The following is a 288,358-nucleotide window of genomic DNA, read 5'->3' as shown; positions in this document are numbered from 1 at the left end:
TAGAAAACATGAGATGTGTAACAAGGGAAACTCAGACGAAGTAGTAGGATCCATTTGCAGAGTTTTTAATAGGGACAAACAATATTGAAGTCAGAAGCAGAAAAGGTGATAACCAGATGATCAGAACACAGTAAACAAATCCAAAACAGAAGTGAGTGGGCAAACACGAAGAAACAGGCAGAGATCAAGCAACCATGTAATTCACAGAAAACAATCATGCCATGGTCCATATCACTGAGATCACATTTTTTTCCCCATTCTGATGGTTGATGTGAACATTAACTGAAGCTGCTGACCCATATCTGCATGATATTATGCACTGCACTGCTGCCACATGATTGACTGATTAGATAATCGCATGGATGTTTGTTGGTGCCAGATGGGCTGGAATATCATATCAGAATGCTATTCTGATATGCGGGTTGGCGCTGTTTTGGTGGAACGAGGGGGATCTACACAATATTAGGCAGGTGGTTTTAATGTTGTGGCTGATCGGTGTGTGTGTGTGTGTGTATATATATATATATATATATATATATATATATATATATATACACACACACTTTTTTTAATTGGAGTTTTTCAGGATTTTAACCACCTGACAGAGCAAACTCCAACCAGTGTGAGGGTTGTAATGAAAAACACATTAATCTAAAAAACTAAATATTTTTACTACAAAATATATTGTATTAACGATATGATTGAGTGAAAAAAGTAATATATTTTAAGACAGAAATGTATAAAAGGTGAGCGGCTGACAGGAAAGTGCCACCAAAATACCATAGCTACAAATTGTAATTTAGTATTAGCAACTGTCATCAGTTATTATTACAGCAAGATTCTGATAACTTCTAAACTTTTTTAATGAGACCTCATATTTATTAATTATGATTTTTCAGCAGTAACTATGGTGTTGTTTAGGCGGAAACTATAATTACCATGTTAATTTTTTGTAGGAGTTCAGTACGCATTTTAGCTAACCTTGGATGCTCCCCCTGCGGGATGAGCTCTGGGTTAGGGCTGTCAAGTTTTCTAAATTAATGTTTTATTTTAACTCTTAACTTTGTATTTTCAATTTAATGGTAATTAAATATTCTCTGTGTCATTTTACAGGTACAAATGTCTTCAGATAAACAGGAACACCACCACGAGTATCCTTGTCACATGATACTTGTTACTTTTTTCAGCAGTGGTCAGAACGCACCAATCACAGTAGTTTGTGATTAAAGGATTAGATGTTTCATTTAAGTATTTTATTAAGATTTCAAAAGAAAACTGTCATTTTTAAGACAAATAACAATTATAGAAATTAACATATTTAAAAGATTACAATATCTAGAGTACAAGTTTCTCCAATATGACAAAAAACGTCCTGACATTTGAATGCGTCTTAATGAAGGATTTGGTTTCATGAGCCTCAGTGCGCCCCTGGAGGAAGACTATAGACACTGCCATGGGTGGAGCTGAAACCACGAATCGCTACGTAATGCCGTTAAAGGCGGAGATAAGTATTTGAAAGTGGCGGGCAGGATCTTTCTTTAGCGAAACAGCGATTCACGGATTTAGATGTTTGTAAGTAATAGTTAGCAACCTCTTCACATCGGATAACGGTATTGTTGGCGGTCGATTGAAGTTATGTTTGGCCCCGTCCTGTTTGAAAGCGTTGTCAATTTTGTGTAAAAAGGTGAGCTGAGCTCCATTCCTCGAGCAGGATAATAACAGACTGCAGGCCGGGTGGAAACAACATTACTCTTGTTTTAAATATCCAGGTATGCTGTAACAGTTCAGTTACATTTTTGTATGTGGGCATTTACATATAGAAAGTGTATATTAAATTGTATGACATTGCATATTAGTGTATTTGTGTTTGAATATTTTTATATACTCAAGGGGCATATAGGCCTTGTGACTATGAAGGAAATATATTGTTTGGGGGTTCAGGGGTATCCCATGAGAGAACATTTTGAAAATGTAGACGTCTGAATGGAAATGAAAACCATGCACATCACAATAGTGAAGTTTAAAATACTTTTAGCTAAAGTAGGAATATAACTATCAAATAATGGAAACATTCTCATGAGAACTCCACTGTACTACCAATAAAATCAGAAAACTACTAGAAAACTAGTTTTCCTTGCCATCTATGCCAGAGATAATTTTTGTATTTTATTTATTTATTTATTTATTTTAATCCCCTTTTCTCCCAGTTTGGAATGCCCAATTCCCATTACTTAGTCAGTCCTCATGGTGGCGCGGTTACTCCTCTCAATCCGGGTGTTGGAGGACAAGTCTCAGTTGCCTCCGCTTCTGAGACCGTCAATCCGCGTATCTTATCACATGACTCATTCATGACACAGCGGAGACTCCCAGCATGTGGAGGCTCATGCTACTCTCCGCGATCCACACACAACTTACCACGCACCCCACTGAGAGCGAAAACCACTAATCGCGACCATGAGGAGGTTACCCCATGTGACTCTACCCTCCCTAGCAACCGGGCCAGTTTGGTTGCTTAGGAGACCTGGCTGGAGTCACTCAGCACACCCTGGATTCGAACTCGTGACTCCAGGGGTGGTAGTCAGCGTCAATACTCACTGAGCTACCCAGGCCCCAATGTTGACATCTTTGATTAATTTTCACTAAAATAATCTGTTTGTGAAAGGCTTGAAACATGCTGATTAATAAAGCTAATGTTAAACGGAAAAAAAACCGTTATAGTTTAAAGGTTCTCTAGAATCAAGTTGTCCGGTCACAAACCTGGTTTAGCTGAACGGGCCAATTATCTTTTAAAGTTGACATCTACACAATCGATTTTCTTTTTTATATAAGTCTCTTTTAATACCTGTTCTGTAATTTACAGTCAGATTAATTCAAACACACATAAAGAAACTGCAAACAGCCACTGTTCTTAAAGAGACCATACCATTTTAACTTTTGTTATACATAATGTGAACTCGGTGTAAATACTATAAATTATGAATACAAAATGCATATATTTACAGGGGCCATAATAAATTGAAATATTTTAACTTCATCAAACACTTTAAATATTGATGAATTTAACACGTACAGTAGGCTCCTACAGTATCTATGCAAGGGTTTGGTGAAATTCGGCAGAGTTCAGGCAGTTCTGGCTCACGCTGCTATATCTTTTCTAACTCATTTGAATGATGGGGTGCGTTCCATTCAGAAGTGATCATCCCTACACCCTATATCCTTCAAAGACTTTACCCTCCATTGTGAGAGCTTCAAATGGATGAAAGGCGTGGGTCTCAAAAATAGTGGTCATTTGGTCATTTTTTGGGAAATTCTGTTAGGAACGACCCTACAGCTTGGCTACCATTATTCTTGTTCTATCGAAAAGCCCTGCAAAGCCATCATTTAAGCCTTTTCAAAGACCAAAAATCCCCTAGACTACATTACATTGACAATGTTTAAATGAGCTACGAGTCAGTTTTAGAATGTTCGTAATTTCAGACTTCAGCTGTCAAAACTTAAACACAAGCCCTTTAATCTGCGTAAGATGCTCTCTTCTTTCTTTTTATTCCTCCCCAATGTGGAATGCCCAATTCCCAGTGCGCTCTAAGTCCTCGTGGTGGCATAGTGACTCGCCTCAATCTTAAACATTATTGTTCATTTTAATTGATCAAAATCAGCAAAGATTTCACATAAAAAGATGAGTGCATCAAAACATGATGGTAGCTATTTTGGAGAATTCCAGAATTCCCAGATCTATGGTTTTGCCATTTCCCTATATTGTCGATCATCGTCTGTCAATGAGTGTCGCAATCGGCATCGGGATCTTTGTAAGACATCGTCGATATCCAATAACATCGTCTTATCACCCAGCCCTAATGGGATAATTACAACACAGTGGTGAGTAAACAGTGACTGTGTTTTCATTTTTGGGTAAACTATCCCTTTAAGGAATCTAATCCAATGAATCTCTCGAGTTTAGATCGAGCAACTTCTGAGTTAAGTTGCAATTTGTGATTTAACATCATCTACCCTTCCAGCATGACCAAGGAGGATGAGAAGGCCATTCCCGTGAGGGTTGCGTTGAGGTGTCGGCCTCTGGTTTCCAAAGAAATCAACGAAGGATGTCAGTGCTGCCTCACTTTTGTACCCGGCGAACCTCAGGTCTGTGTGATTAGACCCCTTTCCACTTAGTTAACACATACAAATGCACTTTTTAAGGAATCTTCATGCAGCTCTCATTCATACAACAAAGTTCATAGTGACCATGACTTAAAAAGTACATAAAAGTATGCAAAGCGACTTTATTCCTCGAAAGCTAACCTCATTCCACATATTCAAACATTTGTGTTCGGTTACAAGCGAGAACCAACAATGTCAAACCTGGAGTGATTGTAAAAATTATATTAATTTAACAATTTACCTGAATACACCTCTACTATAGTAAACATGTTTACAGTCTCTGAGTTTAAAGTCATTTTTTTTTTATTAAAAAAATGTCATGTGGTGTAACTGTCCGGAGACAGTAAAAATAAAATAAAAATGTCATTAATAATCCTTGAAAAAAATAAATGTTGGCATGTGTAGTGTAGAATAAACTTATTAATATTTATTACCAAAAATAAACAAACAATTTTGTTCTAAAGTCAATTATGTAGAAAGCCATTATGTTGTCATGGAACAGAAAAACAAATAAAACAAATAGGACCCCTTTAGGCCCTCATGACTGTTGACATGTTTATGAAGACCCGTTTAGTTCAGGTCATTTGGTGTAACCCTGAAAAAACTTGTTAATTTTCTTGATTCAAAAATTCTTGATATTTATTAAAATATATATATATAAAATACATAATTTTGTCAAATGCTATTATGTTTTTCAAACATTTATAAAACCTACATGGACTGTGTATGACTTTCTTCTGCAGAACACAAAATAAATTTTTTAGAAGAATTTCTCAGCTTTGTAGATCCATTCAATGCAAGTGAATGGTGACCAAAATGGTGTACAGTGGAGTTATATTTTGGTCTGTACTCACCCAAAACCAACTGGGTTGCTTCAGAAGACATGAATTTAACCACTGGAGTCATATAGATTACTTTTATGCTGCCTTTATGTACTTTTTGGACTTTCAAAGTTCTGATCACCATTCACTTGCATTGTATGGACCTACAGAGCTGAAATAATCTTCTAAAAATCTTCATCTGCGTTCAGCAGAAGAAAGAAAGTCATACACATCTGGGATGGCATGAGGGTGAGTAAATGTTTTACATTTTTCGGTGAACTACCTTTAACATGCACGAAAATCTCTCTTTCAGGTGATTGTTGGCAATGACAAGGCTTTCACATATGATTATGTGTTTGATCCAATGTCAGAACAAGAGGAAGTGTTCAGCAATGCTGTGGCACCATTGTTGTCTGGGCTTTTTAAAGGTTTGCTTCCGAGTACACCACAGTGATGATGATGTATCTGAGGATAGCTTTTATGTTGAGTCCTGATTAACTTTAATCAAAGAACTTGCTAACGGAATGTTCACTGTTTGAAATCACAGGGTATCATGCCACCGTTCTGGCCTATGGGCAGACAGGTTCTGGTAAGACGTTCTCCATGGGTGGCACGTACACGTCAGAACAAGAGAACGAGCCCACGGTTGGAGTCATCCCACGAGTCATCCGGAGAATCTTCCAGGAAAAAGCTAAATGTGCAGACTGTGAATTTGTGCTGGCTGTGTCTTATCTGGAGGTACAAGCTTTTAATTAACTTCATAAAGCTGGTTTATACATCTGCGTTGAACGCCACAGGCTCCGCTTGCGTTGGTGTGTCTGCGTCGTTCTGCGAGTACACTGCCAAGTGCTAGTGTATTGAGAGAAAACACCTTCATTTCTGAAATAATACATTTAATAAATAAAATCAATGTAATTCGTGCATTCAAAAGTGTTTATGAAATTATTGTAGCTAGGGCTGTCAAGATTATGAATTATAACAATTGTCTGTTTTAGGGCTTTCACAATTGTCATACTTCTAAAATTCAATGTTTGCTTGATATGCGTTAAGAAGTAATTTATTTATTTATATATAATATATATTATTATTATTATTATTATTATTATTATTATTATTATTTTATTTTTTTCCCTTTGTCTCCCAATTTGGAATGCCCAATTCCCAATGTGCTTTTAAGTCCTCGTGGTGGTGTAGTGATTCGCCTCAGTCCGGGTTGTGGAGGATGAATCCCAGTTGCCTCCGTGTCTGAGACCGTCAACCCATGCAACTTATCACGTGGCTTGTTGAGTGCATTGCCACGGAGACATAGCGCGTGTGGAGGCTTCACGCCATCCACTGCGGCAACCACGCTCAATTCACCATGCACCCAACCGAGAACAAACCACATTATAGCGATCACGAGGAGGTTACCCCATGTGACTCTACCCTCCCTAGCAACCGGGCCAATTTAGTTGCTTAGGAGACCTGGTTGGAGTCACTCAGCATGCCCTGGGATTCGAACTAGCGAACTCCAGGGGTGGTAGCCAGTGTATTTTACCACTGAGCTACCCAGGCCCCCCCCCCATTTATTTATATTTAACATGTAATCAAATACACTAAAAACCCACTGTAAACTCATTCCCTCAATTGAATTGAGTAATGGCGTCTCCAAAACTTGTGTAATTAATTCACTTAACTTGGTGATCATAAAGAATGAACTTAACTATTTAAGGTATCTTGATGCAAGTAGACTTAACTCAGATTTGCTATTTAAATGTTTCTACTTAATAATTTTAATTGAATGGACTCAAATTTTGTTAATACAATAACACAACAAGATTATCACTGATTCTAGGTCAGACTTTAAATAAACATATTTCTACACAGAAATGCATAGATACCTGTACTTCAGTTGTACATGCACAAGGAGAACTGAGATAGTGTTAACAGGGTCCAACTTGACCAAAGGGGACACAAAACAACATAAATATTACAAAAGGACTAAAACCTTTGAGGTCTTAATAACTATTTAAATGCCCCCGTATGTTTCCTTTGACCAAGAATACATAATTAAATAATTCAAGCGCAAGGCATTATGGTTATTCCTCATAGCCTTAATTTTGTATTCTAAGAGAAATCAACACTTAAAATCGTAAGTCTATGGATTTTTAAGAAAAATAGGTTAAAGGAACATGAATAATTGAGTTATGAGCCCAAAACCTGACATTTCAAGTAATGTTTAATTAAGACAACTTGATTTTCCAGTAATGACAACATTACACAACAGTGTAATAAAATTTACTTTAAGGCTTTAAAACTTATGAATGACATGAAAAATTATATTTTAAATATTAAATTATTTCTAAATAAACTCTCTTTTTGGCCAATTTAAAGGATTAGTTCACCCAAAAATTATAATTCTCTCATGATTTACTCACTTTTAAGCCATCCCAGATGTGTATGACTTTCCTTCTTCAGCAGAACCGAAGTGAAGATTTTTATAAGCACATTTCAGCTCTTTTTGTCCATACAATGCAAGTGAATGGGTGCCATTAGACTGCTGGCTATTTTGACAGTCTAAAAGGCATATTTGGGGAGCATAAAGTACTTCACACGACTCAATGAATGTCTTCTGAAGCAAATCGATATGTTTGTGTAAAAAAATAAATCGATAATTAAAACTTTAACTTTTAAAAAACACTTCCTGCTAGCAGTGAATGCATCACGGAGCTGTTGCGTGACGTAAGCGCAATGGCGTGTTCACGCGAGAAGTCAGAAGCGTGCGCTTTGTTTACAACAGAGGAACGAACATCACAAGAGAGTTGGGTCATTTCAAACAGCAATACAGCGCTGGGCGGAAGCAACAATTTAAAGTTAAAAACGTTTTAATTATTGATTTGTTTCTTACACCAATCTATCAGTTTGCTTCAGAAGACATTAATTGATCGACAGGAGTCGTCTGGATTACTTTTATCCTGCTTAAATATTACTATTGGACCGTCAAATAGCCAGCAGCCTGATGGCACCCATTCACTTGCATTGTATGGAAAAGCAGTTAATCTGTTCTGTGAGTCTATCTTGGTTCTCAAATATTATTTAATAATTGCGACAGACCTAATTGTAGCATTAAAAATGAGTTCATAAAAGTATGTGAATATGTTGAGATTAGGTACATATTTACTATACATGTTGTCTGCAATGCAGAGAGAAAATAAATCAGGGAAATTCTGTATAATAAATATTTTGGCATACTTTTGAATATCTTTGCTAAAAAATAAAATCAAACTAATATCTACTTGCTTGACCAACACATAATGGGTGTTGTTTTAAAGCTTAGAAGCTGGACTTTACAATGCACATCAGCAATATAACCAACTCCTAAGAGGTGCTTTTTCATTTGCTGACAAATAAGAAGTGTTCCATTTTCATAACTTATGAAATATGGTTATTTTCTGTACATCATACTGTCAAACATGTGGTTAAAACATACAGATCAGAAAGGTCTCGTAGAATACAAGAAATATTGTGCCAGTCACATACCAAATACACTGGCCAAAAAAACGTCAGTCAAACATTGGATCATTATTGCAGGGATTAATATGTTTCAGCTGGCAACTATTCTTTTAACCCTAACTGATGCAGTGTGTAGCTTCTCACAAGACGGATCCCGTGGTCGTGGAAAAGATGTTACTGTGTTTCAGAAGGGGAAAATGATTGGCCTGCATCAAGCAAAGAAAACATCTAAGGAGATTGCTGAAATCACTGGAATTGGGTTAAGAACTGTCCAACGCATTATTAAAACCTGGAAGGATAGTGGTGAACCGTCAGCTTCATGGAAGAAATGTGGTCAGAAAAAAATCTTGGATGATTGTGATCGGAGATCACTAAAACACTTGAAGTCACATCGTAAAAAATCGACAGTAGAAATCACGGCTATGTTTAATAGTGAAAGTAAGAACATTTCCACACGCACAATGCAACAAGAACTTACAGGATTAGGAGTAAAAATCTGTGTGGCCACAAGAAAGCCACTTGTTAGTGAGAATAATCGGGAAAAGCGACTACCTGAATGTACTGAATGACCAGGTTTCCTCATCAATGGATTTTTCTTCCCTGATGGCAGGAGCTTATTCCAGGACGACAATGCCAAGATCCATCAGGCTCAAATTGTGAAAGAGTGGTTCAGGGAGCATGAGGAATGAGAGTCCTGACCTTAACCCTATTGAAAGTCTTTGGGATGTGATGAAGATTTACGGAGTGGTTCGACTCTCCCGTCATCAATATAAGATCTCGGCCAAAAATGAATGCAACTCTGGACAGAAATAAATGTTGTGACGTTGCATAAGTTTGTCGAAACAATGCCACGACGAATGCATGCCGTAATCAAAGCTAAAGGCCATCCAATTAAATTAGAAAATTTTACCTTTTTTTCCTTTCTTTTTTTTGGCCAGGCAGAGTGTATTTGTGCATTCAAGTCATGTTGGAATTATCGTATATGAGTTGAATGCACACAAATGCCGCCACAAAGTTGTAATTACGAGTGAGGATTTTCTTTGAGCCCCGAGTTGGAGGCGTGTCAGTGAAAGAATTATGTCGTAAACAAATTGTTATTTGTAATAATTCAGTTTTACTTGAGGATTTTAACTGCGCAATTTAGTTTGTATGCATTTTTTTTTTTTAATCTGTTAATGACGAATAATGATAAAATTTGCCAGAAAGTCTCATTTAGCTGGTTAAAGCAGCGACAAGCATTTGCAACAACTACATTTCCCATCATTATATGTGGCAGCACAAGAATGATAAAATAGATAAGGCATTAATTACACTCCTAATGCATGGCTTTGCACTTCATTTTGTTGAATTGATGCTAAAAAAGCTTCCTGCCTTTGGCAGGAAGTGAAAAAGAGAGAAAGAAATATGAAATTGCAAAACGGGTCCTTTCTTTGACTTAATCACTTGAACGCACATCACGTCGTATTTATGATTTCTAACCTCGTAAGTATGAACTACCAAGGAGGACTTGAATGCACCATATACTAATATATATATATATATATATATATATATATATATATACACACACACACACACACACACACACACACACACACACATTTAAGACCCCAAAAGTCTTTTTGTCAAGGTTTTGCTTGTAACTTTGTGAAACATAAACAGAATATAAAAATAGCAGATGCTCCTGGAAAACTTTGAAATACAAGGTAACACGATCAATGATCGGTTGATGTGATGCATATATCATAAATAATCCTGGAGAAAATGCGTCGCTATCTCGGATATCTTTTTTTTTGTCATCATGGGGGACGTTCTCTGGTAACAGCGGACTAATCAAAGCTGTTGTGGTCTGCGTTAACGCAGCTCGTTGTAAAAAATGTTTGGAGGGGTGCACGTCAGGCTATGGCGTATGTTTGATGCAGAAGTATAAATCTGGCGTTTATATGTAGGGTTATTAGAGTTTAGTTTTTATTTGTTTTATTTTATATACGTCCTTTTTTTATTTGGTTTAACTTATTTTTTACGTTATTTCTTTTTTCCTTCAAATTACTAGTATATTTTTATTTTAGTATTTCAGTATATTTGGTTTTAGTATTTTAGGGATGCCAAAGTTGATGTTCTCACTTATGTCTAGTGATATCACTATCTAGTTGCATTTTCAAATGTAAAGGTTTCAAATTTTACAATGCACGATCAAAAACAAATAATTTTTGTTTTGAAGTCCTAAACTCTTATTTTTGTTTTGGTGCTATACACTCGTATTATTCTTGAACATTGAATATGTTTTAATTTTTGTTTTTAACAATACTAACACTTGATTTATACCATCTTGTCCCATTTATTTATTTAATTTACGAAGGAAGTCATTGTTCTCTGTCTAGCTCAATGGTGTATTACTCTTTGATCTTAGATTTATAATGAAGAGATTTTAGACCTGCTGTGTACATCAAAAGACAAACCTGTCATCAGCATCAGAGAGGATCCAAAGGAAGGCATCAAGGTGAGTGCTATGTCCCTGCACAACTACATTTCAGCAAAGCAAAATCGACCCCATTTACTTTCCTAATACACATCTTTGGTCTTATTGTGCATGATTAATTAGTGCAAGTTCTTCCATAATTTTTATCGTCATCTTTCATCACAATGTAATAACTTGGTCCATCTCTAAAACAATGTCCCTTTTCAGCTGACATCACGTCACCTAGGCAGTGTGGGCTGTTTATTCACGTTAAAGGGATAGTTCACCCAAAAATGAAAATTCAGTCATTGTTTACTCACCCCTATGTTGTAATAACCCTATATGACTTTCTTTTTCTTAACACAAAGGAAAACAAATTGTGCTCAGTGATGTCATACAATGGCAGTTTATGGTGACCACCTCTTTAAGCCTCAAAAGAACGCAAATGTATAATTCAGAAGTCTAATAAATTATTCCATGAGACTCATGATTATGAAAGCATACGATAAGGTTTGGTGACAAACAAACCGAAATCTAATGTATTATTTAGTAAAAATGTCCACTGACCATTGATCTCCTGTGCACCTTCATGATAGGACACGAGAGCAACAGTTCACGCAGCGCCCTCGTGACATTGGGAAAACTCGAATAGAGTACTTTGAAATTGAACAAACATAGAGGAGGCTACAGGCAGCCACAGTCACACCGTGTCCAAAACTGACTGCAAACGACACATGATAAAAGGTATATTTTCTATGGTAAGAGTTTTTGTCCTAACCAGCCGTGACAAGCAACGGTACATTTTATCGATCGCTTGTTTTCTATTTTCGGCATCACGCATGTAACTCCGTCTGCTTTGAACTGGCACCGATCCAAAAACTTTTCAAAAAAATAAGGCTGGGCATAGAAATGCATCAATTCTTCAACTACAAACTCTTCAGACATGTTTAGCAAGTTCAATTCTCTGATTTTTGTGCAGCTGTGTTGTGTTCTGTTGTCGCTTTCGCTGTGGCAGATCTGTTTTTAGATAAACAAGTTTTCACTTGAACGCCCCAATGCTACGAAGGTGCTGCGTGTTGCTGTTGTGCCCTATCATGAACGTGCACCGGAGATCATCGATCTGTGAACATTTTTACTAAATAATACATTAGAATTAGGTTAGTTTCTCCCCAAACTTAATCATATGCTTTTATAACAATCATGAGTCTCATGGAATAATTTATTAGACTTCTGAATTATACTTTTGCATTCTTTTGAAGCTTGAAGAGCTTCACCATAAACTGCCATTGTATGACATCACTGAGCACAATTTTTTCACAATTTCTCCCTTTTGTGTTAAGAAAAAGAAAGTCATATAGGGTTATAACAGGGTGAGTAAACAATGACTGAATTTTCATTTTTGGGTGAACTATCCCTTTAATACATATATAGGCTTTGTAATGCAGTGACGCACTTCTCTTTCTCTTATTGAATATTTGGTTTTATTCAGTTTGTTTCAGTTCATATTGTCTTGGACAACCATATTTTACTGTGTTTTATACACCGCCAGCATGCTTTGTTTTAAATTAAGAAAAGCTATGTACTTTGACCAAGTCAAATTCAGGTAAATAAATGATAAAACACCAGATCTCTAATTAAAAAGGTTTCTGTCTTGTCTGTCCACTGTCATCCATTTTCTGTCTGGTGTAGATTGTTGGTCTGACAGAAAGGGAGGTGTTCACTGCTCAGGAGATGGTGGGTTGTCTTGAGTTGGGCAATTCTGCACGCACAGTGGGCTCAACAGCCATGAACGCAGCCTCGTCCCGCTCACATGCCATCTTTACCATATCACTGGAGCAGCGGCGGAAAGGAGACAAGTATGTAGACTGTTAATAGACTGAGAGTTGGCTAAACAAAACAATTTTGAATATTAGACGGGTTTCTTGGAAAACCTGGAAATATCAGGACATTTTGAAATGATAATTTCGTATGGAAATAAATAATATCTTAGTCATGGAAATGTGTGAAGGAAATGTATGTTTTTCTTATGCATATCTCTAAAATATTTAATTGCTAGAAATTGCTATTTTTCAATACAAGCTCTAAACATGATTTCCAAAAATACTGGAACAAACAACTAGAAAAGTCATAAATTCATTAGTCAAAAGACACTGGAACCATGTATAGAAAATTGCATTTGAAATCTGTTTATTTGAATTTCAACAAACTACCAAATGCTAACTTTGTGTTCCAAGCCCAGAGCTTTAACTTAAACAGCTAAATCTGTTTTAACAATCTAACCATCCTGTATATCTCCCTTGTTTCTGTTTGTGAAGGAGTGAGGTCATGGTCTCCAAACTGCACTTGGTGGATCTTGCGGGGTCTGAAAGACAGAAGAAAACTAAGGCGGAGGGTGATCGACTCAAAGAGGGTGAGGGAAATCGGAACATTTTATTTGTAACAAGATCTTTTGATGTTGAAGGAGTATGGTTCTGTATTTTGCAGTGATTATGCATTGATTTATGTTAAATCAACATTAAAGGGACAGTCTGATTTGCTGCATACTAAAGTTTGGAGATGTCTGTATGACAGGAATCAGCATTAACCGCGGGCTGCTCTCTCTGGGGAATGTGATCAGCGCGCTCGGTGATGAGAGCAAGAAGGGAACCTTTGTGCCATACAGAGACTCCAAACTGACACGCCTCTTACAGGGTATGATTAATACAGTCCCTCAAGGCCAACATTGTTATTTTGCATTAGACTTGCCATGATATCCTAATTTTCACACCGGTGCAGTGTTCATGTTCAAACTGACTAACACCGGTATTACCACTGGTTGGACGTTAAGTGGTACTATGGGTTAATTTTCATTAAGCAATAACCTACACAATAATGCAAGGCAGCTTAATTTCAAACTTTGAACTTTATTTTTTATTTATTTTAACAAAAAATTCAAATGAAACTGAAAAAAATGAAGTACAATTAAAATTGTTGTTCAACTTTTTGAAAGATGTCTTTTCAACAGTTGAGGGGCAACATCTCTTTGGCAATGAACCAATTTCATCCATACATTCTCTCCATCATGGGCTACCGGTCAGATATTTCGTTGTCCGGGCAAATACATCACTTATTGTGGGTTTAATGTTGGTGTTTTATTGCCTTTCTTCCCAGGACCCAGTTTAGCTGCTTCGGAAGGATAATGACTTTGAATGTGTGTGAATAAATTTGTTTTGTTCCCTCCTAGGGCTGGACGATATACATGAAATATGTACACAATATTTATATATGTTTCTCACGTATCACAATATCCAATTACATCGTCAACCCCCCGGCTGAGGGATCGGTGAATATTCTTGTTTTAGTGATTTTGCATTGAAAATTAAATTTATTTAAAAAATGAAACACTTACACCAAAGACATTTTTCTAAATTCAAACTGCACTTCAGACGAAACGAAAAAGCAATTAAAATAACGAAGTGGTAAAAAAAAACAATAATCATATAACCACCTTTCCATTTACCATCATGCAAGTATCCATCTATGACAACAGGCGGAAAATTACTAATACACATTAAGATATAAACAATTATAAATGTAAACATGATAATTATAATGATGATGATGATAATAATCACTGAAATATAAATCATGGTTCGAGCTGAACGTTTTTTGTATTATTTTATGATTTAATCACAGAAGTATAGGCTATTTATAAAGTGACCCTGCAGAGATGCGCTCACAACAAACTGCTCTGTGGAAATAAAGTGAACTGAACTCCAAGCACAGCAATTTCCAGCATTCTCATAGACGATACTATTCTTACAAAAAATTTTCAGAAGACTGAAACAAAGAACGAGTGAGAACCCTTTACATCCACAAGACTGCACGCCTCCAAACAAACAGTGTGTCAGACATGCGCATAGACGGCTCTTCTGTCATCTGTTCTTAAAAATATAATAAAGTGTGTTTCTTCAAGCGCGTGTCTGTGTGTCTAACAGCATTTCTTGTGTCGTTCCGAATCCGAGACGTCTTACAGTTACCCACCATGCCCATTATTTTCGCTACCTGCAATTAAACATCTTCTGTCAGTGCGCGTACTTTGCTGCCTGTGTAATTTGATATGTTGGTAAAGAACATCAGGCTTTCAGTGCTTTATTTAGGTTCATTTATCATAGGTCGCAAACTCTTCATTAGGCAACTATTCTTTATTTATGGCTATTCTCTTCATTAGGCTATTGTATTGATATTGGAAGTTCCATTCATAATGTTTCCCCCTTTTACCCGGTATAACATTTCACACCGGTGCTGTCCCTTGTACTGAGTAAATCCGGTAACACCTTACACATGGCAACCCTATTCTGCGTATTTAGATTTTTCCCAAAATGTCTTACCCAAGACCAAAATTTTAAACTGTAACTCATCCTAGGTCCCATTCACACCTCGCTTTAACAGGTGTTTTTGGTGACTGGATCGTTATCAGATAGCACTTGACCACATTAAAGACAGATATAAATGCACTTGTTTCGGATGAGAAGCATGTATATTAATGCTGTCAGTCGATTACATTTTTTAATCGCGATTTAATCGCATAATTTTTGGAAGTAAATCACAGATTTTAAAAGTGCTGAAATTTGACACTATAATTATTTTCGTCAAAATGCATTTATTTGCATCTTGCAAAGAAAACAAAACAATATGTAACAATATAATGCTCTATTAACATTTTACAAACAAAGCCTTTCACAAGAAATGCACTAAAATAGCACCAATTCAAGTAACATTAAACGTTTCCCAAAGTGTAAGTGGGAGGTTGAGTAATTGAAAGAACTAGTCTCCCCATAGGTTGCATATTCATTGCAGTGGGCATTAAATCTCTAAAACTTTCATCCTTCACAATATTAATCTGCCGGCAGACTGTGGCTAGCCGCTTTGTTACAGCAATCGTCAAGCTGCGTTCATGATTCACATCAGAGCGTGAAGACAGAAAAATCTCTTTCTGCGTTTTGGTGATAGTTAAAACTTGACTTGCTTCTGTGGTAATTAAAAGTCGCCTTACAAGTCACATCTGGACTTGTTTTGTACATTAAATAGTGCTAAGAGCTTCTTTCTCCATTTTATCACTGACAGGGAAGTGCTGTCAGAGATTATTTTATTTACTGAGATAACAACCTCTGCAGCTCTATTGTAGGAGAGAGCGTACCGTTGAACTAGCGTGTTACGACAGTACAGCCCATAGAATGTCTATGGGACTGCAGCGTTATGCTCTTATGTTAAGCTTGAAGGCTCTTGGTAGAAGGGCTCTGGTGCTGTTGTCTGTTTGTGAAGTGTGTGTCAGTGTAATGACTCCGGGCGGACACATTACAAAGACTGTGCCCTTCACACAAGTGTTTGCCGTATTAACGCGTTAAAAAAATTTAATTAATCGCATGCGTTAACGCGTTAATTCTAACAGCTCTAATAATTAGCACTTACAAAGCGCTGAACGCTAGATGAATATCGTTAAATTTGCTTCAGCAACCCAAAATTTAGGTTTGGCGGCCGTTCTATGAAGAAAAATCATTTAAATTATCAATGTTTTCAAAATTTGCTAAAAGACTAAAGATGTTTAAAAGATGTAATATGTAAGTAGCATTTTCCATTTTGATCCGGTAACTTTGATCAGATCTATACGCATTTGACTGCAAGGTGTTAATGCAGTCCAGCCAAAGAATATCCAGAAACGTATGTTAATGCAAGGTGTAAATGGGGCCCTAAAGTTCAAGCTACATCCAAACTCAGGTTGTCTAAACTGAAGGTTTTCCCACAGACTTCAATTGAAAACTTCTGACTCTAACTCCTCAAAGCTTTCAAGAGACATTCCTTCAGCATGTTCTGACATGGTTTGCTTTATCTGTCTGACTTTCTATCTGACTTTGTCTGCCAGTCTCACTTTATACATGTCTGCTGACTTTCTGACTTTGTCTGCCTGCCTGCCTGCCTGCCTGCCTGCCTGCCTTCCTGTCTGTCTGCCTGTCTGTCTGCCTGACTGCCTGCCTGTCTGCCTGCCTGTCTGCCTGCCTGCCTGCCTGTCTGCCTGCCTGCCTGCCTGCCTGCCTGTCTGTCTGCCTGCCTGCCTGCCTGCCTGTCTGTCTGCCTGCCTGCCTGTCTGTCTGCCTGCCTGTCTGTCTGTCTGACTTTCTGTCTGCCTGTCTGACTTTGTACCTGTCTGACTTTCTGCCTGTCTCACTTTGTCTTTAATTTTCTGTCTGTAGTGCTTTCTGTCTTACTGTCTCTGTCTAACTGACTTTCTGCTTCTCTCACTTTGTGTCTGTCTCAGGGATGTGATTCTTTCGGATTAATCTGGAATTCTGTTTTTTCTGACCTAAAAATGTGACCCCTTCTGAATTGTGTAAATAAATTAAAGAGGGGAAGGTGCTGTTGTTAATGTCTCATCGAGGCTTAATATCCTGACCTGTGCATTCTCAATAAGCACTTTTCACCTAAATAAGTGTCATTCAACCTGCCTTTGGATGGCACACTGCTGTTTCAGTGCTTGCATTGTGATTTCCCCTTTCACTCGCAGCATGCACAGAAAAATATCCTCTTGTGTTAGCAAAGTATCAATGGGAATCACTTCGGTGGTGGCGCGTGAAGCGGATTTCCCAAACGTTGGCATGCAAGTTGCAAGATACTGTATCATTATGGGTGTTACAACACCTTAGCAACTGTTCGTTATGCCCTAGCAAGTGCTCTAAAGAACCTAGAAACTGCCCTTTGACTCTCTAGCAACCTTGGACAATTAAAGTCCTATTCTAGTTCAGCTTATTTTCTTGTGTACACTAGTGGTTCTAAGGTATTTTCAATGCTACTTTGTCACAAAAGGTCTCTCAAATCTTTTCCCCCAGACTCTCTCGGTGGAAACAGTCACACTTTAATGATTGCGTGTGTCAGCCCAGCAGACTCTAACATCGAGGAGACCATCAACACACTGCGTTATGCCGACCGTGCACGTAAAATCAAGAATAAGCCCATTCTCAACGTTGACCCACGTGCAGCAGAAATGAAGCGGCTAAAACAGCAGGTACTCAGTCTAGTGGACAACTGACACATGACTAGTGACTGTAGTGTGCTATACGTGACCTTTCAGTGGTGCATTTTTTGTTTTTCCAATGCAGGTTCAAGAGCTTCAGGTAATGCTCCTACATGCCCGTGGTGGAGTTGCTCCAGTGCTGACTGGGTATGACCCAAGTTTTACATTTTTTTTTTTTTAATTAACAGTGTCTTTCTTTCTTTCCTTTTTTTTTAAAGGAATATTTCACCCAAAAATGAAAATTCTATCATTTACTAACCCTAATGTCATTCCAAACCTGTATGACTTTCTTCTGTGGGACTAGGGCTGGGCGATTGGACGATGCAATTGGATATCGACAATATCTGACAAATACCCCAATGTCTGTTACAACAGTCATAGACGATGGGAAATTATTATTAAATGTAAATGATTGGAAATTATTATTAAATTGGAGCCTAATAAATATCATGCACTTACGTTTTTATATATTCAAAATATTAAAACGTTAAAAGCATTATGGATTAGAGGCCGGTTGCGTGTCTATTTTCACTGCCGACATATTCTCAGAATAGCAAGAAACATTTTCCAAAACTGTTATAGCCTACTCTCTAGACTCAGACATAAACTGTAACAAATGCACAATAGCTTAGCAACTAGCTAAAAACAGCACATATTTTAGAAATGTCATTATTAAGGAAATACAGACATTATACTGACATTATTATGAAATGTCATTAAGGCGAAAATACAGAACATCTGAGTGACAGAACATCTTTATGAAAAACTTTTTTATTCAGAGGTTATTCAAAACACATTGCTTTGTCGCATCAGCTTAAATAATAAAATAATACAAAACAACTTTGAACCTAAAATTACATTCTATTCCATTTTCTTTATATCAGCATTAACAAAATGCAATACAAACACAAATTCAATAAGAACACAGTGGAAATGATTATGCAGCATTAATTGGAGAACACAAGGGAATTTATTAGGCTTATACATAATAGGAAAACGGGTGTTTTTTTTATTCGTTTAAGCTGAATAAGTTAAGCAAACACACTGTTGTAGCAGTTTTATGAAAGTAGAAATGATGTGGGTTTTGTTGAACTTTCTAGAGATAATGGTTTATTTATATTTTAATTATTATTATCATTTACTATGTTTACATTTATAATTGTCTTTAGATTCTAATTTGTATTGGTAATTTTCCACCTGTTGTCATAGGCAGGCAGACTTGGCAAATGGGGCCATGGGGAGGATGTTTGAGATTTGGGGGGGGCGGGGTTATGTAAGATTTTTTTTACCACTTGGTTATTTTAATTGCTTTTTCGTTTCATTTGAAGTTCAGTATGAATTTAGAAAAATCTTTGATTTATGTTTTCCGTGTTTCAATAAATTAATTTTCACGGCCTAACCTGGAAGGCAGACACACAAACAATAGTTCAATAAAACAGCTATTCAAGGATGTCTTGTCATTAGATAAATTACAGCCAAAAACTGAACCTTTTTCAGTTGATGTGACATCATCTTAGGCAGGTTTCTTTAAAGGAAAACAAGCATATTCACCTTCTTCGAGGTTAAAGCATTGCAGAATAGAATAACTATATGACCAGCTGAAAACCTGTTCCGACTACTTGTCACAGACACGCAAGAATTTAGGATTGCGAGACATTTGGGGAAAGCAAAGAATGTGGTGCAGGTTTTATATATATATATATATAATATTTTTAAAACGTTATCCTATTTATTTGTATGAGATGGGTAATATGTTTACATAACAGGCTCGGCAGGGAGATTGATGATGTAATCGGATATTGCTGTATTTATTTTTTATATATATATATAAAATATGAAAATATTGTTTTGCATATCACCCAGCCATATTTTATTGGATTTTCCAGGTTACAATCATAAGTTCATTATTGATGTGTTTGTAGGTCAGAGTCAGCAGAGAACCTGTCTAAGTTCCTGGAGCAGAATCGCAGTCTGCAGGATGAAAACAATAAGTTGAGTCGAGAGCTGAGTGAAGCTGTGGGACAGACAGCGCTCATGTTTGAGAGGATCATCATGGTAAAACTGGCTTTACTTTAGCTCCTTTAAGGTAACACAGTTTTATGGCTGGTTTAAAAACAACCAAACCCATATACCCCCAATATGGGTTTTTAGTACCATGTGTGATGTTGATTGGCAATATAGACACTCTTGGAAACCTTATGTCTTGACTGTAACTATCTTTATTTAGTACCGGTAATTGTTTGGTCATTCCTTTAGACAGAACAGGCAAATGAAAAACTTCAGAGCAAACTGGAGGAGTTGAAGCAGCATGCGGCGTAAGCGTCTGTTTCTTAATATTCAGTGGATTAATCTGATTCAAGAATTTATTTGGAAGTCTAACTGAGAGATTTGTCTTTAATGCAGGTGTAAAGTAGACCTACAGAAGATGGTGGAGACTCTAGAGGACCAGGAGCTAAAGGAGAATGTGGAGGTAATCAGGAACCTTCAACAGCTCATCCTGGAACTGCAGGTAAAACAGACTCTACATTCTAATACCTTCCCCTATCCCAGTTTAGTGGCATAAAAATGTCAGTTCTCTTAAGACCGATTCACTTGAAATTGTGCAATAAAACCAAATGACTCTGCCCAACAGAATGAGAGTGTTGGGATTTCGGCCACCATCGATGCCATGATGTCAGGCAATGGTTCAACTCTGGAGCTACAGACAGAATGTGCTGGCGGATCTGCTACAGGCTCACCTGTGGTATGTGTTAGTCTAAAACTGCTTTTACTCTTTGTGCGAGCCTGTTTTGTTTCCTCCCCCTGCCCCCGCTGGTCTTTGTTTACATAATTTCCAAACTGCAGTCTGATTGTGTCATCAACGTGAGTACAACAGCAGCTGATTACCACTGTAACTAGATAACTCGAAGACGTCAGCTTCACTATGTTAAGTGAAGTATTAAAATTTGTCTCTGGATTTACCACCAAAACTTTCCATGCACAGAAAGACTCTTGTGTGCTGTGGATGCATTGAATGTGCAAAGATGTGAAGAATGTGAGATGTTCTTTGAAGGTGATTTTATTTGACAGACAAACAGGTATGATAAACGCATTAAACCATAATTGCGATTGTGAACATGTCAAGGCACTAATTATACAGCAGTGGTTCACTTCCGTGTTTTCAGACGATTGTGTTCATATCAGCAGCGAACTGTCCCAGAGTTCACATGCACCGTAACCCAGACCACCTTTTCAAGCAGGTTCTGGTGCGGTTGGTGGGTGTGCTCCCGAGTTCGGAAAATGGTGTTCAATCATCCGAATGAACTTTGACTTCAAACAAACCCGGATGTGCGGCAAAAGTGCTAGTGTGAGAGCATCCTTAAACCGCCTTTTCGCTGGGTGTTTCTCAACGTGTGTTCTTACATTTTCGTGGACTCGTTCGATGTCATCATCCACTGCTGAAGTTCAATTCCAATACTCAAGAACACAAGTACGGAGAATGCGTAAAATTACCCGCATATGTTACTGATCAGGCCGAATGACGAGGATGCATCAGATGGTGACTTGTGGGCAAGAACCCATTTGAAGTCCCATGGTGTTTCTCAATTCTAAGAATGCAGAGAACAGGCTTGCATTCTTATGAAGATGAGTCTTGCCAAGCTACAAACTCGGAAGGACATAGAACACATCTACTGCAATCTTCCAGTTGTGCAATTGCCCATCCCAGCACATTTTAGCGAGTTAGAGAACTACTGGCAAAATCACACAAGTGACAGAATTACAGTGACATTAGTGACAACAATTGTTTCCTCTGTGTTTATTACTTTATTAAAATGATGTCCAACAATACATAAATTATGGATGGAGTATGGTGGCTAAATGTCCTTCATCTGCCACCATAGTGCCGCTATGACTCCTAGCTTCAAATGGGTTCTTGCCCACAAGTCACCATCCGATGCATCATCGATATTCAGCCTGATCGAGAAGACATCCAGATAGTTTTATGCATTTTTGGTACTTGCGTTCTTGAGTATTGGAATTGAACTTCGGCAGTGGATGACATCGACTGAGTCCACGGGAACATTAGAACACATAAGAACACACATTATGAAACACCCCCAGAAGTCAAAGTGGCACTATGGTGGCAGATGAAGGACATTTATTGTTGTCGTCATACTCTGTCAACATTCGTTGTTTTGTTTGGCATAATTTTAATAAAGTAATAAACACATGGAGGATACGAGTGCAAACAGACGTTATTCTTTTAATGTGTACAGTCCTGCAAAACCTCACAGGTGTGATTAATAATTCTGTCACTGGCTGCAAATGTGCTGGGACGGGCAATTGCGCAACAGAAAGTTCAAAGTCTCAAAGCTCGCAATAAATGTGTTCTAAGTCCTCCTGTCCTTCCGAGTTCATTCTTCCAAGGTAGCTTGGTTGCTCTTTATAAAAACGCAAGTCTGTTCTCTGTGTTCTTAGTATTGAGAAACAGTCACTGTCTCGGACATTCGCCGCCTCCAAATGCATTTCGTCTGCTAGTCGTAATGAAATTTCAATTTACTCTGGATTGTTCTCTGGATTATATTTGTTGCAAGGGCAAAGTTACGTGCGAATCGTAGTGTCAAAGAACCCAGTCCCTTGAGAAATATATATAGTGGCAAGAAAAAGTATATGAACCCTTTGAAATGATCTGGTTTTCTGCATTAATTGCTCATAAAATGTTATCTCATCTTCATTGAAGTCACAAGTATAGATGAAGCATACTGTGCTTAGGCTAACAACACACAAACAATTATAATCTTTCATGACTTTACTGAACACATCCCATTAAACCTTAACAGTGCTGTGGAAAAAGTGAATACTTAGGCCAAAGATGACAAAAAAAGCTAATTGGAGTCAGGAGTTGGCAAACCTGGCATCTAATTAATGAAACAAAATTGGAGGTGTGGGTTAGAGCTACTTCGACTTATAAAAAGCACTCAAACATTTTGAGTTTGCTATTAACAAGAAGCATCTGGTGACGTGGACCATGCCTCGCAAAATGTAAGATTTAAGAAGACCTTCGATCAAGAACTGTTGTTTTGCATAAAGATGGAAAGGGTTACGAAGTACTGTGGCTAATCTCCCTAGAAGTGGCCGTTCAGCCAAAATGACTCAAAGGGCACACTGCAGAATGCTCAATGAGGTAAAAAATAAAAAAAAGAACCCTAGAGTGACAACTAAAGACTTGAAGGACTCATTGGAACTGGTTAACAAATCTGTTCATGAGTGTACTATATGGAAAACATTAAACAGGCATGGTGTCCACGTCAGGACACCACAAAAGAAGCCACTGCTTTCCAACAAAATATTGCTACATGCCTGAGGTTTTTCAAAGACCTCCTTGACACTCCACAACACTACTGGGAAGATGTTTTGTGGACTGATGAAACTAAGGTTGAATTATTTGGTAAGAACACGTAACACTACGTATGGCGTAAAAAGAGCACAGCATACCAACATGAAAATATCCCAACTGTGAAGTACGGTGGAAGGAGCATCATTATTTGGGCTGCTTTGGGGCCTGGACCGCTTGCCATCATCGAGAGAGAAATGAATTCCCAAGTTTATCAAGATATCCTACAGGATAATGGCAGGGTGGCTGTGCACCAGCTGAAGCTCAGTAGAAGTTTGGTGATGCAACAGGAATATGACCCTAAACATGGTACTACAGAATGCTTTCTAAAAAAGAAAATCCACCTTTTGGAGTGGCTGAATCAGAGCCCAGACCAATAGAGATGCTGTGGAATAACCTCAAGAGAGCCGTTCACACCAGACATCCTAAGAATATAACTGAAGAAGTTCTGTAAGGAAGAATGGTCCAAAATTAATTCTGAATGCTGTGCAGGTCTAATCCGCAGCTACCGGAAATGCTTGGTTGAGGTTATTGCTGCCAGATGAGGATTGGACAGTTATTAAATCATATGGTTCACTTGCTTTTTCCACAACACTGTGAATGATTAATGGGGTGTGTTCAATAGAGACATGAAAGATTATAATAGATTGTAATATAATAGTTTATAAAGATTGTGCTTTGTCCGTACTTGTGACTTTGATGAAGATGAGATCACACTTTGACCAATTATTCCAAAGGGTTCACATACTTTTTCTTGCCACTGTAGAAGGACCAAAAAGTGAAAAGGAAGTTTTAAAGGGAGTTGGTAAGGTTGTTGTTTTTGTATGTTTGCTTTCTGAGGTTCACTGAGTATTTTGTTGTTACTGTTTTTATAATTACTATTAATAGTAAAAATAGTTCATCAAATGGGGAGTACAAATTTTATATGTGCAGAAATAAATGACACGCGCACTTAATCACATTTAATAACAAATGCCTTTTTTGAAGTATTTTTTACGTAAATGGCCTTTTTTTTATTTTTTTATAAATCCCCTTTTCTCCCAATTTGGAATGCCCAATTCCCACTACTTAGTAGGTCCTCGTGGTGGTGCTGTTACTCACCTCAATCTGGGTGGCAGAGGACAAGTCTCAGTTGCCTCCACTTCTAAGACTGTCAAGCTGCACATCTTATCATGTGGCTCATTGTGCATGACACCGCGGAGACTCACAGCATGTGGAGGCTCATGCTACTCTCCGCGATCCACACACAGCTTACCACGCGCCCCATTGAGAGCGAGAACCACTAATCGCGACCACTAGGAGGTTACCCCATGTGACTCTACCCTCCCTAACAACCGGGCCAATTTGGTTGCTTAGGAGACCTGGCTGGAGTCACTCGTCATGCCCTGGATTCGAACTTGTGACTCCAGGGGTGGTAGTCCGTGTCAATACTCGCCGAGTTACCCAGGCCCCCGTAAATGGTAATTTTTGAGTTCTACATTTATAACTATCCAATCTCCTGAAGTAGCAGGCATTTAGAATAAAGTTTAGGACAAGAAACGTTAACAAAAAATAATGGGACGTTTTTGTTTTTTTTGTGTATCCTGCAAAGTATGCAGTTAGCACTATTCCATTCCAAAGACAGTTGTTGTTGTTTTTGTATTTTTAACTAATTTATTTTCTTATATGTTGTCAAGGAATGTTTGATCCTATCTGTTTTTCGCTTGACCCCACAAATTCAGGGCAGCGGTGCTGAGCAACAGGCCAGACACTCTCCTGAAGCATACACTGCTAAGCATGCACTGCGACAGGCTCAGATGTCAAAAGAACTTATTGAGCTCAATAAAGTACTGGCACTGAAGGAGGCTTTTGTCAAGAAGATGTGTCAGAATGACAGTCATTTGGAGCCCATGCAAATGGGATATCAGGTAAGCCTAGACATATTGCTTGCTTGTTTGAGGAAAAAGCCTTTTAGATTTTATTAAAATGTTTTTTGTTTTATGTCTCCAGGAGAATATTTCAAGTCTGCATGCAGCGGTCGGCTCTCTACAGAAAGAGAAGGAAGATCTCATCCAGGCACTGCAGTCTGCTAAGAAGGACACCAATCAGGCCAAGTAACTCTTCATATCTGTGCCCATTTCCCCTCTAATTTAAACTGTCAACAACAGTGCTACAACATGCGTTAATTATAGAGTTAATTATTTCTATTCCCCCCTTACTCTCTTTTATTGTTGTATTGTAGATTGAGTGAACAGCGCAGGAAGAGGCTAATGGAGCTGGAAGGACAGATCTCAGAATTAAAGAAGAAACTGCAGGATCAGTCCAAGCTGCTGAAGCTCAAAGAGTCATCTGTGCGCAACGTGACCAAACTCAACCAGGAGATTCAGGTGTGTGGGCTTTGCAAAGTCCTGTGTGACCTCTCAACTGGGCTGCAACCAACAACTCATTAACCAACACTGGCCTTAATGATTACATGAATGATCCGAATAAATAATCTAAGTGTACTTCGGGTATCCACGTTCCTGATCGCTCCGCATACAGTATGCGTAACGCAAATTTCGTCATCAGCACAGTCTGCGTGGTGTGTCTGCATGTGGCAGTCCTCGTCTCTGCACAACGTCAACGCATGCGCCTGCTGTTAAATGTACTAAAAAAGTATCACAAAGCAGTCGAAGTGCACATGTGGCGAACGTGTTCATATTTGCTTGCTGTCCAAATAGTATACTTTGAAAGGCAACGCAGGCACAATCCGATCCGGAACAAAGAGATTTAACGCAAGGATTTAATTAAACAAAATCTCTTAAGGCTTGGGTATACTTCATCGTTCCACGTTTCAGATCGGATTGCGCCCGGTCGACCGCGTTGCCTTTCAAAGTATACTATTTTTACCACGAGTGAATGCGAACGCATTTGACGCATGCAAACTATGTGCCCTATTTTAAGTGCAGTGCTATGCGATAAATTATATGTGCAATGTCAGTGGGAATGGCCATGAAGTTTTAGTATTCTTGTGAAAGCATGTGCTAAGTAGGCGCAAGTGGGTTTGGTAAAGTTGCACACACACAAAGCGCTAATGGGCTGGGTCAAGTGCAATTTAATGATGAGGTTTTTTTCCAGTTAATGAACCATCTGCGTCCTATTATATAGTCCATTCCCTGTCAAGCACCAGCGATATACGCAAAGATTGCACATTCATAAGAAGTTGGTAGTGTAAATGAACTATGCAATGAATTAGAAGAATAGAAATATGGACTTAGGTTATTTTGTGCATTAACTGCATCCTTGTTGAATGTCAGGCATTTCTATGACAGTGACGCACTCCTTTTGTAAGTATTATTAATCTTTTTCATCTACTGACACAAATCATGGCTTGTATTAACAGTGATTGTATAGGAACGCACTTCACTTCTACTGATCAATTTTGATTTTAAACACTAAAACATTTAACCAAAAATATTTCTAAATTCAAATTACACTTCAAACAAAATTAAAATATAATCGTAATAACGAAGAGGTCAAAGTCATACCATATCCAAACATTTTACTCCAGATTCTTCCATCGACTTAATCACTACAGGTGCATCTCAATAAATTAGAATGTCGTGGAAAAGTTCATTTATTTCAGTAATTCAACTCAAATTGTGAAACTCACGTATTAAATAAATTCAGTGCACACAGACTGAAGTAGTTTAAGTCTTTGGTTCTTTTAATTGTGATGATTTTGGCTCACATTTAACAAAAATCCACCAATTCACTATCTCAAAAAATTAGAATATGGTGACATGCCAATCAGCTAATCAACTCAAAACACCTGCAAAGGTTTCCTGAGCCTTCAAAATGGTCTCTCAGTTTGGTTCACTAGGCTACACAATCATGGGGAAGACTGCTGATCTGACAGTTGTCCAGAAGACAATCATTGACACCCTTCACAAGGAGGGTAAGCCACAAACATTCATTGCCAAAGAAGCTGGCTGTTCACAGAGTGCTGTATCCAAGCATGTTAACAGAAAGTTGAGTGGAAGGAAAAAGTGTGGAAGAAAAAGATGCACAACCAACCGAGAGAACCGCAGCCTTATGATTGTCAAGCAAAATCGATTCAAGAATTTGGGTGAAATTCACAAGGAATGGACTGAGGCTGGGGTCAAGGCATCAAGAGCCACCACACACAGACGTGTCAAGGAATTTGGCTATAGTTGTTGTATTCCTCTTGTTAAGCCACTCCTGAACCACAGACAACGTCAGAGGCGTCTTACCTGGGCTAAGGAGAAGAAGAACTGGACTGTTGCCCAGTGGTCCAAAGTCCTCTTTTCAGATGAGAGCAAGTTTTGTATTTCATTTCGAAACCAAGGTCCTAGAGTCTGGAGGAAGGGTAGAGAAGTTCATAGCCCAAGTTGCTTGAAGTCCAGTGTTAAGTTTCCACAGTCTGTGATGATTTGGGGTGCAGTGTCATCTGCTGGTGTTGGTCCATTGTGTTTTTTGAAAACCAAAGTCACTGCACCCGTTACCAAGAAATTTTGGAGCACTTCATGCTTCCTTCTGCTGACCAGCTTTTTAAAGATGCTGATTTCATTTTCCAGCAGGATTTGGCACCTGCCCACACTGCCAAAAGCACCAAAAGTTGGTTAAATGACCATGGTGTTGGTGTGCTTGACTGGCCAGCAAACTCACCAGACCTGAACCCCATAGAGAATCTATGGGGTATTGTCAAGAGGAAAATGAGAAACAAGAGACCAAAAAATGCAGATGAGCTGAAGGCCACTGTCAAAGAAAACTGGGCTTCCATACCACCTCAGCAGTGCCACAAACTGATCACCTCCATGCCACACCGAATTGAGGCAGTAATTAAAGCAAAAGGAGCCCCTACCAAGTATTGAGTACATATACAGTAAATGAACATACTTTCCAGAAGGCCAACAATTCACTAAAAATGGTTTTTTTTTATTGGTCTTATGATGTATTCTAATTTTTTGAGATAGTGAATTGGTGGGTTTTTGTTAAATGTGAGCCAAAATCATCACAATTAAAAGAACCAAAGACTTAAACTACTTCAGTCTGTGTGCATTGAATTTATTTAATACACGAGTTTCACAATTTGAGTTGAATTACTGAAATAAATGAACTTTTCCACGACATTCTAATTTGAGATGCACCTGTATATGACAACAGGTGGAAAAATACCAATACAAATTAGATCATAAATACAATTGTAAATCTAAACATAATACTTGAAAAATAAACCATGACACATAGTTTAACACAAATCTCATAATTTTTGTTTCATAAAATGGCTACAACAGTGATTGTCAGGGACAGAATTTGATGTTCCACTATATTTTCGGAGTTTGGACATGAACTTTATTACCACCTACTGGTGGAATCTCCAAACCGCGAATGCAGAAACTGTTTATAGACTTTGCGCTGAAAACAGACGTGGGTCTGAAACGTTTTAGCACAATGACCTATTTCTCAGGTAAATAGTAAATTGCGCCACTTCATTACCATACAATACATCCAGACAGCGCAGACACCTACCCATGCCCACATGTGCTTGCACAAAAATTAGATGAGACTTTCCGCACGGTCGTTGTGATGCGCCTAGCGTGGTCACGAAAATAGAACCCTACGACTGCTTTGCGATGCTCTTAGTACAGTCAACGGCAGGTGCATGTGGCAAAGATGTTGGTCCAAACACAGACAGTCCACACAGACTGTGCTGATGACAATTTGCATCACGCATACTGTGCGCGTTCCGATCAGCAACGTGGACAGCTGAAGTATACTTTGGCCTTTTGTCTTACATGGAAGGAGAGACTCCATCAATAGTCTCTGTTCAAATGTGAAATTGCAATATTCGCAGTGTTACTAAATCATTGCAAATAAATCTTGTAAGATACTGTATATCGCCCAGCCCAACAGTGACATTACTCAACCTAAATCCTCAGTCCATTTGTTTTGATCCTCTTGTCCTGTAAATGAAGAGACTGCGTTGTTGTGTGGTCTGCTGGTGGACATTTGCAGGCAATGAAGTCTCAGCGGGTGCAGCTCATGCGACAGATGAAGGAGGATTCTGAGAAGTTTCGTTTGTGGAAACAGAAGAAAGATAAGGAAGTCCTGCAGCTCAAAGAAAAGGTGAGTTTCACGGTTACACTGGAAACGACCAATGACGTGTAGACCAGAAACATCACAAGCTGATTTTAATATAACCATCAGAAGTTGTTTAAATATTTAACAAATAAAATTTGTGACAAAAATCAAGAATGCAGACAAGAAGCGCCAGTATCAGAATTTGCACTTATTTAGACAACCTGCTTCATTATTGAAACGTTGTACATGATATGAATGCCCAAATAGATTAGATACCTTGTATTTATATTTATATTAAAGTATTGATACATTATTGTGATTAAGAAGTATTGCAATATATCGAGGTATGATTGTATTGTCCCAGCCCTATTGTGACCATTCAGGACTATTTCTAATTTTGTGTAAAAAATTGCATCAATGTTTTTGCTGGACTTCATCACATTTTCTTATCTTGTCATCTTGTGGTGGTTTCAGGATCGTAAACGGCAGTATGAGATGCTAAAGCTGGAGAGAGACTTTCAGAAACAGGCCAGCGTACTCCGGCGAAAAACAGAGGAGGTGAGCCGTTTCCCCGACTGCTATACTAATTTACACTTGCAATTATGCTGAAAAATGTAATATGTCACACTACTCCGATGATAAGACACTGTTCACTTCTACATGTACATTGGAATGATTGTGTAACGTGTATTTGCAGGCTGCTGCTGCTAACAAGCGTCTAAAAGATGCTCTTCAGAAGAGGAGCGAAGTGGCGGAGAAACGTAAAGAAGTTCACAGTCGTGGAGTGGAGGGAGTTACTAGCAGAGTCAAGGTACCTGCCTTGAGTTTGTAATCTTTTAAATATAATTTTTTATATTGAGGCAAGTACAGGTTGGCAGATTTATTTTATTTGTCTACTAGCTCAAATGTCTTTTTTATAATACTTAAAAAAAATAAAAATCGGTGACCATTTTATTTATAGTGTGTTTAATGCATTTTTTTTTTTTTTGTGATTTTAAACCTTTAAGTCAGAAAAGCAACGTTTTTTGTTTTGTTTTTTAGACCTGACAGCTCATTGAATCTGTAATTAGCTGGGATTTTCATTGATTTAGACTTTGCAGCTCATTGAAGTTGTAGTTGGCTGTAATTTTCATTGGTTTACAACTGACAACTTATTAAATCTGTAATTAGCTGGGATTTTCATTGGTTTAGACCTGACTGTTCATTGAATATTTTATTAGATTTCCATTGGTTTATACCTGACAGCTCATTGAATCTGTAATTAGCTGTAATTTTCATTTGGTTTAGAACCGACAGCTCATTAATTCTGTAAATAGTTATGATTTTTATTGGTTTAGATCTGACAGTTCATTGAATTATGTAGCTGTGATTTTCACTGGTTTAGACTTGGAGGCTCATTGAATATGTAAGTAGCTGTGATTTTCATTAGTTTACACCTGATAGTTCATTGAATATGTACTTGGATTTGAATTGGTTTATACATTACAGCTCATTGAAGTTGTAATTGGCTGTAATTTTCATTGGTTTACAACTGACAGCTTATTAAATCTGTAATTAGCTGGGATTCTCATTGGTGTAGATCTGACTGTTCACTGAATATTTTATTACATTTCCATTGGTTTATACCCAACAGCTCATTGAATACCTCCGTATACAGCCTCTGGAGGCAGCATTTTCCTGGTTTCAGATGGGGATGGGCATTCATCAATAATTTGGTATTCGAATATTTAAGCTCATAATAAAAGAATATTCAATTATTTAAATGAAGGTAATTAATGAGAAAGAGAGTCATAAAAGTTGCGTCACCATAAAAAAAAAAATAAATAAAAAAAACAAGCTTCTAATTATATCCAAAACAAGTTTATATCGTGTCCTGTGTTTTTTTTTTTTTTTTTTTTTATTTTTTTATATTTAAGCAAGCAATGCGTGAAAACAAAAAAGTATAGAATGAAAGCATTTAAGCTCACGCAAAGTGAAGAAAAATAAACCGCTAATGAAATACACTGATGCAGTTAACGTACAGGATGAATATAAACACTCAATGTATAATAGTTATGTTTATATTGTATCATGTTTTTGTTGAGAAAAACAAGCATATCCACATGCTCAGTAAACTATACTCATTTATACACACCAGTTTAAATGGTGGAATGTCCCTTACCTCTGCTAGCATAGTCTTTCTCGGATGCCATGTTTGTTGTTTACAGAAGTGTCGGGGGGGATTAGGTTGCTACGGGGACGCTGCTTTCTGTCGAGCTGCACATATACGAGAGTAAAGTGTACACGGCTTATCCAGTTTTCTCGCAGTAAGCCACATTCTCACAACCCTCTCATAACCCGCTTTTTTGGTGTCCATCTAAACGTACTGACAGAACGGTTTGCTCATTAAATGTGATCAACTTTTGTCCACACTCAACAACGCCAACCAGTGCATTCTGTTATAACTGCCAGTTTTAGTTTGTGTGTTCAGGATTTAACATGCATCTCACCGTATATATGGCCAGCAAAGCAAAACTTTGCGAAATTCGAATAGGATTTTTACTTTTCGAATAATTATTGCAGATGGAATACTCAAGTATTCGACTACTCGTGCGCATCCCTAGTTTCGGACGCAACCTTGAAGTTGTACTCACGCGCTGGTGCGGATCCAGACCGAGCCTCAATCTCCTGACAGTTTAAATGGCCTGGATTGCCTGCTTGAATTGTTACAGACGGACCGTCATGATTTGTGAATCAGAGGAACATTTGATCCTGAAGTTGATTATACACGCTTCAGAGGAATATAATAGATGAGCTCTCGATGGGAAGAAAACGCTGGATTTTCGTGAGGTTTGTGAATCTGTGTAAACGAGATATCGACATATTTGCAAACTGTATATACAGTTATAGCATTTGGGGCAGTGGTGGCTCAGCGGTTAAGGCTCTGGGTTACTGATCAGAAGGTCGGGGGTTCAAGCCCCAGCACTGCCAATATGCCACTGTTGGGCCCTTGAGCAAGGCCCTTGACCCTATCTGCTCCAGGGGCACCGTATCATGGCTGACCCTGCACTCTGACCCCAGCCTAGCTGGGATATGTGAAAAAAAAGAATTTCACTGTATATGTGCAAATGTATAATGTGTGATCAATATAATTATTATTAATTATTATAGAAGTTTTATTAATATTTGCCTTTTAGCATTCAAAATGTTACAGGAAACTGTTGAGAAGAGACTGTTAGAATACATGCTTTAGAGTTTAATAAATGAGTGCTCCACAGAATGCTGGATCTGCTGAAGTTGTGTGAGGTTGTCTGTTTAAATGAGATATGCACGTATTTGCAGAGGATATATGATATTAGTTTTATTTTTGGGGGTTTTTTTGTTTTTATTTTCTCCAATTTTCATTTAGTTTAGAACCGACAGCTCATTGAATATGTAATTAGCTGTGATTTTCATTGGTTTAGACCTGGCTGCTTAATGAGGTTGAAGTCCTGGTGAGCACAGAAGAGGCCCGCAGGCACCTACAGGACCTGCTGGAGGACAGGAAGATGCTGGCGGAGGAGATCGCTCAGCTCCGGCAGCAAATGGATGCGGGAGAGAGACCTATTGCCAAAGTCAGGGTGAGAATCACACACTTGGTGTTCACAATGAAATACTGGTGTACTGATCACTGCATGCTTGTCATAGAGCTTCAATGTCACACTGTTCTTCAAATGGTTTTCCAAGCTCCTCCATCACTTTCTGATTTGTTGTTCTGCCCCAATCTTTGCTTGTTGTGTCAAACTACCAGTGTTTTTTGGTTTTTCTTAAATGCTAAACTTCGTAAAGATTCTGCAAGGGTAATGTAAACTTATGAGCACAACTGTATACTGTGATGAACCCCAATCCTCTATTCAATTGGGATGATACTGGCCATTGTGTTCTGATTAGTTGCCTCATTCACATCTCAGTGGCTGTATAATGCATTTCAATAGTTTTTTGGGGGTGTTTGTCTTCTTAGCGTCGCACACTGACCATCTCAGAATTGGAGGGCCAGGGGGATCTGGAGGCCTCCATCAGCAAGCAGGTGGAGAGTCTGGAGACAGAGATGGGGCTCAGGTCAGATATATTACAACAGTAACTACTGCAACTGAACCACACAACTGTTAGTCTGTATATATGCTGGTTTGGGTAAAAAATTGTACAACCCAAAAAATTTAATTTTGTCATTTATTCAGCCTCATGCCACAACACAAAATGAGGTCTTTTTGAAGAATGTTTTTTTTTTTTTTTTACACAATAAAAGTGAAAGGGGACTGGGGCTGTCAAGCTCCAAAATGAATGACAAAGGGGTGTTTTTATAATCCTTTTTGAGCTTGACAGCCCTGGTTCCTTTGCACCTTTGTTGTCTGGAAAAGAGCAGCTTTGAATATGAAAAGCTAATAATGTAATGGATTATTTAAGTGTTTGGATTGGGAATGCTATCTTGAAACAATAGTTTCCCAAGCTAGTAGCTACTTTAGAATTTAAAGTAGCTGCACTTTTAAAAAATAAAATAAAAGTTTTGCTAACAAAAAGTAACTACACTGAAGCTATTTAATAGGGAAAATCTCTTAATTTACCTATCAGATGATGTTTAATTCTGCAAGGGGAACAGTATTTATCTGGCACAATCATTGAACAATTATGGTGATAACATCATAACAAATTTATACTAAATACAACTAATAGAATTAAACTCTTCACAAAAAAGTTGAAAACCATAATAAAAGGCAGCAATAAACTAAATATTTCGCTTCAAACAAGATGCAGTGACTTCTGCTGTGTAGGGGCTCAAGTGAATCTGATATTAACCTAAACATTCAAACAAAATGATTCACTTAAATGTTTTGGACTTTCCACGCTCAGGAGTGCTCAGATAGCTGACCTCCAGCAGAAGGTTCTGGATGCAGATAATGAGGGCCGGATGAAGCAGCGCTGGGATTCCATCACAACCATCATAGAGGCAAAGAGCGCCCTGAAGATCCTCATGGCTGAGGTAAGCACTAAATGCTCTCGCATAATGATTTTTGACCTGCGTATAAAATTGTTGTCATTTACTCACCCTCATTACCTTTTGACCCCAGATGTTCTAATGTGAAACACATGGAGATATTAGGCTTACAAGCTGCTGTTTAACATAAGTAAATTATTATGTGGATTACTATTATGCATGGTATTGATACTAGAGATGCAAATTTTGGCAGTTCTTTTAACCAGATATCCACCAGTAATAACTGGTTATTAATCTATATGTCCAAAGTATACTTGGGTCAGACACGAACGCTAGGCATCTGTGAACAGGACACGTCACACAGTGTCATCAGCAGAGTGCTCGAGCACTGAATACTTGCGGCGTGATTTTTCTAACCACGTGTACTCTGCATGCGCCTGGAATTATCTGAACTAACTAGTAGGTCCACAAGGTGACAGCACTCAAGGTGACAAGTAATCCTTCTATCATGTCCATTTATGAGTATTTATGGTAATTCTGATGAACAGAGAGAATAACAAACTTCAAACAGATGTAGTAATGCATTAACCCAAAATGAGATGATAAATTGACAGCATGTAATGAACATTAAACATCAAAACACACAATATATACACAAATCTCTGTATACATTGTGTAACGTTTATGCAAGCAGCCAAACTGTGTGTGCAGTGGTGGTGTGTGCGTGTGCTCTGCGCACATGCATGTTTTCTGTCTCATTCAAAGCCGCTTGTTACATCTGTGATGGGTCCATTTTATAGCTTATGAAATGTGATCACACTAATGAAAATGCAAATAGGTCAAACATAAAGATCAGACAGTCATGAGTCATCAAATTGCAAAATACAACAAGCTTATCAGTTTCTCTCAAACTGGTGTTTTTAGCCATCTAGTCACTTCTACATTGCTGTGAAAAAGTATTTGCCCCCATCCTGATTTCTTCTGTTTTTGTGTATATCTCATACTAAATGGTTCTATGTTAGAATTTTTTAAATGAAGGCAATCTGAGTAAACACAAAATACAGTTTTTAAATGATAATGTTATTTATTGAAGCAAAAGTTATCCAATACCAACTGGCCTGTGTGAAAAAGTATTTTTTGAAATGGCTACTAAATTCCCAAATCTATGAAACTGCATTCATAATGGGGTTCAGCTGGACTACACACCTACACCCTGTTCAATCAAATCAACACCTAAATAAAACTTTTTCAGCAGCATGAAATTGGCTAAAAGGTTTCACCCAGTAGCACACTATGCCAGACCCCGCCGGGTTTCATTGGCTGGTAGGGGTCTCCGCCCCTGGCAGCGGCCCTGACAGCTCCAGGTGGTCGGTTAGGAGCCCCTCCTCCCCTCGCGGTTGGCGGCCGTTCCTCCGCTTTCAGGCGGCCGGGCTCCTCCGTCCCCCGGCGGATGGCCACGGATGCTCCGTTGGGGTGGATGGTAGTGGCGAGGACTCCATTACGGCGCATCCCTCCTCCTTCCACCAGTGTAACACATGAATGGAAAGGAGGCGGCGAGAACCGGCTTGACAATATAAATATTTAATGAGAAACTGAACCAAAAAGATGAACACACACAGGTGTCGGACAGCTGTCCATAACACACACTGTCGCACTGCCGTCTCCAGTTGGCCTTTATCCCTCCCGGGCTAATCAGCCTGATTAGGGGCAGGGTGTGCGGAATCACGACCCGGCCCTGCCCTCTGCCCTGCCACGTGTGTTTCATGAAGTAATAAGCGTTTTTGTTTATTACTTCATGTCATTACTTGCAGCAGATGATGTAAACCATAAATATAAATATTAGCGTAATATCACTATCGACGCAATAATTTCAATTTTCCAGGTTATCGGCAAATAATACTTTGATCGCTATACAATGTGCACTCCTAGTTCAAGTGAAGATCGCGATTTAGTCAAATCAATATTTTTTTTTGCCCAGCACTAATGCATGATAATACCATGGTACTTTTTTGTAAGTGTAACGAGAAACTATTAAAAAAATCCCACTTGGTTTCCAATAGATATTTACATTCTATGTTGCTCCATTAACCCTTTAAGCTCTGAAGGTCTTTTTAATGATTTTCTGTTTCAGTGGCATGCCCAAATTTAAAGACTTTTAATTCTACAAAGGGCATCAATTTAAATAAAACTTTTCAAATGTTTTAATGATATAGATTATAATAAATTATGAGACTCTCAGCCTAAGACACTGCTGATAAATCACATGAAAACTTGAGCCAAAAATGAACTTTCCCCCCACCCCCCAATCTTTCTGATATTACATTTATATACTGTATCTCAGGGTGTAAATAAACTAGCTCTGGAAAAACTGCTTTTTGTTTTGTTCCCAATCATGTCAACTGTAACTGAGTAAAATGTTGTGTTAAGACAAAGCAATCAAAGGTTATAGCAATTAATTTATCCAAGTGTCCAAAAGCCTCTCCAAACAAATAAAACCATAATTGTACACACAGTTGAAGTCAGAAGTTTACATACACCTTAGCCAATTACATTTAAACTCAGTTTTTCACAATTCCTGACGTTTAATCGTAGAAAACACTCCCTGTCTTAGGTCAGTTAGGATCATTATTTTAAGAATGTGAAATGTCAAAATAATAGTAGAGAGAATTATTTATTACAGATTTTATTTCTTTCATCACATTCCCAGTGGGTCAGAAGTTTACATACACTTTGTTAGTATTTGGTAGCATTACCTTTAAATTGTTTAACTTGGGTCAGACGTTTTGGGTAGCCTTCCACAAGCTTCTGACAATAAGTTGCTGAAATTTTGGCCTGTTCCTCCAGACAGAACTGGTGTAACTCAGGTTTGTAGGCCTCCTTACTCGCACATGCTTTTTCAGCTCTGCCCACAAATTTTCTATCGGATTGAGGTTAGGTCTTTGTGATGGCCACTCCAATACCTTGACTTTGTTGTCCTTAAGCCATTTTGCCAAAACTTTGGAGGTATGCTTGGGGTCATTGTCCATTTGGAAGACCCATTTGCGACTGAGCTTTAACATCCTGGCTGATGTCTTGAGATGTTGCTTCAATATATCCACGTAATTTTCCTTCCTCATGATACCATCTATTTTGTGAATTGCACCAGTCCCTCCTGCTGCAAAGCACCCCCACAACATGATGCTGCCACCCCAATGCTTCATGGTTGGGATGGTGTTCTTCGGCTTGCAAGCCTCACCCTTTTTCCTCCAAACATAACGATGGTCATTATGGCCAAACAGTTCAGTTTTTGTTTCATTAGACCAGAGGACATTTATCCAAAAAGTGAGATCTTTGTCCCCATGTGCATTTGCAAACTGTCTGGATTTATGGCGGTTTTGGAGCAGTGGCTTCTTCCTTACTGAGCAGCCTTTCAGGTTTTGTCGATATAGAACTCGTTTTCCTGTGGATATAGATAGTTGTCGACCTGTTTCCTCCAGCATCTTCACAAGGTCCTTGGCTGTTGTTCTGGGATTGATTTGCACTTTTCGCACCAAACTACATTCCTGAGCGAAATGGTGGCTGCATGGTCCCATGGTGTATATACTTGCATACTATTGTTTGTACAGATGAACATGGTACCTTCAGGCGTTTGGAAATTGCTCCTAAGAATGAACCAGACTTGTGAGGTCCACATTTATTTTTCAGAGATCTTGGCTGATTTCTTTTGATTTTCCCATGATGTCAAGCAGAGAGGCACTGAGTTTAAAGGTAGGCCTTACAATACATCCACAGGTACACCTCCAATTCAGTACACCTCCTATCAGAAGCTAATTGTCTAAAGGCTTGACATCATTTTCTGGAATTTTCCAAGCTGCTTAGTGTATGTAAACTTCTGACCCACTGGAATTGTAATGGTCAATAAAAGTGAAACAATCTGTTTGTAAACAATTGTTGGAAAAATTACTTGTCATGCACAAAGTATATGTCCTAAACGATTTGCCAAAACTATAGTTTGCTAATATTAAATCTGTGGAGTGGTTAAATGAGTTTTAATGACTTCAACCTAAGTGTATGTAAACTTCTGACTTCAACTGTAAGAGCTGATTACACAACAATCACTAAGGGGTATGCTCTTTCTCCAAAGCATGCAGGCGTGAGTAACGAGATCTCATTCAGTTCCATTCTGTATCATTTGAGTCATCATTGAGTCTGTATCATATATTTGGTGCCATCTCCTGGTGGCCATATGTTATTAGAGTGAACAATCCTCTCTACCCATATTTGGATGACTTCCACCTCTGGTTGCAGTGATCTGAATCCTAATACAATTGCATAACGCTAGACAACATACTACATCATTTCCAATGAAGTCATCTGATCTAGGAAAGCTAATGTTTTTGTAGCCAGATTGCACGTAATTACTGTGTGCACATCGTGCTTTGTGTGGATTATCTAATGATCTATGCATCCAGTTACATTGTGTGTGTGTGTGTGTGTGTGTGTGTGGGCTTGTTTGAACTGGAATCCCCTCCTCTAAATAATGATATGTGATATTTTACGTTCTGTTTATTTTTTGTGAAGTTATAAGCAAAAACACCGCACTTAAGCAAAGACATATACTTAGCTTTTACCTGCTATATTTTTGTCTGAGTAATTTGGTTGTATTCTACTTTGGGAGATTTTCAAAGACATGACACTTGGCTTTTTGAGCTTGATGTTTTTTTATATAATAAAATGTGCAGTGCAAAATTATTAATACATGATCAAAACAGAACTGTTCTGATTTGTCTGCAAATTTCAAAGCACTTGATCAGTTTTGGTCATGATGCCTACATGCATTGTGAAGTACAGCTTCTAAGCTTTAAAACGATACACATTTTGTGTTGGTCAAGACTGTAGTTATTAATATATTGTTAATTAACTTATCTCGATTAAAATCATGGCGGGCCAATCCGAGCTTACAGGGTTAAAGGCCTCTTCAATTTTGCTTAGAGCTGCATTACAAATGTACAGAACAGATTAAAAGAGGTTACACCAGCACAAGTCAATACTATTGTGGTGAATTTTGGCTACACGATTATGACAAATTACAATTGTAGATTATTTCCCTTTATTGTAATCGCGATTTATTTATTTTGATTTAATACAATTCACAGTAGGGTGACTTCTAGCAAATCCAAAAATATTTCAAATGAACAGCGGTGCTTTGTGTAAGGTTATGTTTCTTCAGCATTTATTTTCGCGTGCCACCGCGAACAGAAGTGAAACATAAAATATGCATTTGAGGATAAGCTCATTTAAAATTCACTCATAAGGACCAGTTGTCATTACTTAGTTAATTGGTTGCATAGCTTAATTGCTGCAAAAAAAAAAAAAAAAAAAAATACACATGAATAGACCTAATTGGAATGCTGTAATTGACACTATTCACGATTGATTAATTGTGACAACCATAATAGTAATCTGAATTATTTTTCGATTAATTGTTCTGTCCTTACTAGAATTATCAGGCAAAAAGACACTTGATCGGTTTATTTGTGGAACACTGTGTAATTTTATCTGTCATGTAATTCACTGACTCTTTCCATGCACCTGCTTCAGGTTGTGGCCTCCAAGACTGCTAATGCCAAGCTGGAGAGCGAGCTGAAGCAAGAGAAGGCCAATCTGCTGGACCTGCAGAAGACCCTGTGTGATGAGAGGAAGATCATGTCTACCATGGACATGGAGCATCAGAGTCACCTGGTAGAGCTGGAGCAGAGACACCAGGAGAAGGTCTGTTGTCATTCAACATCCTGTTTCATCTTTAGACAGTAGCACAGAAGGCAACAGACAGATTTTACTACCTAAACACATGCATAATAAATTATGCTAAATGATATATAGTCATATCAGCACTATCAGATTAGAGGCCCAGAACTAACTGTTTTAGTATAACCAATTTAATATCATTTTTATATGAAGATATGTAAAGATATGTCCAGTTGTGGTTGACCAATATGGATTTTTTTTTAAATAGCTGATGCCAATGACCTGGGTGATCAATGGCTGATGTAGTTTATAATATACTCTTGCTAGATTTCTGAAATTAAATGGAAAAACTTAGTTAACTATTTATTTAAAAAGAATTACAAGTATTTGGGGAAATATACATTTTGCATCATCCATTGACAAAGCTATCTGTAGATTTTGGAACTGACACAAGGAAGAAACTATCAAGCAGGCATGTTTATCAGCCAATGAATCAGTCTGTAACTGATGTCCAAAGTGTTGTCCAGGTGCTGTATCTGCTTGGTCAGCTCCAGAATAAACCGGTGGAAGAGGTGAAGGTAGAGGTGCCTAAATGCGAGCGAGAGCTGCTGCAGCGCCTCAAGTTCCAGGTGTGTATAATTTTAGTTCTCCAAAAATTGCTGAAAGTGAAGACTACTTTGGCAAAGATTTTCTGTATGTCTTATAAATAAAAGGGAAAATGGAAAGAAAAAATATGTAAGCAAGTGTTCGATTTGATGAGTAGCATAGTTCAGTGGTTCTCAACTGGTTTTGCTTCAGAAACCATTTTATTTTACATTGGACATAATGTGGTGACCCAACACAGAACCAAAACTGTGTATTGTGCAAAGGTAACAAATGTTGTTAAAACCAAATATTGGAATTTTTAACAAGAACTGTATAGGCCCAACAATATGCAAAATTATTAACCTGAAATAGGCTAAATAGGATTTGTACAATTCAGAAAATACAGAAACGACAACAGAAATGTGAATAACCACCTTCGCACATGGAACAAACACTGGACCAAATATTGTATCAGTATTAGCCATATTACCAAGTGACAGGGTGAAGTTGCTTTATTTCATTTGAGTTTGATTGGATGCACAACCAAAATATATGAGAAGTGTTTTATCATTTGCATTTAGCATTGTTTTTTCCCCTGTTGTCATCAGTGCCCGTGTTGTAATCCACAATCTGAAAAGGCTGAGTTACCTGTTAAATATGAGAACTAAGAAATTTGTATTTTTAAAAATAAATTTCATTATCATACTTGCTGATTAAGGATTTCCTTGCAGGAAGAGGAAATCAAAAAGATGCGAGAACTCAATGAGCAAAACCAGAAAGTCAAGGAGGAAAATGAACAATACAAGGAGGTAAAAAGCTTCTTACACACTCTTAAAGGGATAATCACCAAAAAAAGAAAATTCTCATCATTTACTTACCCTCAATTTTTTAGAAGAATACCTCAGCTCTGTAGGTCCATACAATGTAAGTGAATGGTAGCTAGAAATGTCCAAAAAGCATATATAGGCAGCATAAATGTAATCCATATGACTCCAGTGGTTTAATCCATATCTTCAGAAGCGATGTGATAGGTGTGGGCTAGAAACCGATCAATATTTAAGTCCCTTTTTACTATAAATCACCATCTTTGACCAGCCCCGACCAGTAGGTATCAATATGGACAAAGAATGCAAATTGCCAAAAAGCAAAAGAATGTGAAATCGGGAAATAGGACTTAAATATTTGTTTCTCATAAATTAGGACTTTTCAATTCACACATCACTATTCTTACATTTAGCATGAATTTACTGTAGTAACGCTAACTACTGTAACTATATTATGCAGTAATATATTTGCATTAAATATTTATAATAATATAGTTCTTTTTTGCAATTAACAATTTTTATTGATTCCAATGACAAATCAAATAAACATAACAGGAAACACATTACATAAACCTAAACCCTTTCCTCCGAACATTACCACCCCCACACCTGACACAAACACACACCCCAGTGGCCCGACATCAAACCAACGACACACAGAATAAACAATAAATCAACAGTATTCAGAAAAAAAAAATAAGAATGCACACACACATTCAATATTACCCAACTCCCTCCACCGTCTCCCCACGTGAGCCCTCCACAAAATCCAAATACCTACCCCATTTTTAATTAAATAATACTGTATTGCCCAGCCTTCTACAAACCATCCCCTCAAAAGCCACCTCCCTGCCCAACTCCGCAAAATGAAACCTGAGCAGCCAACACATCACAAATAAAATTCTGAACCCTCAACCAAAATTCTTGAATCTTTACACACCCCCAATAAACATGGGTTGTGTCCCCATCTTCTGATTGGCATTGCCAGCAGGTGGGTGTGTCTTTGAGACCAAGTCTATACAATCTAGAGGGGGTCCAATAGAATCGATGTAAAATCTAAAATTGCATCAGACGCACCCTTGCCTCTCTTGATGTAGACTTGATGTTTTTTAGAATCCTAGCCCACACTCCCTCCTCCAATACAAAGTTTAAATCTTTCTCCCATAATCTCTTGAGAAATTAAAACTCTGTCCCCCAGACTCTGAATTAGCAGGGAGTAATAAACTGCCTCATGACCTTTTCCAAAAGCAGTAATCCACACTTCCAGCGTATCTGCCGTATTTTGGGGGTGTATGCTACTCCCAAAAACAGTATAGAGCAGGTGGCGCAGCTGTAAATACCTATAAAACTGAGATCTGGGAATCCCAAAATGTTGAATCAAATTTTCAAAAGATCTCAACACTCCACTCTCATATAGGTCACCGAGTGTAGTAACCCCCCTCACAATCCACTCTGACCATCAGAAAGGGGACTTGTTAATACCTAGTTTAGGGTTCAGCCATATGCTCGAGGCAACATTTAAATAAATGTCCAAATTAAACACTCTGAACACTTTTGTCCATACCGAGTGCAAATGCGAGATAACAGGGTGTAACTTAACTTCTCCGGTTAGTTTGATAGAAAGGCTCTGCAATGGCGAAATAGGGGCAAGAACTTCCTGTTCAATACAAAACCAGGGAGGAGCTCTCTCAGGTGTAAGTGAGCCAAATGTCTGAGACCGAATGCATAATAATAAAATAAAATCTTGGGTAGGCCTAGCCCACCTTTGTCAGTCGGCCTATTTAACTTTATTGAAATGTAATCTAGGACGTTTACCATTCCAAATGAAGGACTTTGTTATGCTAACAAATTGCTTGAAATAAGAGAGGGGGACATCTACAGGGAGAGATTGTAACAGGTAGTTAAATTCTGGAATACAATTCATTTTATTAGCATTAACCTTCCTTATCATTGATAAATGTAATGAAGCCCACCTGCCCACATCTCTCAAACCATTTTATTAAGGGATCAAAGTTAACTCTGACTAATTCACACAAATTTGCTGGGAATAAAATACCCAAATACTTAATGCCCTGTTTGGGCCACTGAAAGCCGTTACTGGGCAGTACGCTGTCAGAGCCAAAGCTTTGGATTTAGACCAATTGACGAGAATTTAGAAAAGGAATTAATAATTCTGTGGAGGCAAGGCATAGATCTAGTGGGGTTGGAGACAAATAATAAAATATCGTCTGCGTTAAGCAAAAGCTTATGCACCACACCTCCCGCCACCACCAGGGTGCCCCTATCCAGAGTAAAAAAAATCTGAAATTAATCCATTTGTTTGTACCGCCGCTACCGGATGTCTATAAAGTAACTTAATCCATCCAATAAAAGTATTCCCAAAATCTTAAAAAGATAATCCCATTCTGCCATAGTAAACGCCTTTTCAGCATCAAGTGAGATGGCAGCGACCGGAGTCTGATCATTCGCCACTGACCACATTATATTGATAAAATGCCTAATGTTATTAGAAGGGCTGGAACCCCAAATAAACCCCACCTGATCTATATGTATAAGAGATGTCATAACTAAATCGGTTAGCCAAAATTTTTGACAATATTTTAACATCTAGCTGGATCAGGGCAATTGGACGGTAACTCTTACACTCGCTTAGATCTTTGTCCTTTTTTAAGAATCAGACTGATCTGGGCTTGTGTCATGGTTGGCGAAAGATTTCCATTCTTTAATGATTCCGTATAAACTTGTAACAAAAGTGGAGCCAGTACTGTAGCATAATATCTAAAAAATTCAGTGGCAAAGCTGTCTGTCTGCCTGTAGGTAAGGACTTAATTACCTCGCCAAGCTCCTCCAAGGTTATCTCGGAGTCAAGAGAATTTTTTTGCTCAGTCGTCAGTTTAGGGAGTTCTAATGGTTCCACAAAGTTTCTAATATCGGTGGACGAAGATGTGGAACTGTAAAGATCAAGATTATTAATATCAATGGCCGAGGGAAAAATTTCACCACCAGCAGATTTCACTGAGGGAATGGTAGAAAAGACTCTCTTTGTTTTATAGATCTAGCCAAAAGTTTCCCTGCTTTGTCCTCCGACTCAATGTATGACTGTCTCACCCTGAATAGCCAAAGCTCCACCTTCCGCGACAAAATAGTATTATATCTGTATTTCAATCGAGTCAATTCTCTGAGGCCATCAGACGACATTCGGCACTTCAGCTCTGCCTCGGCATTTTTAATATTCCCTTCCAACTCCGAGTTCTTGTGCTTTGGATTTTTGATGAATGAGGCATACTGTATGATCCGACCCCTAAGAACCGCCTTAAGTGCCTCCCAAGCCACGCCCACAGAGAATACTGAGGACCAGTTGGTCTCCATATAAACATTGATTTCAGTCTTTAACATTTGTTGGAAATCAGGATTTTGCAAAAGGGATACATTAAAACAGCAACTATATGATTTCTTTTTCTCCATATGTTTCAATACCTCTAAACTCACCAGGGTGTGATCTGAGACTAAGATGTTTCCAATTGAGCAATCAACAACAGATGAAATGAGTGACTTAGATATAAAAAAAAATAAATAAATAATCTATTCTAGAATAAATCTTATGGATATCTGTAAGACCAAGATTTTTACACATCCTGTGAAGTGTCAATGTTGCTCTAGGGGGTTTACACACTTTTGCTTCACTGTGATCAAGGACTGAGTCCATCAAAAGATTAAAGTCTCCTCCCAATATTATATCATGAGGGGTGCCAGCGGCTTGCAACATCCCTTCAAGATCTATAAAAAATCCTTGATCATCAGCATTAGGTGCGTAAATATTAGCCAAAATCAATCTTTGCCCCTGAATTTCAGCTAAAACAATAATGACTTTTCCTAATTTATCATTAATCTGTTTGAGACATTTGAATTGTAGATGATTACTTATCAATGAAATGACTCCCATAATATAGTTCTTTAAAATATACTGTAATATACATAAGGAGTGAAACAATGTAATTAACTATGGCAGTTTCTATTCAGTTAATATTTTATATTTATAGTTTTTAAATGTGTTTAGGATAATGTTTTTCATTTCAATGCCATTTTTTGTTTTGTTTTATAGAAATCGTATTACATCTAACCATGGTTGTGAAGATCCATGCTAGATTAGATTAATTAAGTTATGCACAGATAATGTCAGTCTTTTACTGTTTTAAGAAACAGTCGATCTCGATGCCCAATTTAAGAGCTCCAATAAATATTTTACATAATTAATTTGGTAATTTGATCCATACATCTGTTACTGTCAGTACTTGGATTTTGTTATTCAGTGAATAAATATATGGATCAGTAAGATTTTAGCCAGAATGACAGATTGGTCTCATGGTTAAGTTTTTGCCTCCAGTACAAGGAGTTCCAGGTTCTAATCCACCTTAATAAATCTTTTTATTTTAATAAAGACTGCATCTGAATGTCAGTGGCTGTATATAATAAGTGGGGACACATCGGTTTTCAGTTTGCTTTACCATCTAACTGGAAAGGAGCGTGCGTCTGCGTACACCAGAGAGCATTGCCACCCACTGTCACTCAATGCCACTGAAAACAGTCGCAATGAACTCATTATAACATTAAAAATAACAAACTTCAGCGCTGGATCACCACTTATTATAACACACATGAATGAAATTGAAACTCCAGCTCAAGAACTGGAGATGTTTCTTTTGTATTAGATACTTATCTGATGAAAGCTATTTCTAAAAGTGGTAGGGGCATATACCACCCATAAATTATGCCCATGATACCATGATCTTATTAGAAATACCACTGTAAAAAAAAAAAAAAAAAATATATATATATATATATATATATTTGTAAAATTTCATAAGGGCAAAATGGAATCAAGAGGAATCACTGAATGATTCATTAGCTAATTTGTCAATCAAAATAATATAATTATAAAATATTTATCCAGTAATTGCTGGAAAGGTAATAGAAAAGTCATGGAAATTAAGGGTGCACTTCATTTTACAGTATGTATTCTTACAGTGTACTTACCGACGAAAGTACTGAATAATATTAGGTAACTACTAGGGCTGAACGATTAACCGAAATAAAATCGAAATCGCAATATGACCCAGTGTGATTTTCAAACCGTGAGGGCTACGATTTAATTAAATGAATAGTCTCAACACACTGCCCACTGTGCTGCGCCTATGTGCATGGCTGTTTTATCTGTAGTGTGTAGTGCTATCTTAAGTACATCATCGTTGTATTACACATGTGGTTTCAGAGTGATTCCATGCTCCATATGCATAAACTCTATCTGGTATCCTGAGTGACAGATGTGCTCTGAGTTCTGCTAATGTGCACGGATTTACATTCATTGTGTAATTTCACATACCTCTATGTTTGGCCGCTACAATTTACTATACACATTTAAAATAACCCCATGAGAGCAGGTTTTTGTTGACAACAGAAACTTCCATCCCTTCAGTTTTCAAAATAAAAGCTTCCACCGAAATAAAGGCTTGAGGGTTTACTGGGACAACATAATAAGTTAAGAAATTATTAAAGAAATAAATGACTATTAAATAATAATAATACATTATTATAGTAATAATTATTATTTTTAGACAATATATTTCTATAAAAATTTCTTCTTATTTTTATTTCAATAATATAAAATTCAAGTTGACTTGGTTTCAAAAAAATAATTATGAAAAGTGATTGTGATGCTCCCCCCACCCACCCTCTGTTACACTGTTTTATTTATTTAGTTTTTCTTTTTAGAGGCCTCAAGTGTGAACACCATTTCTAGAACAGTATTTCTGGTCAGCAGTGAAGCATGGGCAAAACATGGTTTAATTTTGGTTAAAAGGAATCATGTTTTTTGTTTCATGTTTATATCAGTTTTTTTTTTCTTAAAATAATCGCAATTCGATTTTTTTTTTTTTTTTTTTTTTTTTTTTTTTTACAAATCGTTCAGGCCTAGTAACTACATGTACTTAATATGTTTTAAGGTTAGTGTTATGGTTAGGTTTAGGGTTAGTACCTAGTAATTACCATAGAACTTAAATGTAGAACAGTACTGTAAAGTGCTACCGAAATTAATTAGAGATGCACTGATATGAGCACCGATTTAAACCAAAAACTAGAGGCCGATACTATCATTTTACTATCATTTTTTTGTTGTTGTTGCACTTAAGTACAATGTTGAACTGAAAAGAGGATCTTTTGAACACATAACAGGCCAAAATGTTAAAAGCCCCAATGAAAGATGTATACAAGATGAAGAGATAACATGACAATTGATTGGGGTGGGGGGGGGTCGATATATTTTACTTCTAAAACATTTTTGTACTTCTGTTCTTCTATTTTTGTAATTTTTTTTATGCATATTCGACATGCTTTATTTTAGGGATGTCCCGTTAACATTTTTTAGTGAGTACGAGTACCGATAGTCGCCAATACCAGGTCCAATACCTGTTTTCTTTTTTCCATGTTCAACAGTTTTTCAATTTTATCATCAAAATGGTGTTTAAATAAATGAATGCATTACATTTTAATCAAATGAAAATAATTTTCATCATAATATTGTATTTTTTATCAGATGAAGAGCTTTTATACAGAACATCACAGCACAATCCAAAACACAGCATTGGAGTTATATTTTGTCAAATAAAGTGCTGCATCAACAGTGTGAGATATTACTTAAATATAATACAGTTACCATTGATTTATTATTATTAGTAGTAGTAGTAGTAGTAATTGTACAGTGAATATTTCTTAACACTACAGTAGTAATATATTTCTATCATACATTTTTTCATTAAAATTGAGTTTTTATTTTGAATTTGTTCTGTGTTATGATGGTCAATCCGGAAAAGCTGGTCGCTACCTGACTCAAGTGATTATTAAACCGCAGAAGGCTGCTATTTAACTAAGTATGTACTCTGTGTTTCACGCTACAAATTGAATCTGCGCTCCTCTCCACACAATCACAAGCACTCACATTTGAAGCGTGCAGCACATTCAAACTATAATTTATGTAATAGCAGCTTTTGCGGCTAAATAATCTCACTAGGACATAACATGATTTTAATTATTGCACTGAATATTTACGTTATGACATTCGTACATCAGGTGGTATCAGTTTTTGGTATCTGAGCATTTTTAAGTACATGAGCACGGTATCGGACCCGATTCCGATATCAGTATCAGGACATCCCTACTTTAATTTTTCAGAATTCATTCATTTTGGTAAGTGTTTATTTCTCTATATTACACACATAACAATGATTATAAATTTTATACAATGATAAATTTACATTATTATAAATATGCCATCGGTTTTTAATAGTCTTGTTTTCACGCTTGTATCTGATATGCCAGTGGATATGGTAATTTGGTCAATTGGTCAATAAATATCTGTGGCGATACATTGGTGCATCCCTAAAATTTGTCAAATTGTGGGAACCCTGAATTAAATGTATTTATATTTGAATTTAACTGGGTAGTATTTTTTAAAGGTTTTTTTTTTTTTTTTTTTGTGTTTTTGAAATTTGGCTTTACTGCTGTTGGTATGGACTACTGAAATTTCAGAATCGTAACAATGCTACTAGCAACCAACAGCAGAGACTTGATGACGTTCAGTGATTTAATAGCTGTCAGTGTGCAACTCTGAGATTAAGTTTCCATGTAACGTGTATATAATTTATTTTCTGGATTTAATCTCAATAGAAATTACTTCTGGCCCAGTTGACCAGTGCCAAGAAAGTCCTTTCTGTTGTGAATGAGTCAAAGGATACGTCTTTTGAATATGTTCCTGCTAAGGTAAACCTCACTGCTACATACTGCATCTTTTTGATTTTGTTGTTTGGAAATTCAAACATAATTTCTTCTGTTGATGTTGTTGACTCTGAATGCTGAGCTTTTGTCATGTTTTTCACCTCAAGCCCAAACCCAAAAACTACTCGACTGCACGAGCACGTCTGCAAGAGCCCATAGATCTGGATGAATTGATCTCTTCATCCGAGTCTGAGAAAGAGGAGGACGAGTGGCATCCAGAGAAAAAAGACAGAACGCGACGAGCCTCCAAGAAGTCCAAAATGATGGGGGTGAGATTTATGAAGCCAGACATGTGGAATGTAAAACTTGAGAGGGCCCATATTACTCCAAAATAATCATAAATAAATTTTAAAAATCAGATATTTTTATTTTCTTATGGAAAAAGCCTAGTTGTAGGGCCATTAAGATTTGTTTGCATTGTCACATTATTTTCATGAGAGTTATGCACATTTTACACCCCAATTCTCTTAACCGCAATGCAGGAACAGATTAGGGATGCACCGATCTGACACCTGGATCGGTATCGGCTCCGATACTGACGTTTTTAAACGGATCGGGTATTGTTCAGAGCCTGATCCAAATCCGATACTGTGTGTTAGTCATGTTTGTTATTGTCAAGCTCGAAAATGACATAAAAGAACCATAAAACACAAAGTAGTTCATATGACTCGTGCATTTTATTCAAAGCCAACTGAAGATGTGCGATAGCTCTGTGAATCACAAAAGACTGTGTTTAATAAGTAAATACATAAAATGCACGTGGAGCTCCAGCGCGTCAGTGAATGGCGCTGCTCTGTTTATACACACACTCGCGGCTATATTTAACCTTCACGCGGTGCGCAATATTTGAGCGCTACTCACGAACAACATCTCAGATGTAGATGCTCAATAGTTCAGTTCACTTATAATATGCATTTAGAACAGCACCGGAGGAGCATTTGACCAGAATTTAACTACTGTGAACTTGCTAACAAACAATACATACAGGACTTCCTGGAGAGTTCAGAATGTCAAAATAAAAGCCCGAGGGTTTTAAAGATAAAGATGCACGATTGAGATATATTACTATTATAATAATATATTATTATTATTATTATTTGTTTACAAATTAAAACAATATTTAAGTTGAATGGGTTCCAAAAAATAACTGTGAATGAAAAGTGAGCTGATATCTTACAACTAAATTGAACAAAAAAGAGATCTGAATCCTTTAAAGTCTAGATGCAAGTTGAAAAAATTTTGCATCAGTTTTCTATTGATGATTTATACTGGATTTACTGTTAATTTTGCTGCTACATTATCCAGTATACTAGTTAATAATAAAGTGTTTCTTAATAAGCTATACATTTATACTGAAATAATGTGTAGTTAGAGGTTTGTGTTTCTTTACATATTAAAGAGTACACCCAATTAGTTCCACACAATAATGTAAAGAGATTCTAAACTGATTATGCAAAAAAACAACACTGGTATCAGATCGGTATTGGCCGATACTGAGATTTCCGAAATCGGATCGGAAGAGGAAAAAGTGGTATCGGTGCATCCCTAGAACAGACAGTCATTAAATTACCGCCATGTGAACAAAATATACTGTAAATTATTTAAATTGACAATTATTTACATATCATAGTAGGACTTCCTTTGGTACTGCCTTTCATTTTTGATGATTTTAATATAAAAAAATAATTGTACAATAGCATCTTTTTTACTGTAATACAGGGGACAAACATTTACAATCTTTGGGGTGGGGGGAAGGAATCATACAAGTAAAATGTTTGGATGTGTAATGAGAATTTGGGGGTAGAATATGCTTAAATGTCAAAAAATATGAGTGGTCTTAAAGTTTGTCTTAATTTCCTTTATGCAAAATATAATTGATTTATTTTCTTCTTTTTTTTTTTTTTTTTCTTTTTTTTATTTGGTACTGAATATGACCCAAGTTTGTATTCTTTAAGTGTTCCTTAAAATATATATATTTTTTAAAATAGCAAAAGTTCTGTCACTTACCCAAATATTATAATTGATAATTTTTCTATCCTTTTAGTGTGTTATAGCTTTTAAGCAAGCTGTTTTTGTTTACCGTTGATTCTGTCACCTCTAGTGTGCGTGTCGTGGTCGCTGTGTTAACAAGCTTTGTCGCTGCCGTAAGGGAAGAATGACCTGTGGGGAAAACTGTCACTGTGACCATGAGAAATGTCGCAACATGGAGAATCGCAGTGCGGTAAGTAGAATATGTACTTTTAAAGATGCAAAGCTTGTTTTTTGGCTTGTTGTTTAAAGTTATTTCTTTCATCAATGTCTTCAGGACCAGACTGAGATTATTGATGTTTCCAAGGACTCTGTCGCAGTTCCTGAGGACCCCACAGCGGTCAGCCCCCGAGACGCCACATTTTTCAGACCTCCTAGCGTACCACCTACTAAGAAGGTAGGACCAAATGTCGTCTTTTTTTTTTTCTTTTTTTTTTTTTTCTTTTTTTTGGGTTGTCATTTGTGTCACCATGTAGGCTTTTAAAGTGACATTTCACCCCAAAATGAAAATGGTGATTATTTACTCACCCTTAAGTCTCTGATATACTTATGGCAAAGTTCTTCGTTATTCACTCGGAGCTAAAAAGAAATTTGAAACCGTCAAGCAAAGGTATACTGTTTGTAAACATTCAGACACCGGACACGCTGCTGGGGGAGGTGTTTAGAGGGGCATTTAAATATCAAGATGCTCAAGACTACATGTGAAACAAACTGAAAACACTTTTTAATGTCATATTAGTGACTTCATGGCTCATTCTAGGTGCAGAGTTCACATAAGATCAGTAAAAGATGCTGTTTTAAATACTCAATGAAGATTTAAAGAAATATATATGCAGTAGATTGTTTAATTTGTCATGTTTACATTCTGCATTCATGACGCTAATGCGCTAACACGCTATACGCAGCCATAATATGCACCGGTTACTCTGTAATTGTAATTTACGGTAACTTTCTTACTACTGCAAAGATGGGTGTATATCAGAGTGGCAGACAGTCCTAAATGACCAGAATACAGACAAAAGAATGATTAAAGACATCTCTAATGTAAATATCTGAATGGCTTTTGGCTGCAGACGGCACATGTATAAGGCAGCATATCAAACAACATCTTGAATCGGCTCTAAAGATTATTAGAGTAGATTTCATTTCTTTTGTAGACTCGTATGATTCGTGCGTTAAGTCTTTGAAGTCATACGATAGCTTTGTCTGAGGAACAGCCCAAAATGTAAGTCGTTATTTACAGAAAATGCTTTGGTGCAGTTCTTAAATCTCATTGTCCTTTCTGAATATTCAAAGTGGCATGTCGCAATCTGTTACATAAGTGAGAAGCAATGAAATTTGGCATAAGTCAGTACATTTATATGTGCATTTTTGTGGGTTTTTGCGTAGTTAAAGTCTTCATCTGTCTGTCCAAGGATACATGTTAAAATACATAATCGAAATCGAAGGAAGGATGGATGTCCGCTGAGGAAGTGCCAGTAATACACGTTGTGCACATCATCTCTGTCTTTTGGAGCATGAGCATGACGCTGAGGCCAGTTACGGTCCATTTAACATGTATACATGCTGGATGAAGCTAAGCCACTATCGCGTTATCTAATTCTGTTAGTCCAACTTTGCTAAAATCGAACTGATGTGATTTCATTCGGACTAAAGCGGTTAGGTTTGACTAAATTAGGTTTGCGTTCCCTCGCAATAAGGTTTGCATTCCCTCGCAACACGGTTTGCGTTCCTTGGTAATAGTTTAGGTTCACTTGCAATAAGGTTTGCATTCCTTCGCAATATGGTTTGCCTTCGCAATAGTTTGCATTCCCTCACAATAAGGTTTGCGTTACTTTGTAATAGTTTAGGTTCACTTGCAATAAGGTTTGCGTTATTTGCGTTCCTTTGCAATAAGGTTTCTGTCCCTTCGTAATACGGTTTGCATTCCCTCACAATAGCTGTATCCATCTTTTTTGAAAATCAACCTTGGTTACCATAATAAAAACATAGTTGAACTGGTATTTGTAGAAAAACCATAACCACAGTATTTACCATGGTTTTACTACAGTAACCATATTTTAACCATGATATTCATATCAAATCCCGTAGTAATAGTACAGGAAAACCAAAACAATGGTAATAAAAATCAGATTCTGCCTAAAAACATGGTTAATACAGATTTGTTATAGTAACAACATGGTTAATTTGTGGTACAACCACAATTTTTGTAAAATAAAATGTTTTTTTTTTATTTATTTTTTTTTTTTTTGCAGGAACCATGGTTTTAAAAACCATGGTACATATACCACAAATTGATCATGGTGTTACTTAAGTAAAATTAACAATGTTTTTTGGGTGTTTTTTTTTGTTTGTTTGTTTTTTGGCAGAAGGATTATGCTTTTTATCTTTGGGTGAACTATCCATTTAAAAACACTATCTCAAAATTGCAATTGTTTATCATATGATGAGCAGGAGATTGGAGACATGGGCCACCTGCCTGCAGACCTGAAGCTTGAAAAGAAACCTGTCCCTGCTGACAATGAGAGTGACAGCGATGAAGCAGAAACCATGAACAGCACTGCCAGCTTCCTCCGGAGGAACAAGAGAGGCCTGAATAACTTCAAAAACAGCTTCTTCTCTGGCTGCACGCCCATCCGTGAAGAGCATTAGCATTCAAGTAGTAGAATTTGATGGATATGCCCGCTTGTCTTGTCTTTGTTTTGTCTCTTTTTTTTATGTGCTTTAAATGTTTGCATTTGTTAAATAACTTGATAGTTGTAATATAGTTTGTAATATTGCTCTTCAGCTGCAATAATGGCTAATGCACTAGCAAGATGAACTGCACACGGCATTAGTAATTTTATAGATTTTAAAACGGCTGAATCATATTTTTAGATGTTATTTCTAGTTATTTTTGTGACTCCAATAAATGATTGATTTCATCTGGGAGTCTTGTTTGTTTCCCTTACAATCACATTACTGACTGCAAAAATTTAAAAAAAAAATCTAATAGATTTTCTATTTTTTGTTTTTTTGCCTGGCAAAACACTGATGCTTTGAGTAGTTAGTCCAAACAAACTCCATACATGGGTGAAAATTAGATTTTTTTTTATTATTATTTTTTTTTACTTCACACAAAGATTTGCTGTTTTACAACTGAATTTTCAAACTAAAACATAAATTCAGGAGCTGATATACAATTAACTGAATGCAGGGATAAATTTTTAGCAAAATATGTATCTAATCTAAAATACATGACAACTTGTAGAAAGCAGTGCACTACAGGTAACTTTTACACTATTTTAATAAAAACTTGAATCCACATATTCCACTTGTTTTGCTGGTGTTTTCTTTTGGTGGAATGGTTATCCAGTAAAACTGTTTTTAAAGGAATATTCTGGGTTCAATACAAGTTAAGCTCAATTAACAGCATTTGTTGCATGCTGATTACCACAAAAATGTAATTGGATAATTTTATTAAAAAAAAAAAAAAAATTATCTGGGTTACAGTGAGGCATTTACAATGGAAATGAATCTGTAAGCGTTAAAATACTCACTGTTTCAAAAGTATAGCCACAAGACGTAAACAATGTGTTAACACTATTTTAATGTGATACAATTGCTTACTTTCCTGTGTAAAGTTCTATACAAGTTTACAGCCTATGCATTTTTCTTTCACTTCAGTAAACCCTAAAATGACAGTAAAAATTAAGAGAACTTCACAGCCCAAATAATACACAAGTTTTAAAAGAATAATTAATGTAAGTGCTTTTATAAAATAAGTTTCACATTTCTGCTTTTTAAACCTTCCAAAAATTGGCCCCATTCACTTCCACTGTAAGTGCCTCACTGTAACCTCTATTTTTGCTTCTTTTTTTTTTCCTTTTTTTTTTTTTTTTTTAAAGAAAAGGAGTCGAACGAGTCAGAATGATTTTTGTGGTAATCAATACTGTCAATAGGCTAAACAAGTTAAGCTCAAGAATATTTCTTTAACTCTTCCTTTTGTTTATTAAAACAAAATTGTGTTTCCAGTAATGCAATTCCAATGGAAGTGAATGGGGCCAGTCCATAAACATTAAAATACAAGCAGTTTCAAAAGTGTAGCCACAATATGTAAATATGTAACATGTTAACATGAATTTAATGTGATAAAATCATTTACTAACCTTTTCTGTGAAAAGTTATATCCAGTATTAGAACGTTGTTGCCATGATGACGTAATGCTGGTAAACCCTGTAATCTGGTAAATGGCGTAATGTTTACATATTACTTTGCTTACTTTAATGTGTGCATTTTAACATTTATGGACTGGCTCCATTCACTTCTATTGCAAGTGCCTTAACTGTGATTTTGTTCTTTTGTGTTTTTATAAATGTTTTTTAATAAACGTTTATAAAAAATAATATATAATGCATAAATACCTGTTCAAGTTTTTTTTTTTTTTTTTTTTTGAGGTTGTGAAACGTATGATTTTTATGACATGATATTGCCATACTACAATGGTCAAAGAATTATGGTAAAACAGTGTAGTGTTATTGGAGGAATATTTTCTGTTTGCAATGAGCGTAAGTGATATTTCTGTGTTTAGTCTTGATCTCTTTAAACTTATTCCCCTCAGTTCAGTGCTATAATTAATCACGCGCTGTTGCCGAGAAACAATCCTACTCTGGTGTAGTTCCCTCACGATTCAGTTCACTTGACTTTGCGTCACTAAGCTGACGCTATGGGAGTGTCCTACACGACCTAGTTGAAACCCTTCTACAATGACACCAATTCTAAAATTGGCTATGGTGTTTAAGTCTGCCCTTTTAGGCGCGAAGCTGTCTGGTATAAAAGCGGGCAAGCAAACACCATTCCTCAGAATTTTCTTCCTTCAAGACAGTGATTGATCTCTCGCCTTAGAAGCCCTCTACATTTGTCGCCACTGAAATACACAAGCCAGCAGATGGAATCTTTACAAACTTAGAAGACTCCGCTGCCCTGCAGTTTTCTGGCGGTCATTCTACACCTCGCCGTTGACTTCTTCGTTGGTGAACGGGTCCTCGCTTCAGTGACACACCTACTCCACGCAGTGCTTAGGCCTGAGTATCCTTTATTGCTATTGCATATTGTGTGTGTCTGTGTGTGTATCTGTGTATATGTGTGTATATGTATATATATGTGTGTATATATAATATATACACTATATTGCCAAAAGTATTCGCTCATCTGCCTTTAGACGCATATGAACTTAAGTGACATCCCATTCTTAATCCATAGGGTTTAATATGACGTCGGCCCACCCTTTGCAGCTATAACGGCTTCAACTCTTCTGGGAAGGCTTTCCACAAGGTTTAGGAGTGTGTTTATGGGAATTTTTGACCATTCTTCCAGAAGCGCATTTGTGAGGTCAGACACTGATGTTGGACGAGAAGGCCTGGCTCGCAGTCTTCCCTCTAATTCATCCCAAAGGTGCTCTGTCGGGTTGAGGTCAGGACTCTGTGCAGGCCAGTCAAGTTCTTCCACACCAAACTTGCTCATCCATGTCTTTATGGACCTTGCTTTGTGCACTGGTGCTCAGTCATGTTGGAACAGGAAGGGGCCATCCCCAAACTGTTCCCACAAAGTTGGGAGCATGGAATTGTCCAAAATCTCTTGGTATGCTGAAGCATTCAGAGTTCCTTTCACTGGAACTAAGGGGCCAAGCCCAGCTCCTGAAAAACAACCCCACACCATAATCCCCCCTCCACCAAATTTCACAGTTGGCACAATGCAGTCAGACAAGTACTGTTCTCCTGGCAACCGCCAAACCCAGACTCGTCCATCAGATTGCCAGATGGAGAAGCGTGATTCGTCACTCCAGAGAACGCGTCTCCACTGCTCTAGAGTCCAGTGGCGGCGTGCTTTACACCACTGCATCCGACGCTTTGCATTGCACTTGGTGATGTATGGCTTGGATGCAGCTGCTCGGCCATGGAAACCCATTCCATGAAGCTCTCTACGCACTGTTCTTGAGCTAATCTGAAGGCCACATGAATTTTGGAGGTCTGTAGCGATTGACTCTGCAGAAAGTTGGCGACCTCTGCGCACTATGCGCCTCAGCATCCGCTGACCCCGCTCTGTCATTTTACGTGGCCTACCACTTCGTGGCTGAGTTGCTGTCATTCCCAATCGCTTCCACTTTGTTATAATACCACTGACAGTTGACTGTGGAATATTTAGTAGCGAGGAAATTTCACGACTGGACTTGTTGCACAGGTGGCATCCTATCACAGTACCGCGCTGGAATTCACTGAGCTCCTGAGAGCGGCCCATTCTTTCACAAATGTTTGTAGAAGCAGTCTGCATGCCTAGGTGCTTCATTTTATACACCTGTGGCCATGGAAGTGATTGGAACACCTGAATTCAATTATTTGGATGGGTGAGTGAATACTTTTGGCAATATAGTGTGTGTGTGTGTGTATGTGTATATATATTATACACACACATACATGCATACATACACACTACCGGTCAAAAGTTTTGAAACACTTATTCTTTATTATAATTTTCTTCTTCACATTTTAGAATAAAAGTAAAGTCATCAAAACTATGGAATAAATGGAACTATGGGAATTATGTTGTGACTAAACAAAATCCAAAATAAATCAAAACTGTTATTTTTTTTAGCATCTTCAATGTAGTCACCCTTTGCCTTGAATTTGCAGACATGTACTCTTGACATTTTCTCAAACAACTTCTTGAGGTATCACCCTGGGATGCTTTTTAAACAGTATTGAAGGAGTTCCCATCTATATGCTGGGCACTTATTGGCTGTTTTTCTTTATTATTTGGTCCAAGTAATCAATTTCAAAGACATTTTTTTTTTTTTTATTATTAAATTTTAGTTTTGTAATGAAATAAATGAATATGGTGGCACAATTATATTTTTGTCTACAAAACTAATTTCAAACATTAAACACGCCTTCATATCAAAAGATTTTTACAATCACGAGAAACATTTCAGTCAAGTGTTTCAAAACTTTTGACCGGTAGTGTGTGTGTGTGTATATATAAGAGCCACTTATGTATTCACGTCTTTTTAAAGAAGTCATTCCGTAAGTGTTCCTTATGCGAGGGGCACATCCCGCCATCAGATCAACATGAGAGCTGCATTCGCTGTCTGGGCCACGCCCATGCAGAGACAGCTCTCATAGAGACAGACTGCCCTCATTGTGAGGGCATGAGTCTCAAGACGCCTCGCTCGAGAATCGCCCTCGTTCTGAGGGACGATTCAGCCTCCCTCGCCCTTCCACCCGCCTCTTCTGTGACTCCCGAGGGACAACACGAGGATACAGCAGGTCCGCTGAGGTCGACCTCGTTCCGGCACGCGCCCTGCGAGCCCCTCGATCTCTATGCCGATACAGTATGTGCGTGATGAGCTTCGGCCCTATAAAGGAGTGCATGGCCACGTCATGTTCGGCAGTTCTGACACTGGGGATGATGTTATGTCTCTTGCTGCATCAGGTGAGTGGTCAATGGAGGACGTCGATGCTCCTTCCCCCAGCAAGGGCGAGGAGCGTGCACGTGCCAATGACGAGGAGATGCTTTGCGTCCTTTTAAGGGCAGTTGTAGAGCTCGGTCTTGAGTGGTCTCCTCCAGAGGAACCGGAAAAATCTCACCTTGAGTGGTTCTGCAGTCCGGACGGCAAGCGACCGCGTTCCGCAGATCTGCCCTGTTCTTTCTGGAAGTTCATAACGAACTAACATAATCCTGGCATGTGCCACCCTATTCAGCTCGCTCGCACAGCGATTCCACTCTCCTCACTAAAGTGGGGCACAGGGGAAAACAAAGGTTATACTCAACTTCCCCCTATGGAGGAGGCGGTAGCAGCACATCTCTGCCCGGCGATTAGCAGATTTCCAAGCCAAGCTTCTCAAGCAAATGGGCGAGCAAGGCTACGATCCAGAGACGTTCAAAGAGCTCCGCACCGCAAAGGACTTAGCGCTGTGAGTCACTAAAGTCACTGCGCAGGCCATTGGCAAGTCAATGGGTAACCTGGTGATCTTGGATAGTCACATCTGGCTGACCCTCATGGAAATGCATGACACTGAAAAAGCCGCTCTCTTTGATGCTCCAGTGTCTCCAGCGGGCCTATTCGGCAGCTCTGTGGATAGGTTTGCTGAGCGCTACGTCTCGACTTATCAACACTCACAGGCTATGACACATTGCATGCCAAAACGGAGCTGTACTCCATCACAACCGGCTCACTCCTGCTCTGTCTCGGGCCAGCGCCCAGCTAAAAACCCCACGCCCACTGCCTCTGCACCGCCAAAAGTCGCTGCCGAGCCCCTGGTAAAGCTGTGCAAGCCGTGGCCCAAACGAAGGCAGCCACCTCAGCGCGAGCCCCGTGCCGATGTGGAAAAAAAACCCTGCGCAGCAAAAGCGCTCCTGACGGGCAGAGCTCACCTTTCCTTCCGGACCTGTCCCTAAGAAGGCTCGATTGAAGAAACACAATGCTGTTCCCCTCTTCTCCACTGCTGTTTGTTGTGAAAGTAATATTATTTCAAAATGTTGCTTCTGTGTCTCGCATTCAAATAAAGAATGCAAAAAAGAGTACAGCGCTGGTTGCACATGCACAAGATACTCACACTTTTTCAATAAAGAGCTCTCTTCCACTTCGAAGTCCACACATTATGCACAACCGCTTCCCAGTGGTAAGCAGCGCATTAAATCATACAATGAACAAACCAAATTGCCCTCTGTCCTGTTACGCGGATGTGTGGTGAGCCCTTACATGCATTTCTGACTGGGTGCTAAAAATGATTGAACATGGATACACGATCCAATTTGCATGTTGGCTGCTCCGTTTCAATGGTGTTCTGTCTTCCACAGTTCCGTCCGAAGACATGCCAGTGTTATGGGCCGAAATACACAATCTTCTTGCAAATCTTCTCGATAGAGGTTGTTTCAAATTGTCAAGCCCAAAAAGGGTTATACAGATGCTATTTTCTTGTCCCAAAGAAAGACGGCGGGCTTTGGCCAATTTTAGATCAGAGATATTTGAATTGCGCAATTGCAAAGCGCCCGTTCAAAATTATTACTCAGAAACTGATCCTATTGCACGTCCAGCCACGCGATTAGTTTGCATCGATAGATCTGAAAGATGCGTACTTTTATGTAAAAATTTTACCACATCACAGGATGTTTTTGAGATTCGCGTTCAAGGGAACTGCATATCAATTCAAGGTCCTGCCCTTTGGACTGTCCCTGGCTCCTCGCACATTCACAAAGTGCATCGATGCAGTTCTCACCCCTCTGAAATGGAGCGGCATGCGCATTTTGAACTACTTTGACGATTGCCAGTCAATGGCTCATCAGAGACTCTTATGCCAGCACAGGGACTTATTGCTCCAACATCTGAACAGCCTGGACATCAGTGTCAACTGGGCGAAGAGCATGCTCTCCCCCAGCCAACAAATCTCCTTTTTGGGAGTCCGTCTAGACTCCATGAGCGAGCGCATCTCACAAGCAAACGTGTTCAGGCTATTCTGCAGTGTCAGTGCACTTCCACTGAAGCTGTTTCAAAAAGCATTGGGGCTTATGGTGGCGGCATTCGCAGTCATTTCATTAGGTCTTTTACACATGTGACCCCTTCCGTACTGGTTCAAGCACCATGTGCCACGACATTCCTGGCGCCAAGGGCGTATGTGCATCACTATATCTCGCTGCTTTAGCACCTTGGACAGCTCCTGCCTTCTACCAGCAAGGTGTCATGCTTGGGCAGGTTTTCAGGCGGAAAGTGGTGACCACGGACGCTTCCAACGTAGGTTGGGGTGCAGTGCGTGACGGATGCCCTGCTTTCGGCACCTGGACAGGTGGAGGAGGGTGTGGTACATCAACTGCCTGGAACTGTCTGCTGTTTTCCTAGCCTTGAAGGCTTTTCTACCCAAAATAGAGAATTATGTTCTGATTCGCTCTGACAACATGACATATGTGGCGTACATAAACCGACAAGGTGGAATTTGTTCCCTGCCGATGATGAGACTGACGTTTCGCCGCCTCCTGTGGAGCAAGCGCCATCTCCTCTCCCTGCGGCCGACATATGTCCCATGCTGTCTGAATTACGGCGTGGACCTATTGTCATGCCAAGGAGCAATGCTGGGCGAATGGAGACTTCGTCCTCAGACTGTCCTGAGGATTTGGAAATATTCGGCTAAGCGGAGATCGATCTATTTGCCTCTGCGGAGAATGCCCACTGTCCCCTTTGGTACTCAAAGTCCCAGGCTCCGCTAGGAGTGGATGCAACGGCCCACAAATGGCTCCACTCTGTCATATGCAAAGTCTGAGAGGACAAGGAAACGATTCTATTGGTTGTGCCGAAGTGGCCCAATCAGTCCTGGTTTCCAGAAATTATAGAGATTCTGGACAGCCTTCCGTGGGAAATTCCGTTGAGGAGGGATCTCCTCTCTCAAGCGCAGGACACAATCTGGCATCCCCAGTCCAAGCTGTGGAACCTACATGTGTGGCCCCTAAATAGAATACGGTAAACGTGCCAGAACTGACTCGGTCGGTTATGAACACCATTTTACAGGCTAGAGCGGCATCTACGAGATGCCTTTACACACTGAAATGGAATGTGTTCACTAATTGGTGCTTTTCATGCGGCAAAGACCCAGTGAACTGCCCCATACCTGAAATTCTTACATTTCTTCAAGAGCGATTGGACGCAGGGCTCACTCCGTCAACACTCCGTTTATGTGGCGGCTATATCTGCATATCATGCACCTGAAGCCGGCACCTCTATAGGCAAACATGATTTAATCAAAATTCCTTAGGGGAGCGAGGCGGCTAAATCCCCCTTGCCTGACTTTGGTCCTAAAAGTGCATGCGGGTCCCCTTCAAGCCTCTGGACTCTGTTGATTTGCATGTGCTTTCTCTTAAGACCACATTACTGCTGGCTTTGGCTTCAGTAAAACTGGTCAGTGATTTGCAAGCATTGTCAGTTAACAATTCATGTCTGGTGTTTGGTCCGGGTCTTTGAAAAGCCACTGTCAAACCCAGAAAAGTCTGTGTGCCTAAGGTTTTAACTATGCCCTTCAGAGCGCAGGTGGTTCACCTTTAAGCCTTTTTCCCTCCTCTATTTAATTCGGATGAGGAACAGTCTTTGCATTTGTTATTAACATGCATTGAGCGCACCCGCCAATTCAGACTGTCTGACCAGCTCTTTGTGTGTTATGGAGGAATGTCTGCCTCCAAGCAGAGACTTTCTCACTGGATCGTTGATGTGATCGCCCTGGCTTACGAGTTGCAGGGGGCGAATTGCCCAGTTGGTGTTAAAGCACATTCAATTAGGCGTGGCCTCTTCATGGGCATGGACAAATGGTGTGTCCTTCCAAGACATGTTTTGCAGCAGGATGGTCTTCTCAAAACACATTCGCAAGGTTTTACAACCTAGATGTAACGTCTCTCACATCGCAAGTCCTCTCTGTCTAGAGTGCTTGCTATTTTGTTGGCCAAATATATACTTATGCCCCTCCTTTTAATTATGGGCTCCCCATCATTTTACACAACCGCCTGCATTTCGGCTGTTGTAATTTCCCATAAAGTCACCATAAAGCACTTTCTTTATAAAAAAACTTCCTTCCCGACTGAGTTTGTGAAGGGGTTAATTCATACTATATGACTATAGTTCATGTATCCATTCTAAATGTTCCCCTCCTGGCTCACCGTGAGGGTTATTCACTTATGGCATACTCAGGGTTATGTTGTGTTGTGCGGCGTGATGAGAATCTGTTCCCCATAGCGTCAGCTTAGTGACGCAATGTCAAGTGAACTGAATCGTAAAGGAAAGTCTCTGTTAGATATGTAACCTCGGTTCCCTGAAATTAAGGGAACGAATCATTGCATAAGCTGGCCACACTACAGACTCTTGAGTTTTTTTAGGTGCGAGCGAAGCGCTTTTTTTTTTTTTTTTTTTTCCTCTGTCAGAAAATTCTAGTAATGGTGTTTGCGTGCCTGCTTTTATACCGGACAGCTTTGCGCCTACAAGGACAGAGCTTGAACACCATAGCCAATTTTAGAATTGGCGTTATTGTAGAAGGTTTTCAACTATGTTGTGTAGAAGGACACTCCCATAGTGTCAGCTTAGTGACGCAATGTCTCGTTCCCTTCATATCAAGGAACCGAGGTTACATACATAACCGAGACGTTTTGGCTCATGACCATTAATTACGTAGCGTGTCTTAACGAATCAACGTCCGTATGCCATCTTTAATATTCATGAGCTAAGCGTTCGCCGTGGAAGGACTGGTCATTTCTCATCAGTCTGGTGCGGATTCAGCAGACGGACACTTGCATGGTAAGAATATAAAGTCCTTGTGTGGATCATATTTATACTTCTGTGTGAGGATCAGAAGTTAGGATGTATTGCGCATTGAATAGTTTTGACAGGTGGAATTTGCTTCATCTTACAATTCACATGCGGTGACATGGATAACTTGATAAACTGAATACATTTAAGGGGTATTTAAGATTTCTAGTTTAAAAAATATAAGTGAGTGCAATAACTAGGAATGTTACATGCGATTTCTAAAATGGGCTGTTTAAGTTTAGCCTTGCCTTTTAAGAGACACAAAAGTTAGCAAAACTTTCAAAAGCTTTTTTTTTTTTTTTTTTTGGCCAGGTAGTCTATTATAGTGCACCCATCAACCCATAATCAAGGAAAATCATAACCTATTTGGTAGATGATTTGGAGAAACATTTTAGGTTAAACTTAGACATAATTTTAAATCGATGTGTAACAAACATCATTACACTATAAAGAATAACAGATTGTTTGAGGTACACTGTATTTTTCTGATGTTCACTAAATCAAAATGAAAGATTAAAGGAATATTCCAGGTTCAATAAAAGTGATTTGTGGCATAATGTTTTTTACCATAGAAAATGAGTTTGACTCATCCCTCGTTTATTTAAAAACACCACCAACAACAACAAAACACTGTTACAGAAAGGCACTTACAATGGAAGTAGGGGCCAGTCCATAAACAAAAGTATAGCCACAAGCCATAAATATTACACATGCTGACAAGATCTTAGTGTGATAAAATCTCTGTTCTACATTAATTTAGTGTGGCAAGCGTTTGTCGCCATGGCAACAAAGTATTTTTTTTTTTTTATAATCACCACTCATTTCTGTAATGTTCCTTAAATGGATAGTTCACCCAAAATTGAAAATTCTCATCATTTACTCACCCTCATGCCATCCCAGATGTGTATGACTTTCTTTCTTCTGAATACACGATTTTTAGAAGAATATTTCAGCTCTGTAGGTCCATACCATGCAATTGAATGGTGATCAGGCATTTGAAGCTCCAGTAATCATATAAGGTTAGCATAAAACTAATCCATCAGACTCCAGTGGTTTAATCAATGCTGATCCAGTTGGTTTTGGGTGAGAACAGACCAAAATATAACTCCTTTTTTCACTGTACATCTTGACAGCAGTCTCATTGGTGATCATGATTTCAAGCTCGATTACACTTCCTATAGCACCATCTAGTGCTCTGCGCATGCATCAAGCACCGGGAAGTGTAATCAAGCTTGAAATCATGATCATGCCTAGAGACTGCAATGACAAGATGTACAGTGAAAAAAGGAGTTATTTTTTTGGTCTGTTTTCACCCAAAACCAACTGGATTGCTTCCTAACACATTGATTAAACCACTGGAGTCATATGGACACGGTTGGGAGGGTTACTTCTGAAATGTATTCCACTACAGATTACAGAATACATGCTGTAAAATGTCATTTGTAACGTATTCCATTAGATTACTCAAGGTCAGTAACGTATCTAAATACTTTGAATTACTTCTTCAGCACTGGTAGATTTTTTCACTTGTTTTGACTATAAAAACTCTGCCAGTGAGTAAGACAAAATACACATGTTAAAAATACATTCTCTGAAAAACCTAAATATCTTATGCAGTGTTGTTTCTAAAACAAGATAAATCAAACTGATCTGGTTTTAAGGATTTTTAGAAATTTTTACAGGAAAACAATAAAAAAATTATCAAGAATAAAATGTTTGCCCTAAGATCAAAGGTCTTACTAGAAAAAAAGAAATTAGAATCCGACGTGAATTTTCTTGATAAAAAAATATGATCGTGTCTGGTAACGTGCATGTAAAATGGCTAGAAATAGCATTTGAGCTTAGCGTAAAGCTGACAATTTACACAAGGTTTATTTCTATTTCTTCTGCTCCAGACTTACTTCAAACTTACTTCTCTGTCTGCTTGTATGAATGTTACACATCATAAGAAAGTGTTTCACTGCTGTTCAAATGCACTTTGGATCGCATCATTTATATGTATAAATGTTTTCCATCTGAAAGGACTAAATATTAAATGAAACAAATGACAATAAAATGCAAAGTAATCTCTTCAGTAATCAAAATACTTTTTGAATGTAACTGTATTCTAATTACCAATGATTTAAATTGTAACTGTAGTGGAATACAGTTACATCCCATTACATGTATTCCGTTACTCCCCAACCCTGCATATGGATTAATTTTATACTGCCTTCTATCTCCTTTTTTTTTTGGAGCTTCAAAGGCCTGATCACCATTCACTTGCATTGTATGGACCTACAGAGCTGAGATTACAAGGTGAGTGCTGTAATTACTGGTACTTATTTTTTGTTTAAACCTTTACAATAAACACATCTAAAATGGCAGAGAAAACGAATGCATCTATTAGACTTAATTTGCCTGCCTGGTTTCATTTAGCCTCACAAAAGAAAAACTGTAAATGGGTACTTTAAATATGTAAATAAATATAGGCCACTTTCAGCGATAGAAAGTTCTAGGGTTCCAACACTGCTTGGGTTGACATTTAAAGTTCTCAATCTCAGTAATACCAAGAGTTCTTTTGAAATAACAGGGAACCTGTCAAAGTAAGTTAGAAAGAATTTTCACATGTGCAAGGTTTATGCTATTATGTAGACATTTCTATTTGTTGATTATGTACTTTGTCTTTTTTCCCCCAAGAGAGGCAGAATATGCTGTTTATAAATTAAAAAAGGGAATGAAGTTCAGGTACTGTATGTATGTCATGATTTACTGCACTGTTAAAAATTCTCTGGTAAAAAAACTGTAAAAAACTGGCAGCAGGGTTGCCAGCATGTTACTGTAAAATTAACGGTGTCTTGCTGTTGCTGAAATGAACAGCTAGATACTGTTTTTACAGCTACAGCATACAACTGTAATTTAGCAGCATATAGCTGTCAAATTACATAATATCTACTGTTGCTGAAATTAATAGCTATGTTCCCAGCATGCACTGCGGCATGAAGAAATTACTTAGATTTTTTTTTTACTATTTACTGGTTTATTTTGACGTTGTTTTTTTTGTAGTCTAAGTTACTTGTATTTTAATGTTCAGCTTTTACTTTTTTACATAAATGTTTGTTAATTGTCACCATTGTTGCGTTTTGTATGCCGAGAGTTGATTTCTGTGTGTCTTGATAACAACTCGAGGTATGCTGTAAGTTCATCATAAACATCAAACATTTATTTAGCTAATATCATTTTGCTGAAATATAATTTACTGTTTTTGCTTTTATGTGTAATGCATCACTATTGCCACATATAGTGCCATTTGCAAGGTAGGATCAGATATTCAGTCTGACCTTTTAAGTTTTGTCTGACCTTAAGTAGCACAGTGCTTAAGTACACTTGTCTTTTACTTAAACGTAAATTGACTGGCTGGAAGAACATAATATAATAATAAAAAAGGTCCAAGGTGCCAGCTCAAGAGAACACTAATCACCATAATTGTGACTCCAAACAAAACACAACTATTGATGATAAAACAACAACACTAATTAAACTAATACCTCTATTAAGTCTGGATAAAAACTTTTGTATTTTTTTTTTTTTTTTTTTACAATTTTTGTAGCCCCAATGCATTGCCAAAGCATACATACTTATTCAAGCGCAAAGGCTTATGGGTATGTCACCATTATAACCCACAATGCAGTGCTATGCTGTTAACCTGTTTACTGTGTACAGATGGTTGTTGTTGGTCTTTTTTTCATAAAAAATACACTGTTCAATCCTGGCAAAATTGTACATTTAAAATGTACATTGCTTCAAAGGTTGATCTTTTTTTTTTTTTTTTTTTTTTTTTTTTGACTTCTCATTAGACAGACAAGTGAAGGCTGATGTGAGATGATAAAGAACAGAGGAATTGGTCGGGGGGGGTTGTTAAGATATAAGTTTCAAAATGTCACTACAGCTTTCACCATGTTGATATCATGATTTTAAATGTTCATTTTCCCCTAATGCCTTGCATGGAACAACTATTTACAGTAAAACTAGTCACTTCACAGTGAGACTGCTCTTGATCTCCCAGAATGCAACATTTTTAACAGCAAACTACTGTATTTAAAAATCACAGTAGATTGCTGTAGGAATTTGGCTGTAAATTTACAGCAATTTTTTACAGTGTGGGCTGATTCCTGGGCTGTCTGCATCTTAGCTTGGCTAAACAACACTGTCATCCATTTAAAAAAAATTAGTCAGGCAAAGGTAGCACATTTGCAAAATGCTGTTAACCAAACTGCCCTTTTAGTGCTTTATATATCTTTGTGACCTTGTCGTCAGCATTTCCAAGAAATGTTAGATGTTTAGTTTGTTCTGGTCATTGTTTTGTGCTTTGCTGCTTTCATGCATTTATAAAAATGAATGTTAATAAGAAATCGTTTTTACTTTTACAACATAAACATTAACCCTTTAAGCTCTGAAGGTGTTTATTTTTTTTTATTTTTTTTATATTTTTTTCCTTTTTTAAAGATTTCCTGTTTCAGTTGCAAACACAAAATTAAAGGCTTATAACTCGATAAAATAAGGAGGGTCAAGTGTTTGGTTTTTTTTAGAGAAAGCTTTTCAAATTTTTTTTTTAATGATATAGATTATACATTCTGAGACTCTTAGCCTAAGAAACTTCTGAAAAATCACAAATTAAAAATTTGAGCCAAAATTGTTTTGTTTTTTTCTTATTTTTCTGATTTGACATTCTATATCTCTGGGTGTAAATAAGGTAGCTCTGGAAAAACTGCTTTTGTTTTGTTCCCAATCATGTCACCTGTAACTGAGTAAAATGTTTTGTTCATTTGACAAAGCAATCAAAAGTTATAGCAGTACAAATATAATTTATCCTAGTGTCCAAAAACATCTCCAAGTGTCCAAAAGACAAATAAAAGATGATAATTGTACAGAAGAACTTACACATACAAGCACAACAATGACTACAGACTTGCATAGCATGCAGACATGATTTTAGTAATGAGATTTCACAGAATGATTCTGTGCCATTCAAGTCATCATTTAGTCTGTGTCATGTACTTGGTGCCATCTCCTGGTGGCCATATGTAATTAGTGATCACATGACTCTCTGCCCAAATATGAAGGACTATAGCTGCATTACAGACAACTCGGAACTCAGTTGCCTCCGCATCTGAGACCGTCAATACACGCATAATGTTTATCACATGGCTTGTTGAGCATGTTACTGCAGAGACATAGCGAGTGTGGAGGCTTCACACTATTCCCCGCGGCATCCATGCGCAACTCACCACGTGCCCCACCGAGAGCAAGAACCACATTATAGCGACCACAAGGAGGTTACCCCATGTGACTCTACCCTCCCTAGCAACCAGGCCAATTTGGTTGCTTAGGAGACCTAGCTGGAGTCCTGGATTCGAACTCGTGACTCCAGGGGTGGTAGTCAGCGTCTTTACTCGCTGAGCTACCCAGGCCCCTGATGCTACAGCATTTCTGATGAAGTCATCTGATCCAGGAAAGCTAACATGTTCCAAGTCAGCTACCACATTATGTGCTGTGTGCACATTGTGCTTTGTGTGGATTATCTAATGATCTATATGCATCCGATTACGTTGTGTATGGGCTCGTTTTAATGATAATCACCACTTCCTTTCTTGCGGACCCCATCCAAGTTTAAAGCTTAAAATTCTTACTTGCTACAGCATTAATTATGCATTTATAAATAAATGTGGTCTATATACAGACACTTTAGCATCCACACATTTTCTCTCAATCATTATTACTGCCATAATGTAATGAGTAGTGGTGATAAATCACTCTCACATAATTGTATTCTGAATTGGATGCAAAAATTAACTTGATTTTGTACTTTTTCTGAAGATTGTATGTGGTGCTTGCCCATGCAAAAAATCACCATCATAATGCTAGGGTGTTGCAAGTAGTGGCTAAGGTGTCCTGTGTGGTTGATAGGTGAGGACTAAGGTGTGACAGGTGGTTTTTTACTGTTCCAAGTTGAAAGAGTCTAGCCTAACTCACAGATTTTCCAGTTTCTAGTAATGGCTTGGGTCACTCCTTCAGTATCAATCTACGTATGGCATTTTTTTAACAAGTTTTTTCAACCACCATGCAATAGTTTAAAATGATAGAAAATAGTACACGTCTACTTATCAAGCCACATAAATTTAAGTATCATTTATGGGTGCAGTATGAGTCGTGTCCAAGTTGAATACTTAGTGTTTATGGGTTTGTTTAAATCTCCAACTCTTAAGTATGTAAAATACTGTAGTAGTCCCTATTATTTCAACTTTATTTGTTAAAAAAAATTTTATAGTGAAATTCATGGGGAAGAACTACACTTCCCATAATCCTAAAGAGATATCCACCAATAAGAGTGTCTCTGCAAACAAGAGCATCAAAAGAGCTCTGCAACGACTGCCCACTTCTGTGAATGATGTGATCAAGTCTCCTTACACCCTCAAACTACTGTTGATAATGTTCATATTTTGCAAAAAGATTTAAATATATTGTTTATATACTCATAATCAACAACCTAATATCAGTATATATTGCCATCTTTTTTAATTGTTACGTCATTTGCAATGCTTCTTGAAATTGTAGTTCATTCCCTAATAAAAGATGTTAAGTACACATTCTTGTACCTTTGTCTTTTTGTCTGATTTTCAAATTCTTTTTGCTTTAAAACTAAATTTGTAATGTTGTATTCACCTTGAAGTTGAATTGGTTTGGTTCATCGTTAGTGGTCGATCGATATATCGCATCGGCTAATCATTTTTCCTGTTTGGCCGATTCGTTTCTTAAGCTACGATGGCGGCGAGAATTGTACGTGAAGGAGCCGTCAGACACATGTAAACGACCAATCACAGTTTGTTGTTTCGTACCATTTTCCGTTCTTTTCCTTTGGAGCGCTCAAATATCTTCCTCTGAAGCACGTACTGTACTCTATCAGCCTGGATCAAAACAGTGTCCCTCTGACTCACGAATGTTGCATGATGGCCAGTCTGTGACACACTGTACAAGCAGGCGATCGGGGCAGAGTAAACTGTAAGCGGTCAGTAGATTATTACTGTAGACCAGATAACTACTATTAGCAACTTCACATGTGCTTTAAGTAAATGTCATATGGTTGCTGGACTACTGTGTTCATTGTTATTTCCCTTTTTCCATATGTATTACAATTTCTTTATGTGCAAACTAGGAGAAACTGCTATCTACCACCTAAATCATACAAAATCTTATTTCTTTAAAAAGTTGTGTGTAAACGTAACACTAGATAATAGTTAATACATTTTTGGCACTTATGTGTAAGACATTTACTATCATATTAAATTGTGATATATCGGCATTATATCAGCCTATCGTCCACACTGCTCTCTGGATAACGGCATCGGACATTAAAAATCCTTTATCGGTCCACCAATATTCAACTCTTTAGTGAAGGACTATATGAAATCCCTATGGAAAAAAAGAATGGTAAAAACACGCCTGGAACCAAGACAGCTTAAAATGTATAACTGTAAAATATTTTGTCAGGTAACCTAAAAATTTACTTCACGTGGTAACATCTAAATTAACAAGTTCAAAAATACTTATTACTTAATCAACAGGACTGTGTTACGCTACACCAACAAAAGTAATTTTAAAGGGTCAGATCAGTTGGACATGGCTCTTTAAAGGAATGGTTCACCCAAAAATGAGAATGACTTTCTTTTTTTCTGCTGAATACAAACGAAGACTTTTGATAGGTGTGAATGAGAAACGGATCAATATTTCAGTCCTTTTTTTACTATCAATCTCCACTTTGACTTTCTTCCACCTGCTGGGCAGGGAGGAGAATGTATAAAAAAGTACTTAAATATTGATCTGTTTCTCCCCCACACCTATCATATTGCTTCTGAAGACATGGATTAAACTACTGGAGTCGTGTGGATTACTTTTATGCTGCCTTTATGTGCTTTTTGACCTTCAAATTTCTGGCCACCATTCACTTCGCATTGTGAGTACCTACAGAGCTGAAATGTTCTTCTAAAAATGTTCTTTTGCGTTCAGCAGAAGAAAGTAAGTCATACACATCTGGGATGACATGGGGATGAGTAAATGATGAGAGAATTTTCACTTTCGGGTGAACTATCCCTTTAAGGTTTTACTTTATACAGTGAACTTTGTTACCTTTTTAGAATTGCCTGGTAGAACACAGTGATTTGTGCCACCAATTGTTATGATATAATTAATTATTGTGACTAGAACTTTCGGAGCACTTTACTGTAAGGCATATCCCCAATGTAATGAGATGTTTGTGAGAACAGGCTGTACTCCTATTGTCTGGTGAGTTTGAAATGAATGTAATGACTGCAGGCTCTTCATCGCTTTTTGCGCTCTTTAACGGCTTTATTCTGTCTCCATTAAGGTGAAGGCTGGAACTAAAACGCGAGAAATGGACGACTAAATGGAAATATACGTTCCAACAAATCCAAAATACGGGATTCCTGCGTCCCTTGGTGAAGAAACAGCGCCGTGACTACGTACTCAAAGCGTTTGCGTAGCCGTGATTGTGAATACGGGGCAATGCGTATGATACGCAGGAATCTGTCGTAAAATACGTCATGGGCTCTGTGCTCCAGCGTGAAAGTAGAGAAGAATACGAGGTCTGAGTGCTTCAGATGATCGCATAGGATATTTTCTCCACCGCAACTGAGCTAATGTTAGCTGCCGCGAGCGGAACATCGAGATAGGATCCAGCGGACTTCGGACGGACGCGGTGCTAGTATGCAGCTCAAAAATGTTCCCGAGTAATCGGATGACAACACTCCGAGCAATCGAAGGAAAACTTTCGAGTTCGCTTTACACGGTGGGCTTGCAATAAGGGGTCGTGTGGCTAACTGGGGGTCCCTCCTGCGCACCGGTGAAGGCCGGTGTCAACCGACGAGCAGTGGCTGATAAAATGACTCGCATCCCGCTGATGCTGACACACGTGCAGGTGAACTGCATCGATTGAAAGCCATTGTGACTGCGTCGGTTCACTCGGAGCTCATCTATAACCTGGGGTCGACTGCAAAGGAAGGCGCAGTGACTCGTTCATGAGGCGTGTTTGGGTCCTGCGTACTCGAGCTCCACAGTCCCACACAGGGAGAGCTGAATCTGTGCTGCGCCGCTCCATTTATTCGCCTATACGCTATTTTCATGTATGGATGGACGTGTGCATGCTTTGACAGAGAGCTGCGTGCATCGTTGCAGTTGGCACAGCGAATCCCAAGGAGGGGCTGTCACTTTAGGAAATATAACTAAATTGGATCTGTTGAAGCGTTAATTTTGCGGAGGCTCCCTAAGAACATTGCGTAAGTCTGCAGCGTACGCTACGTCTTTTTGAAGGCACAAAAAAAAAAAAAAAAAAAAAATCGGGTGACTTTGCAGTCTCTGCCCTCTTTCTCTCTCTCTCTCGGAGAAATATAACGTAAGCTCCTCTCGGTTATTACGTCTGTCGAAAGGAAGGGAAGGTGGAGCATTGTCCGTCTTACGTGCTGACGCAGTGGGATTTCTACGTGTGGTCGGCGTTTCGCCCCGCCCTTCCCGCGGTGACGGTGATGGGTCGGAAGCGGTGTGTCGGTGCAGATTGTTCGAAGATGGCGGCCGGGTGCTGCGGGGTGAAGAAGCAGAAGTTGTCGGGATCCCCCGGGGCGGGGGGTCCCGGCGGGGCGGGGAGCGGGGTTGTTGGGACCGGACATTGTGGATCGGAATTGGGGATCGGGTCCTCGTCGGCCGTCGTGGCCGGGAACGTGAACCGAGTGAACGGCCTGGGGGGTCCGGGGGGTAGCGGTTGTAGCAGCAGCAACAACACCAATGCTCTGTCCCCAACTCCGGGAGGCTATAACTCAACCGGCCTCTCCCCGAACCTCAGTCCCGGCCCGGGAAGTGGAACCAGGAAAATGGTCGTTTCAGCGGAAATGTGTTGCTTCTGCTTCGACGTGCTTTATTGCCATCTATACGGATACCAGCCACCTCGAACACCCAGGTTTACAAACGACCCCTAGTAAGTAGCAAAATTGCTTTTTTTTTTTTTTTTGGCCATGTTTTGTCAAGACAACAGATGGTGTGTTTCTCGCCAAAGTAAACAAGAAGTTTCGAGTTGGGAAGTTTTGCTCGGACAAACGTGGCTTGTCCACTTCGGTTTCACGTCTTCCACATTGTTTATTACTTGTGTTGTTTATGTCAAAGCCAAACGTTGTGATTAATGTTTCACTTGCTAACCCTTTAAACCAGCGTTCCCGATGAAAGTTAAAAAAATAAAAACGCGTTTCCTTGACACTTTGCACTGTTTCCAAACTCGATATCCTCGATATTTGTTAGAAAATACACAACTAATGATTAAACATCCACAAGATCGTATTGATTAATTTAATTGAAGGTTAAATCGCTGTAGCATTGTGGGGTATAGTAGATATTTTTAAGTTTGAAATAGTAGTTCGTAAGTTTTGTATGCATTAATAAGATCGTGAGTGAAATTAATCGTTTATGTTAGCGGATAAGTGTGTTTTAACCTCTGAAAGAGATTCAATGAGTGTTAGTCTGCGGTTTATTTAAGCTAACATGCTAACCGACGCTAGCCAGCCCAAACCACTGATTTTGAAGCGACCTTTGTCTTGAGCTTTTATTTACTGGTGCAGACTTGTACATATTTTCCTCATTCGTATATTCCGTGCAAAGACCAAAATGAACACTTTGTTTTTATTTAACTCAATTCGGGCCGAACCGGTTAGCTAAAGTGAGCTAGTAAGCTAACAAAGCCCTAGAGTTGTTTACGTTTCCCTCACAAATGTTTGTTAAAAACCCCGCGCGCTGTTGACTGAATCAACCGTGGTCGTTAATGAAACGTTAGTTTTAAAGTAAACAATAAAGTGACATTTGTAGATACAATCTGTTAGGTTGTTAACGGTCGAATAACGTGCTTATTTTGTAACTCGCGGCGAACAATGCCTCTCGATTAATTTAGACCCTTTCAGGAAAGATTTCTCAGTGGTAACTAACGTGTTTTTTAAACTTGTGTGCGTGTATGATAAATCAATGAAAACATTGTCCCCGGGCGTTAAGGTGATTTGTATGTTATCCCGTTAGTCAAGGGTCGTCGAGTGAATGCCTTAACTGCAGTTCCTGCCTGTTGCTGATAGTAACACTGCCCCTATATGGACTATATATATATGCATACATACATATGTACCTAGGCTATATAGACCATTTACTCGCCATACTGTATCATAACAATATAAAGCAATAGATAATGAACGTTAATCAGACCACGATTGGCCTCTGCGTTATATGGATGCTCCGAAAAACAGACGTGAAGGAAGAGAAGAAGAGCAACAACAACACACACACGTCTCTCTGAACAATCATAGTTGTCATGCTATGAAAGATCACTTCAAATTGAATTTCCAATAAATATGACTTAAAAGGTGAGTTCTGGATAAACGCTCTTTTTGAGCCCCACACATTTCGACCCTCCAAAGCTCTCAAAGTGGATGTTAAAGTCTTCAGAAGGGAATAGGGCAGATAGGGATGATCACGTCTGAAAGGAACGCACCCTGTATGTGGCAAACGCTAGAAATGTTCGTTTTTGGACTGATCAGCAGTCTGTAAAGCAGTCACACCTGTGCAACATTGATGTGCCTCTTAATTCTAATGCTTTTATCTGTATTCTGCCCATTGACTAATCCTCTTATCTGTCTGCCATAGTAACACCCATATCACCCAACACCCATCTTTGCAGTTGCATCAAATGTCTATTTAAATGTTTTTTTTGTTTGTTTTTTTTTAAATAAAAATGTATCTGTTTTCAGGACTCTTATGCCCATTTTACCCACCAATTCACTTTAATGTAAAGCATCCATATGTTTACTTCTACTGTTCCTATTGTTTCAATGATTATTCAATAAGTATTTAACAATTTATATATGTAATTTTTTTTTTTTCGCATTGTGGTAATGAGAATTGGGGGGCAAAGTGTGCATAACTGTCATGAAAATAATGTCACAATGTGAAAAAAAAAAAAATCTTAATTTCCCTTACAAGAAGGCTTTATTTTTTTATTTGCAGAATTGAATTTATTTTATTTATTTTGAGTAAAAAAAAAAAAGAAAACCAACCAGGACATTTTCTTGACAGGTTTTGTGAGAATCACTTTTAGAGTTGATGTTATTACATGGATTTTGAAATCATAACTAGGTTATTACATGTTATAAATACATTACATGCATTGTAACCATACATTACTAGTCATACAGTACAATTCACCTAGTTACCACACCAAATTGTTGTAAAACTCACAAGGTTTTAAAAAGCAAACATGCTGAAAGCCAAATTTTCCCTCCTTAGAACCAATCAAAAGTCGGTATTAGATGGGTAACCTATTCTTGAAAGAAATTACGCACCATGTATAGGTGGAAATTGAGAAGTTAACGCTGTCTCATAGATAAGGTTTTGTCAAAATTGGGAGAATTAGTGGTGATAGTCATATTATTAGCCACAAATTATAGATTGTTGTAAATTAACCTATCACTGTATGTGAACTGTATTAATGATTTTATAGCTGCCATGGAGTTCCATTTATAACTTCCCGCTGTTATTGCAAATTAAAAACACATTTTTATTACAGTTTTTAGGTGGCAGTAAGGAAAACTAATTATATATATATACACACACACACACATTTCTGACAAATATAAAATATGTAGATGTGGGGTCTTTAAAAATTTTGCCAAATCTTCTGGCCTGACCAGGCGAGCAGGAAAAAAAACTTTACTGTTGAGCTGTGCTAATGTTCCCTAATGATACTCAAAACACTTGCTGAATTAAAATCTCCATTACCACTGCTGCTATAAACTAAACACCATTTGAGTTTTAGGTCTCAAAGTACTAATCATACATCTATAAAATTGCCTGTATATCTGCAGTGTTTTGCTTCTGTGTCTTTTAACTTAATGACAAACTAGAAACTTTAATGCAGATTTAACCATAATGCACTGCCATGTTTTTCATAGTCTTTTGAGACTGTGAAGTGTTAACTTCAATTAGCCACTCAAGATTTCCGCTGCCCACAGAGGATCTTTAAAGAACCTTAAAAACGTCAAGCAGTGTACTAAAGTGCTGTTGTTTTAGATTATGCTTTATGTCTGAAAAAGCACAAACTGCTCTTGAGGGGATAGCTGTGGGTTGTACTCAATGTGACAGTCCTGCAAGCTCCTCTCCTTGATTTGTCATTGCACATGTTCTCTTTCAAACAGAGGCATGGTTGTGAATTGGAGTCAGTCTATATGATCTTCACTGACTTTTCTCTGGAACCTGAATCCAGAAAACAGTGGAAAATAGTTCCAAGTGTTGCAACGCATCAAGTGAAAAACCTGTTTGGCTGTTTCATATTCATTGTCAATGTCAGACCTTTTTCATTTATCCACCCTCATGTTGTTCCAAACTGTTTTTACCTAGTAGCTTTGTGTGTGGAACAGACCCAAATTTAAGTTGTTGTTTACTGTAGATCCGAGAACCGGTTCTGAATAATAATAATAATAATAAAAAAATAAAAAAAAATGATTTGAGATTCGGTTCCATTAACAGTTCTTGATTGTGCATTTTTCTGCCTGATGCGGACACAACACTGTACTTAAATACTCTGACAATGTTTCCTGCAGCACAGTTCAGTGGCAGTGCTGCCCCACTACTGAATGACAGGGCAAAAGATCTCTTGGGGAAAAAGCAGAGGAGAGGGGGTGGATGTATTATGATCAACATCTCATAGTGTGATTGGAAGAGCATATACTATTGAGTCACTTTGCTCCCCTGATCTGGAATACCTCACACTATTGTGTCCAATCAACCATTCTGGCTATCGAGGGAACTCATGGCAGTCATTATTACAGCTGTGTTCATTCCCCGTCAAGCTGACACAGAACATTCAAGGAACTTTATGGGACTTTATGTAAGCAGGAAATCGTGCACCCTCAGGCCAGGTTCATTGTAACTGGGGACTTTAACAAAGCCAACCTCAGAACGATAGTACCAAAATATTCCAGCATATCACATGCAACACACAGAAAAATAGGATCTTAGACCATTGCTACTCTTCTTTCCGGGATGCATACAAATCCCTCCCCTGCCCAACATTTGGCAAATTGGACCAGCTTCTGAACGCTTACAGGCAGAAATTGAAACAGGAAGCACCCACCCTCAGAACGATCCAGTGTTGGTCGGAACAATTGGACTCTATGCTTCAGGACTGTTTTGATCACTTGGACTGGGAAATGTTCTGGTCTGCCTCCGAAAATGCCATCAAGGTCTAGGCAGATACTGTGATGTGCTTCATCAGGAAATGCATAGAAGACATGGTGCCAACCAAAACAATACGGACCTTCCCCAATCAATGGCTGTGGATTAACAACGAAGTTCATGCAGCCATGGATGCGCAGGCATCTGCTTTTAGTTCCGGTAATGCGGAGGAGCTTAATACATGTTATACTTGTTTCGAGGCAAACAACACTGCCTCCACGGTGAGAGCTCCCGCAGCCAATGCTTCAGAAGTTAGTACACTCACTGTTTCTGTTGCGGATGTAACCCGATCCTTCAAACAGGTAGATACGCAAGGCCGCTGGTCCAGGCGGCATTCCGGACTGTGTACTTGATGCATGTGTGGACCAACTTGCGGGTGTTTTCACTGACATTTTCAAATCTCTCCATCTCACTGTCTACATTCCCCACATGTTCCAAAACGTTCACTATTGTGCCAGTTTCAAAGCAAACAAAGATAACTTGCTTAAATGACTGACGCCCTGTTTCTCTGACCGCCATCATCAGCAAATGCTTTAAGAGGCTAATCAGAGACTACATCATCTTTGTGCTACTTGCATGACTGGACCCACTGCAGTTTGCTTACAGGGGCAACCGCTCTACCGACAGTACAATAGCATACACCTTACACACTGCTCTCTCTCACCTGGACAAAAAGAACACATATGTGAGGGTGCTGTTTGTGTACTACAGCTCCGCATTCAATACCATTGTGCCCTTCAAGCATCATTGTGCGTCCGAATATTCATATTTCCCTACTATATAGTGTGCCAAAAACTGTATGCCAATGGAGTAGTATGTTCGAATCCTCAGTATTCATGATGCAGGAAGCGAAAAATACCTGGTTGACCTATTTCTGGCGAGATTTTGGAATGCGGATCGACTGGACACTTAACAATCCCATAATCCCTCAGGAGCTGAGGCGTCGTCATGTTCAAAACAATGGAAAGGAACAGAGGTTAATCGCAAATCGAACGGCTTCCCTTAACTGTAAATGCTATGTATACCGAGAAAGTTGTTCCTTGTGCTTAAATGGTGCTTGTTTAATAAAACCAGAGCAGATAGTTTTTGCGGACGTTATTACGTCATATTGTCGGGTCATGAGACAATGCCCAAGCCCCTGGATGGAAGTATGTCTGAAACATATTCATATTACTCATGCATACCTAAAAGAATGTACGGTTTACTGGCCGAGAAGTATGTCCGTCATCAAATACAGTACATACTGTGACAGTATACAGTTTCGTAAAAATGGGTAGCAACGTCCCCGACCCTCAACACTGGAGTCCCGCAGGGCTGCGTTCTCAGCCTTCTCCTGTACTCCCTCTACACCCATGACTGTGTGGTGACACAAAGTTCCAACATCATTGTCAAATTCGCTAATGACAGGCCTGATCACCGACAACGACGAGACAGCCTACAAAGGTGCAGATCCTAACACACTGGGGCCAGAAGAACCACCTCTCAACATTAAGAAGACCAAGGAGCTTGTGGTGGGCTTCAGGGGACAAGACACAGAGAACAGCCCCATCACCATCAACGGGACACCAGTAGAGAGGTTCAGCAGCTTCGAGTTCCTCTGTTCACATCACTAAGGACCTCACATGGTAAACACTCACCAAGAGTGTCATTAAGAACACACACATCAGGCGGCTGAGGAAGTTTGGACTGAAATAACCAAATCCTAAAATCCTTCTACACTGTACCGTGGAGAGCATCCTGACTGGCTGAATCATCCCCTGGTATGAAAACAGCAATGCCCTTAATCATAAAGCTCTGTAGAGTGTGTTCTGAACAGCCCAGCACATCATTGGAGGTGAGCTTCCCTCCCTCCAGGACATCTACACCAGGCAGTGTGTGTGAGGAAATCCCGGAGGATCATCTGAGACTCCAGCCATCCAAGTCGTGGTCTGCTCTCGTTGCTAACAGCAGGCAGACTGTGCCGCAGCATCAGGTCCCACACCAGCCGGCTGCGAGTCCGCTTTTTCCCCCATGCCATCAGACTTCTGAACTCTATGAACACATAACTGCCTCACATCCCCCATCACCTCAGCACTACAGCATCAGTCTCACAATGGACTCGTAATCTTTTGCACTATCAGACTCACACTGAACTCTAAAACCCTTGCACATTACACCCTCACAACCTATGCTGCTCACAATACTCCAAACACTGCACATCGTGACCGTTCTAGTACTGTGCATCTGTTTACTGTGAATGTGCATATTATTGTATGTATACAGTATATTGTGGTGTATAACTTTTATTGTTATAGTGTATACTATGTATTATATTGAGTACTTTGTATAATGTGTATATCATGTGTATATTGTGTGCTTATGTGTATATTATGTATATTGTTGATACATGTGCATACCTGTATAATTGTGTATTCTACTGCATGTTGATGGAACAGCACCCAAGACTTTCTCTCACTATTGCTCTCGTGTATAATGTGAAGTGACAATAAAAGTTATTTGATTTGATCTATAGAGCGACCAGTGTAGTCTGATTTCTGAACGAATGATTCTTACGAGTCAGTTGTTTTGAATCTACAGCATGAAACATTTCATCATCAGCAAAGTGCGCAAGCACTTAATGAGCGCAGCCTGATTTTAACCATGCGTCTTTAAATGCGCATAATATGCATGAGTCTGGAGTTATTTGCACTAATTAGTGGATCCATAAGGTGGTAACACACATTTGAGCCATTGTGTTCACAAAGAAGAGTTAAGAAGATGATGTAATTGCCGCTAAACATAACAAGATAAAGGTAAAAACAACAACAGTGGATGTGCACATCAGGACTGCGTGTGTGAGGAGGTCTGGAGATACCTGCATTTGTATTACTCGAGTCTGAAGGAATATAAAGACATCTTTATGGATCTAAACTCCTGAAGAGTCATTACAGTCGTAGCGTACACATGCCAACTGCCTGTGTACATGCACAGTTATATGTAGTATACTTTCACAGGCTCGTGTTCGACTGTACACAGATGCTGAGCGTTCGCGTCAAAATGGAAATATACCCAGGGCTTTGAGTTAGTTCTTTTGAATTGACAGGATGAAACATATGGCCAACAAGTGTAGTTCGATTCCCGAACAATTGGCTCTTATGAGCTGTTACTGAATTAATCTCAGTGACCTGGAAGTTATTCCTTTCATCATGTCCAATAACAATTTAAATAAGAACTGTTTCTGTGTTATGTAATTCATTTAAAGGAATAGATCACCCAAAAATGAAAATTCTCATTATTTACTCACCCTCATGCCACCCCAGATGTGTATGACTTTTATTCTTATCACAAACAAAGATTTTTAGAAGAATATTTCAGCTCTGTAGGTCCATACAATGCAAGTGAATGGTGATCAGACATTTAAAGCTCCAGTAAGCATATAAAGTCAGCATAAAACTAATCCAGCAGACTCCAGTGGTTTAATCAATGTCTTCTGAAGCGATCCAGTTGGTTTTGGATGAAAACAGACCAAAATGTAACTTCTTTTTCACTGTACGTCTTGTCATTGCAGTCTCTAGGCACAATCATGATTTCAAGCTTGATTGCAAATCCTAGTGCTTGACGCATGCACAGAGCACTAGATGGCGCTATAGAAAGTGGAATCGAGCTTGCAATCTTGATCACCAATGAGACTGCAATGACAAGATGTACAATCTTCATTTGTGTTCAGCAGAAGAAAGTCATACACATCTGGGATGGCATGAGGGTGAGTAAATGATGAGAGCATTTTCATTTTTGGGTGAACTATCCCTTTAAATCACATTGCATCTTGTATTTCCAAATATGTATTCCTAAAAATTAAGATTTGTTAATGGAACCTTTAATGAATCGGAAACTGATAAATTCCGATTCCCATTCCTACCCGCCCCAAGTGTCTTAGAGTGCTTTCATGAGCGTTCATGAGAGAAGTAGTGATAGCTGATTAATGAATGAATAATTCTTTTAACTCAGATCTTCTTAGTTAATTGGTTGATCCATTTCTCAAAACCAGTCTGAGTGATTTGTTCATGAACCTGACTGAGCTAAATCTCTAGTTCATCTCACTGACTCAATCGTCACAGCGATTAACGGGAAGATTGTCAGAAAATAATGAATTAAAAATTTCTGTTCCTCACATAAAGCTATCTTATAATTTCAGAAGACCTAGAATATAGAACAAAAGTCATTTGGACCACTTTTATTATACTTTTATGGTGCTTTGTCATTTTGAAGCTTGACAGCCCCAGTCCTTGTTCATTTTATTTATATGGAAAAGAGAGTCAGAATATTCTTCAAAAATTCCTCTTTCGTAGGGGTCTGGGTAGCTCAGTGGTAAAAGACGCTGGCTACCACCCCTGGAGTTCGCTAGTTCGAATCCAGGGTGTGCTGAGTGACTCCAGCCAGGTCTCCTAAACAACCAAATTGGCCCGGTTGCTAGGGAGGGTAGAGTCACATGGGGTAACCTCCTTGTGGTCGTCATAATGTGGCTCCTTCTCTGTGGGGCGTGTGGTGAGTTGAGCATGGATGCCGCAGTGGATGGCGTGAAGCCTCCACACGCGCTATGTCTCCGTGGCAATGCGCTCAAGCTACGTGATAAATTGCGCGGGTTGGCGGTCTCGGACGCGGAGGCAGCTGGGATTCGTCCTCTGCCACCCGGATTGAGGCGAATCACTACGCGACCACAAGGACTTAAAAGTGCATTGGGAATTGGGCATTCCAAATTGGGTGAAAAAGGGGAAAAATCAAAAAAATAAATTCCTCTTTTGTGTTCCACAGAAGAAAAAAAAGGAACTCATAAGGGTTGAGGGTGAATAAATGATGACAATAGTTATTTTTGGGGTGAACTATTCCTTTGACGCATATTGAAATATTGTCAGCTGGAGTGTTTTGGATTGTAATTGTGTCTTAAGTATGTGTAACTGATGAGGATAATTAATTCAAGACATTGAAGTGCATTAATAGTGAGGTTACATGAAAACACAGGAGGCAATATTGAAGTGTGTTTTTGTTCTGTAGCTCTGTTGGAGTGTTTCTGAGTAACTGTCACAGATCCTGCTGTTAGTTTTTGTTGTTTCCATGACACCAATGTCCTTTGGTCTGAAAACTGTACTTTCATGCTGATCTCCAAGAACATATGACCTCAGACCTTTGTCTTTAGTCTCTGTCAGCAGTTTGCATGGCTGTGTGCTTTTTTTAGCTAGCTTTCTTACAAGACAGCCATACTACACAGCTGCAGACTAACTGTACAATGCTTTGTGTGTGGAAAATGGCAGCAAGGTGCTAAGGTTGTCATTTAAGGAAGTATTTTATATATATTTAAATAAATCTCATGATGCAAATACAAATTGTTGACAAGCAATTTTAAGGAACGACACAAAGCACAGTGGCTATGACACTAACAGTCAAATGTTTGGACAGACCTAATCATTCTTTATTAAGGATTGGGTAAAAATGTTGATTTTGCGATGTATAATGATCTTCATTTGAATGATATCGATTCTTAAATCCCTAGACCGATTCCTTAGTATTTATGCAACTCTTTGCTTTGCGAGTAAATCACTCTCATTATATGAGACCAAATTTCACGCTATGCGACTAAAAATGTCTGTGATAAGCCACTGGCTGGTAGAAGTGTTAAAGGGATAGTTCACCCAAAAAGGAAAATTCTCTCATCATTTACTCACCCTCATGCCATCCCAGATGTGTACGACTTTATTTCTTCTGCAGAACACAAATGAAGATTTTTAGAAGAATATCTCAACTCTGTATGTCAGTACAATGCAAGTGAATGGTGACCAGAACTTTGAAAATCCAAAAAGCATAAAGGCAGCATAAAAGTAATCCTTACGACTCCAGTGGTTTAATCCATGTCTTCAGAAGTGGTCCAATCAGTTTTGGGTGAAGAAGCCATTCAGACGCTATTTACAGAACCGCCAAGATTCTTTAAGAAACGGTACCGATTTATTTATTTATTTATTTTAGCACGTGTTCTGTAAATCCTTGTAAATAGTGTAAATTATGCATTAAACAATAAACATTTAACAAAATATGATAGATGCAATATAATATCGCATTTATTGATGAAATACTTGGATTTGTTCATTTAGTACAAAGCTAAAATGGGACAAATTATTAAAACAAATAAAATATTGTTTGTAAATTTTATATTTTCATAATGTACATAGTGTGTGTGTGTGTGTGTGCATGATACATGCGCCTTGTCCTTCCCGCAACTGGCTTTGTATGTTATATTACCCCCTTGTGGTCTCCCAAAGCTATTAAGGCAGACTACATTAAACAGAAGGCTAACAGACAGTGAATTGGAAAGCACACAAATTAGGCTTCTAATTTAAATGTCATCTTATTTTTAAATATCGATGCCTCAAAAACGTATAGTGAAACTACTGTGCCGATCAATGTATCGATATTTTATGGCATGTGTAGTGTTCAGACATTAGACTAGTAGTTTGCATATTTCAGGTTTTTGGCATTACATTTTGATATAAGTTTACAAAGGCATTTTTTTTTAAATAACAGACTGATGAACGATTCACAATAAAACCAGGAACATATATTAAAGGAATAGCTGACTCGCCCTTAAACCTTGTGAAAAAAAACAAAACAATGCTAGTTCTTGTGAAAAACCCAAGTTCTCTTGTCAACGCCCTTCTTTTGTGCACTCATTAACATGCAAAGGTGAGCTATTGTGGTAATCAAGGTTTTCTCTGTAAAATAATGTCGATTTGAGATTTTCTTACCAAAACCCATAGTATGGCTTCAGAAGACTTGGAAAATGATGTAAGAGTCACATGGGCTACTTCTCTGACACACAAGTTTTCTGACACTTTTTAAGCTTTTAAGTGAGTCACTATCAACAACCATTATATTTGTCAGCGAACGGGACGTTCTTGAAAATGTCTCCTTTTTTGTTCTGCAAAAAGTCAGACAGAAGTTATATTTTTGGGTGAACTGTTTCTTTTAGTATCTTATTTAAAACAGCCCGATACACCAATAATAGTGACTACTTAAAAGGTGAGTAGTTACAGTAAATTAAAGGTGCACTCAGTAATTATTTCCTCATTAAAAAAGTTGAACTCCTAAAGACATGAATTGTAATTTTAAGTAGGAACGAAGACTTCAGTCATATCAGTAACCTTATAAATGCTGTTTAATTCTACATGGAGAGGGTCCGCACATGGGGGCTGCCACTTAAGTCACATGACCAGCCGAATACTACTCTTAATCTCAGTAACCGTCCTGTTATTTGACATTTTCACTCAATGATTAAAGTAATCATGACTGACTGTGAATACTACATTTCTACAATGACGTCTGAAACTGAAAACTATTGATTTTAAATGATGCTGCATCCAAACCGCTAGGTGGCAGTGTAAGTCAGTGGACAGTCTCCGCTTTCTAATGATATTATTATGTTTCTATGGACTCTAAAGTTCGTGGAGAGAGAGAGAGCGCTATGCAGCGTATCCGTTTTAAATTGACTAGCATGACTGGTCGCCACATTAAAAATCTTCAAAACCTATTTTTTTTATTTCGTGATAACATTTACATGGTTTGAAAGCTGAAAATAAAAGTAACATAAAACAAAGCAAAAAGTGTTTTGGTCTAAAATCACATTTCTATATAAACAGCCCATTGTGACTTCCAACTCAACATGATGGAATGCGTCACATTTGAAACAACCCAGTAAATTAATTAAACATCTTACCTTTTGGGATTTAAAGGTGCACTCAGTAACTTTTGTCTTTGTTATCTTGGACTTACACTGCCACCTAGCGGTTTGGAATTCAGATGCCATTGTAGAAATGTAGTATTCACAGTCAGTCATGATTACTTTAATCAATGAGTGAAAATGTCAAATAACAGGAGGGTTACTGAGATTGAGAGAGTAGTATTCGACTGGTCATGTGACTCTTAACATGGCAGCCCCCATGTGCGGACCCTCTCCATGCAGAATAAAACAGCTTTTATAAGGTTACTGATATGACTGGAGTCTTCATTTTAATGTGAGTGCTCATGATTTCCTACATATATTGCAAAATTACAATTCATGCCTTGAGGTGTTAAACTTTTTTAATGAGGAAAAAATTACTGAGTGCACTTAAGAAAACTGGGAGGTTATCCTAACTTGAAGATGTTTTTTATGATGATTTTTAAGAACATATTTTTTGAGAATTTGAATTCTTATGTTGAAGAACAATCTTAAGAAAAACAGATAAGAACTTTCGTCAGAAGTTTTTTTGGGAGAATACAAAATATTTTTTCTTAAGTTAGAAATTAAGAAGAAAATAGTAGTTACGAAAATGTTCTTGAACGTTTTGTGAATCCACTCTCTGTTCTCAATTCCCAGCCCTACATCTATCAACCAGTCATAATCAAGAATTCAGCAATGCTGTGGTAAAATGCTGCATTCCTGTCATGTTTGAATTATGTTGTTTACTTGCTTCTTTCAAGGTGCTTTGGGATACAAAACTAAACTAAAGTAACTCCTTATTTTTATAGGACTAGTAATAATATTCTGACTGTACATCAATACAGCAAAAATACTGGGGAGCCTGGTGGACTTGCATGCACCTGCGTGTTCCAGAGATAGCACAGATCATTGGTGCATGCAATTCTGCCATGACTTGTGCAATAATTGAAACCAGGCTTCCATTGTGCAGCACAGATACACATTTCAGATGACAAGCAAATTTAGCACTTATGAAGCGGTCAACATGAGCAATATTGAATTTGCTTAGCTTGGGTGGAAAATCTCTGACTACATTAATTCACATGTTTCAAAGCACACTATGTAACACTAGTTAAAATAAAATGGCATATAATTTGTGTAGAGGTATTGAGTATCTTTAAAAGGTTGCTGCTATTTGTTTTTACACAACATCACAATGGTGAAGTTAGAGACGCCAGAGCTTTCATAAAATTCCAAGTTTTCAACTTGACGATGAACATTTGTACTAATCGGAAACTCTTAATTACAATGATTCTGAATGACGTGAATGCAGCATAAGAGTTCCTTCAGAGAAGGGATGGTGTTAGGGGAATGTCATGGTATGTTCTATTTGAGGGACAAAAATAGCTATTTTTATTTGTTTCCCAGAATGCCATTAGCCTTGCTCTAGGCCGCCCATTGAAGCATAAACATGGTCCAGCTTCTAGTTTAACATTGTTTGTCAGTGAACGCACAATGAATGAGTGCAATTCCTCTCATACTCCCTTACAATACTGCAGAACTCCCTTTTACCAACATTCCAGAGAAGCAGGAAGCCATTGGCCACGAGGAGGTCATGTTATCCTTGTCTCAGTTTACATGCACTGGGCATTCTTGTATTAGTCAGCTATTTATAGATGACTAAAAAGACGCTGGAAGCCATTCGTCCACTAAGGTTGTTTTCACACATTTCCCATTTTTTAGAAGGTTTGTTTTGCAAAATGAAGACAAGCAGTTGGCCCTGCTTTCTTTGAAACTTGTCTTTGTGTTTCAAAGGTCTTAAATGACCCATGTTCTGTGGTCTCCCACAGCCAAGGATAGTTTTCTCTGAAAGGGGCTTGAAATGAGTCTCATTTCCGCACTCCAGACTTGCCCAGGGTATGAAAAGAAGAGTATCCAAGTACGTTTGGATTTACGTTTTTTTAATTAATTGCTATTTTGAAAACATGTTTTTTGTCAGCACACATGAAACTTCCTCCTCATGGTGGTGTTGGTATAATCAGAAGTCTGCTGTTGTACCGTCTTGTGCATACTTTCAACACATCATCTGCTCAGTGTTGCCGCTGAATCAGAGTTAATGCTGGTGGCGTCCAGGAGGAAGTGCTGCTCTGAGCTGCTTTGATGCAACCTAATCTTTTTATTCATTTTATGTGCCTACTGTCCCTGGATTTAAGGGTCAGGAGAGAGTGCCCAATGCTGGGAAATCTGACAAATCCAAGTGCGGATGGCAGATGGAAGGGGGTGGTTCGGCTTGCGTTCATGCAGCTGATATTTCAACAGAAGTTTGCTCTATTGCCATCCAAAGGAATCCTTTGCAGGAATGCATGGCATACTTACCCTGATTTTTACCCTAAATAGGTTTCTGTTGATGTAGAGAAAAATGCTTGCTCATTTTTGTTCTTTTTGTTCCTGAGACCAAAAAGGGGTTTCATCGTGTGTTTGAGTGTAGAACCTGCCCTGATTTTTCATATGGTGGTTATTCTTCAATTAAGGGAAATTCTTCAAACTATAGCCTAGGGCTGCACTATTATGACAAATCATATTTTGTTGATTTTTGCCCTTGATATTGTAATTGCAGTTTATTTTTTTTTATTTATTTTTTTACATTTTTATTTAAATTTTTTTATCCCCTTTTCTCCCAGTTTGGAATGCCCAATTCCCACTACTTTATTAGGTCCTCGTGGTGGTGCTGTTACCTCAGTCCGTGTGTTGGAGGACAAGTCTCAACTGCCTCCGCTTCCGAGACCATCAATCCGCGCATCTTATCACGTGGCTCGTTGTGCATGACACCGCGGAGACTCACAGCATGTGGAGGCTCATGCTACACTCTGCAATGCCCCATTGAGAGCGAGAACCACTAATCGCGACCACAAGGAGGTTACCTCATGTGACTCTACCCTCCCTAGCAGCCGGGCGAATTTGGTTGCTTAGGATACCTGGCTGGAGTCACTCAGCATGCCCTGGATTCGAACTCGCGACTCCAGGGGTGGTAGTCAGTGTCAATACTCGCTGAGCTACCCAGGCCCTAATTGCGATTTATTAATGGCGATCAAGTTAATTACTGCATTTAGTAAGACTGCTCATTCATCCCCTTAGATCTTCAATGGTGTTCTTGTTCATGTAAGATCATCGTTAGGTCATATTTGGCCTCAGCGTTTGCACTCTGGATATAAAAACAGCCATTTGCGATCAGAGTTTGTATGATTCGTGAAAATTTTAAATCTACCAAAAGTAAAACCATGGATAATTTTTGGGTCCTTAAAGGAATAGTTCACCCAAAAATGAAAATTTGCTGATAATTTGCTCACCCTCAGGCCATCCAAGATGTATCTGAGTTTCTGTCTTCATCAAAACAGAAAAAGACTTTTAGGATTTCATTTCAGACCGTCTCCTCTAAACAATGCAAGTGAATGTACTCCATTTTTTGACGGTCCAAAATGCATATTTAGGGTGCATCAAAATAATTCACACGACTACAGTCCTCATTGTTTACAAGAGAAATTTGTGCCATTCACAAACCAAAACAATCCAAAACAATTTCAAAACAATATAAAAAAAAACATTTCCAAATAATAATAAAAAAACAAAAACGATGTAAACAATGACGCGCTTCCTGACTCCTCCTCCACGTGACACCTGACCTTACCAACGAGCTTACGTCATCCCTCTCATGAGCGCACGTCACAGAGATGTACAGAAGCGAACATTTGTTGTTAAAAAGTATATAAGTATTGTTTTGTTTATCAATCGTCTGCATTTAGAAGAACTTTATTTGTCGACTGGAGTCGTGTGGATTATTTTGATGCACCCTAAATATGCATTTTGGACCGTCAAAAAATGGAGTACATTCACTTGCATTGTTTAGAGGAGAAGGCCTGAAATTAAATCCTACAAGTCTTAAATTCTGTTTTGATGAAGAAAGAAACTCTGATACATCTTGGATGGCTTGAGGGTGAGTAAATTATCAGCAAATTTTCATTTTTGGGTGAAATATTCCTTCAACTAAAAAAAACAAAAATTCTCTAATTACTAAATCAACATTTTAACTTAATACCTGCACTATTACGCTACATGCATCAACATAAAGTGCATTTCAAACTCATCTCAACATACTGTACGTCACTATAAAAGCAATAACCTTGCTATTAAAGTGCATATGAGAAAGGATGTTGTGATAATGCTGTTTGAGTATTTTAATCATACATGGAAATCCCACATATGGCAATGAATAGCCAAAGCTCTTTACTTATTGTTAGACTTATCGTCTGTCCGAATTTGCACAGAGTGCCTGCTTAAAAATGGAAGGGAGTGTGTGCAGTTTCGGATCACCTGCGGCTCTTTCCCTGGGTTATGTCGGATTAAATGTTTAATCATGTATCAATATATTACTGTAACGGCATTTTAATGCTGTTAATCAAAGTGCATTATTAATGCTCGCATGCGAGGAAACAGGAAGAACTCACTTGCACGTTTAAACCCTTGCACGCATTATTAACATATATTACTAGTATACAGCACTCGCGCCGAGCTATGTCTGCAAACAGTGCCTGTTTTGTAAATGTCATTGCTGTAGTAATTGACTGCAAAAAGAAAATGTCCCCAGAAAGGAGAAACATAGGGGGCTTCTCTATCAGCGGCTCGTTTTCTCCGCTTGCCATTTTCATCTATAGACAACGCGAGCAGAACTGTGATGTCTTCAAGTTGACCCATGTGCAACACAGGTGGAGGGTGTCCATCTACAGAGCTATTCAGGTGCATTAGCGGAGGTTGTAACTGTGCTGTCTGTTTGATGCTTTGTTTTCTTCACCAAACCTTGTGCTCCAGATGCGTCATTAAACTTGAGGTGAACCGTGGTGCCAATGCTTACCGAACCGTATGTTTTTTTTTTTTTTTTTTTTTTTTCCCAAGAACCGTTACACCCCTACATTACAATAACTGAAGCTGTTACTCACTGTAGGTTTATAAACGGTTCAGTGCGAGCTCACTGACACTCCAAACAGAGTTCTGCACTCTTGCGACTGTTCACTACATTTAGCAGACGCTTTTATCCAAAGCGACTTACAGTGCACTTATTACAGGGACAATCCCCCCAGAGCAACCTTGAGTTGCCTTGAAGTGCCTTGCTCAAGGACACAATGGTGGTGGCTGTGGGGATTGAACCAGCAACCTTCTGCTTACCAGTTCTGTGCTTTAGCCCACTACACCACCACCACACATATTTACCATCTACATTGCAAGCAAGCGGCGCAACATGAAATAAATCCCAAATAACTCTAAAGTGCTTTTTGCTTTTGTTCTACAGGTTCTTTTCGAGTGTCAGGTGTTTTATTCAGTATTCATTTTCATGTGCCACCGCAAACAGAGGTGAAACATAAAGCAAGCTTCTGGGCATCAGACTGTTTAAAACTTGCGCATCAGGATCAGTTGTCATTACTGATAGGACGAAGGACTAATTTAAGCATCTCTGTTTGGCTGTCGCCATTTCATTACACAACGGACATGTCTGTGATTGGTTAGAATACTTAAACACTGAAAAAACACGTTGTAAAAATAGAAACAATTGATGCAACTGCAGCAGACTTAAAGGAATAGTACACCCAAAAATAAAAATTCTCATGATTGACTTACCTTTAAGCCATCCCATCCCATGTGTGTCTTTCCTTCTTCAGCAGAACTGAAATGAACTGAACACATTTCAGCTGTTTTTGTCCATACAATGCAAGTGAATGGGTGCTACAAGGCTGCTGGCTGTTTGACGGCCCAAAAGTAATATTTAGGCAGCATAAAAGTAATCCACACGACTCCAAGTCGATCAGTTAATGTCTTCTGAAGCAAATCAATAATAAAATACCAAAAATAAATCTTTAATTAAACCTTTATTAACTTTTAAAAAAACACTTCCTGCTAGCAGTGGACGTATCATGGAGCTGTTGTGTGATGCAAGCGTGATGGCGCGTTCATGCGCTTTGTTTACAACAGAGGAATGAACATCACACAAGAGTTGGGTCATTTCAAACAGTGCTGGCCGGAAGTAATGATTTAAAGTTAAAAACGTTTTAATTATTGATTTTTCTTACACCAATCTATCAGTTTGCTTCAGAAGACATTCACTGATCGACTGGAGTCATTTGGATTACTTTTATGCTGCCTAAATATGCCTTTTGGACTGTCAAACAGCCAGCAACCTATGGACAAAAAGAGCTGAAATGTGCTTTTAAAAATCTTCATTTCGGTTCTGCTGAAGAAGGAAAGTCATACACATCTGGGATGGCTTAAATGTGAGTAAATCATGAGAGAATTTTTTGGGTGAACTGTCCCTTTAAATTAAAGGCTGTAATTGTCAGTTTTCACGATTATATAATTGTGGCAACCATAAACACAATCGCGATTAGGTTTTCGATAAATTGTGCAGTCCTAGTATAACTGCTTTTCCACTGTCGGGCCAAACTGTTCCACGCTGATACGCGCCAGTTGACATGGTTAAGGTTTCTTTTTCCACTGTGGTGCTTGAATGTACTTAACAAATACTTCAGTTGGTGACAACGTGAGAGGTAAACATTGGAGCGAGTGCTCTGTGGAGGATGTTTGCATAATCCAGTTTTAATGACTGCATTTTCCCTTGGTTTTTACTCTGCTAAAGCCCAGGAAAGAAATATCCTATGTTGCAAAAAGGAAAGCAAAGAGTGAAAGGTGCGGGGTTGCTGACACAGTTGCTTCTGGATTACATTTCTGGTAATGATACCTAATAAACCTACTGGTATCATAATTTAAAAATCTAAAAAGTAATTACATTTCTTCAAATTGTCACTTTGCTGCCCTGGCAGAAATGTCACTTATGTTCCAACATCACTTCTCATTTCCATGACAAATAAATATTGTGTTTTTTTGGTAAGTCAGTTCTCTACCTATGCCTACTATTGGAAAATGCTGTTTTTGTCCTGTACCTATAATTTAAAAATCCAATGTTTTCATCCTATACATACAATTAAAAAATCTAATTATTTTCTTCCTGTACCTACTGTTGAGAATTCCCATGTTTTTCAGCCTATTCCTACAATTGGAAAATCCAATTGTTTTGATCCTAAACCTTTAATTGAAAAATTCCTGTAGAATTTTTCTCGTCTTATACTAACTATTGAATAATCTAATTGTTCGCTACCTATACTGACAATTGAAAAAATAAGTTCTCTTCCTACAGTTGAAAATTCCAATTGTTTTTATCCTATTCATACAATTGAAAAATTCAGTGGTTTTCTGTTTAACCTTTCAACACTTAAAAATTTGGGAAAAGTAATTGACAAGACACAAAGTAAGACACAAAGCAATTAATTGAACTGTAGGAAATGATGAATGCACATATAAAAATTGATACAAGGATCTTAGGATCAAGTATTGATGCAATATCGTGTGGAAAAGGAATTGCAATACCTCAAAATATGATTGAACTGGCAGAGCCCTAAAGAGCTCGAGCAATCTGCCAAAGCACTTTACACTGCAGCAATACCACATAAAACAATATGCACATTGTAATGTTGCGTCGTACCCTTCTTTCAGCTTACTCGGAAGTGACTTTGTAGACATGCTATCCATACCACACTAATCGAGCCTAACTAATCGATAATGACAGTTCATGTCATCTATTTTCATCATCAGTATATATTTAGATTAGTTGCTGCAGCCCGACTACCTATGCAAAGTATCGCACTTCAATTGCACTTCTTGGTCAAAATGCGCGTCTTGGCAAGGTTTTAATACAAACAGTCTGTTATGTCTTTATTAATTGTAAATAAAAGGGACAAAATTATATTTGTCAAAATATTGCATATGTGTATTAGTGTAAATGCACCCTAATAGACCTGCCACTGTATGTATATTCTAGAAACCTCTGGCTGTCATGTCACACCGCTGTATTCATGTTTGAATCAATGTCATGTTACTCTAACAGAAATACACAGTGTTGAGTTATGGCTTTTTTAGAGAAGGGAAAAAAACTGATCCCAGAATTGTGTTGTGTGGCGAGAAAGCACTTTTAACAAAATACACTGTCTGTTCAATGATGTAAGTACTGAATGTACTTGACAGACTTAATGCAGAAGGCAAAAGCAGCTGTATAAATGAAGGCTTGCTTCATTCTCAGTAATGGGGAATCCACCCCCCTTTTATTTGTTGCTTGCCATAATGACTAAGTGGCCGGGGTTTAAGGATCATTATTAAGTTGTTTTCACCCTTGGATAAATCCCCAAGACATGATGCCCGAATGTTATAAATGACTTTGTCTGATTGCTTCCAGCAAGGGCATTTTTGATTCATTTTAACAATATAGGCTAAATCATTCTCAGAGGGAAGTTTGCCAGTATTGTGGGTGGTAGGGGCTAAATTATGGATTACAGAGATGCAGATGTCAAAGACACAGAAGGAATGTCCCAAAATGTAGGGTTGGGTGAGTTAAATGCCCAAGTTTAATACTTGAGGTTAAGAGATTGTTTCAATCCCTAACCTTAATTATGAGCAATAATAATATTGATACTGCCCTTAGCTTGTTTAGTGTACAGCGCACAATCACATTATACCATTTTCTGTCTGAATACTAGATTCTAATTGGCTGGAATATATGCGTTTATACTGTTTAGTGTAGAGGTAGTTCCAGTCAGTTTTAATCACCGTTCTATATTAAAGGGGTCATGTCATGAGGAATAAAATGTTATTTTACTTTGACAAATATGAGGTCATTCTACTAATAAAAACATACTGTAAATTTCAGAACTCAAAACTTATTCCCCAATGCAATAAAAGCGCCTACTGGTGCTCGGTTCGTAAACAGAAAGCAGGACAGACAGGCCTAGTGTGGCCTAACTATTCCTGAAAGCCAAAGGGGACCCAGCTGGTCTATTTTGATTTTAGTAGATAAACATTCACTAGACAGACATCTTTGATCATTGTCATGTATCTCGCGCTGCTTTTAAAACACACAGTGTCAGGTTACAATGCTGAAAAGGAGACCCCATTCTGTTTCATTCAACTGCACTGCATCTTGCTGTTTTGAGCACAAACACATTCTGGATGCATTTTTGCACCCATCTATGATATTTTTAATTGTTGGTGTATGTAAACATGCACTAGATGGACATCTTTGACCGTTTTGATGCGTTTCTGGCAATGTGCGCCCCAGTGCAGGATGATACTGTATGTGTGCACGTCTTGTTTCATCATGCTTTTGACTATGTATGCAAGTTTTTTTCGGCTCATATCAGCGTGGATTGCTTGTGAACCAGTCATAATCCGATTCAAGCTTTGCAAAGGAACTGTTATTGAAGGATGGGGCAGTTAAAAACACTATTGGACCCAATTGCAAAACCGTGAGTAAACCGTTTCATTCATGAATATTTCAAATGTCATGACTGTTTGATAGTTTATGGTGCTGCTGTGCTTAAGTGAACAGTTTAATATATTCGGATGCAATGTGTTGGATGTTCGTTATGTGTAAACGCTGAAATTTCATTTTATAATATTGTGGAGCTTTGTTCATTCTCTTCGATTGAGTTTCATATATGGCTGTTTTTGAGGGGCTGCACGATGTTAGCCAATCTTAACAGTGGGTGTTAAAATTGAAGTTTAAAGAAGGCGCTTAGGCTAAACCAGAGCGTTTCAGACAGAGGACAAGAGACAGGGTGGCAAATGATCATATATAACTAAATTATGACTGTTTTGGTGCAAACAGACTTAACTAACATTATCAGTGGACCTCAGGGAAGATAACAAAATTACATCAAAAAGAGTATGTCATAACCCCTTTAAAATGCCTACTCTACTGTCCTCCTCAATGAGACTTTGCAGGAGTTTTATGCCTCTGTTCAAACTACCTCTGGACACAAATATAGTGTTGAAAGTCCGATAAGTCTCCGAGCAGGGATAAATAGTCACATCACAACATCATAAATTCATGCAATACCGTCTTTAAATTGTGAATTGTGAAGCACTACAGGAATAATGGAAAAGCCAACAGTGTTCATCAGAGTTCATCTTGGAGAAAATTAAAATGCACCTGCACTTTCCCCTTTCACACCCATAGGCTTGTAAGGACAGTATGGTTTGACTATGTATGGTTTCAGCTATGTTTTAAATGGAGGGGGAGAGAAGGAAACTGGGACCTATCAAAGGTGTCTTTCGCTGCCCGGCAAGACGATTTGAATTGCAATGTGATCCACACGAATCATCTAATATTGCTGCGCTTATCAGCGTGTGCCGCACACACCCGTGTGAGAGTGGCCCTCGCTCACTCAATCCTGAATGCAGACCATATTTTAAAACAAGCCTTTTGTGGATTCGTAATCTTGCAAGGCCATATTGCGATTTTAATCTTAATTCAATCAGTCATGCTGGCTTAATTGAAATCCTTCCTGATGTATCTGAGGTCTAACTCTGCAGGTTTCAAAGCATTTTGGATGGGTTTCCCGCCATGTAAATGTTGAGTAAATTTGTTAAAAATGCAAATTCTACATTCAGTGGCTATTATTATTTCTGGATTGTGCCGTTAAATTCACAGTGTATTTACAGTATGTATGGTCTTCAAAAACTCATGTTAATTTTTCCAATTATTTGTAGAGCTTTTTAAATCTTTCAAAGAAATGGCACTGCTTTATCTCTGTGTCAGATTTAAAATGGGCAGAACTTTAGATCTAGCGACCGATAGATTTTTATACTTCCAATCGAAAGCTTTAAGTTAAAGTTAAAACAGCTTTAACTTTTAAATGACTATGGTATAAGCAGGATAATCCATGGCTTGGGTGTATGTTAAATGATTTAAACGCAATTTGCTTTGCGTTGGGTGGTTCTTTGCCCCCACGTCGTGCGTTAAAATAGATTACTGCACCCCTAGCGGTGGATTATTAGCTGCATATATAACAGGCTATACATTTGTTAACACAGTGGATTCTTTAGAAAAAAAAAGATCAATCCTGGCTTGCATAAATCAGTAAAGTCTGAAAAAACAAGTCTGCTTCAGCTGAAAAAACAAACCCAGCGACCTCTTGCAAGTAACAACTCCCTTCTCGTGAAGCTCAGTTCTGCAGGGTTAAAGCTATCACACTGCCAATCGTTCTGCAGTTGAAATTTCAGGAGCTTTGTTCCCAGGGTCACTGGGTTGATCACCGTGGAGAGCAGGGAGGTTTTCTGGCATCTTCGTATAAGTTTACAGTCCTCGCCCATTTGTTTTCTGAAAGATTTATTGCTGGGCTCATAATGACCTGCGAAGTCGATCGGGTCTTTTTTGCAGATGCTTTCTGTGCGAGATTAAAAGCTATTAATCTTAAAGAGGCCACAGCTGAAAGGGTGGGATGGGGATTGCTGTGGCATGCTAGTTATGGCCTGATGGTTTGTAAGGGGCAGGGCACGATGAATTCTGATGTGGCACAATCCTGATGAATGCCCTCTAACCCGCATCACATTTTCAGCAAATGTCACTGGTGTTAATCTCTCTCCCTTGATGCTTTCTGTCTTTCATCCCCTGTTAAGGAATCTCGATACTATGGCATGACTCTTCACCTCATTTCTTTTAAGTGGTGAGTGCTAAGGGGAATATAACAGTTTTTTTCCCCTAACATTAGCCTACTGTTTCTCATACTTAAGGTGATGGATTTGAACAAACCCCTGACTCGTCCTGCACTGTTTAGCAATGATATGATACCTTAATTCATGCGACTTATAGAGCAGAATTGTGCTATTATTAGATTTTTAGACATTTAAGAAAGGAACCGAGCAATATCTAGGGACAGTGGGCCAGTAGGCAACCACCTAGCAAAAGCACCTAGTGATTTTTTTTAATGGCCGTCAATGGAGAAACATGCTTTTTTGGAACCAGATGGTAGTTACGTCGTCTACCAGCAGGGGCTAAGGGGCCGTTCACACCGAAAGCGTTATTGCATTACAAAAAGCTATATAGGTGTCTCGATGTATTTTTAAAAGTTGAAAGTCTTTTAACTTAACACGGTATCTTAAAGATATGGCTTCTGCATGAGAATCTAAGTAAAACAGCCAAATGCGGCACAACGTTCAAAGACGTCCATCTAGCGCATGTTTACATTTGGAAAAAGAATTACAAAAACAGCGTCTATCTCAGCCATACTAACCAGCCATACTCTCGCATCCCAGCAACTGCACAGAAATGCCCTGATAACCACCCACAACACCCTAGCATCGTGGTGGGGGCTTAAATCACCACTCACATATTCTTCAGAAAATGTAAAAATGTAATTTGTTTGTTTATAATTATTTATTATAAGTTTTTTCCGTCTTTCTACCTTTTTCTGCAACCTGGTCTCATAGAATCATGTTACTATACCTACATATTTGCAAAACTATTTTTACGTGACTCGTTGGGCGAATCGCAGCAGCTCGAGGTGAAATGAACACTAGAGGCGCTACAACAACGACTTTTATTCACTTCTACACAAATCACAAGTAAAACATCAGATTATCGGTTTATAAAAACTTTTCACACTGTTCCTCACACAATGCCATCTGTGAGATCTAAGCACTTTTACCATAGTGCCTGACTTTTAAGGTGACACATTTTAACATTTGCATTACATAACCAACTACATTTACACGCTTGTTCGAGTGCGATTAAATTGTGCTGTAGCTCAACTGATAAAGTATTTATGAACCAATAATCTGATGTTTTACTTGTGATTTGTGTAGAAGTGAATAAAAGTCGTTGTTGTAGCGCCTCTAGTGTTCATTTCACCTCGAGCTGCTGCGATTCGCCCAACGAGTCACGTAAAAATAGTTTAGCAAATATGTAGGTATAGTAACATGATTCTATGAGACCAGGTTGCAGAAAAAGGTAGAAAGACGGAAAAAACGTATAAAAATTTTTTTTTGCACTTGCGATGCAAAAATGACAGTTGCTTCACGTTTTTCATCTCGCATTTCAGTTTTACGACACTGTCAGTTAGGTTTAAGTTTTTAGGGTAGGGAGGTATGTTTTTTAAACTCAGAGCATTAACCTTAAAAAACAGATTTTGTTTAGGAGGAACTTTAACTCTCTTTTTGCGCCACATAGTGGAAATTTCACCTTGGAGCCACCGCAATATGTGTTACGAACTGTGGGATGTAATTTTGTATAAACATTGCCACAGTCACGTAATTTTCATGAGATCAGGCTGTTTTTCTGTCAGTAAAAAGGCTAAACGTAGTAAGTTCAGAATAATTTCTCAATATAAACTGCTTGTGTGCTGTATTTAGAGGGTGGTGGAGAAAAAAGTACATTGACCTTTAGAAGTGAACATTTCAGTGCAGAGTCTTTTATCTGAAGTCTAAGTCAAGTCTGAAATCTCTAATGGAAAAGTCAGAGTCAAGTCTTTCATCACGAGTCTGAGTTGAGTCTCAAGTCACAGAATTTTTTATCTTTTTTCTTTTTATATTCTACATAAAAGTCATACTTACAAAAATACATTACGTAGCCATAGAAAATCTGGGATACTACCAATATAATTCTACCTACTTATGTAGCATCATTGCAAATGTTAAGAATGGCTTGATATTAAGCTTTTCCAGGTAATTATGTTTTGGAAAAGTAAAACGTATTGTTCACTTGTCTCAAAGCTTAGATCACTTTTCTTCAATAAAACACATTTATTATCAAAATCGGACGATCCATCAGGGATATAAAGTAAATTTTAGAAATGAGACAGGATTTGCAATACATGACGTAACAAGAGCACTAATAACTCTTATTATTAATAATAATATATTGCATATTAGAATCTTTTTATAAAATGATTATATTTCTGTCCTGCATTTATCACTTCCATGCGGCGATGTGGCCTTGCGCGAGTACTAGACCGAAAAAGGCTGCATTAAGCACTTCGGTTAGTGCTGCGCGAACAAGTGGCGCCCTCTAACGGGTGTGTGCCCAGCAATATTAGATGGTGTTTATCATGCAAAAGTTCAAAATGTCTTGTCTTGACTTGCCGTCAGGGAAAGATGCCTTTGTTAGGTCCCGGTTTTCTTCTCTCTCCCTCTGTGAAAAACATAGCTGAACGTCAAAACATACTTTTCTTACAAGCACTTTGGGATGTGATAGAGGAAAATGCATGTGCATTTCTATCTTCAGTTCGGACTCAGTAATACAGGGCTGATGAACACTGCAATCTTTTTTTCCTGTAGCACTTCACAGTTGATTGAAAGACGGCATTGCATGACTTGATGATGTGTTTTGTGATGTGACATTTAATCCCGGCTCTGAGACTCATCAGACTTCACGATATTTGTGTCCGAAGGTAGTTTGAACAGAGGCATAAAACTCTTGCAGTGTTGAAGAGTAGTAGGTAGAGCAGGCACATATTAATATAGAACGGTGATTAAAACTGACAGGAACTACCTGTGCAATAAACGGTTTACTGTTATATGAATATGTGTTCTTACATAGAATACATTGATATGTAAATTGTACATCTCTAAATTATTAAGTCTTCACCATTTTGTACCATTTCCCACTCAGTTTTGCTTTAAATATATCCTCTTAAATAACTTACGATTTGCTTGCTTTCTGATCAGTGCAGTTTCCTCTATAAACTTGATTAAATTATTTTGTATTCAAGGTCTCCCTTCATTTCCTACATCTCACCCATTTAAGCAAACTGAAATGAATTAAGCAAAGCTACTGTCAAATGTTTTTTTCCAGATTTGGCACTCAGTCCTCATGTCAGGTGTAAAGCTCTGCTTTTATGTGATTCTAGTGTGTGCTGAACGTACATATGCTGATATATTTTTTTTTCCCAACAGCCCACTGTTTGTCACATGGAAGATTGGCCGGGACAAGCGGTTGAGGGGTTGTATAGGTACATTTTCTGCCATGAACCTGCACTCAGGACTCAGGGAGTACACTCTTACCAGGTACACACCCCATCATGTGTTCAATGATATAATGCTTACACTTAACTCTCCAACTTATCTCCATGCATGTAAAAAAAAAAGTTCTCTCATCATTTACTCACCACTCGATTACACCTCCTCTCACTGTACATGTACTCTGTGTATGCGTCATGTGCGAGGAAGTGTAATCGAGCTTCAAATCATGATTGCCATGGAGACTCAGATTTATAGTGAAAAAGGAGTTACATTTGGTCTTTTTCTCACCCCAAACCGATCAAATCGCTTCAGAAGACGTGGATTAAACCACTCGAGTCGTATGGATTACCTTTATGCTGTCTTTGTCTTTTTTTGGGAGCTTGAAAGTGTTGGACCCCATTGACTTGCATTGTATGGATATATTCACCTCATATCTCCATCAAAATATCTTCGTTTGTGTTCCGCAGAAAAAAGAAAGTCATACAAGTTTGAGACGGCATAAAGGTGAGTAAATGATGAGAGAATTATCATTTTTGGGTGAACTATTCTTTCGACACTCGGTAAGCGCCAAATGCTTGTAATTGTTTGCTTTGGCGAGTCAATGCAACGTACTGACGCTCATACACTAAACACACTACATCATGAACATCACGCACACTCTGTGTAGTAGATGACAGAGAGCAGACCGCTCATTCACTGTATTCACAGATTATTCATTTATTTAATAAAAATCACAGCAGTTTGTAGTTTAATAATCGCACTTGACCATGTGGCGAACTGCTTATCCTGAGGTGAGAAGCTACCATCAAAAAACACACAGGAACTAAAAATCTTGTTTTAAATAATAATTACATACACACACACACACGCATATATATATATATATATATATATATATATATATATATATATATATATATATATATATATATATATATCACTACTGTATAGTTATGTAATATTCACTATAATAACAATAATACAAATAATATTGATAATAAATCAATCATTTAATTTTAAGCAATATCTTACATCTCTGATGCTCTGTTGTGCAGTACTTTATTTGACAAAAATAGCTTCAGTGTTGTGTTTTGGATTGTGTGGCGTGGTTCTCTATATTTAAAAAAATATTTTTTTAAAAAGCACTTTGTTCTACTTTCATTTGATTTAAGTTTTAATGAATTCATTTGTTCAGACACCCTTTTGATGATAAAATTGATGTAAACTGTCGAATACAGAATTCAGAAAAAATCAATCTGAAAACCCGGAATTTGTGAAAAAAAATGCATTTGGAAAAAAGTCAAACTGATTTCATAGGCCCTATAGATAATTTTATAAATGTGTCTATTAAAGAAAACATCTGTTGTGAGTCATGCACCTTCAAACAGATTACATCAGTTGGTAAATTTATCTAGGATGCCGGAAATTCCATGTGGACTCCATGTAGCAGCACATACAGTATGTTCAACAATGTGCAACAATGTGTAATGTTCCTTGCATTGACCTTTAAACGCATGGTAATTTTCCCAAACACTCTTACATATTCGGGTCTTTAGAGACCCGACATGCATATCTATCAAAAATCATTCTACAAAATGCCCAGATAGTGTAACATTTTCAAAATATTTTCAAGATAATTAGTAAATAATTAAATAAATTAGATTTTGATATATTTTGATGTTTTATTTTTAATGTATCAAATCATGACAAATCTATAGTTGTTATAAAAAGTCTACACACCCCTGTTAAAATTGCAAGTTTTTGAGATGTCAAAAATGAATCGAAGATAAATCATGTAAAATCTTTTTCCACCTTTAATGTGATAATGCAATCAATCAAATTCAAGGGAACAACAAATGGAAACTTAAACAACACCCCTCAACTAATACTTGGTTGAAGCACTATCAACTTATCTTGATTTGTTAATTTTTTTTCCCACTCTTCTTTGCAAAAAAGCTCCAGATCTAGGGGATCTCCTGTGCACAGCCCTCTTCAAGTCATTCCACAAGTTTTGGATTTAGGTCTGGGATCTGAGTGGGCCATTCCAAAACGTTGATCTTTTTCTTCTGAAACCATTCCTTTGTTGACTTCGATTTGTGTTTGGGGAAATTATAGTGCTAAAAGATAAAATTCCTCTTCAGCTTTCTAATTGAGGCCTGCAGGTTTTGTGCCAAAATGGACTGGTGTTTGGCACTATCCATGATTCCTTTTATCTTGTCTAGTGCCCCAGTCCCTACTGAAGAGAAGCAGCCCTATAGCAGGATGCTCCCACCACCATGCTTCACCCTGGGTGTGGTGGTGTTTGGGTGATGAGCGTTTTTTTTTTTTTTTTTGCGCCAAACATGCCTTTTAAAATTATGACCACAAAGTTCCTTGTACCTTGGTTTCATCAGACCATAAAACATTTTGCCACATGGTTTTGGGTGATTGGATATACACTGGTGGCCAAAAGTTTGGAATAATGTACAGATTTTGCTCTTATGGAAAGAAATTGGTACTTTTATTCAAGTGGCATTCAACTGATCACAATGTATAATCAGGACATTAATAATGTGAAAAATTACTATTACAATTTGAAAACAATCTTCAGAACTTCTTAAACTATTTCAAAGAGTTCTCATCAAAAAATCCTCCATGTGCAGCAATGACAGCTTTGCAGGTCCTTAACATTCTAGCTGTCAGTTTGTCCAGATACTCAGGTGACATTTCACCCCACACTTCCTGTAGCACTTGCCATAGATGTGGCTGTCTTGTCGGGCACTTCTCACGCACCTTACAGTCTCGCTGATCCCACGGTAGTGATTGTGCTGTTTTTTTTGCATCAGTAATGTCCTGACTATACTTTGTGATCAGTTGAATGCCACTTTGGTGAATTAAAGTACCAGTTTCCTTCTGAAACAGAAAAATCTGTACATCATTCCAAATATTTGTCCGCCAGTATATGTTTTGACAAAATTTGTGAGTAATGGCTTCTGTCTTGCCGCCTTACCCCATAGCCCAGACAGATGACAAAAGAATACAGGATAATGTTGTCACATTCAGCGAGTGACCAGTACTTGCCAGATATTCTTGCAACTCCTTAAATATTGCTTTAGGCCTCTTGGCAGCCTCCCTGATAAGTTTTCTTCTTGTTTATTCATCAAGTTTTGATGGGCTCCCTGTTCTTTGGAATGCCATTGTGGTGCCCCACGTTCTCCACTTGTTGATGATGGCCTTCACGGTGTTCCATGGCACATCTAATGTTTTAGAAATTCTTTTGTACCCCTCTCCTGATTGGTACATCTTCACAATGAGATTGGGACCATGGCTTCAGCAGTAAGATGCATCCATGAAGATGCCAAGAAAATCCTACAGAAACAACAGATTTTTATTCAAGGTTAATCATCATCACTTAATTCATACCCGAAGGATTATAATTACTTTAAGAGTTTGAATGTGATTGAATGAATTCCAAACAGAGTCACATGCCTCATTATAGAAGGGTGTACACACTTATACATCCAGGTCATTTTAAGTTTTAAATTTTTCAAAAAATATTTAATGCTGGAAAAACCCATGTTTCTTCAATTCTCTCAGTCTCACGTGAAGCCCTGCCCACTGATAGATAAGCCCATGTTGGCTGTCACAATCACGATCTTGAAATTTTAGCTGCAGTTTAATTAGATAATAATATCGGTATATCATATGTAATGATAAACGGCCACTTTTTTTTGCATCATCACACAGGCCTGATTTGACACCACCATGGGTCGTATCTTTGACATCTCTGGTTTAAACTCTTCAATAAGTCAACCTCCAAATGGCTTACTTATAGTTGTCTCTAAGGCTAAATGATTTGGACAAAAAATCGAATTGCGATTATTTAGAAACAAAATTGCGATTTGAACTGCGATAAGATGAACAAAATACTCGTGATTCCTTTTAACCAAAATTAAACCATGTTTTGCCCATGCTTTACTGCCGACCAGAAATACTGTTCTAGAAACGGTGTTCATACTTGAGTCCTCTAAAACAGTGGTTCTCAACCAGGGGGCCGGGACCTATTAGGGGCCTCAGCACACTTCCAAGGGGGCATCAAGATGACTTAAAATTAATTTAAAATAACAAATATTAAAATAATTAAAATAATCCAAATTAATTAAAATGCTAAAAATACTTTAAGATGTATGCCCACAAATTATAAACAGACTTTTTCTGAAACTTCTACCTTTCTACTTCTATAATAATAATAATTATTATTATAATAATGTATTATTATTATTTAATAGTCATTTATTTCTTTAATTTCTTAACTTACTATGTTGTCCCAGTAAACACTCAAGACTTTATTTCGGTGGAAGCTTTTATTTTGAAAACTGGAGGGTTGGAAGTTTCTGCTGTCAACAAAAACCCGCTCTCATGGGGTTATTTTAAATGTGTATAGTAAATTGTAACGGCCAAACATGGAGGTATGTGAAATTACACAAATGTGCAATTAAAGAAAATCTGGGGCGCTCAGTGCACATTAGCACATCTGTCACTCAGGGCACCAGATAGATGGTGTTTGTGTGTATGGAGCACAGAACCACTCTGAAACGATCCCGTTATATGTAAGATAGCACTACACACTACAGACAAAACAGCCGTACACATAGCACAGCGGGTAGCGCATTGAGACTACGATTTAATTAATTAAATCGTAGCCCTCGCGGTTTGAAAATCACACTGTGTCATATTGCGACTTCGATTTTATTTATGTTCAGCCCAAGTTATCTCTGAACATTAAACTGGGATAAAAGTACATTGGAAAAAAAATTACACACCTCAGCTTTTAAGATCAGCTACTACATATCCATCACTTCTCATGAAACATGGAGCATTTGTGACCTTGCCACCATGCTAGGCCTCCATCTGTTGATCTCCAGCCACATCCCTCCCCCAGCAGGGATGTAGACACCCGAGGAGAAGCATGGGCCTTGGCTCAACTCAACCCAGCAACCCCTGCCAAGTTCCCACTTCGCCATCCTCTTATTAACTTTCAAGCAGTTTATACTGTATAATCCATAACAATGTTGTTAACCTTCTGGCTTCAAAATCCAGTTTATAAATATTACAAACTTGTGGTCCAGCAGCTGGACAATCTTCACCAGAACAATGTTAAGTAGGTGTGGAATGGATTGAAGACCACTCTAATGGTCTAGTGAAGAAGGGGGACTTGGACCTACCGGGCTGATGAGTTGAATATGCCAGATTTTAGCTGGACGAGAGGTGTTCTTCCTCCTCAGTCCCATCTTCCTGGCCCACTACATTTCAACCACTCTCTAAATGCTTCCAACTGGAAATGTTTAGTTACTAACGGCTCTTTCCAAACACATGGAAGCTCACAGATACCATTATTATTTATCTTGGGCAAATCTGTTTGGTGCTGCTCATGTCACAGAAAATACACATTTTACTTTAAGCCATGGACACTATAATCTACTGTAAGTAAGGATTGTGCACTGGTTTTTACTTAAGCTGCCATTGTTAAATGTACAGAACAATCGAAAATCCTCCTCTTACAGGATTCAAGGTGTATTAAAGCCATTGTGCACATTAACATCCTTTTAGCTTATCTTTTGCTCAGTTACTAAAGAATACAGCCTGGTTCTGAAAGGAAAAATCCCATTTATTTTTTCCACCAATCCATCAAAAAAAAAAAAAAAGTGTAACTCTTCAGCAACCACCCACTCCCATGACACACTGTGAATGACTCAGACGAGTTGGCCTCCCTACACTCTTAAACTCCTTATATTTGTATACTATTAAGCTGTTTATATTTGTGTGTATATATATATATATATATATATACTGTATATATTAATATTTTAACAATAAACCTAAAATATAGTGTTTCTATTCTTCTCAACATAAAATCAACAGTTGTATTTGCATCATTTTTAATTAGATTACATTATTCGCAATGCTTCATGAAATTGTAGTTCATTCCCTTATTAAAGACATTAAGTAAACAGTCTTGTACCTTTTTCTTTTTGTCCAATTTTCAAAAACAACTTTGTTTCAAATTCAAGTTTGTAAAGTTGAGATTCATCACAGATCTGGTTGGGTTGGTTCATCCCTAAGAACTCTCTTATGTTGGATTTTATGAAATCCCTATGGAAGAAATTAATTAGAAAAACACTGCTGAATAAGTGGGCGGTCACTGTTGCACTCAAAACAAACACATGGAGTCCCACAACACTATAAGCTGCTAAAACTACCAGTTCTGTACTTAGTCTTTCTGACATCAAAGGGATGAATGCATTTAAACATATAACCACCCACATTTACGTGTCAGTTGGGTGATTAGAAGCTTGGCCTTTTTTCTGGCTTTGTGTAGCACCTGCCACTCTGCATATCCTTCTGAAGAATCCCAACGTTCACAACGAACAACTGAAGAACAAAGTCCTTGATCATTTCAGTCTGATCATAATAGTCTGAGTGGCACATTTCAGTGCGGCTTTAATCTGTCACAATGTAATGAGGGCTTTGTTTTTAAGCTTTTATTTTATTTTTTTGATTGTATGTTATCTGCCAGATGGTTCAGGTATGCTTTTAAAATTGAAATATTCTAACCAACTTTAAATTCATGGCAGTTTTTCTTTTCTTTCTAAAGTCACTGTGAAAATCACGTTGTTTTTTTGTATGTTTTCTCTGTACATTATAGTGGTACAGCAGAGAGCCTTTAATGAGACAGAGGAAGGCAGGAAGAAAAAACTGCTGTTTCTTACCACTTTTCTGTTTCGCATTAAATCAAAGGGCCATGCTTGACATTTTCCAGCGCCTGTGGCTGTCAGCGTTAAAATGAGTGCTGCACCAGGTCTGGGCACAATATGCAAGGATTCCAGCACAGGAGAACGAGAGAGGGGGTTGGCAGGAGGATTGGGTATATTTTCCGTACTGTCATCTGTTGAGGCTTCCCTCGAGGAGTCCTGTCAGATCTTCTACTGCGTACACGCGAACATAAAAGGGATGACATGGAATTTTTTTGTGCATATGAGGGGTAGAGCGGAAAAAACAATGCACATTTAAATGTGCTTCTTAGCTGTAAAGGAGGCTTCACTATCGAGGTGGTCTAATGCAGTGTTTCTTAATTAGGTCATGACTAGGGGTGAGGAAATATTACATTGATATCTAGGTCATGATATAGTAATACTGAACCCTTTGGAATGACCTGCAATTATGGATAAATTTGTCAATCTGTTTAGATCTTTATCCAAGTTACAATAATGAACAAACACAATCTGCTTTAACTAAACACACATTATTGTATTGTTCTTGTACATATTGTACACATCATTCAAACATTCACAGTGACGGTTGGGAAAAAGTATGTGAACCCCTAGGCTAATGATGTCAACAAAAGCTGATTAGAGTCAGGAGTTAACAAACCTGGCATCCAATTAATGAAACCAGATTGGAGGTGTGGGTTAGAGCTACTTTGACTCATAAAAATCACTCAGTGAAGTAAAAAAAAGAACCCTAGAGTGACAGCTAAAGACTTGAAGGAATCATTAAAACTGATTTACATCTCTGTTCATGAGTCTACTATTCGGAAAACAGGCATGGTGTCCATGGCAGGACACCACGAAGGAAGCTGCTGCTTTCCAACAAAAACATTTCTGCATGCCTGAAGTTTGCCAAAGACCACCTTGTTACTCCACAACGCTACTGGGAAAATGTTTTGTGGACTGATGAAACTAAGGTTGAATTGTTTGGGAAGAACACGCAGCACTACATATGGCATAAAATGTTGATCATTGATGTGAGAAAATGGTACAGAACTTTTTTTTTCTCTCACTCTTAGTCATGACACACAAATGGGTCACAGGTCTGTTCTTCCGATAGGGTCGTGAACTGCAGGGAAAAATAATGCAAATGCAAATACTACTAATATTAAATGCAAGTAATAAAATGCAACTAACTATACAATCTTGCATATTTAGGATAGAAAATACAGGCTTATCTACTTGAAAACACTTTTGTTGTTGATGTCAAAGGCTTTGCAAGTGGATCAAATCTATGATGTTTTGGCGCAAATTCATCTGTCACATGGTAGAATCTAGCCAAATTAAGTCCAAAGTATGCCGTGTGCTGCTGTGTCTCGTGCACAGTGTGCGTGATGTAAATTCTGTAAACAGTACAGTCTGCGCGGACTGTCTGTGTAGTGCGTGTAGCCCAATTTTTCTAGGCACGCAAATTGTTGCTGTCTGTACGTGTTGTCTGCACATGTGCCTCGAGTTTACTGTACTAAAGAGAATTGGCAAGTAGTTTGTCAAATGTGTCCGTACGGGCTCACGGTCAAAAGGGTATACTTTAAAAGACTAGAATGCTTGACTGTGCATGAGACGTAACGGCACACGGAAAAACAAAGTATACCTTAGCCTTTAGGCAGATGCCAATATGGACTGGTTGCGTGACATACCCTCATCAAACCATGAACAGACCCATACAAGGTAAAATAAAATATTACCTTGGCTACTGTAGATACTGGTTCACTTGCAGTGATGAATATAGTTCGACTGCATTGTTTTTGTGGTTTTATTGTCTTCCAAAACTTGAAACCATTGAAATTCCTTTGCGATTAGTTTTTTTTTGTTTTTGTTTTGCTTTTTGTGGTCTATTATGTTTATTACTATGGCTTATTTGGCACCTTCACAGTTGTTTTTGTACTCAGCTTTTTTTTGTGGGTCATGCGAGGAAACCGCCTAAAGTTGTTTGAAGTCAGGTGAACAGGAAAAAAATATTGTTAACAGGGGAAGGGCTGTTGAAACCAAGCATCTGATCTCACACACGGACTTCTGGAACAGCATTTCCCATTGGTTGATAGTTTCAGCAATTGCCGGCTTTTCATTTGGCTGACACTGTTGCTTGGATGATTTCACTCTAAGGGTCGGTGGAGCACCACAATATGCAAAATAAGCTGAAGCTTTGTGTTTTCCCCCTGGGGAAGGGTGGTCAGGAATTGGCTGGTTAGTCAAGTCAAGTCACTTATTTGTATAGTGCTTTTCACAACACACCGTTTCAAAGCAGCTTTTCAGAAAATTTTGCTGTTAAGCCTGTAATGTCAGTCCTCATTGATCAGTTTAAATGAAAAGCGTGATTGAAAATAATACTTAAATTTTTTTTTATCTTCAGGCCCCCAGTGAGCAAGCCAAAGGCAACTTTCTCAAGGAACCAAAAACTCCATAAGATGTTAATTAATGGAGATAAAACCATGGGAGAACCCAGGCTCAGCTAGGGGAGCCAGTTCCCCTCTGGCTATACAGAATGAATATAATATAAATATTAGTTATCTATGTGTAAACAATGTTTTTTCTGGGTCAAAAATGGTCTTCAGTGGTGACTGATGTATATGGTCATCCACATGTTCGAAGATGGTTTATTGCTTAGTTGCATTTAATTAATATATAACATGGTTACTTAATTGCATTCCATGTTTACATTCAAAATTAGTTATTTTTCATATGGAACCTTTTGAATTCAGTGCTGATTTTTTTACTTTATGTGAAATCAAACTAAACTTAACACCTTATTTTCATATTTAATTTTTAGAAAGACTAGCTACATTTACCTAACCAGAGAAATGAGAAGCCATCCATGGGCTTCCCTGTGCTTATGTGGTATTGCACTGTAAATGTAAGGACAACTACATAAGGGGCTTTAAAATCTGGATCTCCAAGACATATCAACAAATTTTGCTCAAAGTTTTCCTCCTGTCTAATAAATGTTCTGCTCAAATAATGTTTGATATTAGGAAATAAACTGGTCTTGTTTGCCTTCAGATATTCCTAAAGATTACTTAAATTATTTGGAGCCTGATAAAAAGAAAATGATATCTGTTATCGAGTGATATCGGGTATATTCACTAGTACAGTCCCAACTCAGTAAAGGTGATGGAGCCTCTGTGTTGTAGTTTAAATGACCTATGTGAAGTCTCAAGGCAGCTAGCAGATGGTTGGCTTAGCCAGTCTGTCAGCTTCCTGACCTGGATCCCAGTGAGTCAAACACTAACACAATTAAGACTATGAGCCAAATTACTAGAGAGGAGAGTGGCACCTTCCCTGGAGGGATGGAGTCCATCTCTCTTTAGCAGGTCAGGTCTAACCCAAAAACTCACTAATTGTCTATAAATCCTATGTTATTCTCTGGACATTACTCAGACATCTAGCCATTCAGTGACAATCTTCTATATATCTTGTCACCGCTATAAGCAGGAGGGGGCCAAAGCGTACAACAGTGTCTGACATCTGGTTAGCAGTTCCCCATTAGTCCCTGCTGGTAGATTCAGGAACTACACCATTCAGTGCTTAAGAGCATGTTTCCTCATTTACGGCCTTTCAAAAACAACTATGTATTCTGACAAAATTGTTTTCATTTTTTACAAGAAAAATTTTGATCACAAACATTTAATTACATTGCACAACATATCTTTTACCGGTGACCAGATGTCTTTTGGCGGGCTTCTAATAGCATGAAATTGACTTGTTTTTCCACAATTGTACATTGAAGGACTCCCAGAGTTTTGCGTAAGTGTGCAATCCCACTATTGCAGCACAATTCCACTGCAGGTCACGATAGAAAGTTAAGGAAACAAAAACAGCACCAGCTCTGGAATATCTGGAAATAAAGCGGAGAAAGTATCTAGAAAATGAAAACTTATAGTGAATGCTTGCATGTAGTGCGTTGTAACGTAGCCAAGTCCTCTTTATAAACTTGCACACAATTATTAAAATGAGAGGACATTATAGAAAAGACACATATGAAGCATATACATTATTTGAATGTGTGTTTATTTAACCAATATTGATTGAGTTCATGTTGATTTTGATAGACTGTGTCGACTCTGTGGTTGTGGGGAGGTGGGTGGTTGTACAAATATTTGATGTTGCTCTTCAAACAATCTGCTTAGCCTTTAGCTTTTAGTGTACTAACTAACACAGCACCCCACTATCTTTGTAAGTATGTTTTTGTGTGTACCATCAGTTTTAAAGGAGCAATATTTAACATTGACATCAAGCATTTAAAATGGGTACTGCAGTCCAAATTCAAAGTATTGGAGAGAGTTGTCTCCCCCGCCCCCTCCTCCCCAGACTCAAAGCTCACGCGGGTTGCCAGGTTGAGGACACGCAACAGGAACGTGTAAACTGACAATGGCAAGCGACGAGCCTTACACTGTAAGTTGATCAGCTAATGTATACGTTTGCAAATTATAAACCAGCTCATGTGGATTTTTTATAACTCTGTCAGTGTTAGCTAGATGTATTGCTGGCTTCCATGGCTTCAGTCCGCTAGGTTTGCCAGCTAACTTGTTTCAAATCTGGCAACCCGAGGTGTCAAAATGCTATTGGGAAATGGCCAGTGGGCGGGATCACACAGGCCAAAACACAAACAGAAATTCCGGCCCGGAATGGACATTTCAAAGTAGAATATACTGGATTTAGCATTGTTTTTGGAGAAGCCAATATTTCAACTTAGCATGTTTCCTAAATCTCTGATAACATATTATGATAATTTTATGCTTTAGTGCAGTAAATATATTACATATTGCACCTTTAACAACTATAGACGCTTCTTGTAAATTTGTAAAACTTGTTAGTAGTGCTTTGAACAAAACACTACCCCTAAGTATTTAGTAGTATTCTAGGGCTACCAAAGTTAATGTGTTAACATATGTAATGTAAATATATTTAACACCCTTTAATTTGACAGGGTCCCATGTAGTGTTATCTAGTAGCACTGAACTCTGTATAGAAAACACCTTTCAAATGTAAAAGTTCTTTAAACGCTGAGTTGACAAATTGGCTGATTTTAATCATCTCAGAATCAGCGCTCACAGTAATACATACTATACCGCAGTCACTCAAAAACCGGGCTGTCAGCTAGACTTAATGCTGTGGAACTGTAGACATTATTTCTAGTGTTTTATGGACCTGCTGCACACTGATGGAGGAACAGTCAAGCTTTAATCAACGTAATTGCTTCTCAGGAGAAATGATATATTGGTGAGAAAGTCAAGCAACAATGCACCATTAAACCATTTTTCTAGAAGCCCCTGTGCTATTAAAAGACAAAAAAAGCATAAAAAAATGTCATTGATGAAGACTGCAACAGCTTTAAAGGTGTAATTTACCCAAAATGAAAATTTTGTCATTATTTACAGTTCCAAACTTGCGTGCTGTTATTTTTTTCAATGAAATACAAAAGTAGACGTTTTTGAAGATCTTAATGCAGCTTTTTTCCAAACAATGATGAGCTCCAAAAAGGACAAAAAATGCCAGAAAAAGCCATGAAAGTGCTACATGTGACTTATTCGTAACATTCCAATTCTTCTGAAGCCAATCGATAGCTTTTGTGTGAGGAACGTTTGGAAATTTCAGTCATTATCCCAAAAATCTTCCCCTCCAGTGAGCTGTTAAATCAAGTACTAGGGCTGTCAAATTAGCAATTCGAATATTCGTCGAATTTAAGATAAAAAATGCACATTGGAAAGCTAAAATTAGCATTCATATATTGGATGTGTGCCAAGAACTGACAATGACTTACATTCTTGAGCTAAAACAGACACAGTGCAATGAATAAAACAGAATACAGGTGTCTCACGGCGAGTTTTAAAGGCTGGATTTCCTTTTAAATTGACACAGTGTTGTTTCTTCATGAGACGCTGAAAAAAAACACAAGACATGGCGCAACGGTCAAAGACGTCCGTCTAGCGCATGCTTGCATTGAAAAAGACGGATGCGGTCGGAGTGAACGGCCCATTTGAGATGGAGGTCTTTGGCGGTTGTGTCTTGACTATGCCTTTCTCTCTTATCAGCATCTCGCTGCCTGAACATTAGGTTCGTACATCAACTATATTTAATGAAAAACTCTGTGGTACCGCTTGAGTCTGTGATAGTACTATGGCACCAGTATAGGTACTGTGTGCAACTCTAATGGCACTTTTCCACTGCACGTTATGGTTCCAATCGACTCGACTTTGCTTGCTTTACTTTTCTGATTTCCACTGCAGTTTAGTGCAGCCTCAACGTGGGTGGGATTATAGGCTGATTGTCATAGTTGCGCCGCCTCTTCGCGTCGCCCCATCCAGCTCTCGTTGGATCCTCTCCTCGGCTACTAAAGAGAGGAACGTCTGCACCTCGTTTATTGACCATGGTATGGTTTTGTGCACAGTCATTTCTTTTTACAATTCGAAAGTCGCGTGAACAAATGATAGTGCTATCGCTGTTGCTAACTTTAAAACTAGCTGGTTTATTTTCTTGCTTTTATTTTCTTGCTTTTGATTTGAGAATATAAACTGGTTAAATCTTTCGACACATTTGTTAACAGACAGGTATGTTCTTTGCAATAAACAATCGCTGTAACACGGTGCTGTGGTTTTATATTGATTTGTTGCACCCTCTTGTGGATGTAAAAGGTGACGTCAATTTAAAAACTGGATGTCTTGTAGATTTTTACCACTACCTGAAATAATGTGTTTAAAATTAGAATATTGAAAATATTTCACCGAAAAATTTGAATGTTGTTTCTTAGCCCTGTTGACAGCACTATTGAGTACCACATCGACTAGACCAGTGAGTGCGTTTACATGCACACCAAAAATCAGCTTATTAAAAAAAAATCAACAACGTAAGAGAAACTGGATTTGGATGAGGTTTGAAATCAGCAGATTTCATGCTTTTTATGTCAACATAAACAGGCATGTGCAAAACACTTGCGCACATTGGATAAACCAGTAAGAATGCCTGTAAAGGTGTTTGCATGCAACATGAAATCAGGGGAAATGGGTAAAAATCTATGTGTGTCGATACATGCCCATAACATGATAAAGTAAAACTGTTTAAGGCTTTTACATGACCATACACGTTGTCAGCTTATTAAGCATAATTGGTGTAAGAACATGAATATAAACGTGCTCATTGAGTCAGTGAGCTGAACTCGATTGGTGACAAAATGTAGTCTTATTGTGAACAAGATTCTCAGAGTTTTGAATGATGGAACAGTCCTGCATTGGGGGTTAATGAACTAGTTTCAAGTCACTGGGTCTGGGTAGCTCATTGAGCAAAGACGCTGACTACCACCCCTGGAGTCGTGAGTTCGAATCCAGAGGTGTGCTGGGTGACTCCAGCTAGGCTTTCTAAGGAATCCGTTGACCTGCTTGCCTTCCTCGTGGTCACTGTATGCTGGTTCTTGGTCTCGGTGAGCTCATATTGATATCAGATAGTGTGAGCCTCCACACATGCCAAGTCTCCGTGGTCTCTGAGCAAGCCATGTGATAAGATGTGCGTGCTGACTGTGGTAGCAGAAGACTAATCTCAGTTGCATCCACTTCTGAGGTGAGTAACTGTGCCACCACAAGGAATTAGAGATCATTGGGAAGTGGGCATGCTGAATTGGGGATAAAATGGCACATTTTTCATTCATTTGCACTGCCAAACTATCTAATCCATCACTAATGACATACTCCTGTGTGCCGATGAGTCACTGATACTTCTGTCACCTCAGTGTTTAATTTGACCACCTCAGTCCTGCTCAGTGCTGACAGAAAAACCCCCACAGCTGCTTCCTCTATGACTGTTGGGTTGTCTCGAGAATGATGGACTCTCTTCATGGATTTTCTCTTCAAGAGACCTTATATCACCTTCCCTCATGTGTCTGCCAGTTTGTGTGGGTTGGAGTGTTTATGCTGTGCCATATTGAGTCTCCTGGATAATTCATCTGTCTAAGCCTTTATTCCTGGCTTCAATAAACACTGTGTGTGGATGTCCTCACATTGTGGTTTACTATAGTCTCAGCCCTCTCTTGCACCTAGAAAATGTAGGCATGTGCAAAAACAAAAATTGTTGTGTTTTCTGAAGAATGACCAGTCAGCCTTAAAGAAGCCCTGTATTAAAACTTTAAAGTGCTTTTCCACCATTGGGACGAACAGTTCTGCGCATGGTGAGGAACTGTTCTCCTTGCATTTCCACTTGAGCAAGTTCGATTACAAACCGTTCCCGGCCTGGAATCTCAGCACGCTTAGCTCACTGTACTCAGGACAGAAAACTGTGCTGGTGGAACGCCAGTACTTGGTGACTCATGACTGGTCACTTGCTCAGTCAATCCATTCTAATCCTGATTTGCAGCAACACAGTGGAAAAAGCAAACAAGCCTAAAACGGAACGCTTGTGCACCTGAGACAGTGAAACAACAACAAGATGCCAAGTAGCGGCCAACAACGTTTTCATCACTAAAATTATTTGTTCGTCCATTGCGAATATTCATTGTAACTATCACTGCCAAGCAACTTCCTATTGGTCAATGCTGCACATTTGCGTTCACCAAACTTGAACCACACACAAAATGTGTGTAGGGAAATTTCTTTGCCACCGGAAGGCCATCTGTCAAAATTCTGTTCACATGATTTTGGCATTCAAAGGTAAATGCAAATAAAGGTAAATGAATATAAGTATATTTTGTCTTTACTGCATTCGCAGAAGTATAAACAAGTGGAAAAATACACTTATATTCAAGATACATTCTCTAAAAACAAGTCTAAATATCTTAAGTTGCTTCTCAATAAATGTATCTTGTTTTAAGGATTTTTAGATCATTTTAAATGGAAAACAAGATAAACACTTGATAACAATAGGATTTTTTGCAGTGCTTTTTTTATTTTTATGAATTAAACAGTAAAAATCCAAGTATTTTTATCCTTGTAATTCAATGAATGTCATTTAGAGAGTTTTTAAAAGATGATTTTGTCCTCCTTTATTTTTAGTAAGCACATTTAATACAACCTTTTAAATCAGGGCACAAGCTGAATAATCTGTTAAGAGCTAATGATTAATCGTTGCAATAATCGCTAATAAATAGTAGTCAAATAATCATTAGCTTAATCGATTATCAAAATAATCGTTAGTTGCAGCCCTACTCCGCTTGTGTTCGTGGCATTCCAAACGTTTAAGAGCAGCTAGATGTGTGAATTTACATTCGTCCCTGTGCCATAAAAGATATGTGCCAGCAGATGGCGACAAAAGACCATCTTGTGTGTGATATGAGTGAGTTGAGTTGATGTTGACAAACTGTGTATTGTTATTGAGTGCACAAATTTCTTTGAAGTCATCCAGAATGTTCTCTCCCTCCATGAATGCTCGGATTACTACTACACTATAGCTGAGAAATAGAGTTAAACTTAACAGCTTCAGCATTAATGCCAGTCACAGCTGAGAGTCACGACAGGTGGCGTAATTAAATGCGCTCGGGCGCCTATCTAATACAGGTTTCAGGGTTTGGAGAAGGTGTAAACCTTTAACATGGCGGAGGAGAGAACTCTTTCTGTGTCAGTGTCAGAATAAGAGTTCCCCAAGAAATATACAAGAATGAAACTGGTGTCCTCCATGTTTCCTCTCTGACAACAAAACATTTGAACGTGAATGAAATACTCATAGCATATTTCCAGTAGCACGTTTGGCAGCATCACTCCATGATTGGAGAGGATTACTGTCACACTACAGCTGAGGAATAGAGTTAAACGAGGTAATCACACGCTCAGTCGCGCTCTCTCTCTCTCTCATACACACACATATCCTTGTTTCTCCAATAACTTGTTAGAAATAGCCCATGCTGTCGTTACTTGTTCTAAAGTGTGGTTTTCAAATTAGTAACGGAGGCTTGTGCACATCTTTTGAACTAGCAAAGGCAGATCCTGAATCCGTGCTGTAAGAAAGTAGTTCCATGCACGATAAAGTTTTTTTGTGACAGTCCTTAGTTTTTCCCGACTTAGTTGATCTGTGTATAAAACCAATATCACATTCGCAGTCGTGCTGTACTGTCCATCTATCCATCTGATTACCTGCGGCCTTGTGCCTATGGCCAAATCACAGCCATGATATTGGTTTATTGTAAACAGTTATTCAATAGAGATTAACAATTCTTTGAGCCAGTGAAGACATTATTTAGCAAATGCCTTATAGGGCAATGAAAAGCCATGCTGCTTAGATAACATCATTAAGAGTCCTTGTAGATGCACTGCAAAAGCACTGAAGCACCTCCAGGGCTTAACAAGAATGTCGGGTCACAGCGTGACCAGTGCGTTAAAACAAGCAGAACAGTGTGTCTCCACATTGACCGCGTGTTGTTGTACCGACCTATGTATATGTGTGCAAAGCTTCCCTGGGACTTTTAAAACGGTTTGTTATATCTTATGGATTAGAGGCTCATTTTTACTATTTCACTAAACACTAATGATGTAACACGTGTCCTAACCAGACATAATGCAATAGTGCAATTGAAGAACATTTTTTGCAAGCAACATATACATCGGTAATAATTCATTAATGTGTACAAACAGTACGTCTTGTTACAGTGTACTTACATTTATAAGTGTTTCCTACACAATTCACCTCTTGCAGTGGGGGGAATTTTTAAGTATACGGTCTACGTTATGGCCTTTTTCTTCAGTCACATGTTTCCCAGCAAGACGTAATGCAGTCATGTGTTGACTGACATTTATGTTGCTGTTCTTGGCAGATACCTTAAACAAATACTTTAGCAGGTAGTTTAAGGGCAGTTCACCCAAAACTGACATTTCTGTCATTATTCACCCTCAAGTCTGTATGAATTTGCCTTTTTCGTAGAACACAAAAGGAGATGTTAGGCAGTATGTCTCAGTCACCATTCACAGTACCTGCATCTTACTTTCCATACAACACAAGTGAAACTAACGTTCTCCCTAAAATCTCCTTTTAAGTTCCGCGGAAGAAAGTTGTACAGGTTTGCAACAACACAAAGCTAAGTTATTACAGAAATCACATTTTTGAGTGAACTATCACTTCAAGTTAATACTCAACAGTTACATTAAAAATGAACATTTTAACAAATTAAATCCTGAGAACCTTGCTTATGTAATATGCATATTAAAGATAGATTGATGATAATATTTCCATTTTAAGTATTAGTAATATTATAGTATTACTATTACTACTATACAGCGCCATTCGCATGTCGAATTAACAGGTTTGTAGATCTGTAACATCTTAAATCAGTAAATATGTGCATCCTCACTGTGCACGCTCACACTGAACTCAAGCGTTTAATGAGCAGCTGAAAGCTGTACAAGGGAGAGAGGAAGAGAGAGACGTGGAAGAGATTATTTGTTCGCGCAGACTGTGGAATTACAGTTTGATACAAAGACAAGATTATTGATTTGTTCATCTGTATGGATTGGTTAGCCAGTTCTCAGCTACATGTTAAAATGAATAAAATAGTGCAGAAATTCCCTGCATTATGAACGTGGAACGTGGATTGATTAAATTTGTGCGAATTTCATTCCCTGATAATAATAATAATAATAATAATAATAATTGTTATTATTACTACATTAATTACAGAATTAAATTAGGCCTATGACTGTATTATAATAACTATATTAATATTATTATTATACCCAACTAATATTTCTCTAATAATTTAATAAACTTTGGAGATCTGGTTAAACCTTGGAGATGATCTCACCTCCTCTTCCGTCCACAGAATCCTGGTGTCATAGGGTTGTTTAAGATTTATGTATAGGAACTTGCAGTGAACAATTAAAGTGAATTTGGAGCACTGTACATATAATACGGTCAGTGCACATTACCAAACTGAAAGCAACAAAACACGTCTGTTATTCTGTGCACAAGATAACATTCGTGAAGTGAGCACAGAACTGCCTCACGTGCTCAGAACAGCTCCACACGACGAGCATCACGTACAGACTGTTTGATTAAATCACATCACAGTCCTTTGCGGTTTAATATTCACACAAGGTCATATCTTGATTTCGTTTTTATTTCGATGGATCGTTTAGCCCTACACAATGCAATAGAAAGACGTGTTGTTTTTGCATTATTTCTGTGCTGATTTGATCTCATCACATTCAATTCAGACTGCAAGCTCACAACTTGAGCTGCTTTGCTGTGGCGCTGGAGATTCAGTAGCGGTGCAGGAAACACTGAATTACACTGTTGACCCTGAACCTACCCCTAACCCTTGCTATATCCCAACCTCGATAGCACCATATGTTTTGCTGTTTTTTAGTTTTGCAGAACAACACGTACACACACAATAAGTTCATTGCATCAAATGCATCATTTTTTAATCCAAGTACATAGTAGTTAAATACACCTAATACAAATAATATAATAAAATACATTTTTTCTGAAATCCATGTTTCATGGTTTAATTACATTTTATCTTTAAAAGAGTGTGTAATTGAAAGAATTAATAAAACTTTGCTAAAATGAAAATGTTTCCACAAAACATTGCAGTTATTTTTGGTCAAATGAAGTGCTTCACGGTGTGAAAACACAGAAACAATATGTGAAAGTTTCCTCCTGCTTTAACCAGTTTTGCTAATCTTATATTCAAAGGTCTTGATCATTTTAGATGTAAATAACTCTGGAAATGTTCTTTTGGTTTCTCAACTGACCCCTTAATTAATAGGTGAAACTAAAATATATGAATGCAAAACAGACATTTTTCCTTGAAATGAAAACTAAACTGAAACTAACAATCAATTGCTTAAAAGTGCACTCAGTATTTTTTCCCTCATTAAAAAAGTTTAACCCCTAAAGACATGAATTGTAATTTTACAATATATGTAGGAAATCGTGAGCACTCGTATTAAAATAAAGACTCCAGTCATATCAGTAACCTTATAAAAGCTGTTTTGTTCTATATGGAGAGGGTCCGCACATGGGGGCTGCCATGTTAGGATCACATGACCAGCCGAATACTACTCACTTAATCTCAGTAACCGTCCTGTTATTTGACACTATCACTCATTGATTAAAGTAATATAGTAAAATAAATATGAATTTGGAAAAGCAAATCTATAATACCCTTACTAAGGATTAAAGTTCTGAGTTGTTTTTTTCACACAAAAAAGAAAAAAGAAATGGCGTGCAAGGTTAACATTGTTGACTTTTTTCTAAAACAGTATCTAAAGGTTCATTGTACACATGACGGAGCTTTGTCCTGAAACTTTCTGTCTTCTGTCCCTTTCGTAGTGCCCTTAAAGACAGCCGCTTTCCCCCCATGACGAGGGACGAGCTGCCCCGCCTCTTCTGCTCAGTGTCTCTGCTCACCAACTTTGAGGATGTTGGTGATTACCTAGACTGGGAGGTAAGAGCTGCTGCTATCTATTTTTAAAACACCGCTTCTCTAGAAATTATAAATTATTCACATAATCAAAACAAGCTAAAAGTCTCGGTACATTTCAGTTTTTGTTTTGCTAGTTCTGGCCAGAACTTGAGAACAAAACCACATTTAACTTATCTGATTGTTTTGATAACCCTGCATTCACAGGTGTTCATTTATTTGTTCTTTTTTTAATTTCGAAAGAAAACATGAGTGTTTGCTTGTACAGAATTCGCCGTCATGATGCTGCGGTGTTCTAGGTGGTTGCCAAGGTGTTGCTATGTGGTTGCTAGGGAATTATGAGTGGTTGCTAGGTGGTTACTTACGGACCCAAGTCAAAAGAGCTATGGGATTTTGTCACCTGTTTCATTATCCACCAGTTGAATATCTTAAATTTGATCACGTAGACAAGTTATAGCACACCTCTTCTAACAAAGACCCACAGTTTGAAGTATCATTCATGTCTGTAGCACAAGCCAAAGTGTTATTTAGGGTTACAAGTTTGTTCAAATCCTAAACCTGACCAGTGAGCAATAGTAATAGTTTCTTAGCATACAGTTCTATTTATATTATTTTACTAAAGCACTATAATTACCACTTACAATAATTGAATTTGAAGCAGCCTCCGCTTCATCTTTAACAAACTCATCATATTCCTTAACAATAATCTGCTGACTCCAATGTTTAGCGAATACATCGGATCATGTCGGTAATGCTATTGGAATGGTCTCAAACTGTTTTGTTTTACAAAAAATACTAAAAAAAAAAAAAACACAACACGTCTTTATTTCCTAATGTCATCATACACTTACACCCTTACACCAGGTGCATGCAGCTTTGTTGGTTTAAGTTTGCCTGTTACACAGTTACAGCTGACTTTTGTGTCTTTTAATTTATGTCTGTTAGCTTTAAGGCCATCTATATGCAAGTGTACTCAGTTCGTGATGATTCAGGCTGCACACACACACACAAGTATGTGTGTGATTGCGATAACACTCACTGTCCTTAGTGACCCAGAGCAGCACAGACACAAATGTGCTCTGAGTGAGGAGTGATGACGTCTACATACGCCGCAAGTGTCTTTTTTGTGTGTGTGTGTGTGTGTGTGTGTGTGTGTGTGTAAGGGCTGGGCAATATAGCAATATATAGTGATATAACTCAGTATTTTTCAGGCATTTGATAATGTTTGATAAACATCTATGTATTTGCTCTTATTTTGCTTGTTTTCAATTGGGGATCTATCATTTCAAACATCATTTGTTGCCAATAATTACAGTAAAAATCTAGTTTTACAGTAATCAAGCCAAGTTTTACATACTGTTTTTCACGAAATTAACACTAGGAAGAACCATTTTAAATCATTTAGTACATGCACCAATACAAATACACAGCACTATTTAATTACTATTTAAATGTAATGTATGAAACTATGTATAAATATATTACTAACATTTTAATAAATAAAAAAGCCATGCAGGAGCTTTCTGAATATTTCTGTGTGACAGTATGAACTGATGAATGAAAATGTATTGTATTTACTAACACTAAAGCCATTTTTGACAACAAATTTCATCATTGATTAGTTGGACAAGGGCAGCGCATGGAGAAGCTCTGTCAGTGACGGCGATTCACAGTAGTGAAAGATGAGTTTGCATGATAACTTATTTGAAAAATGACAGACAAGTTGAAGCTGAAAAAACACTACCCTTTATAACACTTTATAAACACTTTAAAGAGAATCACAAGCATAAAGGTTAAGCCTTCCAGAAAAAAAAAGAATAGTGATCAAAATATTAATAACTACAGTCTTAACCAATACAAAATAGGTATCATTTTAAAGCTTAGAAGCTGTACTTGTTAATGCATGTAGGCATTATGACCAAAACTGAACAGTTGCTTTGAAATTTGCAGACAAATCAGAAGTGTTAAGTTTTGATCATTTATGAAAAAGGTTTCACTGTACGTATGATTGTAATCAGTAAAAACATCAAAATGATCAAATAGCTATGTATCATATGTTATTGGAAAACTCAGAGTAGAATACAACCAGCCTATTTGTTTTTACTCACATAAAAAAATAAAGCGAGTAATATCGAAGTATATGTCTTTGACATTCATGTTACATGTAAAAAGGTGTTGCTTAAGCCAATTTTCACTTATAATTTCACGAAGAAAAAATAGAACATAAAATATCACATACCATTACATAGAGGAGGGGATTCCCATTAAAATGAGCCCACACACAACATAATCAGATGCATAGATCATTAAATAATCCACACGAAGCACAATGTGCTATCTGGCTAAAAACACGTTAGCTTCCCTGGATCAGATGACTTAATCAGAAATAATGTAGTATGTTGTCCAGCATCATGGAATGCTAAACCAGTCGTATTCGAATTTAGATCGCTGTAACCAGAGGTGGAAGTCATCCAAATATGGGTAGAGAGGATTGTTCACTGTAATTATATATTACCACCAGGAGATGGCGCCAAGTTCATGACAGACTTAATGATGACTCAAGTGACACAGAATGGAACTGAATGAGATCTCATTACTCATGCCTGTATGCTTTGGAGAGAGAGCATACCCTTAGTGATTGTTATTTGTATGTGTAATTAGTTCTTATATACAATTATTATGTTTTATTTGTTTGGAGGGGCTTTTGGACACTTGGAGACTTGGAGAAAAATAAAATTTTTACTGATACAGCTTTTGATTGTCACAGGTGACTTGATTGTGAACAAAACAAAAGCAGTTTTCCAGAGCTACCTTATTTACACCCTGAGATCTATAAAGTAAAATCAGAAAATTAAGAAAAAATAAATAAAAATGTGCTCAAGTTGTTTTGTAATTTCTCTGCAGTTTCTTAGGCTGAGAGTCTCAGAATTTATCATAATCTATATCATAAAAAAATGATGCCAAACAATTGACCTTCTTTGGGTTTTTTTTTTTTTTTTTTTGGGTCGAGTTTTAAGCCTTTAATTTTGGGCATGCCACTGAAACAGGAAATCTTTAAAAACTCCCTCAGAGCTTAAAGGATATAAATATATTTGAATAAAATACAGGAAATAAAATTTAGCTTTTTTTGTCTGATTAATCAAAGATTAATCGATTATCAAAATAAACGTTAGTTGCAGCCCTAATAGACATAAAATGAAATAATCAAATAAACACATTTTTGACATTGACCATCTTAACTCTTTTGTACAATAGGTCAGATTTCCTTGTTGTGAATATCTCGTGTTTGTGTGTGTGTGATTCAGTGTAGATGGAACAATTCCTGACCTTGTCTGTTGTATTGTTGGTCCAGCTACACTGCTGAGGTCACTTCCTGTGTTTCTATTCACCCTTTCTGCTGTGTCTCCCTCACTTTCCATACAATATAAAACTTCAGTTCTCTCTTGCTCTAAAAGACGGACAGTTTGACAGGATGTGTCTGTATCATGCAGGTAGCAGTCTCTAATCCTTTTCTGCATAATTTTCCCATCTGTTCAAAAAGATATCTTTTGTTTACATCCTTCAGATGAGATCTGAAGTCTTGCTGTTTTGTAGCTCCTCTGCCGTTCCATGAGCTTTCCTCCCTTTTGTCAACAGTGACCCAGTTCAGAGCCAGACTGTGTTTACACACCACAAACCTATAGGCAAATTACTGCACCAGAAGTCAAGTGCACCTCTGCTATAGGAATCCCTCATTAGTGGTGCTTTCTAATGCAAACATCACAATTAATAATGCTTCTAATTAGGGTTAGGAATTTGAACAAGCCCCAAACCATATTTAACTTTGGTGAGTTCCTTGTTTTGCACTGTTTGTGCTGCGGAGTCGACATGAATGATGTCTCAACTCATGCCGCTTGTTGAGGAGATGTGCGATATTACTTTTCTAAATGATCAGACTTACGATTTTCACCTGGCAGATAATAAAATTATTATATATATGCAAGTCTCATAGACTTGCATTGAAGGAGGGACCTGAGCCATATCAAGAGTCCAGAATATCATAGGCTTTGAGGTTGTCTCTTTTGACTTGGGCCATGCTACCACCAAGAATACCCTAGCAACCACATAGCAATGCCATGGCAACCACCCAAAACACCTCTACATTGTGGTGGTGAATTTAGCATGAACAAGCAGCACTGTTTTCTTTATTTCCAATTCTTGAACAAATGACTCTGAGCCGGTTCTTTTAAATCTACAGAGTGAGACACAGCGTGACCAGTGTAGCCCCATTCCCGAATGAATGACACTTATGAGCTGTTTTTGTTAGTGATTCAAAAACAAACAGTGTGACCAGTTAAAGTCCCAACTCCCCAACAAATTATTCTTATGAGCTAGTTCTGTTAAGTGAATCAAAAACATACGGCTCTGCCAGTGTAGTCCGATTCCTGAACAAATGACTCTTATGAGCCGGTTTTTTTAAGTGAATCAAAAGCACACACTACTATCAGTGTAGTCCGATTTCCAAATGAATGATTCTTATGAGCTGGTTCTTTTTTGTGAATCAAAAACATACAGCACCACCAGTATAGTCCAATTCCTAAACAAATGACTCTTATGAGCTGGTTCTTTTTTAGTGAATCAAAAACACACACTACTATCAGTGTAATCCGATTTCCAAATGAATGACTCTTATGAGCTGGTTCTTTTAAGTGAATCAAAAGCACACACTACTTTCAGTGTAGTCTGATTTCCAAATGAATGACTCTTATAAGCCGGTTCTTTTTTGTGAATCAAAAACATACAGCACCACCAGTATAGTCCAATTCCTAAACAAATGACTCTTATGAGCCGGTTCTTTAGTGAATCAAAAGCACTTACACATCAGTTGAAGCGGTTACTGAATTAATCTTACTGACGTGCAAGTTATGACTTCTGTAATGTCTAACTCGAAATGAAATGAGTACTGTTACTTTATGTGATGTACTTAAGACTTGTGAGACTTCAATCAGGCAGTGAAGTTACTAGCTGGTGGTTCATATGACAATGTGTAGTTAAAGATACACATGAGTTTTGTTGTAATCAGTAATCAATTTTATAAAAGATTAACCAACCCCACCCTCAACAGGCTGTTATTGTGATTATGATGTCAGTGTTAGCACCTAGCTAACAGTATCTTTCAGTTGTGTGGAGATTAAATATGAAAGAGGACTGTGGTTTCTAAATGTCTCTCTCTCTCTCTCTCTCTCTCTCTCTCTCTCTCTCTCGTACCCCTAGGTGGGTGTTCACGGCATTAGGATAGAATTTTTTAATGAAAAAGGATCAAAGCGCACCGCCACCTACCTGCCAGAGGTTGCGAAGGAGCAAGGTGAGAAATACTACATTTTGCCTGATAAATAATTTCTACCTTCAACTGCAATTTTAAAGCAGAATCAATATGTAGAATAGTTCAAAAGTTAAAACTAAATCAGTATGAAAGACCATGTATTGAATGTGTTGTGTTTGGTGTTCTCTCACAGGATGGGACCACATTCAGACCATAGATTCCTTACTTCGAAAGGGAGGTTACAAAGCTCCCATCACAAATGACTTCAGGAAGACTATTAAATTGACCAGGTGAGACAGTCACCCTCTTTTAGACCCCGTTTACACCTGGTTTTAAGATGCGTTTCGGGTGATCTAATCACAAGTGGTCAGGCGAGACACAACGCTGTTTAAACCTGATCGCGTAAATGCGTCTCCTGTGACCACTTGTGTTCGGATTTCGAAGGGAGGGTCTCTGTTTCATGACGACATACATCAATCTCTATGTCAGTGTGTTACTGCATTATAACAAATTATGAAAAAAATCATAAAAGACAAAGCGCGAAAAAATCGGAACATTGTTTCTCTCAAGAAGTTGAAATTTAATCTAAGCACAAACAGAGTTATCCATTGTTTTATTGGAGTACCTGTGCTAGCTGAACTTCAGATGTGTCATCCGTGTCACTGCGTGCTGATATCAGACACACTGAAGATCTGTGAAGTTCTCGTGCTTGTATATGTATTCGCTTTTTCAAGTTTTCAGATCGGACGTTTTCTTTCCTTTTTAAGCCTCACATAAACGGAAAAGTTTAAAACTCTTGTTTTAGCCCAGCTTCTCTGCTGTCTGGGACGCATTCAGGACGTATTAGCATTTACACCTCAAATGCAGCGTGGTCACATGCTTTTTTTAACTACCTCTGTGTGTGTTTTTTGTGATCTGATAACAAAACGTATTAGACCACGTTTACAAATGTATTTATTGCTGATAATGCATCTTAATACTGGGTGTAAATGGGGTCATAATCAGTTTGTCGATCAGTCTATAAGCGGAAGTCTTTTTTTAGTCTTGCCAAATGCTGTTTTCAATCATTAGTAATTTATGAATTTGACTCGAGCCCCCCTGAAACATCTGATGCCCTGACTGACAGCGAAGAGATCAAGGGTCACTCTGTCCCCCGGACTGACAGCAAAATTATCAACACCCCCCACCACCAACCGAGCAAGTGCCCCAACAAAGATCGCGTCATAGTACTGCGTTCATTACCTAAATGCTGTGTGTGAAGTAAGATAGTCATGCCACAATCCTAATGAAAAATCCGATCTGACCATTCGGACTGAAACACAAAAAAATACCCGATTTTAATATGAATGTGGTTCGTATCAGGATACACCAAATTGATTTATTTTTGTTTTACTGTCTGATCAAATCCTCAAAAGTGATAGTTTATTTTAAAAATTAAAATGTTGTCATTATTCACACTCATGTTGTTCCAAACCTGACCTTTTTTTCTTTTAAGGAAAACTTTTGAGAGTGTCCTAGCTGTTTTTTTATTTTTTATTTTTATAAATGGTGACCGGAGATGTCAAGCCTCATAAAGGCGTAAAAAAAGATGTGTAACAGTATTATATAAATTATCCGAAACTTAAGAGGTAATTAGTGTAGAGATAATACGATAGGTCTGACATGATCGCTTTTTTTGGATGTAGTTAGAACTTCTGGAGAAATTCTTCTTTGTTCTACGTTGAGGGGTAAAAAGAAGTTCTAAACAGCCGAGCAACGGTATAATGTTTGCAAACATTCAGACACCCGTCATACCACTGTGGGAGGTGTTTAAAAGTACCTTTAAAAACCTTAAAAATGTGTTACCAAAGAATTTTTGCCTCATTCTTTGAGTAGAATTCACTTAAAGTAATATATATGCAGTAGATACTGTTTATTTGTCTTGTTTACCTTATTCATGAGGTTAATGCGTTAACATGCTATAAATGGCCATAATATGTGCCGATTACACTGTTACTGTAATTTATGATGACACTGGTACTACTGCAGAGATGGGTGTATAAAAGTGTTAATGCTCATAAAACAGACAAACAGGGGCGTAGATTGGGCTTGACCATTGGGGGTGGGGGGTGGGGGGGTGTCGTTGCCGCATGAAGCATTTACTTGTTTCCATTAATCATGTTATTGGGGGGGAGGGGGTTGTACGTACTTGTTTTGATTATTCCCCCCTGGAATCTATGCCCCTGCAGACAAAAGAATGATGATAAGAGAGGCACATCTTACTCTGGGCAGATGTGTGAATGGCTTTCGCTGCAGATGGCACATGAGTGAATGGGCACTTGAGAGTATTTGAGTAGATTTGATTCTTTTTGTAGACTAATTTAAACAAAAAAAGCACTTGACATGGTCTTGGAAAAGGTCTCTAAGCGAACGATCGTACAGATATAGGTAAGTTTGCACCAGCTCGCTAATAACTCTGTACGACGGTGTGTTCATGTTGACTGTTCTCAACTGACTGAACGAGAATTAGCTGTCAGCCTCAAAGTAGGTGGAGCTCAAGGTCACACCTACTGGTGATGTGGACCAATGGCAGTAAAGTGTTTAGCAGCTGGTCAGAAGTTTTCCTAAAAGGTCGCTCAGGCGAGCTGTTAGGAACCACCGAAACAAACGCAAAAACACCTTCTTTTTGGCCGGATTTTGTTCTAAATTACATAACACCCGTTCGTTCTTCTATTTTGTTGGCCTTTAATCTGAAAAGACAAACTTTTTCAGCAATTCATTCGTGCCATTACTCAAAAATGTTCACAGAAGTCTTAATGCTGTTGTAAAAATAGAGATAATTATTATTCTTTTTTTTATTATCCCCTTTTCTCCCAATTTGGAATGCACAATTCCCACTACTTAGTAGGTCCCGTGGTGGCACGGTTACCACAATCTGGGAGGACAAGTCTCAGTTGCCTCCGCTTCTGAGCCAGTCAATCCACGCATCTTATCATGTGGCTCGTTGTGCATGACACCGCGGAGACTCACAGCATGTGGAGGCTCATGCTACTCTCTGTGATCCACGCACAACTTACCACGCACCCCATTGAGAGTGAGAACCACTAATCGCGACCATGAGGAGGTTACCCCATGTGACTCTACCCTCCCTAGCAACCGGGCGAATTTGGTTGCTTAGGAGACCTGGCTGGAGTCACTCAGCACGCCCTGGATTCGAACTCGCGACTCCAGGGGTGGTAGTCGGCGTCAATACTCGCTGAGCTATCCAAGCCCCAGATCAAATAAAATATGAAATATTTCTGTTTATTACTATGTATTATGTTGGTGCACATAAAATCTCGTATTAAATATTGCGATATAATTTTTTTAGCCATATTACCCAGCCCTAATGTCCACTGTTCTAACAGTTGCCCCTTTTCCCCATTGTTTTAGGTACCGTAGTGAAAAGATGACGATGAGCTACGCAGAATATATCGCCCATCGGCAGCACCATCACTACCAGAATGGCATCGGGCACCCTCTCCCTCCTTACAACCATTATTCCTGACAGCGAGCCGCATGACCAGTCACTGGACCTCTCCGCGGACCTCTTCCCGGGAGAGCCCGCCCCCTCGTGGTCTAGCTATCTCTACTACTGTACCATTTTATGATGATAGTTTCCGTTGCCATGTCGACAATCAGATGGCGGCATGGCAGCGGGTGGCAAATAAGTGAATATGAAACGAAAAAAAAAAATACAATTCATTTATTTTTATTCTTTGTATTAATTTCGTTTTTGCAGCATATATATCGACATTTAACCCCTTCTCTTATTTTATTTTAAAAGAAAATAAACAAGTACTAAGTTTTTTTGTTATCTAAATTAAATTTTGTTCCAACAAATTTCCTAATCAGGTTTTTTGAGTCTGTGGATGGAAATAAGTAATATTAATGACGGGCTAGTCTTGAAGAAAAGATACTTTGCTCAAAGTTTGCTTGATTTATTTGCCGCAGTTTTGTTTGTTCAACAAAACCTTTTTTTCTTTAATAATTTCTCATTCGTTTTTGTTGATATCATGTAGGTAACCGCAGGGTTCGAGGGATTCTCTTTCCTCTCTGTGCGATTCCGCTGATATTTTTCTTTCGTTAGGTATGTTTTCTGTTTTATTGTTAACATTATTGTCGTGGGTCATTCTGTGCAGCTGAGTTAGTCAATGAAGAACTAGTTAAATCAGTCATGTGTTTGTTTTTTTGCCATCGTGTGGACAAACTCATTAGAAGATTGAAACCACTAGATAAATAAGCAATTGGGTGCGCCGCAATATTAACCCATAATGCAAACGAGTGCCACACTTAGCATTATCGGAGTTCCCTTGAATTGAATTTACTTAATCTTTACTTAAACAGTCAGTTTGCCCTTTTTTGTGTAGTGTTAATATTCTTAAGATAAACAAGAAGCATATTAATCTGTTACGTCCTGTGATGTCTTTACTTTGTATTGTGTTTGGTGTTGCTAGTGTTGATCACAAGATGATCTGTGGTTAGTCTTTCCATTTCAAAGTAACAATAAGACTTTTCTTGTCCGAGGAACGTCTCTTGAAAACTAGGTTTGTGAGCAGAGGGCTGTCTGAATTTGTCTTATATACCCAGTATTTTGTAACACTCTTATTTCATCACACAGAGAGGAAAACCTTTGTGCGAGACTAAGGACAAATGACAGGGACAAGCGTAAAAAAAAAAAGCCATACTCTTTTTAATGCATGCTGCGGCAGGGTGGTTGCTCCAAATGGCTGTTTTTAATTCAATTCTCCTCTGGTCCGTTTACCTGGTACTGAAGTCTTCACTCCTGCCCTTTGGAAGTGGTTTTAAATGCTCAGTTTTATTCTTCTGGTCTTGTGGAGGAATCTGATCAGGTTTAACTTGCGTGTCTCTACTTAATGGAATAGTTCACGAAAAATTCCACATGTTGTCATCATATACTTACCGTTATATGATTCCAAATCTGAATGACTTACTTTCTTCCATGGAACAAAGTAAGTTGGGTTTGGAGTAAACAACGACAGGATTTATTTTTGGCTGAACTATTCCTTTAAGATCTTTGTAGCTGAGCCATGTCATTCTTTTAGACATTAGCTCAGTGTTGAAATGGTCATCGTATGCCACCGTGTCACCTCATCATGCTTGGAACGAACAATGTTTACATGTCCATACAAACGCCACAAGCTAAACGGTTTCCATAATGGAGAAGATCGTCCTCAGGTCGAGGAGATACCACTGCTATGGTAGCCACTGAGCTCCTCGATATCTTGTGGTGAAGCTAGTTTAGATCACGTCGGCTCTGCAATATAACACCAGAAAGTTATTCACTATTCGACATTGAATACAACTTTTCGTAAAGCTGGATTAAGAGGTTGCCTTTATTTACATACAGCTATTATGAGAACTATTTACTAGACTGAAGACAGAATATATTGAGTTGTCAGGCCATGTCCACACTAATACGTTTTCATTGAAAACACGTTGATTTTTGGTATTTATGCATCTCATCCACACTAGAGTGACATTTTCCTCCACCAAAAAATGGGGACTAACGAAAAAGGCTCTCCATAACCACATACATTTGGAAGCTGAACATGCTGTTTTCAAATGAAAATGGATTAGTGTGGACGTGGCATTAGTCTGTAGATGCAGAAGACTAGCTCTTGGAAGAAGTTTGATCATTACTACAAGGATGAAATGGAGAGGCGTTCTCGACATCAGAGAACTTTTTCAGTCTTTTTCATATGCAAAATGTTAAGGGCTTTCAGTGTTCCATCCACAGTCATTCTCCAACTCAACAAAACATAAAACAAAAAACTGATTTCAGTTGTGTTGCCTTAAAAAATGGTTACGATGTGGAAAAAGAAATATCGCTCTGAATGCTCAACTATTTGCATGTCTTCCCGTTTGAGACTGAATCGCATTGTGCTACTTTGGACGTTGCGCATCGAGCAATTGGACGAAACTGTCAAGTGATTATTTGTTTTCCTTTTAGTGAGGCCTTCCACTGCCCAATTGCGACTGTTTTCCTATTTGTTATCTAAATCCCATCTACCTTACGAAAAATGTGGTGACGCAATCGTCAAGTCTCGGTTTCGTAAATGCCCTTTAAATGACATTTTACGCCACTTTATGGCCTCGGTTTTGAACCCGCTGCTTATTTTATCGTCCTGTAGTTGACCAATCAGAGCCTCGTTTTCTGGTCCACATTAAAAAAAAAACAGCACAAACTGAACATATTTTCTGCTGCAAAACCAACCGTTTGCATGTGTGAAAAAAAGTGTATACACATTTGCAATACATTAGTTGTGCATGTATGAATAGGAGGCCTCCTGTAAAAAAAAACAAAAAAACAAAAACACGGCATGCTCGTTTCACTGCTATATAGATATATGAGAAAAATGACAATATAAAATGGTGCTATCAGACCCTGTGTTGGGGGTGGTCGCAGTAAATGTGACTGGTCATGCGGATTCATTGATCATATCAGACTTTATTATTATCCTCGAAATATGCAGATCTGTTTTACAGGTGTTTTTTTCTCCTACCAGTGTGTAACGAAATCTCCTGCAGGTTTGAAAGGACATGGAGTCACGAGTCTAACCCCATCTTTCCCTCATGGCCTGGGGCATACGGGCATATGCATCTCATCTGTTGTAGATAGGACTGTCAAATGTCATCTCTGGGCAGTTGTTCACATTCATGTGCATTGCCATTTTGAACTACGGCTGGCTTTGAAAGGGATAGTTTACCTAAAAATAAAAATACGGTCATTTATGCCACCTCCAAACTTAAATTACTTTCTTTCTGAGGTGGAACACAAAAGGAGAAATTTTTGTTGCTCTTTTCCTTGCAATTACAATGAATAATACTGTGAACAATGTACAATGAAAAATAATGCAAAACCGTACCATAAAATTGGTCCATGTGACTAAATTTATGTTCCAGTCCCCATTTATTGTAATTGCAAGGAGGGAAGTGACCAGAACATTCTTCATGGAATTTTTCTTTTGTGTTCTATGAGTAAACGTGGTGAGTAAATGACAAAAAAATTCATTTTTGAGTGAACTAAACCTTTGGCAACCAGCTTTTGTAGTTCACAAGGGATGTTTTTGCCTAAATAGGGCCAAAACTACTGCGATACTGTGATAATGATAATGCCATGTGTTCAGAGCGCAAAATATACTTTTTCGCTCCAATATCCCGTTCAAAAAATAATTTTTTCATTTTGTTGCGAGCAACATTATATACAAAAACTTGTTTTAGTTGTGATTTACTCCAAAATTAAAAGAAACCAATAAGAAGTTATATTTTGCATATAGAAAATGAAGCCTATTTTTATGACCATTGAGACATTATGACAGTTACCCGCATTTACCCCCCGATTTTCATTACCGCATTGTGAAAGAAATGACATTTAAATTGTATTTATACATAAGGTAGCACTCCCTTGATACTATCTCTCATTTTGCAGATTTGAATGAAAAACATATAGTACAACAGCATCTTATTTTACTGTAATACAGTAAAGAAATGACTGGTACGGTAATGAGAATCATCATTAAAAAGAATGGGAATAGTGAAAGTGTCTGAATGCGTTGCGGTAATGACAGCTGGGGGTAAAATGTGCTTAAGTGTCCCGAAAATAATGTCATAATTCAAAAGATCTTAATGGTCATAAATGTAGGCTTCATTTTCTTCATGCAAAGCATCATTTTATATATTCTTTATATTGATTTGGGTTAAATATGACCAAGACATTCTCTTGACAGGTTTTCTGAGAATCACCCAAATGATGAAAAACATCTCAATGTTATCTGACACGTTTGCACACTTTGGTTGATTGGAAGTTGGATAATTCAGTTGGAGTTTCATAGTAGTTGTTTTTGAAAATGCACTTTGGGAACAATGGTGAACTTTTTAAAATCCCTGACATCTTAGATTACAGCACCTATCCTTCAGTAAAATTGTTTAAAGATAAGTTGAAAGTGTGCTTGTTGGTGGCCATTTCTTGGACAAAACCCATTTTTACTCCCATGTTTTGCCCAGTCCTCCATTTTCCATTATTCTCAACACAACTGGGATTAGTGTTTGTTTTTTACTCATTTTTGGCATAAACGTCGGGTTCTAACACCGACATGCGAGCTTCGCATTCGCCATCAAACCTGTAGTCGTTTGGATTGTGTTAGGCTCATGTTACTATTGTGTGTTCAATCGAACCAAAGATGCCTCTAGCCATGTCCAAATGCTGCTCTACAGACCTGCCTTCCTGTCCTTCCAAAAACCTTTCCTGCAAGAGAAATGTCTTTTATTTCTGTGTATTTGTTTTCTTTTTGTGTGTACAATTTCTGATATTGTTTAAGGTTTTTAGCAACCATAGTTCATTGAATTTTCTTTGTAGCTGTCTTTGAGACCTTGCACGGTGTCAATGAGCATAATTGTAGGTTGCACATTTTTTATTTTTTTTCATCATTGTTATTATTATATATTTTTGTAAAGAAAGAAAACCCCATAGCGTGCCTCTTAGATTAATGGGTTTCTTAAATGTGTTTTTTCCTAAGACCAGCAGTTATACTTTATACAAAAGATGAGTTAATCCTTATTTTTAAATGCCATGTAAGGAGAAAAATAAAGCCTCTTTTCTTTACTCTGGACCCAGTAGCTGCACTGGCCTACAATCGCACTGATATGGAAAAAAAAAACAACAAAAAAAAAAACACGTATAAATAATAATGATGATGATTAAAAAATAATAAATGACATGAGAACTACAATAAACTTGTTTAAACTTTTTTTGTAAAAAAAAAATACAAAGCAAAAAAAAAGTAAACACAATGACTGTTTTTGTACATCGAGTTGATTCTTTTCAAAAGAAATTTTGGAACTAGTTTCTAATATTATTTTAGTGGTTTTCTATGTTCTGGAACTTTGGGAAATGAGTTTTGAATGTGCCGAGCAATGATCGACAGCGTGCAGTGTTGTCGGTGCGGGCACTGGGGTTGCCTGGCGTAGCCCCCCCATACCCACCACTTTTTGTTGTTTCTATTTTAATTTTGAATTATCTTTGCTTTAGAAACTTGAAATTGTGGAAGTAACAACCTGGCGAAAACTTGCGTTTAAAAAAAAAAAAAAAAACAGAAACAAAGGAAATGCTTAAAAAAAAAATTTAACACAACTCCCATGTAGAATTAGATCCTTTACCCCATTGAATTGCTGTTAGTGTGATGAGACTTGAAATGGGCATTTATGAATATGGTAGTATGGCTCAAAAAAAAAAAAAAAAAAAAGAAGAAAAAAGACAAAAACGACAAAATCAACAAAAAAAATGTGTTGGGAGTGTGGGGCGGGGTGGGGGGGTGGGGGTGGCATATAGATGGGTTATCTGTGGGTATGTGAGCTATGGCTGTGGCGATGATAATGTAGTTTTAAAACATTATTGTTATTACCTTTTAAATCATTTATCCAATAAAAAAATTCTGAAAGAACAAGCCTTCTGTGTTTTTATGCTTTGTGTGTTTTGATTGCTTTATTTCTGATGGGAAAACATTGGGCCTCATTCATGAAACTTTTGTAAATATTAGTTAATTTGGAGTTTGCATGTGAAATGGACCTCCATATATGCTGAATGAATTTCAAATATTCTTTAATCCACGCCCATGATAACGGCAGAAGTAAAAATCCCATTCATTTCTCCATAGGCAAATTGATCTTTTACGATAACTTCTAAACTTTAAAGACAGACCTACCGTGAGCTCTGTTGTAAATATTGAAGAATGTACCAGCTAGCAAAACTTTAGTGGATACAGCACCTTACAAATGTAAGCTGCTGCGTGAACTGTTGCTCTCGTGCACCATTATGAACGTGTACAGGAGATCAACACTCAGTGAACATTTTTACTAAACACATTCGATTTCAGTTTGTTTCTCACCAAACCTTATCATATGCTTTCATAACAATCATGAGTCTCATGGAATAATTTATTAGACTCCTGAATTATACTTTTGTGTTCTTTTGAAGCTTGAAGAGGTGGTCACCATAAACTGCCATTGTATGAGCACAACATTGTTTTTTCAATAAATTTTGTGCACAACATTTTTTTCCTTTGTGTTAAGACAAAGTCATATGGAGTTAAAACAACATAGAGGTGAGTAAACAATGACTGAATTTTTATTTTTGGTTTAATTAATCTTTTAAATCAACAGTTTTATTTTTTCCCCCCATAATTTGTCATTCGATTACATCATTCACAGTGCTTTATGGGATTGTAGTTAATTCCCTCATTAAAGACGGTAAGTACAGAGTCTTGTGTGTTTGTCTTTTTGTCAGATTTACAGATGTTTTGCTTCAATTTAAAGTTTGTAATGTTGAGATTCACCTCAGAGCTGGTTGGTTTAGTTCATGGTTTACGACTCTTATGAAATACCTATTGAAGTAAAATGAGAAACCCTTCCGGAACTGGGATGGCTGAAAAAGTGGGTGGGTGAGCAGGCGATCGATGCTTGAAGCATTGAGAGTTATGTAATTAAAAAAGGAAAACTATGGATTTTAGGTTGTTGTTTATAAGCATAGAAACAATATATTTTATGTTCATTGCAAAATATTCCAATTTATACAAATATATAAGCAGTTTAAGTGTAAAGGAAGACTGACTCGATTACGTAATTCACAGTGCGTCATGAGTGGGCGGTCGATCTGAGGCACGTTTCATGGGTTTCTTTAGCCGCGGTTCTCTGATTGGTAGATCTTTCTTTGCTGTACCATGGGTAATGTAGTTAATATAACATACAGATGGCTTCAACGGAAGCATAAAACATCGATGAACAACCACAGGGCTTATGGTAGGTCTGCCTTTAATTGATTTTCAACAATATCTTATAATCTATGGAAATAGACTGTTGCACTCTGAGGAATTAAAATTTAGGGGATTCACTCACACAGCTTTGTAGTATGTAGGTGGCTATTATCTTCTACCATGTGCAACATATATCTGTTAATAATAAAATGTCATTTAGAGTTTCATGACCCTTTAAGGTTACTTTCACTAACATCCAGATGCCTTTTATGCACAATTTACAGGTTGTCAGCAGCAGGTAACAAACTAACATTTTGAAAACACAAAAACGTATGAATATGAGAATATAAGTCAAAGGCTTACTGAACAAGTTACACAAAACGTTCTGATCATGTTTCATGCCCACTGTAGTTAAACAGAAGACCACTTCTATAAATGGCAAATCAAGGAAAAACTTCAGGAAGCAAAATTGTGGAGAAGATTTTTAATATGTAACATTTCACAAAAACTCATGTACAAAAAGACTAATCGTCATTGTATTCCCTTTCAGTCAAGACATATACATTTATATAGTGGGATCACTCTCATTTCACAGACTTCATTCAACATGTATCAGCACAAACCCAACAGCTACAAACTGTTCAAATCTGGAAATTCATGGAATTTCTGGGCTTGAGCTCTTGACAGCAGTGTAATACACTTTAGAGGAAGTTCAACTAAAAATATTTGAGGCTGTCATTCTGCTCAAAATAACCCAAAAATGGCATTCCTTAAAGTGCAGGGCATTTTAGGTGGAAACTTGCAGAAAGGGACCTTTTATGGATTCTGTGATTTGTTTACATAGTATTAAACTTTCTATTAAACTGCTGCTCTTTTTACCTTGATATTTTCCTTAGATGATATAAGGTGAAGGCAATAATGCCAACAAGTACAAATGAAACAAAGAACACTTCAAGTCATAAATAAAGGAATATTCAGTGTTCAATTCAAGTTGAGCTCAATCGACAGCATTTATGGCGATTACCACAAAAAAATTATTCTGACTCGTCCCTCCTTTAAAAAAAAGAAGCAGCAAAAATCTAAGTTACAGTGAGGCACTTACAATGGAAGTGAAGGGGGCCAATGTTTGGAGGTTTAAAAGGCAGAAATGTGAAGCTTAAAAGCATTTAATACATGTTTTAACAGAAGAATTAATGCATGTATTTTAACCTTTACTGATTGGCCCCATTCACTTCCATTGTAAGTGTCTCACTGGCACCATTGAATATGCATTGAATTGAACACCTGTTGTGTGCAGCTAAAACTTTTGACTGTAAAACATTGCATTTACTGAGGCGGATATAAGCTTGAATCTTTGCAACTTCCCTTATAAGGAAAATCTAAAGAGTAGCAATCAGTTTGAAAAATTAAAAGACTGAAAACTAAAAACTAAAATTAAAAATGATCATACTGGCTATCTACTGGCCATCAGCATCAAGTGTGTGGCCACTTAAAGAATCGAATCAAAGTCACCTTCAGCCAACAGAAATTGTTGTTTGATATTGTGGGTGTGAACAAAGATAATGGCCTCGGCTTGGTCATTTGGAGTTGAGACGATTTACACACAGGCATCACGAAGAAATAGACTGCAAAATCTCCCGAACATACAGCATCACTACACACAAAAGGTTGACAATATTCACAAAATGTCATTTTGAGATGAACACAATTCATCTGAGAGCCAGCAAGCAAAGCTTGAGGAAATAGTGTCGATGACAACGCAACAGCTACTAAGCGAAAAGCAATGTAAATGGAAACTGGGTTGGCCCCATGCCTGTTAGATGAGTGTAATTGAAGAAAGGCAACTTGAGAAGAAAGATTACGTCTGTTCCGAGTTCACTGAATCTTCATTTTGCAAAACCTCTGAACTAAAAAGAACAAGGCAAGTCTAAGGTTTGTGTTGCTCGAGTCCAACTGTTGCCTGCTGTTACAGTGCAAAAACAGTCTTCCAACTGGTTACCCAACTTTGAAAATGCATGTGCGACTGTTTGCTTGGACTGAAAGTTGTTACAACCAGCAACAAACAAAATAAAAAAAGTTTAGTATGTATAGGATGCCGTACAAATCCAGTTACAGGAGTGTCTGATTTTGTCCGTGTAAGACTGCAGATAAAACAATATTAGTCCAACTTCTTGTTACGTAGACGTGCTATGTCCAGTAGATGCCGGCCCGCTGGAGCGGTGTGTTGTGAGAGGATGGTCAAGGCCTTGCCGTGCACTAATGTCAGGGCGGTCTGGTGGCCCGTCGCCCACACTCTGTACCATGGTCCGTAGAAGGGGTCCGAGACAGCTGGACACAGCATGTTGTTCAGATTCACTTCCGTCAACTGGTGGGAGACGAAATGAGAGATTGAGTTAGTCATTATAGGGCCACGATGACTAATGGTGTCAGTGTTAATCTCATCAACAAAACTACTGCCAAAAATGTTTGTTGAAAAAGGTTTTGTTTTTATTTAGTCAACAATAGTGTAGTTCTCACGAAACTGAGCTTGAACCACGGCAGTGAGAATTTATATAGAAATCAATGTGAAATTCTATTCTGAATGTTGAACACAATAGATATATGCATGTGCTCCATCTTGCACATAAAGATAGCAAAGGATTTAATGTTTTATTTTAGATTTTAAAAGAATTTTCTAGTTAATTTCTCATTAACGCATCACGTCCAGCTTCAAAATTAGGACTGTTAAATGTAGTATAAACAAAATAACAATTTTGATTTTTTTTTTTAAATGTATGTTGTACCAAAGACCCAGTAGTATAATTTATTTGATGTCCAAACATCATTATTGGGTTAATAGATTGAAAAAACCTGGTGTTAATTAAGCCATTTCTCTGTATTGCAACACTTTTTAGCTGCCTTTTCAAAACACATTTAATAATAAATAATAAAGATTCATTCTGCCATGATGCATCCAACCTAGTCTCATAGAATGAACGTTACTATAACTACAACTGAGTTTCACATGCCATTTTCTATGTTTCGCTGCAGTTTCCTGGTGAAATTAACACTCGAGGCGCTACAACTGCGTTTTATTAAATCACGACTACAACGGCTGATTATGACTTCATTAACACTTTCTCACACACTGCTACATTATGATATCGAAACACTTTTACTCTTCCGTATAATTTGAAAAACTATACATTTTAACACGTATTACTGACCCACCTACATTTACACACTTATTTCAATGTTATTAACTTCCGCGGTAGCTCACCTGATAAAGTGTTGGACTCTGGACTCAGAGACCGAGCCTCGAGCCCAGCTAAGGACGCTTGAAACGAAAGTGAAGCTAAAGTACCATAGAAGTCGACACAAATGACGTGGTTGCTCCATAGATGTGTTTTTCATGTCGAATTTGCTTTTAAAACACTATCGGTTAGGTTTAGGTGTTGGCTAAAGGATTATGAAATTTGGCTGATGATTAATTGTTAAACAAATTATTGCGATTATAACGATTAATTGTCAGTTTAAGGGCTTTCACGATTATGTCGTTTAATTGTCCGTTTTAGGGCTTTCCCGATTAATTGTCCGTTTTAGGGCTTTCGCGATTATGACGATTAACGGTCCGTTTTAGGGCTTTCGCGATTATGACGATTAACGGTCCGTTTCAGGGCTTTCGCGATTATGTCTTTTAACGGTCCGTTTCAGGGCTTTCGCGATTATGTCTTTTAACGGTCCGTTTCAGGGCTTTCGCGATTATGTCTTTTAACTGTCTGTTTCAGGGCTTTCGCGATTATGTCTTTTAACTGTCTGTTTCAGGGCTTTCGCGATTATGTCTTTTAACTGTCTGTTTCAGGGCTTTCTCGATTATGACGATTAACGGTCCGTTTCAGGGCTTTCGCGATTATGTCGTTTAACTGTCCGTTTCAGGGCTTTCTCGATTATGACGATTAACGGTCCGTTTTAGGGCTTTCTCAATTATGTCGTTTAACTTTCCGTTTCAGGGCTTTCGTGATTATGTCGTTTAATTGTCCGTTTTAGGGCTTTCACGATTATGTCGTTTAACTGTCTGTTTTAGGGCTTTCGTGATTATGACGATTAACGGTCCGTTTCAGGGCTTTCGCGATAATGTCGTTTAATTGTCCGTTTTAGGGCTTTCGCGATTATGTCTTTTAATTGTCCGTTTTAGGGCTTTCGCGATTATGTCGTTTAACTGTCCGTTTCAGGGCTTTCGCGATAATGTCGTTTAATTGTCCGTTTCAGGGCTTTCGCGATAATGTCGTTTAATTGTCCGTTTCAGGGCTTTCTCGATAATGTCGTTTAACTTTCCATTTCAGGGCTTTCGTGATTATGTCGTTTAATTGTCCGTTTTAGGGCTTTCACGATTATGTCGTTTAATTGTCTGTTTTAGGGCTTTCGTGATTATGACGATTAACTGTCCGTTTTAGGGCTTTCACGATTATATCGATTAATTGTCCATTTTAGGGCTTTCACGATTATGATGATTAACTGTCAGTTTTAGGGCTTTCTCAATTATGACGATTAATTGTCACAAGTTGTCATGCTTTTGTCATAAATGTATGTGTGCTTCACAAGTCATTTATTAATATTTAACCTTTGCATGATTTCCTTTAAGGATTTAAAAACGTATTAATGACATTAAAATAATATTTTGAATATCCAGCCAACCTGAATAGCTATTATATTTTATGATATTAAAGAATGCAATAGTAAAATATTTCTATCTTTACTTTCACACGTTACTTTAAGGCTCTTTGATTAAACCCACGAGCCCTTATTTCACATGAAGAAAGACCTCTTAGATTCTGTGTTTCGTCATTCTATCATCCTATCTATCAGAGGGCTCCTCTGTATCCATAGAAAATAGCTGCCAGTGAGCATTCCCAACTTGGCCGGTGAGTGGACAGACTTGCCTTGAAAGGGACTTTGTCAGTTTTCTCTTTCAGGTCCACTACTGTCATGGCGGAGCATCAGAATCTTGCTGACCAAGTTAGATATCATAAGAATGTTTATCGCTAGTTACCTGAATAACAACACATCTAGTTTAACAGCACAGACATTTAAAGGTAATTTTATTAACCACTTGTGTACTTTTGAGGTTTGTTACAGATACAGGAAAGAACTTGTAATTTGTTAGCCAAACAATTCACATATGCACTTGCATACCTGTGTAGAGTATGTTCCAGCCTCAAAATGACTAGCGCATTCTGAAACTTTGGGTGAGAAAGCGATATATGCAGTGACACATCTTGGTGTAAGTTGCACCATCTGCTTCCATGAAAAGTGTGAACTGGAAGTACATGCTGCTAGCCGATAATTAGATCAGTATGGGCGGATTGCTCCAGTGGGAAACAAATACTGGAGTCACACCATTTATTACTGTAAAACCTGCTCAACAGTCAACCGAACACTTCTCAATAGTGTCATCGCATGAACTTTCAAACAACGCAAAGGAATTTTAGTTAACTGCTACTGTTAGCCACACTGGACCAGAAAGCAATTCTGAAGCATTTCCAGGAAAATGACAACATGCACTCCGAGTTCAGCATGATGATAGGTGTGGGTGAATAATGCCTTAGACAGACGGCAACCACACACCTTACCATTACCCCACATTCTGTGCACTCCACAGTCAAAATAACCCAACAGCTTGCAATGAAAATATAAAAACTGACAGCGATTCACAGCTTTTATTCACTGTAGATTGTCAACAGGCATAATAATAGAAAAGTTTTTTATTAAAATATGGTGCTCTAAAGCTCTTTGTGTTATCATAGGCAAAGGGAACAATTTGCGGTGGTGTGTTAGAAGAAAAATTTGGGACTTAAGTTTGTCATCCTAAAGCCTGGAAAAGATTCATTATTTTCAAACCATCGGTTTCCTCTTTAGAAAAACGTTTTTGGATTTATGTGGTAAAACTTACTTGAAGAGACTTTAATATTTTACTCCGCAACATAAATTATACACAGTCATACACTGATATATGTGAATTTTGAAGCCACTCTATTAAAGCTGATATATGTCATTTCTGCGCCACTAGCACCACCGAATGGAATTGCAAAAATAAATGTTGTTTTCAAAATAGCTTTCTGCTTTCAGTTGTACAAAAAAGTCAGATAGTCCCGTCCCCAACTCACGTCATTGGTTGAGTAATGTTGTTGGGACAGGTCTAAGCGGGTTGCTCAAAACAAAATTTTTGTAGTGCAACAGAGACATGGTGTTTACAGTTTTCTGCATATTAAGCTGGGATAGAAGTATTTTCTTTTCTTTTTTCTTTTAAGCAGCTTCAGAATGTTTTTCTGTCAATTTCTTTTACATATTTTTATTGCATCTATTTCGAACAATCTTTACTTTCATTGCATATATTTAGATTTTGAGATATTGTATAACTTTCTGTATAATTTCTAAACTTTTGTTAGTTATTTACACTGCCGTTCAAAAGTTTTGAAACACTTGACTGAAATGTTTCTCATGATCTTAAAAATCTTTTGATCTGAAGGCGTATGCTTAAATGTTTGAAATTAGTTTTGTAGACAAAAATATAATTGTGCCACCATATTAATTTAATTCATTACAAAATTAAAATGTAATTAAAAAAAAAAAAGTTTTTGAAATTGATGACTTGGACCAAATAATTAAGAAAAGCAGCCAATAAGTGCCCAACATAGATGGGAACTCCTTCAATACAGTTTAAAAAGCATCCCAGGGTGATACCTCAAGAAGTTGGTTGAGAAAATGTCAAGAGTACATGTCTGTAAATTCTAGGCAAAGGGTGACTACTTTGAAGATGCTAAAATATAACACAGCGGTAGAGAGTGTGTATGTGTGTGTGTATGTATGTATATATATATATATATATATATATATATATATATATATATATATATATATATATATATATATTATATATATATATATGCACCATTAAGACCAAAATGATTCAAATTAATACTTCAGGTTTGAAAGTACTGTTAATTTCAATTAAAAATCAAATATGTTATTACTGCAAAAAAGGTCTACATTCCTTATTATGGTCCGGGGGCATGACTGTGTTAATTTTTAATAACATGTTTTTTTTAATAATTAATCACACTGAATTAACATGTTAAATCGACAGCCCTAATTAAAAACTAGTGAAATTTTCATAACTATAATAACCCTTGTCATGCAAATCAGCATGAGTGTTTGACTGTGTCGTACCATTCCAAGGCCCTGGAGGAAGATGAAGTGATAGAGGAAGAGGATGCCGGTGGATAGCAGCGCCCACCACATGTCACTCAGAGGCTCCGGCTTATACACACCTGACAAGAGAGACAGATAAACAGTCAGCCTTCACATTCAATATGAATGTGTGGAGCACAGATCTGTTCAAGCCAGAATAGCAGATTTATTTGGATGCTTGATAATTTGTTTCAATACTAGATTTCAACTTTTTTCTTCTTGCTATATGAAGGTCCCATTAAAATGGAATTGGTAACCTTTTACCAGGCCATCATAAAAATACAAATTACTACATTTTTAAATCTATGATAATATGAACATAGAGAAATAAACAAAAAACAAATAATACGTGTGAAAATGTTTCTATCCATTTTTAAAACATTATTTTTGGTGAATTAAACACACTTAAGAATCAGTCAGGATGGTTACTGAATTAATCCAATTCACTTAATACTGATCGTCAAAGGTGTGCAAGGATGTTTTCATAATTATCCATACAAAACCTTCTATACATGTTAACAGTTGTTCTCATCATACAGGTGCATCTCAATAAATTAGAATGTCGTGGAAAAGTTCATTTATTTCAGTAATTCAACTCAAATTGTGAAACTCGTGTATTAAATAAATTCAATGCACACAGACTGAAGTAGTTTAAGTATTTGGTTCTTTTAATTGTGATGATTTTGGCTCACATTTAACAAAAACCAACCAATTCACTATCTCAAAAAATTAGAATATGGTGACATGCCAATCAGCTAATCAACTCAAAACACCTGCAAAGGTTTCCTGAGCCTTCAAAATGGTCTCTCAGTTTGGTTCACTAGGCTACACAATCATGGGGAAGACTGCTGATCTGACAGTTGTCCAGAAGACAATCATTGACACCCTTCACAAGGAGGGTAAGCCACAAACATTCATTGCCAAAGAAGCTGGCTGTTCACAGAGTGCTGTATTCAAGCATGTTAACAGAAAGTTGAGTGGAAGGAAAAAGTGTGGAAGAAAAAGATGCACAACCAACCGAGAGAACCGCAGCCTTATGATTGTCAAGCAAAATCGATTCAAGAATTTGGGTGAACTTCACAAGGAATGGACTGAGGCTGGGGTCAAGGCATCAAGAGCCACCACACACAGACGTGTCAAGGAATTTGGCTACAGTTGTTGTATTCCTCTTGTTAAGCCACTCCTGAACCACAGACAATGTCAGAGGTGTCTTACCTGGGCTAAGGAGAAGAAGAACTGGACTGTTGCCCAGTGGTCCAAAGTCCTCTTTTCAGATGAGAACAAGTTTTGTATTTCATTTGGAAACCAAGGTCCTAGAGTCTGGAGGAAGGGTGGAGAAGCTCATAGCCCAAGTTGCTTGAAGTCCAGTGTTAAGTTTCCACAGTCTGTGATGATTTGGGGTGCAATGTCATCTGCTGGTGTTGGTCCATTGTGTTTTTTGAAAACCAAAGTCACTGCACCCGTTACCAAGAAATTTTGGAGCATTTCATGCTTCCTTCTGCTGACCAGCTTTTTAAAGATGCTGATTTCATTTTCCAGCAGGATTTGGCACCTGCCCACACTGCCAAAAGCACCAAAAGTTGGTTAAATGACCATGGTGTTGGTGTGCTTGACTGGCCAGCAAACTCACCAGACCTGAACCCCATAGAGAATCTATGGGGTATTGTCAGGAGGAAAATGAGAAACAAGAGACCAAAAAATGCAGATGAGCTGAAGGCCACTGTCAAAGAAACCTGGGCTTCCATACCACCTCAGCAGTGCCACAAACTGATCACCTCCATGCCACGCTGAATTGAGGCAGTAATTAAAGCAAAAGGAGCCCCTACCAAGTATTGAGTACATATACAGTAAATGAACATACTTTCCAGAAGGCCAACAATTCACTAAAAATGTTTTTTTTATTGGTCTTATGATGTATTCTAATTTTTTGAGATAGTGAATTGGTGGGTTTTTGTTAAATGTGAGCCAAAATCGTCACAATTAAAAGAACCAAAGACTTAAACTACTTCAGTCTGTGTGCACTGAATTTATTTAATACACGAGTTTCACAATTTGAGTTGAATTACTGAAATAAATGAACTTTTCCACGACATTCTAATTTGAGATGCACCTGTATTATAGTTATAAAGGAAAAGATAAGCTGTAGTAATCATGTCAGAACACTAGATGGCGCTACATGTTTACTTGTTTTTGAATACCATTATTGCTTCACCAATTTACACTGGGCAAATGATGTGCTGTTCTGGTGTCAATATAACATGTCATTACAGCACTAATGTATCTGTTCTAAGAATTATATGCTACTGGGTCACCACCAAATATGATTTAAAGGGATAGTTCACCAAAAATGAAAATTTCTCTCATCATTTACTCACCCTCATGCCATCCCAGATGTGTATGACTTTCTTTATGTCTGCTGAACACAAATTAAAATTTTAAGTAGGATATCTCAGCACTGTAGGTTCATACAATGCATGTGAATTTTGACCAGAACTTTGAAGGTCCAAAAAGCAAATAAAAGCAGCATAAAAGTAAATTTATAGTAAAAAAAAAAAAGGACTAAATATTGATCTGTTTCTCACCCACATATGGATTTAACCACTGGAGTCTTATGGATTACTTTTATGCTGCCTTTATGCTGTGTGCTTTTTGGAGCTTCAAAGTTCTGGCCACCATTCACATGCATGTAGCTGAGACATTCTTCTAAAAATCTTAATTTATGTTCAGCAGAAGAAAGTCATACGCATCTGGGATGGTACACTTGAAAAAAAAAAATTAGGTTTAACTTAATTTAATTGTAAACATTGGTTCCACACAATGAGGCAGCGAAAACCTAAATTAACTAAGTCAACCTAACTTAAATTTGATCTGTTTAAATAACTCTACTGAACCACACAGCGCACACACACACACACACACACACACACACACACTGATCAGCCACAACATTAAAACCTCCTGCCTAATATTGTGTAGGTCCCCCTTGTGCCGCCAAAACAGCGCCAACCCGCATATCAGAATAGCATTCTGAGATGCTATTCTTCTCACCACAATTGTACAGAGTGGTTATCTGAGTTACCGTAGACTTTGTCAGTTCGAACCAGTCTGGCCATTCTCTGTTGTTACAGAAATACTCAAACCAGCCCGTCTGGCACCAACAATCATCCATGCGATTATCTAATCAGCCAATCATGTGGCAGCAGTGAAGTGCATAAAATCATGCAGATACGGGTCAGGAGCTTCAGTTAATGTTCACATCAACCATCAGAATGGGGAAAAATGTGATCTCAGTGATTTAGACCATGACATGATTGATGGTGCCAGATGGGCTGGTTTGAGTATTTCTGTAACTGCTGATCTTCTGGGATTTTCACACACAACAGTCTCTAGAATTTACTCAGAATGGTGCCAAAAACAAAACACATCCAGTGAGTGACAGTTCTGTGGACGGAAACGCCTTATTGATGAGAGAGGTCAACAGAAAATGGCCAGACTGGTTCGAACTGACAAAGTCTACGGTAACTCAGATAACCGCTCTGTACAACTGTGGTGAGAAGAATATCATTTCTGAAAGCTCTTCTGATATGCGGGTTGGCTCTGTTTTGGTGGCATGAGGGGGAACTACACAATATTAGGCAGGTGGTTTTAATGTTGTGGCTGATCGATGTGTGTATATATATATATATATATATATATATTATTATTTTTTTTTTGTACTGTATGACAAGTTTGGTGTTGCTGAGAGTTTACAGATCCCCAATCAGTCATTAAATCCTAAAAATTCTATTAATTTATTTTTTTTTACATGACAAACTCCCTTAAATCCCAACATAACAGAACATTAAACACTAAGAAGTTTCCTACTTATTTCATTTTGCATAGAATTACACTCAAATAACACTTAATTTTAAAATGTACTCTCCCAGTCCCATGGACAGCATGCTTGGAACTTGAAATCCCCTGCCCGGTTTCAGCAATACATTGATGCAACAAATATTATTCACAATCCCAACACAATTTAAGTGAACGTAGATGGATTTTACACAATGAAATTAAGTTGTAACAGAATGCTAAAGAATTGTTGCATTAGCTCTCTATAAATAAGTTAACATGATTTTTACTACTTATTGAGTTAAGTGAACACCATCTGTTAGAATAATGAAATATATTACAAATGAAATAGCAATGTGATCAAATCACTTTTTGTTGACTACTGAATATCACTTGGACTTTACGCAATATAATTATGTTCTCACCTCAAACATAAATGTATTAAGTTGATTTCAAGTGTACTGCTTTAGTATTTTAGATGGCTTTCCCTTTTTTACAGTGCACGAGTGTGAGTAAATGATGGGAGAATTTTCATTTTTGGGTAAACGAACCCTTTAATACACTGGATAAAATATTAAACAATTTTTCAAGATGGAAATCATATTAGTTACCTTTCTTTTATCACAATTAAGTTAATAAAGTTAGGAACACTTTTTTCTTCTAGTGAAAGATCATTTCACTACTTTGGTTCCAGGTACAACGCATTAACTGAAATGAAAAACTGACGATTAAAAAATATTCCTAGCATCTTTCTTTTTTTTTCATTTTTAATTAAAGAAATGTTTTAAACTGAAAAATGTTTTCTGGGGGATATTTGATGAATTCCAATTGAAAGTGATCATCCCTATGCCCTATATTCACTCCAAAGGACAGAGCTCTTGATGTGGGCACTCTGAAGGGAGCATGGCATTACTGTATGAATGTACCCTACGCTAGTCTCGTTATTTTTTCATGAAAAAAATAATTTTCTTACTTTCGTTTGGAACGACCCTTCGAGTGGCATCCCGTCCCCACAGTGCCCTTAAAGGGCGCAAAAATGCAGTTTAGAAAACACCCATTGTTTTATGGGAAAATACCACCACAGAAATATGCGAGTATTATCAATGGATTGAATGAACTATGTGATAATGTGTTGTGGTATTTGTTGGTTTCTCTCACTTTAAAACATTCAATCCTGTTTGATAAAATTACTCAACTCTTTATGATAGGCCTACCAAAATTCATGTAAACGAACCTCCAATCCCTCACTGATCAAGGGCAAACTTTAGCTCTTTATTTCCAACCTGTTCTTTTTGTTGGCATTGTGTAAATAAGTAATTATTAATAAAATGCTTAAATTTGACCACAGCATATTTCTGAAAGTCTGCTACACCCTTTTATAGAAATTCTTTAATTACAGCACATGCATATTGATTTTTTGAAAGTTATTGTTCAAACAAATGCTGCATAACAGGAATGACTCTGACTGATTTCAATAGTATTTACATAGTTAACACAAACAGGGAAGCTAACATGGCATTGTGGTGAGACAGATAATATCATGTGGCATAAAAGCTCCAGAAAGTATGCTGGACATTAACGCAGCGTTTAACAAAACTTCATAAACTCACCTCCTTTTCTGAAGAGGTAGATTGGCACGAGATACAGCATGGAGTGTTGAATGTAGTAGATCTCCTTCTCAAAAGGAAGCTGTGAGGATGACAAAAGTACATTTAGACAACAAAACATGCTGAGAACCCCAGATTCTAGGTTTATTAGTAGTATTTGCGAGTTTCTTTGCTCATTCTTGAGGTTACATTTTAAAACAAACCCCTATGTTTTAAACTATATTTGTTGTAAATTTGACATACAAGGGAACTATCATCTATTTGTATATGCAAAAATCTGATTCGAAAGATATGCAAAATGGCATGCTGACAAAGGAACTACTTCATGCTACTACTAAACAAATAAGAGATCACAACTCTACTATAGCTCTGTGAATACTAGTGGTCTACTGATATGGGGTTTTTGGTGGCTGATGTCGATACCAATATCTAGAGATCAAGGTGGCCAATTGGGATACTGCTATTCACACAGTGGCAAGTGTCATCTGCAAACAAATGCGACCCCACCCGTCTGTCCTTGAGTCATATAGTACTGTCACACATGAACAATGCTCTCTTACAGCTTCACAAGATCTGTTTCCATGTCCCCCTTTATTTGTTGGTTTCCTGTACTATACTGTTTCCTTCCTCTTTAGCAGCTCACTGATCGTTAGGCAGTTAAATGAGATATCTGACACCCGTATACACACACTAGTGCCCGACTGATATATTGGTTGGCCAATATTATCGGCCGATATTAGCCTTTCACCGATATATCGGTATCGCGTATATTTTACCAATATGCGCCTATATGAAAACTTTTTTTCAGAACATATAACACAGAAAACAACGCTTTAGAATTGGTGTCATAGCGTAGTTTGTCCAGCAGAGAGTGCCCCGACTCCATTGTTTACAGAGCTGACGGTGGTCCTGCAGACAGGCGAAGTTAAACGGTGTGGATTTGAGTGATCTCTTCTCCTTAAATTGCAAACTAGTTTGTGAAATACATACTGGAAAGTTAATAAATAATTACCCCATTTTATATAACTAATATAACATTAACCCTGTCCCTGACAACCATGTCACTTATGTCTGTTTGCTGTTAGCCAGCTACAGTTTGTCAGTGCAGTCAGTAATGTAGCAGATTGAAAGGTAAACAGAGCATATTTTTGCAGCTCAGCAGACAACGGTGCGGTGGTGGATTGTGTGTGAGTGTTGATTTCATGTTATGTTGTTACCTAGTTGGTGAGACACAATGCTGGAAAGAAAATAAAGTCCATCTTTTACTCTCTGTGGCAATGAGCTTACAGCTAACTAGCTAATCACGTAGCTACTTTCATTGCTTGTCAGCTGAGTGGAAGCTAATGAGTAAACATGTATTCACCAAACTGTTTTGTTCAGGATTCACAGTTTCGTACCCCTTCAACCGAACAATTCCAGTCGTTGCATTTATAAAATGTAATATTTAAAAGTCTGGTTTTCCAGACATTAAAATAGGATATGTAATAAAAGTAGATTTAATAAATAGAATATTTGCCCTGTGTAAATAATAATATATAGGAACTGTATCTAAAATAAATGACGGGTGATACATACTAATACAACAGGCTGGAAAAATAGACATTTATTCATTTTAATATCCTTTATATATATTTTTTTGAATGTGTTGAAACTTGACACCGGGCGACGCACCCTAAAAACGGCACCGTTTTCTTTCTCTCTCGTAACTGTAAATGAGTTTAAATGCCAACATCATCATATATGTCGAAAGGATTGAAGCCTGTCATGCAAAACAAGAGCTCATTGATGTCAGTAAATGAGTCTGCTTTATTATTCAATCAGTTACTCGTGGTCGGAGTCTGCCGTATATATTTAGTTTATGCGTAGGGTTATGTCCTACATAAATGTAATGGTGCCACGCTCAAATATTTAGTAGTGTAAATTGTGACTTAGTACCCATTTACGCCACAACTAGGCTAAGTTGTATAGCTGGTGCAACCGGCCCCTGATGTTTATTTAGCTATTTATTTTATTTTTATTTATTCTTTATTTAAATGGTCAGCATTTGACTGATACTAAACAGTACTGATGTTTATTTAGCTATTTATTTTATTTTTTATTTATTCTTTATTTTAATGGTCAACATTTGACTGATACTAAACATACAGTACTGATTTTTATTTTATTTATTCTTTATTTAAATGGTCAGCAATTGACTTATACTAACAGTACTGATGTTTAAGCTATTTATAGTATTTTTATTTATTCTTTATTTTCTCTGTTCATTTCTAGAATTTGTTGACAATGTATAATAATAATGTCAAATGTACTTTGATAAAAATATTTAAGAAAGCAGCCTTCTGAGTACCTTTGCATAGTCATATCGGTGCAAAATAGGTGCACAATCCACATATAAAAGATCCGTTTTCATTCCAGCTCAAAAATTAACTATATCGGTCACCATATCGGTAATCGGTGAATTTTTCCTCTCTAAAATTGGTATAAAAAAATCCCATATGGGTCGGGCTCTAACACACACAAACTTTAACTTCCGTGAGTCTGGTCTAATTCTAGTTTTGTTTACTCAGAAACACTGCCGTATTTATCAGTGATCTGGGAATACAGTGTTTCACACATACTCTGGCCACATCCACACTAATCCATTTCGGTTTCAAAAATGCATAGATTATGCTACATTTACCCCTCTCATCCAAACTGGAATGCCGTTTTCCTCCATCAGAAAAACGCTATTACCGCATGCTTTTAGGAAACTGAAAATGGAGTTTTCAAACAAAAATGGATTAGTGTAAACAAAATGTGATTAATCGTGATTAAAAACCTTTTATCATCTGGCAGCACTAAATTAAATAAGAACAACAGAACAAATGAGACTGAAAATAGGCCTAAGGGGACTGCGAGGTAACTTTACAATGTGTGGTGAAGGAAACGGACTTCATACATCCACTAACAACCAAAAATTAAATAATTAAAAATAAATAAAAAAATGAACACTGAATAATACAGTTTTTTGTTGTAATCGAGCAACACATTCCAATTATTCTTAACTCTAGGACTGCACATTAAACTCTTATCCTACATAAATCCATGGAGTTATATAAGGCCTTACTCAAACTTTCAGGTTCAATGGAGCACACACGCACACACAATAGAAAGGAAAGCACACCCAACTGAGTCAATGCAGTTTTACTTTTAAACATTAGACTACATTCAGCACAAATGTTTGAACCATCACACGACACTAAAAAGTTCAACATGACAATACAACCTTTTCTGTGCTCCTGCCCTGTTTTTTACGTCAGTCAAGTCTGTCAGTCTGCTCTGAGATTTTTCTTTGTTATGAATATCTATTCTTTTAACTCTATTGTTGTTTCATGGTCTCTTGAATGCAGAATAATTATTCTCCATGTCTGGGGAAAAGTCAACTGCTATGAACGAGATTGTGTTGATAGAAACGGGATGTCAATTTAACACGTAAATTTAGTACATATCACACATACCGAGAGCAGGCAACACAGAACGAGTCAGGAACCAATCACACAGGACGTGTTCTATGCATTCAAAAACAGCTGGATGGAGCAAAACAGAATGTAACAGAATACAGGAGGTCTCGAGACATGTTTTTAAAACGGTTTCAACTTTCATGGTGTAAGACGTAAAGAAAAAAAAAAGAAATAAATAGCACAGACGGAAGGGCAAGATCTTCTGCTAAACATCTGCTTTTGTGTTCCACGGAAAAAAAGCAAGTCATATGGGTTTGGAACAACATGAAGATGTGTAAATGATGAGAGAAATTAACTTACCAGTCTGGTGTTGACCACTGGGAAGAGGAGGGCTAGAAGGGCTCCATTCAGCATGTGGACTTGAAGCCTTTAAAACAGAAAAGATTGTCAATATCACAGTTGAAAACTCACCATAACATGAGAAGAGTTTTTTTCTTTTTAAATTAGGCAAATAAAAGACACTACATTTACAGTATGTACAACACTACAGGAGCACTGGCATAGGTCTAAATCACACTTGAACAATATAGTGACATTTTAAATAAATTAAATAGAACATTTGGAAATTAAATAAAAGGTTTAGTACCATAGAGACAACTATTTAGTCATTTAAAAAAATATTAAAGCAGTAATAGTATTATTTTGAGGTGTAATAACAGCCGGTTCATATAATTATTTATTTGTAACATTCTGACTCCATTCTGACTCCTAAATTCAATTTTATGATCAAGCATTTCTCAAATGTAAATACTTTAATGATACTATTACTGTTAAAATACATGTTTCTGATATCAAAAGATGGAATGTAGATTAGTTTGGGAGTTATGAAGATGTAAATCAAACAAGTTAAAACTAGTTTTTTTTGTAAGGAAAGTCATTACATTTACATTTCAGAACAACATGAGGGTGAGTAAATGCTGAGAGAATTTACATTTTTGGGTGAACTATCCGTTTAATACCTGACCCCCACAATTTTACAAACAACTGTGAAAAACAGGTTGAAGTACAAATAACGCTGTATCCTGGTGCAACTAGGCCATTCCTGTGCACAGTCTCTTGATTAGCACTCATTAGAAATGCCAGCTAACGGCCTTGTGAAGCCATGACTGCTTTTTTGCATGCAAATCAGTTCACAAGTATTTCCGCAGCTGTACTTCAACTACACTGTATACAGATGACATGTAGTCTTTTTAACACATACGCATACTGTATTTAGACTGCCATGGCATTCCCTTCTAAAACAGACAAAAGAAATGACACACTAGGTGTTTGTGACATGCTGAATTGTTAAACTAAGAGTTCCACACAACAATTTATTTCAGAGCTAAACAGTATGGGCCAGTATAAAAGAGATTTAGGCCAGTTGATGGAACTGTCACTTGCCCAATCAGGTCTGTGCTGCTTTGCCAGAACATTATGTTCACTCAACATAAACATGTTTTTATATCTTAAACATTTTGATTGGTGTGATATGTTAAAAATCCTGTGATTTAAATAAGTCATCAAGGTAATGCCATCTAGCTGGTCAACATAGAAAGGGTTTGTCAAAATTGCAAGAATTAATTAATACCCACATTTCACAACTAGAAGTTTTTTACTTCACTTAATTACTTGACACTTTTGTTCCTTTAATACAATTACTTTCGTAAAAACACATTTTCTAATAATGCAAATAAAAAGCACTTTGAGCTGCATTTAATGTACCAAAGGTGGTACACAGATAAAATGTATTATTGTACTATTATTATTATTATTATTATTATTATTATTCATGGAGTTACATTACATTTGCACTGTGTTTTGCAAATTTTAAAACATAATTATTTATAGTAAATTGCTTTTGAAAATAAATAAGTAACTTTAAATGAAAAATCAAAAACAAAATTCTGCTGCATATAAAATATGTTGTTGCTAAAAAATGTATGTATTTTGTTACAGGGTCAGGGAAATGAATAAATATTTTTACTAATAGCAATTATTAATATTATTATTACTACTACTACTACTAATAATAATAATTAATAATAATTATAACAATAATCATGGAGTTACATTATAGTTGCATGTTGTAGGGTTGCTGCGATACCAAAATTTTTACTTCGGTACAATACCAGCCCTGGTACCTCAGTATCGATACTAAATCGACACTATAATCAACAAATAAAAAGCCTCAGATTTACACAGAAAATGATGATTAAAAGAACTGCATAAAGTCTCACAGATACAAATTATGTGTTTTCAGTTGTAATTTTTCTTGATTCCATGTTAAATGTTTTAATTAAATCTTATGATCAAATGGTGTTTAATCAAATTGATACATACAGTTTTAATCAAATAAAAACATAATATATATATATTACATACACACACAAAAAAATTGCAATTTTATTTTTGGTAAAATAAAATGCTGCACAACAGAGCTTCACAGTATTAATACAAATATTAATTTTAAAAAATCTGATTACCTGTGGCATAAGGCTGCTTGCGTTTGTGATATTGCTTACAGATAAAAATACAACCACTTAATACTACATAGTTGTTATTATGAGTATTATTGCTACTTTTTGAATATTACATTTCTATACAGCAGTTATATTTTTCTGTCTTCAATTTCATGCATCCATTTGAATAGAGCTTTCATTTTAGTGGGACTTTTATTTTGACAGACTTTTGAGTTCTTCCTGTTTTTCTGGTTAGTTATATCAAGCTTCCCATTAATGCTGGGATACTCCCATTGCAACTCTCAAGCTGAAATCTCTGAGCTACACCAGAGGAGTTCATTTAAGTGTTAACAGCCATTTATACTCTAAACACACTGCAAGAAAATTAAGCACCAGTAGTGTGTGTTGAAGCAGATGACAGAACAGAGTGGCACCTCTTGTTCGTTCTGTAGCGTGCAGCGCATGTGACTGTATAATATTTAATTAAATTACACCCTTCTGCTGTTTAATGATCACACTTGGCCATATCATGAGGTTTTTTTATTTTATTTTCAAATTGTCATTGATTTTATCTCAAATTTGTCACATATATCATTTTGCTAATGACAGCATACTGTAATATGGTACAAAAATTAGCAACAAGATGATATCTTACTGTTAAAAATGTTTGGTATCATGATAACGTTAGTACCAGTAAACTATGCAACACTAACATGTTGTTGCTAAAAATTACATTTATTTAAATGTTCTTCTGGCAGGGTCAGTGAAAATGTTGGTAGGACAAATAATACATTTTTCTAGTAGCAATTATATTATTTTTCATGGAGTTCATTATAGTTGCAGAGTTTCCAGCATTTGTTTGCAAATTAAAGAAAACGTCAAATATATTTTTGATGCATATTTTATAAAATATGTTGTTGCTAAAAAAATTATTTATTTTGTTACCGGGTCAGTGAAATTAATAAATATTTTTACTAATAGCAATTATTATTAGTATTATCATCATCATTATGAAGTTACATTATAGTTGCATAGTTTGCAGCTATATTTGCTAATTAAAAAACTAATAAATTATTTGTAGTAAATTGTTTTTAAAGAAAACAACATTAAATGAAAACAATTCTGGTGCATATAAAATATGTATTTATTTTGTTACAGGGTCAGTGAAATGAATAAATACATTTACTAATAGCAATAATCATTATTAATACTATTAATAATAATAGTAATAATAATAATAATTAGGGGTCAAGCCCTAAAAGGGCGAAGACCCCTATTGTAAACGTTAGTGTTCTTATTATTCTTTTTTTTTTTTTTGCCATGGGAGTCTATGGCAGCCCATAGAACCGGTCGCAGAAAAGTTATGAAATTTTTGTACACAGCTAGAGGACAGTCTGAACTGATACCACAGCAAATTTGGAGTCTGTAACTCAAACCCTTTAGCGCCACCAACAGGTCAAAATTTCACTCATGTTTACGCTAATAACTTTTGAACTGTAAGTCCTAGAGACAAAATTCTTGATTCCCCCTGATTCCTGAGCTCACGGCGAGTCGAATGCACTGGTTTCGATTTCCACCCGACTTGATTTTCTGCCATTTTGAATTAAGAAAACAAGTTTTTCGCTACTCCTCCTACAATTTTTGTCCGATTTCCACCAAAATTGTTTTAAAGCGATCGTGAGATAGAGCTACACAAAAGTCATCACTTTTTTTTTTCTATGTTTAAAATCGTTCCTGAGAAATGACTTCACGAATTTGACGACGAACACGCCAAAATGGACTTCATGCTGTATCTCCAACACTTTGACAGACAGTGATATTCCATGATATTCTGCGTTTTATAGCTAATGCCATTTTTATGATTATACTCCATGATTCCATCATCCCAGAGTATAACCAGACTCTGATCATTGAATTATTGAAAATTAATTCACAGCCCGAGGTGCGATGGCCGTATCAACACGCTACCAAATCAGGGTGTGACTTAGTTTTCAAAAAAATCAGTGATCCGACCGTCATCACTGTCTAAAGTTTATAAAATCTTTTTGTGGTTAACAATTTTTTTTTTGTTCCAACATTGCAGATGCATTTTATACTATATCAATACTTAAACTATTTCATCAAAACAAAGCAGAGATGACAGCAGATGAGCAGAAAATGTCTGTGAAAGGGCTTCGTTCATGACAGTTAACCGTTGACATTGTTTCACAACCATCACCTGCAGTGATAAAACGATACGAATTTGTGTATTTGACTCCTACTCCAAGTCCTGATTGTTACCATGCTTTTGTGCATGTAACAAAAACCTTGTTAGCAACAACAGTTCTATTATACTAAAATATTTTCCAGGACAAATAATTATTTTCCAGGACATTTAGGTATTTATTTTTTTCATTTTCAATGACTGGAAAACTGCACTGCAAAATTTCAGGTTTTCCAGGATGCGTGGGAACCCTGCAGGAGCTTTCCACTTTAATATGCAGTAAAAGGAATGAGCTAGATTCAAGCTCATACGATCCATTTCGGAGGAAAACCATTTAGAATGTGACTTATCTAAAATTCATGTCATCTCTGAGGTTATTAATAATTTATTGTCATCTAGTGGCATTACCAGTACAGCTAGTCTCTCATTCAGTACATTAGAAGCTCTCAAGAGGAATTCAGCACCTTATTATGAAGATTCAAAATAGAGCAGAGGAACATTATCAGCGTTGTGTTAAAGCAGTCACCTCCACTGTGAAGCCATTTACTGCAACAGAGAAAAGGCTTTAACACAAGCTCTTATCTTTATGATGTCCACATCAGAACAATTACGGTCTACTCACTGGGCTTCCTTTAGTAAGGGGGTGAAGTCAGCTGAGGCTGTCTCCCTTGCTGCCCCTATGGGAAGAACCTGCCCTGCTGCCCCTCTCTGAATGTCTGTCCCTCTATTAGCCTCAGCTGACTCTCCTGCTCCTCTGCCACAAACAAACAAGTAACGATAAAATTCCACTGTTACTCCAGTTTATTTCTTGACAAAAGCCAATGAATAATCTGTTTGGCTATTAACTTGCCATCTAACTATGCTAGCTATCCTAGCTAGCTACCTCTGTAGCTGTTTCTTCCTCATCTGGTGGTGGATTTTGCTCTCTCTTCTTGAAATATTTAAAAATGCTCATGATCTGAAAATCAAGGGTACAAACATTAAGCTTAAAACGGTAGCGTTACTTCAACTTGATTAGTTAATATTACAAATAGCCTAATGTTACACGATGAGCCAACTTGCTCCTCAGATGCTGAAAATAGTTAAGTTATCAGAGCCGTTAGTAATAACGTTAACGTTAGCTAATTAGCTAACGTTAGCTAGCTAGATATAACGTAACATACGTTATACATTGTTTTTCACGACAAGCTGTCGGATATGTCAGTTGACATAAGCGAGGAGACTTACAGCTAGCATCGTTAGCTAATGTTAACGTTACCTAACATTAAAGTTACCTAACTTAGCTAACGTTAAATTAACGTTAATTATCAATGATAACTTCTGCGGTAACATTATCCGTTTGCTGTCCTACATTAATAATGATAAAATTGTGTTTGGACTAGTGGATAACTGCAGTGGATACTGTAACGTTAGTTAACGTTACTTACAGGCCCGGTTCCAGATCAAAATCACTGAGGGTGCTTCTGAAAATAGTGGGGGTGCTCTGTATAAAGTGGACACATTTTTTAATAGATTAAATTATATGTTTAAATGCTACTAAAACAACATACAAGTTTTTTGTTTTTTTTAAATGTACAAAACATTTATTGCTTCATTATTTTTATTTAAATGATCTGTCGCTGAAAAAGACAGCAACATGCTGCGCCTGCAGATTACTGATTTGCAGATACTGATTTGCAAAATCATACACGTTTATAAGTTTTGATGCAGCATTTTGTGCATTCACAAAATGCAGGGATTTTGTGTGTTTGCTGGGATTCAAGGAAATCTGCTTGCCAATTTACAGTATTAGTCTTACATATTCAATTGAGCAGGGGTGTGCAATTATTTTGGAACAGGGGCCACATCAGCCGTTAAGTAGAGAGAAGATAAAAAGTTCTGCATATTTGTATCTTTTAAGCCCAGTAGTAGTAGTGCACTCATGCACTCAATGAATGATGCACAATTTTCTGAAGTGTGTACTGACTGATGGGACCATTCTGTGATTACTTTAAGTTTTGCTGCTACTTTTCTATCATGTGTTAGTAACACTGAATAAAGGCTGAGTAGAATTGTTAATTGTTTATTTTACCATACTTCAGTGCAGTGGTAATTTAGTATTCAATTCAACACACTACATTAGGAGTTTGGTTTAATAGTAAAATATGATCTCTGATTGGGGTGTTGCATCTATTATCTGGCAACCCTGAGCATATTAAAAGCTTGTGGATGCGCGATAGGTCCCAAAGCCAGACAAATGAAAGATCTAATAAAAAACGTTCATGATAAATTGACCCATGGGCAGTAGTTTGCCCTGGTCTGCAATTGAGGGTGCTCTAAGCTTCGTTTGAGGGTGCTGACTGACTGGGAGTGAGAGATGCTTTGCCGAAGCAATGGCGCAAAACACAACATTAGAGATCTTTTATGTTATTATGAGGAGTGTAAAAATATTTTCGGTTCATTATGAAACTGTGGTGGGACAAATTAGACTGTGGAGGGCCAACACAGTCTAGGTAATTAATGGGAAACACTGAGGTAGTAGGCAAATGTTGAGATGTTTTAATGAATTTGAGTTAATTATTTTATTCAATTATTACTATACATCATCACTGTGACATGGTACCAAAAAAAACCATGATTTTGTCACCCCTTTACTGGCAAAAAGTACAGTTTAACAACTGTTTTTATTAGTAGTACAGCTCAAGTAATGCTTAGTAAAATCATGAGAAGCCACTTCTATCAGGTGACAATCTGTAGCTCAAGCCATATTTCTGCAAGATCTTATCATAGTTCCTGTTGTATCTGCGTCATTTTAATTAACCTCATTTTCAACTGCAGATAACATGCATGTGGTGACACAGTAATATCACATTACCAGTCACCCCGTGTCAAAGGGATTGACAACTTTAATCTTTTTAAGCTGTAAGGCCACCGACAGCATTACTTTCCAGTCAATCTGACTGGAGCTTCAGTCATGGCCCCACCCACCACTTTTACACTTCTAGAAACACAACTGGCCAGGATATACTCACTCCTACCCCATAAAAGCTTTCCCTCATTGGTTTTGTGCCAGCTTCAATAGAAAATTACATTTTAATCAATATGAAATGGCGTTCGCAACCTATTTGACTTCTAGTTGGGTTGGACCTATTTGTACCTCAATGGCAACTGAAAAGGTTTGAGGTTGAGAATGATATAGTGCCAGCCAACTAGAGGGGAACTCTAAGAATCATGAGTCATTTATAGTTTTACTCCGCTAACACTGCGTAGAAACATTATATCTAAAGCATTCCATTCACAGTCCATGGACCGCATTGTAAAGTGTCTTCCTCAAAAGGGACAATATTGATAGAGAAGGCTCTTCTACCTCTAACTCCAGTTCCTGAGAGAACAACTACTTGGGATTGAACCTGCAACCTCTGAATTGGTGCTTAAGGACCATGACTACCCTAAACGTTTATAGCATATATGGAGTCGGTCCACCAAGCCTAGAGCAACTTAAAGTTAAGTGCTATGCTCTGACAACACAAGATCATGACCTCCAACTCTCTGGGGGAAATAACCTGCAACCTAACGTTACCAGTCCAGTCTTAATGGACATCAGGCTTCTACCACTCCGATATTAAAAGAAGAAAGAGACTTTCTGGGGTTAAATGATTTGCTAAATAGTGCTAAAGCAGAGGTTATGAACTGTATCTTATCACTTAGAGAGTTTTTTTTTTTTTTTAGCAGTTTCTCCTTTAATAGCTGGTATGTTAGATCCATATAAAAATATAGAGTTTCTCTTGCACTTAAAGGAATAATCCATGTCGATAATCCAAAAAAAAAAGAAGAAAAAATTATTTTGACTCGTCTCTCCTTTTCTTTAAAAAAAAAAAACAAACAAAAAAGCACAAATGGAGGTTACAGTGATACATTTACATTATTTTTAGAGGGTTTAAAAGGCGGAAATGTAAAGTTTATAATTTTATGAAAGTATTTACATTAATTATTCTTTTAAAACTTGAGTATCATTTGAGCTTTAAAGTTGTTAAAAACATTGTTATTACTGTCGTTTTAGGGTTTACAGTTTTATGTCCTTACGGCAATAAACGTTTGCCATTAACTGTCAAGAATTGTAAAATTGAATTTACATTAACAGAAAAGGTTAGTAAGCAATTTGATTACACTAAAATCATTTTAACACGTATTGTCCCCATTCACTTCCATTGTAAGTGCCTCACTGTAATCCAGATTATTTTTTTTATTTTATTTTTTAAGAAAAGGAGGGGCAAGTCGATTTTTTATTTTTTTTTGGTAATCAACATTATGCCACAAATGCTGTCGATTGAGCTTAACTTTTATTGTATTAAACACAAAGATGAAATCAACTTAACGAGCCAGCTAAATAAGCAAAAGGGTCACTGTATGAACACTCCAACTTGGCCAAATTGGTTATTAATGGTGCACCGATCTAAATCGGCCAATCTTTGTCTTAAGTCTGTGATCGGTGATCGGCTGATCACGCCTAGAATCAGGGCCGATCTTTTTTGCAGCATGCAGAGAATCACACATACACTGCTACTCTAATGAATGAGCTCTTTCTCCGCCATTGATGCATGACAGTGTGGCCTCTGGAGGGCCATTCACAAAGAACGTTCAAAACAGCTAGGTGGAGGACAAAAGAATAGAGAAAACACATTTTTCAAAGCTGAGCTACTTACGAGTTGTTATTCTTAAGAACGTAATGTGCCACCTTGCGATATTTGCAATATGTGGCTTTATGCTTGCTGAAGAAAAACTCTGGATCGGATACGAGCAGGACAATGGCTTGTCAGTTCTTCACTGAGAAAAGAATCTCACTGGTCACTGCCACGAGAGTCCACCCCACCAAATGCCTCCCATTATTTCAAATAGTGGTTGGCCAATATATTGTTGAAGCTGATGAATCAGCCAGTATTCTGAATTTAATTTATTATCTGCAGATACATTTTTCCATTTGGCCAATAAGTTTCTCAAGCCACGAGGGTGCAGAGAATCGCCTGCTTGCATGTGAAGGAGCCATCTGAGAAATGTAAATGACCAATCAAAGTTTGTTTTGTTGTTACTTGCCATCGTGTTACTAAAATATTAGACCGGCGTACAACAATGTCTCATTTAAAAGGTCCTGTGTGTAAGAGATTGACACGTCGGAGCTCATGATGTTTAAAGTGCTTGCATTCATCTTTTTCTCTCTCACTCCCTCTCCTCAGCAGTTCCCTGTAACTGTTAACTGTCTTGTCTAACAATGCAAATTCCATCATATACCATATGCAAATATGCGGATACCTCGTTTAAACAAATGTAATTAACTAACCTCACCAAATTTGCACAAATCCAGCGTTTTCTTCCTGTGGAGCACTGACATATCTTTCATATATGTTCTGCTCATCTATCAGCCAGCATGCTCTGTGGATATTGGTATCATCCATTAAAAAAAGAAAGTCAAACATGTTGGAAGTTGTCAGAGTCAGCAAGACTATTAACTAAGCAGGGAGCTGAATCGTTGGGGGTGTAACCACATGCACCGACTTCCCTGATTCTCCAACAACTAAGTAAATTACGTTTTCGACTGAAAATCAGCATTATCAATATATCAGAGATACCATTTAACTACAACACTGTCAAGTAATGACTATCTTAAGCATCTGCAGCCAAAGGTGTTGACAGGTCAAAGGGCTATTTTAAGAGGAGTCTGGTGATCTGCAGTGGTCGGAATCCTCATATGCTGGAGAGGCCAAACACTACAGCAGTTCCTGTTACTGGACTCAAATGGCACAAGAGGCTAAAGTAACAAGGTGACAGAGTTATTGTTAACAGATCTGCACAGGATATTTATACATTTAATTTATTCACAGCCCATGTGGTATAATATTCGTAAGTCATATCGCGATTTTGATTTTATTTAGTCGTTCAGCCTTAAACATGACATTTGTAGAGCTTTCCAGGTTGTAGTCCAAAAACCCTGAAGAGAATTTGCCATGGGTTCCCTCTAGATTTTCCAATGGGTTTTAATAATGGCAGTTTTGGATTTATAAGTAAAATAAGATCCGTGGTAAACATAACTTCACGTTACATGGACGTTTTGTTCTACAACATAAATTACACACTTTCATACCTCAAACATGAATTTTGAAGCCATATTGAATTACATACTTTTTTTAATTTTTTTTTTTATTCACATTTGAGGTATGAAAGTGTGTAATTTATGTTGTAAAACGTCCACGTATTGTCAAGTAATGCATACCACAGACCTTATTTTACTCCTAAATTGGAAAAACCCCATTACAAAAACCAACAGGAAAATCCCGAGGTAACCAATGGCGAATTAGACTTCCAGGTTCACCTCCAAATTTATGTCATTGGTCGTTTACATGCATCAGACGGCTCCTTTACATGCAAGCAAACGAGTGATTCTCAGCACCGGCCAAGCGGGAAAATGCATCGGCCGATGCAGATACTTTAAGAATACCAAATATTGGCCGATTTGTTTACCACTAGATCAAACCTTGACAGTTCTCTGCAGAGCAACCTCAGAGTACTCACCTAAAGATGACCATGGCGGTTTTGCAGGGAGGGCATGCAAGCAGGAAAATCTGAAAAAGAGGTAGTGATAAAGCTCAATGACTTTCAGAGGAAGTGAACAATTTTGTGTTGTAATCTCTGTTTTGGATAAAGCGGATATTGCATTAGAACATACTGGTCTTTACACTGCTTGAATAGCCACCCAATGTTTAAACAGACAGTTTCACATAAACACTACATGGCCAGAAATACTCCTATGTGGACACCCAAATACCACACCCTGACCCAAATGTGGTTGTTGAACATTAATTCCAAAACCATAAGCATTAATAGGGAGTTGGTCCTCTCTTTGCTGGTATAACAGCTTCCACTCTTCTGGGAACGCTTCCTACTAGATGTTGGAACATGGATCCAGGGATTTGCTCCCATTCAGACACAAGGGCATCAGTGAGGTCAGACACAAATGTTTGGTGATGGGGTCTGGCTCACTGTTCCAATTCAGATCTGGGCTTTGTACAGGCCAGTCATGTTCTTCCACACCAGACTCAGTAAACCATTTATTTATGGATCTCGCTTTGTGCACATGAGCATTATCAAGCTGGAACAGAAAAGGTATGCCCCATTCAACCAAAAAATGTTGTCCAAGGAGAATGCATGACTGTATGGTTGATTTAATGCACCTATTGGTAATGGGAGTAGCTGAAATAGCCAAAGCAATTAATTAGAAGGGGATGTCTACATAATTAGTTGCTTTGACTGGTCACCCCTTTTTTCACCATTTTAATCACTTTTCACCTTCAATAGCCAAGCAACTGCCATTGAGGAAATGCTAACAGACAACTTTCTCCTGATACCTTCTTGAGTTACTCCAACAAATAAAATAAAATTTCATTATTCATTAAAAAAGCAAATTCACTCACTGAGCACTTTATTAAGAACACTATGGTCCAAATAAAGTACCTGATGTGTTCTTCTGCTATTGTAGGTTCAATGTGTTGTGCATTCTGAGATGCTATTCTACTCACTACAATTGTACAGAGTGGTTATCCAAGTTACCATAGCCTTTCTGTCAGCTCAAACCAGGCCATTCTCCACTGATCTCTCTCATCAACAAGGTGTTTCTGTCCCATCTGCCAACAACAATCATGCCACGGTCGAAGTCACTGAGATAAAAATTTTTCTTCATTCTGATGGTTGATGTGAACATAAACTGAAGCTCCTGACCCGTATCTGCCTGATGTTATGCATGGCACTGCTGCCACATATTTGGCTGATTAGATAATCACATGAATAAGTACAACTGAAGTCAGAAGTTACATACACCTTAGCCAAATACATTTAAACTCAGTTTTTTATAATTCCATTTAATTGTAGAAAACACTCCCTGTCTATGTCAGTTAGGATCACTACTTTATTTTAAGAATGTGAAATGTCAGAATAATAGTAGAGAGAATTATTTATCAGCTTTTATTTATTTCTTCCCCTTCACAGCGGGTCAGAAGTTTACATACACTTTGTTAGTGTTTGGTGGAATTGCCTTTACATTGTTTAACTGGTTCAAATGTTTGGGGTAGCCTTCCACAAGCTTCTCACTATATGTTGCTGGAATTTTGGCCCATTCCTCCAGACAGAACTGAGTGTAACTGAGTCAGGTTTGTAGGCCTCTTTGGTCGCACATGCTTTTTCAGTTCTGCCCACAAATTTTCTATCGGACTGAGGTCAGGGCTTTGTGATGGCCACTCCAATACCTTGACTTTGTTGTCTTTAAGCCATTTTGCCACAACTTTGGAGGTATGCTTGGGGTCATTGTCCATTTGGAAGACCCATTTGCGACCGAGCTTTAACTTCCTGGCTGATGTCTTGAGATATTGCTTAAATATATCCACATAATTTTCCTTCCTCATGATGCCATCTATTTTGTGAAGTGCACCAGTCCCTCCTGCACAGTACCCCCACAACATGATGCTGTCACCCCCATGCTTCACGGCTGGGATGGTGTTCTGCAGCTTGCAAGCCTCACCCTTTTTCCTCCAAACATAACGATGGTCATTATGGCCAAACAGTAAATTTTTTGTTGCATTAGACCAGAGGACATTTCTCCAAAAAGTACGATCTTTGTCCCCATGTGCACTTAAAAATTGTAGTCTGGCGGTTTTGGAGCAGTGGATTCTTCCTTACTGAGCAGCCGTTCAGGTTATGTCTATATAGGACTCGTTTTACTGTGGATATAAATACTTGTCTACCTGTTTCCTCCAGCATCTTCACAAGGTCCTTTGCTGTTGTTCTGGGACTGATTTGCACTTTTCGGACCAAACTATGTTCATCTCTTGGAGACATAATGCATCTTCTTCCTGAGCAGTCCCATGGTGTTTATACTTGCGTACTATTGTTTGTACAGATGAACGTGGTACCTTCAGGCATTTGGAAATTGCTCCCAAGGATGAACCATACTTGTGGAGGTCCACAATTTTTTTTTGATTTCTTTTGATTTTCCCATGATGTCAAGCAAAGAGGCACTGAGTTTGAAGGTAGGCTTTAAAATACATCCACAGGTACACCTCCAATTTAATACACCTCCTATCAGAAGATAATTGGCTAAAGGCTTGACATCATTTTCTGGAATTTTCCAAGCTGCTTAAAGGCACAGTTCACTTGGTGTATGTAAACCTCTGACCCACTGTAACTGTGATATAGTCAATTAAAAGTGAAACAATCTGTCTGCAAACAATTGTTGGAAAAATGACTTGTGTCATGCACAAAGTAGATGTCCTAAACGACTTGCCACAACTATAGTTTGCTAATATTAAATCTGTGGAGTGGTTAAAAAATTAGTTTTAATGACTTCAACCTAAGTGTATTTAAGTAATGTGTATGTAAACTTCTGACTTCAATTGTACGTGTACAGGTGTCCCTAATAAAGTGCTCAGTGAGTCTATAAGCAGTCAAAAGAGTGATTGTAAAAAAGACTATCACTACATAGGTGTTAAAATCAAATGTGACATAATATGACATTGATTTCATTATGGACCTTTCAATGTTCGACCTAACGAACCTTCATTCTTCAGAAAAGCGCTTACAGTGGGCCATCTTATCTGTTTATTCATCCTTTTACCTGCTTTGACCTTCATGTGGAAGTGTTTGCAGTAAACTTCTGAGCACTGGCCAAGTTGTGCTTATCTTATCAGCAGAAGGTACAGTAGTATCATCATGTTATCAGTGGTTTATTGTAAATCAAACAGCCGTTCAGCTACTGAATATGGGGATATAGGGTTCTGAAAAGAGAGATATCACTAAACTAGAAACATTTTGGACCAGTTTGCTGTCACATTGAGAGGTACACTCAACACAACTGTGACACTTTTTATTTGTTATTTTTCTTTATCTACTGTCACAGATTGACATGACTTATTAACAGCTGTCAGAAGAGAGGCCAAAGTTTCCTTCCTCAGATATGAAGAGTGGCTTGGGAGTAGGGTTGAAACAGTTAGTCAACGTTATTGACAACGTCATCAATAAAAAATATTGTCAACAAAAATGTTTGTTGTCGAATAGTTATTTGATCTTATTTAACGCAACATGAGATCACATTAAACTCTAATGATGGTACGCGAGAGGATCACCGCAGCTTGCGCCTGATTGAGGAGAGGAAGAACACAAAGCTCACAGACGCACTCCAAACTTTCCAAATGGCTTAAGGTGATATTGATCTCAAAGTATGAGGAATTATACAAAAACACAAATTAAGTGCATACAGAAGCACTCTCGTTGTGAAATAATGTGGAGCCGGAGCTGCCGTTCCGTGTAAGGAGAACTTGCATGTCAGAGGAAACACCTTGGCGTTATATCTTTAATGCATCCTTTACTAAAATTCAGGTATTAAGGAAGCAGGTCATGTAAACTGTACAAACTCAGAGACTGATATACAGAGAATATCATCAGAGAATGATATTCTCTGAAAGCAAATCTAAATATCTTATATGTTGTTTCTCAAGTAAATGTATCTTGTTTTAAGGATTTTTAGATATTTTCAAATTGAAAACAAGACAAAACACTTGATAAAAATTAAAAGGATTTTTTTGCAGTGATTTTTTTACTGAATTAAATTTAGTAAAACATAGTTTTTTTCCCCTTTAATTCAGTGACTGTCATTTAGAGTTATTTTAAAAATATGATTTTATCCTCTATTGTTAGCCAGCACATTTAATACAACCTTTTAATTTGAGGCAAAAGCTGAAGAGTCAGTTAAGTGCTAATGATTAATCGGTGCAATAAATCACCAGAATAGTCGAATAATCGTTCTAAAAATCATTAGAGAAGTCGATTAACAAAATAATCTTTAGTTGCAGCACTACTTAAGAGGACGACAGACAAGGAGACGCAGGAAAGCAGGAAAAGGAATCCAGTCAGCAAATGTCATTATTCCAAGTGAGGTGAACTAAAGCAGGATATGAAACATTATGTAACAGGATGATAACGCTTTCACCCTGTCCTTCATTTGCACGCTCTCGAGTGTATTAACCCAGTAACATGATATGGTTACTGCAGCATTGCAACTAAGAAAACAATGTTTCTCTACTTCCACTGAAGAATCTCAAGTTCATACTTCAACGATAACCTCAACTAAAAAAAAGTTAGAGTAAATTAGTAATTATGTTCTGAAAATGTTAGTGCTTGCCTGAACCAAACTCACCTGCCACAATCCTAAGGTGCTTTGGGTGGTTGCCAAGCCAATGCTATGCAGTTGCTAAGGTGTTCGGAGTGTTTTTTAGTAGTGGCAGGCCGATATATCGGTCAGGCCGATTAATCGGCCGATATTTGGCCATTTTGCAATTATCTTCATCGGTCGATAGCAGAGTTCGTCTGTCCGATTAACAGAAGTGTCAGTTTTCTAAATCTAACAACAGATCTGTCAATGGGTAGTAAATTTCTGTTTAAGGTTTTTTTTTTTTAAATCACAAGTTTAAGCAAATTTGAATAATGTATAAAATAAGTATGTTTCACTTTAGAAATTTGGTGTAAATCTGATTTGCTTTTGTTAAATTATTTTTATGTATATCTGCATTTATAATCGGTCACTGGCCATTCTGCTCACTAGATATCGGTATCTGCATCAGCCATTGAAAAACCCATATCGGGTGACCACTAGTTTTTAGTGTGCTGCTATATGGCCTCTAGGTTCTCACTAGGGCACTGCTAGGTGGATGCAACAGTGGCCCTGTCCCAAATGGCACACTTGATGTGGCCTTCATTTGCACATTCCTGCAAAGTCCACGAAACCGTAGGGTGTCCCATTTGACATTTTAGCGCTCCAAGGGGTGCTCGCAAGCGCCCACTTTGCACCCTCAATGCACCCTTCAGCTGATGCGGGCTCCACAGTGGACTACTTCCCAACAGTCACCGCTAATGATCAGGAAGTTCTTGCCCCTATTTCGCCATTGCAGAGCCTTTCTATCAAACTAATCGGAGAAGTTAAGTTACATCCCGTTATCTTGCATTTGAACTCGGTATGGACAAAAGTGTCCAGAGTGTTTAATTCAGAATTTTTTTTAAATGTTGCCTCGAGCATATGGCTGAACCCCAAATTATGCATCAACAAGTCCCCTTTTTGCTGGTCAGAATGGATTGGGAGGGGGGTTACTACACTCGGTGACCTATATGAGAGTGGAGCGTTGAGATCCTTTCAAAATTTGGTTAAACTTTTTGGGATTCCCAGATCTCAGTTCTATAAGTATTTACAGTTGCGCCACCTGCTTTGTACTGTTTTTAGGAGTGGTTTACACCCCCCTAAAGCGGCAGATACTCTGGGAGTGGTGATTACTGCTTTTGGAAAAGGTCATGAGGCATCGGAGTATTACTCCCTGTACTGCCTGGGGACGGAACTTCAGCTTCTCTTAAGAGATTATGGGAGAAAGATCTAAACTTGGTATTGGAGGAGGGAGTGTGGGCTAGGATTCTAAAAAAATTTTAAATCTGCATCTAGAGATGCAAGAGTTCACCTTATGCAATTTAAGATTTTACATAGAGTCTACTGGACCCCCTCTAGATTGCATAGGCTTGGTCTTAAAGACACACCCACCTGCTGGCGATGTCAATCAGAAGATGGAGACACAATCCATGTCTTTTGGGGATGTGTTAAGATTCAAGAGTTCTGGTTGAGGATTCAGAGATTTATGTGCAAGGTTTGGGCCTCTCAAATTTTATTCTGCCCCAGACTCTGTATCTTAGGAGATGGGGCAGTCATTAATTTGGAGAATAAGCACATGAAAAACTGGGTCCTAACTAGTATTATGATTGCCAGACAGATTCTTTTAAGGAGTTGGAAGTCAGCTGGAGCGCCCCCATTTCAGGAGTGGTGTTCAGAGGTGGCCAGAGTGGCAGCTCTTGAGGAGGGGATATCCAGAAGACTGGGGAGTCTAGACCTGTTTGGGGAGAAATGGGGCAAATATTTGTCTTTTTTGGAGGGCTCTCGGGTAGGGACAGTGGAAAGAGGTGTAGGGGATGTGTGATTAGTTTATTATTTATTTTATTTATATTATATTATTTATTATATATATATATATATATATATATATATATATATATATATATATATATATATATATATATATATATATTTGTTTTTGTTTGTTGTGTGTCTGTAATTATGTGACCACCGGGGTGTTGATGGGGGACGAGTGGGGAATTGGTAGGGTTAAATACTGATTCTGTGTGTATATATATAATGTTTTGATGTTCCTTTCTAATAGATGAATCAATAAAAAAAGGTTAATCGCAAAACAAAATATTAGGGATGCATGGTATATCGGTGGCCAGATTGTGAAGTCTAGATTCCATGCTTTTAAACAACACCCATTTTGTTTCAAGTGATTAGTAGTTGTTAATTAATTAGCTAGCAGCTCCAGTTTAAAGGGTAAAAATGCAAAAAGTAAAATTTTCGGTATCAGCCTCAATGAGCTGGAAATTATCGGTATCGGCCCAGAAATTCCATATCGATATATCCCTAAATAATATTCATGCATATTATATTTTGATTATTGTATTCTAGTGGTTATTTGCTTATTCTACCTGGAATTAAAATAACCAATTACGTTTAACACCATTTAAATATCGGTTCTGCATATTGGTTATAAAACACTTGAAAATAATCTGTATCAGTCATGTAAAAAAATATATTATTGGTCAATCTCTACCAGAGAGCAGTACATCAAACACATCTGTTATGTTACGAATTAAAGAGGGAAGTACTGTATTCCTCTTCTAGTCAGAAAAGTGGAAAATATGATGTTATGTACTAATTCAAGTGAGAGTGTAGAAACACTGTGGTGTGTAAGAAAGTTTTTGGACATGTGTTTTAATAAATGTCTCTACATAAATCTTCCTTATACATCATAAATGTAATACCACCCAACAAAAATTCATGGGTAATTGTAAGAAATAAAATTTTTCCCTACTGAAGTTTTCAGGAGATCTGGGCAGCAAATTAGTTTTATGTTCTTTGTATTTGCTTTGTTTATTCAGCTGGACAAACTCAACTGGCACCATGCTGATTTAAAACAAACAAAGGACACAAGAGTAATTGTCTACAGTCGGACCACTAGAAAAATTGCTTCTTTTTGCTAATATATATATAAATTTCCCCCAAATAAAAACACCTTAGATTGCTTTCTTGTCCACAAGGTAGATGAGAAAATATCATGACGCTGGGGAAGTATGCGGAGAATAACACTGCACCTTCATGAGAAATAAATCATATTTGCTAGAATGTCTGGTTAGGTTACATGCTGGTTAGGGTTTGTTTTAGTGCATGTTATAATGCCAGTCATATTCACTGATAACCCCTTAGCATATTATTGGTTTTACACTCAGTGGCTCTTGTTTGAGTCCCTCATTCAGGCTGTTTACAATTCCCCACTAAACCAGCTTTAATATTTACCAGCTAGTGATAAGACTCATGAACTTTTTCAAATAAGACTTGTACACATGAGTATATTGAGGCAAGTACAACCATTGAGAGGCTACATCTAAGAGACACAAACAAAGTTTAAGGGAGTATTTGGCCTGGAAAATTGGCATCACCATGCACGTGCTGCGAGACGTGTGACACATATTATGTGCTATTATTATTAATTTTGTAATAATACAGTAGTGCAAGCAGCTCCACAAAATAATTACACAGCAAACACATAGTTAATTAACATTATTCAGTAATTATTTAAAGACACAGTAACATGGACACTGCACAATAACGTGTGTTCTGCAAAAGCAATTAGGATTTCTTGGTCTGGTTGTTTATTATATCATAAAACTTTGCTTAAAGGAAAGGAGCATTCATTCTCAAAACCAGCCATTTTACAGCAGAAAAGGCTTAAGGCTAGGGATGGGCATTTGAGTAATTTTGAGGTCGAGTACTCTTAAACCACAAAAAAAAAACAAAAAAAAAAAGGAATCGATTAGCTGCACATAAAATTCTCAGTTATAGGGGTGGGAATTACAAGGTAACTGGCGATATTTAGGTTACGATATGATATTATTGTGATTCTTTATTTTTGGTGTATTGCGAGACTACAACTACGATATATTGCGATATTTCACTCAATGTTTCTCATTCGTCTTCATCAAACTTAAGATAACGGTTTCCAAATCACCAAATGCATTGATAAATTAATACAAAATTGCCAGTTTACAAATCAAGGCCAGTTTATTTCCTAATATCTATGTACAATGCAAAGCCATAAGCATATAAGACCATAAAGGCTCCCTATTTCTGTGGTTATGTCAATGTAGCTAGTCATTCTTTATTACAACACAGTTTCAATACACATTGATTTATTGTAAAAGGTTAGCCTATTTTATATGATCCTCATATTTTTGTCGAAATACGTAAATTAGTAAGGGAGGGTGATTATGTGTAAAGCATGATAACTGCACCTTCTAATGAACTGTTGTTGAATTCCTAGATCAATTTGTCAAAGAGAAAAAGTTTTCCCATCACTACAAGATTAATGTGGAAAAATATAAATAATAATATAGATATTTGGCGTGCAAATTTCGATACATCACAAGGAAAAATATCACGATACTTTAACATATCAATATTTTTTCCACCTCTACTCAGTTGGATATCATTTCACATGTTATTATTCAGATAAACAAGTGGTGAAATTTGGCTTTTTGTACAATACGCTCTGCCTGTATTCAGATATTTTCCGCACATACACACAAACTGGTCTAAAAAGCATCAGAGTTTCTTGTACTGTTTCGCATTTTCTTTACACCATAAAAACAGATCCTTGTCCGCTGGTTTGCATGAATCCAATGAGAACTGAATATCAATAATGTAGAATTCAATAAGAATCGAAATATTATAAATCCAAACACCTCGATGACACGTCCACAGCGTTCCCTAGTGGACTCCATTGTTACTGCGAGATATGGTGAGAGATCCAGAGGGAAAGTACAGGATTATTCAGTGTTGCAAACGGCAGGCAAATGCAAAGGAATATACATTTGCGATATTTGAGTAGTGTTTTTAATAGTCGACTATAGCTGGTGTAGAATGAGTACTCAATTAGTCGATTACTAGTGCACATCCTTACTTAAGGCTAGGCAATATATCAAATATTCACAATATATATTCAGTGATTATTCTAGTGAACAACAATGTGCACATATATCATCACAGTGATATACAGTACATTGTCATCAGACTAGTTTCATGATTTACAAATATGACAACATGATCACACTGGAAATCGACATGTTGCTTCCGAAAGTTAATTTACCCTGAAATAGACCCCATTCTGCCCAATTACTGACAAGTGCCATCCCCCATCTGACATTTTATCATCAACCGTGATCGCATTTTCATTTAGTGTTACTGATAGCGTGTTGAGCAAGCAACCTCCGAGACACATGTTCTGGTCCCATGTAAACAAGAAAGTATTTGCGTTCACCTTAACAACTGTGACCGTGATTCGGAGGTTGCATTTTCGCTCTAAAATAAACCGTTTACTCCACTGACAGTTAGGTTTAGGTTTGGGGTTAGGTACTAGAGTTAATAAGATATTGTTGAGTGTTCTTGTTGAGTGTATTACATGATTTACAATTAAAAAAATACCACTCACTTTTTCCGCCACCCTGTGGACATTTCACCTGGAACTGGATCTCACACTAGAGGTCTGCAACTCGACCCGGGCTCGAAGGGACCAGAGAAAACGCAGGGTTTCGGGACGGGATCGAGTCTGATTTTCTAGTACGACTTCAGGTTCAGGTTTGTAATTAATAAAAAATAAACAGGACTACTTACTTGTTTCACACACATGCTCTCACTCACTAACGCGCAAAAGGATGAGGTAGGGGCTAATCACACTAAACGTGTTTTTGCGCTCATCTGCTCTGTGTTTTCATTGTTTTCCTATGTAAACACATGCTGGACAGATGTCTTTGACTGTTGCACCCCCTCTCGTTGTTTCTTCTGAATGTTGTGCAGGATCTGCATTTTTTTTTTTTTTTTTGTTAGACTGTTAAAAAGAACTTCAAGTTTCAAAAATGCATGTTTAGACACCTGTGTTCAGTTTCATTTAAGTACAGGAGTCACAGAGATTCAACGTTGTGTACAAGTTCAGTCTGCAAAGAGGACTTTATGCAGCTGTTACATTGTTACACATTATTCCAGAATGTTCTGCACCAAGCAAAGTTTTGGCACTTGATAAAAATGGTAAGCCAATATTTTTTTCCCTTTTCCTTTGGTGTGCTGAGGGGCCCACTGTGCCTTGTTAAAACTGTGTATGTTTACTGTTACGAATGTTGCCTACAATGCTTTCATAAAATACAGCCTACTGCAACAATACTTTCTTGGAGGAAAAATTACAGAGCAAGTGATTTCGGGTTCAGGTAAGATTGGGTCACACAATCTCGGGTACGGGTCGGGTTTTATTTTAAGGCCCATGCAGTTAGCTCACACGTGCACATACATTCAACAACACTTGCAGCTTCGGCCACTGGAGACAGTGGTTCAAATATTGGGAAGCACAGACCAAACTTTCGACCTACTGTTTCCAAATTCAGTGTGATCAGTCTGAATAGATCAGCATTTCTGATTTAAACTTTAGTAGCAAAAAACTGCATTAAAGTACGATTAATTTCTGCGAATCAGTTCAACTCATCTCTTTCAATGAATCCACTGAAAACTTCTCAACGATTTGTTTGCATCACCCCTCCACATTTTTCTTAAAAGTGCAATTTTTCATATATTAAAATGTTTTACTAAAGTATAACTATTGCTGTTTATGTGTTGTTATTTTGGTGCAAATAAATGAAATTGATTCAAGCTTAAATTATTAAAATGTGTCTTTTTTTTCCTATGTTAAAGCTGCACTATGTAACTTTTGGACCTCTAGCGGTTGAAGCATAACACTGCAGGTTACTTGCGGAGGAACACTGTTTTGGATTTTTCGTGAGTTGGGCTTCGACTCTGCTCTTCTGAGCGGATGAATCAGATGGTTTGAGCAGTAACCATGGTTACAGGTGATCATCTTATCAAAGCAAATGTCACTGACGATAACAAAACTTGCCCCCTTCCCTCAAAAAATAAATAAAAAAACGAAAGGAAGAGAAAAACGGATATCCGAAATTATGTCTTATGAGCAGGTTAGTAGCATATCTTCTGCTGTTGTTTTGACTTATTGAAAACAGTTGTTTTAAAAGAAATAGCATTTCAAAAGTTAGGCAAGGATGACATTAGACATAACGATTGCTAGTCACATCAGATAAAATCAAACTGTGGAAACTATTTTAACTATTTTAAGCTAGCAGGCAAATAAACCAATGTAGTAACTGGTTTAGAGTTTAGCATTGTTACCAGCATAAAAGTTCAATTTTTTGCATTGTCCTTTAATTTTATATAAATTGATTCCACATTTTCTGTTATGTTTATTTAATTTGTTGAATGGAATCAATAAAAATTGTTAATAATAAAAAAAAAAAATATATATATATATATATACAGTGGTGTGAAAAAGTGTTTGCCCCCTTCCTGATTTCTTATTTTTTTGCATGTTTGTCACACTTAAATGTTTCAGATCATCAAACAAGTTTAAGTATTAGTCAAAGATAACACAAGTAAACACAAAATGCAGTTTTTAAATGAAGGTTGTTATTATTAAGGGAAAACAAAATCCAAACCTACATGGCCCTGTGTGAAAAAGTGATTGCCCCCTAAACCTAATAACTGGTTGGGCCACCCTTAGCAGCAACAACTGCAATCAAGCGTTTGCGATAACTTGCAATGAGTCTTTTACAGCTCTGTGGAGGAATTTTGGCCCACTCATCTTTGCAGAATTGTTGTAATTCAGCCACATTGGAGGGTTTTCAAGCATGGACTGCCTTTTGAAGGCCATGCCACAGCATCTCAATAGAATTCAGGTCAGGACTTTGACTAGGCCACTCCAAAGTCTTCATTTTGTTTTTCTTCAGCCATTCAGAGGTGGACTTGCTGGTGTGTTTTGGATCATTGTCCTGCTGCAGAACACAAGTTCCCTTCAGCTTGAGGTCATGAACAGATGGCCGGACATTCTCTTTCAGGATTTTTTGGTAGACAGCAGAATTCATGGTTCCATTTATCACAGCAAGTCTTCCAGGTCCTGAAGCAGCAAAACAGCCCCAGACCATCACACTACCACCACCATATTTTACTGTTGGTATGATGTTCCTTTTCTGAAATGTGGTGTTACTTTTACGCCAGATGTAATGGGACACACACCTTCCAAAAAGTTCAACTTTTGTCTCGTCAGCCACAGAGTATTTTCCCAAAAGTCTTGGGGATCATCAAAATGTTTTCTGGCAAAAATGAGACAAGCCTTAATGTTCTTTTTGCTCAGCAGTGGTTTTCATCTTGGAACTCTGCCACGCAGGCCATTTTTGCCCAGTCTCTTTCTTATGGTGGAGTCATGAACACTGACCTTAACTGAGGCAAGTGAGGCCTGCAGTTCTTTGGATGTTGTTGTGGGGTATTTTGTGACCTCTTGGATGAGTCGTCGCTGCGCTCTTGGGGTAATTTTGGTCGGCCGGCCACTCCTGGGAAGGTTCACCACTGTTCCATGTTTTCGCCATTTGTGGATAATGGCTCTCACTGTGGTTCTCTGGAGTCCCAAAGCTTTAGAAATGGCTTTATAACCTTTTCCAGACTGATAGATCTCAGTTACTTTCTTTCTCATTTGTCCCTGAATTTCTTTGGCTCTCGGCATGATGTCTAGCTTTTGAAGATCTTTTGGTCTACTTCACTTTGTCAGGCAGGTCCTATTTAAGTGATTTCTTGATTGAGAACAGCTGTGGCAGTAATCAGGCCTGGGTGTGGCTAGAGAAATTGAACTCAGGTGTGATAAACCACAGTTAAGTTATGTTTTAACAGTTGGGGCAATCACTTTTTCACACAGGGCCATGTAGGTTTGGATTTTGTTTTCCCTTAATAATAACAACCTTCATTTAAAAACTGCATTTTGTGTTTACTTGTGTTATCTTTGACTAATATTTAAACTTGTTTGATGATCTGAAACATTTAAGTGTGACAAACATGCAAAAAAATAAGAAATCATGAAGGGGGCAAACACTTTTTCACACCACTGTATATATATATATATATATATGGGTTCTCCCCTTTTCTCCCCAATTTGGTATGCCCAATTCCTAATGCGCTCTAGGTCCTCGTGGTGGCGTAGTGACTCCCCTCAATCCGGATGGCAGAGGACGAATCTCAGTTGCCTCAAAGTCTGAGACGGTCAATCCGCGCATCTTATCACGTGGCTTGTTGAGCGCGTTACCGTGGAGACCTATCGCGTGTGGAGGCTTCACGCTATTCTCCGCAGCATCCATGCACAACTCAAGCGCCCCACCGAGAGTGAGAACCACATTATAGCAACCACGAGAAGGTTAACCCAACGTGACTTCACCTACCCTAGCAACCGGGCCAATTGGTTGCTTAGGAAGCCTGACTGGAGTCACTCAGCACGCCCTGGATTCGAATTGCGACTCCAGGTGTGGTAATCAGCGTCTTTACTTGCTGAGCTACACAGGCCCCACAATTTTGTACATTTCAAACAAAATATTCTTACATAGTGTAACTTTAAAATACTTTCTAGTATCCCAGCTTAATGTACGGCTGATTTCACCAATGAGTCTATGACACCATTGCACTTTCAAAACATCATTTTTGTGTGAACCCCTAACCAGCCAAACTTAGCAAGAATGACTCAACCAATGGTGCAAATTTGAGGCGAGACTATCCGTTTGTCCCACCAATGGTAGAAAGTTTGAAAGCAGTCATATTTGCAGTTCCTTTTAAATACTGTAATGGCACAGAAACACACTTTTAGATTTAGAGCTGTTATACTGTAGTTCAATATTTCATTTTGAATCTTGCGTACAATGGCTGTTTGGTTGTAATGATAGTTCCTCTGGGGGAGAAAAAAAAATATATATATATATTTTGAGATAAAGTTCCTATATGGAATATCATTAAAAGGCTCATATATTTAAAATGTTGTAGCTATATACCCCATTACATAATCAAAGTGTACATTTTCTCCCTGACAATTAAATGGAAACATATGAGAGGTGGAAACTGCATATAAGAACATAAACTCGTTAGTCATCGTGAAAGAATCTGATCTTGTTGCCCAAGGCCAGATCACAATAACCTGAAGGACTGTGTTTCTCTGTTAGTATAGTTCAAAGATTAGCTTGTAATCTTTGCACATGCAGGACAATTCACTTTTGTTGAAAAAGAACAGACTCAAAAGTTTTATCTTGTTATATCTACAATGCAATTGCGATTGTTTCAGAATCAGAATGAGCTTTATTGCCAAGTATGCTTACACGTACAAGGAATTTGTCTTAGTGACAGGAGCTTCCAGTACACAACAATAAAAAAAAAATTAAAAAAAAACAGCAACAAGACTTTTAAAAAAATAATTAAAATTGAATAAACAAATAGATAAATATTGAAAAGAAAAAAGTATATGCACAATAGACAAATATATACACACACACACACACACACACACACACACACGTAGTGCAAATCTAAATACAAATCGGTTATATACAGTGCAAGGGAATGTAATGGCAGAAGAGGTAGGATGTGTTGGATAATATAAAAAGACTAAGCTGGTGTATTGCACATTAATTATTGCTCAAAGGGGCAGTTTTAACTGTTCATGAGATGAATAACCTGGGGAAAAAAACTGTTCATGTTCCTGACGGTTCTGGTGCTCAGAGCTCTGAAGCGTCGGCCAGAAGGCAACCGTTCAAAAAGGTAGTGGGCAGGGTGAGTGGGGTCCAGAGTGATTTTTCCAGCCTTTTTCCTCACACTGGAAGAGTATAGTTCTTGAAGGGAGGGCAGGGGGCAACCAATAATCCTCTTCAGATATCTGATTTCATAGCTGAACCAAACCAGACAGTTATAGAAATGCAGAGGACAGACTCAATGACTGCTGAGTAGAACTGTATCAGCAGCGCCTGTGGCAGGTTGATCTTCCTCAAATGGTGAAGAAGTACAACCTCTGCTAGGCCTTTTTCGCAATGGAGTCAATGTGGGTCTCCCACTTCAGGTCCTGTGAGATGGTAGTGCCCAGGAACCTGAATGATTCCACTGCTGCCACAGTGCTCTTTAGAATGGTGAGGGGGGACAGTGTTGGGGGGTTCCTCCTAAAGTCCACTATCATCTCCACCGTTTTGAGTGTGTTCAGCTCAAGGTTGTTTTGACTGCACCAGACAGCCAGCTGTTTAACCTCCCTTCTGTATGCAGACTCATTGTCATCTCAGATGAGGCCGATGACAGTCTGCAAACTTCAGGAGCTTGACAGAGGGGTCCTTGGCGATGCAGTCGTTGGTGTAGAGGGAGAAGAGTAGTGGGGAGAGCACACATCCCTGGGGGGCACCAGTGCTGATTGTACAGGTGCTGGAAGTGAATTTCCCGTCTCACAAGCTGCTGCCTGTCTGTCAGAAAGCTGGTAATCCACTGACAGGTAGACGTGGGAACAGAGAGTTGGTGTAATTTAGTCCGGAGAATAGCTGGGATGATGGTGTTGAAAGCCGAACTGAAGTCCACAAAAAGGATCCTTGCATATGTCCCTGGTCTGTCCAGATGTTGCAGGATATGATGCAATCCCATGTTGACTGCATCATCCACAGACCTGCTTGCTTGATAAGCAAATTGAAGGGGATCTATAAAGGATCCAGTGATGTCCTTCAGGTGGGCCAACACCAGTCTCTCAAATGACTTCATGACCACAGATGTCAGGGCGACAGGTCTGTAGTCATTAAGTCCTGTGATTTTTGGTTTCTTTGGGATGGGGATGATAGTGGAACGTTTGAAGCAGCATGGGACTTCACACTGCTCTAGTGATCTATTGAAGATCTGTGTGAAAATGGGTGCCAGCTGTTTAGCACAGGATCTATGACATGCAAGTGAAACGCCATCTGGGCCTGTGCTTTCCTTATCCTATGTTTTCATTGTAGTTTTTTGTTTGTTTTGTTTACAATATGTTTTTTTTCTTGGATGTTGTCTGCTTTATTGTCTACGACAGACAAACACTTTTGGACATTGGTTCTGCAATTACACACCGTAAACCGGGCTTCAAATTCCTCAATGCTGACCTGCTGTTAACAAACATGCCAGCGGAGCCCTTTGTCTGGGCAACTCAGCCGCGGAAACGCAGAAGGAAAAGGGGAAACAGAGCCAGCGTTCTCATCAGAGTAAGACGTCGCACAAATCGACCCCCGCTACCCAGTATTCTACTGGCAAATTTTCAGTCTCTGGACAACATGCTCTGCAAGCTGAGCATGCGGATCTCTTTCCAATGAGAGACGAGGGACTGCTGCATTATCTGCCTAACAGAAACTTGGATGTCTGCAGAGATTCTAGACTCAGCCATCGAACCTGCAGGGTTTTCCGTGCACTGAGCAGACAGAGAGAAAGACCTCTCAGGTAAAAGCAGAGGTGGTGGTGTATGTTTTATGTTCAACAAATCCTGGTGTGATCAGAGGAACGTTCATTCTATCAAGTCTTTCTGCTCTCCTGATCTGGAATTTCTCATGCTTCTGTGTCGACCATTCTGGCTACCGAGGGAATTCACAGCAGTCATTATCACAGCTGTGTACATCCCGCCACAAGCCGAAACAGACCGGGCACTCAAGGAACTGTATGGGATTATAAGCAAGCAGGAAACCACGCACCCTGAGGCCACATTCATTGTGACCAGGGACTTTAACAAAGCCAATCTCAAATCAATCGCACCAAAATACCACCAACACATCAGTTTTAACATACGAGGGGACTGGGTTTTAGACCATTGCTACTCTCCCTTCCGGGATGGCTACAAATCCCTCCCCCGCCCACCATTTGGCAAATCGGACCACTCTTCCACTCCGCTTACAGGCAGAAACTGAAACAGGAAGCACCCACCCTCAGAACGATCCAGTGCTGGTCGGATCAATCAGACTCTACGCTACAAGACTGTTTTCATCACGCGGACTGGGAGATGTTCCGGTCCGCCTCTGATGACGACATCGAGCTTTACCCTGATAGTGTCATGTGTTTCATCAGAAAGTGCGTAGAGGATGTTGTTCCGTCCAAAACAATACGGATCTACCCGAACCAGAAACCTTGGATTAATAGCCATGTTCGCGCGGCACTTACTCTGGGAATGCGGAGAAGCATAAACAAGCCAGTAATTCCCTCCGAAAAACTATTAGAGCAGTAAAATGCCAGTACAGGAACAAGATTGAAGGACAGTTCAACACCACCAACTCTAGAAGCATGTGGCAGGGAAGTAATATCATCACGGACTTTAAAGGGAATAAAAACTCCGCCGTGAACACCGCTGCCTCTCTCCCGGATGAGCTAAATACTTTTTATGTACGTTTCGAGGAAAATAACACCGCCCTCACGGAGAGAGCTCTCACGGCCTAAGCTACAGAGGTTAGTTCACTCTTCTCTGTAGCGGATGTAACCCGATCCTTCCGACGGGTGAATATCCATAAAGCCACGGGTCCAAGCGGCATTCCGGTCTGCGTCATCAGAGCGTGCACAAACCAACTGGCTGGTGTTTTTATGGACATTTTCAACCTTTCCCTCTCTTTGTCTGTAGTCCCCACATGCTTTAAAACATCCACCATTGTGCCTGTACCAAAGCAATCCAAAATCACTTGCTTAAATGACTGGTGTCCTGTTGCTCTGACCCCCATCATCAGCAAATGCTTTGAGACTAATCAGAGATTACATCTGCTCTGTGCTGCCTCCATCATTGGACCCATTGCAGTTTGCTTACCGCAACAACCACTCCACTGATGATGCCATTGCATCTACACTACACACTGCTCTCTCCCACCTGGAAAAAAGGAACACTTATGTGAGAATGCTGTTTGTAGACTACAGCTCAGCATTCAACACCATAGTGCCCTCCAAGCTTGATGAGAAACTCCGGGCTCTGGGCTTAAACAGCTCGCTTTGCAGCTGGATCCTGGACTTCCTGTCAAGCAGACGCCAGGTGGTTAGAATGGGCAGTAACATCTCATTACTGACCCTCAACACTGGAGCCCCACAGGGCTGTGTTCTCAGCCCACTCCTGTACTCCCTGTACACACATGACTGTGTGGCAACACACAGCTCCAATGCCATCATTAAGTTTGCTGATGATACGACGGTGGTAGGTCTGATCACAGACAATAATGAAACAGCCTACAGAGAGGAGGTGCACAATCTGACACGCTGGTGTCAGGAGCACAACCTCTCCCTCAATGTCAGTAAGACAAAGGAGCTTGTGGTGGACTTCAGGAGAAGAGAAAGAGAACACAGCCCCATCACCATCAATGGAGCGCCAGTGGAGTGAGTCAACAGCTTCAAGTTCCTGGGTGTCTACATCACTGGAGGAACTCACATGGTCTGTCCACTCTGAGGCCATTGTGTAGAAGGCTCATCAGCGCCTCTTCTTCCTGAGATGGCTGAGGAAGTTTGGAATGAACCACCACATCCTCACACGGTTCTACACCAGCACTGTAGAGCGCATCCTGACTGGCTGCATCTCCGCCTGGTACGGCAATAGCACCGCCCACAACTGTAAAGCCCTGCAAAGGGTGGTGCAAACTGCCAGACACACCATCGGAGGTGAGCTTCCCTCCCTCCAGGACATATATACCAGGCGGTGTGTGAAAAAAGCTCGAAGGATCAGAAACTCCAGCCACCCGAGCCATGGGCTGCTCTCACTGCTACCATCAGGCAGGCGGTATCACAGCATCAGGACCCGCACCAGCCGACTTCATGACAGCTTCAGCAATCAGACTTCTGAACTCTTGATCTCTCACGATCAATATACATCAGCACTGCATTTTATTAATCTTATTATCTCACACTGGACTGTCATAATTATATCTCTCTTAACAACACACTGGCAACTGACTCTCAACCAACAGACTGAATGTCAATACAGTACAATACAACCTACTGTACATTTTATATATACTATATATAATATTTTTTATTGTATAATGTGTATTCTATATTGTGTGTATTGTATAATGTACATTGTATGTTATTTGTATATTGTGTTGTGTGTAATTATGTGTATATTAGATTTTAAATTGTGATGTGTAAATCTGAAGTTTATTGTAAATTGATATATGTCACATCACTGTCACGACTGCTATGTTGCTCGGAACTGCACCCAAGAATTTCACACACTATTGCACTTGTGTATATGGTTGTGTGACAATAAAAGTTATTTGATTTATATATACACACATACATATATACACACATACACACACACACACACACACACACACACACACACACTGATCAGCCACAACATTAAAACCACCTGCCTAATATTGTGTAGCTCCCCCTTGTGCCATCAACAAGGCAATTCTGTCCATAGAACTGCCGCTCACTGGATGTTTTTTGTTTTTGGCACCATTCTGAGTAAATTCTAGAGACTGTTGTGCCTGAAAATCCCAGGAGATCAGTAGTTACAGAAATACTCAAACCAGCCCGTCTGGCACCAACAATCATGCCACGGTCCAAATCACTGATGATTTTCAGTGATTTTCCCCATTCTGATGGTTGATGTGAACATTAACTGAAGCTCCTGACCCATATCTGCATGATTTTGTGCACTGTTGCCACATGATTGGCTGATTAGATAATTGCATGGATGATTGTTGGTGCCAGATGGGCTGGTTTGAGTATTTCTGTAACTGCTGATCTCCTGGAATTTTACGCACAACAGTCTCTAGAATTTACTCAGAATGGTGTCAAAAACAAAAATCATCCAGTGAGTGGCAGTTCTGTGGATGGAAATGCCTTGTTGATGAGAGAGGTCAACAAAGAATGGCCATACTGGTTCGAACTGACAAAGTCTACGGTAACTCGGTGTACAGTTGTGGTGAGAAGAATATCATCTCAGAATGCTATTCTGAGATGCAGATTGGCGCTGTTTTGGTGGCACGAGGGGGACCTAAACAATATTAGGCAGTGGTTGATCGGTGTATATACACAGTATACTTTAGGCTGAGAAATTTTACATGAGAAATTTTGCAATTAAAAGTTGACTGTTTAACACGTTAATAAAAATGACGCAATTATCAGGTTTTTTTTTTTTTCACTTCCTGAAACCTCACTAATGATTTTCCCCACTTACTGTCTAAAATTGGCATATATACATTTCTAGGAAGGCGCATGCTCGACTGCACATCCTAGCACAGAAACTGACTGTGTAGAGCAGTGCACACTTACTCATTATGTGCAATGCATGCAAATGGTAATGCGATGGTATGTTGAAAAGTAACTGTTCCATTTTCATTTTATTAAAGTTTTAATTAATTTGATTAGACACTATTTTGCTTAAATTCATTACACTTCAAAACATGAACTGGAAAACAGAATTTGGAAGGAAAAAAAAAACAGAATTTAGGAAAAACAAATAAAACTGATAAATAAAAAGGGTCCTATTTAAAAACAAAACTTGAAGCAATGTTCACTTAATTGATAAACTCTTCAAGGAAACATGCAAAATTGAAAATTGGTACCGACTTCTGATATTTTGGTATTGTGACAATACTACTCGGGAAGTGTGTACAAGTGGGAGGACACTAAAGAGTTACAATAGAGACTATGTTTAAGGTTTCATCACACGGACATGTTTCCGGATGTGAACGAGTTGATCCAGGAAGTGTATAATTTACACACCACAACACTGTTCTTATATCTGTAAATAAGCAGTGACAGCGGTGTTCTGTACTGGTAATTGTGTGGTAACTTACTATTAATGGGTCTTTATACATGAAAACATACAGTATAGCTGCCTTTATATTTTAAGGGGGTACTTTGCTGAGGGATTATCAAATTTGGGGGCACCTTGGCATTAAGAAACCATACTCTACCCAAGATTTAGTTTTATTATTATGCATTCGGTCTTAGACATTTGGCTCATTGGTCACTTCCACCTGAGAGAGCCCCTCCCTGGTTTTGTATTGAAAAGGAAGTTCTTGCCCCTATCTCGCCACTGCAAAGCCTTTCGATTAAACTAGCCAGAGAAGTTAAGTTACACCCCGTTATCTCGCATTTGCACTCGATATGGACAAAAGTGTCCAGAGCGTTTAATTCTGATATTTATTTAAATGTTGCCTCGAGCGTATGGCTGAACCCTAAACTATGTATTAATAAGTCCTCTTTCTGTTGGTCAGATTGGATTGTGAGGGGGGTTAATACACTTGGTGTCCTATATGAGAGTGGAGTATTGAGACCTTTTGAAAATTTGGTTCAACATTTTGGCATTCCCAGATCTCAGTTTTATAAGTATTTACAGCTGCGCCACCTACTCTGCACTGTATTTGGGAGTGGCACGCACCCCCCAGTGCTGGGAAATCTGGGGTTATTAGATAGGAAATGGGGCAGATATTTGGTCTTTTTGGAAGGCTTTCAGGGAGGGGTAGTGGAGAGGGATCTCTAGTTTTAAATATGTGTGTGCAATTTGTTTTTTGAAAATATGCTTTTTATTTTTTTTTTTTTTTTTTTGTGTGTGTTTTTTTTATTTATTTTTTTTTATATATATTTATGACCACTGGGGTGAGTGTTTGTGTGGGGTGGGGGTGCTTGGGGGCAAGGGTTTAATTCTACATAATTTGATTCCGCATTTTCTGTGATGTTTATTTAATTTGTTGAATGGAATCAATAAAAATTGTTAATAAAAAAATGAAACCATACTCTGTATGCCTTTATCTGTAGGCTACATATATATCCAAAAGTTTGTGGACACCCCCTTCTAATTAACAGGTTTGGTTATTCCCATGATTACAGTGGAGAGATTTTTTTTTCTTTCTCTCCTTTTCTCCCCAATGTGCTCTAAGTCCTGGAGGACTCGCCTCAATCCAGGTGGCGGAGGACGAATCTCAGTTGCCTCCGCATCTGAGACCATCAATCCACGCATCTTATCACGTGGCTTGTTGAGAACGTTTCCACGGAGACATAGTGCGTGTGGAGGCTTCACCCTATTCTCCGCGGCATCCATGCACAACTCACCACGCGCCCCACTGAGAGTGAGAACCACACATTATAGCGACCACGAGGAGCTTACCCCATGTGATTCTACCCTCCCTAGCAACTGGGCCAATTTGGTTGCTTAGGAGACCTGGCTGGAGTCACTCAGCACACTCTGGATTCGAACTCGTGACTCCAGGGGTGGTAGTCAGCGTCTTTACTCGTTGAGCTACCCAGGCCCCCTACAGTGAAGAGAAATCTTAATGCTAAAGCATACAGTGGCATTATAGATACCAGTAAGTCTGCACTTACAACTTTGTTTCAACAGTTTGGGGAGAGCCCTTTTCTGTTCCAGCATGACAAAATCCCCTGTGCACAAAGTGAGGTCCATATAGAAATGATTTAGGGAGTCTGGTGTGGAAGAACTTGACTGGCCTGCACAGAACTCAGACCTAAACTCCCATATAGGAATAGTGAGCCAGGGTCCATCACATGTAGGGTTGCCACTTTTCAAGTTGTACAATACGGGACACTCATGTTTTGGCTAACATTTTCAGATGGTCCCTTATTATACCCTCCACAGTTTTATCACAGTGTAGACTTTTCAGACGGTCCCTTAACCACCGTAGGCAAAATTTCCAGCGAAAATCAAGGTTCAATTAACGATCTTGAACGATGTCCCTGTGATGCCATCGGACCTACTTAAACACGGGACAAATCGCACACAGGGCGCATAAATTCATCTTTAAATATGGGACGTTCACATATTTTTCGGGACGGGTGGCATCCCTAATCACCTGACATTAGTGCTTGACCTCACTGATGCTCATGTGTCTGAATTGGAGCAAATCCCTGGATCCAAGCAACTTCCTATTGGTCAATGCGGCAAATTCGCCAGTCAAAGTTCACCAAACTTTAACTTCATGCAAAATCGCAAGGGGAAATCAGAGCCTGTCTGAAGGGGGAGCCTACAAGGTTAGCATAGAATAGCATAACACGGCGGTCCCATAGACATTCTATGGGCAGTACACTGGCGAGGAGACAAGAGGCCGTTTTGGAGTGAACTATGTTTGGAGTTTACAACAATAAAATTGCTGTTTTATAAGGGAAGTCATAGATGATTTTGCGACAGGTAGGTGTCAGTTTCTGGCTCTCTGCATTCAATTGTATGGTATGCATAAACGGTGACTTACTGCCGTAACACTAAAGTTGAACACTACGCTTTCTCCTATGGTAAAAATGCGTAAGTTGTTACTTCAGTATAGAAGATCTCTGGGGAAATTCTTCACCACCGGAAGTCAATTGCACGAAATTCACGATCGTGATTCCCATCGGTATGATGGTATTTTGGCCATGGAATTTCGCCATGCAAAGGTAAATGTGACAGTGCCTTTAGGGAGGCCCAAATCGCTATTCATGTCAATGGTTTTGAAATTAAGTGTTCAACAAGAACTTATGGGAGTGATGTGTTTAGGTGTCCCCATACTTTTGGCCATGTAATGTACACTCAGAATACACACTTAGCCTATAAAGTCTTTGTATATTATGTTCTTGCTTCGGTCACAATGCTAAATTGGAATTGGAAATTGTGAGGAAGAATATTGTTTAGAGATACACCAATGTTTAACTAACCTTTATTTATTTGTGCATTTAAAATATTTTCTGTGACAGAGTTTATGGCCACACCATACCAAAATCAACAAGACTTTCTACATCCCTTTGTGTGGTTAGGCTATAATTTTGAAAAGGTCTGTATTTTAGTGTTTACAGATTGGCCCCATTCCCTTCCATTGTAAGTGCCACGCTGTAACCGCAATTTCAGCTTATTTTCAATAAAAGAAGGGACGAGTAGAAGTTATTTTTTGTGGTAATCAACATTGTGCCACGAATGCTGTCGATTGAGCTTAACTTGTATTGAACAAAGAATATTCCTTTAATCTTCAGCAACTTGGCACATTTAAAATGAACTTTTATGTTTGTACAGGTTTCAATGTCATTCCAGGAATATGCAATATTTCCTCCTTTGAACGGACTTCACTTTTAATGTATTGGCTCAACACTTATTTTCCTCATCTTGGATGTTTGGCAACAAACACACACACTTAACTTTGAGAGAAGAATTGACAATGATACAAGTTGAGATTTTTCTCCTAGGTATGCAAATCAAGAACACATTTGTTCCTATAGTTATCAACACATGCTTGGCACAGCAGCACTGGCAGTGTAAAAAAAACAAAAAAAGAATTTTACTACAATTAATTATCAATAAACCTTTGGTGAGTTTCAACCTCTCAGTAACCAGCCCAAATCTTGTTATATTGCATTTTATTAGATCACTAATAGACTTACTTGAACCATTGTGACCACATGGCATGGGTTGAGGAGGTAGATCACAGTCTTTGTGGCAAACTTGAACCCGACCTCCACCCCAAACGTCATGCACAGCAGCACAAGCAACAAGTTCTTGCCCCAGCTGTCCTCCTTAGTCCTGCGTCCATCCTTGCCCACATCCTGGACCTCTTTAGGCACACTGACTTTCTTGAGAGCCACCACCAGCTCCAGCACAGAGATGGCTGTGACGATCAGTGTCTCGACTATTCTCTGCTGGGGGGAGATGAAGCCGGCGCACTCGGGCCCTCCGTTACCTTCAAACTTGGGGTCCACCCCTCCATAGATCCAGTCCAGTAGACTGTAGATGTTATATCGAGACATGTTCCTCTTCTCGTATTGGAAAAGGTACGAACAAGACGGAATGAAGGATAGGACACCGACCTCTTGGCGAAACATTAACTTCAAATCTGTCTTCAGAGCAAGAATAATGAAATGATCCAGGAGGTGGATGTTTCATCAGCTCCACATGCACATTTAATTGCAATGAAAATGGTTGTGAGAAGGCAAAAGCATCAACACCTGTAAGATGGATCAGATCAAGATCTCAACTATATCCCCGAAGCGCTTTATTATTCGCCGATTAAGCCGATTATTGCGTTAGTGCGTTTCCAAGGAGAAAGTGATGGCCGCGAACCGACAGAAAAGCATCAAAGAGCCCCTTGTTCGGCGGCGAGAGGCCCTTAAATACCTCAATAAAACTCTAAAACACCGCCGAGACCGATATGTGACACATCCAGGTCTGTGTAGCTCGCTGACGCAACGTGTCGTGTTATAAAATGCGCTAAAAGCGGACGCAGAAGGTGAGATGTAACCCGGTCCATGTGGCCCGTCAAATATCTTTCTCACCATAGAAACGCCGCCCTGTTCATAGCCCCTAAAATTCAGCCGCCGCCCACAACACGCATGCGCAGTGGCCGGTTCCCCTCATAGATACACTTGCATTTACATATCGACGCGATCGCTCGTTTACTGGAATGGGATTGGTCGAGCGCGGTGGCCCCGCCCTTCTTTTTACAAGTACGTACTTCTTCTCAAAATCAAACTTTATTTGTATTTGTATGTGTACAGAATGGAATGTATCCTACACAATATATGTAACAATGATAAAATGTCAGTGATAAGGTATCAATGGTAAATAAAGATAAGATAAAATAAAATAGGGACTTTTTAGGGAAGTTTTAGTGTTTAGGTTTTGGATTTCTGAAGCTCTGTAGGTCCATACAATGCAAGTGAATAGTGACCAGAACTTTGGAGCTCAAAAAAGCACATAAAGGCAGCATAAAAGTAATCCATAAGACTCCAGTGGTTAAATCCATATCTTCAGAAGTGATATGATAGGTGTGGGTGAGAAACAGATCATATTTTAAGTTCTTTTTACTTTAAATCTTCACTTTCACTTTCTTCTTCATATTTTTATTTATTTTTTTTTTTGTGATTCGCATTCTTTATGCATATCACCACCTATTGGGCAGGGAGGAGAATTTATAGGAATAAAGGACTTAATTATTGATCTGTTTCTAATCCACACCTATCATATCGCTTCTGAATATATTAATTTGACCACTGGAGTCGTATAGATTACTTTTATAATGCTTTTATGTGCTTTTTGGAGCTTCAAAATTTTGGTACCCATGATGACCAACAGAGCTGAATTATTCTTCTAAAAATCTTCGTTTGTGTTCAGCAGAAGAAAGAAAGACATGAAGGTGAGTATGATGAGAGAATTTCTTTGGGTGAACTATTCCTTTAAGTAGCCTAGTTACATAAATGGTATTTTTAGCCTAGACTCGAGCATTTTGAATGCTGTAAGCTTTATTTTCTTCATTCCTGTTACAGGAAATGTGTTTGATACGTTCTGAATCTTTTTTCTCACCAGCTCGAACTACTCACGTAGTTTACTTCCCCAGACATACTGATCTCTTGTGAAAAATTGACCCCTTGTGGTAAATGTAGTAATTACACTTCAGATCTCCAATATTTAGTCTGTTGTTAGACCTTGATTGAAAAGCATTTAAATTGACAGTTTGACTATGAAGCAAAACGCAAGGTATGGACCTTATTCAGAGTAGCGCCATCTTTATGACAACGAGGCTGTGAGGGATAGACAACACAGTCTCTTCAATGCGTTGTACTGTTTATTATTATTATTATTATTATTATTATTGTTATTATTATTATTATTTTAAGTGTTTTGGATCGTTCTGCTGACGAAACAGTGAAAAAGACATCTTTCCAAAAAAAGGTTCAGTAGACAAGAAGAAAAAAAATCTTCTTGAAGCTTTATACATCTACTGTAAGTCTCTCCCACACAGCCTCGTTTTCATTCATGTCAAAAACAAATATGGCGCTACTGTGAATAAGATGTGTAGTTTAAATATGTTTTTTTTTTTTTTTCAGAGATGGCTGACTTATATATGACTTACAGTACATAGCCGGGAGTCAAATAAATAAACTGCAAAGTAGAATTCAAATACAAACATTTAGTGTGGCTGCACCATGGTACAGTGATGTAATGTAATGGTAATACCATGTTTTTATATAATTGTATTTAATATTAACATATTCATGTACCATGGTATTTAAAACTCAACGGTAAGAATTCCATGGTTCTACTATAGTACATGACCAAAAAACATAGTAGTAGCCTACCATATAACATTTTGATACTTTTTTGTTGGTGTTATGACTGGTTAGGCATAAACAATAGTCTAATATGCATATTGTTGACATTGCTTTTTCAAGAAAAATTATAGCCACAAGCAGCTTTTATCAGGGTCCAACCAGTTTGAAAAAGTGGAAAAAAATGAACACATGAGCCAAATTTTAAGGAACAGAGAAATATTATTACCAAGTATTTACTTTGTAGTTATTGCACCACAGCACTATAAATAAGGCTCAAGTACCCCTTGATCAACACAAAACTGAAGATGTGTAGCAATATAATTTATGAATATAGAAATATAATTTATATAGAAATATAATTTATGAAGTTTATTCATCAAAGCAGGCAAACGTCATAATCATTACACCCTGTCTACACTGGGTGCATCCGTTGACGAGATGCAACGGCTTGAGTCTGTTTACACTGGACGCATCGACACGAACGTTCTAAACCATTTAATTTGTGTAGTAGCACCAGTGTGTGCAGCGTAAAATGGAATTGGACACCCGATTACTGTCGGCACGATGGACGCTTCCAGTGTAGACAGTATCATTGATTATAATGGGTTCTATTGCTTTTGAAATGACGCACCTCTCGCGTCCGGTGTAAACAGGGTGTTAGACATTTTCACTGTCTTTTTGAGAGTCAGAACCATTAGTGATGCTGGAGTGGTGCTGCTTAACTGCACAGGCCGGTCAATGATACAACTGCAACAGACAAAACACAATGACATTGCAAAGTGACAAAGAGGGGGAGTCAGTGATGCCATGCAAGGATCAGATGTGTGAACAGCGAACTCTGCGCACTTTGCTAGTTTTAACACTTTTAATGGTATAAACCGGTGAGATTTGATACACTCTGTTCCATAACTGTTCTAGGAGGTCAATATGTCAAAGAATTCAAAATCCTCAGGCTCTGGAGACATTAAAAGACACTTATGTGCTCAAGCTGACACCCCTGAGCAGGCCGCAAGCTGTAACGGTCGTTTACAGGGATTACGGTAATTATGAGGAGAGATACAACTGCGCATGTGAGAGCACAGGGAGAGAGCACACAGAGAGCGTAGAGAGAAGGATGTGTAAGATGGAGTATGTGAGGAGATAGCTGCTCTCCACTTATATTTCTTTTTGTTTCCTTTTATTTTGTGTGACTGAGTTGGTTGTTATGTGCTTTCCCACTTGTCTTCATGTATGTGGAGGAGGTAGCGCTTTTTTTTTGGACATTTAATTAAATACAGGATGAAATGCTAACTCCTGTTTGTCTCGTGTTTCTCCTTCTCAAGTGAGTTATATCTATTTTTTCCTCTTTGAGACACCTATAACATTCAATCTCCGTTACAGAGCCAGGGAGCCGATTTAGTCGGGGAAGTGCGAGAAACGTGGCGAGAGATGTTGAACATGTCAGCAATGCTGACGAAGGTCGTTGCTGACTTGGAGGATCTTGCTGTGATATGTCGATCTATCACCACCATCGAGGTGAAATTTACTGATGTGGTTACAAGAGTGGGGGATATTGAGAAATGGATTGGTTACCTGGAGTCATTGGAGAGGGAATTATCTGCTAATCTGCTAGCGACCAAGGGAGAAGTTGGAGGACATGGAGAACAATAGCCAGCGGGATAACGTCTGTATCGTCGGAATTCCAGAGGGTGAAGAGGGACAGAATATGGTGAAATTCCTGGACGGGCTCTTTCCGAATCTGCTCGATATAGCAGGCCATAAGCCAGAAATCGAGTGAGCTCACAGGGTTCCCGTTTGGCGATCCGCGGAGAGAGGCAGGCCTCGATCAGTTCTGGCCAAATTTCTGAGATCATCCGATAAAGATCTTGTTACACGAGGTGAGGAGTAAAGGAAGGCTTTCTTGTAAGATCCACAGCATTTTCTTGTTCCCAGACTTTGCGAATTCGACAAGTGAGAAACGTGATCGATTCAAGGAATGCAAGAAACTTTTACATCAATGGAAGGTCGCTTTTGCACTGATATTCCCGGCCAAATTGAGAATAGATGCTAAGGATGGCCGTAAAACATTCACATTCCCACAGCAAACGATGTCCTTCATAAAGTCAATGGAGTGAGTAAGTCATCTTGTGGTACTCACGTTGCAGTTTCGCTTGACTGTTTGAGGAAACTGAGCTCTTTTTTTTTTTGTGCTAGTTCCGCCTAGTGGCTGGAGTTTATTTTGTAGAGTAACACACCTTCAGGACAGTTCTATGAATGAATCTACACGCTCTTTGTATTTATTCCTCCTTTTGGCTGGAGTTTGTTTTGTGGAGTATTTCTTGCAAAGACATTGGAGTGATTAAGTCATTTGTTTGCACTCATGTTGCAGCTGAGTGGACCGGCTCACTGAACATTTACTTGACTGTTTGAAGAATCTGCACGCCTTTTTTGTGCTGGTTCTGCCTAGCTGCTGGAGTTTATTTTGTAGAGTAACACACCTTCAGGACAGTTTTATGGATGAATCTACACGCTCCTTGTGTTTATTCCGTCTATTGGCTGGAGTTTGTTTTATAGATTATCTTTGCTGTGTAATTCTGTCTCACAAAATTTGTAGAGAAACACCAGACTTGAATGTGAATGGATTGGGGTACCCCATAAAAAGAAGGAAGGTTATTTCTCTTCTTAAGCGTAAGAAATATGATATAGTGTTTCTTCAAGAAATGCACCTTTCTCCGCAGGAAGCTGAAAAATGTGGAAAGTTATGGGGTGAACATTTTTTTTTATAGTGCTGGCTCGAGTAAGAGCAGGGGAGTCATTACGCTGATAAGTAAACATCTACAATTCAAATGTCTCAAACAGAGTATAGATAAATTAGGAATAGTCATTATTGTTTTAGCTGAAATTCAGGGACAAAGTTTTATTTTGGCTAATATTTACGCACCTAACGCTGATGATCAGGGCTTTTTTATAGATCTTGAAGGGATGTTGCAAGCTGCTGGCACCCTTCATTATATAATATTGGGAGGAGACTTTAATCTTTGATGGATTCTGTCCTTGATCATAGTGAAGCAAAAGTTGAGCAACATTGATGCTTCACAGGATGTGTAAAAATCTTGGTCTTACAGATATTCGGAGACTTTTGAACCCATCTGGTAAGGACTATACATTTTTTTCATCAGTCCATAAGATTTACTCTAGAATAGATTTTTTTTTTTATATCTCAGTCCCTCATTTCATCTGATGTTGACTGCTCAATTGGAAACATTTTAGTCTCAGATCACGCCCTGGTGTGTTTAGAGGTGTTGCCATATATGGGGAAAAATAAATCATATAGTTGCCACTTTAATGTATCCCTTTTGCAAAATCCTGAATTCCAACAAATGCTAAAGGCTCAAATCAGTGTCTATATGCACACCCACTGTCCTCTGTGGGTGTGGCTTGGGAGGCACTTAAGGCTGTTCTTAGGGGCCGGATCATACACTATGCCGCATTCACCAAAAAATCCAAAGCACAAGAACTTGTGGAATTGGAAGGGAATATTAAAAGTGCCGAGGCAGAGCTGAAGCACCGAATGTCGTCTAATGACCTCAGAGAATTGACCCGATTGAGGATTTTACATTGATTCTATTGGAACCCCTCTAGATTGTATAGGATTGGTCTTAAAGACACACCCACCTGCTGGCGATGCCAATCAGAAGATGGGGACACAACATGTTTTTTGGTGGTGTGTTAAGATCCAAGAATTTTGGTTGAGGGTTCAGAGTTTTATGTGTGACTCTCGGGGAGGGGTAGTGGAGAGAGAAGTGCAATTTTAAATGTGTGTGCAAAAAAAACAAAAAAAAAAAAATAATAATAATAATAATAATAATAATATATATATATATATATATATATATATATATATATATATATATATATATATATATATATATCACAGGGATATTTGTTAAGGGTCAGGGTGGGATTGGGAGGGGGAAAGGGAATAATGGGAGTTATAGTTGATTCTATGAATACATGTTTTGCTTTTCTGTTTCAAATATGTGAATCAATAAAAAGTGTTAATCAGAAAGCACAAGAAAAAAAAAGTGACAAAAAATTTCACAAAATGTTTGCATTTCAAAAACAGCAGCAACTATTTTGCTATTTTTAAAAACACTCTAATAAGAACTCTAATTATTGAACATATTTGCAGTTCTTAATGTTATTTATGTTGGATAATGATGTTCAAGTATTGATGAAAGCCAGTTGTAAATAGTAAATGGTGAATGAACTCACGTGAGACAGCAGATCAGTGTCATAGCAATAACAGTGATGAAAAGGGTGTATAGGGTTGAGCGGAACATAGAAATGTTGTATTGTCTCATGAAAAAACTGCTTCAGTTCTCTTTTCTGTCTCTGCCCATGACCTGAATGAAATTTATAATGTGGTAGTGACAAATAAACAATCATTTGTTAAATATATTTGATTTACTTATTTTAATTCTATTGCCTACAAAGGGTTTTGTATGTCTAACAGGGATAAAACGCACCTACAGTTGCATCAAAAAGTATTTGGATACTCAAGACACATTTAAAATTTATGCACTTTATTGCACATTGAAAATTAAATATGAAATTAATTGGATAATAAAAATAGCAAAGCAAGTGAAATGTGCAAACAAGTGATGTAAGTTCAGTTCATCACATTAACTATGCACATGTTCCAACTAATGGTTGACAACCAGAAAGTGTCCAAATACTTTTGTCTTTATGTTGAACGGTAAATGTATTGTTTTATCATTTGAACCCTGACAAGCTTCTTTTTGTAAAATGTTTTGCTTGAAAAGTGTGCTTGTGCTATCCTTTCAAATGATCACCACTTCTTTTGTTATTTTGTTATCTAATGCAATTATATTAATACATGTTTTTTTTGTGTGATAGTGTTCTTCTTCTTCTTCTTCTTCTTCTTTCGGCTGCTCCCGTTAGGGGTTGCCACAGCAGACCATCTGTTATCCGCATATTTGACTTGGCACAGGTTTTACGCCGGGTGCCCTTCCTAACGCAATCCCCAGTGGTTGGGGGACTCACACACACCTACGGGGCAATTTTAGAGTCTCCAATTCACTTAACCTGCATGTTTTTGGAGGGGGAAAACTGCAAGTCGGGAGCTGGTGTGACAAGCAGGCCCTCAATGACAGTGAGTGAAGGCGATTTCATTGGCCCTGGATGAATGACTCAGTCATTAACATTGGGAGCAGGTGACAACCAGGCTCTCGACATATTTTGAATAATTCACATCTAAGTGCTGATGATGGATTTATTCTGTACCTAGACTTCTATAAAGCCTTTGATTCGGTGGAACATGTTTTCCTTTTCAAGTCATTACAAAATTTTGGGTTTGGGGACTTTTTCTGTAAAGCTGTACAAAAGATGTTTTGGAATGCAAACTGTTCTGTTAAACTTAAATGTGGTTCATCCTCAAGATTTTATTTAAAATGTGGTTTTAGACAAGGTTGTCCCATCTCCCCTTACCTCCTTTTGCTCTGTACTCAACTTATGAATGTTTATGTTAAATCAAGCCACTTAAAAGGCATGTCTATTGCTGGCAGGGATATTATCATATCTCAGTTAGCAGATGATACAGCACTGTCCTTAAAAGATCATCATCAGGTTCCAGCTGCTCTTAATGTGCAGATGCCTTTTCTACAGCCTCTGGTCTTTGTTTAAACATCAGTAAATGAGAACTATTGTCCATAAAAGACTGTTACAACATATTGCTAACATACCAGTGAAGGATTCAGTGACATATTTGGGGATTGTCATCTCGAAAGATCAAACCTCTAAATGTAGGATACATTTTGATCCTGGCTATTGAGGGACTTATTGTCAGGGTTCTGCCCTTAGTTTAGTTTTTTTCCCCCTTTGTGGCAGAGCCCTGACATGTAAGTTTTCCATGTCTTTTTTGTATCTGGATTCAGCCACTTCGGTTGGTTTGGTTTATTTACTCTGTGGCTGAGTCCAGGCACATGTGTTTTGTCTCGTGCTGTGTATGCACTTGGGTTTGTGTTTTCTGTCCAGTTTCCCGTGGCCGTCGACGGGCTGTCCAGTTCCCCATGGCCGTCGACGTGCCTGTCCAGTCCCCAGTGGCCGCGACCCTGCCTGACCTCATCCCTTTCCTCAAGCCTCCTCGCAGGCCGCCGGACCCTGCCCCCTTCCTGGACAGTCCTCTCAGGCCGCCACATCCTGCCTCCTTCCTGGATGCTCCTCTCAGGCCGCCAGACCCAGCCCACTTCTTTGACCCTCCTCTCAGGCCTCCTGACCCCACCCCCTACCTGTACCATCCTCCCAGGCCGCCGGACCCCACCCCCTTCATCAAGCCTCCTTCCAGGCCCCCTGACCCCGCCCCCTACCTGGACCATCCTCCCAGGCTGCTGGACCCCGCCCCCTTCCTCAAGCCTCCTCCCAGGCCTCCTGACCCGCCCCTTATCTGAAGACTTCTCCCAGGCCGCTGGACCCCACCCCCTTCCTCAAGCCTCCTCCCAGACTGCCTGGCCCCACCCCTTATCTGAAGCCTCCTCCCAGGCTGCCGGACCCGAATTCTCTATGGAATTTTATATCCAATTTTGTTTTCTCAAAACTGGGTGGTCTTAGGTTTCTCTTGATTTGTAATTACAAAATTGACAGAATTCCTCTGAACTTATCTTGCTTTCACAAACAAATGTTGCTAGCCTGGTCTCTAATTTACAAACATAACTTCTCCAAATAGATATTTAATTTGGAACAATTTCAATATATAATTTAAAAATAAATCTTTATTTTTTGATAGATGGTTTTTAGCAGGCATATAACGAGTCAGTCAGTTATTAAACCAAGAAGGCATGTTGCTCACTTATTCTGAGTTTCTAGCTGTCCAAGGAGTTCTCTATTGTCATGGATGCAATTCCCACAGGGGTCATGGCATTATTCAGTGCTAAAATTCAGAACAGTATTGCGCCCCTTCTGTTTCTGATCTACTTGATACTTCAGTTGGACAACTTTGTTTCCCCCCTGGAGTAAATAATTTTAATAAAACTATTCATTCTTTATTTCAAAATTATATCGTCTCCACTCCAAATTGTATAGTTTACTGGAATAGACTGGTGAAGGATTTAGATTGGAAGGCCATCTGGAATCTACCAAACAAATATATATTGGTAAACAAAGTGAAGGAAATTACTTTTACAATTTTACACAGATACTACCCAGTAAAATTTCCTGTTAAATTGAAAAAGGATATTAATTTGAAATTTTTTTTTTTTTTTTGGTGATACATCTGCCGAAACATTGTTTCATTTATTTTGGCATTGCACTCATGTAAGGAAACTTTGAAAAGATTTGGCTAGATTTATAATTGATAATATTGATCCCACTTTTTCTTTGTGTTTAGAAAATGTTTTATTTGGTTTTACTCATGTCCTCTCAAGCAAAAAAATAAAGAATATTATATTATTGTGATTAACATTTTTATTGATTCACACAAAAAACACGAAAAGCAAAACATATATACATGGAATCAACATTTAACATTGAACCCCCACCACTACCCCTCCCCCTACCAATCCCCGACCCCCAACAAACACTCCCGTGGTCACATGAGCATATACACACAAAAATAAATTAAAAATATAAAAATATAATAATCACACACATCTACATCAAAACCTCTCCCTCCGCTACCTCTCCCTGAGAGCCCTCCAAGAATGCCAAACACTTGACCCATTTCCCAACAAACAAATCCAAATTACCCAGTCTACTAAACACCACTTCCTCATACGCCGCCACCCTCCCCATCTCCATGCACCACTCCTGAAATGGGGGCGCTCCAGCTGACTTACATCCCCTCGAAACAATCTGTCTGGCAACCATCACACTGGTCAGCACCCAATTCTTTATGTTTTTATTCCCCACATCGATGACCTCCCCATCACCCAAAACACAGAGTCTGGGGCAAAATGAAATCCGAGTGCCCAACACGTCACACACAAAACTCTGAACCTTCATCCAAAACCCCTGGATCTCAACACACCACCAAAAAACATGGGCCATATCTCCATGCTCCGATTGGCATCGCCAGCAGATGGGTGTGTCTTTAAGACTAAGCCTATACAATCTAGAGGGTCCAATAGAATCGATGTATAATCTTGAACTGCATAAGGCACACCCTTGCTTTGTCAGAACCAAGAATCAAACTTGGGTCTCTGGCACAAGAGTCTTATTTTCTACCACTGAGCCACAGAAGGGAGTTGAACCCAATAGTCAGACACGCTCTTAAAAGAACTCAGAAGAGTTTATTAACAAAAATAGCAAAAGAGTACAAAAGCAATTTCTTACTGACAATCACAAAAAACAGAAAAATCTTTAGTCCAAAAAAGGATCTGAAAGGAGGAAAAATAATCTCCAAAAAACTCAAAAAACAGCAAAAAATAAACACGGGGAAAGAACAAACCAAAAGGCTTACAAAGTTCAGTACTTGGAACTAGAGCAAACTTACGGCAGTAACTGGCTAGGAACATCAATAACCAAGCAAAGAAACAAAGGAAGTGAACAACTTAAATACACAGTCCAGAACGAGGCACAGCTGAAAACAATAACACATGATAAAATGGCGGGAAACTGAAATGAAATACAATGAGGGCCTCTAGTGGCCAAAATAAAACATTAAAGCAGAAAACTCTGACAGGACCCCTCCCTCTAGGAACGGCTCCTGACGTTCCCTCCTGGACGACTGGACTTGCGAGCATGAAATTCTTGAATTAGTTTGGGGTCCAAGATGTCCTTGGCAGGGACCCAGGAGCGCTCCTCAGGGCCATATCCTTCCCAGTCCACAAGATACTGCCGGGACCCACGTACTCGACGGGCATCCAGTATTCTGTGGACTGTGTAGGCTGGCTGGCCACCAATGATACGAGGAGGGGGAGGTTTACCTGTCGCAAGAAAAGGAGAAGACAAAACAGGTTTTAACAGTGAGACATGAAAAGTGGGATTTATCTTCAAAGACCTAGGCAAATATAAACGGTAAGTAACTGGGTTTACTTTCCTGGCAATCCTGAAGGGGCCAATGAACCTCTGGGAAAGTTTATGGGATTCCACCCGCAAGGGAATGTTCTTGGTGGAGAGCCAGACTCTTTGTCCGGGGCGCAGAGTGGAGGCAGGTCTGTGTCTACGATTGGCCTGGTGCTGATACTGCTGAGAGACCTTCAAGAGCTTGAGTCGGGCTTTTTTCCATGTCTGGCAGCAATGTTTAATGAACTGTTGAGCAGAGGGAACTGCAACCTCCACTTCTTGCTCAGGGAATAAAGGAGGGGTGTATCCCAACTGGCACTTGAAAGGGGACATGCCTGTAGCTGAGGAGCGAAGGGTATTGTGAGCGTATTCTGCCCACATGACGAAGGAAGACCAAGAGGACGGGTTGTTAGCTGCCATACACCTCAGTGTAGTCTCAAGATCCTGGTTAAGCCTCTCCGTTTGCCCATTGGACTCCGGGTGGAACCCAGAAGATAGACTCACTGTAGCCCCCAGAGATTGACAAAATGCCCGCCAGAATCGGGAGGAAAATTGGGGTCCTCGATCAGAGACGATGTCTTGTGGGATCCCAAAGACCCGGAAGATGTGGTTTATAACCAATTCAGCAGTTTCTTTAGCGGTGGGTAGTTTGGGCAGAGGAATAAATCGGGCGGCCTTGGAGAATCTGTCAACTATGACCATGATTGTGGTGTTGCCTCATGATAGCAGAAGTCCAGTGATAAAATCCATAGAAAGATGAGACCAAGGTCTATGAGGTATGGAGAGAGGATGCAATAGCCCCTGTGGAGAGCGGTGAGGGACCTTATTTTGGTTGTACGTGGGACATGCATTTACAAATGTTGTCACATCCTCCTTGATAGTTGGCCACCAAAATCGTCTTTGGAGGAACTCAAGAGTGCGAGAGGTACCAGGATGACAAGTGAGATGTAAGGAGTGTCCCCACTGAAGGATCTGGGAGCAGACAGCTTTAGGGACAAACAGGCAGTGGATTGGCCCCCCTCCTGGGTCAGGTTTTCAGGCTTGGGCTTGTTTTACAGTATTTTCCAGATCCCACCTGATAGGAGCTATTATCTTGGAACTGGGAATAATTGATGCAATAGAATCTTCCTGAGGAGTGTTTACATATACTCGGGACAAAGCATCAGGTTTTAGGTTTTTAGAGCCGGGGCGGTAGGATAAGATGAACTGGAAACGGTTGAAGAATAAGGACCAACGTGCCTGGCGGGGGTTGAGTCGCTTTGCCTGCTGAATGTATTCCAGATTTTTGTGGTCCGTGAATACTTGGAATGGGTGTTTTGCCCCCTCAAGCCAATGCCTCCACTCTTCAAGCGCTAGCTTAACTGCCAGTAACTCTCGATCCCCTACATGATAGTTCGTCTCAGTCGGTGTAAGGCGGTGGGAAAGGAATGCACATGGATGCAACTTGTTGTCCTCCCCTCTTTGGGACAGCACAGCTCCAACCCCTACGTCCGAAGCATCGACCTCCATGATGAAGGGTTTATCTGGGTTAGGGAGAATGAGAATAGGTGCAGAGGTAAAATGGCTTTTGAGTTTGTTGAAGGCCAACTCTGCTTCATGTCCCCAATTAAAGCTGGTTGTGTTCCCCTTGGTGAGGGCAGATAAAGGAGCCACCACAGTAATGAAGTTCCAGATGAACTTGCGATAAAAATTGGCGAAACCAAGGAAATGCTGTATTTCCTTTACAGACGAGGGGGAGGGCCAATCCACAACTGCTTGAACCTTTTGAGGGTCCATTTGTATCTGGCCAGGCTTGATAATGAACCCCAGGAACTGAACTTTGGTCACATGGAACTCGCATTTCTCAGGTTTAACATAAAGATGGTTATCAAGAAGACATCTGAGGACCTTACTGATGTGTTTTACATGTTCTTGGAGGGAACTCAAGAAGATGTGGATATCGTCCAAGTAGACAAACACAAATTGGTTGAGCATGTCTCTGAGAACATCATTAACGAGAGCTTGAAATACTGCAAGAGCATTGGTGAGACCGAAGGGCATAACCAAATATTCATAGTGCCCAGTGAGCGTGTTGAAGGCGGTCTTCCATTCATCTCCTTGCCTGATGCGCACGAGATGGTAGGCATTGCGCAAGTCAAACTTAGTGAAGATGGAGGCTTCTTGCAGAATTTCGAAAGCAGTGGTCATTAATGGCAAGGGATAGCGGTTTCGAACAGTGATCTTATTAAGGCCCCTGTAATCAATACATGGCCGGAGTCCGCCATCCTTCTTCCCAACGAAAAAGAATCCAGCTCCAGCAGGGGAAGTGGATGGTTGGATGATACCTGCCGCAAGGGATTCGTTAATGTATTTGTCCATAGCAGTTCGTTCGGGGGGAGACAAAGAGAATATTTGACCTCTGGGGGGGCAGGTTCCTGGTAGCAGCTCAATGGTGCAATCATAGGGGCGATGAGGAGGTAAGGAGAGAAGTGAGGTGGGTTATTTTCCCTGGAGCTAACGGTCTTCCATTCAAGGCTGTCACAGTTAGGGGAGCAGGAAGGGAATTAATAGGAATCTGGAGACTTTTGGCAAAGGAAATATCCATGAAATTCCCGGTAGCACCAGAATCAATCAATGCCTGGAGTTGGTGTTTTTGATCTCCCCAATTGAGTGTGATGGGAAGGAACAATCAGAGTTGGAAGGTGAAGCTGTGCGTGTAACTCCCGTTACAGTCCTTCCTTGCCTGTATGGGACTGGGCGTTTCCCGAAAGCTCGGGGCAGGCAGAGCGAAAATGACCATACACTCCACAATATAGACAACAGCGCTCTCTCATGCGACAGTCTCATTCTAATGGGGAAAGCCTTGTCCTTCCCAATTGTATGGGTTCTGAGGACTCGTGGGAAACTGGTAGCATTGGAGCAAGTGCTGGAACTGGCAGACAATGTGGAAACAGATGGCCGGTTCAGGCTTCTCTCCCTCAGGCGATTATCCAGCCGGATTGCTTGATTCATGAGGGTCTCGAGATCACGAGCAGGTTCTCTGGTAGCCATATCATCCTTGATTGCCTCAGACAGACCATTCAGGAAGCACACCATGAGGGCCTCGTCGTTCCAGCCGCTCCCTGCTGCAACTGTCCGAAACAGTATGGCATATTCAGCCGCGCTGCGATTACCTTGTCGGAGGGTGAGAAGTCTCTTAGTGGCTTGCCGGCCACTGAGGGGGTGGTCAAAGACTCGCTTGAACTCCTTTTCAAACACAGAATAACTTGAACAGAAGGGTGCCTGTGCCTTCCAGACCGCTGTTGCCCAAGAAAGAGCCTTGTCAGAAAGGAGGGTGATAACATATGCAATCTTGGCCCAATCTGAGGGGAAGGAAGATGGTTGTAATTCAAATGTGAGAGAGCATTGAGTCAGGAACCCATCGCATGCACTGGGATCACCTGAGAAATGTTGTGGTGGAGGTAGGCAAGGTTCAGTCAGGGGAGAGAGTACTCAAGAATCCGGAAGGGGTACCGAGGCAGCAGTAGAAACAGTAGCTGAGGTAGAGGGCAGCCAGTCCAGGATCTGACGAACAGAAATCATGAGATCCGACAGCACTTGTGAGTGTTTAGCCATCACAGTCTCCTGCTGGACTAGTGCTGACTCATGGCGTTGGATTGTGGACTCCTGCTGAGCAATTGTGGCCAGGAGTTCTTGAGCATTAGGCATCTCTGGGTTCATAGTGTGGCTTGGTTATTCTATCAGAGCCAGGAATTGAACTTGGGTCTCTGGCACAAGAGTCTTAATTTCTACAACTGAGCCACAGAAGGGAGTTGAACCCAATAGTCAGATGCGCTCTTAAAAGAACTCAGAAGAGTTTATTAACAAAAATAGCAAAAGAGTACAAAAGCAATTTCTTACTGACAATCACAAAAAACAGAAAAATCTTTAGTCCAAAAAAGGATCTGAAAGGGGGAAAAATAATCTCCAAAAAACTCAAAAAACAGCAAAAAATAAACACGGGGAAAGAACAAACCAAAAGGCTTACAAAGTTTAGTATTTGGAACTAGAGCAAACTTACGGCAGTAACTGGCTAGGAACATCAATAACCAAGCAAAGAAACAAAGGAAGTGAACAACTTAAATACACGGTCCAGAACGAGGCACAGGTGAAAACAATAACACATGATAAAATGGCGGGAAACTGAAATGAAATACAATGAGGGCCTCCCCAGACTATGAATTAGCAGGGAGTAATATACCAATGCCTCATGACCTTTTCCAAAATCAGTAATCACCACTCCCAGAGTGTCTGCTGTTTTAGGGGGATGTATGTTACTCCCAAAAATAGTACAGAGCAGGTGGCGCAGCTGTAAATACCTAAAAAACGGAGGTCTAGGAATCCCAAAATGTTGAACCAAACCTTCAAAAGATCTCAACACTCCGCTCTCATATAGGTCACGGAGTGTAGTAACCCCCCTCACAATCCACTCTGACCAGCAGAAAGGGGACTTATCAATACATAATTTAGGGTTTAGCCATATGCTTGAGGCAACATTTAAATAAATGTCCGAATTAAACATTCTGGACACTTTTGTCCAAACCGAGTGCAAATGCGAGATAACAGGGTGTAACTTAACTTCTCCAATTAGTTTGATAGAAAGGCTTTGCAATGCCGAAATAGGGGCAAGAAATTCCTGCTGAGTACACAACCAGGGAGGGGCTCTCTCAGGTGGAAGCAACCAATGAGCCAAATGTCTGAGACCGAATCCATAATAATAAAACAAAATCTTGAGTAGGCCTAGCCCACCTTTGTCGATTGGCCTATGCAACTTATTAAAATGTAATCTAGGATGCTCACCATTCCAAATGAAGGACTTCGCTATACTATCAAATTGCTTGAAATAAGAGAGGGGGACATCTACAGGGAGAGACTGTAGCAGGTAGTTGAATTTTGGAATACAATTCATTTTAATAGCATTAACCTTCCCAATCATATATAAATGTAATTAAGCTCACCTGCCCACATCGCTCAAAAACCTTTTTATTAAGGGGTCAAAATGAACTCTAACTAAATCACACAAAATTGCTGGGAATAAAATGCCCAAATACTAAATGCCCTGTTTGTGCCACTGGAAGGCGCCCGGCTGGAAGGCTGTTACTGGGCAATACACTGTCAGAGCCAAAGCTTTGGATTTAGAACAATTAACTCTGTATCCTGAGAATTTAGAAAAGGTATTAATAATTCTGTGGAGGCAAGGCATAGATCTAATGGGGTCGGAGACGAATAATAAAATATAATCTGCGTAAAGCAAAAGCTTATGCACCATACCTCCCGCCACCATCCCTGGAAAATCATCCTCCTTTCTTATCGCAGCCGCTAATGGCTCCAGGGCAAGACAGAACAATAATGGGGAAAGAGAGCAACCCTGCGGGTGCCCCTATCCAGAGTAAAATAATCTGAAATTAATCAATCTGTTTGTACCGTCGCTACCGGATGTCTATAAAGTAACTTAATCCATACAATAAAAGTGTTCCCGAACCCATATATTTCCAAAATCGTAAAAAGATAATCCCATTCTACCATATCAAACGCCTTTTCAGCATCAAGTGAGATAGCAGTGACCGGAGTCTGATCATTCGCCACTGACCACATGATATTAATGAAATGCCTAATGTTATCAGAAGAGCTGCGGCCCTGAATAAACCCCACCTGATCTATATGTATAAGAGATGTCATAACTTTACTTAATCGGTTAGCCAGAATTTTTGACAATATTTTTACGTCTAGCTGGATCAGGGAAATTGGACAGTAACTCTAACACTCGCTTGGATCTTTGTCCTTTTTAAGAATCAGACTGATCCGGGTTTGTGTCATGGTTGGCGGAAGCTTCCCATTCTTTAATGATTCTGTATAAACGTCTAACAAAAGTGGAGCCAGTTCTTTAGCATAAGATCTAAAAAGAGCCTTGAGCCTTACCTGTAGGCAAGGCCTTAATTAACTCGCCAAGCTCCTCCAAGGTTATCTCAGAACCAAGAGAATTGTTTTGCTCAGACGTCAGTTTAGGGAGTTCTAATGGTTCCACAAAGTTTCTAATATCTTCATCAGTAGACGAAGACGTGGAACTATAGAGATCAAGATAGAATTCTTTAAAAGCATTATTAATATCAATGGCTGAGGTAAATATTTCACCACCAGCAGTTTTCACTGAGGGAATGGTAGAAAAAGACTCTGTCTGCTTTATGTATCTAGCCAAAGTTTTCCTGCTTTGTCCCCCTGACTCAAAGTATGACTGTCTTGCCCTGAATAACCAAACTCCTCCTTCCGTGACAAAATAGTATTATATCTGTTTTTCAGTCGGGTCAATTCTTTGAAGCCATCAGATGACATTCAGTATTTCAGCTCTGCCTCAGCATTTTTAATATTCCCTTCCAACTCCACGAGTTCTCGTGCTTTGGATTTTTTGATGAATGAGGCATACTGTATGATCCGAACCCTAAGAACCACCTTAAGTGCCTCCCAAGCCAGGCTCACAGAGGATACTGAGGACCAGTTTCCATATAAACATTGATTTCAGCCTTTAACATTTTTTGAAATTCAGGATTTTGCAACAGGGGTACATTAAAGCACCAACTATACGATTTCTTTTTCTCCAAATGTGGCAATAACTCTAAACTCACCAGGGCATGATCTGAGACTAAAATGTTTCCAATTAAGCAATCAACAACAGATGAAATGAGGGACTTATATATAAAAAATCTATTCTAGAATAAATCTTATGGATATCTGTAAGACCAAGATTTTTACACATCCTGTGAAGCATCAGTGTTGCTCTAGCGGGCTTACATAGTTTTGCTTCACTATGATCAAGGACTGAGTCCATCAAAAGATTAAAGTCTCCTCCCAGTATTATATCATGGGGGTGCCAGCGGCTTGCAACATCCCTTCAAGATCTATAAAAAAGCCCTGATCATCAGCATTAGGTGCGTAAATATTAGCCAAAATCAACGTTTGCCCCTGAATGTCTGCTAAAACAATAATGACTCTTCCTAATTTATCTTTAATCTGTTTGAAACATTTGAATTGTAGATGTTTACTTATCAATGTAATGACTCCCCTGCTCTTACTTGAGCCAGCACTAAAGAAAACATGTCCACTCCATATCTTCCCAAATTTTTCAGCTTCCTGTGGGGAATGATGCGTTTCTTGAAGAAACACTATATCATATTTCTTATGTTTAAGAAAATAAATAACCTTCCTTCTTTTTATGGTGTGCCCCAGCCCATTCACATTCCACTTGGAGAGAGACAATCCACTCATATTAACATTTGACATTTTGACATATTAGAAAAAAATAGATTGTGTCAAAAATAAAACGATAAAGACCACATTCTAACATTAGTGCAACAATCAAACCCAAACAGAAAAAAGAAAAACGGGAACATTAACCCCGCGCACGACAGCACCAACAGGCGTCCATCCCTCTAAACTCTAACAGTCCATGTACGCCTACGAGAGTCCCCTCAACAAATTTGCCGTCGGATTGCTCAAGTCCAGTGCTTCTATACAAATTTTGTGAGACAGATTTACATAACAGAAAATAATCTATAAAACAAACTCCAGCCAATAAGCGGAATAAACACAAAAAACAAATGTGTAGATTCATCCACTTAACTGTCTCGAAGGTGTGTGCCTCCACAAAACAATCTCCAGCTGCTAGCGGATAATGCTCAAACTCACTCCAATGTCCTGCAAGAAATATTCCACAAAACCAACTCCAGCTAACAGGAGGCATAAGCACCCAAAACGAGCAGATTCATCCCCAAACCGTCCCGAAGAAATGATCCTTCACAAAACAAACTCCAGCCGCTAGGCGGAACCAGCACAAAACGAAATGAAAAAGGCGCCCAGCTTCCTCGGACAGTCAAGTGTATGTTCAGTGAGTCAGGCCCACTAGGCAGCAACATGAAAATCACCAAATGGCTTGCTCACTCCATTGTCTTTATGTAGGACAATGCTTGCTGTGGGCAGGTAAATTCTCTACGGCCATCCTTGGTATCTATTCTCAGTTTGGCCAGGAACATCAGTGCAAACGCAACCTTCCATTGACGTAAGAGTTTCTTGCATTCCTTGAATCGTTTCTGTCTTGTCGAATTCGCAATGTCTGGGAAAAAGAAATTGCTGTGGTTCTTCCAAGAAAACTTTCCTCTACTCCTTGCCTCGCGTATCTCAAGATCTTTATTGGATGATCTCAGAAATTTAGCCAGAATTGATCGGGGTCTGTCTCCTCCGCGGATCTCTGAGCCGGGACCCTGTGAGCTCGCTCGATTTCCAGCTTATGGCTTGTTATGTCGAGCAGACTCAGGAAGTTTACCATATCTCTGCCTTCCTCATGCTCAGGAATTCCAACAATTCGGACGTCGTTTCGTCAATTACGATTCTCCAAATCCTCTGGTTTTTCCCAGACGCGTTCCAAATCCACTTTGGTCGCTAGCGTATTAGCAGCTAATTCCCTCTCTGATGACTCCAGATAATCGATCCGTTTCTCGACGTCCGACATTCTTGTAACTATCTAAGAGAATTTAGTCTCCATGGAAGTGATCGATCGACGTATCACAGCAAGATCCTCCAAGTCTGCAACGACCTTCGCCAGCATTGCCGACACATTCATCAATTCATGCCGGATTACATCGAATTGAGTCCGGGGCTTTCGGCCTGCCGCTAAAGGGAATCAGCTTGAGCACATAAGTGTCTTTTAATATCTCACCGTATCGAATCTCACCGGTTTATGACACAAATAGTATTAAAACTAGCAAAGTGCGCAGAGCTCGCCGTTCACACGTCCGCTCCTCGCATGGTGTCACGCGACTCAGAATATTGTATTATTAATTTCATTTTAATTTCACTAAATATCCTATACATAAATGTAAATATAGTAAAACCAAGCCTTTGTTTTGGATTCTTGAACAAGAGATTAAAATATATATCAAGACTATTCTTCATTCAGATAACAAGAAAGCTGTTGAGATAGTATCTATATGCGATTCTTTAAACCTATTTCTATAATTGTTAGCCTATCCCCTGGCTATGTGTTTTCTTTTTCTGTATTACTGTAGTTCTGAATGTACTTTGACTGTGTCTTGTCTGTTGTTATTTATTAGAGTTCAATAAAAAAACAACAACAACAACCAGGCTCTCACTGATGGTTGTGGGGAAAACCGGAGCACCTGGAAGAAACCCATGCGAACACGGAGAGAACTTGCAAACTCCACACAGAAAGGCTCAGTTAAGCCGGGACTCGAACCCAGAACCTTCTTGCTGTGAGGCGATAGTGCTAACCACTGATATTGCTGAATTGATCAGATTTTTTATTTATTTTTTTGTTGGCATTTTATGATTTATTTTTATATTTGTGTGTGTAAAATTCTTTACAGACACAAAGCATTTTATTGAATATTTTGTTAAATAAACAACTTTTTGACAAAATAGCCTGACAATTACCAAACAATCAAATAATCATAAAAATATAAGTTGTGACATTTGACATCTATGTGGTTTATATCACTTGTGCAAATATGTGGATATTTAATAATATGTGCCTAATTTGCATATTTTATTTAGTGTAAACAGATAAAGTCACTTTAAATGAATATTTAATAAAATGTGCTTAATTTGGATATTTTATTGTAAACAGATAATGTCACTATAAATGCCTATTTACAAAATTAAATGTACATTTATAGTGACATTACCTTTTTACACTTAATAAAATATGCAAACTAGCCACATTTTCTTAAATATTCATTTATAGTGACAGATAATGTCACTATAAATGCCTATTTACAAAAATTTGCTTATTTGCATTTTTTTATTAAGTGTAAACAGATAAAGTTACTATAAATGAATATTTAATATGTGCCTTGTTTGCATATTTTATTAAGTGGAAATAGATAAAGTCACTATAAATGTATGTTTAATAAAATGTGCTTAATTTTGATATTTTATTGTAAACAGATAAAGTCACTACAAATGTGGCTGAAAAAGTCCAAATACATTTTCACTGTATATATCCTAATTTCTTTCTCCTTTATACACTATTTACCTTTGCTCTCATCATTCAAAATGCCCCCTGAATTTTAATGAACATGAGTACGTTCAGGCTTTAAAGCTTTACTCATGGATCTCAGTGATGTCATAGTGTCCAAGTCATCTTGAGATGTCCTCAGAGTAACATTTCTCTGTTCATATAAGGGACGCGAATTGATTTCAGCAACTTGCGTCAATAGGGACAGAAAAAGATTCACACTGCATATTATATCATAAGTCATATTGCTGAGGGGGAGAAAATGTATGTGAGGATTTGCACGTGTGCTGAAAATTCCTGGGGTTACATGACAAATTTATGTCATAAATGTATGATGTCATAATAGAAAGGAATGTACTTTCTCCCTGGACATTTTACAGTGTGTAATGCAGTATGTTTAATGTCAACTGTTTGAAAATGCAATATGTTGAAAATCAGCTGTTGAATGCTTTAAATATCTATGAATATTAAGTTCAAAATGAATTTGGGATCAGAGGTTGACACAAAAGTGAAAACACACTGTTTCATTTATGTAAAGCATGGGAAGAGTTGCAGAATTAAGCTCTAGCCAGTGATGATATTCCCTGTATTCCAAACAGCATACATAATGCCTTTGGAGGGCACTTCGAAGGGAGAACAATCATGATAACAATGCTGTAAGGTCATTCTAAACAGAATTTACAATAAAAACTTAAACTTAAAAACTTTTGAATGACCATTCTTTTTTGAGCCCCACACTTTTCAGCCCTCCAAATCTTTCACAGGTAAAGACTTCGAATAGTGCTTAAGGATGATCACTTCTGAATGAAACACACCCTGTAATAATAATTCTCTTGTCAGACAGTGAGGAGAGTTTTTGGCCACAGTTTCTGGGAATTTTGCTATTCTGTTTGCTATTGTCTCCTTTTCACTCTCATTTCTTAATTTAACACATCCCTTTGAATACTCTCATGAATACTATCAATACTATTAAGGGAATAAATTCACTTTTTCAATTTTTAATTAAACATATTTTTCTTAGTATTAATCCTCTCGGACAATATTTATTATTTATTATTATTTATTTTTGCGGTTTAATTTGCTCTTTTGCAATCAAACACAGTTGTGTTAACTGTAAACAGTTTAAACAGTGCTATTTTACTTTATTTATATTATTTTATTTTTATCGCAGATTTACATAAGACAGGAACATTACAAAATAATAAGACACAACCACCAAGATGAACACTAATTTAATTTAATTTAATTTAATTTAATTTACAAGACTGGGAACATTCTAACATCATAAGACACAACCACCAAGATGAACACTAATTTAATTTAATTTAATTTAATTGTATTTAATTTTATTTACAAGACTGGGAACATTCCAACATCACAAGACACAACTACCTAAGAACACTAATTTAATTTTATGTAATGTAATTTAATTTATTTTGTAATTAATTTTTTTATTGCAAATTTACAAAACAAGAGATAGAATATCCCAAAATCAAAAGACACAACCATCAAGATGAACATAAAATATGATTGGAAAAAAAAGACACATTTGTATATTTTATTTTGTTCTATTTGATTTTATTCCATTTTTTAAATGTATATGTTAGTGCAATAAATACAATACAATTGATTACAATTTAAAAAAGATCTAATAATTTTTATTTATTTATTTATTTTTTACAAATAATCAGTACAAGTATTCATTTCTATTATGTATTCATATGGAAATTCTACCAATTCTGCTATCCTTACACAAAGCTGTTTTATTTTAAGAATGAAGATCTTTTAAAAAAAAATTAATAATATGGAAGAACAAACAGGTTTTGACAGTAAGTTATACAATTAAAGTTTTATGCCATTTTAAGCTTCAAAATTCACCTATTGTTCACAACATGGGATAGAGATCATGCCTGTAGTGTCAGAACTAATAAGCACTTCACAAACAATTTACAGGTGAATTTGGCTGCAGATACTCCATTGGCAAAGACAAGCAAGCTCATTTCTTTGTAACTTGTGGGAGGTCAGTTATCCAAACAGTACAGATTAGTTTACTGGCACTGGCTCCTCTTGGGTGGGGAGAATTTTTTTTTTTTTTTTGCTTTGCTTTTCATTATAGATTCATTAAAACCACAAATCTGCCCCTACTGTTAAGCTGGGAAAGTTTGGGGACAGTTGAGTTGCCCATTGCACTGAAACAGCTTCTAAACTTTGTCTGATGGCTTTATTAAAAATTCTGGTTTATACAATAAACTAATGCCCATATAGCCCAGTTGCATTTAAATTCGGCCAATGTAAAGAAAAAAAATATATATAAAGAATAACAATGAAAATGTTTTGAAGAGTTATTTGGATTCTATTCTACTGAATGCTGTTCTTATTTGTATTTCATGGCAATATTTTATCTGTCATACAGTATATGGAGATCCGTTCATTATGTCACATGTAGAATAGGATGTGACCAGACTTTGTATGACTTTATTAAGGTCCTTTCTCCATGCCAACATCAAAGACAATGCTCAAGTAAACAAAAAAAATGGCCCCGCCTACAAGCATGATGGGTGGTGATGAATATTGCGCTGACTTCCTGTACGCCACACTCGCAAACTTTGCGTCGACTTCCTGTATGCCACACTCCCTTTTTTAGATGGCAAGGTTCTTTATGATTCATCAAAATGTTTATGCAAATAGGAGCCTTAAAGGGGACAGTTAAGGTTAGATTTGAGCAAAATAATATCATCAGTGCTGAACCCACAGAAGGTCAAATAAGTAACATGAACATGAGACACAGAATGAGGTAATGCTCTCACACACAGACATCTGCCATTAGACAGAACATGTTTCACATGCTTTCCTTTCTATTCAGTATGAAAGAATATTGAAAGTGCTCTTCACATCACGTCACATCAGGATAAGTTCCATAAACAGACACACAACAAAATTATGTTTATAATAAAATACATGTTCTTAACTTATAAATGAGTTCATACTTTCCAACCAAACTTTTCTTAATCTCATTTATTTAACGAGTGCATGTTATATAAGTGTTCTTGATTATGTAGAATTTTAATTTATTTAATTTCTAGACTGAAAAAAAGGTAACTTAAAAATGTGTCCTATGTGGTAACATCTAAATTAACTGGTTTTATTCAAGTCAAAAATATAATTTAACATCACTGAATCAACCTTAATACATTTGGTTACATCAAAAATCATTTTAAGGGCTAGATCAGGTAGAAATTGATCCTTAAGGTGGTAATGAAGGTTACAACTTTTTAATACTATTTAATTCTAATTTGCAACAACATTTTAGATTGTTTCACTCATTAATTTAATAACATTTTATCATAATTTTCCGTTAAACAAGTCAAAAATACAAGCACACTGTTAATACTAATAGCTATCTCAAATTAAAAAAACTTGTTGACTCAACTTAAGCTTAATTTTTTACTATTCTTACTAGTTTTAATTAAGTTACAGTTACTCTCTAAACCCTAAAGCTGCAATAATAAATAGATTAAAGTGGTTCTAATTAAACAGTACTTGAAATTTCACATTTTGGAATAATAACTCAAATATTTACGTTCTTTAAACGTTGGCTTCGAGTACTACTAACTCAAAATGATCAAGTACATAATTGCAGCTGTGCTGAATACCCATAAACCCTTGCACTTAAATAAATGATGTATGTTTGGTCAAAACAAGGGTACTTGTGTAGATAAATAATATGTATTATTTAAAAATGTATGTAGTTGTAATTTTTATGACTATTGCTGTTGTTTTGTTGTAGCTGGTTGATAGTTGGGATTTGTTTGACGTCACCATTAGAGTGATGATTAGTGTTTCCTCTGGTCAACTTGGAGCCTGTTAAATTTAAGCCATTCTTCTTTACTTAACAGTATTTAACAAAAGTGCAGATTTATGTGCACTGAGAAGATCTGAGGAGAATCCAATATGCTATAACTCAGTTTAAATTATTAAATAAAAACAATGATAATTTAATCACAGATTAGTTTTTACTTGTAACTAGTTAAGTTTACTTTAAAACATTCAGTTCAGTTTACATGAGCCAAATAAGTATGTTTACTTATAAAAAGCATGCAATCAGACTTACTTATCTAAGTAAGCTCAGCTCAGTACAAAAATGTTTTAATTATTAAAAATGATTAATTATCTAAATTAATATACCATGAAAGTTATTCTTTACTGATATATATATATATATATATATATATATATATATGATAAATATATTAGCTATTATGTATATTTATAAATATATTTATATTTATTTTATATATATATATATATATATATATATATATATATATATATATATATATATATATATATATAATTTATTTAATATACTGTATATGTATGTGTGTGTGTGTGTGTGTGTATATATATATATATATATACACACACACACAAACAAATTGTTTTTTTTCAAGATTTCCATCAAGTTGAATTGAGTAATCTTTAACAAAATGAAGTAAAAAAAAAAAAAAGATATTTTATGCGTTATAATTTAAATTTTGTTAAAGATTACACAATTCAATATGATGGAAATCTGTTATGAAATTGTCATTATGTAAATCTTGAAAACAGGCTTGAATTATTTTTTAGTTTATATTTCAATTTTGTATTAAGATATATCATTTGAGTTATGCCATTATACTGTATTTTTTCCTTTATTTATCTTTTATAATAACTTGCACCTCCAAATTTAAGGTGTGCATTTACTCAGTTGTCTTTTTAAATGTTGCTATTGTTTAACAACAACTTTAATGGGTAATAAATGGATCATGATCCAGACCAATATAATTTCACTTGTGGACACAAATAGTTTTCTCTTATTTTCTTTACATTATAGAACAACACAATTTTCAAAATAGCTTAAATTGTTTTAGACAAAAAGAAGAAGAAAAAATATACCAATAAAAGCTGATTTATGACAAAGCATGGACTTTCCCAGCTCCCTTTGTCAACTGGGCTTCACTATGACAGATTAAATCATTATTGCTCTATTTATTTAAAATCTTCAATTTTAGAAGTGTGCAAGAGTCCCTGTCCAGTATGGTGCTTGTTGAAAGCTTTGAGATCTACACAGGGATTGTCCCTTATAGGTGACTAACACACACAATTCCCAGCCAGGTGAAGGGACAGACCCAGGGGGAATTTATAGAGGGCTACTGATAAACCCTGGCCACCCGAAAGCCCTACACACTCTCTAAACGACGAAGAGGGGAGCACAAAGGTCTACTACGACATGCAGATACAACACGCTGTGAAGCTCTTCAGCAAGCGAGGAAGTCACTTTTTTCCGTATTCTTAGAATTCAGAGTAGACTATAGCAGGAGGAAGGATGTGGAGCAATCGACAGTTTGTGTGAGCCGTCAAGTGAGGAGTTAAGTGGAAATTGGTAAGGTTCTGAGCCGACAAACCTCTTTGTTAGTGCTTCAACAGGTCTTTTAGAGAGCTCAGAGGCACAAGATGCTACAGGAAAAAGAACATATTCGCAAAAACCACTGCATGAAGATGAAAACACTCACTAAAATGAAGTAAGTACTTTCAAGATGGACTAAGTGACCTAAACATCGAGAGGTAACAATGTAAAATTTAGTTTGATATATTTTGCAACTTTGATTCCTGTTCATACCAGCAAAACAGTAACATTGCAAACTATTACACTATATGGGAGAAATTGAGTTAGTGTATGAACAAAGGCAAAGATCTTTCCTGGAGAATGCACTATGAACAAACTAAAACATTGTTTCCTGTGCAAACGCTATTGAGACTAACCAATGAAAAATGCACTTTCTGTAGAATTTGTATCGAGCAAGCATGGACACTCTTGGGAAATAACCTCGTACTATGCATGCATAATAAGGACATGGTATTCCCCCCAACAAACACCATCAGTTTCACTTTTGCTGAAGAGCTCTTTCAAAGAGAAAGCTGACTAGATTATCAACAGAAGAATATTTATGAAGCAATCTTGACTTAGTCAATGTGGATTACTATCAGTGGAATTTCCAGCTTTCCCTGTTAAATATTTTTTGCATGAAAATGAAATCTACCTGTATTACTTGTTATTTTTCATTAGCTTTACTGTTATATATACAGTTCTGAATGAATGGGAAAAATCTACTGAATATTGTCGTGGACTACACTGATGTCATTTGCTCACTCAGTACTCAGTGTAGAATCTGTTTGCTATCAAAATACAGCTACATCTGTTTACTGGGTCAGTAAAGATTTCACACTCTTCAACATGACCGATTCAACTATATACTCTTAAGAATAAAGGTTCTGTATCGGTATGTATGGTTCCATAAAGAACCTTCATTGAACCCATTGCACAAAAGGTTATTTGTAGTGGATAAAGGTTCTTTATACTTAAAAAAGGTTCTTCTTTCTTTCTTTCTTTCTTTCTTTCTTTCTTAATGCCCTGCACATATATGTACTGCTTTTATAATATTATGCTTTATAATCCATGGTATGCTACCCAGCACGTTAGAAAATAAATAAAGCCATAAAACTGTTGTCTGTTGTGTTATTTCTGTAGAGACAATTTTTGATTCGAAATGTACATGACAATTAAACAGCAAAAGGTTCAAATATCACTCCTCCAGAATTTTCTAATGATACAATCACAAATTATTGAACAAAAAAAGTGAAATCCAGTGTGAAACTAAGGAAAAATTAATTTGAGGCTGATATGGTCACACTCAAAGTCCTAAACTTTGTCACCAATAACAGCTAAAAAAAAAAAAAAAAAGTATTTCAGTATTATAGTGTTTCAGTATTATACACTGTTAAAAACTGTTGACTCAAATTGAATGCACACTGAAAAAAACCAGCTTGTTGTTTCAACTTAAAAAAGTTCATGTTCAAGTGTTTTGTCAACGTAAAGATTGTGTTGTTTAAACAGAGCATGAAGTTGACAACTGTGTATCAACTGTAAAATGAATAATGTTTTTTATTTTTTTTTATTTGAAGTAACTTGACTTTTTTTAGTTCAGTCAACTTCAACCTAATTCAGTTCAAACAGATAACTGAAGTTCAAGTACATTTATCATTAATATTTTCAATAACCATAGAAGTAGTTAGGATCACCCCATCGGCTGAGATGAAATAACCTGCCCCTTGGTAGCAAATGGTCAGTAGATGATAAAAGAGCAAAAGATTTATCTATCATATTCATACTTCAAACTACAAAGCAGACACGTCCTCAACAGTTTACACGCAAACCATGATGATGGTGACAATTAACAAACAAATCATTAAGTAATTAAGAGAATTATTGCCACATGACAAATAACTGAAAGTGACAATAAACACAACAACCAACAACATAAATAAAAGCAGCAAACAGTAAAGAAAAGAAAAGTAAGACAGTAACACTGCAATCTGCATAATTTATTCATGCCACGGTGCAAGCTGGGAATCCGAATACATGAGCAAGATGTCCATAGTCCTTTTGACTTATATTTTTGATTTTAGCAGAAACATTTTTCTAAGTTTGGATAACTTATCACAAGTTGAGCTAACAAGCTAAAACTTGGATAATTGAGTTATCTCAACAAGATCAACCCAGGGCAGTTATTCTAACTCTACTTTTGAAGTTATGATAACTAAAAGGCAAAATCATTTTTTACAGTTGTTATCTTATTGCTCAAATAGACTCTAAACTATCAATTTCTTTCAACCTAAAATCTTTCTTAAAAATGTATTTCAAACTAAATAATCTATTGACAAAAATGTTTAATTTATGCAATTTGAACTTAACAAGTTTTGTTTTAATAAACATAATTGGTTAAACTTTCTCCAGTACCATAGTAAATATTCAGAATACTTTATAGTTATGCTAGTTGGGACATGAAATGTAGTTGTTGTTTTTTTTAGTCTAGATGGCAAATATAACATAAACATAACCTAAAGGTTCACTCGGTTTTTATCTCATTTAAAAAGTTTAACTTCTAACTTCAACTGATCTAGAACATTATATTAGCTCAATTTCAGAAAAAAAGTGTAAAGAAAGCCTGTAGAGGTTCAAAATATCTAGCAATTTTGTGCAAAATAACTATTATTTTACTGTCATTTCCATGTTATCTTATCTTGCTCCTGGACTTTTCTTTCTCATGATCTTAAAAATCTTTTTACTGATCTGATCAGGTTAAATGCTTGAAATATGTAGACAAATTAGTTCATTTATGATTTCTATACAAAAAGTTAAATTTATTTAATGATCGAGTTGAATTGGATATTGAAGAAAAAGTAACCAAGTGTCCAGCATAGATGGGAAATCCTTCAATATGTACATAATGTTTTTTAAAATACAGTATAACAGCATCTCAGGATGCACCTTATGAAATTAGTTGAGAGAATGAACAGAGTGTGCAGATCTGTAGACAAAGGATGGATACTTTTAAAAAGCTAAAATATAAGAAAGTTTGATTTAATATTTTTTTTTGCATACTACATAATTGTAATTCTTCCCTTTGTGTTATTTAATTGTTTTGATGTCTTTTCTATAATTCTAAAATGTGGAAAAAATTAAAATAAATAATAAGTTGGTGTGTCCAAAGTACACTGCCTGGCCAAAAATAGTTGCATATTCTAATATTTCGTTGGACCACCTTTAGCTTTGATTATGGCGTGCATTCGTTGTGGCATTGTTTTGACAACCTTATGCAACATCACAACATTTACTTTTGTCCAGTGTTGCATTAAATTTTGGCCGAGATCTTGTATTGATGACGGGAGAGTTGAACCACTCCGTAAAGTTTTCTCCAGCACATCCCAAAGACTTTAAGTGGGGTTAAGGTCAGGACTCTGTTGTGGCCAATTCATGTGTGAAAATGATTCCTCATGCTTCCTGAACCACTCTTTCACAATTTGAGCCTGATGGATCTTGGCATTATCATCCTGGAATAAGCTTGTGCCATCAGGGAAGAAAAGTCCATTGATGGGATAACCTGGTCATTCAGTACATTTAGGTAGTCATCTGACTTCATTTTATTGCCGCATAACTTTGCTGAGCCTCGACCTGACCAACTGAAGCAACCCCAAATCATAACACTGCCTCCAGAGGCTTGTACAGTGGGCACTATGCATGATGGGTGCATCGCTTCGTGCGCCTCCCTTCTTACCCTGACACACCCATCGCTTTGGAATAGGGTAAATTTGGACTCATCAGATCACATTTCCATTGCTCCACAGTCCAATCTTTATGCTCCCTAGCAAACTGAAGTCTTTTTTTCCAATTATCATCACTAACAAGCGGCTTTCTTGTGGCCACACAGCTGTATAGTCCCAATCCTGTAAGTTCTCGTCGCATTGTGCATGTGGAAATGCTACTGTCAATTTTTTACGATGTGACTTTAAGCGTTTTAGTGATTTCCAATCACGATCATTCAAGATTTTTTTCCGACCACATTTCTTCCGTGAAGCTGACGGTTCACCACTATCCTTCCAGGGTTTAATAATGCATTGTGTTGGACAGTTCTTAACCCAATTCCAGTGATTTCAGCAATCTCATTAGTTGTTTTCTTTGCTTGATGCAGGCCAATAATTTGCCCCTTCTGAAACACAGTAACATCTTTTCCATGACCACGGGATCCATCTTCCGACATAGTTGTTTAAGAAATGAGGAATGGGAGGGTTCAAAACAGTGTTACTATGAATGCAAACTTTAATACAGTGAAAAAGACACTCTATTAGCATAACATAAATAAATATAAATAAATAAAAATTTCCAACATTCTTTTGAATATCCATGTACTAAAATAAAATATTTGATGCCATGAGTGTACCTTCATTTACTATTACAATTATTTTGAATGTCCATGGAAAATGAAGCAATGTGATAATTTTACTTGGTCACAAAAAGTAGTCCGTTAATTTTCCTGATGAACTTTCACCTTTTGCTGACCTTATGTTTCTCAGAGCTAATGTGTGCTTCTAAATCACTTGCACCTTTATTAGCAACTGACACATAAGTGCCAGCTTTACATGTCATACTTTCTGCTTCCCAAGGATCTCAACCTGGACGAAAGCATGGGAATTTTTTGTGCAAATCTTCTGTAAATTTGCACTTTCGTTTGGGCATTGTTTCCACTCAGCTGTCATTTGCTGCTACTGTTAAGCAACTGTTTGAAGTCGAACACAACAGCGCTTCATGCGTTTCGTGGAGAGATTAACAGGCAGGAATTTGGCCAATAGTTGCTGCAAGCCTCTTATAATCGACCAATTGGTGTGTGAGAAGGCGGGACGTACAAAGAGGGGTTAAAGCAATGCAAATATGCGCGCACACACAATGAAGTATTACACCAGATGCACATCATAATGCAACTAAAGTCGGATCCCGGACATTTTCGCAAATTTAGAAATCCCGGCCGGACGCTTTTTTAAGGTCCGAAAAAGAGGACATGTCCGGGAAAAAGAGGACGTATGGTCACCTAGCTTATTTAAATCCAAATGGATTTTTTTTTTGTTGTTGTTGTCCAGGCAGTGTATTTATGTTATATAAATAATTTAAACATATTATTTACTTTGGTTTTTTAGTTAAATATATATAACGTGCAGCGTTCATCTTCGTGGTCGTGTCTTGCGATGCCTTTTCCATTTGAAATTTGAAATTTCCAACATAAATGAATTCCTAAAAAAATTACCCTGTAGACGTCATGTGATGTAAAGGATGGGTACTGGATTATCGTCCGGGTAGAAACCGCAGGAAAAATGGCTGCGAAGAACGGTAAGGGTCGGGTCTTTCTTTCTTTACCACTTTGTTCACATTTAAATAAGATGAATACTATTTAACGTCCGTGTTTGACCCCTTAATAAAAACAAACCCTCACTGATCTTCAGAGCTGCGTGTACATACGCATGTCATGTGCACGCGCGTCCTTCAGCCTGCTGTCAATGAGTCAACTCAACTTCTACATGTATTGTAAACTGCGTATAGAAATAATTTGGGCGATGAAAAGTGTTTTTTCCCCAAGTTGAAACATGGTGAAAGTTTAACACACGCTGCCAGCGTATTTGACCAGCATAGTACAGAAAGTCACATGCTAAACCAATTAAAGTTTGTGCTGTGAGTCATCTTAACCACACACTCCTCTAGATCTTTAGATATAACGTTATATAAAAGAAGCACTAAATGTCTTTACCAAAGCAGCAGAATAACTCCTTCCTTAAAGCCTGTTTGCATTTTGCAGCCTGGAAATATATCAGTGGAAATAGCCAGAAAAAGTGATTCCCATGTTGTTTCAGTGGTTTTGGGAATTATGAAAACTGTGTCAAGATTTTGCTTTTTATTTGTTTGGTTAAACCTATAAAACAGAAATCATTTAGGATTGGGAATTTGATTTTATTCATAAATTCACTGTCAGGTCTTTCTTGAGAAAGTTTCTCCATGATTGCCCCAAGAACTGTTAAAACCCTTGCAACACAAACAAGATCAGGCGAGTGAAACAGACCTAAATACACCAGATTATGACAAAATCTATAAAACTTATTAAAACATGCAACACTGTTACAGAACAACAGTTCAGGCTGTGATTTAAACATCTGTTGGACTAGTTGAAAGTGATACTGTGGCGGCAGTAATGTGCTATTTCTGTGTATGGCTTATGTCTGGACTGCAGCAAGGTCACTTCATTGGCCAAGGTTACTGTCAAGGCATAAAGCCCCGAAAGGACACTGACCGCCAACGGTTTACTGTTAATTCTTTTATCAACAGTCCATTATCCCAACTGGATGGAGAACAAGCTCAGTGCATAATAGTATTTCAAACTGCCTTTCCCATTGTCCTAAATAGCATGATTTGTATCTGGCAGTTGTTTGACCCAAATCAGAAAATGAAAGTAGCCTGTGTACGTCGCTTTACCTTGTGCCATTCAGGTATGACACATGGTAACTGAATCAATTTATGTCAAATGATTTCTGACAATTTTTGGAGAATTATTTGATAAATATCTAGTTGTTTACATTCTTATTTAAGGATTGGAACTACTAATGGTTTGCAAACGCCTGAAGCTTAATTTAATTAATGGGTGTTTCTTCACTTTTTAACATTTTTGAAATAAAAGAGCCAATTCCTTTGTCTTGCTAAGGCTAATTTCATAGCTAAAGTTTTATGTGTCCTACATGCACACAATTAAATAATATTTTCACACTTTTATGCATAATTTGGCAAAATTACAGCTTGATTGGAAATGACACCCAATAAAAATATTCTACTCAAAAGTGATATTTACCACAAATTTTCTTCATCACTTGTCTTTTATTTCGTCTCAAGTATGCTCTTCACTGACACTTTTGTCGACTTGGTTAATAAGTACACTAACTTAATAAGTAAACTAACTAAAAAAAAAAAACTTATTAGGGTCAGAATTGTTTAGTGTGGTGGAAATTACAGTTGTAATTTTTTACAAATTGGCAGAAATAATTTTCACAATAAATTTTGAAATTGTTTATTCCACTTTTTGTTTAGATTATCATAGTTTTACACATGTAATAATTTGTGTATTTATAATTTTCATAGTTTAATATTGAAAGACTGGGTCTGGGACAAATCTATACATTAAAGGCATTTGCAAAGTACCAAAAATAAATGATAAAGGCCTGTTTAAAAAAAGATTTGAAGTCAGTTTTAATGTGACCTTCATATAACAAAAAGAAAAAGAAGAAAAAGTAGAAATCTGTTTGTTTTAATGAAAATCAACCCCTGGGACATGAAAGTGCCTGAAGTTGAAGAAACGCTCATTTTTTATTACGTGGCCCTCTGGAATACCTGATTCTGATTGGTCAATCACGGCATTCAGCTGTGAAATATTTCTGAAGAATGAACTTTGTCATTGGCAACACTGTATTGGAAACATAGATTTCTTACATGCAGTGCTTGTGTTCTGTCTCTCGTACCACTCTAAATTAATTTAAACTCAAATAAATATTTCATGTCCATTTACTTATTTATATTCACGTCATCATGATTACCCTGTCGGGGTTTATTTTGCAATAGAGCACCACAGTGTCCACCCACCTTTTCAGCCATCTTTGTTCCGGAAGTATTTTCCCCGTTAATTTTTTCCACAGGCTTTTCATACAATCCTTCATTAAAGAGTTGTAAGCCATGAATCAAACCAACCAGCTCCGAGGTGAATCACAACATCACAAACTTTGTTGTATGGCAAAAAAGTATTTAAAAAGTAAAAAAAATAAATGCACAAGACTGTGTACTTAACATCTTTTATGAGGGCACGAACTACTATCTCATGAACCATTGTGAATGATGTAATTGAATAAAAAAAACAAACAATGGAAATAAATACAACTATTGCTTTTAGGTTGTTGATTATAAGTATAAAAACTAATTATGTTTACTGCAAAATATTCGGATTTAAATACAAATATACAAGTAGTTCGAGAGTGTAGGGAGACGAACTCGATTGCATCATACACAGTGTGTTGTGGGCGGTCGCTGCTGGACTTGTTTGGCAGAATTTGTTGGCTGCAGTTCTCTGATTAGTGGATCTCTTCAGAATTATGGGTAGTGTAGTTGTTCACCAGGATTTCCGCTATTAAACATGATTTTAAAACAATGAAGTTGAAATAACGCAGACTGATGGCTTCAACAGAAGCATATACCATTGATGAACAACCTCGGAGCTCATGGTATGTATGTCTTTAAAGGTTTATAAGTTATCGTAATTTAATCAATTAGTCTATGGAAAAATTAATGGAACCAGACTGTTGCGCTCTATAATGACTGACCGACTGTGCATTATTCCTTGCATATAAAATGCACATCATGATGTTTTAACAGACACTGAAACCTTTGATGTAATCGAACTGGCAGAACATGTGAAGAAACAAAGGTGGTGGAACAAAATGTTTGGCAAAAATAATTCTGGACCTGCCGCTGAGAAGTACTCGGTAGCAACACAGCTGGCCATTGGAGGCGTGACGGGCTGGTGAGTAACTATATTAGAGATCGACCAGTACTGTTGTTATGGTTGTTGTTGGACAAAGTGGAATGTTTCCAAATGCTTAAAATGCTGCACATTTTTTACTTGAGAATGAATGGCTCTAAAAATAAGTAATACCAGAGACTAATTAGCAGAGACGGGCCACTTCTATTAAAATTAATCAAGTATTGATCTCTGCGGAACAATAATGGGTGTTTTCGGACCTTAACATCTCTTAAAAGGTTATGGAAAAAAGATCTGAGTTTGGTGCTGGAGGATGGGGAGTGGGGAAGAACATCAAAACTATGTCTAGAGACAGGGCCGGAGTGAGATTCATATTCAGCCCGGGATGTCATTTCCAAGTCAGCCCACACCCAAAAGGGGGGTTGGAGGTGAAGATGATAACAATAAACAAGATCACAGCAAAAATATGCAATATATGTAATTACTTGAAAATTATTTAAGCTCTTCATGTCATTATACCACATACGGCATTCACTAAGGTTTTCACTTTGTCATAAGACATCATTGTATGTGTTGTAAAAATAAGTGAATGTTAAAGGGATATTTGATCATTTCCTCACCCTCATGCCATCCCAGTTGTGTATGACTTTCTTTTGCAGAACATGAATGAAGATGTTTAGAAGAACTGTTGGTCCATTCAATGCAAGTAAATGAGAAGCAGTGAGAAACAGATCAATAATTAAGTCATTTTTTACTATAAATCTCCACTTTCACTTTCATAAGCACTCTTCTCTCTTAAGAGTTCTTCTGTTTTTGGTGATTTACATAAGCATATCACCCCCTACTGGGCAGGGAGGAGAATTTATAGTAAAAATAAAAAATATTGATCTGTTTCTCACCCACACCTATCATATCGCTTCTAAAGACATAGATTAAACCACTGGAGTTGTATGGATTACTTTTATGCTGCATTTATGTGATTTTTGTACCTTCTGAGTTCTGATCACCATTCACTTGCATTGAAAGGACCAACAGAACTGAGAAATTCTTCTAAAAAGCTTCATTTGTGTTTAGCAGAAGACAGAAAGTCATACACATCTGGGATGGCATGAGGGTGAGTAAATGATGAGAGAAATTTCATTTTTGGGTAAACTAAGTTTATTTTAAAGACTATCTAGGCACATAATAACACCATAGAACTGTAAATGTTTATAACTCTTTCAAGATGTACAGGCTCCACTTTAAATGGTCAGTGCTTTGTATTTTAGATAATTAAAATAGCAACAGATCCAGTGAAACAATTAAATTTGAGTGATTGTTTTTACATTTTTACATGCCATTCAAAAACATGCCATTTTACAATGATAAGAGTGAAATAAAAGACTAAAAATAACACAGTTGTACTTTTCTTTTACTTGGAATGTAAATGTTCAGGACAAAGGCAAAATGGTTACTGTCTCTTTAAGAAGGTTTTATCACATGATACAACATTGAAGGCACTTTGTGCAGTTTGTTTAGTTGAGTTTATTCTTTTGAGAGCTGTAAAGTCCCATTATTTTTGTTCCGTGTCGTGCTGTTGCATCTGTATTCATTTACTTAAAGTATTCTGTTATTTTGTGACAAAAAATAATTTTGCTATTATCATTCTGCACTGCTAGGGAAGAGGATTTCAGAGATTAATTAATTGAGATTGTGAGACTGCAGTCAGTATTAAACTTGTGATGATCTTGTACCTGAAGCACGTTCATCCATTCAGCTATTAGTAGCCTATCTGTTCTCGATGGATCTTCCGTGATCCTTCCCCCGCTGTCAAGTGAAGCGGCGCAACATCAGTTTCATCTCTCACAGGCTACTCTCTCTCATTTGTTTGGGTGTGAGATGATAAAATACAGACTGCGTCCGCTATAATACGGAACGCAATTCTGATCCTTTTAATACCGGATGTTACGGACTGTTGGCAATTGTTATGCGACATATGATGAAAGTTTGTCAATCAACATGCAGACCTAACCTGCCCAAATTTTGACCGGCCCAGCGGGAATTCTCCCGATCTTCCCTATTGCCACTCCGGCCCTGTCTAGAGATGCAAGGGTCCATCTTACCCAATTTAAGGTTTTACATCACTTTTACTGGACTCCCTCTAAATTGTTTGTTTAGGCTTTGTGTGAAGGATACACTTACCTGCTGCCGATGCCAGTTGGTGGAGGGGGACATGACCCATGCCTTCTGGTTCTGTGCCAAGATTCAAGAATTTTGGCTGAAAGTCCAGGATTTCACCTGTGAGGTCCTGGACACTCAAATCTCACTCTGTCCAAGACAGTGTATTTTGTTATAAGTTGATTCTGTTTGTGTAATTCTGTTCTTGTCTTTTGTTGGAGTCAGTGAAAAATGTTAATAACAATAATGGGTGTTTTCAAATCTGTGGGCATTTTCAAACTGGGATGGGTGTTTCTAAACTATCCAATGAAATTAGGGAATCTCAGTGGTTTGAAAAACGCCCACTGATTGGGAAAAGCTAATTTTTGTTCTGCAGAGACATAAGTCTCAAATGAATGGGAGAAATTGGAATGCCAAACCAAGGAGCTCTAAGCACCCAATGGTCAATGGATGTAGAAAGGAAGTCCCACCTTACAGATAAAAGAGCCAATCACCTTTTAGATACAGACATTGCCTGTCAATCATCTCAAAAACGTGCATGTGCATTAGCTACACAAGCAGGGAAATTGCGTTTTTAGCGTAATCTGAGGAAAAGAAACACAATTTATGATTCCATTGTTGTCAGATTTGACTGCTGATTTGAAATATGTTCTTTGATCGTAATCTTGACCAACTGTTTTGGAGATTTTGGTCTTTCCCCATTCAAGTAGCATTCCAAAGATGGCCGCCAGTGGGCTGACATGCTAGAAAGACTTTGGTAATGCGCAAACTTTTGCGAGGGAACGCAAGCATTTTTTGGGTGTTAACAAGGGAATGCAAACAGTCTGCGTTTAAATGAGATTTAAAATCGTCAGATTGTTCTCTGCTTTTGAATTTTAAACGTAAACAGACATGCGCACAACACTTTGGATAAGCCAGTAAGAACCCTGAATAAGGTGTTAAAGCTGAATTATGCAATTTCTGCGACACTAGCGCCACCAAACGGAATTGCAAAAATAAACAATGTTTTCAAAACAGCTTTTCGAATATGCCCCTCGTCTGCAGTTATTCAAACAGTCAGATAGTCCCGGGTCACTCAAAACAAACACAGGAATTTTTATAGCACCACAGAGACATTGTTTGTAGGTATAGTATAGTTGTATCTGCATATTAAGCAGTTTCATGACCTTTTATGTTGTCAGCTTAATCGAGGTAAGATCATAAGTGTAAATGTGCATATTGTTTCCTGCCAACATGAAAAGTTTTCCTGTGGTGTAATGGCATTGTTTGGGTGCAATTCTTTAGAGACCCATCAGATAGCACCATTTATCCGTACACTCGACATTTAAAAAAAAAAACTGATAACCAATTAGAAAAGTGTCAATAATCACTCTACATTATTTTACATTAAATTTAAATGATTTGATTTGAAAATTCAGTATAAACAAACAATTGGCTCTTGTAGACATTTCACTGCATTTGTACTGATATGTATCATTGTGTGTGTAATAAATAAAGCTGTGATCTTTGTGTTTCTCTTTCAGGTGTGCAGGGTACTTGTTTCAGAAAGTCGGAAAACTTGCAGCATCAGCTGTAGGTGGCGGCTTCTTTTTGCTCCAGGTAAACTTTAAAAACTGTTTGAGCAGGAGCATATTCTGGATATTGTGATGCTTTGAAGATCTGAACAATCTGTGTTATGTTTTAGATTGCTCATCATACAGGCTATATTCAAGTGGACTGGAAAAGAGTGGAGCATGATGTGAACAAGGCCAAGAAGCAGCTGAAGCTCAATTCAGAGAAGCCCTCCAAAGAAGTGAGAACGAAATTTAATGAGGTACGTAGGTATTTAATTTAAATACAAGTTATTCAGATTGACACTGAAATCATTTTAATAAGGGGGACATTTCTGCTGATATTAATGACCATGTCCTTGCATTGAATAACTTATTTTGTCTCTCCATAGGTGCAGGTATTTGTCAAGAAAAACATTGTTCTCACAGGGGGCTTTGCAGGAGGGTTTCTGCTTGGTCTGGCTTCATAGGAGCACTCTCCTACACATTACTATTATGTCTTATACTCCAAGGATGCCATTCAACAATGTATACAACAGATTACAGCTTTTGAAGTGTGCGATATTGCAGCTTGCATTAAATTCAGCACTCCTTTATCAGTCAAGCCTAATTAATAAGTTTAGGTATGTAATGATGTGTTCATCAGGAAATATATTTAAGCATGCTAGAATATATTAATATAGTATTTCATTGGTTTTTAGACATACATGGTGTTCAGTTTGTACTTGACGCCCCTGCTACACTTTTGTTACCATTTATTTGATCATGTTGCTTTATATATTTTGGTATGAACCATTTTTGAACAACCATGATTTTATTTAAATATGAAATATGTAAAAAGAAATTACACCCTTTAAAAAAAACATATTTAAACTTACTGTAATGATTCATGGTGTGCATTTAAATGTTCAAATTCAAAATTTCTTATTATCTACAATAAATTGAAACATCATTTTAAAGCCCAAGGGTCAATATAAAGTTGTATTATTTTATATATGTATATATAATTAATAATGACAGAAATGTTAAAAGTAAATTGACGATCACAATTTATACGAGTTGCCTGTTTTTCCTCAAAAAAGAAAAGTTATTGGTAATTTTGAAATACATCTGATTTTTTTTTTTTTAAAGAACAGCTAACGCGCGGTATATCAAGACATAATATTTCACTAATTTTCTTTATAGTCATTTGTGATCTGAATTTATTCTGCCTCCCTACTCAGTTACATGACGTATGTATTTTCAATCTTTGTGAAACGCCAACTTATTTAACTGGTGTTTAGTGTCGCTTAAAAAAACATGAAGCAAAAGGACTATGAACACTCAAATGTAATCAATAATAATGACACTAGATTCATAACTTCATATTCTCTAAACTATTATTATTAAATAATGACACCCAAAAGCTGGTTTAATTGAAACTTTTATTTTAAAAGTAAATCATTAAGGCAAGTAAAGAATAATTGTGATAAACACACACAATTAGAGTGTCTTGGATAAATAACTATTGCACGTCAACACCATATGTCAAAGTGTACACTCACGGTAGCAGCAAGTGTCCACATACATTATTCATATAAAATACAGCTCCTATCTACTTGAACGGGGAAAGACCGAAATCTCCCAAAAGGTTTGTCAAGACTACGATCAAAGAACATATTTCAAATCAGCAGTAAAATCTGACAACAATGGTATCATTAATTGTGCTGCTTTAACTCAGATCACGCTAAAAACACGCTATTTGTCAAGCTGGTCCAGCTAATGCGCATGCGTGTTCTTGCGTTTACTGACAAGCGATGTCTGTAGCTGAAAGCTGATTGGCTCTTGTACCTGTAAAGCGGGACTTCCTTTTCTACATCCGCCATGTTGGTCGATCCAATTTCTCCCAATTATTTTAATACTTATACTCCGTCTCGGGCTAAATACTCTCCGATTCTACACAACATCCACCCCACAGATATTTTGCTTTCTACGTTTAAAATAAGATTCTTTTTGTAAAACTATAGAAGAGTCAATGTGACCTCTGTTTTATGGTTGTCAAACTGTAAATGGGGCTAGTCCATACACGTAAAAATACAAAAGTTTAAAAAGTAAAACCACAAAGTGTTCTGTTAACATGATTTTAATGTGATAAAATCAGGGATGGCGTTACAGTGTTTGCAAGATTACAAGATTTATTGATGTTACGTCGTCATGACAACAAAGTTGTCAAATTGCATATCATTTTACACACCTATGGTTAGTAAGCGATCATTCTAAATCATGTTAACGCGTAATGCTTACATCTTATGGTTATACTTTTGAAACTGTGTATTCAAACAAATTTTTGTGGTAATCAACATTATGTGACAAATGCTGTCGTTCGAGTTTCACTTGTTTTGAACCCGAAATATTTATAAAAAAACAACGTCTGTTTAGAAAACATATATATATATATTTAAATCAAAGACAACTGTTGTATTTGTAGTTTTGATAAAACATAACCCTAAAATCAATTAATAAATCATTACAAAAACATTGGAATGTGCTCACAGACAGACTACTTGTATTACAAATTAAAATGAATGAAAGAAATCTGAACAGCCAACAGGTGTATAAAAGGAAGTCCCGCTTAACAGATTAAAGAGCCAATCATCTTTTAGATACAGACATCTAACATTACAGAATTTATTGAATAACAATTCAAAAGTGACTAAGGCTGTATTAGATTACCTAAAGACAACAGGTCTGATTAGAAGAATCTTTTCCATCTTTTTGTGTCCTTCTTCATCAATGCCTCATACTCCATCCCAGTAGGTGGCGGAAATGCACCTAAGCTGGTTTGCCAACCGCCAATAAATCCAAAGAAGAAGAAGATACAGACATTGGCTGTATCTCGTTTAAAAGGCAGCGTCCTCAGGAAGTCGCATTTGTCAGCTGCATACGTCATCGAGGCTGTCTCATTTCAGAAGGCTCATTGCAGCCTTCAAATGCGACCTTATTTCACGGGAATTCGGAGGATGCATGAGGTGTATCCTTCGTGGTCACTCACAACCTACAATTCTTTGCTTCAACAGAAATGTCTAAAATAAATAAATAAAAATAACGCCAATTTGCCCATAAATATGATATTCAAACACAAGTAACGTTACTTCCCAAGTTGAAGTACCTCAGTAGATGGGTGCAGAGTATATAAATCAAATCACTTTTATTGTCACACAACCATATACACAAGTGCAATAGTGTGTGAAATTCTTGGGTGCAGTTCCGAGCAACATAGCAGTCGTGACAGTGATGAGACATATACCAATTTACAATCAAATCAAATTAACACAACACAATTTACATATCTAATATACACATAATTACACACAACACAATATACAAATAATAACATACAATGTACATTATACAATACACACAATATAGAATACACATTATACTATAAAAAAATAGTATATATAGTATATATAAAATGTACAGTAGGTTGTATTGTACTGTATTGACATTCAGGCTGTCGGTTGATAGTCAGTTGCCAGTGTGTTGTTAAGAGAATATAATTTATGACAGTCCAGTGTGAGATATTAAGATTAATAAAGTGCAGTGCTGATGTATATTGATCGTGAGAGATCAAGAGTTCAAAAGTCTGATTGCTTGGGGGAAGAAGCTGTCATGAAGTCGGATGGTGCGGGTCCTGATGCTGCGATACCGCCTGCCTGATGGTAGCAGTGAGAGCAGCCCATGGCTCGGGTGTCTGGAGTTTCTGATGATCCTCCGAGCTTTTTTCACACACTGCCTGATGTATATGTTCTGGAGGGAGGGAAGCTCACTTCCGATGATGTGTCTGGCAGTTCGCACCACCCTTTGCAGGGCTTTGCGGTTGTGGGCGGTGCTATTGCTGTACCAGGCAGAGATGCAGCCAGTCAGGATGCTCTCTACAGTGCAGGTGCAGAACCGTGTGAGGATGTGGTAGTTCATTCCAAACTTCCTCAGCCGTCTCAGGAAGAAGAGGTGCTGATGAGCCTTCTTCACAACGGCCTCAGTGTGGACAGACCATGTGAGTTCCTCAGTGATGTGGATGCCCAGGAACTTGAAGCTGCTGACTCTCTCCACTGGTGCTCCATTGATGGTGATGGGGCTGTGTTCTCTTTCTCTTCTCCTGAAGTCCACCACAAGCTCCTTTGTCTTACTGACGTTGAGGGAGAGGTTGTGCTCCTGACACCAGTGTATCAGAGTGTGCATCTCCTCTCTGTAGGCTGTTTCAACATTGTCAGTGATCAGACCTACCTATGTCGTATCATCAGCAAACTTAATGATGGCATTGGAGCTATGTGTTGCCACACAGTCATGTGTGTACAGGGAATACAGGAGTGGGCTAAGAACACAGCCCTGCAGGGCTCCAGTATTGAGGGTCAGTGATGAGGAGATGTTACTGCCCATTCTAACCACCTGGCGTCTGCTTGACAGGAAGTCCAGGATCCAGCTGCACAGCGAGCTGTTTAAGCCCAGAGCCCGGAGTTTCTCATCAAGCTTGGAGGGCACTCTGGTGTTGAATGCTGAGCTGTAGTCTACAAACATAAGTGTTCCTTTTTTTCAGGTGGGAGAGAGCAGTCTGTATTGTAGATGCAATGGCATCATCAGTGGAGCGGTTGTTGCGGTAAGCAAACTGCAGTGAGTCCAGTGAGGAAGGCAGCACAGAGCAGATGTCTGATTAGTCTCTCAAAGCATTTGCTGATGATGGGGATCAGAGCAACAGGACGCCAGTCATTTAAGCAAGTGATTTTGGATTGCTTTGGTACAGGCACAATGGTGGACGTTTTAAAGCATGTGGGGACCACAGACAAAGAGAGGGAAAGGTTGAAAATGTCCGTAAAAACACCAGCCAGTTGGTTCGCGCACGCTCAGATGACAGGCCCGGAATGCAGTCTGGACCCAAGGCTTTACGGATATTCACCCGTCGGAAGGATCGGGTTACATCCACTACTGAGACAGAGAGTGAACTAACCTCTGTAGCTTCAGCCGCGAGAGCTCTCTCTGCGAGGGCGGTGTTATTTCCCTCAAACCGTGCAGTTAAAAAAGTAGTTTTTTTTTTTTTTGGCATGATCTATTCTAAAGAAGCACCATTGTTGTCAGATTTTACTGCTGATTTGAAATATGTTCTTTGATCGTAATCTTGACCAACCGTTTTTAAGATTTCGGACTTTCCGCATTCAATTAGATAGGAGCTGTACTTTTATGCCGCTTGTTTACATTGAGCGTCCCAAAGATGGCCGCCGATTGGACTGACTTGCCCTGAAAGGGACTTTGGCTGAAGTCATTAGTTCTCCTGTTTTCTATCGGAATAGATTAATGTAACACAGACGCTTTCTTGATGCGGAAGTGCTGTACAGTGTTAAACAAGCAAACAAATTAAAGTAAAATCCGATTTCCTTGATTATAAGTCACATCATGGCAGTGAGTGCGGTGCATTTAGAGTCAGACGCCTTTCTTGTGTTTATGAATCATGCTCTCAGTACGGAGAAAGAGGAAGTGATGGGTCTGTGCATTGGCGAGGTGAATATCTTGTGTTTATTAAGTGTTGTATTTGTGTAAATGTGTGAATCACATCAGATGTGTTTATGAAACTCTTGAACTGTCTGTGTGAACGTCAGGTGGACACAAACCGCATCGTGCACATTCATTCAGTCATTATTCTGCGCCGATCAGACAAGAGGAAAGACCGAGTAGAGATTTCCCCAGAGCAGCTGTCAGCTGCATCCACTGAAGCCGAGATATCCTCCGTATACATACAATATGTGTTATTTCCATGCAAGAGGATTTTTTCTTTAGTTATATAGGACTTCTTGTTTTGTTTTTCTCAATGCTGCAAATTGATGTGCATTATATGATGTCTGAGAACGACTTTTAATAATGAAATGTATTATTATGTGTATATGTTATGTGTTACCGTGACTAGATACTAGTGTAGCACATTTACAGGCTCCATACTATACAATTTGTTCTTAATATGAGGCACAGGTTCGCAGAGATGACGGGACGTCCCATTAGAGTTGTGGGCTGGTACCACTCTCATCCTCACATCACTGTGTGGCCATCACATGTCGGTCAGTAAAATTGCCTAACCAGTTCTCTTTTATTGACACTAATTCCTCTGATGAGCTTGTTTTGTGATGATTTTCAAATATCAGTGTAAGAATTACAGGACCAAAGTCCACTGCTTTTGTGGCATATTGGTTTTACTTTATTGAGAAATAATTGTAATAAAATAACCATCAATTATTTTTGTAAGTTTATGCTAGTATAGGGTCATTACGTGACAACCAGAGGTCCCCAGCTCAAAATGTCGTTTTTGATAAATTTTTTTTTACTGGTTAAAGATAAACATAAATAATGGGTTAGTCAAAATATTAAATGGATCAGTATTTACTGAGTAATCCATTATTTTGCAGGGGGGGTCAAAATGATAGTTTTCACCTATGATTTTGGGACAAAACTACAGGTAAAAATTTATTTTATTTTTACACAGGGATGAATAGGTCTATTACTAAAATCAGTTGATGTCAGCACCCCTTGTTGCATTATATGCCAGTGGTGTAAGTCCAAAAATATGATAAAACACATTTTTGTGTTGTTTTTCCAAAGTTGGAGTGCCTATAACTCCAGAAGTATTAAAGATATCTTAATATCTTAGTACCCTGATTAAGGCTTTTTAGCCGAAATGCGTTGGCTAACAACATATTTTATAAGATGTTATGAGTCCAGTTGAATAAAGGTGTTTTTTATCTTCACCATGTGAGTGCCTTGGATTTTTGTCTTTTTTTTTTTCTTCTTCATATTTTAATACCCTTTTAGATTCTGGTTCAGAACAAACTTTCCATTTTTATCTTCATAAATCCCTATGTGGTTAAATCCTAGATACTGTATTGGGCTCTCAGTATTGCTTCAATCTGTAAATTGTTACATTTTCAAAGGAAATGTGGGTCACAACTTGAAGCTAGTTTTTCTCGTCCAACAAAACAAACATCTGAAGTACAAATAATGTTGAAACTAGAAATGTACTTTTATTTATTCACATTAAAACAGTAATATCAAAATCTTCATTTTCAAGAGTCCAAAAAATACACAAATATAAGTGACACATGTGGCTCTTCAGTGAGTGTGCACTACCTGTATCTAGTTTTTGGATTTCAGAAACGTATATCTGCAAAGCTCTGGAATGCATCATTGGGGGTTTAATCACGAAAGATGCTGAAACTCTACTGTATTTGTACTGACTTTCTTATTATTATAACCTTTATTTTACCAGATGAATCCCTTAAGATTAAAAATCTCTTTTCCAAGAGAGACCTGGCCAAAATGGCTGCGTAAAACAATTAAACTATAAAGACACAACTTTAAACAAGGGACAGTCGATACAGGCACAGATGTAGTAAGCCTAACTATGCATTAACAAACTGACACTGACCTAAGTTCTGGTATAAAAAAATCTTCAACATGTCTTCTAAAATCACTTAAAGGGACCAAACATTGCAGTCTCAAAGTTTGCTGAAGAGTATTCAAAGATGATGGAGCAGCAAAAGCAAAGGCCCTTTTTCCAAATTCTGTTCTCACTGTACTAATGCAGGTAATAAATCTTCCAATCGTAAGCTATAATGTAAATTGCTCTGGATTTCAACAAGTTGTAAGATATAATGGTAACAAACCAACCAGTGCTTTATAAATAAATACATACCAATGCAAATACCTATGCATATTTAATGAAGGCCAGTCAATATTTGCATATAGTACACAATGAATACATCCTGTAATGAATCTCAGAACCCCATGATAAACTGTCTAGCATATGTAATGATGAAGCTGAAGCATTTCTGTACAAAATATCACCATAATCTAATACAGGTAAAAAAAAGTAGCAGCAACATGTTTTTTCTAATATTTAAAGAAAAACAAGACTCATTTCTAAAATAGAATCCCAACCTCACTCTCAAATTATCAATGTGTAGTTTAAACGTCAGGCTATTATCTAATAAAATTCCTAAATGATTAAAGGTGGACACAATCTCAATTTCAGCCCTTTGAACAGTCTTTATCGGAATTAAGTCATTCTGAGATATTTTTGATTGAGTAAAAATCATAAATTTGGTTTTGTCTGGGTTTAAATATTGAAGTTGGTTTTCTATTTTTTTCAAAAGCTAACTGTAAAATTTCCAAAGCAGTTTTCAATTTAAAAGCAGAATCACAAACAACCAAATCATCAGCATAAAAATGAAAATTTGCATCATGAACATTATATCCCAAATTGTTAATATAAATAATAAACTATAGGGGGCCCAACACTGAACCTTGTGAGACCCCTTTACAAACAGATAAAACATCTGAATTCAGATGAAAAAATCCATCAGATATAACACACTGTGTTCATTCTGCAAGATAATTAATAAACCATCCAACTGCTTGATCAGACAATCCATTCTTAGACAGTATTTGTATAGTAGCATTACATTGTGATCCACTGATTCAAAAGCTTTAGACAGATCTATAAAAAGAGGAGCACAATGCTGCTTTTTATCAAGACACTGAATAATATCATTCACTACCTTTGTGAACACAGTTATGGTACTGTGATGCTTTCTAAAACCAGACTGAAAATTATTTAAAAGAGCATAACTTTTCAAATACTCCTTTAGTTGGTTACCTATCAAGGTCTACAGGATCTTAGCTAGAACTGACAAATTTGATATTGGTCTATAATTATTCATAAGTGAGGGCTCACCACCTTTTAACAGTGGACAAACAAATGCCTTTTTCCAAATTGTGGGAATTTTATTATTGATCAAAGTAAGATTAAAAAGATGTAAATGGTGAATATATATATATATATATATATATATATATATATATATATATATATATATATATATATATATATGGATCCAGGCCATCTGCACCTGCTGTTTTTGTAGGGTTAGGATTTTTAATTGCTTTATGCGCCTCACTAACTGAAAAAGCTACAAAATTAAACAGACTCTGCTCCACATTATGCTTTTTCTACCCTAAAAGTGACTCTTGAAAATTTGTATTTGGACACATTATTATTTTTCTGTGAATAAATAGTGGTACATTTCTAATTTCAACATTACATTGTTTCGACCTAACAGTTAACGCATGGAGCCACACTGAGAACCCCATATCTCTAGGATTTAACCATATAGGACCTTAAAAATAAAGATACCAAAATACATATTTCAGTGTAAAAATAATATAACACTGTCTGCTACCTTTCTAAGGTTATTATATTTTTTTGACCTGTACTTTTGCTCCAAAATCATAGGCTAAAATTGTAATTTTGACCCCCCTCTATAAAAGAATGCATTACTCATTAAATATTTATCCATGGCATTTCATATTTTGGCTTTCATCATCATTTATGTTTAACTTTCTTAAGTATTAACAAAATAAAGATTTTAGGTGGGGAAGTTCTTGAAATTTGGTTGATTTGACATAGAATAACCCTACCCTGCTTAATGTCTTTTCACAAGTCTAATTTTGACTGATCTGCAGAAATTTTTATTTAACCCTTCAAGCTCTGAAGGTCTTTTTTGTTATTAACATTTTTTATTGATTCATAAATTAACACAAGAAATACAACAACATCTATATAATGAATCAAAAACTTTTAACATTAAACCCCCACTATATCCCCTCCCCCTACCAAACTCTCAACCCACCCTGACCCCCCCACGAACAACCCTGTGGTCAATAGAATATAGACACACACACACACACACACACACACAGAAAACTAAAACAACAACATAAAATAACATACAATAAATAAGTATAATAATAATTAAAAAAATAAAATAAAATAAAAAACTCTAAATTACTCCCTCCACCGCCCCACCTCGAGATTCCCTCAAAAACGCTAAATAATTGCCCCATTTCTTATTGTAAGTTTCCCTAACCCCCATCCTAATGCTCGACCCCTCCTCGAAGGCAGCCACCCTCCCCATCTCCGCGCACCACTCAGGGAACGAGGGTGCTCCATCCGACTTCCAACTCCTCAAAATAACCTGTCTACCAATCATCACACCGGTCAAAACCCAATCCTTCATGTACTTATCTACCAAATCCATGACCTCCCTATCTCCCAAAATGCAGAGTCTGGGGCAGAACGAGACCTGAGTGCCCAACACATCGCACACAAAACTTTGCACCTGCTCTGAAGGTCTTTTTAAAGATTCCCTGTTTTAGTGGCATGCCCAAAATTGAAGGCATATAACTTGACAAAAAAAACAAAAAAACAAAAACAAAAACAAAACAAAGACTGTCAATTGTTTGGTATCATTTTTAAAGAAAACTTTCCAAATGTGTTAATTCTCTTTAAAAATGTTTTATCCCCTTTTCTCCCAATTTGGAATGCCCAATTCCCACTACTTAGTAGGTCCTCGTGGTGGCGCGGTTATTCGCCTCAATCCAGGTGGCGGAGGACAAGTCTCAGTTGCCTCCGCTTCTGAGACCGTCAATCCGTGCATTTTATCACGTGGCGCTTTGTGCATGACACCGTGGAGACTCCCAGCATGTGAAGGCTCATGCTACACTCCGCGATTCGCGCACAACTTACCACGTGTCCCATTGAGAGCGAGAACCACTAATTGTGACCACAAGAAGGTTACCCCATGTGACTATACCCTCCCTAGCAACTGGGCCAATTTGGTTGCTTAGGAGACCTGGCTGGAGTCCCTCAGCACACCCTGGATTCGAACTTGCGACTAGTCAGCGTCAATACTCGCTGAGCTATCCAGGCCCACTTTTCAAATTTTTGAATGAATTGATTATAATAAATTCTGAGAGTCTCTGACTAAGAAACTGCTGAGAAATAAAAAGAAAATAAAAAACTTGAAAAAATGAACTTTTTCCCTATTTTTCTGATTTGAAATTATAAATCTCAGGGTGTAAATAAGGTAGCTCCGAAAAACTTTTTTTTGTGTTTTGTTTTGTTCCCAATCATGTCAACTGTAATCCTGTCAAATTTTGTGTTGATACGACAAAGCAATCAAAAGTTATAGCATTACAAAAATAATTTATCCTAGTGTCCAAAAGCCTCCAAACAAAAACAAAAACAAAACATAATAATTTTACATAAGACACATGCAAACACAACAATGACTAAAGGTATGCTCCCTAGAGATTGAGTAACAAGATCTCATTCAGTTCCATTCTGTGTCATTTGAGTCATCATTGAGTCTGAATATGTAATTAGAGTGAACAATCCTCTCTAGTCATATTTGGATGACTTCCACCTCTGGTTGCAGCGATTTGAATCCTAATATGATTAGCTTAGAATTCCATGATGCTGGAGAGCATACTACATCAAGCTAACGCGTTTTTAACCAGATAGCACATTATGTGCTGTGTGCACATTGTGCTTCGTGTGGATTATCTAATGGTCTATGCATCCGATTACATTGTGTGTGAGCTCGTTTTAACAGGAATCCCCTCCTCTAAGTAATGTTGTGTGTTATTTTATGTTCTGTTTTTTTCCTGAAGTTATACGTAAAAACGCGGCTTATAAGAAACACTTGTTTACATGTAACATGTTTGTCAAAGACATAGCTATTACTCACTGCATTTTTATCTGTGAGTAAAACAAATAGGCTGGTTGTATTCTACGCTTTGAGAGCTTCCAACAACATATGACACATGGCTATTTGATCAGTTTGATGTTTTTACTGATTACAAGAATATGTACAGTGCAAAATTATGAATAAATTATCAAAACTGGGGCCTGGGTAGCTCAGCAAGTAAAGATGCTGACTACCACCCCTGGAGTCGCAAGTTCGAATCCAGGGCATGCTGAGTGACTGCTGTCAGGCTTCCTTAGCAACCAATTGGCCCGGTTGCTAGGGTGGGTAGAGTCACGTTGGGTTAACCTCCTCGTGGTCGTCATAATGTGGTTCTCGTTCTCGGTGAGGCGAGTGGTGAGTTGTGCGTGGATGCCGTGTGGATTAGCGTGAGCCTCCACACGTGCTAGGTCTCCACGGTAATGCGCTCAACAAGCCACGTGATAAGGTGCGCGGATTGACTGTCTCAGACGCGGAGGCAACTGAGATTCATCCTCCGCCACCCAGATTGAGGCGAGTCACTATGCCACCATGAGGACCTAGAGTGCATTGGGAATTGGGCATGCCAAATTGTGGAGAAAAAGGGAGAAATCAAAATTTTTTAATATAAAAATAAATAAATAATCAAAACTGAACACTGCAAATTTCAAAGCACTTTTTCAGTTTTGGTCATAATGCCTACATGCAATGTAAAATACAGCTTCTAAGCTTTAAAACGATACCTATTTTGTTTTATTGGTCAAGACTAGTTATTTATATTTTGATAATTATTGTTTTCCGATCCCAGCTTAAAGGATTAATGCATTAAATTGCATTGACCATGATTGGTCTTGAATCTTAATACTTGAATATAATTTTCACCAACATCAATGGTTGAAATGGAAAATGGATTTCTGGATTATGCTTCAGCTCAAGAGTACAACGGTTATTCTCTGTACAGATATCAGGACTCAGGCGATGTATCAGATGATGGATCAAGGTTTTGTTGGACTCATCTTCTCATGTTTTATAGAAGATAAAAACACAAAGGTATGTTAAGAACACATAGCTATTTGTCATTTTGCTTTTTATTTAAAGTGACATACAGAATACTCACCGTAATGTTAATTGATGTCATGCATTGTGTCCTCTCTTGTGTCTTTACCTCAATTAAACAACATTCTGTCTTCTAGCTTTTAGATGATTTTGACCATGATGTGTTTGTCGGTTTCTCTTGTAGACTGGTAGAGTTTTGTACACCTGTTTTCAGTCAGTACAAGCCCAAAAAGGCTCTGAGTAAGTAAACCGCTTCTCATTTTTCTTGTACGTTTTACAGCAAAAATAAAAATATAGATTGTACGTGTGCATTTTACCATTGCATTTTGTCCTTTTCCTTGAGAAATATCTAAATATCTAAATATCTAGTTTTTAAAGAGGTCAAATCACACATAATTTGGTTTTTCTTGACCATTTTTCACCATCCGTTTGACCTGTTTACTGTTTACTCCTGTGGCTTAAAGAAACGGCACCCTGTGCATGTGAAATAAGCAGTATTTATGAGGATCCAATATAGTTTTAACTGCATCATCCTTCAACAACAACCTCTTTTCAAAACCTCCACTGCATTGTGACAGAGTTCGAGTTACAGTGGTCGAAAGATACAGATTACAGCCTTTTTTCCATCTCATATGATCAGGTATGAGCGGATTGAAATCCCAATCCATGTGGTCCCACATGAAGCCATTGGGAAAGTCTGTCTGGAGTCTGCTGTGGAACTGCCGAGAATCCTCTGTCAGGAAGAACAGGATACATACAGAAGAATTCACAGGTAGAGAGTTATTACCAGGGCAGTCCATTTCCTCCTTTTACATCATGGCTGCTCAGGATCTCATGTTATCTCTAAAACAAGGGTCTGCCAATTATTGTTTGATCTCAAGCTATTTTGTTTTGAAAAAAATGTCATTTGTTTTGTAGTCTAACTCATCTGGATCCTATCACAAAGATACATAATGGATCAGGTAATGTAGTTATTATATCTACATCTGCATTTCCAGAATGAAATATAGATGCTTGCATGGCAGCAAAATAATAGTGTTAAAGTTTCAGGAAAGTTTCGGTTTTACGTTTTGCTTCTGTGTAAATTAAATGCTTATATCAGAGTCTGTTTTGCCGTTTTTATGACACTCAGCACGTGTCTCATTATCTGTCGGCTGTGCATGAGAATTTACACTCAACACAGCACTGTAAAGAGTCAGTGTTTAGTGGAGTGTAAAGGCAGCCGTAGATGGTTAAATAGACACAAGAAGACCAATCACAATTCAGTAGAGCAGTGTTGTATAAAGTATCTAATCGTTATAATGACTAAGTTCAGGTATGAAACTCTGAATGGTGTAAGCTGAAAGGTTCTTTGAACTTGTTATCTGTTAGCCAATCAGTTCGCTCACATGTGATATGTCAAGCCAATCGGCTCACATGGCGTAAGCTGATAGGTCCTTTGACATCATCGGGTAGCCAATCAACTTGTGTACTCTTTGTCTAACATTTAAATTTGCTCAGTTTGCAAGTAAGCCGGTTTCACTGCAGCACGCTGTGAGAGTTTTCCTTCCAGAGAAACCCTATTCCTCCCCAGCTTCACCTGTTTAGATCTGCTAAATGGAGATTGTATTTATGTCTAATTGTGCAGCAGCATGTAATACATGCTTGATACAACATATCTTGTGTTTTTCTAATTGTGCAGCAGCAGGTCCACATGCTTAACTCATTATGTATGTAGATGTTCTAACAGTAGCAAGTCTCCGTATTTGATCTTCAGTAGCAGCAGCATAGCAGATCTAGTCCGTTTAGACAATATACTATTAATATGTCATATTCACATTGGAAATAGAAATTCAGATAAATAATTCAGACCAGTTTTCGAATTCAAAACAGATTAAAAAAAAAATCTAATTGATTAGAAAAAGATTCAACACAACAATTTGATTGCAAATCACTTAGGCTGTCACTATTATCGAGCTGCATGCAGTTTACAGCAGTTGCAGCTTTTATTTTTTGCGTAGTTCAGTTGCAAAAGGAATTAAAGGTTCTGGAGGAATGTATCAGAGTAAAAGTATTCAGTTTCTCTTCAAAATGTAGTGACCGAAATACTTGTTCAAAAACTTTACTTAAGTACAGGAACAATTTGTACTTTGTTACTCTGTGTTGGTAAATAACACACAAAATTAATTCACTACAAATTACTAATTGCTTCTCTAAAACTGTAATCAGATTACTGACTGATCAATAGTCTAAAATTACTATTTACATTTTCTACAACTATTTTAGGCTGTCAATAGATAAAATCATGATCAATCTTCTTTTTTTGTTGGTACTACGACTAATCTACCATAATTCATGAATTTCTTGAATTTTTCCTGTAAATATGCATTGCTTTGCTTGCATTGCATATCTTAATGCATTGCTTTTCTCTTTTATTATATAAAAATCAAAATGTTGTATACACACTCACCAGCCATTTTATTAGGTACACTTGTACACCTACTTATTCATGCGAATATCTAATCAGCCAATCGTGTGAATGTTCACATCAACCATCAGAATGAAGAAAAAATGTGATCTCAGTGATTTTGACCGTGGCATGATTGTTGGTGCAAGATGGGCTGGTTTGAGTATTTCTGTAACTGCTGATCTCCTGGGATTTTCATGCACAACAGTCTATAGAGCAGGGGTATCAAACTCATTTTGGGTCGTGGGCCTGATTGGACCTAGTGACATTGCTTGGGGGACGAAGTTTATATTTATAAATTATATATACTGTGTGTGTATATATATATATATGCAGTTGAAGTCAGAAGTTTACATACACCTTAGCCAAATAGTAGATGTCCAAAACGACTTGCCGAAACTATAGTTTGCTATTATGAATTCTGTGGAGTGGTTAAAAAATTAGTTTTAATGACTTCAACCTAAGTGTATGTAAACTTCTGACTTCAACTGTGTATAAATACACTGATCAGCCACAACATTAAAACCACCTGCCTAACATTATTACATCTAATATTTATCCTTGGACCTGTCCATGTTGTTATTATTTCTATGAGAGAATCTTCACTGTGGGAATGTGTGGCCATGGAACTTGTGTCACCCTCAGACATGTATGGCATTCGCTGATACACGTGACTGCGAGCATTGAATGTCCCACATAAATTAAAAGAAATTTCACTGATCATGCAAACTATAACATACATGCAACACCACAAATTTAAATGTTTATCTGTTCTGCTGTTGCTAACAAAATAATAGTATGAATACATCTTACCCAAGTTACAGACTAAATCAACGTGAATGCTTTCCAACATTACTTATTTATTTTTCTCGCAAATCAACCTGTGGGCCGGGGATGATCCTTGGCAGGCCTGATCCTGCCCGTGGGCCATATGTTTGACACCCCTGCTCTAGAGTTTACTCAGAAATGGTGCCCAAAAAAAAAAATGTGAACGGCAGTTCTGCAGATGGAAATGCTTTGTTGATGAGAGAGGTCAACGGAGAATGGCCAGACCGGTTTATTAGCACCATAGTGGCGGCAGTGGTGGCTCAGCGGTTAAGGCTCTGGGTTACTGATCAGAAGGTCAGGGGTTCAAGCCCCAGCACCGCCAAGATGCCACTGTTGGGCCCCTGAGCAAGGCCCTTGACCCTATCTGCTCCAGGGGCACCGTATCATGGCTGACCCTGCACTCTGACCCCAGCTTAGCTGGGATATGTGAAAAAAAGAATTTCACTGTATATATGCAAATGTATAATGTGTGAAAAATAAATATAATTAATTAATTAAAAAAATAGTGTTCCCAATAAAGTGCTCAGTGTTTGTATATATATATATATATATATATATATACCTAAAAGTAATTTACTTAAATGAAAGTCAGAAACTGTTATCTGATTATAAGAATTTGAAATGTAATGTACTACACAAGTTTTTGTTCTAAAAAAGTCATTAGATTACAGTAATTACTTTGTAATTGGATTACACCCAACACTGGTTACCGTTTGAGTATGAAAATATAATGATGATGTCATCGCTGTCAGTTACATTTTGAAAGGCGGAAGATTCTATCAGTGTGTCAATGAGAAACTTTAATATGAAATTATTAAAGTATAATGTTTACAATTAGATGGATTTGTATGTTAAGCGATCCAAGCTGTATTAATTGTAGAAATTTGCAGAGAAGAAAAAGAGGAGGAATGTCAATGCAGCCCTGCCTTGCAAGCACCATAATTATGATAAAAATTATCTTGTTTATGTTGTGGGAAAACCCTGTTTATTTCACAAATGGCAAAATGTAAAAACTTTTTGACAGTTTTGAAATCTGATTTGTAAAGGTCTTTGTCATTTTGTGTGTGTTCTCAGTGTTCACTAAAAACCTGTGCAGTCAGATGTCGGCTATAAGCGGCCCGCTGCTACAGTGGCTGGAAGATCGACTGGAACAAAATAATCAAAGTATCATCGAACTCCAGAAAGAGAAAGAACGACTGACACAAGAACTGGCTTCATTATGAGGAGAATAAAAGAATGAATTCTTTAAAAGCTGACTTTCTTATTTCAGTTTCTAGTTTTTGCACTGAAAGCACTGGCCTTTCTGCCTACTGCACTCCTCTCATCAGAAATCACTGGCAGAGCACAGATAGGATGTCTGTAATTCCCCATTTTTGTGACCTCAGCACATTTCTGATCACTGTCTGAGTGCTTCCACACAGAAATTTGAATTATGAACGCTTTTGCCTCTATAGCCCACGAACTGTTCGGTTTGACACTTTTCTAGCTCAGTTTCCTTTCAGTTATGTTATTTTGTGCCACAGGCGCACACATACAGTATTTACACTATGTGGCCAAATGGATGTGATACCTCCCCTTCTAATGAATAGGTCTGGCTTTTCTGGTACATTTTTGCCAGGACAAAATCTCAATACAACTCCATACAAAGCTGAAAGCACACAGTTTTCTAGAATATCACTGTATGGTGTTAAATTACTGGAATAGCCAAACCCGTTAATTAAAAGGAAGTTTTTTCATACATAAAGTTTATATATATATATTGCATTTTTTTGTTGAAGCCTAGATCTGCATGATACTACACTCACTGGAAACTCTTAAAAATGTCAGTTTTTGGAATTATCTGTTGGCTTTTGTGCTTTTATGTTTCTGTGATGGCCAAGTAGCTCCTCAGTCTAACAGTCTGGCATTGAGACTAAAAGTAGAAAAGGTGTGATAAAAATGACTGTAATGAACTTTAAAAAACAAAATACTAAAATGAACACTTTAAACAGCTGGATCTGGTTCAAGGACCATAAGGTTTTACTGTAGATTGATAATTTTTTTGACAACGTAACCCTAACTGATGCTTTCATAAATGTGTGAGTAATGTAAAACCTATTGTTGTTTGAAAAGGCTCCAGTTTGACACTGTGTTCATGTCTAAATTTGAGTTTGTTACATTGTTAGTATCTTGTTCTAGAATAATTTCATTTAGACTCAATTTTGGCCAGAACAGATGAAAGAAAGACAGAAAACAGTGAATTTAACATACCCTTCTGACTGAGTTGTCAAACCCCATGTTGTGGTGATGATGTGCCACTTGAATGCCTGGTAAAGGGAAACATATACAGTGGGAGAATGACTGTACTTTGCATTCTTTTCTAAATTAATACAACATTTTCATTGCAAATTATATTATCAGCATACATTTTTTTAATCAATTTCAGATTTTTTTGTCTCCATTTTACTTTATTGACAGCATGCAAAATATGTTATCAAGTGTGATTTGAGAATGTTCCAAAAAACATCTTGTGTGTTTTAATGGGAGACATTTTTACAAAATAGTTAACATGGTCAGTGTCACAAATGTGCTTATTTGATAAGTGATATAAAAATGGTGCACTAAAACATTTCTTATTCTTTATTTCCTATAATTTTTGATTGTTTTAAATATTTTTGTGTGTGGTTTATTTCCAGGTACAAAAAAATAAAAGAAATAAATGTGTGTTCAGACTTTTGGACTGCATTTCCATGTAAAAATTCTATGTGCCAGTTTTGCACATAAGACAGTACTTACAGTGATTTTACCACAGTTACACAGGGACATTCTTAGGCAATCCTGGAAAATCCCAGAAATTTTGTTCAAGGTGATGAAATTAAAAGTTTTTTAATAACTGTCCAGTAAGTGAAAGGATGGTATTTGGGGTAAAAAGTCAACTGTTGCAGGTGCTAATGGCACCTATAAAACACATTGTTTTTCATAAGTGGGGCGATTAGATTTGTTCTGAAAAATGTTCAAAGTGGGCTCACATTGACTGATCCAATCACAATGGAGATGAATTTGCTTATAGAAGACTTGAGATGTTATAAAATGCCAAATGTGTTTGAAATTCACCGGAAATTGTGCACCCTTTTCTGAAGTAGTTATTTTGAGTAAGCATTATCTTAATTTTTTACTCAAAAAGTATCTGGCCGTCTCAAAAATATTTGCATTAGTTGACACATTTTGCCCTATAATTATTGCCTCTAAATCTACACAATATCACTATAACCCCATACAAATTCACACAAATTATGTTGCTCCAACAATATTCAATAAAAAGAAATCAATTTGATCTTGATACATTTTGTGACCAGAAAAAACAAACACATTTTCTTAAGATGTGCCTTTAGCCCAGTTGTACCCTATTCACTGAAAATGTATGTAAAACAATTAGTATTAAAATTGTCTAATTACACATGCTTCCTTACAATCTTGCACTCTGTGATGATTGTATAATTTCACAGGATGTTTCTAGGGAAAAAAATCCACTTTGAAAAGGTCTCAAATTAGGCAGACTATTAAAATGAGTCATTCAGATTAAATTGTATCTATCTATCTATCTATCTATCTATAGTTGTGCTCAAAAGTTTGCATACCCTTGGAGAATTGGTAATATATGTACCATTTTTAAAGAAAACATGAGTGAAAAGGCAAAACACATTTCTTTAATTTCTAATGGGATTCATATTCAACTGTAGGTTATAACAGGATGGCACAATCATAAAACAAAACATGGCAACAAAGAAAAAAATGAAATGACCCCTGTTCAAAAGTCTGCATACCCTTAGTTCTTAATACTGTGTATTGTCCCCTTTAGCATCAATGAGAGCGTGCAGTCTTTTGTAATAGTTGTCTAGGAGGCCCCAAATTCTTTCAGGTGGTATAGCTGCCCATTCGTCTTGGCAAAATGCCTATAGGCGTGTCAAGGTGTTGTTGGGCATATTGTAACCAGGCTTTTTTGTGGCATTAGCGCAGTAAAGGCTTCTTTTTGACAACTCGACCATACAGCTCATTTTTGTTCAAGTATCGTCGTATTTTGCTCCTTGAAACAACCACACCGTCTTTTTCCAGAGCAGCCTGTATTTCTCCTGAGGTTAATTGTGGGTTTTTCTTTGTATCCAGAACAATTCTTCTCACAGTTGTGGCTGAAATCTTTCTTGGTCTGTCTGACCTTGGCTTGGTATCAAGAGATCCCAGAATTTTCCACTTCTTAATAAGTGATTGAACAGTACTGACTGGCATTTTCAAGGCTTTGGATATCTTTTTATATCCTTTTCCATCTTTATAAAGTTCCATTACCTTGTTACGCAGGTCTTTTGACAGTTCTTTTCTGCTCCCCATGGCTCAGTATCTAGCCTGTTCAGTGCATCCACGTGAGAGCTAACAAACTCATTGACTATTTATACACAGACACTAATTGCAATTTAAAAAGCCACAGGTGTGAGAAATTAACCTTTAATTGCCATTTAAACCTGTGTGTGTCACCTTGTGTGTCTGTAACAAGGCCAAACATTCAAGGGTATGTAAACTTTTGATCAGGGCCATTTGGGTGATTTCTGTTATCATTATGATTTAAAAAGGAGCCAAACAACTATGTGATAATAAATGGATTCATATGATCACTATCCTTAAATAAAAGGCATGATCAGTCATATTTTCAAAATCAATGCCAAAATTTCACAATTTCTGCCAGGGTATCCAAACTTTTGAGCACAATTCTTTCTTTCTTTCTTTCTTTGTTTCTTTCCTTCTTTCTTTCTATCTACCTATCTACTGTTTTTGTATTTCCTGCCACTAGATGGCTATATATGTCCCTGTTAAAGTGTAGAGCAATGTCATCAGTTTGTATTGAACACAAGAGTCTTTAAATCTCAGATTGTGAAACTGGCCATGCTGTGCAAACAAACTAAATATTCTTATCTAGTACTAAATACAGTTCATATGGTGTGCTTAATTTTTTATAATACTGAGTGGTGCAGTAGGAACAATAAACAGCAGACAATCAGATCCTTTTACAACAAGGAAATCATAAAGTGCAACGTTTTGGCTATAAAATGACTAGTAATGACCCTGGATGCTGATTGGTCATTACAGCGTTCCAGCCATACTAAAAAACACAATACAGTAACACAATGCTATCTTATTATATCTAAACACTTTTACTATAGTGCATGACTTGTAAAGGAAGCGATACATTCTAATGTTTGCATTACATAACCAACTACATTTACAAGCTTGTTCAAGCATGATAAAAAAAGTCATAGAAGTACCACAAAATGTGCATTTTCATCTTTCATTAATAACATTATAAAGACGTCATTCTTTAATTTACGCAATATTGCCCGTCTCCGTCCAGTACACAATACGAATGATGCAGAAACACTAGTCCATGCGTTCATTTCCTCTAGATTGGATTATTGTAATTCATTCTTCTTTGGTTTACCCACTAAGTCCCTAAATCACTTACAATACATTTGTCTTGAAATTCAGGTTGTCTTCAATGGGAGGCAGGCCATTTATGACTGTTGCTCCTTGACTTTGGAATACTCTCCAACAACCCCTTCGGGAACTCACCACTTTCTCCTCCTTTAAATCACATCTTAAAACTTATCTCTTCACTCAGTATTATCTCTTGGCTGCATGTTAGGGAGTTTTTTTTTTGTGTGTGTCATTGGTCCATTTGCTGTATTTAATGTATTTGCTCTATTGTAAAGCGTCCTTGGGTTCAAGAAAGGTGCTATATAAAATAAACGTATTATTATTATTATTATTATTATTATTATTATCTCTCATTTGCTTTTTCTGACACTATCAGTTAGGTTTAGGGTAGGGACATCAGTTTTATTGATTTAAAACTCAATAAAGCATTAACCTTAAAAACATCATCTGTTTGGGAGAACATTTTACTCACTTTTAGTGCAACACAGTGGTCATTTCACCTCTGAACTGCTGCGATACATGGAATGAACCATGTAAAGTCATTTTGCAAAAATTTTACCACAGTTAGGTAATTTTCATGAGATCAGGCTGAGTTTGGAACAATATAAGGGTGAATAAATAATGACAAAGTTTTTTGGGTGAACTATTCCTATTCCTGGGTCATTTTTGACCCATTTAATAGTTAAAAACAGTGAAAAACTAGACTTAATTTTAAGTTTGGTCAAAATGCTTTGGGTTATCCTCAACACTGACAAAATATGTATATATTTATGGAAAATGTAAAATGTTTTGCCCACACCTATTATGTTCGGGTCAAATCTGACACACACACACACACACACACACACACACACACACACACACACACACCTCTATATTCATATAGTTGTAATTTTGCTAAATATAAACCATGATTCTGTTTTTCTTTCAAACAGATTAAATTTGTAAGTAATCTAAGTATTCTCTTATTTTAAGTACTGTAAATCCTTTATGTATATCTACACAAGTAGTACCACAACTGACATATAGGCGGTGCTCTTTCCTATTAAAATGCTAATATGTAAGCCTGTGTTCAGTGTGAAAACGTAGGTAAGCCTATGCCAGTTTTCATGTTCATAATTTATAGATGAGTGTGCTGTAAATCTACTGAAAATCGATTGAATTCTATACGGGTCATTTCTGACCCAATCATCACAGATGTATTTAAAATGTCATCTCAGGAGTTGAATTAGGAGTTGTCCCACAAGATCTGGAAGTGCAAATACTCGTTTAGAAGGAACATCCCATATTTATTGCACTGTACAATGGATAATAATGTTCTACCATCGTTTTGTGTCAAGGTCTGGTCTAAAACCCCAGTAAAACAGAATGGCTTGTGTGTGTTTGAAAGCACTCATTCTGGGACTGGAGGCGAGCTAGCGATAATATTGTGAAGGCCCTTCTCTGAGACTGATGGAGAGAAAGGGCAAAGAGGTTTCTCCCTCCCTGTACATCAACCTACCAGTTATTACTCCTTGCAGAACGCTGCCATTTATTGAGTGTGCAGCAACCTGAATGTAAAGCTGAATCCTCTATAAATCTGAAAATGTGTGTGTACACGTTTTTCTATCAATCTGTGTGTAGAAAGTCTAAGGGACAGAGTGTGTTTGAGTGTTTGGAGGGCATTATATTTGATGAGATGCCTATGGGACCATGGGCCCCTGGATATATTTATGGCAGACGGGGCGATGAGGAAATGGACAATGACATCCCAGCGGCCGACAGTGTTTAATTACCACCTCCAAAATAGTCAGGATGGATTCATGCTGTGAGCACACACATATATTGCTTGGCCCTCGACTAAATTTGGAAGACACTCTAGGGTTAAGATAACTCTGGTTTCCTTTTGTTTTCCATGGAAAATGGGAAGTCACATGGGTTTCGAACAACATGAGATTGCGTTAATAATGACAGAATTGTCATTTTGTGTGAACTATTCCTTTAATGTTTCTGTCACCAAAGTAAATTCAGATTTCTGCATCAGCGATCTGCTCTATGGCTGTCAGTCATTTCCTGTATACTTCAATTAACGTTCCGCCATTCCTAACCTCCACGCTCTGAGTTTATTTGCATCTTTGATTCTGCTCCAAGATTTATTTGCCTATTACAAGAAGAGTTCTCATTTCAACGATCGTAACAGCCAAGTCAAAGCAATTACAGAATTCATCGCCACACCGAACCCTCTTTTATTCTCAAATCCATTTAATAAAATCTGCTGAAACTATGTCATAAAATATGTCATGAATACCAAAAAGATGAATGTGGCAGTTACAGGCAAGAGCCGCAGTTACATATTTAGTTGGCAGGGGGAGGAGTGGCTGTGAATTCTGTGTCCTGACTGGTTAATTTTTGTGGGTTAGGGGAATGCGCCAATTTAGCACTAGAGCAATACATCTTATAGGGGTCACTCAGAGTTGATTCTCTATTCAAGGTCATCACATCCCCAATGCAGAGTTATTGATATTCCATCGCTCATTTTATTCGACATGTAAAATTATTGTGCATAATTAAACTCTGTAAAAGCCAATTCAATATGCTTTTCAATTTGTCTGACTTATTTTATTATTTTTATGTTATTAATGAAGGAATAGACTATTGCAGTGTTCGTGTTTTGTGTGATTCTGCAAATAACATTTGTTTTGTAAATAAATTAATAGGTAGAAAAAATTTATGTTTGTCTACAAAAATTTCAAGCATTTAAGCATAAGCCTTTAGATCAAAAGACCATGAGAAACATATACTGTACATGGAAAGTGTGTCTAAATGTTTGTAGTGTACATTTGTTAATGAATTGTTTTTATTGTTCTATATTTCTTAAATTTTTTATTCTAAAGCTGATTTATAGTTTATAGCAACATAATCACATGTGAAATCGATATTCTGCTTCAGAATGTTCATGTACACTGAAATCGATCAGATTCTGCCAAATTACTAAGAAGCGCCATTGCACATCAGCCATTTTTGCATCATTTCAATAGTGTTTATCTTTCCCTGTGGCACTACTGATAGCGAGTAACGCACAACCAATCTCTGAACCATGGGTTCTGGTCCCATGGAAACCAGGAAGCAAATCGCGTTTACTCCGAAACACTGGTTCTGGTCCCGTTGAAACTAGGAAGCAATCGTGTTCACTCCAACACACTGGTTCTGGTCCTGTGGAAACCAGGAAGCAATTGCATTCACTCCGAGATACAGGTTCTGGTCCCATGGAAACCAGAAAGCATCATTCTGAGACATGGATTCTGGTCCTGAGGAAACCAAGAGGCAATCACGTTTACTCCGGGACATGGATTGTGGTCCTGAGGAAACCAGGAAGCAATCACGTTTACTCCGGGACATGGATTCTGGTCCCATTTAAACCAGGAAGCAACTGTGTTCACTCTGAGACATAGGTTCTGGTCCCGTAGAAACCAGAAAGCAAATCGCATTCACTAAGAGACATGGGTCCTGGTCCCATGGAATCCAGGAAGCAATCGCGTTTACTCCAAGACACGGCTTATGGTTCCATGGAAGCAATCTTCTTCACTCTGAGACAAAGGTTCTGGTCCCATCAGAACCAGAAAGCAATCGCCTTCACACAGAGAAACGGGTTCTGGTCCCGTGGAAACCAGGAAGCAATTGTGTTTACTCAGAATCATGGGTTGTGGTCCCATGGAAACCAGAAAGCAAATCGCCTTTACTCCGAGACACGGGTTGTCGTCTCGTGGAAGCTGGGAAGCAATCTCAATCACTCCGAGACATGGGTTGTGGTCACGTGGAAACCGAGACATGGGTTGTGGTCCCATGGAAATCAGGAAGCAATCACATTTACATAAGCAATGGTAAGCGCAATTCGGAGGTTGCATTGTCACTCTAAAATTTAATTTTTTAGGGTTTGACTTAGAATGTAAGGTTAATACAATATGTATTTTTGTTAACTGTATTACATCATTTACAACAAAAAATACAACTTTTTGCCGCCACCTCAACAACACTTCCAGCTTCGGCCACTGGGGGCAGTGCTCTGAATTTTGGTAAGCAGCAGAATTTTCAACCTACTATCGCCGATTTCCCAGTGAGATCAGTCTGGTTTCATGTATATTTCATACTTATTTAGCTTTAAACGATAATTAAATGATGCCATACAATGAGTGCTAATGACAATACTTTTTATTAAATCTGGAAGTCATTTATACATATTATAAATATGCCTTAAAAAAGGTCTTTCTCCAACATTCACTGAAAAATAAAAGTTCTGCTATGGGATTTTGGAACTCGTTCTCCTGCAGCAGTATCCTTGTAAAATTTGCAGTGAATTTCTGTTCTGACCAGAGGATTCATAAAGATTTTAGCATCTCTAAAGCTCTACGTACTGCACTGTACACTGTAAAATGTTGTAATTACTGGAAAAATCTAGTTTTCTTTATTACAAATTACTTGAAATGTCATGTTTTAGGCTCATAACTCAAATATCTATGTTCCTTGAACTTATTTTTCATTAAAAATCCATAGAAGATTTGAAGTGTTAATAACTCAAACTTTAGGCAGTGGGAATTACACAGGTTTTGGAGGTGTTATTACTCAGTTCAACTGAGGGAACGAGTTTACTCAATCAACTTCAGTGTGTATGTAAAAGTATTTACATTTTAGATGTGGTCAAAATGCTCATATTGTATGTTTCAATGTCTATCCAAATGTACAAAAATGTGTATGTAAACTTTACATACTAATAACTATGAACACTAATGAGATCACCCTGTTTATTCAAACACAACAAAGGGAATAACACTGGCTTTGGTTTGTGAGTATTCTCTGAGTAACTGGAAGAACATAGTTTAAGACCATTGACCCCTGTCCTGTCAGCTCCATTGAGAATGAATATTCATGCCGTCTTGGCCTTTGGCTTTAGGGTTAACATCTCTAGACTTTGTGCTATGTCACAGAGCTCAATTTGAGCCACTGAGGTGGATTAATTTAATCACTAGTATACTTTTTTCTGTTTCCTGTTGTGTTCCCCTTTGAAAAATGTGTCCTATAGAATTCCATTGTAAGAGCATATTTGTAATTCTGAACTTTTTTGTTTGTATAAATTAATGGATGGGTCAAAATTGTATTCTGTGGTAATCAACAGCATGTCACAGATGTTGCTGACAAAGTTTAAAGCTAAAGTGCATAATAGAGCGCAACAGTCTGGTTCCAGTCTAATCCCATTCTATTTTATTTTTTTAAAGGAATAAAATTCATGCAAGGAAATTATTCCCATATTACCAAGAGGTAAGACAAAGCCAAGGCAAAATATTTTTTAACAACTTAGGTAGATGGGAGGTTCTGTATTCACTACATTCACACAGCTCCAATTGTGCCGAAGCGAAACTGTCACAAGATTTGTTTAAATGCTACGTCAGTTCCACAACCATAAGCCTACAGAAGGGACTTCCTCCTGTCATAACAAATGGGTTCGAGCGTGAATTTATTGCAGTAGGAAGTGACAAGTTTCAAGGAAGTAGGTCAGAACATGTAAGCCACTGTGCCAGAATCTCTTCCTGTGGCTCAGATTTGCTCTGAGAGTTGAAAGAAAACTGTTTAACGATTTGTATTTGTGTAAGAAATATCGAGTGAGACATTGTACTTTTGGGTCCATATCACAGTACATTTAAGTCATCAACATGAAGATTGTTGAGTACTATCGGCACTAGTAAATAGGTGACGACTCAGGAGGAGAAGACACTGATTTTACTGTGTAATTGAAGTATTTGTGCCTTTGTATTTACCACAAAAACTTTACATGTACAGAATGGCAATTGTGTTTGTTTCCATTGCAAAAGATGTAAAGAATTTAGGCAATCTATTCGGGGGCAAGCCGATGCATGAGAAGTGCATTATCCTGTAGTGAGTTTAACAGATAGCATACCAAGATGCAAATTATATGTAATCAATAGAGTTTTCCTTCTGGGATTTACAGTAGTATGGATTGCAATTATGTCAACTGCAAACCGTACCAGAGTTCACATGAACCACACCCAGACCACCTTTTCAAGCAGACTTCAGAAAACGTCTGTGATTACACATGTAACCTCGGTTCCCTGAGATGAAGAGAATGAGACATTCCGATAATGCTATGGGGAATTCCTTCACCGATGACCTAATTGATACCCTTTATGTATACAATAATGCCAATACTCTGATTGGCAATGGTGTTTGAGACCGCCCTTTTAGGTGTGCAGTTGGCCTATATAAGCTTCTCGCTTTGGCCCTTTGGGCCAACAGGGCTTGGGACATGGAGTACCAGAGGGGACAGTGGGCGTTCTCCTTGGAGGCGAATAGGTCAACTTTCGCTTTGATGAATACTTCCCAATTCCTCAGCACTGTCTGAGGATGAAGTCTCCATTCTCCCGGTAACACTCCCTGACACGACAACAGATAAGCTCCGTAATTCAGGCAGCCTCGGACATATGTCGTGCGTAGGGAGAAGATATGGCGCCTGCTCCATAGGAGAAGGCACTGTGTCATGCTCATCATTTGCGACAATCGAACTCCGCCCTGGCGATTTATGTACACTACTACTGTTGTGTTGTCCAAACTAATCAGAACGTGGTGATTCACTATGTCTGAATAAAAAGCCTTCAAGGCTAGGAAGACAGCTAGTAGTTCTAGGCAGTTGAGGTGCCACGGCCGCTTTACACCTGTCCAGGTGCCGAAAGTCAGCGTCCGTCGCACACCGCGCCCCAGCCTGTGTTGGATGCATCTGTGGTCACCACTTTCTGCCTGAAAACCTGACCCAGCATGCATCCGTGGCTCCAGGCGCGTTGTGGAACATGACGCTTGAGCCAGTACTGGAGAGATCTCATGTGTAATAGACCTAATGGTATGATGGTGGATGCTGCCGCCATAAAACCCAGTATTCTCTGAAATGACTTCAGTGTAAATATTTTCCCCAGTTTGAACCGAGACAGAACCTGAAGAATGGCCTAGACGTGCTCGTTCATGAGGTGCGCATGCATGCTCACAGAGTCTTCTAAAAAGGAGATTTGTTGGCTGGATAATGCCTCTGATTGGGATAGTAATAGCCAATCATTGAGGTAATTCAAGACAAGCTCACCATTCATTTTAAACGGGGCGAGTACCGCATCGACAGACCAAAAGGATAGACTTTGAATTGATATGCAGTTCCCTCAAACGCGAATCTCAAAAACCGCATGTGATGCGGCACAATTGCTACATGAAAGTACGCGTCCTTCAAATCTAGTGACGCAAACCAGTCCTGGATGGATGGATGTGCGATAAGATCTGTTTCGGAGTTAACATTTTGAATGTGCGCTTTGCCAGTGCGTGATTCAAGCGTCGAAGATCTGGGATGGTTAGAAGCCCACCACCTTTTTTTGGAATGAGAAAATAATGGCTGCAAACCCCTTGAAATTACTTGGAGTGATGGGTGGGGTGGGATTTCCATCTCATGGCAGTATTTGGGCAGAGGTAGGCTGCAACCATCTGTTCCACCTGGAGAAGCTTAGAGTAGCTTTTCTCCTCAGTGTAGTCCACACTAGTGAGAACGGCAGCTCCCCCGATGTAAGTGTGTGAAGAGTACGGTGCACACCAGGTCTTTGTGAGCTCCATGTGGACCTCCGGAAAGAATGGTGCATTCCTCCGGCCCGTGGTCTGTTGACGACGGCCAGTTTGCAGGAACCATTCATACAGTCGAGACTTTTCCAGCTCTTCTGGAGGGGACCACTCAAGACCGAGCTCCTCAACTGCCCTCGAGAGGATGCGAAGAAGCTCCTTATCAGTGGCGTGTGCACGCTTCTCACTCTCACTGGGGGAAGGAGCGGAAACATCCTTCGTAGACCACTCGCCAAAAGCTGCGAGAGATACAGTGTCATCCCCATCGTCAGAGCCACCAAACAAGACGAGGCCATAGTCATGTTTGGTGGCTCTGACGATGGGGATGACACTGTATCACCATATCACAGTGAGGGCATTCTGTCTCAATTAGAGCTGTTTCGCCATGGGCGCAGCCTAGGCAGCGAATATAGCTCTCGTGCTCGTCTGACGGCGGGATGTGCCCCTCGCATATGGAACACTTGCGGCACGACATCTTAAAAAGACACTTACCACGCAAGCAGCCCTTTTTTATTATTATTTGTATATATGTAAAGCAGTGGTGGGCCCTGCATTAAAAGTCTAGGCCTTCAGTGTGATTCATGCCATTAAGAAAACACAGTTTCACAATGAATAAGACACCCTATGCCTTTGGGCATCATACATTATGTTGCAGCTAACTAATAATACCAATTGACATTTTAAAAACACGCATGAAAGCCAGAACTTGAAATGACACATAATGCTCAAGCAAGCCTAATTTTAACTGCAGCATGACTGTTTTGTGAAATGAACGCCTCCCGAACAGACATTCAAAAATCATAATTTTTCATATGAATCTACCAAGGAGGTCTATAATACCTGGAAAAATCAATCTAATAAAATTTGCTATTTAAATGTTGCTTGCAATAAATTTCATTTCGTCAGGGTACATGGTTATGCTGCGTTACATTCAAGTTGGATGTGGGATATTCCTGCTTGATATCTCCAACCATAAATGCATTCCATTCTCCGATATTCGGAACTGCAATGCTCCTGTTAGCTTAGCAAGGGTTTGACTCTCATTAGAGATGTCTCCTAGCAACCCAACTGATAAACAATGCTGCAGCGCTAGCATTTGTGCTTCAGGTGTACGATTATCAAAAGAGATTATAATGTTTTATACACCTGTTTCTGCAAGCGTTTGTTAAACAAGCTTTAATATCAACAAACTCATTTATCGATATTACTTAATAAAGTGAATGTTTATCACTTACGTTGAATATCTCCCTGAGTTGCGACATGTTTGTGTGACATCGTGCCCCTTCATCTCGGCGAAATCGGAGTTGATAATTTCTGCACGAGCCTACAAGTTGTAATTCTGACTTAAAGATGCATTCCATTGCACTTTTCCTAGGTAGAAAGTTGTAATATCTGACTACTTTTCAAAACTTGATCCGACACTGAATGCTCCAGCAGCCTAATTTACACTTAGAAAACTCCTGATGTTGCTATAACAATGCAAAAAGCACTTACCAATTTGCTTGAAGTGAAAATCAGTCCTCCTTTCCCGATTAATAAATTAAGCAATCACACGGTCATGCAAAACATCTTGTGTTTTTAAATCCATAAGGATCTCTTTCTCAATGGCGATAGCGGCAGTAATGACAGTCGACTCGTCAGCAAGATCCCGCACTCGCTTTCAAATTACATCACTTAAACCGTGATTGCATCACTCAAGACCAGCTAGAAGGCCTCGACCAGGACATATCCTAAAGATCACACCCACCAAGAACAAATAAATCAATCTGACAGGCTGATGAATCTGACAGTCTGACTTTAGTTGCCCATTCATTTCCACTGTTGAGGGATTCTATGGAAATTCTGAAGGCCTGAGGGGGTGGAGCTCAGACTCACACACTGCTTCGGGCATGTGGTTTGTGAAACAGTTGTCACACTTTGCTTGTAAGCATCAAGGAATAAATTCTGACTGGATAAGCTTTTCGTTTTTCTCTATTTGTTTGTAGATTAATTAAGAGTGGAAAGCGATTAAAAATACATAGGCAAAAAGGTGATTGAGAATGAAAGGATGAAAATATTTATTTATTTGGCATGTTAGGCCAGCAGTGAAGGCTTTGCTGGCCCTGAGAATTTGCCACTGATGTAAAGGATACAGAAACTCCAGCTGGAGCGCTGTGTGAAGCGAGTAGATGTTTTACTGAAGCATCGCATTGTTCAACGACAAGCGTCTGACGTGAAGAACCCCTTCACTAAGAGAGTCTTCGAAGGCGAGACGGAGAAATGTTCACCGGAACACACAGGGGAGTGGTGAGTCTTCTCACTGCAGGCACTGTAGTACAGGCAACGAGTCGTCCTGTTTGCTTCTTGCAAAGAAGTTCCATCCACTAAAGGTGTATCTCGACGGTGAAGCAGAGAGCGTTTCCAAGACAAAGATGATGCTCGCAGTCTTGAAGGAAGAAAATTCTGAAGAAATGGTGATTGAGCACCTGCTTATACTAGGCCAACTGTGCACCTAAAGGGGCAGGGCTCAAACACCATAGCCAATCAGAGGATTGACGTTATTGTACAAGGGTTTCAATTAGGTTGTCGGAGAAGGAATTCCCCATAGTGTTATCGCAGTGTGGATTGAACTGAATTGAAAGGGAACAGCAACCAAATGCAGAACCTTCTACATAGGGGAGCCTACAAGCTTAGCATAAAATAGCATATCGGTGGTCCCATAGACATTCCATGGGCGGTACAGACAGGAGACAAGAGACAATTTTTTTATGGATGTCTCTGTAGGAGATGCTTCATTACGCTGAATTAACTGCTTTTGTGAGGAAACAGCTCATCATTTAATTAATTAGTGGACTGCCTGTCCACTAAACTTCAACATGTTTTACACAAAACAATCCTTTTGGAATGAACTATGTGTGGAGTTTACTACGATAAACTTGCTGTTTTATAAGAGAAGAAACAGACAATTTTGTGACAGGTAGGTGTCAGTTTATGGCTCTCCCGATTTATTTGTATAGTATCTGCAAATGGTGACTTACTGTCGTAACACGCTAGTTGACCATTACGCTCTCTACAATGTTAAAAACGCAGAGGTTGTTTATATCTATAGAAGATCTCTGACCAAATAAACCAAACTCTGATGTGTATGTTCCAAAACATAAAACCTAAAAAAAAACTTGTAAACCTTAAACCTAAACCTGACCAACAGTGTTAATACAGGTGCATCTCAATAAATTAGAATGTCATGGAAAAGTTCATTTATTTCAGTAATTCAACTCAAATTGTGAAACTCGTGTATTAAATAAATTCAATGCACACAGACTGAAGTAGTTTAAGTCTTTGGTTCTTTTAATTGTGATGATTTTGGCTCACATTTAACAAAAACCCACCAATTCACTATCTCAAAAAATTAGAATATGGTGACATGCCAATCAGCTAATCAACTCAAAACACCTGCAAAGGTTTCCTGAGCCTTCAAAATGGTCTCTCAGTTTGGTTCACTAGGCTACACAATCATGGGGAAGACTGCTGATCTGACAGTTGTCCAGAAGACAATCATTGACACCCTTCACAAGGAGGGTAAGCCACAAACATTCATTGCCAAAGAAGCTGGCTGTTCACAGAGTGCTGTATCCAAGCATGTTAACAGAAAGTTGAGTGGAAGGAAAAAGTGTGGAAGAAAAAGATGCACAACCAACCGAGAGAACCGCAGCCTTATGATTGTCAAGCAAAATCGATTGAAGAATTTGGGTGAACTTCACAAGGAATGGACTGAGGCTGGGGTCAAGGCATCAAGTGCCACCACACACAGACGTGTCAAGGAATTTGGCTACAGTTGTCGTATTCCTCTTGTTAAGCCACTCCTGAACCACAGACAACGTCAGAGGCATCTTACCTGGGCTAAGGAGAAGAAGAACTGGACTGTTGCCCAGTGTTCCAAAGTCCTCTTTTCGGATGAGAGCAAGTTTTGTATTTCATTTGGAAACCAAGGTCCTAGAGGCTGGAGGAAGGGTGGAGAAGCTCATAGCCCAAGTTGCTTGAAGTCCAGTGTTAAGTTTCCACAGTCTGTGATGATTTGGGGTGCAATGTCATCTGCTGGTGTTGGTCCATTTTGTTTTTTGAAAACCAAAGTCACTGCACCCGTTTACCAAGAAATTTTGGAGCACTTCAGGCTTCCTTCTGCTGACCAGCTTTTTAAAGATGCTGATTTCATTTTCCAGCAGGATTTGGCACCTGCCCACACTGCCAAAAGCACCAAAAGTTGGTTAAATGACCATGGTGTTGGTGTGCTTGACTGGTCAGCAAACTCACCAGACCTGAACCCCATAGAGAATCTATGGGGTATTGTCAAGAGGAAAATGAGAAACAAGAGACCAAAAAATGCAGATGAGCTGAAGGCCACTGTCAAAGAAACCTGGGCTTCCATACCACCTCAGCAGTGCCACAAACTGATCACCTCCATGCCACGCCGAATTGAGGCAGTCATTAAAGCAAAAGGAGCCCCTACCAAGTATTAAGTACATATACAGTAAATGAACATACTTTCCAGAAGGCCAACAATTCACTAAAAATGTTTTTTTTATTGGTCTTATGATGTATTCTAATTTTTTGAGATAGTGAATTGGTGGGTTTTTGTTAAATGTGAGCCAAAATCATCACAATTAAAAGAACCAAAAACTTAAACTACTTCAGTCTGTGTGCATTGAATTTATTTAATACACGAGTTTCACAATTTGAGTTGAATTACTGAAATAAATGAACTTTTCCACGACATTCTAATTTATTGAGATGCACCTGTATGTGTGTTAACAATTTTAACATGCTAAAATTGCTTACTAACCTTTTCTGTGTAAAGTTATAGCCAATTTTCATTGCCATGATGATGTAATGTCAACAAAACCTAAAATCCTAAAACGACTGTAAAAATTACAATTTAAACAACTTCACAGCTCAAATAATACATGAGTTTTAATAGAGGAATTAATGTAAGTGCTTTTATAAAAGTATAAGCTTCACATTTCTGTCTTTAAACCCTCCAAAAATTGACCACATTCTCTTTCATTGTCCTCATTCACTTCCATTTTAACCTAGATATTTGCTTTTATTTAAAGGTGCTATATGTAATATTGTTACTGTACTAAATCATAAAATGACCATAATATGTCATTAGAGAATTAGGAAACATGCTAAGTTGAAATACTGGCTTCTCTGATAACAATGATACAGCCAGAATATTCTACCTTTGAAGTTTCCATTCCGGGCCGGAATTTCTGTTTATGTTTTAGCCTGTGTGATCCCGCCCACTGCCCACTCACCAATTGTATTTCGACACCGCCGGGTTGCCAGATTTGAACAAGTTTGCTGGCAAGCAACACTGCGTGCTGCAGCCATGGAAGCCAGCAAACGAACTGGATCAGAGATAACAGATTCCACCTGACCTAAAAAGCCTTGCCATCCATCTAAAAACCACCATGACCAAAGGCGTAGTATAACAAGGATAAATATTGGAAATGTCTTTGGAAGATGGAGACAGCTTAAAGCCCAGAAATCCTTTAAAACGGATGCTGAGAGGGCCTGGGTAGCTCAGTGGTAAAATACGCTGGCTACCACCCCTGGAGTTCGCTAGTTCGCTAGTTCGAATCCCAGGGCGTGCTGAGTGACTCCAGCCAGGTCTCCTAAGCAACCAAATTGGCCCGGTTGCTAGGGAGGGTAGAGTCACATGGGGTAACCTCCTTGTGGTTGCCGCGGTGGATGGCGTGAAGCCTCCACACGCGCTATGTCTCCGTGGCAATGCGCTCAACAAGCCACGTGATAAGATGCGCGAGTTGACTGTCTCAGACGCGGAGGCAACTGGGATTCGTCCTCCGCCACCCGGACTGAGGCGAATCACTATGCGACCACGAGGACTTAGAGCGCATTGGGAACTGGGCATTCCAAATTGGGAGAAAAAGGGGAAAAATCCAAAAAAAAAACAAAAACAAAAAACAGATGCTGAGTTGGCTAATTTGCATGTCAACATTCTGGCAACCCACATGAGCTTCGAGTCTGGGGCAGGGCAGACAACTCACCAATATTTTGAATTTGGACTGCAGTACCCATTTCAAACGCTTCTCAATCTTACATATAGCACCTTAAAAAAAAGGAGGGATAAGTCAAAATTAAGTTTTGTAGTAATTAACTTTATGCCACAAATGCTGTAAATTGAGCTTAACTTGTATTAAACCGGAACATTCCTTTAATTTCTTTAACCTCTTTGTAACCTGTGATTCTCACATTTCACCAGATGTGTGGCAAGCGGAAGTATTTGATATTGATTTTCTATTAGCCTCCAACCCCTCCCAAGCAAACAGTGTGTTTGCTTATGCATGCTGTGCTTTCTGATTGATACCACTAACCCTGGGAAATGATACTGTTTACATCATTGACCTGCCACTTACAGGGTCACCCATAATTACTGCACAGTGCATTGATACTGTATATTTGGCACATGCAGTGTAAGTATCAAAAGACAGGAAATTGATTAGGCTTGAATTAATTCTTAATAAAGTTACATATAATTATGACATCACAGGTTCTCAAAAAGTGAACTAAATATTTTTCCAATGTAAACAGAGCATGTCGAAACGTCAATAACATCAAACCATTGCTTTTTGTGACATGACGTCATCATGTTTAGTCTATTGACTTGTGTTTGATCTGTGCTTTGTTTACAAAAGTTCAGTGATTTCATCTGATGTGAGATTGAAAAACAACTTTAACAAATTTAGGTCTATTCGTAAAAAGTGATTGTATGTCTTCAGACGACTTGGAATGTGATGCACAAGCAGTGTTGGGTAAGCTACTCAAAAATGTAATCCACTAAAAATGACTAATTACTTCTTAAATTGTAATCAGATACCATACTTTACTGATTACATTGTTGAAAAGTAATCCTGTTACTAATTACTTTACTTTTAAATTACTTTCAAAAACAATTTTCACAGAAATGTTTTAGTTTTCCGCTCAACAAATTGAAAAGAATGTCTATATTTCCTTTTTGTTCATTGACGCACACCCTTCAGCTGTCACAGAAATGCAAACAGACAATCATATGAATGTACTATGAAAGTATTTTGAATACTATGAATATATTTTATGTATTACGCATCAATAATATTATTTTAGAAATATGTGTAATACTTAAATGGCATGGCTTCGTTGGGTGTGTCCGGCTCATTCTGTGTTTTTATTTTGTCTTTCCCTCGTGTGTCACAGGTGCTGCTGAGAAGCGTAATTTGGCGTTTCTATGGGAACGCAGCTCATGCCGCTCATCAGCTTACCAGGGCACCTGTTTCTCATCACTCCCTGCTTAATTATTCTCCCCTGTGTGTTCCTCTCATTGCCAGATTGTTTTGTGTGTCTTGCTTACCGCACGCAGTCTCGCTCCTGTCGGTCTGCTGTTCATTTCTCTGTGTTTTCTCTCAGTCGGTTGGTTCCAGTGACAACACCGTACCTTTGTCTGTGTTTCAGGTGGGTTTTGCAGCACCAGTCATCCTGTCAGTCAGCCCTCCTCCAGTCGACACGTCCAGCAAGTCGGATCCCGCTAAACCCAGCACCTGTCACCGCATCTCCTGTCCGCTATATCGGGGTGCCCCAGACTCCGGACTATCTCTCTCCTCTACTCCCACTGTGGTCTGAGCCGGGTCTCATCCAGTCTTCTGTTCTCTCAGTCTCCCTCTCATTGATTGTCAATAAACTGATTAACTGTTTTCTCTGCACTTGGGTCCTTTCTGTGTTCTTGTTACAGAACAATCTGGCCACAATGGACCCAGCGGAGGAACCTACACTTCGATCTGCCCTCGCCCAGCAGGGTGCCCCACTGGCAACCCAGATGGCCAGATTAACTTCTCTGGTTCAGCAACATCACCAGCCTCCTGAAACCGGTCACACTTCTGAAGACCCTGCCTCACCTGCACTGGTAACCAGCTGTGGGGGATGGTAAGAGCCCCGACTCAACCCTCCTGCCCCTTACGCCAGTGAGTCCAATAACTGCTGCTCTTTCTTGTCCCAGTGCTCACTCATCTTCTCCCTCCATCCTTCTTCGTTCCCGTCTGAAACCACCAAGGTGGCCTATGTCATTCCACTGCTGATGGGGAAAATTTGCAAGTGGGCAACCACCATCTGGGACAACCAACACCCCTGCTGCTTGATGTTCAAGTCCTTCTCTGACAAACTTTTCAAGGTTTTTGATCACTCAGTGCAAGGCAATGTTAAGTGGGTTTTTCAACCTTCAGTGGTTCAAGCTGTAGGAATACAGAGGTGACTAAAGAAATGTTAACAGCAAGATGGAATAAAACTTCACATTTCTTGTCTATTACCACCTTCTGCTACTTATATGACGGTAATAAACATGCTTAAAATAGCTAATAATGTGGGAAAGTGTTGTTAAGAACAGTACTATGACCTTAGTGTAATGAAATATGGAGCACTTCAAAGTATATAGTTTACACAGTGAGAGAAGCTAGACATGGATGAAAAAAGGAAATTTCTAATAACAGTTTAGCTTACAATGTTACAGCAGATGGTTAAAATTTAGATATAATAGTTACAAATTGTATGTATGAAATATGTATATGAAACCAGTATGCATATTACCTGAGTGAAAGTGAATGGAGGATAGAAAGAGTGAGAGAGGGTAGAGAGAGAGATGCCAATAAAAGCTAGAGTCTTGGCCTGATGGCCTTTAACTCGGTCACCCAAGGGCAGAGCCCAGAGAAAAGAGCCAGTGAAAAGAGTGAGAGGAAGAGGCAAAAAGCCCAGAGCATAAGTTACAATCCTGTTTTATCCTTTCCTTGACCATGTGACCACAAACAGACCTGATATATTTAAACCGACCAATCAGCAGACCACTTTTAACCCCCACGGTATTCAAGTTGTGACCATTTGCAGAGTCCCAATACACATAAACCTCAGCCAGTAGGCTGATAGATCACTATCAGCACTCTCTGGAATGCACAATGAATTTATTTTTATTTTAAATCCTACAAATGAGAGCGGACTGTAAGGTGGGGTGCCAAGGTGTTTGCATTTAAAGGACAGAACTCCCCAGGGAGGCAAAGAACAAATGTATGATCTCTGAGAAAATCAGCATAGAAACTTTTTCGCAAAGATACCTTCTCACATCCAACTGAGCAAGAATTGCCTCGTTGTCTTTCCACATCTGTTCTCTCTCCTACTCCCCCCTCCTGTCCCTTTCAGCTCAAAATCACCTTAAAACACACTTAAATCTTGTAGGTAAGAAATGTCTAATTATATGTCTGGCTATTCATGTCTCATTACCTTAACTGTAAAATACATGATAACACAGTTTTGAGAATTTAGAAGAATTCTGACCAATTCTGAAGACGTGCCTACCTCCTATATGTAGATAAGGAGTGACCCTAGGACTTCCAAACCTATTCATCCCCAAATTCTTATTGTCATTCCATTTGGTTGTGGTCTGGATATTTAAAGAAACTTAGCAAATTGTTAATGGGAATTTTCTGTAGCCAGAAATCCCAGTAGCTTTAAACTATGTACTTTGCTGAAGTCAGATATAAATCTGTTATTCTTAAGGTTCATCTTTGAGCATTAGATTTTGTTTATTGATTATTTCTGAATTTATTATGATACATATTTACTTGACTAATAAATTGTTAAACTTGATTTTATTCTGACTTATTATGAAATTCTTGCCTTTATTATGTTAAGTCTTTGTTGACACAAATCCGTGATCAGTGTTAGTACAAACTAATGGCTCAGCGTTGATAGAGCATGGGGCATTTCTACTGAGACCTTAGCTTTCTGGCTAACAATTTGGCATTAACTAAGTTTACCTAGACTGTAGAGACTAAATATAATCATTATTTAGAACAACAAAATGTTGGCCGACTCGTCTAAATAATAAATAAGTCAGTACCTCTGATTACTGTTTTTTTATTATTATTTTTTTTTATCCCCATTTCTCCCCAATTTTGGAATGCCCAATTCCCACTACTTACTAGGTCCTCGTGGTGGTGCGGTTACTCACCTCAATCCGGGTGGCGGAGGACAAGTCTCAGTTGCCTCCGCTTCTGAGACAGTCAGTCTGCGCATCTTATCATGTGGCTTGCTGTGCATGACACCGTGGAGACTCACAGCATGTGGAGGCTCATGCTACTTTCCATGATCCATGCACAACTTAACATATGCTTCACTGAGAGCGAGAACTCTACCCTTCCTAGCAACCGGGCCAATTTGGTTGCTTAGGTGACCTGCCTGAAGTCACTCAGCACACCCTGGATTCGAATTTGCGACTCCAGGGGTGGTAGTGAGTGTCAATACTTGCTGAGCTACCCAGGCCCCCACCTCTGATTACTGTTAAAACGTTTTTGGCCAAGGGTACATAGAAAACTATGGAGACTAATTAAAAGTACTATCTAGATACGGTAGTGTTGGTCGACCTATCCACATAGTACTAGTCACTCCTTCTGGCTGAGAGTAGTGTTTTTTAATTAAGTGTATGCAGATCTAGGGGGACTTAACAAAACTATTATTCAGATAAAAGTATGCAGGGAGCAACTTGTCTGAATAGTATTAGTCAATAACCTCTGGATAATGATCCAAAACTGGCCAGTTTGTGGAATAATCATGTATAACCCAGACGGTGCGTAGAATCTACTAATAGGAATCCAAATGAACGAGTGCAATGTAAAAGTATAGAATTAACTAGAATAATCAAGTATCCAAATCTAGATAAGATCCATGATCAATAATAATTGGAATCTCAATCTAAATTCGAGGTCTAATATAATTGGAGTCAGATTAAATTATCAATGGAGTCAGATTCGGTCTTAACTAACTCAAATAGTTATGACGCTACAGCCACACGCACGTGAAAAATACAAACGTACAGATACCTTCACCACTTCACTGGATTCTGCCATTAGGCCAGCGGGGTGGCATTTTTACTGCAGAGAAGCAGCAAGAGCCCTGTCTAGACTGGCTCAAGGCGACCGGTCGGTCTAGAGTATTCAAATGAATTCCACACTCTTGCTGCTTCCTGTGAATGGAACGATCGGGCACAGAGGGACCGGTTCCTGCATGGGTTGTCAGAGCACATAAAGGATTAGATCTGCACGCTGGATCTTCCGACGAGATTCGATGATCTATTCGACCTGGCTATTCGGATGGACAATCTACTCTCCCTGCACCTATGCCGCCGTCGCTCTCATCTAGCTCGAGTGAGCACTCTGTGTGCATCTCCTGCCTCCCTCATCGAATCCTCTGATCCGGCACCTGACCTAGAGCCCATGCAGATTGGGAGAGCTCGGCTGTCTACCAAAGAGAAGCAGCATCGTCTCACCCAGGGCCTGTGTTTAAACTGCAGGTGGGCTGCTCATGTCTCTGCCACCTGTCCAGTAAAAGCGGCAGTTCGCCAGTTGTTAAGGGATTACTGGTGAGCGTTACACCATTGAGCAAAACCCCCGGACTTAGACCCCTCCTACCGGCCAGGGTTCCGTATCTCACTCTGTCTCCGCCTTGGTGGATTCAGGTGCGGAAGGTAATTTCATGGACTCAGACCTGGTCTCCAAGTGGCATCTACCTACGGTTTGGCTGGAAGAGCTCATCACCGCACACACACTAATTGGAACTCCACTCTCTGTTGTCACCAACACCACCAAGCCTCTCACTCTCACCTCCGGAAATCATGCTGAAAACATTTCATTCTTCATTTTCAAGTCTCCATCCTATCCAATCATCTTTGGGCAACCCTGGCTGGTAATGCATAACCCACACATAGATTGGTCCAACAACACAGTTCTTGCTTGGAGTTCTTAATGTCATACTAACTGTCTCACCTCTGCTGTCTCCCCTGTCGAGTCTTGTTCTGTGTTTCAGGATGAGTCGGTGGATCTGTCTGGGGTGCCGGTGCCCTACCATGACCTGAGGGCAGTGTTCAGTTGGTCCCGTGCTGCCACCCTCCCTCCTCTTCGCCCGAATGACTGTGCCATAGAGCTGCTACCTGGTGCTTCTCCCCCACGAGGTCAGCTATATTTGCTCTCAGCTCCCAAGAGGGAGGCCATGAATAAGTACATCAATGATTCTCGCAGCTGGCCTCATCCGCCCTTCCTCTTCTCCAGCAGGGTCGGGGTTGTTCTTCATGGAGAAGAAAGACGGCTCATTCTGACCCTGCATAGATTATCAGGGGCTGAATAACATCATGGTCAAGAACCATTATCTGCTGCCGTTTATGTCCTCAGCCTTCGACCTCTTGCAGGGGTGACCATCTTTACTAAGTTGGACCTATGCAATGCTTATCACCTTGTCCAGATCAGGGAGGGGGATGAGTGGAAGACAGATTTTAACACCCAAAGGGGGTACTTTGAGTACTTGGTCATGCCCTTCGGATTGGTCAACGCCCCCGCTGTCTTCCATGGGCTTGTCAATGACGTGCTTAGGGACATGGTTGATAGATTTGTCTTTGTATATCTTGATGATATTCTGATCTTCTCCCAGAATGTCCAGGACCATGTCTAGCACATCAGGAGGGTGCTCCAGCAGCTGTTGGAGAACCGACTGTTATGCGCAGTCTGTTCCATTTCTGGGGTTCATAATTTCGGCTGAGGGAACTGGCATGGATCCTGTTAAGGTCAGAGCCATTACCGATTGGCCAACCCCAGATTCTCGCAAGGTTTTGCAGCGGTTTCTGGGGTTTGCCAACTTTTACCACTGTTTTATCCACAACTTTAGCCAGCTTGTTGCACCTCTCATGGATCCCACCTCCACCCGAACTGAGTTTTGTTGGTCATCGTGGGCTCAGGACACATTTGTCAAATTAAAGGAACGTTTTACCACCGCACCTATTTTAATCACCCCTGACCATGGGGGGAGTCACATGACGCCATGCGAGGATCGTACATGTGAATGGCGAGCTCTGCGCACTTTGCTAGTTTTAATACCTTTTAAATGACATAAACCGGTGAGATTCGATACAGTCTGTTTCATAACGGTTCTAGGAGGACAATATGTCAAAGAATTCAAAATCTTTGGGCTTTGGAGATGTTAAAAGACACTTTCGTGCTCAGGCTGACACCCCTGAGCAGGCAACGGACCATGGAGTCGGTTTGGTCAGAGAGATGAGGGAAATGCAGCGAGAGATGCTGAACATGTCGGCAATGCTGACAAAGGTCATTGCTGACTTGGAAGATCTTGCTGTGATATGTCAATCGTTCACTGCCATGGAGGCGAAATTTACTGATGTGGTCACAAAAGTGGGGGATGTCGAGAAACGGATTGATTATCTGGAGTCATCGGAGAGGGAATTATCTGCTAATCCGCTAGCGACCAAGGTGGATTTGGAGCATGTCTGGGAGAAGTTGAAGGACATGGAAAACCATAGCCGGCAGAATAACGTCCGTATCGTGGGAGTCCCGGAGGCAGTGGAGGGATAGAATATGGTAGAATTCCTGGATGGGCTCTTTCCAAGTCTACTCGATATAGCAGGCTATAAGCTGGAAATCGAGCGAGCTCACAGGGTTCCGGCTCAGCGATCCACTGAGGGAGATGGGCCCCGATCAATTCTGGCCAAATTTCTGAGATCATCCGAAAAAGATCTTGTGTTACATGAGGCGAGGAGTAAAGGAAGTCTTTCTTGGAAGAACCACAGCATTTTCTTGTTCCCAGGCTTTGCAAACTCGACAAGAGAGAAACATAATTGATTCAAGGAATGCAAGAAACTTTTACATCAACTGAAGTTCGCTTTTGCACTGATATTCCTGGCCAAATTGTGAATAGATGCTAAGGCTAATGGCCGTAAAACATTCACATCCCCACAGCAAGTGATGCCCTTCACAAAGTCAATGGAGTCAGTGGGTCGTTCTGTGGTGTTCATGTTGCAGCCGGGTGGACCGGCTCACTGAACATTTTCTTGTCTGTTTGAAGATTCTGCGCACTCTTTTTGTGCTGGTTTCGCCTAGCGGCTGGAGTTTATTTTGTGGAGCAATACACCTTCGGGATGGTTTTGTGGATGAATATACATGCTCTTTGTGCTTATTCTGCCTATTGGCTGGAGTTTGTTTTATAGATTATCTTTTGCTGTGTAATTTTGTCTCACAAAATGTGTATAGAAGCACCGGACTTGAGCAATCCGATGGCAAATTTGTAGTGGGGGTTCTCATAGGCGTCCATGGACTGTTTGAGTTTGGAGGGATGGACGCCATTTGGCGCTGTCGTGCGCACGTTTTTCTTTTTTCAGTTTTTTTTGTTCTAAGGGATGTTCAGGGTTTGATATTACACTAATGTTGGAATGTGGTTCTTTATAATCTTGTCTTTGACACACAATCTATTTTTTCTTATATGTCAAAATGTCAAATGTTAATATGAGTGGATTGTCTCTCTCCACGTGGAATGTGAATGGATTGGGGCACCCCATAAAAAGAAGGAAGGTTATTTCTCTTCTTAAGCGTAAGAAATATGATATAGTGTTTCTTCAAGAAATGCACCTTTCTCCGCAGGAAGCTGACAAATTTGGAAAGATATGGGGTGGGCATTTTCTTTATAGTGTTGGCTCGAGTAAGAGCAGGAGAGTCATTACACTGATAAGTAAACCTCTACAATTCAAATGTCTCAAACAGAGTAAAGATAAATTAGGAAGAGTCATTATTGTTTTAGCTGAAAATCAGGGACAAAGTCTTATTTTGCATAATATTTATGCAGCTAACGTTGATGATCAGGGCTTTTTTATAGATCTTAAAGTGATGTTGCAAGCTGCTGGCACCCCTCATGATATAATATTGGGAGGAGACTTTAATCTTTTGATAGACTCAGTCCTTGATCATAGTGAAGCAAAAGTGTGCAAGCCCCCTAGAACAACATTGAAGCTTCACAAGATGTGTAAAAATCTTGGTCGTACAGATATTTGGAGGCTTTTGAACCCATCCAGTAGGGACTATACATTTTTTTTCATCAGTCCATAAGTTTTACTCTAGAATAGATTTTTTTTTTTAAATATACCCAAGTCCCTCATTTCATCTGTCGTTGATTGCTCAATTGGAAACATTTTAGTCTCAGATCACGCCCTGGTGTGTTTAGAGGTGTTGCCACATATGAAGAAAAGGAAATCATATAGTTGCCGCTTTAATGTATCCCTCTTGCAAAATCCTAAATTCCAACAAATGCTAAAGGCTGAAATCAATGTCTATATGGAGACCAACTGGTCCTCATTATCCTCTGTTGGCGTGGCTTGGGAGGCACTTAGGTGGTTCTTAGGGGCCGGATTATACAGTATGAACATTTGCTTGACTGTTTGAAGTTTCTGCGCACTCTTTTTGTGCTGGTTTCACCAAAAAATCCAAAGCACAAGAACTCGTGGAATTGGAAGGGAATATTAAAAGTGCCGAGGCAGAGATGAGGTGCAGAATGTCGTCTAATGGCCTCAGAGAATTGACCCGATTGAAATACAGATATAATATTATTTTGTCATGGATGGTGAAGTTTTGGCTATTCAGGGCAAGACTCATACTTTGAGTTGGGGGACAAAGCAGGAACATTTCTGGCTAGATATATAAAACAGAGAGAGTCTTTTTCTACCATTCCCTCAGTGAAATCTGCTAGTGGTGAAATATTTACCTCGGCCACTGATATTAATAAGGCTTTTAAAGAATTCTATCTTTATCTTTATAGTTCCGCATCTTCGTCTACTGAAGAGAATATTAGTAACTTTGTGGAACCATTAGAACTTCCTAATCTATCGGCTGAGCAAAAAAATTCTCTTGATTCTGAGATAACCTTGGAGGAGCTTGGCAAGGTAATTAAGGCCTTGCCTGCAGGCAAGGCTCCGGGGCCAGATGGCTTTGCCGCTGAATTTTTTAGATCTTATGCTAAAGAACTGGCTCCACTCTTGCTAGAAGTTTATATGGAATCATTAAAGAATGGAAAGCTTCCGCCAACCATGACACAAGCCCGGATCAATCTGATTCTAAAAAAGGACAAAGATCCAAGCGGGTGTAAGAGTTACCATCCAATTTCCCTGATCCAGCTAGACATTAAATTATTGTAAAAAATTTTGGCTAACCGATTAAGTAAAGATATGACATCTCTTATACATATAGATCAGGTGGAGTTTATTCAGGGCCATAGCTCTTCTGATAACATTAGGTGTTTCATAAATATCATGTGGTCAGTGGCGAATGATCAGACTCCAGTCACTGCCATCTCACTTGATGCCAAAAAGGCGTTTCATATGGTAGAATGGGATTATCTTTTAAGATTTTGGAAATGTACAGGTTCAGGAATTCTTTTATTGGATGGATTAAGTTACTTTATAGACACCCAGTAGAGGCGGTACAAACAAATGAATTAATTTCAGATTATTTTACTCTGGATAGGGGCACCTGGCAGGGTTGCCCTCTTTCCCCATTATTGTTATGTCTTGCCCTGGAACCATTAGCAGCCGTGATAAGAAAGGAGGATGATTTTCCAGGGGTGATGGCGGGAGGTGTGGAGCATAAGCTTTTGCTTTACGCCTCCACAGAATTACACCTTGCCTCCACGGAATTATTAATTCCTTTTCTAAATTCTCAGGATACAGAGTTAATTGGCTCTGACAGCGTACTGCCAAGTAACGGCTTTTCAGCCGGGTGCCATCCAGTGGCCCAAACAGGGCATTAAGTATTTGGGTATTTTATTCCCAGCAAATTTGTATGATTTAGTTCGAGTTAATTTTGACCCTTTAATAAAAGGTTTTCGAGCAATGTGGGCAGGTGGGCTTCATTACATTTATCTATGATTGGGAAGGTTAATGTTATTAAAATGAATTGTATTCCAAAATTCAACTACCTGCTACAATCTCTCCCTATAGATGTCCCCCTCCCTTATTTCAAACAATTTGATAGCATAGCGAAGTCCTTCATTTGGAATGGTAAACGTCCCAGATTATATTTCAGTAAGTTGCATAGGCCGACTGACAAAGGTGGGCTAGGCCTACCCAAGATTTTGTTTTATTATTATGCATTCGGTCTCAGACATTTGGCTTATTGGTCGCTTCCACCTGAGAGAGCCCTTCCCTGTTTTGTATTGAACAGGAAGTTCTTGCCCCTATTTCGCCATTGCAAAGCCTTTCTATCAAACTAACCGGAGAAGTGAAGTTACACCCCGTAATCTCGCATTTGCACTCGGTATGGACAAAAGTGTCCAGGGGGTTTAATTCGGACATTTATTTAAATGTAGCCTCGAGCATATGGCTGAAACCAAAATAAGTCCTGTTCTGCTGGACAGAGTGGATTGAGAGGGAGGTTAATATGCTCTGTGACCTATATGAGAGTGGACTTTTGAGATCCTTTGAAAATATGGATCAACATTTTGGGATTCCCAGGTCTCAGTTCTTTTGGTATTTACAGCTGTGCCACCTGCTCTGTACTATTTTTGGGAGTAGCATACAGCCCACTAAAGCAGCAGATACTCTGGGACTGGTGATTACTGCTTTTGGAAAAGGTCACAAGGCATCAGTGTATTACTCCCTGCTAATTCAGTGTCTGGGGGACAGAGCTTCGGCTTCTCTCAAGAGATTATGGGAGAAAGATCTAAACTTGGTATTGGAGGAGGGAGTGTGGGCTAGGATTCTAAAAAACATCAGGACTACATCTAGAGATGCAAAGGTTCAACTTATGCAATTTAAGATTTTACATTGGTTCTATTGGACCCCCTCTAGATTGTATAGGCTTGGTCTGAAAGACACACCCACCTGCTGGTGATGCCAATCAGAAGATGGAGACACAACCCATGTTTTTTGGTGGTGTGTTAATATCCAAGAATTTTGGTTTAAGTTTGGTTTGAGTTTTATGTGTGACGTATTGGGCACTCAAATTTCATTTTGCCCCAGACTCTGTATTTTAGGCGATGATGTGGTCATTAATAAAGGGGATAAATATGTAAAAAAAACTGGGTCCTAGTCAGTGTTATGATTGGCAGACAGATTGTTCTTAAGGGATGGAAGTCGGCTGGAGTGCCCTCATTTCAAGAGTGGGGAGGGTGGTGGCATTCGAGGAAATGTCTTGTAGAAGGCTAGGCAAGTTAGATTCATTTAATAAAAATAGGGAAGCTACTTGGCCTTCTTGGAAGGCTCTCGGGGAGGGGCAGTGGAGAGAGAAGTGCAGTTTTAAATGTGTGTGATTATTTGTATTTATTTATTTTAATATATATATTTTTTCCTTTCTTTTTTTTTCTTTTTTTTTTTTTCTGTATATTCAAGTGTGACCACAGGGATATTTGTTGAGGGTCAGGGTGGGGTTGGGGATTGGGAGGGGGAAAGGGAATAATGGGGGTTAAATGTTGATTCTGTGAATATATGTTTTGCTTTTCTTTGTCAATTGTTTGAATCAGTAAAAACTGTTAATCAAAAAAATTAAAAATAAAAACAAATCACCCCTGACACTTCTTGTCAGTTTGTGGTGGAGGTGGATATGTCAGAGGTTGGCATTGGGGAAGTTCTGTCTCAGCTCTCCCTCAGACAGAGAGATGCATCATGCACTTTTTTCTCTCATCATCTCACCCACTCAGAGCGGAATTACAACATGGGTAACAGAGAATTGTTGGCTGTCTGGCTGGCCTTGGGTGAATGGCACCACTGGTTAGAGGATTCGGGGGTACCTTTCGTGGTTTGGACCAATAACAAGAACCTGGAGTACATCTGCAGGGCCAAGCATCTTAATTCTCGACAGGCTCGCTGGGTGCTCTTCTTTACATGTTTCAACTTCATTCTCTCGTATCAACCGGGCTCAAAGAACGTCAAGCCCAATGCCTTGTCTTGATGTTTCAAAGTCGAGACCTCCACGGACCCAGCGGACACCATCTTACCATCCTCCAAGGTGGTATCCCTGGTATCCTGGGATGTGGAGTCCAAAGTTCATTCCATGCTGCGCAATGTCTCCATTCCCACGAGGTGCCTGGAGAGTCTGTTATTCGTTCCGCAATTGGACCGAACGCACGCCCTTCAGTGGGGCCATTCCTCCAATGTAGCCTGTCATCCAGGGGCATCCCACATTCAGACACTCATTAGAAAGAGGTTTCGGTGGCCATCAATAGCACAAGATGTCCAACGATTTGTCGCCGCCTGTCCCAGTTGTGCTACTAATAAGACTTCCATCTGGCCCCCAGCCAGGCTCCTCCAACCACTGTCAGTCCCTTCGAGACCCTGGTCACACATTGCCATGGATTTTGTTACCTGTCTCCCCCATCCATGGCAACACAGTCATTATGACCATAGTGGACCGGTTCTCAGAGGCAGCTCATTTCATCCCTCTCCCCAAATTACCCACAGTGAGGGAGACTGCAGTCAATGTCATTAACCACATCTTCTGCATTCATGGCCTCCCAGTTGATGTGGTTTCTGACAGGGGACCCCAATTTGTGTCCAGGTTTTGGGCAGAGTTCTGCCGACAGGCTGGGGGCATCTGTGAGTTTGTCATCTGGGTTCCATCCCCAGACTAATGGGCAAGCGGAGCGAGTGAATCAGGACCTTGATAAGGCTCTGCGCTGCATGACCTCTCAGAATCCATCTTCTTGGAGCACTCGTTTAGCCTGGGGAGAGTACACACACAAATCCTTACCTCCATTGTCTATGGGGTTATCACACCTTCAGTGCTTCCTCAGATACTAGCCTCCACCTATTCCCGGCACAGGAACCTGACACTCTTGTCCCCTCCGTGCACGTGTTCATTCAGAGGTGCTCGTCACCTCCTCCAGACTGGCACTCATCAAAAAGACTAGCGTCCGTCACCGGTCTAAGCCCCCAGCTTACGCCTGTGGCCAGAAGTTCGGTTGTCCTCCAGGGACATCCCTCTTCGAATCCCCTCTCGTAAGCTGGGGCCAAGATTCATTGGTCCATTTATGATTTCTTAGTCCGATAGTGGTCCGCCTCAAATTACCACCCCGTTTTTCATGTTTTGAAGATCAAGCTGGTTTTTCGTTCCAATTTGCACCCCGCCGCTCCCGTCCCAACTTGGCCACGCTTGGTGGAGGGCGCTCCGGCTTATTCCGTTAAGAGACTGCTTGATGCTAGGCAGAGGGGTAGAGGGTTCCAGTATCTGGTAGACTGGGAGGGTTATGGACCTGAGGAGAGGTGATGGGTCCCAGCTCTGGACATTCTGGATCGCGCCCACATTGATCAGTTCCATCATCGTCATAGTAGGTCCCCTGGGGACGCCAGGAGGAGTCCTTGGAGGGGGGGTACTATCACAGCTTCGGCGGGTGTGTCCGGCTTGTTCTGTGTTTTGGATTTGTCTTTCCCTTGTGTTTCACAGGTGCCACTGAGAAGCATGATTTGGCATTTCAGCTTATCTGCGGCACCTGTTTCTCATCACTCCCCGCGTATTTAAAAAAATAAATAAACCGCACGCAGTCTCGCTCCTATTGGTCTGTTATTATTTTCTCTGTGTTTTCTCTCGGTTGGTTGGTTCCATTGGCAACGCCGTACCTTTGTCTGTGTCTCCAGTGGGTTTTGCAGCACCAGTCATCCTGTCAGTCAGCCCTCCTCCAGTCGACACATCCAGCAAGTCGGATCCTGCTAAACCCAACGCATGTCACCGCATCTCCTGTCCGCTACATCGGGGTGCCACAGTCTCTGGACTATCTCTCTTCTCTCATCCCATTGTGGTCTGAGTCGGATCTCATCCAGTCTTCCATTTTCTCAGTCTCCCTCTCATTGATTGTCAATAAAACGATTAACTGTTTTCTCCGCATTTGGGTCCTTTCTGTGTTCTTGTGACACTTAAAGGTAATTACCTTACCTGACAGTCAGTAATATTAACCCGATTACAATAAAATGTAATCCACTACATTTGACTTCTTTTTTACAGCAATTTATTACTTTTTAATGAGATTACACTCAACATTTCACTTGGACTACTTTTATGACACTTTTTTGACACTTTATGGCACTAGTGCTTTTTTAAGCCTTAGAGGGAGTCACTATGAACTGCTATTTTATAGAAGTCAGTGATCATCCTTTAAACATCTCCTTTTGTGTTTAGCAGAAGAAAGGAAGTCATATGGGTGAGTAAATGATGACAGAAGTTTAATTTTTTGGTAAACTCTTCCTTTTAATGTACTAAGACAGTGGTCCTGAAAGGCTGAAATTAGTATGCGCTTTTTGATAATAAAGCCTATCTACAGGCAATTCGATTTCTCAGAATCTAAATGCAAAGTGCAAAGGTTTACGTTAAGCATTTTTTATGTTAACCATTTTTCATGCTTAGCATTTTAGAATTTCCCTATATGTGAGTGGTCTACCTTTTATTCCTAGAAGTTAGTTTCATTGTTTTGTCAGGGCTTTATAAATTATGTTTTAGCAACACAACGTGTTAAATTCATGCAGAAAGCTTCTGTTGCATCAATTCAGATAAACAGAATGTGTCTACCAGGATAATGTAGCAATAGACAGCGCACTTGCTCACTACTGTAGGCATGACAAGTACTGCTGACAATCAAAGCAAAAAACACCTATTAGCATTTTTGCTTCTTCTATGAGTCCCACGAGGAAGGAGGCGGCCTCATAAAAATGAACATTTGAGAGTGTGAAAAGGATTGTCTGTCAGGCAATACTCAGGTTCAGTGGTTCATTTGATAGGGGCTTTACCAAGCAAATAAATAAAAATATGTTTTGCTGTATCAAGCACTTTTTGACAAATTAAACTCAATATAGCAGAACGGCCCATCTCAAGTAAGCGTCTGCTCCTATTGCGATGGCGTGGAGCAAACAAATGCTGAATGATGTCACTGACTCCTCCACTGAGGTGCTGCTATACCTGTGAAATCAGAGTGGTCAGGCTTTTGTTCACGTCTGCAATCTGTTTTCTAGCAGCGGCGAGCATTTATACATTTAGTTTGGATGCCAGACAGATAGCATAAAGCATCCTGTCACTTAAATTTTAACCATGAAGCAGGTCAACCACTACAACAAAAACACAAAGATTATGTAAAAGACAACAAAAGAAGCACCAAATAGAATCGCAGACAGTTTTCTTTGTATTGAATTTGAGTCACAGTCACAAAATATAAACCTCTTACTCTCAGAAATGAAAAGGAAATGAAACAAACAGACAAAGCTTAAAGATACACTTGGAACAAACTGAGATGAAGAAAACTAATCAAAGAAAAAAACTGAAATGTTTGGATGTTTTGGTAGATAGGTAAATAGGGAGTGTGTTGTGAGTAGATGTAAGCGGGCTCTTGCCAAGTAGTTTCGAAGTGTTCAGAGGTGCAGTCACTCTTACTGAAGCCAGGAGTTTCCCCATAAGGTTTAGGGAAGTTAAGCTTTAGGGTTCCTTCTGTTCTTCGCAAACCAGCCAGCAAACAAATAATCCTTTTTAGGGGAGAAATCCATTTTTAGTCCAGGTAGGCCACAGAAAACACAATCCCTTTTCCTTCGTCCCATGAAATATCTTGCTCTCACTTACTAATGTGCCACACAACACTCTACTACACTGCTAGCTTAATTATCTTGCCCCACTGATTGTCTCATCAGGTGTTGTTAATATGTGCTCTTAAAAAGCCAGAGCACTCCTGTTACACCTATTATTGGAAGTTATTGATAGGACATTGTGTTGTTGTTAAATATTATATACATAACTGAGAACATATATTTTCATGTATAAAGACTATTGCTGTTGATGCAATAAATAATAATAAAAAAATTAAATGCCATGGTCCAAATCACTGAGATCACATTTTTCCCAATTCTGTTGGTTGATGTGAACATTAACTGAAGCTCCTGACCCGTATCTGCATGATTTTATGCACTGCACTACTGCCACACGATTGGCTGATTAGATAATCGCATGGATGATTGTTGGTGCCAGACGGGCTGGCTTGAGTATTTCTGTAACTGCTGATCTCCTGGGAATTTCACACACAACAGTCTCTAGAATTTACTCCGAGTAGTGCCCAAAAAAAAAAAAAAACATCCAGTGAGTGGCAGTTCTGTGGATGGAAATGTCTTGTTGATGAGAAAGGTCAACAGAGAATGGCCAGACTGGTTCAAACTGACAAAGTCTACGATAACTCAGATAACTGCTCTGTACAACTGAGGTGAGAAGAATATCATTTTAGAATGCTATTCTGAGATGCGGGTTGGCTCTGTTTTGGTGGCACGAGGGGGACCTACACAATATTAGGCAGGTGGTTTTAATGTTGTGGCTGATCGGTCTGTCTGTCTGTCTGTCTGTCTATCTGCTGTATTATTATAATGTGTTATGTACATTAGCTGTTTTACTCACTCAAAACTATCTCTACTTATAATGTATGACAGGATAGTTCAGTTTCTCTTCATATTCAAGAGGGCTGGAAGGTAAACTAAGGCTTAATTTAACAACAAAAAAGGGCCCAATATAGAGCCTTGAGGCACTTCTCTGAACAACAATCATTTTTTGAAGGGCTCAGATTCTTTGCTTACACGTCTTCACTTCACAATATTCCCTTTCCATATTTTTTCTCTAATCCATCCCAAACGGTCTACATGATGGCTTTCTCTTCGAAAGTTCAAATAATTAATCTCCGTTTTGGTAAATCCTTTCTGACAAGTGTTCCAGTCCCCTTCTGCTGGCAGAGAGGAAAAGTTGCAGGGAGCTGTCAGGGACCTGGATCAGATACTGCTTCTCTTCCCTTTCAGGCCCCTGGGGTCCTTCGGCTGTCTGTTGAATGCTCTTTGGCTTTTTCATACTTTCTCTCCACTCCTCAGCATGCTTTTTCCCTTGCGCTCCGAGCGCAGCTTCCCAGATTTGCCAGCTGTTATCTAAGTGCCCTAGTTTCTGGGAGATCCAGCAAACCCTCCCCCACTAAAACTCACTCAACCCTTCATGTTAAACTCTCACCTTAATTTTTTTATAAAGCGTACTGAATGTGATTTCAGTTGTCAGCTTCAACTACTTTCTTTGGGGGCCAGATTATCCGGTAGCTCTTTATGTTCCCTTTGGTAAGGGTTTATAAAGGAGTTCATTAATGACTAATAATTTATTTACATATGCATTATACATCAATGATATGTAGTTGATATGTAACATGAATAAAAAGGGTAACTTTCATGCAATACCTGCAAATATTGAGAATTTTTAACTTACATGTTATACTTACATGTATGAAGCATTTGTTAAGGAGTTGCCATGATGTGAATGAGCATGAAGACCTGAAAAGTGTTTTTGCATTTGACTTTAGGGATGAATTTATCAACTGCTGTGGGTCCATCTATTTTTTTATGTCTAAGGACTTGTCTGTAGCAAAGTTATTGCGGAAATACATCTAACTGAATAAGACAAAGTCAAATATATGCACCTATAAAGTGCTGGATAGTGTTGCCAAATTATAGTTAGAATAAGCTTAAAAAGGGGCATTCTGGTATGACTATGGGCTGCTAGGGCTAATTGTTGACTGCTGAGTGCTTCTGGAATGTTTTGTAGAGCCCTCTTATGTGTCAAGCAGTGTAGAGATTTCATCTTACTCAATTTGAGGGCCAATAAAAATGATTTTTCAAATTCTGAAAAACAAATTTTCTGCAGAACAGAAGGTGGCGCAATGTACCTTTTATCTGGTTTGCCATACACAATCTTGTTCATGTCGGAGCTGTGCCGCAGAAGGTTCTAATGAGACATTAGAGCTGTTTATTTAAATATATAAATATACTGCAAATATTTGCGCTTGGTGTGAATAGGCCTTAAGACTTGTTCACTAAAAAATGAAAATTCTTTCATTATTTAACTTTATGTTGAGCAACAATCCAATGCTTTTAACCACTGGACCATTCAGTTGACAAATTTAAGCAATGCCAAAGAGACATTCCAGGCTGAGAGTACAAAAAGATTGCTGAGAAAATTTTGTTACAGCCAAGTGGATTTGAATTCAAGCAGGAATTATGCAATGAAGTACATCCTACATAGTAGTAGGCACAACAGGAAGACTCAGAAGTCAACAGAAGCACAATTTCTAAAACCGTACTTTGCTGGACTCTAATTCACAACCTTTTGAGCCATAATCCATTGCTTTAACCTGTCATGGTCCTGTCAATCTGTCAGTCTGTGTTTTTGTCTGACAGGACCGTGACATTATCATCCTATGTCTGCCTTGTGTTTCGTTGTCTGTCTTTGTGTGCGCGCACGGTTTCAGTTGAATTCCCTGCTGTGCGCTCTTCGGTCTGTCTTGTTTCATGTTGGGAGCACGGTGTCTGGATCCTGACTTCCTGTCTGGTTCGGTTTCGGTCTGTGTTGGGATCCGGACACACGTGCTCCATGTCTGTCTGTTATTGATTTGGGTGCGTCGCGCTTATGTCATCTTGGCAGCATGCACTCGCGTCATTAGTTTGTCTGTCTCACGAACGCAGGTGTGCCTCGTGTTGCGCTCGCCCGGATCGTGAGCTGTCTTCATGTTGTGCTGAGGTTCTGTCACTTCGGTCTAAGGTGTCGAGTGTGTGTGTGTGGCCGAACTCTCGCATCGGTGTCCTGTCTTGTTTTTGTTGCCTGCATCGCGTGGCGTTTGCCTCGTGATGTACGCTCAGGTTTCATTTAGTGTGAGAATGTGTGGCATCGCTTTGTTTGGCGGTGCTACACATTCTCTCATCTTGTTTGTCAGTTGGCATGAGCTTACATTGCCTTATTGTCTTGGCGGTGTGTGTGCTCATGCCATTCGGGTGTTTAGTTGTCTTGTGAGAGCACGTGGCTTTGTTTTGTTTCTGTATCACCATGTGTCTCTCTGTCTTATGTCAAACCCCACCTCCTTGTTTGCCCATTATTAGTTTATTAGTCACACCTGCCCTGTCTTGTTAACCTGCTGATTTCTCTCCCTATTTTAGCCTCCTTGTGTGTGCTGTCCAGTGCCAGTTCATCTTGTTTGTTCCCCTATGTCGGTCCTGTTTCGTCCGAGCTCGGTTTGGTTGGTCCTGTTCTCCTCTGCCCCAGCCTGGATTGTATGTTTCCCCTATGGGGTAGTTTATGTTTGTTTTTTCCCCCTTGTGGGAGTTTATGTTGGATTTAGCCTTTGTTTTTGTTTAAATAAATCCCTTATATTTTAACTCTGGTTTTGGGTCCTGCCTCTGCATTCTCTGACATTAACCACTGTTCCACTCAGTTGGCAAAAATCAGCCATGACAAAGAGACATCCCAATTTTAAAGTCAGCACACAAGTGTGGGCTATCTTTTGAACTATAGGTGGCGCTGTCTCTAAACAGCTCAAGTATCCATAGGACATAATGTTGATTATGCATTACAATTTTCTTTTAAATTCAACCATACATTCAAAATATATTTAACTTTTTAATAAAAGTCAAAATGGCGTAGAGGCAGTATGGCCGATATGAGAAAAACTGTCTCCAAACTTTGCATGTACCCTCAGATTCTGGTCCTGATAAAGCATACCAAATTTCGTTTCGATAGGACAAAGCATTGCTGAGATACAGCCTCAAATCCATTTTCAAGCCCACCTTATTAACTTGACAATGGCATAAGTTTTAAACAAAGGCGAAAATCAAAATTCTTTTTGAGACATTGTTTGGGCAAATCGGACTAGGTTTGAAGGTCATGAAACCTTTAAACTGTAAACATCATAATCCAAGATGCTGGATACTGTAATGGGCAGAGTTTTAATGTAAGGGGTCCATTGGAATCAACAGGAGGAGTGTAATCAGGTGCAAAATTGTGAATTGTGTTTCTAGGACAAATAGTTCAAAAGATACGTGCAAAAGAGAAGATATAGAATGATATAGGTGCTATAGAATGTGTCCTAGAGACCCCAAATTGAGGGGTATGGGGGCTATTCACATTTCATGACCTTTATCTGTGTACCAAGTTTAATAATTTTCCTATGTATGGTTCTAGGTACTGCCATAGACTCTCATTGGGGAGGAATAATAATAATACTTACAGATACAATAGATGAAAAATGACAAACCACCTTTTTGCCATATAGTCAAATTGAATAGTGACTCATGTCTGTCAAGATAAAATGAAAATAAAAATAATAAACCACCTTATTGCCATATAATGAATGTGAATAGTGACTCAAAAAAATAAATAAGTACAAAAATGAATCAAACAAATCTCTTTGGTTCTTGTGTCTTGTGACTGTTGGGACTCATGTATTCAGATAGAAGACAAAGCAGGCCTAACTCAGTCGTAAAAACATAACTCAAGCCCCCACCTTCTAAGTCGTAAATTTTACTGATAAAAATCGCGCCAAAATCAAACAAAGGGAGTCCAAAACAGACTACAGATCCATGAAGCCTTGCTCACTAAAGGATCGAGCGCTCAACTCCTATTGGATGAGGCACACAACAGAACGTCCCTCAAACATGACATCATCAGGAGTTGAAATACCTCTGAAATGCGTCCAGAACATTGCTTCTAGCGACTTTTTGCTGCTCTCAGGTGCAACCTCGTGGCATAAGGAAGTAATGTCCGACTTGAAACTGTAGCCATACAATTTCCATCTCGCTGGACGAGTTGAGATTACTCTGTGTTCAACCAAACACTCTAACGGATCCGAAGGAGACCGCCGAGCAATTCGCATCTTCATCCGTTTGCCTACAGAAGTGAAGAGATTAAAGATTTCTCTTCCATCTTCAATCAAGTCGACATTTCTGAGTTCTCCGCCAGCCCGCCGAGAATCAACAGCCGTACCGCCCGCCGACAATCAACAGCCGTACCGCCCGCCAACAGAGCGAGGAAACGGCCTCCCGTCATCACCCGAGCCTCAAGGAACCGGGTCAAAGTTAAAGGACGGAGGAAAACACATTCTACCTGTGTCCTCATGCGATTCAAGTAAGAGGTTTACGTCTGGGCAGAGATAGAATATTATAGCGTGTTATTCTTGTGTTTCAAGGTTTTTGCTTGTACAGTTTATGGACCGCCATGTCCACTCATTATTAATACTCAGGGTATTAATTATCACAAATTTGTTTTGCTGTATTGTGGTCCAACCAAATTGGATTGTGCAATTTCGCCATCGCGGGTGAGACAGAAACTGAGTTCATCCATTAAAGAGTCAAATAACGCAGGACTTTTATGAGCCCCGCTCGTAAAACCGCATCTCTGAGTGATGAGCACAGCTGCTTTCTCTCCCGCTATCGCGAAATCAGCTTCAGGGCTGTCACTTAATCATCTCTCTCTCGTACTAACCACACACACACACACACACGCGCAGGCACGCGACCCCTCACAAACATTCTGGCACACATTTTGGCTCGTAGATAGCTTAAATGCTAAAGCCCAGCTTTGTCCCTAAGCTATCGTACAAGCGGATATACGCGGTAACTGGTTGACGCCATCTCCGCCCCCATTCGCGGTCATATTCCCTGGCCGGAAGTCTCGCGTGACATACTCTCCACGAGAGTCACGTCCGCTGTTTTGTGCGTGTCCCTCCTTACACACACTGTCACACACACACACCCTATGTGTTATAGAGTTATTTTTATTTCCATATCTAATCATATCACTGTTTAGTTTGTAGTTGTAAGTCGGAAGTTTATTGACTGCATTGTATTAATTATTAATTGATATTACTACATAAATAAACTTTGTTTATATTACAAAGAGAAGTGTTTTGGTTTGTTTTGCATATGCCTGTGTCATGCTGACGGGATGTCAGTGCTCGGATTCAAACCTTCATTCATTGTTTTTTTTTCCCGAAAATCGATAATCTTCGGATGTCGATTTTCCTAAGAAAACAATCTAATATTGAGACTGTTTTAATATTTGGTTACTAGTCCCTGATTTAAGGGTGGTGCCCCGTCAATGTTAATCCTTATTAATATTCTATTGATTTTTGATAATTGATAATTATCTTTGATGATTGTTGAATTTGAATGATCAAAAAGCTAGTGTTAATTTTAATTAATATTTCATTGATGTTAACAGTTGACGATTATCTTTGATAATTGTTGATTTTAAAGGATTAAAAAAAGCTAACATTGATTCTCATCAATGTTCTATTGATTTTAATAATTAGTAATTATCTTTGATAATTATTAATTATTGCTAATAACCAAACTTGCTCCTAAATGTAGCACACTACATTTACTGGAGCCCCATATGAGGTTTTAATGAGTTAGATTCAATTGATTAATTTAAATATTAATTAATAACTACAGAAATAATTATTAATTATTTCTGATAGTAACACTGATCTAAACAACCAGTAAAGCCCTACATGACCAAACATCACAACAAGGGTCGGATTGGCCGTTGGAAGGTTTTTATCAGGTGGGCTGCTAGCAGGCCAATGTATATTATGACATAAAAATAAAGAAATAAATAATAATATAAAAATAGCCAATTAAACCAAAAAATATCTGATTATTACTGTGTTCTTATTGTACACTATATTTAATTTTGTAAATAAAAAACGGCCCCCATAATTCTTCATTCCTGAAGGTTTCATGTGGCCAGCTTTGTCATCCCTTAGAAACAATGGATCGAAGAAAGAGTAAGGGGCCATTCACACTGATCGTGTCCTTGCGCTAAAAACGCAAGACACTTTTTTAACAATTGAACTTCTTTTTAGATATGAAGTGTTTAATTTCTGCACCACTAAGACCACCAAATGGAATTGCAAAGGAAATAACATTTTATTTATAAAAATAAAACTGTTTTTAAACAGGTTTCCGAATACACCCCCCACCTACCATTGATCAAATAAACAGATAGTCCCGCCCCCAACTCACAGCATTAGTTGATACAATATTGTTATGTCAGACTGGACAGGTCGCTCAAAACAAACAGAGGAATTTTTATAGCACTATAGAGACAGTGTTTACAGTTTTTGTGAAAATTAACCTATAGTACAAACCTACATATTAAGCTCGGATAGGAGAAAGTATTTTAACACCAAAAAAGTTACATACTTCAGCTTTAACCTGACACAACATCTAAAAAAATGTTTCTGTTCAAGACGCAAGATGCAGCACAACAATTAAAGCCGTCCATCTAGCGCATAGGAAAACAGTTGAAAAACAGTGCAGATGAACACCAAAACAAGCTTGGTTAGAATTCTGTCATCTACAGTGCATTCAGAAAGTATTCAGACCCCTTCATTTTTTACATTTTGTTATGTTGCAGCCTTATGCTAAGATGCTTTAAATTATTTATTTTTTCACATCAATCTACACTCCATACCCCATAATGATGAAGCAAAAACCAGATTTTTGATAACTTAGCAAATTTATTAAAAAGAAAAAACTTAATTATCAGATTGATATAAGTATTCAGATCCTTTGTTATGACACTTAAAATTTAGCTCAGGTGCATCCTATTTCACTGGATCATCTTTGAAATGTTTCTACACATGATTTGGAAAGGCACACACCTGCCTATATAAGGTCTCACAGCTGAAAATGCATATCAGAGCAAAAACCAAGCCATGAGGTCAAAGGAACTGCCTGCAGAGCTCAGAGACAGGATTGTGTCGAGGCACAGATCTGGGGAAGGCTACAAATAGTTTTTTTGGCTGCATTAAAGTTTTCCAAGAGCACAGTGGCCATAATTCATAATTCTTAAATGGAAGAAGTTTGGAACAATCAGGACTCTTCCAAAAGCTGGCTACCCGGGCAAACTGAGCAATTGGGAGAAAAGGGCCTTGGTAAGAGAGGTGACCAAGAACCCAATGGTCACTCTGGTTGAGCTCCAGAGATCATGTGTGGAGATGAGAGAAACTTACAGAAGGAAAACCATCACTGCAACACTCCATAAATCTGGGATTTATGGCAGAGTGGCCAGACAGAAGCCTCTCCTCAGTGCAAGACACATGAAAAAAGCACCTAAAGGACTCTCAGACTGTGAGAAACAAGATTCTCTGGTCTGATGAAATTAAGATTGAACTGTTTGGCCTCAATTCCAAGTGTCATGTCTGGAGGAAACCAGGCACTGCTCATCACCTGCACAATACCATCCCAACGGTGAAGCATGGTGGTGGTAGCATCATGCTGTGGGAGTGTATTTCAGCAGCAGGGACTGGGGGACTGGGGGACTGGTCAGGGTTGA

The 288,358-nt window shown here is 38.3% G+C and overlaps 6 protein-coding genes across 10 annotated transcripts; 5 read left to right on the top strand and 1 right to left on the bottom strand.

Annotated features, from left to right (window-relative positions):
- Positions 1-1,501: 1,501 nt before the first annotated feature.
- LOC127429330 (chromosome-associated kinesin KIF4-like) lies at positions 1,502-54,280 on the top strand. Its single transcript, XM_051678296.1, has 32 exons — positions 1,502-1,572; positions 1,685-1,769; positions 4,017-4,140; positions 5,293-5,407; positions 5,527-5,717; positions 10,882-10,971; positions 12,619-12,785; positions 13,245-13,339; positions 13,501-13,620; positions 17,793-17,968; positions 18,063-18,124; positions 19,900-20,032; positions 20,234-20,292; positions 20,381-20,486; positions 20,610-20,720; positions 25,073-25,258; positions 25,341-25,444; positions 25,573-25,717; positions 29,349-29,459; positions 29,889-29,972; positions 30,112-30,225; positions 32,858-33,013; positions 33,394-33,491; positions 34,281-34,410; positions 39,946-40,116; positions 40,620-40,721; positions 41,409-41,486; positions 49,221-49,313; positions 49,436-49,597; positions 51,430-51,549; positions 51,634-51,753; positions 53,811-54,280. Exons 3-32 carry the CDS (start codon positions 4,018-4,020, stop codon positions 54,006-54,008), a joined length of 3,720 nt encoding a protein of 1,239 aa, XP_051534256.1. The 5' UTR covers positions 1,502-1,572; positions 1,685-1,769; position 4,017; the 3' UTR covers positions 54,009-54,280.
- Positions 54,281-72,262: 17,982 nt separating this feature from the next.
- On the top strand, positions 72,263-135,366 carry LOC127429362 (nuclear protein AMMECR1-like). 3 transcript variants are annotated; one of them, XM_051678350.1, is made up of 6 exons: positions 72,263-73,690; positions 100,505-100,615; positions 120,619-120,733; positions 125,963-126,053; positions 126,205-126,301; positions 129,423-135,366. In XM_051678350.1, the coding sequence occupies exons 1-6, from the start codon at positions 73,245-73,247 to the stop codon at positions 129,535-129,537; spliced, it is 975 nt and encodes a 324-aa protein (XP_051534310.1). In that variant the 5' UTR covers positions 72,263-73,244; the 3' UTR covers positions 129,538-135,366. The 3 variants fall into 3 exon arrangements, with proteins under 3 accessions (XP_051534310.1, XP_051534311.1, XP_051534312.1); XM_051678351.1 differs by lacking the exon at positions 100,505-100,615; XM_051678352.1 differs by lacking the exon at positions 126,205-126,301.
- Positions 135,367-137,270: 1,904 nt separating this feature from the next.
- On the bottom strand, positions 137,271-189,902 carry LOC127429357 (transmembrane protein 164-like). 2 transcript variants are annotated; one of them, XM_051678340.1, is made up of 7 exons: positions 189,013-189,902; positions 164,154-164,203; positions 162,930-163,016; positions 153,267-153,333; positions 149,470-149,548; positions 144,008-144,108; positions 137,271-139,166 (listed from the first exon to the last, which is right to left on the bottom strand). In XM_051678340.1, the coding sequence occupies exons 1-7, from the start codon at positions 189,448-189,450 to the stop codon at positions 138,960-138,962; spliced, it is 1,029 nt and encodes a 342-aa protein (XP_051534300.1). In that variant the 5' UTR covers positions 189,451-189,902; the 3' UTR covers positions 137,271-138,959. The 2 variants fall into 2 exon arrangements, with proteins under 2 accessions (XP_051534300.1, XP_051534301.1); XM_051678341.1 differs by lacking the exon at positions 162,930-163,016 and having other exon boundaries at positions 189,013-189,897.
- Positions 189,903-190,028: 126 nt separating this feature from the next.
- LOC127428785 (uncharacterized) lies at positions 190,029-198,125 on the top strand. The gene is made up of 2 exons (XM_051677378.1): positions 190,029-190,071; positions 197,713-198,125. The coding sequence occupies exons 1-2, from the start codon at positions 190,029-190,031 to the stop codon at positions 198,123-198,125; spliced, it is 456 nt and encodes a 151-aa protein (XP_051533338.1).
- A 22,947-nt stretch (positions 198,126-221,072) lies between these two features.
- On the top strand, positions 221,073-229,327 carry fundc2 (fun14 domain containing 2). Of its 2 annotated transcripts, none has more exons than XM_051678370.1 (5): positions 221,073-221,477; positions 224,550-224,697; positions 228,336-228,411; positions 228,497-228,625; positions 228,755-229,327. In XM_051678370.1, exons 1-5 carry the CDS (start codon positions 221,462-221,464, stop codon positions 228,830-228,832), a joined length of 447 nt encoding a protein of 148 aa, XP_051534330.1. In that variant the 5' UTR covers positions 221,073-221,461; the 3' UTR covers positions 228,833-229,327. The 2 variants fall into 2 exon arrangements, with proteins under 2 accessions (XP_051534330.1, XP_051534329.1); XM_051678369.1 differs by lacking the exon at positions 221,073-221,477 and adding an exon at positions 222,124-224,398.
- Positions 229,328-233,653: 4,326 nt separating this feature from the next.
- LOC127429365 (lys-63-specific deubiquitinase BRCC36-like) lies at positions 233,654-247,004 on the top strand. The gene is made up of 8 exons (XM_051678357.1): positions 233,654-233,894; positions 233,993-234,113; positions 234,359-234,445; positions 240,906-240,994; positions 241,185-241,240; positions 241,641-241,772; positions 241,919-241,962; positions 245,349-247,004. The coding sequence occupies exons 1-8, from the start codon at positions 233,790-233,792 to the stop codon at positions 245,495-245,497; spliced, it is 783 nt and encodes a 260-aa protein (XP_051534317.1). The 5' UTR covers positions 233,654-233,789; the 3' UTR covers positions 245,498-247,004.
- Positions 247,005-288,358: the final 41,354 nt, after the last annotated feature.

The sequence above is a fragment of the Myxocyprinus asiaticus genome, chromosome 38, assembly GCF_019703515.2.
Source record: "Myxocyprinus asiaticus isolate MX2 ecotype Aquarium Trade chromosome 38, UBuf_Myxa_2, whole genome shotgun sequence".
Taxonomy (NCBI): Eukaryota; Metazoa; Chordata; class Actinopteri; order Cypriniformes; family Catostomidae; genus Myxocyprinus; species Myxocyprinus asiaticus.
This window is presented reverse-complemented; position numbering and strand designations above follow the sequence as displayed.

Coding starts and splice junctions, on each gene's coding strand:
- LOC127429330 (XM_051678296.1), top strand. CDS start 4,018: ATGACCAAGGAGGATGAGAAGGCCATTCCCGTGAGGGTTGCGTTGAGG. Junction 41,487..49,220: donor AAAATGAACAATACAAGGAG/GTAAAAAGCTTC, acceptor TAATCTCAATAG/AAATTACTTCTGGCCCAGTT. Junction 49,598..51,429: donor AGAAGTCCAAAATGATGGGG/GTGAGATTTATG, acceptor TGTCACCTCTAG/TGTGCGTGTCGTGGTCGCTG.
- LOC127429362 (XM_051678350.1), top strand. CDS start 73,245: ATGGGTCGGAAGCGGTGTGTCGGTGCAGATTGTTCGAAGATGGCGGCC. Junction 73,691..100,504: donor AGGTTTACAAACGACCCCTA/GTAAGTAGCAAA, acceptor TTTTCCCAACAG/CCCACTGTTTGTCACATGGA. Junction 100,616..120,618: donor AGGGAGTACACTCTTACCAG/GTACACACCCCA, acceptor TCCCTTTCGTAG/TGCCCTTAAAGACAGCCGCT.
- LOC127429357 (XM_051678340.1), bottom strand. CDS start 189,450: ATGTTTCGCCAAGAGGTCGGTGTCCTATCCTTCATTCCGTCTTGTTCG. Junction 153,334..162,929: donor GCTGGATTTGTGCAAATTTG/GTGAGGTTAGTT, acceptor TCTGTTTTAAAG/GCTTCAAGTCCACATGCTGA. Junction 139,167..144,007: donor TCCTCCAGGGCCTTGGAATG/GTACGACACAGT, acceptor GTCTCCCACCAG/TTGACGGAAGTGAATCTGAA.
- LOC127428785 (XM_051677378.1), top strand. CDS start 190,029: ATGGGATTGGTCGAGCGCGGTGGCCCCGCCCTTCTTTTTACAA. Junction 190,072..197,712: donor CCCCGCCCTTCTTTTTACAA/GTACGTACTTCT, acceptor TTTTCTGTCCAG/TTTCCCGTGGCCGTCGACGG.
- fundc2 (XM_051678369.1), top strand. CDS start 224,377: ATGAACAACCTCGGAGCTCATG. Junction 224,399..224,549: donor GAACAACCTCGGAGCTCATG/GTATGTATGTCT, acceptor ATGTTTTAACAG/ACACTGAAACCTTTGATGTA. Junction 228,626..228,754: donor TGAGAACGAAATTTAATGAG/GTACGTAGGTAT, acceptor GTCTCTCCATAG/GTGCAGGTATTTGTCAAGAA.
- LOC127429365 (XM_051678357.1), top strand. CDS start 233,790: ATGGCAGTGAGTGCGGTGCATTTAGAGTCAGACGCCTTTCTTGTGTTT. Junction 233,895..233,992: donor TGGGTCTGTGCATTGGCGAG/GTGAATATCTTG, acceptor TGTGAACGTCAG/GTGGACACAAACCGCATCGT. Junction 234,446..240,905: donor TGTGTGGCCATCACATGTCG/GTCAGTAAAATT, acceptor TTCTCTGTACAG/ATATCAGGACTCAGGCGATG.